Raw genomic sequence first — 210,289 nt, 5'->3', positions numbered from 1 at the left:
AGATATTTTAGACGGTCTATCGATCACTTGGAACTTCGACATGGCTTAGGTTTTCCCTCCAATAGCTTATTCCACGAATTGTTCAGAAGATAAGATGAGAGAAGGCAAGAATTCTAGCTGAACAGGAGTTGGTTTTCAGAAGTGGAAAACATGACCATCTCACGTTGGTCTCTTCCAACATGAGCGTTTGACTCTTCCCGTAGAAACCTTGGAAATGTTCCACCTGACAGCATGGTTGCTGCAAGGTTGATCCTCCAAGGACATGGTCTTTCAGACCGCTTATGTGACGTTCTGCTGTCTTCAGTTTGCTTGTCCACGACAAGAATCTATTTCAAGGTTTGGATGAAGTTCAGAGCCTGGTGTTCCGTTCGAGGTTCGGATCCTGCCAAAGCATCAGTCCCGGAATTTCTTTCTTTTTTGCAGGATGGGTTTGAAGCCGGCCTAGCGGTCTCTACTCTCAAGGGCCAGATTTCAGCTCTCACTTCCGGGTTTGTAAAATTGCCTCAGACTTGCTAATTCGGAGGTTTGTTAAGTCCATACGGCTGAAGAGGCCTCCCAAGTTAGTCCCTTTCCCTACCTGGGATTTGTCCTTGGTGCTTCAAGCCCTTTGTGAACCAACGTATGAACCATTACTGGAGGTTCCCATTAAACTGCTTACCTTCAAGACCGCATTCCTGGTGGCTATCACCTCAGCTAGGAGGATAGGTGAGATCCAGGCTCTATCTTCCCCTCCTGAGTTCACATGAGTCTACCTTCAGATGACTCAGGGGTTTAGGACCTCAGATCATCTTTGTCTCCTTTCAAGGCACTAACAAGGGTTGTGCTGTCTCCAGACCCTCTTCAGCCAGATGGCTGACCAATACCATCAGGTTGGCTTATCAATCCAAAGGGATTCCACTTAGATTTCCATTAAAGGTTCATTCCACTAAGGCTATGGCTACCTCCTGGGCTGAAAGAGCAGCTGCCTCACCTGAGAACATCTGCAAAGCAGCTACTTGGTTGTCGTTGCATACGTTATAGGCTGGACATATTTTCATCCTCTGAAGCTGCTTTTGGGCGTAAGGTGCTACAGGCAGTGGCCTTCTGAGTCCCCACCCTTTTGTTTTGTTTGCAGGGATCTTGCTATATCCCACTTGTAGGTACTGCCACTATACGAGAGGAAAAACAGTAATTTTACTTACCGTAAATTCCTTTTTTCTTAGTATAGTGGCAGTACTGGCTTTCCCTCCACTTTTATATGGATTAAATAACTTTTGCATTATTCAGTCTCCGTTTGGTTATTTTGTATTACTGGAGTTGTACTCTGGCTCACAGGCTATATGGAGGCAGCAGGCAGAGCACAACAATTATCTTCAGAGAAGGGGGAGCTTCTTGTCCAAAACCGGAAGGAACATCCCACTTTTAAGTACTGCCACTATACCAAGAAAAAAGGAATTTACGGTCAGTAAAATTACATTTTTTTTTTTTTTTTTTTTAAAGGTTTCTGAACTACATTGCACTTTTGCAACGTTAAGCTGCAGTAGCAGATACTATTACACTAGGAGAGGTGTCATCAATACCAAGCCTCTCATTCTGGTTTACTAGTCAAAACTTTTTTTGGCTTAAAGGGACACTATAGTCACCAGTGCAACTACATGTATTCCTGACCCTATAGTGTTAACACCACCATCTATTCCCCCTGGGCCCCTCATACCTCCATAAATATAGTAAAAATCTTACGGTATTCAAGCCAGAAGCTGTAACTCTGCATGCTGTTTGCCTAAAAAAAAAAAAGGTCTGCTGACTTCATCAGACGTGGTAGCCTGATCCAATCACAGTGCTTCCCCATAGGATTGGCTGAGACTAACAAAGAGGCATATCAGGGCCAGAGTCAGCATTCAAACACAGCCCTGGCCAATCAGCATCTCCTCATAGAGATTAATTGATTCAATGAATCTCTATGAGGAAAGTTGAGTGTCTGCATGCTACCCTGTGCTCTGCTGACAGCAGATCTGAGTGGATTGAGGAGTTTTATGCCTCAATCAACTCGGGAAGTCCCTCTGGTGGCATTCTGAGTGACTGCAACTGGAGTTGTTCCTAGCTTTCAATGTAAACACTGTATTTTCTCAGAAAATAAGTGTTTACATGAGAGAGGCTGCAGGGAGCTATATTTCTCACCTGAACAACCTCATTAAGCTTAACCCCTTAACCCCTTAAGGACACATGACATGTCTGACACGTCATGATTCCCTTTTATTCCAGAAGTTTGGTCCTTAAGGGGTTAACCCCTTAAGGACCGGACTGTTTTTGCGATGTTGTACATTTGCGACCAGGCATCTTTTTACACTTTTGTGGTGTTTGTGTTTAGCTGTAATTTTCCGCTCTCTCATTTACTGTTCCCATACAAATTATATATATTTTTTTCAGGACAAAAGGGGCTTTCTTTACATACCATTATTTATATAATCTCATGTAATTTAATTTTTAAAAAATGAAAAAATATGATGAAAAATTGAAAAATACATGTTTTTTGACTTTTATGTGAAAAATCTTTTACTCATCTACAAAAGCGAATGAAAAAAACTGCTAAATAGATTCAAAATTTTGTCCTGAGTTTAAAAATACCCAGTGTTTACATGCTTTTTGCTACTTTTTTGCATGTTATAGGGCTATAAGTACAAGTAGGATATTGCGGTTTCAAAACATACATTTTTAAAATGTATCAATAGTGACATTGTAACACTATTATCTGTCATAAATCGCTGAATAACACCCCACATGTACATATTTTTTTTAAAGTAGACAACCCAGGGTATTCAATATGGGGTATGTCCAGACTTTTTTAGTAGCCACTTAGTCGCAAACACTGGCCAAAGTTAGCGTTCATATTTGTTTGTGTGTGAAAAAAGTAAAAAACTAAATTGAACGCTAATTTTGGCCAGTGTTTGTGACTAAGTGGTTACTAAAAAAGACTAGACATACCCCATTTGCAATACCTTGGGTTGTCTTCTTTTGCAAATGGTATGCCATCATGGGGGTAATTCTCATTCCTGGGCTACCATACGCTCTCAAAGGCAACGTAACCAACCTGTCCATTTTCAATGTAAAAATATTTGACCCATATATTTGACCCTGTAACGTTCAAAAACGCTATAAAACCTGTACATGGGGGGTACTTTTATACTCAGGAGACTTTGCTGAACACAAATATTAGTGTTTCAAAACTGGAAAATGTATCACAACAATTATATCAGCAGTAAAAGTGCTGTTTGTGTGTGAAAAATGCAAAAAAAGTCACTTTCACTGACAATATCATCGCTATGATATGTTTTACTGTTTTGAATCACTAATATTTGTGTTCAGCAAAGTCTCCCGAGTAAAACAGTACCCCCCATGTACAGGTTTTAGGGTGTCGTAGAACGTTACAGGGTAAAATACAGTGACAGCAAATTAAATTCTCTGGACTTTCGGCTTGGGTTGGCAGGCAGGTCCCTTAAATTGCAATCAATAAAATAACTTAATTATGTAAAAATATTACATAAATACGCACGTAGAATTTAAATATATATGCATATTTATATATTTGAAGTCTACGTGTATATTTATATAATTATTTATGTAATTTTGTATATGGACATATGAATAGTTCGTATTCTTTTTATTTATTTATATATACATAGATATATATACAATTTCATTCTAAGTGTATTTTGATATAAATATATATATATTAATATCAAAATACAGTTAGAATCAAATTTCGTGTAGATATATAATTTTTTTTAAATTTTTATTATTTTTACATGTTTAATTTAATTTAAATTACTTTTTATTTGTATTTTATAATATATATATATATATATATATATATATATATATACAATATATATAGTTATTATATATATTATATATATTCGTGTGTAATTTAATTATAAGTGTATTTTTATATTAATATATGTACATATTAATATAAAAATACACTTAGTATGACATTATATATATGATATATAGACATATATTATATAGGTATAATATATGTCTATATATCATATATAATAATCATTTTTTTTTTATTAACTATAGCTTTAATTTTTTAATGATTTTACACTGGCAGGGAGACTGCCTGTCAGCACAGACAGTCCCCCTGCAGGCAGACACATGGACACCTATTGTGACCATGTGGTCGCCCTGTTGGGCGATCACATGGCCACAGGGGTCCTAATCCGCCATGGGGAGACTGTCTGGGCTGCAGACAGTCTCCCCACACCGGGAGCACCGCCGATCGCCGCCGGGGGAACGACGGCGATCGGGTAAGTACCTCTTAAATTTAGGACGGTTCAGGACCGTCGTCGGTCGGCAAGGGAAAAATGCCGATGACGGTCCTGAACCGTCTAGCGTCGTTAAGGGGTTAAGGACCGGCCTGTTTTTGCGATGTTTGTACGTTAAGGACCAGAGCAGTTTTAACACTTTTGTGGTGTTTGTGTTTAGCTGAAATTTTCCACTCTCTCATTTACGGTTCCCATACAAGTTATATATTGTTTTTTTCAGGACAAAAGGGGCTTTCTTTACATACCATTATTTGTATTATGTCATATATTGTATTTAAAAAAAATAATAAAATATGGTGAAAAATTAAAAAAAAAACATGTTTTTGGACTTTTACTTGAAAAATCTTTTACTTATCTACAAAAGCTAATGAAAAAAACTGCTAAATAGATTAATAATTTTGTCCCGAGTTTAAAAACACCCAGTGTTTACATGCTTTATTGCTTTTTTTTGCAAGTTATAGGCCTATAAATACAAGTAGGAAATTGCTGTTTCAATATATATATATATTAAATGTATCAATAGTGACCTTGTAACACCGTTATCTGTCATAAATCCCCGAAACACACCTAACATGTACATATTTTTTTAAAGTAGACAACCCAGGGTATTCAAAATTGGGTATGTCCAGTTTTTTTTAGTAGCCACCTAGTCACAAACACTGGCCAAAGTTAGCATGTATATTTGTTTGTGTGTTAAAAATGCAAGAAACGCTAACTTTGGCCGGTGTTTGTGACTAAGTGGCTACTAAAAAAGGCTGAACATACCCCATTTGCAATACCTTGGGTTGTCTTCTTTTGCAAATGGTATGCCATCATGGGGCTAATTCTCATTCCTTGGCTACCATACGCTCTCAAAGGCAACCTAACCAATCCGACAAATTTCAATAAAAAAAAAGTAAAATAAAGCCTTATATTTGACCCTGTAACTTTCACAAACACTATAAAACCTCTACATGTGGGGTACTGTTATACTCAGGAGACTTCGCTGAAAACAAATATTAGTGTATCAGAACAGTAAAATGTATCACAGCAATAATATCCTCAGTGAAAGTGCTGTTTGTGTGTGAAAAATGCAAAAAACTTCAGTTTCACTGACAATATCATCGCTGTGATATGTTTTACTGTTTTGAAACACTAATATTTGTGTTCAGCGAAGTCTCCCGAGTAAAACAGTACCCCATGTACAGGTTTTAGGGTGTCATAGAAAGTTACAGGGTTAAACACAGTGCTAGCAAATTAAATTATCTGGACTTTCGGCCTGGGTTGGCAGGCAGGTCCCTCAAATTGCAATCATTAAAATTACTTAATTAGGTAAAAATATTACATAAATACACATGTAGAATTTTAATATATATACATATTTATATATTTGACGTCTACGTGTATATTTATGAAATTATTTATGTAATTATGTATATGGACATATGTATATTTCGTATTGTTTTTATTTATTTATTTATACATATATATATATATATATATCATTACATTCTAAGTGTGTTTTGATATAAATATATATATATATATATATATATATATATATATATATATATATCAAAATACTGTTAGAATAAAATTGCATATATAAATATTTTTTTTATAATTATTAAAAATTATTTTTATTTTTTGTTATTTATTTTTATTAACATATTATTTGTATTTTATAATAATAATATATATACCATATATATAGCAATTATATATATTGTATATATTTGTGTGTAATTTAAATATAAGTGTATTTTTATATTAATATACGTATATATAAATATAAAAATACACTTAATATGACATTATATATATGATACATATACATATATTATATATAGATATAATACATGTATATATATCATATATATATATATATATATATATATATATAAACACATATTATTTTTTTTTACACTTTTTTTTTTTTTACCGTATATACTCGAGTATAAGCCGAGTTTTTCAGCACATTTTTTGTGCTGAAAAACCCCAACTCTGCTTATACTCGAGTCATAGTCTGTATTATGGCAATTTGCATTGCCATAATACAGACTGGGGGGAGAGGGGGGCTGGCAGAGCTGTACTTACCTTTCCTGCAGCTCCTGTCAGCTCTCTCCTCCTCCGCGCCGTCCGTTCAGCACCTCGGTCAGCTCCCAGTGTAAGTCTCGCGAGAGCCGCGGCTCTCGCGAGACTTACACTGGGAGCTGAGAGAGGGAGCTGCACAGACCGCGCGGAGGAGGAGAGAGCTGACAGGAGCTGCAGGAAAGGTAAGTACAGCTCTGCCAGCACCCTCCCCCCCCACTGAACTGCCAATGACACTGGACCACCAGGGAAGGAGCCCCCCTCCCTGCCATGTATCAAGCAGGGAGGGGGGACGAAAAAAAAATATAATTAAAAAAAAAATTATGAATAATTAAATAATAAATAATAAATAATTATACAAAAAAAAAATAATAATATTAAAAAATAAAAAATAAATAATAATTAATAATATATTAAATGCCCACCCCCACCAACACATACACAAACACACACTGCATCACACACACTGCATCACACACACTCACACTTCATTCATATACACACACTGCACTCACACACCCTGCATTCATACACACACTGCACTCACACACACTGCATTCATACACACTGCACTCATACACACACACACACTGCATTCATTATATACACACACTGGAAATAAATATTCAATTAATATATACGCACACACACTGCACTCACACTGCACTCATACACACACTGCACTCATACACACACTGCACTCATACACGCACTGCACTCATACACGCACTGCACTCATACACGCACTGCACTCATACACGCACTGCACTCATACACGCACTGCACTCATACACGCACTGCACTCATACACGCACTGCACTCATACACGCACTGCACTCACACACTGCACTCATACGCTGCTCTGCATTCTCTGCATTCTCTGCATTCATTATATACACACACTCTAAATAAATATTCAATTAATATAATTTTTTTAGGATCTAACTTTATTTCGAAATTTACCAGTAGCTGCTGCATTTCCCACCCTAGTCTTATACTCGAGTCAATAAGTTTTCCCAGTTTTTTGGGGTAAAATTAGGGGCCTCGGCTTATATTCGGGTCGGCTTATACTCGAGTATATACGGTACTTTATTTTTTTGATTTTACAGATGCAGGGAGACTGCCTGTCAGCACAGACAGTCCCCCTGCAGGCAGATACACAGACACCTATTGCGGTCATGTGATCGAGTGATCACATGGCCGTGGGGTCCTTATCTGCCGAGGGGGGACTGCCCGGGCAGACAGGCAACCCCCCTGGACCGGGTGGAGCACTGATCGCCGCCGTGGGACCGACGGCGATCAGGTAAGTAGCCCCAGACCGCTATGACGGTTCAGGACCGTCAGCGGTCCTGAAGGGGTTAAGTTGTTCAGGTGACTATAGTGTCCCAATAAGGCTTGTGTTGCAGTACTATTTATATTTTAGAGCACTGCATAGGAGAGGAAGGCACTTGGTACACAAAACCTGAGCCAGACTCCTCAATTAATGGCCAACTTCAATAACCTGAAATTGCTTATGACCCCCACAGCCCTTCTGGCAAGACATACATGACAGTCTGTGTGTGTCTGTGACCTCCTTGTTACATTGTTTTGTATGCCTTTAGAGCAGGGATATATAACACCTTTGACATCACATTTCCCTTTATGCTTTGCTAGCCTTATGATTATAAGAGCATTAAGAGAGATGTCCAACTACACCTGGAGTGCTGAACATGCCCTACTACTGCTTTAGAGTATTGCTCCCAGTGTTAATAATGGGTTGGTGGACTAAAAAGGTGCCTTTTCTGGCATCTGCAAGGGGTGGGGTGGATGTTTATTTTGGCCATGATTATTGCGATTTACCCCTCTCCCACTCTCCTTACTCCATACCAAATGCAAGGGTAAGTTTGGAACTGGATTGTCTTTAACTTTTCTGTACAAAGGACATGGTGTCTAGTGCTGATTGGTCACACAATGCATACTCTTTTTAGGGACTGTGTAATGTCCATTTTCCTCTGTGGTTAACACACTTTACTGATGTTGTACCCTCTTCACTGGATCTCCACTTTGCTAAGTTCTCATCTCTAAAATGTAATATCCTCTTCTTCTACAAAGGAATTGTGGTAGGGCAGACTATCAAAGTATCATGGGAATTGTGCAACATCTAGTGATCTAACTTTTGGCCACCACTGATATTATTAATATAAAGCTATGTATTGCCTTGTTTCTTTTTCTCTCCAGACCTATGGGATATAATACTGCATGTTGATTAGTGATCATGAAATAACGTGTGTGTTTGTATATTTATATTTCCTCGCCATATCCATGTCAGCACAACAATGGGTAGCATATCCCTACCCCTAAGCAGACCGGAACCTAATTAAAACAGAAGGTATAAGTTACCCCTCCCACCCTCAGTCGTCTATTTGTTCCTGTCCTGTCCCTAGGACAGACTTTGTCCTTATAAGACTAGAGAATTTTTCTTTTTGGTCTACCTGAGGGTTGTTACCTTCTGCCTCAAGGGAGTTCAGCCTCTCTCCCTTGAAGTCTTCAGTACACGGCCCTGTGTAAAGGTGACCCCCTGAAGATACCCCTTTAGTGACCGGGGGTATTACTTGCTGTGACTCTAGGGGTAGCAAGATAATGCCATCACCAAAATTCTTGCAGTGACCAAAGGGGTAGCAGGCTGGAGCATTCACATACAGAGCATATGGATTTACTTGCTGTGAACCTAAGAGTAGCAAGATTAGGCCATCATCATATTTCCTGCAGTGACCAAGGGGTAGCAGGCTGGACATGCACATACAGAGCATATGAATTGCAAGGATTCTATGAGAGTGACAAACATTTCATCCCTGAAGGAATTAATGTGAGACAGACTAGCATTCCAGCACTGAAATGGGGAATGTACAATTCTATCTTGTACTTTCTGTGGATTTACTTGCAGTGACCCTAGAGGTAGCAAGATTATGCCATCACCCTATTTCATGCTGTGCCCAAAGGGGTTGCAGGCTGGGCAGGCACATACAGGGCATATATATGAATATAACACCTTCTACCCTTCATCGGTTTCATCTAAACGGTAAGAGTTTTCTGATAATTTCAGTCAAACTTATTCCTAGTCTTCTAATCGTCTGTTTATCTTTACTAATGGACCAGAAAAGGTCAACAGATGGATATTCTTGGCTATTTTCAGCACTGTTAATTTTGTCTACTAACCATTTTAGTCAACTAAACCTTTTGAGATTTAGTAGACTAAAACTAAAACAATTCAGATGACGTAAATACGACTAAAACAGCTTTTTAGTTAAGACTATGACCAAAACTAAATTGAAATTTGCCGCCAAAAATAAAAAAAGAACAGAGGGGCAAAATAGACAGACTAGGGCTTGGAAGAAAAACACCTGGAGAGGCTGAGAGGACACAAAGAGACACAGAGGGGCTGTGGGAGGGGCAAAAGAGACAGAGGCTTTAACTAAACCCATTAGATTTAAGTTGTCAACTAAAATCTACTGGAGATTTAGTCGACTAAAACTAAAAATTAAATTGACTAAAATACGATTAAAACTAAAATGGCTTTTTAGGCAAAAGACTGACTAAAACTAAATTGAAATTTTCCTCCAAGATTAACACTGTTTTTTTTTTCAGTCTACTAACCCCTAGGGCTTACAGTACCTGAACATCTGTTTGCTCTCCACTAGAGCTATTTCTCCCTATTGATCATCAGTGGCCAAGTTTCCCTGGAACTTATAGGTAAATGGCTGCTTGGTCCTCAACCAATAATTTTCAGACATTTTTTTTGGTACATTTGAGTTGGTCAATTTGCTAATGTGTCAATCGTGGGCAATCAGTTTTTCATTTCCAATGTCCTTATGCGGTGTGTGTCCATTTGCATTCATGTTTTGGAAGTCTTGTGTATTTATTTCCCTCCCTTGGTAATTGCTAGGGTATTACCTATTGTTGTGCTGTCATGGATAAGGTCAGGGAAGAGAAAAATGTATTCCTACTTACCATAATTTTCTTTTCATGGTCATAGACCACGGCAGCACAAAGATCAGGGAAGGGGTGGGGATACAGAAGCGAAAAAGGAGGGAGTAGGTTATGCATTTATGCTATTGTTTTATACAGAAATAAAAGGCCATACATCTTACAACATTGCATAGAATCGTGCACCATGTAGATAAACCTCTATCGGTTTTCCGTAGGTCTGCGTGCTCCGCCGGATTCTTTTCCTTACCGATGTCTGCGTTAGGTCTTATTGGTTTCAGACCCCCAGCTACACCAGTGTGTAGCCCATCTTGACCCCGTGGTTCCAAACGAGCAGTGCGTTATGTGAAAGGTGGTGTTCACTGTTCGGTAGGTGAGGGCCTCCAGGTGATCGTGTTGGAACGTGTGTTCCCTGAGCATGTTTGTGTTTACGTTGTGGTAGATGTTGGCCAAAAGGGGTCTGGGGGCTGTGGAGGGGTTGGGGGTGTTACCTTCGTCACCCAGCGGGTACGGTGAGTGGGGTTGATTTCCCCTATCACATAGGGTCGTTGGTGTTTGTTGTCAATTGGGGTATGTGCTATGTGTACGGAGTTAGGTTTTTTCCTTGCACGCCCCCACACACAGGGCCGGGGAGGGTCAGCGGGAGAGGGAGAGGTGGTGGCTAGAAGGGGGAGAGCAAGAGGAAAGAGGAAGGGTGGGGGGGTAGGTTGTACTGTTCTCGGCTGTTGTAAGGTTTTGTGTCTTTTGGTTTTCCTGCCTTGTTGTTCTTCGATTGTTGTTCATCCCTATTGTAGGGTTGGTCATTGTTTCTTTATCCTAGGAGGGTAGTGGGTGATAGAGTGCGTCTTTTGTGGAGTGCCTATGACGTTCCTGGGTAGTTAGCATCCCATAGGTCCCAGGCCTTGTGGAATGCTTTGTATGTGTCATGTGTCTGTGCAGTGAGATCGTCCAAGTCTCGTGTCTCTTTTATTTTGCGTATGACAGTCGTTATTTTGGGGGTGCATTGATCTGCCCATAGCTCTGCAATTGCCCGTCTTGCTGCTAGAGTGATCCTAGCAGTGAGCTTGTTTTCGCTCCTCGTGAAGGGAGTCCATAGGTTTGGTGAGTAGCATGGTCCAGGGGTGTGCTGTGAAAGGTTTGTCGATAATCGTTTCAATGAGTTGGTGTACCTCCGTCCAGAGGGGTTTGAGTTTGAAGCAGTGCCACCAACAATGGAGGTAGGAGCCTGTTTAGCCGGATTGTTTCCAGCATTGGTCATTGGGCAGTTTTCTCATTTTGTGGAGCTGGTTTGGCGTCATGTAACAACGGAATAGGGTTTCGTACGCTTGTTCCTTATGGTTGATGCATACTGTTAGTGAGTTTGTCGCTTCCCATATTTCAGCCCAGACGCCTATTTAGTCCAGCGGTCCAAGGTCGCGTTCCCATGCTGCTATGTATGTGAGGTTGACTTGGGAGGCGTGTGTCGTTAGTGTGTAGATGTCGGAGATCTGTCGCGAGTGTAGGGGTGCATCAAAGCACTGTTTCTCAAATGTCGTCAGAGGTGACGTCCCTGCTTGTTTGATCATAGGTTGTTGTGCCAGGTCTCTCAGCTGTAGGTTTCGGAAGTAGTCCGAGATGGTTAGGGTTTCTGCCTCTGGGAGGTTGTTGTAGGAGAACTCTTCTCCTTGTTGGTACAGGTGAAGTAGCCTGGATATGTCCCTTCTATCGAAATTGAGAAAGTGTCTTGCTGTCAGCCCTGGCGGGAAGAGTTTGTTGCGGTAGATTGGTGTGACCAGGGAGAGGAACGAGGACAGATCGTATTTGGGGTTCAGCTTGTATTAACCCCTTAAGGACACATGACGTGTGACATGTCATGATTCCCTTTTATTCCAGAAGTTTGGTCCTTAAGGGGTTAAAGGTGGAAAAAATATATATATAGGTGGACCCGAGCAAGTCAACCGCACATCGCTGCTGCTCTGAGCATTAACCCGGAATCTTCCGCCCTGAGCCGCAATACACTGTCCCACACAGGCTTCCTGCACCATGGGGAAGAAGAGCAAAAAACAGCGAGCGGATCCGGGATCGGGTTCCGGAGATATAGGGGCCTTTCTTCTTGCAGCCTCGCGGCCTGCAATCCCCAAGATGGCGCCTGAGGCCTATACCTCACAGTCCTCGGACGAGGACAGCATCTATACCGAGCACGACAGACACCTCAGGGGCCCCTGGACTTGGGTGACTCTGCACCCTACACCAAGGCTGACATTAAAGCTTTGATGAAGGACATTAAGTCCATGTTCCAAGCGGACATGGCACTGGTGAGGGAGGACATTGCCACACTCACCAACAGGTTGGCGGCAGTAGAGGAGGGCATGGGGGGCACCAGATTAGCGCAAAACGGCACCGACGCTGCACTGAGCTTCCTACGCAAACAATGTGCCGACCAGCAAGCACAACTGGCCAGCATGGAAGATCGGAACAAGGCACGAAACCTGAGGGTCCGAGGAGTACCGGAGACAATCTCTGGCACTGAACTGCCACATTTTTGCAGAAGGCTCATAGCCACATTACTGACACCACGGCAAGCCAAGCAAGTGATGATTGACTCTTGCTTCAGACTCACCATGGCAACTTCCATGCCTCGAGAAGGAGCTTGTGACATACTGATAAAATTTGTACGGGACGGCTCTCCCACAGTGCCGTTGAAGGAGCGCAATTGACATTCTATAGAGACTTCTCAAGACACAGCATACTGTGGAGTAAGTCCTTTCGGCAGGTTACTCCGCTACTCCGGGAGCAAGCCATCCCCTACAAGTGGGGCCCACACTGACTACAGACGGACAAGGCTGGCAAGACATACAAGCTATCACATGCCTCTGAAATACCGGCCTTTCTTTAGTCACTAGGCCTACCAGCGCTGACAGCACAGGAGACAGCCCGTCCATCTTGGACTGTTGCAGATATTACCCCCTTTGTGCCCAGAGGAGAGGTTCCAAAAACTGTTGCCCTACCTACCGAATACAGCGCAAGTTTCATGTATCTTTACCTGTTGTCGTCAGCAGGAGTTCTAAATGTTCCCTATACTGTTTTTATAATCTTTTTCACACTGGCTCCGCAAGCTGCCGATTAGTTTCCCACGTTAAGTTACTCTTCCCTCCTCCTAATTTGAGTGTGCAAAGCATTTTTTCAATTTATTATCGACCTTTTTCCACACACTCTGCAAGTGACCTAGGCCTTCCTAGCCAGCAATGGTACAAAGCTTACACAGAGCCCAGTTTCCAAAGGTCCCATATCAGATAATTACCCACCCAGATGTGCCTTTTGTCTATTCTAGACGCAACATCTTGCTACTAAGCCTATAGGCAATTACTGCTATATGTATGCGCCCCCCAGCACATTAATGACACCTCCCCCCTAAACCAGGCGAGAGAGGGCTAAATAGGCTTTCCAAACATTTAAAATTGGGCAGCTCCCATATATGTGTTAAAATTGTTACTTTGGGGGGCGCGGAGCTTGACCGCCATGCGGACAAGTCGCAGCTACCCGGAGCTCCTATTAAGAGGCCGACAAATGCACCCAAATTGCGGCAATCCAGCCAAGTTAACCGGGTACTTCCACTACCCACCCCACAGAGCACCCAGTGGGAACAGGGCGAAGGTACTATGCACTCTCCGGGCGCACTTACCGAGGCAGGTCCGACTTGGGGCCTAGCAGTTGATGCGGGGCGGGAGATGCGGCCGGTCTCCCAGCCCCGAAGTCCTGCAGGACACCACTGATCCTTCCCCCCCCCCCTCTGGACCGGCGGGGGTCATCCCGGGCCACCACGGCATCCACACAGCCCAGCGTCTGCACACACGGGCCCTACCAGACGGGCAATGCCGGGAGGCTGCAGAGACAATCCGCTCACCTAAGATGGCGGCGGCTACACGCACAGCGGATCCCATATACCACGGAGAGAAGCTGATAACATGCCTGGATCGGCTCTATACAGCACCTGAACGGCAGGAGCTGGAGAGCACCACTACCACAGCAGACCCCAGGGGAGCGAAAGCGGAATTCCACACACCAACCCCAATTCAGTCACAACCTAGGACGGAAAGATTCAGCCTCAAGAGAAGGAGTGGGGTGGAAAACTGGTACAGACCCTGGGATTAAAACTAAAAGTATTATGATGAGTGTTTTTTTTTTTGTGCAATCTCTCAGCCCCCCCCCCCCCCCCCCCCCCTTATTTTTGCTCAGGGCTCCCTGTAGTGCAGTAGATAAGAACAAAAATTTTGTGGTTTGCCATGAATCTTGTATCCTAACTGTGTAGATGTCTCAAGAAGCCTGTTCCTTAATCTTGTATCCAAGCTAATGCATAAAAAGCAGAATCAAACCTGCTACTTGTTTTAACACTAACATGTTCCACAATATATCTTACACCTATACTCACCATGTCTGATACAGCATAACTCAATATTTCCCTCTCACTATAAAGCCTAGGCATGATAGAATTCAACTGGACTCTAAACTATGTTATAAAAAAAAATGTGCCTGACTTATTTGTGCCACAACCTGTGATGCAACTGTTTACCGTTTTACCCTGATGCCGCTGTCGTGGCGCATTGAGGCTACTTGTTATTTCTGCGCACAACTAAAATAAAGAATTAAAAAAAAAAAAAAAAAATTGTTACTTTGATCTGTTATTCTTTTTTTTTTTAATTTTTTTTTAATTCTTTATTTTTCTTGTGCATGGAGAGACAGGTTACATTTTCTTGCGATGCCACAACAGCATTAGCAAGTCGATTAGGAACATTAGAATCAGCATGGCATGCGATATGACAGCACATTTTTATGTTAAAGATATGATTTTAAGCTATTGGTTCTGGTAATACAAGCATGGTCATACATGAGGTTAATTTATAAGCATTTGCGCCAGTATACATCAATGTCGCTTTGGATCCTTAGAAAAAATAAAATAAAAGAGAGCTTAAGCATGTCAGGCTACACTAGACAAAGCAGCACTATTGGGGTTAATTGTGCACAGGTGAGAGGTTTGCATTTTTTGTACCAGCGACGAGCCTGGCCTATGATAGTTCAGGTTAGGTATAGCTGTGAAGCTCATCTTATGTGTGTTTAGTCTCCTTGCTGGGTTTGCATAGGTGATATACAGTCCAGGTAGCGTGGTGTATGGCGTGGGCGACATTAATGTGAGACAACTGATGCAGAAAGAATGAAAGAGCTTGTTTCATGCCTTTAGTGGTAACCGCTTGGGGTGTAGAGAGGACTTCTCCGCTTGTGTAGATGGTCAGGAGCCTTTCCCGCGGCCTAGTTCCTCGGGGATACCCCCAAGATGGTACAGGCTTACCCGAGTCCTGATCTGCTGGGCCTTCCGTGTAGTAGGGATGTGTTCAGCATAATTTGACCAGCATGAAAGGTGGTGAGAGGGGTTAGTGTGCCCTTGGATTATAGTCCCTTGCAGCTGCCCAATCCTCCCCAGGGGGTAGTTTAGGGCACAGGGGTGTCCGATATGGCAGCAGGGTTGTCAGCCTTGTGTGGTGTAAGTTCGGGTAGCAGATACTGGCTGTAAGTCACCGCTGGGTTCAGGGTTCCTGCATGTGTGCAGGTCGGGTGTAGCTGTCTAGGGGAACCACACTGCCTTTCCGTCATCCGTGCTTTCCCAACGGTTCTGATCTGCTGTGCCCTGGTGGTTCCTTTCTTTGCCGCCATTACAGTTTTGCCCTATGACCGCCATTTTGGCAGCGGAGGTTCTTCCTCGCTCTGGGCTCTTCGGGCTGCGGGAACAGTCCCCTGGGACCGGGATGACCCCCACCAGTCCAAAGGGGGAGGGGGGGGAGAATGAGGCCTCTTCCGTGTAGTTTCAGAGGTCCGAGTGGAACCCGCAGGGCAGGATAGCGAGGCGGCGGCCGTCCACCTCACTCACCGCCTGTGTAGGCCTCAGATGTGGCTGTGCCAATGTGCCTTTTCCAATGTCCGATCGCTTGTGGTTAGATTGGCCTCAGCACCAGCGCCTCTTTGCCCGCAGGACCGCTTCTGCCAGACTGCAGATAGGTTGTTTTGAGCTTTTTACAGGCTTTAAAGACGATTTTCTGCAGGAGCTCGCCTTGTGTGCGACCTCTCGGCATGGCTGTTATTCTTATGTTGTAATGCTGAACACGTGATAATGTAATCATGCTGCACCCACAAAAATAAAGAATTACAAAATATAATAAAAATAAAAAAACAATAATTATATATATATATATATATATATATATATATATATATGATCCACATGACTAAAATGATCGTGATTGTAATTAAAAGATAAATATAACGGCCAAGGTGACATGGGAAACCAAGTACTGGGCAGTGGAAGACACAAATTCTTTAAGGCTACAGGGCCCTCCATAGGACTGCCTACATCGAAAGTCTTTAAGGGCCTTCTCACAGCAGTGATTTACTCTGGGAACCTCCAGGACTAATGTCCAATTAATATCCAGTTTTATACTAAAAATTATTCCTGTTTGTGTTAATTGTCCTCATTTGCTTTTGTTTTCGTTTTAGCGAGCTTCCAATTTTTCAATAATGCCCTCACATAGCTAGTGAGAGTACCTTACATGTATAGTATGTGTATATAGTAACATTACCCGATGTATTGTAAGCCCTTACATATTTCTTAACAATGTGAAGACCATATTACCAATTTTATTACATGACAGGAGGCTTCCTATTTTGCATAACTTTCTTTACTTATGCCTCCAGCAGCACAAGTCAATCAATCAAAAACTTTTAACCAATCCTAGGCCAACATAGCCTGTATATAAGTCTTTGGTGGGCGTGTCTATTCCTCTTTCTTTGCTGCTTCCAGAAGGCACAGATCAGAGTACTACTTCAGAAATTATTTATTCCATATTGACTTTTATACTGTTAGAAATTCATTTATTCTATTATTTAATACTGTCAGAAATATAGTTTTTATTTATTTATTTTTTGTGTACTGTTCCCTCTTGCCCTACCTCTCCTCACCCTGCACTGTCTCCCTTTCTACCTGTCATCTTCCCGCGGCGTTTTTAACGCGACCGCGTTTGTTTTCGGGTTAAGGAGGACACATAGGGACATTTCGGGAGGTGGGTGTGGGGTTGGAGGGACAAACCGTTTTTCAGGGCGACCTCTGTAGCCTGACGGCGGACCGCGATTATATCGCGGACCGCACTAGCGTTTTGGCGCGAACGGCGGCCGTTAGCTTTTTCCAACGGTCGTTATTCAAACGACTCATCCTCATAGTTTATGGTACTCGTTCTCTCTGCGCATACTGTGTATAATATATACCTTTGGTGTCAAATACATTCAATTTCTTCCTGCTGCATATATATATCGTTTTCTTAAAGACACACTTCATACACTCCTCTTAAGGGCACAGTGCTTGCAGGCTCATCCCCTGCTGCACATTTTTAAAGGCACAGTTCATGCAGGCTCATCCCCTGCTGAACTTCTTAAAGGCACAGTTCATGCAGGCTCATCCCCTGCTGAACTTCTTAAAGGCACAGTTCATGCAGGCTCATCCCCTACTGTACTTATCAAAGTCACAATACAAGCAGGCTCATCCCCTGCTTTCCATCTAGAGTCACTAGTGCAAGCAGGCTCATCCCCTGCTATACACAAGAGTCACTATACTAGCAGACTCATCCTCTGCTATAATATAAGTGCCAGTGCCAGCAGGCTCATACCCTGCTATAAAATCAAGTGATACAGTGCCAGCAGGTTCTCCCCTGCTAAATATATGTGTTGTACGTATGCAAGTGACTCACTGCTAGCAGGCTCATCCCCTGCTATAAATTAAGTGTCTTAGTACAAACAGACTTACCCCTGCTTTTAAAGCTAAGTGACTCAATACTAGCAGGCTCATCCCCTGCTATACCATTATATATGTGACTCTATACATGACACCACAATATTAGTGAAAGCTGTATCTTATGGCATTTCACATATTTCGGAACCTAACACTCTTCTGTCTTCCACAGACAGACCCAACATACAACACAAGATGAGTGACTCACCACAATTACCACCATCAGATTGGCAGACAATTATTAACTCGGCGGTAGTGTTGTAGAATTATTAGACCCCTTATAACCTATAACCATTAATAGGCCCCTTATAAACTATATAATCCTTACTGGGCCCCTTTAATTCTATATTCTCATATTCAGTGGCGTACACACAACCCATGGGGCCCCGGTGCGAAAACTGATCCGTGGCCCCCCCCCCCCCCACGCGCTTACTCTGTGCGGGCTGGGGCCGCAACACATGGCGGCGGGCACCTGGTCGCAGGGCTGCGAACCGTGCGACCGCGGTATGTACGCCAGTGCATGCATAAACACTTAAAGGACCACTACAGACACCCAGATCAAATCAGCTCAATGAAGTGGTCTGGGTGCCAGGTCTCTCTAGTTTTAACCCTGCAGCTGAAACTGAGAAACTGCTAAACTGCTATGTTTCACTGAGGGTTAATCCAGCCTCTAGTGGCTGTCTCATTGACAGCCGCTAGAGGATTTTCTGTGATTCTCACTGTGAAAATCACAGTGAGAAGACGCTGAACGTCCATAGGAAAGCATTGAGTAATGCTTTCCTATGGGCGGTTTGAATGCGCGCGTGGCTCTTGCCACGCATGTGCATTCGGAGCTGAGAGGCGGATCGGGACGGAGAGATCCCCAGCGCCAAGGGAGCCCGGCGCTGGAGAAAGGTAAGTGCTTTAGACACACACACACTCTCATGAACAGACGCACACATTTACTGACAGACACACACTCAGTGACAGACACACACACACTCACTAACACACACACACTCACTAACGCACTCACTAACACACACACACTAACACTCACACTAACTAACACACTCACTAACACACTCACTAACACAATCACTCACACTAACACACTCACACCAACACAATCACTCACACTAACACAATCACTCACACTAACACAATCACTCACACTAACACACTCACTCACACTAACACACTCACTCACACTAACACACACTAACACACTCACTAACACTAACACACTCACACACTCACACTAACACACTCACACTAACACTAACACTCACTAACACAATCACTCACACTAACACAATCACTCACACTAACACAATCACTAACAGTAACACACTCACTAACACTAACTCACACTAACACAATCACTCACACTAACACACTAACACACTCACACTAACACACTCACACTAACACTCACTAACACTCACTAACACAATCACTCACACTAACACACTCACACCAACACAATCACTCACACTAACACAATCACTCACACTAACACAATCACTCACACTAACACACTCACTAACACTAACACACTCACTCACACTAACACACTCACACACTCACTAACACACTCACTCACACTAACACACACTAACACACTCACTAACACTAACACACTCACTAACACTAACACACTCACACTCACACACTCACACTAACACACTAACACAATCACTCACACTAACACAATCACTCACACTAACACAATCACTCACACCAACACAATCACTAACAGTAACACACTCACTAACACTAACTCACACTAACACAATCACTCACACTAACACACTCACACTAACACTAACACAATCACTCACACTAACACACTCACACCAACACAATCACTCACACTAACACAATCACTCACACTAACACAATCACTAACAGTAACACACTCACTAACACTAACTCACACTAACACAAGCACTCACACTAACACACTCACACTAACACACTAACTAACAGTAACACACTCACTAACACAATCACTCACACTAACACACTCACTCACACTAACACACTCACTCACACTAACACAATCACTAACAGTAACACACTCACTAACACAATCACTCACACTAACACACTCACACTAACACACTAACTAACAGTAAAACACTCACTTAAACAATCACTCACACTAACACAATCACACTCACTAACACACTCACTAACACACTCACTAACACACTCACTCACACTAAGACACTCACTCACACTAACACACTCACACTTTTTTTTTTTTTTTTTTATTTAATCCCCCCAGCCTCCTTACCTGTGGGAGAGCTGGGGGGATTCCCTGGGGTCCAGTGGTGTTGCTGGCCCTGCTGTCGGGCGCGCGAGGGAGCACTGTCTCCTGGGTGCTCCCTCTTCAGCTCCCTCGCGCGCCGCGTACTGATGCCGGAGCCGGAAGATGACGTCATCTTCCGGCTCCGGTTTCAGTGCGGTGCGCGAGGGAGCTGAAGAGGGAGCACTCAGGGGACAGTGCTCCCTCGCGCGCCCGCCAGCCGGGTGACAGCAGGGCCAGCCTCGGGGGGCCCGGAGGTGGCCGGCTCTTGGGCCCCCCAGCAGAAGAGGCTGGCCCTGTGGGTACATACCTGGGTCGCAGGGCGTCCGGGCCCCCTGGTGGGCCGGGCCCGGTCGCAGCCGCGACCCCTGCGACCCCGGTATGTACGCCACTGCTCATATTCAGCTCTCAGGCCTCATAGTTTAAACTTTACAAGATTCCTTTGTTCGTAGAAACAGCATGTCAGCAGAAAGTGCTAGAATCTTCTGATTAAATGAAACTCTGGACAGGATTTTTATCTCCTTGCCCTTGCCCTCTGTGAGACGCGAGAGGGGGAGAGGGAGGGGTGACATTCCTGGTTTTCAGTTCTGCGTTCAGTAAAATTATTCAGAAACTACTGATAAGACTTAGCAATTGAATTTTTGCTAGAAAATATTCTAATTGTGTATTTTGTTATTTTAATAGAAGTTGATAGGATGGTTAAGTAGTGATGTGTCGTATAAGAGGTTTCTAGGGTTTGTATATTGTTATTGTTGTTGCCATTTATATGACGCCAACAGATTCCGTAGCGCTTTATATATATATATATATATATATATATATATATATATATATATATATTTTGTGTTTTGTGATAAGGCAGTGAGGATCGTGTGGGAGACTAGCTCACAAGAATACATTCCACCTTTCTGAGGCTGTATTTCCTTTCGCGGTGCAAAGTATTTTCTCCAAGACTGGTATATAAGATAGGGAGTCGGGGATGTAGCTCAGTGTTGATTACGAAGGTTAGGAATGAATCTGATGCAATAATAGAGAATTATTTGGACGAGTTAAAAATGTAAGGGCAAGTGTGATTTGTTGCAATACTATGCAATATGGATAGAGGGAATATGCGAAGTAGCCAAGTTAGATTGTGAAGAGGAAAAGTGATTAATGGCTGGCAGATACATATTGTATTCAACTGTCTTATTTAACCTGCCAGGTTTGTTTATAGTTTAGTATTCCATTTTTTTTTTTTTTTGCAGAACAGAATGTTGCTTCTCTGATTTATTTTATTAGCTATGATATAGTGTAAAGTTGAAACACCCTAAAAGAAAATGGCTCCTAGTACAAAAGGAGGTTGGCCCTTCTGCCCTTACCATGCCCACACCTCCTGCCCACATCCAACATGGCCGCCACTTCCTCACTTCCTTCCACGCCTCCAATATGGCGTCCCCCAGTACCACAGCACCTCTTATGCCGGTCCTTCCGAATGATCTCCTTCCACTAACCCTTAGTACACCGGCAGCCCCAGCCGGAGGAGTGACTGTCCTGCACCCCTTAAACCCCAAAGATCTAACAGGCCCAAATCTACCACTAAGGCCCCGGCACCTCCTTCACCTGATTCAGCCCAAGAAGACTAGGATATTGGCAAGCCCGTATCATTAACCCCTGTTATGGCAGTATCTGCAGGGGAACAAGGGGGGCCATTAGCCACTGTAACTTTACCCATTGAAGGCCACCCCACCACATTCCTTGTTGATACATGGACTGTATCCATGGACTGTTATGCCCCAAGGGGACTGTTATGCCCCAAAGGGCACAGAATTCATGTGGTCATTTGATACATGGTCTGTTATGCCCCAAGGGGCACAGAATTCCCCAAGCCAGTTTGCAAAAGCAATGAGTATCATCCTTGACTCCTGGCAGTCTGACCATCCAGAGGTTGTCCTACTCCAATATGTAGATGACTTGCTCCTTTGTGGAGATGATGTTCCCACAATAGAAAAATGCTCTCTGGATCTCCTCTGTTATCGTGCAGATCAAGGATGTAAAGCATCTCTCATCAAACTTCAATTCTGCCAGCCTACTGTGATCTTCCTAGGCCACTGCCTGTCACATGGCACCAGACACCTCACACGTGACCGTGTCAGAGCAGTGTTGGCCATTCCACCTCCAAAGAGCACAAAATCCCTACATGCTTTTCTAGGCCTCATCTCATACTGCAGAGCCTGGATCCCTGAGGCCTCTCTGCTCATGCAACCCTTGTATGACGCTCTCAAATCAGACCCCTTCTGCCTGTCACCAGAGGCACTTGACAACTTCTACACTCTTCAGCGAGCAATTGCCTCTGCCCCTGCTCTTGGCCTACCAAATTATGACAAGCCTTTCAAATTGTTTGTGTCTGAAAGACAAGGCCATGCTACAGGCGTCCTCACTCAACCACATGGTCCTGGCGGACGTCAGTGGCCTATTGGATTCTTCTCCTGTCAACTGGATATCGTAGCCAGAGGCACCCCTTCCTGCCTTCGTGCTGTCTTCGCAGCTCAAGAACTTATTGACTGTACTGGGGACCTAGTTCTTGGTCACCCTCTTACTGTTTTGGCACCTCATGACATTTCTGCAATAATCAACCAAGTCCAAATCAAACATGTCACAGCTGCCAGACACCTTCGACTCCAGTGTCGTCTTCTACTGCCTGACAACGTCACCCTCCAAAGATGCCAGGTTCTAAACCCGTCCACTCTTCTGCCACTCCCTGAGGGGGGTACCTATTTTGGATTCATCATGGATGAAGGATATGTCCTACTCCTTACACACACCCTGGCGAAACTGCTACCCAACTTGCCTCCCTGTGACGGGCCTGAATATGCTTTTTGCACCATGTGGTACAAGCCAACCATCAACCCTGAACCTCGCTATGAAGATGAACTTTTCCAGTTGGTTGAGATAACATTCACCTTACAGGACTTCTACTATGATACTGAAGGTAACAGCATGGCTTTAGTCCAACTGCCACATGAACTTGAACATCTGTACCACCATTGGGACACAGCCATTCCACATGTCCCTGTAACCAAGTCAAAGACTAAGTCATGGGGTGATCTTGGGCCCATGGCAAAATTATGGGCCACCATGAATGATTCACAACGTCAAGAAATAGGCGTTGCCAAGTATCCATCAACTGAACGTGAACCTGTAAGAGCATGGCCACGTTACTTTCTGGAAGAAGAATTTGAAGACCTGGTCATACAGCATGACTATGATCCAGAAACCCCCCATGACTGCTTTGCACAGATGAAAATGGAAACAACGCACCTACCAACCGTGCATGAGGATCCACTAACAGATCCTGACATCACCCTGTTTGTGGACGGCTCCAGATATGCTGATGAAGAAGGAAAATATCATACAGGATATGCCGTCACCACAACAGATGAAATTATTGAATCATCATCTCTACCATCAACAAAGTCTGCACAAGAAGCTGAATTACAAGCTCTAACTTCAGCATGCAAGATTTCTGAAGGAAAGCGTGCCAATATCTACACAGACTCAAGATATGCACTGGGCGTGGCTCATGACTTCGGAGTGATTTGGAAAACAAGAGGATTTCTTACTACTGCCGGTACACCAGTCAAGCACAGTTTTGCGATCAAGGAGCTGATGGATGCCCTCCTACTTCCAGAAGAAGTGGCTGTTTTGAAGATAAAAGCACATGGGAAGTTGGACTCAGACGAAGCAAAGGGCAACCATCTAGCTGATCAAGCTGTAAAACAAGCTGCAAGAGGACCACAGGAAGTGGAAAGAAGAGTGTCTGGAAAAGAAGAAACTCCAAGAAATGAAGAAATTCCAAGAAAAGAAGAAACTCCAAGAAATGAAGAAATTCCAAGAAAAGAAGAAACTCCAATATTCACTCTGCAGACTCTTCCAACCGACCTAAAGATCTTACGAGAACAACAGGATGCAGTAGCCCCTGAGGAAAAACAGAAATGGAAACAGAAAGGGGCTGTTCTAAAAGATGGAGTGTATTACAACAACCTCAGATTCTGTCTCCCTAAAAGTTTGTACCCAGCAGTTGTTCAATGGGCGCATGGCCCTGCACACTTATCAAAAGATCTGATGAATGCTCTCGTACAGAAGTACTATGAAGCTCCTGGAATTACCACGCTGATCAATAACTACTGCAAAGCTTGTGTCATCTGTGCTAAATGTAATCCTGGGAAAACAGCTAAAGTCCCCTCAAAGCACCTGGCTAAGCCCATGTATCCATTCCAAAGAATCCAAATAGATCATATCCAGATGCCAAAGAGCGGCAATTATGAATATGCACTAGTGATAGTGGACATGTTCTCAGGCTGGCCAGAAGCCTACCCAGTGATTAACATTACCGCCAAAACAACAGCACGACGTCTACTTACAGAAATTGTGTGTAGATTCGGATTGCCGGAAGTCATTGAAAGTGACCAAGGTCCGGCCTTCACAGCATCAGTTACCAAAGAAATTTGGACTGCTCTAGGAGTAACTCTTGCTTTTCACACCCCTTACCACCCACAGAGTAGTGGTAAGGTGGAGCGTATGAATGGTACCTTGAAAACTAGAATGCTAAAAATGTCACAAGAGACAAAAATGCCCTGGCCAGAAAGCTTGTCAATAGCCCTGTTCAGTGTCAGACATACACCCAGGGGAAAGCCCTCATTGTCCCCTTATGAGATTCTATTTAGTACTGCACCCAGGCTAGGTTGCTATTTTCCCCAACAACTACAGCTTCAGACTGATGTTTTAGTAGATTATGTGACTGAACTTGCAAGTGCCTTAAACAAAATCCATGCCCAAGTTTTCTCTTCAATTCCAGATCCTGAATCTGACACAGGCAACCACAGTCTGCTCCCTGGTGATTGGGTCCTAGTCAAGAAATTTGTGCGAAAACACACTCTGGAACCAAGATTTGAGGGACCATTTCAAGTTCTCCTGATTACCGCTACCTCTGTCAAGCTGGCTGGTAGGCCACATTGGATCCACGCTTCCCATTGCAAAAAGACACCCGCTCCAGAGGAAGCTAATTCCACACAACCATGTACTTCTGGTACCTAATCCCCTTGATTGGCCTCCTTAAAGCCCAGCAGGTGGCCATTACCAGAGACGCTAGTGGGTACACCTTCTGGTATAACTCATCATGTACCCGTGTAGCCACCTTTACTTTTGATTACTGTGATATTGTAGATTGCCCATTCCCTAAATCACAGATTCAAGCCATTTATAAAGATATACCACAAGCAAAAGACCCCTACATTTGTGTAGTTGACAGACAGTGGGGGCACAATTGTGACCATTGGGGGGCGGCGGGATGGAATACCGGGCATGCCTGGGGTTACAAACCAAAAAGTGCTTTATCAAAAGTAGATGATCATGGTAGATCCCTCCTCCAAAGAATGACTTTAAGAAAGCCTGGAGGAAGTACACCTATGAAGTTAATGTTAAATATTGAACATCCTGGCCCAGAGGATGCTGGCCAATATGTAATGGGAATGTACTGGAGAAGAGGTTCCTATATAATAAACTAGGACATTTCTACCTCAATGATATGTGTCACTCTCCAGAGTGGCAAGGAGCTGTACATATGGTCCCAAATCCGCTGAAACCACATATCCAGTCCTTTAGAGACATGATGGCCATTGCTAACCCTACTTTTGAAGATACCATGGCCGCTGAAACTGGATTTAATGACATTAATTTGTGGTTAGAGTGGATGAGATATAATGCCAATAAGCATAATCGAACCGCATGTTATGTATGTGGTGGTGCCCGACCTCACCTTGGCACCGTTCCCCTAATCCTCCCTTTAGAAATAGAAGAGTGTTTCTTGAGTCTTTTCGCCTACCGCTATGATTTTAACAGATCCCTCTGCGAAACATGGACAGCAGAGTACCCTATCCTAGTAGGAGGTGTTAAACCCCCAGATGGAATTACAATCTGTAAAGGTAATGACACTTGCTACACCATGTATGATGGGATCGGTAAATTTATGGGTAACTTTTCCAAGGGTTATTGTGCCACCTACAGAACTGTTCCTGTGCACCTGTTACAACACCATACTAGGTCACTAGGAGATATTTACTGGTTGTGTGGGGATTTACAATTAAGATCTAGACTGGAGTCTGAGTGGTGGGGAGAGTGTACCTTAGTCAAAGTCATCATGCCCATCCACATTATTTCTGATAATCACCCTGACACTCATAATCCAGCACACACATCAGCCAGAGCCAAACGGGAAACCCCAGTAAAAGGCAGTTTTGACCCACATGTTTACATAGATGCCATTGGGGTACCTAGGGGGGTACCTAATGAATTTAAAACTAGAGATGAAGTGGCAGTGGGGTTTGAATCACTCTTCACTATAGTCACTGCCAATAAGAACCTTAACTGGATAAATTATATCTATTATAACCAACAGCGCTTTGTTAATTATACCAGGGATGCCCTCCAGGGTTTAGCCGAACAATTACAAGCCACATCCCAAATGACCTTCCAGAACAGACATGAACTGGCCTTAGACATGATTTTGGCTGAGAAGGGGGGTGTATGTAAAATACTACCCGACACCATGACTTGTTGCACTTACATTCCAGAAAACACAGGCCCTAATGGTAAGGTCACTTTGGCCATAGAAAAGTTAAATAAACTCTCCGAAGAGTTGAAAAAGAATTCTGGGGTGACAGATCCCTGGGAAAAATGGTTTGGTTGGATGACTGGTTGGCAAAAAGCTTTAGTTCATATTGGTATGGCTCTACTAATTTTTCTTTTTGTTCTCGCTCTTCTCGTTTGTTGTGTCCTCCCATGCCTCAGAAAATTCCTACAGAAGACTGTAGACCAAACGACACCAACCTTTACTCATCTGGAAATTGGTGATCAAGATCTCACATCGCCTTGCATTCCGCTACAAACTCTTCCCTATGACGACGAAGTGCAGAAATTCTAGGGAGGGACAGCTAAGGGACAGCTTCCGTCTGTATGGGTTAGTCTACCGTGTGGAGAAGTGGTGGACAAGCCACCGTGGGATACCCATGGGAGTGAAGCGTTCGAGAGCCGTACTGACGGATGAGTTGCAGCCTACTAGGGTCAGATTAGGGATAGACTTGCACTTTGCACTAACACCAAAGTAGCGGACATGGGGTTTTATGTGTCTTTGGGCTAACAAATCTTCTGATATTAACAAATAAAGTTTATCTTCTTTTAGCAATTAACACTCTATAGGGGGGACTGTTGTAGAATTATTAGACCCCTTATAACCTATAACCATTAATAGGCCCCTTATAAACTATATAATCCTTACTGGGCCCCTTTAATACTATATTCTCATATTCAGCTCTCAGGCCTCATAGTTTAAACTTTACAAGATTCCTTTGTTCGTAGAAACAGCATGTCAGCAGAAAGTGCTAGAATCTTCTGATTAAATGAAACTCTGTAGCAGATAGTCTTGATAGAGTGTATAATTGCTAAAGAAGCCTCGAGATGCTAACCTTGAAAAGACTAAGGTACCAGTCACTCCTTATGGAAAACTGCCAAGCCCCCCTTCCATCGAGAAAGCTCCCTCGTGCTAGCAAAGATGGCGCTGAAACCTGGAGGAGCTCATCATGACGTTAGTTATGACATAAGACGTAACACCCAAAAGGGAGGGCATTTGACTGACCACTTTACACCTTTAGCCAATTGACAATGTTTTCTTACTTTTTATCTTGATTTTACAATGATGTAATTTTGCCTTTAAAAGAGCTTGCAAGCCTGCTTTTAACCAGATGCCATTAAATTTTCTCGAAGTGCTTTTAACCTGAACTCCATGTGTCAGTGTGAACTTACTTCTGCGTATACGCAATTTAATCATCTCAGATTTGGACAGGAACAGATAGACATTTAAACATATTTGTTTATTTCTAAATTAATCTACATCAGTAGCCGCCTCCGTGGAGAAAGCTATTGGCAGACTGCTCATGCAGAACCCAAAACCTGATACAGCTACTGATCAATCCACGGAAGTAATGGAAGATGTCCTCCCCGGAGACCTCCAGGCCATAAAACGGCAACGGAAGGGCACCGTATCGGACACCCAGAGACAAAGAGGCAACTCCAGTGAAAAAGAGCCGCCAGGCAGCGAGGAGAGGACCTTCCCCTCCATACTCTCCGTCCTCAGAGGACGACGATCGTAGTCCCCCTCCATCGCTTGACATCATGGACGAATGGAAGGCGGGGGCTTCACGCTCGGAAGACGAAGACTGGCTAGACGTCCAAGGAGACGACAAGGAATACGATCAAGACACATACCTTGATCAAGAAGAGGGCACCTTTATAGACCCCCAGGGGACGGCCATGTTTGACCCCCGCACGATCCGACACCCAAGATCGACAGAATCAGTTTATCCATTTCTGGCTGAGAAAGCCAATGGACAAAGAAGTCAGGGCAAGGCTTCGGGCAGAATGCCCAAGACCAACTCTACCAGATAAAATCGCAGTGACCCCAGAATTTGATACTACTGTATCCCTGTTCATGTCCCGTGCGGGCCGGGACCCGCGGAAAGGAATAGAAAAAGGCCTTAGGGAATACCAAGACAAGCTCCTTGACATCCTGGGTCCTCTAGCGAAAATGCTATACCTGGCTGACCTAGCCCTTTCCCATGGCACTACACTGGATGCCCACACTATACGCGAATGGGCACAACGGGCCATCTGTATGCTGGGCAACACCAATGCAGCAATGTGCGCAGAACTGCATTATTGAAAATGGACCCGAAACTGATGGAGCTGGGTAAGAAAGAGATGGGACCGTTAGCGAACGGTCAGCTATTTGGTGACTCATTCATAACTGAGCTCAAAAAACATGTGAGCATCTTCACCACTCTGAATAAGGCTCAGACCTCCATCAAGCAAGTATTTCGTAACACCACACCACGCAGGGGAGTTTTTGCCAGGGCTGGTCGCCAAAGGGGCAGAGCCACCAGCCGATTCTGGCCTACAGGCCCCAGACACCAGTCATCTCAAGCATTCTTCCCAACCTCGAGATCCAACTTCCAGCGAGGATCCTTCTGTTCAAGAGGCACCCGCACCCGCGGACGCGGACGCTTTAATGCAGGTGAGCATTCCCGACATACCTTTTCTATATTCGCACAGGAATGGGAAAAGATATCCTCGGACAACTGGATCCTCAATACAGTAGCCGGTTACGAGATCGAATTCTCAGACACCCCGGTACAGGACCGACGCCCACCACCAATAAGAGCGTCGGCAATACACACCGAAATCATAGATACGGAGATCCAAACCCTGTTCGACAAGGGGGCGGTGGAAGCCACCCCAGACGATACGGGTTTCTTCAGCAACATCTTCGTAGTCCAAAAGAAAACAGGAGACTACAGACCGGTCATCAACCTATGGCAACTGAACGTTTTTTCACCTATAGACATTTCAAAATGGAAGGAATCCACCTTCTAAGAGACCTATTGTCGCAACACGACTGGTTCACCCGACTAGACCTAAAGGACGCCTACCTATCGGTATCAATAGCTCGCGTCAGCCGTCCATTCCTCCGCTTCACATGGAAACATCTCTCCTACCAATTCACCTGTCTCCCAATTCGGCCTCAGCTCGGCACCATGGTGCTTTACGAAACTCATGAAGCCGGTAATGGCTTACCTAAGAGAGAAGGGCATCCGCTGCCTAATATACCTGGACGATATTTTGATATTCTGCGAATCAGCACCCAGGCTTCAATCTCAAACGAGATCCATAGTGCTCTTGCTAGAATCTTTGGGTTTCATCATAAACAGAGAAAAATCTTTACTCCAACCGGCCAAGGTGGTTCAATTCCTGGGATTCGAAATAGATTCGAGAACATGTACCCTCCGGTTACCCACTTCAAAGATTGCAACAATACGGAAAGAGATACGCAGGGTACTTCGAAGAGACTCAATACCACTTTGCCTCTTGGCCAGAATAATAGGCCTTTTGTCATCCTCCATACAAGCGATCTTCCCAGGACCGCTACACTACCGGGCCATGCAACGGGCGAAGGCCCATCACCTGAGGCAAGGACAGACATACGACCACTGGATCCCAGTGTCAACAGAAATTCGGACGGAACTCCGATGGTGGCTCCTCCACATGGAGGCCTGGAACGGCAGAGCCATATTTGGTCCGAACCCGGACTTCGTCCTGGAGTCGGACGCCAGCCTATGGGGCTGGGGAGCCCACTGCGCACAGGCGTCCACCGGAGGACCATGGTCGGAAGAAGAGAAACTCCTACACATCAACTGACTGGAGTTGATTGCGGGCTCCTTCGCGATCCGGAGTCTGGCCAAGAACATGTCCAACTGCTGTATACTCTTGCGCATGGACAATTTTTCGGCAGTCCGGTACATAAACCACCTGGGCGGAGCCAGATCACGGGCCTTGACAGAAGCGACGAGGGACATCTATCGATTCTGCCTACCCCACAACATCACGATCAAGGCAGAATACCTACCGGGAGTCAACAACCTCACGGCGGACTGGTTCTCTCGACATTGGAGAGACAGCAGCGATTGGCGCCTGGACACCACTATCTTTCACAGGATAAGGCAGGTAAGAGGTCCGCTACACATAGACCTCTTCGCATCACGGACGAACACTCAGCTACCGAGGTATTACAGTTGGCTTCTGGACCCTCAAAGCGAAGCAGTCGACGCATTCCTCCAACAATGGCCACAAACAGGAGCTTACGCGTTCCCACCATTTTCAATGTTGGCGAGAGTCCTCCACCACCTACGCAGAGCGAGGACTTCTCTAATCTTGATCACACCATTGTGGAAGAGCCAAGCATGGTTCCCGGACCTTCTAGCTCTGTCTCAAGACCATCCGCTACTCCTACCAGTGTTCCCATTCCTCCTAGTGAACCCGGACGGGGAACCTCATCCGTTGATTACACAAGACCGACTGGAACTGGTGGCCTGGAATCTTTCCGGGGATCCTGGAATGTCTCAGGCCTATCGCAGACGACTAGAAACCTATTATGGGACTCCTGGGCACCTGGCACTAGGCGCAGCTACCTATCCGCATGGAACACGTGGAATCGCTGGTGCATGGAAAGGGACCTCGATCCCTTTACAGCACCTATTCCCTGGATTCTAAATTTCCTGTCAAACCTTTTCTCGGAAGGACGAGCATACCGCTCAATTAATATCACCAGATCCGCCATTTCGGCGGCCCACACCCCAATAGACGGTACACCAGTGGGTCAAAACACCCTAATATGCCGTCTACTTCGGGGCATCAGACTAGCCAGACCTCCGGCCCCGAAATATAACACTCTTTGGGATGTAGATGTGGTTATCCGATTCCTGAGGAACTGGCCGGACAACGAGACCCTGTCTCTGAGACAACTATCAGCCAAATTGACTCTCCTTCTATGTTTAGTTTCTTTTCGCAGAGTCGCGGACGTTAGGGCTTTTGACATAAACGGTTTCACTGTAACACCTGAAGGGGTTTCACGGTGTCTCGCAGGACTAAGACGGACTCCACATCCGTATCTTACCCTTTTTTTCCGACGGTTCCGTGGCTATGAGTTGTGAACACCTTACTTCGGTACGTAGAGGTTACCGAACCGCTCCGTTTTTACCGATCGGGTCAACTACTGGTATCTTACACTAAACCATACAAACCCGTAACTACCACTACGTTGGCTAGATGGGTTCGATGGCTCTTATCCCTGGCAGGGGTAGAACCGAATTTCGGGGCCCACTCGGTACACTTGGCGGCGGCTTCGCGTGCATATTCGGCGGGAGCATCACTTACGGACATCTTGCGCTCGGCTGACTGGACTAGAGAAAACACCTTCAGAGTTTTCTACTTTCGACAGACATCTCACGCATCTTTTTCGTTGTTACCACAGCGTTAAAAAAGCAAAATAGGAAGCCTCCTGTCATGTAATAAAATTGTAGATTATGTTAACGTAGTGTACGAATAATCTTAATTTTAATAATGACAGGAGGCGAGTATTTCCCCCCCCCCCCCCCCCCGTAGACATTGGTATTTTTCCCACCCAAATACTCGCCATTCAGCATTTAACAGACAGTTATGACGACCTTACAGACTGATATCTTCATACTGTATGAAATCTCACATACACAGTTTCAGTATAGAAATAACTGTAGCTAACAACTTAATAGACTTGTCAATGTAATACCTAGACTTTAGATATATTAATTAACTAAATCGGATATATAGGTTTGCATGCGGACAATAGTTCATTTCCACACCTTTCACCTATTTCTGTTTTTTTCCAGCATGAGATGATTCGGGAACCGGGCAACAACACCTCTCAAGCCTCAGTCCAAGCTACGTTCGTTTAAAGTTACAGAGTTCCAGTTTAAAGCACACACCACAACCTGACGTTACAAGATTTCACACATCAAAGAAAGAGGAATAGACACGCCCACCAAAGACTTATATACAGGCTATGTTGGCCTAGGATTGGTTAAAAGTTTTTGATTGATTGACTTGTGCTGCTGGAGGCATAAGTAAAGAAAGTTATGCAAAATACTCGCCTCCTGTCATTATTAAAATTAAGATTATTCGTACACTACGTTAACATAATCTACAATTTTCACTGATGTTCTATAAGCATTGTAACGTACAAAAAAAAATTGTGATACCACCCACACCAAAAATAAAGAATAAAAAAATAAATAGGAATCAAATCTCTACAGTACTATATGATTATTATATAGATAGTAGTAATACAGTGCAACTTATACGGCACCACTGTGTAAACAGTGCACATACAAAGGTGCTTAGTGCATTGTGATTATGTAGTATATGTATACTTTAAATATATATTTAAAAAACAAATTGTCGGTGTACTTGCCTGGTGCTTGTCAGCATAAATCAATATTTTGTTGTCAAGATAGCACTCCAGGGACTTGGAAGAAATATATAAAACAGCTTTTATTTGCTCAAAAATTAGAGATCGTTTTAGTTTGTAATTCAAACTTTTATCAGGACGAGCTGTTACAGTACAATAATCACATTATATACCCAACACCATCATAATCACCCCACAATGTGGTAGGACCACGTCTGAGGCCACCCGAGCTGAAGCCCCCACAAGCCAGCAATTGACCCTGGAGGCGTCATCACGCTGCGCCCAGTGCCTTAATGCCATCAGAGGTCATCTCCGTGGTAACCGATAAACATCCCCATCAGGAAACTAGAAATAAAATATTTGCATAAAGACTGTTATCAGTACCTGACAAAATCTAATAATTTAGAAGCTGAGAGCTTCCTTACCCAGGATATACCTCTAAGTTATACATATGTTAAAAACAATACTATCAAAACATCTAATGGTACTTGCACTCAATCACACCTTTGGTGCAGGTAATTGGGTCACCTCTAAAGACCCACCATATAATTGTAGAAGATACCAAAATGATACCGCACTCAATTTTAAAGCAAAATAGAAAAATGGTAGTTTATTGATACAACATAGAAGTATAGGTAATAGGGCTAACCTTTCCTATAGAAGTAAACATCTCAATTCACATAACTAGTCCACAATATATAAAGTGCAAAACATTACACAAAGTGCATAGTGCCAAATCACCATAAATATATAGCTCAATACACTAAAGTGCAAACAAATATATAGCTCAATACACTAAAGTACAAACAAATATATAGGCAATACTGCCTGCCTGCAATTCCTATGCACAAAGCAAATAACTGGAAAAAATGGAGGGCACACAGATGTCAGTAATCTGTGTAGCAGAGTTCCTATAGTATACTCTAAGTGTCAATGATCTGTCCCAATCCTGAATGTATGGTGGTGGAACCAATACAGAAAAAAATGGACAAAAAAAAATTTAAAAAAAAAATTGACTAATCAAAAATCAAAAAGACATTCTGTAATAAAGTCTAGGTTAGATCTCACCCAAAAGTATATAAGGAGGCCTCCTGGTGGACAGTCATACTGTATTGATTCTCCTGAGAGTGGAAAAAAGGATGGCTACATCCACTGTAGATCTCCTTCACTTTGTATGTAGGGATTCTCATGTAGCAGCAGGATGGAGCATCTCCTTCACTCTGTATGCAGGTACTCCTATATAGCAGCCGGATGAGGGTAGGCTGATCCGGGGCTGCGCGCTCGGGACGTTGTGTCCCTTCAAATGGCCCCCTCTTCAAATGACCCAGGGCCATTTGAAGGGACACAACGTCCCAAGCGCTTCCAAACCCTCCAACCCCCCTTCTTTCCCCTCCTTTTACCCCTTCCTCCTCCTCCACTCCTGATGTAGCAGAAGCCTGTAAGACTACGGTTCCTGGCAGGACGAATTGCTCTGCAATCAACAGGCGTCACTCTTCAGTCGACAGCTGGGACTGCAGCAGACCACACAACTACATCTCTGGTGGGGGCCGCAACAAAAGCAATGATTATGCCACTGAGGACACAACTACGCGGGAACCGCATGCTCTTACGAGCAAGGAGCCGGGAACCCAATTGGATGCTGTGCTACACGCACCTACACATGACACCTACAGCTGTACCCCTTTAGTTACCACACACGCACATCCAGACCAGAACGATGGTCTCCAAGGTCAGGACACTGGAAATGAGCACATACAGAGTTTCTTTAGTTGCCCCAAGGATTTGGATTTCATACCACATTTACCTACATACAGAGACAGGTGAAACAGGAGATTTACCGTGACACCACCTTTATTTTACATTCTTGGTCATAGACCACTAACGCCCCCCCAAGATTATTCAGGCTTGAGCGACCAAAAAGTGTGAACGGGAGATTGCCCCGGATCCAGCTGGTCTGGACCGGGGAATTGACCCACCTCAGTCGCTCTAGCAGGAGCAATAGTTGCTCGTTACTTCGCACACGACACGCAGTTTCGAAGCCAGACACCGGCAAGCGGTCACCCGTTAGCATCCTGCCTACCTCGCCCTTACTGCACCATGTGGCCGACTACTAGAAGCGACTCCACCCATGCTAGACCACCGCACCCAGCTCCATTTCGGACTGGTGCACTAGGGACCTAGATCGACCAGCGACCTGAGACCCTAACTGTAGACCTCCCCTGAGATTAGGCAGAATGGGCCTCGGGGCAAGCCCCTTTTCCCCCGTGGAACTCCTCTCGATTAACGCCCGAGGGCCTAACACCCCTGAGAAACTCTCCCTTTCCCTGAAAGATTTTAAAGCTCAAAAGGCCCATATAGTTTATATACAGGAAACCCACTTCTGGAATGGTTGTCAGGATAAACTAATGCCCAACACGCAGAACTTAAGTAAAATAATAAAGAAAACCGTAACACATATTACCGGGCCTTAGAATGGCTGGATTTAACGTATAAAAGGAAAAACCGCAAGACAGGCTGTGGACAAGAACACAGAAATCATGGAAATTTTAAGCAAGCCAAAGGTCGAGGAATATAGAAGTCGGATAGTCAGTAGGAAAGCCAGGGTCAAAATACACAAGAATCAATAGAACAGAAACGCGCTCTCGGATAACCAGAATGGAAACCACGACAGGGAACAGAAAAATTGACAAAAAAGGTTTAAATAGCCTAAAGTGCTCCCTGATTGGCTGCAGGGAAGCATGTGATAGTAAACGTGTGTATGTGACATTAACCACACGTTCCAAATGGTATGGCACTATAAGGGTTAATAACAAAACCCTTAAAAGGTGCTAACTTGCAGCGGCCGGCGTCTCTAATGATTACAGACCCAGCCGCTGTGTGAGGGGGAGGAGTTCCTGTCAGAGACCGGAGGCATCTCAGGATGAGGTAAGTGATAGGCGGCATTCCCATTACCAAGTGGGAATGCCGCAAAACAACGAGATGTGCCCTCCGGGTCCCAGTCCGCTCTCGTGCATGAGCGGACCTGGAGGGTGCCTGCAGACCGGGTAAGTATTCGGCGGCATTCCCCTTGATGTGTGGGAATGCAGCCACAACAATGCGCGACCGCCGGGACCCATACTACTCTCTTGCAGGAGCGGACCCGGCAGGCGGCTTGAAAGTGGTAGCCCCCCGAAATTAACCAATCATATCTTCACACAAGGCCACTATGGAAACAACCCTGACGGCAAATCGAAGGGTACCGCAATACTTGTACACAAATCGATTCCATTCTTACAGACCAAGACCAAAACTGACAATAACGGCCGATACGTATTTGTTAAGGGATCACTGCTGGGACAGAACATCACCCTGGCCAACATCTACGCCCCGAACTACAAACATGGGAAATTCTTAAAGTCCACACTTAAGACACTAATGTCCTTCACGGAAGGATTCCTGATCCTAGGGGGTGACTTCAACATAGCCCTAGAACCACAGGTAAACACCTCAACAGGCACGTCAGCGATACTGGAGCAGATCCTCCTGACAATCAGAAACACCCTCCGTACCCACCACCTCGTTGACTACTTTAGGGCCATGTACCTGACCGACAGAGACTACACACACTACTCCATACCCCCACTCTACATACTCCTGCCTGGACTACCTTTTCGTATCGTATTACCACCTCTCCCGGGTCTGCCAAGAAACCATAGGTCCCATGATGTGGACAGACCATGCACTGTTGACAATGAATGTGACCTCCCCTCTCTTTTGACCACGCACCGCTCACTGGCGCCTTAATGAAACTCTCTTCTCAGACACGACCTTGGTTGAAGACGCACACACGATGCTGACACACTACTTTACGAAAAACGCGATGGCTGACACACCTGAACCAACCATCTAGGAAGCCCTAAATGCACAATACGGGGATTCTTCTTAGCCAGTGGAGCCGCGTTGAAGAAAAGCAGAGAGACCGCAATCAGAGACCTCACAGACGAAATCCAGGAATTAGAAACCCGACATAAATCAGCTCACACTCTGGCCACATATCAAGAACTGGCTGACATGAGGGGGCAACTCTCCTCTCTCCTCCGACATCGTCTCCAACGCTCTCTCCAGCACACCAAAGCATTCTTTTACATAAACAGCGATAAGTGCGGCAAACTCCTTGCCACAATCACCAGCTTACGTGACACCCAGGGCCAGCCGCAGAGAGTGCCGAAACGCATTGCAGAAGTAGCATGTGACTACTTAAAAAAACTGTACTCTGAGAAATCGCCCTCAGACTCCGCACGGAACACTGAATCCATACTGTGGCAGAAATGCCTCTGCCACGTATTCCTGGAGGGGCCTGCTGGCTAGCCTCCTGCCCAAAGACTATGGGCCCTGCAAAAAACCTGTTAAAAGACTGTGTTCGTGACATTTTCCTATGCTGTTTGGGAACCGAACAGGCGCACAAACCATGGACCACCCGGGAGCTTGTTAAGCCCTATCATCACCTCTTAACGATTCTAACCACAGTGTTCTAATTGTTTGTCTGGGTGGCCGCAATTCGTATGAATGACCATGAGGTGGCAGCCATCTTGTTCGCATTAACGCAGGCAACGGTGTTTGGTTGTCGAGTTCATGGATCTCAAATCGGACATGGAAACTCCCAAACACCACTGGACTTCCACCATCACCTACATTCAAATTCTACACCACATAAAAGGGCACTGTTCAGTGGAATCGTTTGTCTGGATGACTATTGACTATGTTCGGTAGTTTTCTCGTTTTTAAACTATCGAACTTGACCGTTAGGACTGAATTCATGGAGCTGTTTTAGGCATAGGACCTTGTGCACAATCGGTCAAATTATGACTTCCATAGAAATCCTGAACCAATCTGGGTGATTTTTGGATATGCTGGTCACACAGATCAGGGGCTATCAGGGGATGTAATTTTTGTAGGGTTTTCATGTGTTTTGGGGGTACTTTTGGGGTGTCTGAAAAATGTGTATTTTTGTTCCTGACTCAATTATCTCTCAGGCACAGAGAAGGAGTTTGTAACTTGTATAAATTCTGTGACGGTGCTTCCATTAAACAGACTACTTCCCAGCATTAAAGCCTTGGCTCATGTGAGGGGATGATTGCTATACTTCTCTTTGGATTACTATACCTGCTATACTCTCTTGGAGGAGAGGTCTTCCCACTGGGAGCTGGATCTAGGTGTTGGTCCAGGATGGGAAGGGAGGGTGAGACCCCAGCCAAGCTGCGGTGGCTTAGGGGGCTACAGTGGTTATGGTGTCTGATGCAGTGCTTATAGTACTCTGTGAGCACTAGGAAGCATGATTGGCGGAGGTACCCAGGCGGGGTGCCAGGCGGTCCGCCACACATACAAACATATCTGGAAGATAACCTTCACACTAAAATCCCGGCGGAAGCGTCAGAAGCACTGGAAGCCCCACTGACTACAGAGGAACTGACGCTGACAATCAAGACGTCGAAACCTGACAAGAGCCCGGGTCCCGATGGACTGACGTTACGCTTCTACAAACAGTTCTCAGATGTCAATAAGAAGATTAGTACAGACCAGTTACTTGAGCGGAACAATTTAGGTCTGCATACTTGTCTATCATCTATATATTATTATATTGGCTCTCAGCACTTGACCATAAGGGATATTATACTAGGGGCAATTCCAATTTTATTTATTTTCTATTTTTTCACTTTATCACATTTTTCTGGCACTGTTCCCTTATAGGGATTTAATAAAATTGGGATTGATACATTTTTAAGGTTTTCTCATTCCAATGTTGGACTAGTACTTTAATAAGGGTAATAGGATTGGTATTGGGCTTATTTCTCACTAGTCTGTACTAATCTTCTTATTGATTTCTATGTTGGGTTATGCCCAAATTACCCCACAACCATTACAGACTCGGTGTTAGATTCCCTTTCATTGTGTTTGTATATTTATAGTTCTCAGATGTTCTATCGCCACATTTCCTGTCGGGTTATAATTCATTGACACAGGGACAAAGGCTTTTCTCCCAGACGCTCGAGGCAAACATAGCCCTGATACCTAAAGAGGGCAAAGACGCAAAGCAATGTGCCAACTACCGGTCTATTTCCCTATTGAATTGCGACTAAAAGCTTTTCGCCAAAATCTTGGTGTCCAGGCTGACACCTTACCTCCCGTCCATGTGAAAACAGACCAAGTGGGGTTCATACCACATAGGGAGGCGAGGGACAATACCTCTAACACCACTGAAACACATCCAAGTTAGACACATGATGAAGAACAACAAAATTAAACCCCTTAGTGACTTTCTGGACAGCTGAAATGCAAACAAATCCAACAGTTCCTGAACAGCGTTCCTCAGAAACCTGACCTCAACAGGGCTTTGACCTCATTTGAATACCTGGGGACAGACCCAGACCCATTTTTACATGCCATCTCCCACCTATATACTCTGCTCCTACACAATAGGAACCTCCCACCACCTCCCTTCATGGGTAAATGGGAAACTATGATGGGTGACACTTTTACAGAACAACAATGGGTCTAGCAAGTAAACCCCAAGAGACAGCATACAAAGTTTTGACCCTGTGGTGTAGAACACCGCAAATCTTGCAGAAAATGAACCCAGACCTGAGCGACAGGTGCTGGCAATGCCACACCAGGGTGGGCACATTTCTGCACATATGCTGGGAATGCTCAAAGGTGGTCCCTGTCAGGGTTTCTATGCTGTTTTAAACAACAACCCTTCCTTTTTCTGTGTCTGAGTTTTCAGCTGATATTAACGATCAGCTCCTTCAGTATGTTGCCACAGTTACTCACCTGATAGTAGTAACCAGCCCTGCTGCTAATCAGTGCAGCCTATTTAAGCAGCAAATCCCAGTGCCTCCTTGCCCTTGCATGGCTTCCTGTTCCCCAGAAGTCTCCTTATTCATGTGTTTCCTGTTTGTTCCTGGTTCCTGACTCTGGCCTTGTTCCTGACTTCGCTGCTCTCCGTTCTCCTGAACCTGGCTCGTCTGACTACCCGCTCTGGTGACTGACCCTTGCTTGCCTCCTGGACTTTGCTTTTGGTTATTTCTTTATTTGTTATTTATTAATAAAGGTGTTTTTGCATCTAGTTCTGTCTCTGTCTGGTTCCTGGTCCCTAACAGTCCCCTACTGGTGAACGATCAGTAGGGTGCTACAAAAGTTCTCCAACAATCCCACCCCCCTTCAAACCTACCGCATACCTCTTACATATGGACACATTGGCTAGTAGAAGTCTACCGACCAGACTTCCAAAGCATGTTGACATACAGCCGACAGGGGTACGACACGGGGGACGAGGAGGCTGGCACTCGGGTACAGAACCAGAATTAGATGGAAGCCTGGGGTCGCTGGTCCACAGACGCTGGTGACCGCCACTCTTACACCCTAGTTCACCGCTCTTACCTGAACCACATACGGAAGCCACAATAGAAACCTCCTCTCTTCCTCTCCTTGCAGAGATTCCTTATAAGATAAGGATTCTAGATAGGGATCCCTCATTGACTCTAGCTCACTTAACTCACTTAACTGAGACTTCATTCTTGTTTTATTAATTAGTAGGCATTTATTGTCTTCAGCTACAAGCTATCACGCAGAGTTTAGACAATAATCCCCACTATTAATTTTGTTTCAATTTGCCGCTAATCCCAGACAAGTGTTGGAAACACCCTGCTGCGACTCCCAGATACAAGTGGGCACTCTTTACATGACTTTTTGTCTTTAACTATGGCTACCACGCACAGTTTAGATAATAATCCCCACTACACATCTTTGTATCAAATTGCGACATATCCCAGACAAGTGTTGGTAAACCTGGCTGGGACTCCCAGATACTACTGGACACTCTGTACCCGACTTATTGTCTTAAAACTACTGCTGCCACGCACAGTTTAGACAATAGTCCCCTCACGTATGTGGGGTACTTTATGCAAGTCTCAGACAAGTGTTGATTTTATTCTATTTGATTTATTTATTTTTTGTTTTACACACTAGAGTTTTGGGGTTTTTCCATATTAGAAATTTATCATTAAAAGTTAAGTTTTAATATTCACTCATTAAGGTTGCACGTTAAGTTCTCTACTGTACCCTTACTGTTTCCTGCAACTAGTAGGGTATTCCACTCCATAGGATACTCTACCAATATCCTTTCTCTTCTGTTCCCCTCACACTTTTGGGATTGCTTATCTACTCCTAACATACAGAATAGTGCCTAATGTTAGAACTGCTGGCTTGCAAAGGTTATTTATTTTTGTGTATTATACAGATCCCTATTTATTTAACTATGTTTAGATAGGGCCATAGCAGCAGTTCTGTAGTGTGATTATTCAATCTAGAGACCATTCTAGATTCTCTTTGGAAGTCAAAGGGTTAATTCTTGGTTTTCCAAGTCTACACACACCAGGGCAGTCCTAGCCATGCAATTATGTGAAGTGCTCAGTGTGTGACTGGTTAATCTGCCTGGGCTCAGTAAATGCGAGTTCTCCTGTAATCCTGGGTATTGGGAGAGCAGTTGGTGAACCTGGTGGGCGGTAGGACCGCGAAGGAGCCAGGAGAGCTGCAGACAGACAATGCACCAACCCTGCAGGGAGGGAGGTGAGTTCTGTGCAAAGGAGAAGGACTCTGGGGGGTAAAGGGGAGGGGGGCATCTGGCTAACAGAGGTGAGGGGGGCAGTGCAATAGCATGGGGAGGTGGGAGGGGGGGTCAAGAAGAGTGAGCTATTAGTCTGTAATTGTGAGGAAGAGGGAACAGCAGGGAGAGAGCCCCAATGTGCTGCTGGAGTCCAGCCACGCACCTGCTCCATCATTTTGCAGAGAGGGTTCTCTGGTCCCTAAAAAGATAACGTCACCCCTGCCATAGAGGAGATGAGGGGGAATATCCGCACTCTGCAGTACATCACTCCATCACAGAACATGACTAGTTTAAGATCATCATAGATCCCATCCCTGGATCTCTATCCTACACAATGCTCACTTTAGGTCAATGGGATCAAACCAAAATCCCCAAACACATCACTAGAACCTGTGTGTTGGCTGCTTGATCAATGCTGTGTACTGCTGGCTGTGCATCATTGTAACACTGCAGTCTCTGAAAGACACAGAGAATATATTTCAGGGAGATTCCCCCTCGGGGACCAGCACCATCACCACCTTGTCATTGAGTATCCAGCAGCACTGGGCATTTTGAGGGTATCACTGCCATGGGTGTGGAGTGTAGCATGTAAAGAGACTTACATCCATCTACTTACTCCATCACCCAGCTGGATTCCTCCCAAAGCTGACATTCCTTGAAGGTCCTCAGAGACAGAGAGCATCTTTAGAAACCTGTGAGAAGACGCCTGGCATCTGGTGCCCATTCTGGGGGGAGATGCCCTTTCTGCAGTGGGTATATACACACTGAAATCACCATGCACCATCCTTGGCATCTTATCTTGGGTAAGCTTTTTTTTTTCCCCTGTTGCAATTCTGCTATAATTTATTTATATATTTCTCTGCCATGGTATAACATATTATTTTGAATACACCCTGGTTTTAAATTCTAGTCAGTGATGTGAGAACCTGCAGCATTAATCCCTCATTCGCCAGATCATTCAGACGGATGCTACACACATCTGTGTGCCACTTACATTTTTAAGCCTCTGTATGCAAACCTCTGCTACTTAAAAAAAAAAAAAAAAATTGTATTGTTAATGTTGCTTTACATGCCTGAAACATATGCTAAATACCTCTAAAAGGAAAAAAACAAACAAACAACCACCTTCTGTTTTTTTTATACCAATAAAAAAAAAAAAAAAAAATCAATCTCTCCATTGTACAGATTTATATAATATGTCAGTGCATTCTCATAAACAACTACAAAAAACTAAATCCGAAAATGCAAAACGTGTGTCAGTCAGTAGCCTGTAGTCTTAGAAAAAAAGGGAATTGGGGGTACACCTGGAACATGCGTTTCTCAGAAGTGGTGCTGCCATAGAGACCAACATTTATACAAAATACAGATTAAGGAACAGCACACACAAAACAATACAGTTTTAAGCAGCCTGTATCTTTGTCAGCAAGGTAATTATCTTCTTTGATTGTTAACTCATCATTCAGGCACCTTGTTTTGTATAGATAGATTGATCAGGAGGCTATCGCTATAACTGGAAAGCTGTTTTTTAATGTTTGCATTTCATTTTGATTTTCTTACCGTATAACATAATGTTGCTGCCATAGTCATGTGTGATAAAGGTACACGTCACAAAAATTGCATTCACAGAAAGGAAACCGTAATCCTTCCAGATTGTAATCCTCTACTTTCCCAAAGAACACCCTTTGTACCCTATCCACTCAACAGTACTCCCTGCATTTACCATTCCTTGTACCCTGCGTCCCGCAAACAGTACCCCTTGCCCCAACCTTCCCAAACAGCACGCCCTGCACCAAAATCTTACTGCACCCTTCTACCAAACAGCACTCAGTAGCCAAACAACTCTGTCTCCTATTTCTTCCCTGAATCATTCTTCTGAATTCACAACCTGTAATAATCATTTACAGTATTCCTAAAACAGCACCGTTATCTTCCCCAAATACCTCCAGTATTTCAAAAACAGCCCCCTTCTCTTCCCTAATTACCTCTAGCATTCCCAAAACAGCACCCCTCTCCCCCCAAATACCCCCAGCATTCCCAAAACAGCACCCCTCTCCCCCCAAATACCCCCAGCATTCCCAAAACAGCACCCCTCTCTCCCCAAATACCTCTAGCATTCCCAAAACAGCACCCCTCTCTCCCCAAATACCTTCAGCATTCCCAAAACAGCACCTCTCTCTCCCCAAATACCTCTAGCATTCCCAAAACAGCACCTCTCTCTCCCCAAATACCCCCAGCATTCCCAAAACAGCACCCCTCTCTCCCCAAATACCCCCAGCATTCCCAAAACAGCACCCCTCTCTCCCCAAATACCCCCAGCATTCCCAAAACAGCACCTCTCTCTCCCCAAATACCTCTAGCATTCCCAAAATAGCACCTCTCTCTTCCCAAATTACCTCTAGCATTCCCAAAATAGCACCCCTCTCTTTCCCAATTACCTCTAGCATTCCCAAAACAGCAGCCTTCTTTTCCCCAAATACCTCCAGCATTCCCAAAACAGCACCCCTCTCTCCCCAAATATATCCAGCATTCCCAAAACAGCACCCATCTCTTCCTCAAATACCTCCAGCATTCCCAAAACAGCACACTTCTCTTCCCCAAATACCTCTAGCATTCCCCAAACAGCACCCCTCTCTTCCCCAAATACCTCTAGCATTCCCAAAACAGCACCCCTCTCTTCCCCAAATACCTTTAGCATTCCCAAAACAGCACCTCTCTCTTCCCCAAATGCCTTTAGCATTCCCAAAACCGCACCCTTCTGTGCCAACTACTTTCAGCACCATACACCCCACTAACCACGCACTCTGCCCCAACTACACCCCCTCTGTTCCTGTACGTCCAGTGGTCTGATCTCAATTATGTGTCTGTTAGTCCACCCATTGTACAGCGCTACGGAATTTGTTGGCGCTATATAAATAATAAAATAATAATAATAATAATAATACACCATACTCACCCCAAACAACACTCCTTACCCAAACCACTCCTAGTCCCTTCTTCCCCCAAATAGAATCCCCTAACCTAACTATTCAACTCATCCTACTCTTCCCAAATATCCACGACTCTGTATACACTGTTCTCCCTAAGCCATGCAACCTGCACCCTAGAACTCCTGAAAACCATCCCCTGTGCCTAATCATACGAGTATGAAACAAAATATTAGCTTTGATTGCTAGAGCATCATTGTAAAATACAGGCTCAGTGTTACAGTATTGAGTGCAGTCACCATGCTGTGTAGTCATTGCTGGCACAGGGCCGGCCATTCTGTTGATTTATTCTATGGGGCTGTGTTTTGTGTAATGAGATTAAAGCCTTCTGTGGCTCATAGAGATTCATCATGCTAAGCAGACCCTGGAGGATCTCCTAATTAATTTAGAGATGTGTCTGTGTGACACTTACACACTGTCTCCCATTAGGCGGTGCTGTGTGGTGCGTGTAATTTAAAGCTGGTAAAATTCCCTCCCCATGGTCACAGTAAACAGACTGCACTGCTCAGAGACCCTAAATGTGTTGATTTCTCCGTGCTGGCCTATTAATGTTCTGTTAAGGTGATCTATAAATGATAGGTGTAATACATGGGATTTCATATATTATAGCACGTATAAATATAACTTGGTTACAAATACAGTACTGTGTAGACCAGGGCTGTCCAACCTGCAGCCCCCCAGATGTTGCTGAACTACAACTCACATGATTCCCTGGCTATCTGTTTCATTGAAAGAATCATGGGAGTTGTAGTTCAGCAACATCTGGAGGGCCGCAGGTTGGATAACCCTGGTAGACCCTATGGTGGTCTGAAAAGCACTGAGCAGCCAATAATAACTACAATACACGTTTTACACTACAATTCCCATAATCCCTAGGCCAGGAGTAGGCAACATTCGGCCCTCCAGATGTTATGGACTACATCTGACATAATGCTAGCAAAGTGTCAAGGGAGGTTTAGTCCACAACATCTGGAGTGCTAAAGGTGTTCTCACCTTGCCATAGGACAGGTCATGGTTAGGCAACCTTCTGGTAGTGCAATGTCTCTTGTAGTGCCAGACATATTTAAAAAAAAAAAAAACAACAACAAAAAACAAGTTAATTGTGTGTATGTTGGGTAATTCTGCTTGTGTTATGTATGTGTGGTGGCTGCTTTGTGTGGGGTTGTATGTGTTATGATCTCTGTGTGTAGTGTTATGTATGTCCATGTGTTGTTTTTGATATTGTGTATTTGTTATATGTGTGGGCTGCCAATGTTGTTACCTAGGTCATTAGCTGTTCTGAACTAACCTCTGCAGTGCAGAGCTAGCCCACTTACTTAGAAAGTCAGCTGATTGATCCAGGCCCCCCAGCAGTCCCGCCACCCCGAATTTGTTCCCTTTTGTTCCGCACCCAGACCACGAGAGAACTGTTCTATAACAGTACAGTGCAAGCGAATCATTAGACGCTCTCACTGTGTGCACTTCAGCAGTTCTTTCTGCAAGGTCCTGCAGGTTGGGGGACGTCCAGAAAGGCCCTTCAGTGAAGGGGAATGTCCCTTTTCTGAGCAGTTCAGCCCATTATGGGTTTCACCAGAGACCCAAATCATATCACTGGGGACACCCCCTATCAATCAGGGGACCACCTGCCTACCTGTTGCCCACCTGCCCCAATCTCATACTTCCCAATGTTGGGAGTTATGTTGCTGTCAGCCAATAAGCTTACCAATAGCTTCTGGCTCTAGAAGAGCCCCAGGAAAGCTGTTAAACCATTCTACAATGGTTTGACTACTTACACTGGAAGCACCATAGCACCTTATCACCAAAACTACTGTACAGTGCACTGTAGTGGTTATGGTGCTTGAAATGCTCATTTAGTAGGTCATGTTAGAGAAAATTAAATAAAAGAACAGTGTAGACACTATATCTGCTTCAGCTCATTAAAGTGGTTATAGTATCTGGAGTCCCCTAGTGCCATCCTTCCATTCAGTGTTAATCTGTTTTTAATGTTTAATGCTATATGAAAGTTGAAGTAGCGTATCCTCCCTGTTTTGCAGAAATGGGCAGCTGTAATTGGGAGAGTGTCAGCTGACTGCATTCAGCCTGTCACAGGTACTTTTCTGTAATAAATAGGTATGTCTAGAAGCAAAGGGGGATTCATGTTGACTAGTGCCCTTAGCCAGATTAGAACCCCCCTCTTAGAGCCCTGCACTCTTTTTCTGTGAGTGGTGTGTGAGTGTGTGTAGTAGGCCGAGAGCTGTATGTGTATCTAGCATTATGTGCCTGAGTGTGTGTGCATGCAATTGTGACTGAATGTGCCACTGCTTCTGGCATTGTGTACCTGCGTATGTGTCTGAGCATCCTTGTTTCTGAATGCGTGTCTCGTTGTCTTTGTGCATGCATATATCTGTGAGTGTATGTGTGTTGGGTAGTTGCTTGCGTTGTGCTGTGTGTAAGAGGGGCTGCGTGAGCCTGTGTCTCATGTGTGGAAGGTTACCTTGTATGATGATGACTATTTTCAGGGGTGACTGTGATAGGGAAAGTTGGGGGTGACTGTGGCAGGATGAGGGTTGTTTGTGACAGGGTTTGGAGGATGAATGTGAAAGTTTTTGGGGGTAGGTGTAACAGGGTGAGAAGGGTGAGTGTGACAGAATTACTGGGGTGAGTGTGACAGGGTGAGAGTGGTGGGTGGTTAAGTGTAGCAGGGTAAGATATGGTGAGTGTTACAGGGTTGAGAGGTGCGTGTTATAGGGTCAGTTTGGCCAGTTGAGAGAGGTGGTGAGTGTGACAAGCTTGGGGGGTGCGTGTGACTGGGTTAGGGGTATGAGTGTGGTAGAGTGAGGGGGAGTGTGTGTGTAACAGTGTAAAGGGTGACAAAGTTGGGGTGTGACTAACTGTGGCAGGGTGAGTGAGCGGGTGACAATGTATGAAGGCTAAGTGTGTGGGGGGAATAACATAATGTGGGGAGGCTGTGTTCAACACAGTCTTCCCACACTGTAATGCCTTTTTTTCTATAACATTTTCCCCCAACCGCTTACCTCCTGGGTAGGAAGGGAGAAATAATACCTTCCCCGGTGGTTGGTTGTATTCCCTGGTGGTCCGACCACTTCCCTAGTGATCCAGTAAGCTCTCTGTGCAGCCGCAGGCTTTCCGGCCTGGTACTCTGTGAGCAAGTCAGAGCGGAGGCGCTGGGTGTCCAAGCCTGACTCCCTCACAAAGCGCTACCGCTGCAATTACACCACAGACCACCAGGGAGTAATTTTTAAAGGAATGTTTAGTGAGATCTTTTGATCGCTCTGCCAGCTCCAGTGGGGACCATATGAGACTATGAGAAATCTGCACTTTCATAGTTAAATAATCAGTCAGATAGCCAGAGAGGTTTGTTTCCTACTTCTGTTAGATTCTCTGAATTAAGTGAAGTGTCAGGCAGGCATACCACCTTCTCAGAGCTCTGCAGTGTGTGCGCTCAATTTCACGCCATTTGATTCACACAGATTAGGTGAGAAAAGGTAACTCATAGATGTTAAAAAACAAGGAGCAGTAAAAAAACCAATCATATATCATATCATATATATTTATAAATACAGATTTTTTACTCCTTTTTTTCCCCTCTGTTGGTCACTTCTCAGTTGATCTGTGAATACAATTAACATTTAGTGGCTGCCCCCTAGCCATAAATATTTTTTTCCCCATCAATCATCTCTTTTTTGGAGGCAAATCACAATACAAACAAACATGCTCGTCCATTGTCTCCCTTTTTTATTTGTGATACATCTCCATATATATACACAGAAGAGAAAATAGCACAGTCAGTAAAAAAGGGGGACAAAACTTTTTTTTAGATACATAAATGAGAAAAGAAAAGTAAAACAAGGATTAGTTAGATTAAAAACAAAAGAAGGAAGGTATGTAGAAGAGGATAAAGGTCTGTCTAGCTGACTGCCTCAATGAATATTTTTGTTCGGTATTTACAGTTAAGAAAAAGGATAAATGAGTCATTTATTACACGTGAGTTTACAGAGGAAGAGGTTCTATTTCAACTGTCAAAAGTAAAGACAAATAAGTCAATGGGACCTGATGGAATACACCCAAAGCTATTAAAAGAGCTTAGTGGTGTACTAGCAAAACCATTAACAGATTTATTTAACCAATCATTGATAACAGGAGTAGTCCCAGAAGATTGGAAGTTAGCGAATGTTGTGCCCATTCACAAGAAAGGTAATAGGTAGGAGTCGGCAACTATAGGCCAGTAAGCCTTACTTCAGTAGTGGGGAAAGTGATGGAAAACATGTTAAAGGATAGGATTGTTGAACATCTAAAAACACATGGATTTCAAGATCAGAGACAACATGGGTTTACTTCAGGGAGATCATGCCAAACTAATCTTATTGATTTTTTTGATTGGGTAACTAAAATTATAGATCAGGGTGCTTCAGTAGACATTGCTTACTTAGATTTCAGTAAGGCTTTTGACACTGTTGCACATAGAAGGCTTATCAATAAAATGCAATCTTTAAGTTTGGATTCCAATATTGTTGAATGCGTGAGGCAGTGGCTGAGTGACAGGCAACAGAGGGTTGTAGTCAATGGATTATATTCGAAGCTTGGGCTTGTCACCAGTGGGGTACCTCAGGGATCTGTACTTGGACCCATTCTCTTTAATATTTTTATTAGTGATATTGCAGAAGGTCTTGATGGTAAGGTACCGTATATACTCGAGTATAAGCCGACCCGAATATAAGCCGAGGCCCCTAATTTTACCCCAAAAAACTGGGAAAACGTATTGACTTGAGTATAAGACTAGGGTGGGAAATGCAGCAGCTACTGGTAAATTTCTAAATAAAATTAGATCCTAAAAAAATTATATTAATTGAATATTTATTTACAGTGTGTGTATATAATGAATGCAGTGTGTGCGTATGAGTGCAGTGCGTGTATGAATGCAGTGTGTGTATGAGTGCAGTGTGTGTGTATGAGTGCAGTGTGTGTGTATGAGTGCAGTGTGAGTGCAGTGTGTGTGTGTATGAGTGCAGTGTGTGTGCGTATGAGTGCAGTGTGTGTGCGTATATATATTAATTGAATATTTATTTCCAGTGTGTGTATATAATGAATGCAGTGTGTGTGTATGAGTGCAGTGTGTATGAGTGCAGTGCGTGTATGTATGAGTGCAGTGCATGTATGTATGAGTGCAGTGCGTGTATGTATGAGTGCAGTGCGTGTATGTATGAGTGCAGTGCGTGTATGTATGAGTGCAGTGTGTGTGTATGAGTGCAGTGTGTGTGTATGAGTGCAGTGTGTGGGTATGAATGCAGTGTGTGTGTATGAATGCAGTGTGTGTGTATGAATGCAGTGTGTGTGTATGTGTGTATGAATGCAATGTGTGTGAGTGCAGTGTGTGTATATGAATGAAGTGTGAGTGTGTGTGATGCAGTGTGTGTTTGTGTATGTGTTGGTGGGGGTGGGCATTTTGATATATTATTAATTATTTTATTAATTATTATTTTATTTTTTTATTTTTTAATATTATTATATTTTGTTATTATTATTATTTATTATTTAACTGAATTATTGGAATTAAGAATTTAAAGAATTATTAATTTTTATTTTTTTTATATTTTTTTTTTCGTCCCCCCTCCCTGCTTGATACATAGCAGGGAGGGGGGCTCCTTCCCTGGTGGTCCAGTGTCATTGGTAGTTCAGTGGGGGGGAGAGGGGGGCTGGCAGAGCTGTACTTACCTGTCCTGCAGCTCCTGTCAGCTCTCTCCTCCTCCGCGCGGTCTGTGCAGCTCCCTCTGTCAGCTCCCACTGTAAGTCTCGCGAGAGCCGCGGCTCTCGCGAGACTTACAGTGGGAGCTGACCGAGGTGCTGAACGGACGGCGCGGAGGAGGAGAGAGCTGACAGGAGCTGCAGGACAGGTAAGTACAGCTCTGCCAGCCCCCCTCTCCCCCGGTCTGTATTATGGCAATGCAAATTGCCATAATACAGACTCTGACTCGAGTATAAGCCGAGTTGGGTTTTTTCAGCACAAAAAATGTGCTGAAAAACTCGGCTTATACTCGAGTATATACGGTATGTCTTTTTGCTGATGATACTAAGATATGTAACAGGGTTGATGTTCCAGGAGGGATAAGCCAAATGGCTAATGATTTAGGTAAACTAGAAAAATGGTCAGAGTTGTGGCAACTGACATTTAATGTGGATAAGGGCAAGATAATGCATCTTGGACGTAAAAACCCCAAGGGCAGAGTACATTATATCCCATTGAGTCCATACCTCAACATCTGAGGAAAGGGATTTAGGGGTGATTATTTCTGATGACTTAAAGGTAGGCAGACAATGTAATAGAGCAGCAGGAAATGCTAGCAGAATGCTTGGTTGTATGGGAGAGGTATTAGCAGTAGAAAGAGGGAAGTGCTCATGCCATTGTACAGAACACTGGTGAGACCTCACTTGGAGTACTATACACAGTACTGGAGACCATATCTTCAGAAGGATATTGATACCTTAGAGAGAGTTCAAAGAAGGGCTACTAAACTGGTTCATGGATTGCAGTATAAAACTTACCAGGAAAGGTTAAAGGATCTTAACATGTATAGCTTGGAGGAAAGACGAGACAGGGGGGATATGATAGAAACATTTAAATACATAAAGGGAATCAACACAGTAAAAGAGGAGACTATATTTAAAAGAAGAAAAACTACCACAACAAGAGGACATAGTCTTAAATTAGAGGGGCAAAGGTTTAAAAATAATATCAGGAAGTATTACTTTACTGAGAGGGTAGTGGATGCATGGAATAGCCTTCCAGCTGAAGTGGTAGAGGTTAACACAGTAAAGGAGTTTAAGCATGCGTGGGATAGGCATAAGGCTATCCTAACTATAATATAAGGCAGGGCTGCCATCAGAAACTTTGGGGCCCCTGACAAAGCACAAGGTCTGGGCCCCCCCCCCCCCCCAACCCCTCCCTCCCGGGCCCGCCCATGCCCTACCTAGTCCGTTGACAATGATGCGGGACTGAATGTGGTGTGTATAGTGGAAGTGAATTAGAATGTGTGTAATGGATGTAGTGTTTGTGTGTATTAGATACTGTTTGTGCAGTGAATGCAGAGTGTGTGTTTGTGTAGCGCAGGGGTCTGCAACCTTTAAGACAAAAAGAGCCACTTGGACCAGTTTCCGAAGAAAAAAAAAAAACTGGGAGCCGCAAAACCATTGCGACATTTAAAACAATTTTTCTTTTCTTGCCTTTATCCATGGCTGGCCTACCGGGGGTCCAAAACAGGGACGTAATTAGAAATCAGAGGGCCCCATAGCAAAATCAATGCCCCAAAATGCCATAGAAAATTAATCAGGGCCCCAGTCTACTATAAATCATAATCAGTGCCTAATGTAAATAATAATTCATAATGAGGGCCCAATGTCATCCTCGTCATTATAAAAAGAACTTTTTTTGTCACTTTTTTTTCCTTCTGATTGCTTAAAAAGATGACAACAAAGTATTAGTAACCCAGCTACTAAGGATTATGGCTGCGCTATGCTCAGTTACCCTTTATGTATTATGGTCACAATTGTCCACAAAAGCTGGTTATGCGTAACACATTTCATTTCATTATTATGACTGATCATACAGTTTACTACAGCAGATTTCAAGTAGTATCTATTAACAAGTATTAACATGCCTCCTAACATTTCAAATGGACAAAGGAATACTTGAAGAACAATATATCTTATTTATACAGACCGATTTCTAACCACATTTATTGTAGTTTAAAGACACATTACTGGGAGTATTATTACTGGGAAGCTCTGTTATACACTCAGACACATTACTGGGAGTGTTATTGCTGTGGAGCTCTGTTATACACCCAGACACATTACTAGGAGTATTATTGCTGTGGAGCTCTGTTATACACTCAGACACATTACTGGGAGTATTATTGCTGTGGAGCTCTGTTATACACTCAGACACATTACTGGGAGTATTATTGCTGTGGAGCTCTGTTATACACTCAGACACATTACTGGGAGTATTATTGCGGTGGAGCTCTGTTATACACTCAGACACATTACTGGGAGTATTATTGCTGTGGAGCTCTGTTATACACTCAGACACATTACTGGGAGTATTATTGCGGTGGAGCTCCGTTATACACTCAGACACATTACTGGGAGTATTATTGCTATGGAGCTCTGTTATACACTCAGACACATTACTGGGAGTATTATTGCGGTGGAGCTCTGTTATAAACTCAGGCACATTACTGGGAGTATTATTACTGTGGAGCTCTGTTACAAACTCGGACACATTACTGGGAGTATTATTGCGGTGGAGCTGTGCTGTAGACTCAGACACATTTATTGTAGTTTAAAGACATACTACTGTCAGTATTATTTTGGTGGAGCTCTGCTGTAGACTCACCAACAAAATGGAGCTCCTAGAAAAGAGGGGCAATGATGATAGAAATGAGTGACAAAGGAATTTGGGAAATAGGGACTTCTCCTCCTAAATAGGAATACTTGGGATTTATGTTTTATTATATGATATAAATTACACTTTAACAAAAAAAAAAAAAAAAAAAAAAAAATACATTGTACACTAGTGGCACATTAAATTGGATAAAAATGTCTTTAAGTTCTGTCTGTGTAAGTGTGTGTGTGGGCCGGGCTCCCCCCCCTCCCCCCCTGAGGCATCACTTCACTTACCTCACACTGGTGCCTGGCACGCTGCTGCTGCTGCTGCTGACGGGAGTCTGGACGGATGTCATCTTCCTCCTCGCAGTCGTAGACCTGCATGCGCGCCGCTGCCCTCCGATCTGACAGCGGGCGGGAAGGAGACGTCAGGACGGTGCGTAACTACAGCGCCCGCCACAGTGGGGAGTGTCAGGGCGCACAATGCGCCTCCTCCCCTCCCTAGTATCCGCCCCAGAGCCGCGGCAAAGGTTCAAAAGAGCCACATGCGGCTCCGGAGCCGCGGGTTGCCGACCCCTGGTGTAGCGGATGCAGTGTGTATAGTGAACGCAGAGTGTGTTTGAGTAGTGGATGTAGTGTGTGTACAGTGATGTAGTGTGTGTTTGTGTAGTGGATGTAGTGTTTGTATGTACTAGATGAAATGTGTTTAGTGGATGCAGTGTCTGTAGTGGATGCAGTGTGTGTATTAGACGCAGTGTCTGTGTATAGTGAATGCAGAGTGTTTCAATTTGTAGTGGATGCTGTGTGTGTACTGTGAATACAGGATGTTTGTGTAGTGGATGCTGTGTGTACAGTTAATACAGAGTGTGTGTCAGTATGGTGAATCCAGAGTGTGTGCATAGTTTAGTGAATGCAGAGTGTGTGTTAGTGTGTAATGAATGCAGAGTGTGTGTTAGTGTGTAGTGAATGCAGAGTGTGTCAGTGTAATGAATGTAGTGTGTGTGTGTGTTAGTGCAGTGAATGCAGAGTGTGTGTAAATGTGTAGTGAATGCAGAGTGTGTGTAAATGTGTAGTGAATGCAGAGTGTGTGTAAATGTGTAGTGAATGCAGAGAGTGTGTTAGTGTGTAGCGGATGCAGAGTGTGTGTTAGTGTAGTGAATGCAGAGTGTTAATGTGTAGTGAATGCAGAGAGTGTTTGAGTAGTGATGTAGTGTGTGTACAGTGATGTAGTGCGTGTTTGTGTAGTGGATGTAGTGTTTGTATGTACTAGATGAAATGTGTTTAGTGGATGCAGTGTCTGTAGTGGATGTAGTGTGTGTATTAGACACAGTGTCTGTGTATAGTGAATGCAGAGTGTTAATGTGTAGTGAATGCAGATAATGTTTGAGTAGTGGATGTAGTGTGTGTACAGTGATGTAGTGTGTGTTTGTGTAGTGGATGTAGTGTTTGTATGTACTAGATGAAATGTGTTTAGTGGATGCAGTGTCTGTAGTGGATGCAGTGTGTGTATTAGACGCAGTGTCTGTGTATAGTGAATGCAGAGTGTTTCAATTTGTGGTGGATGTAGTGTGTGTACTGTGAATACAGGATGTTTGTGTAGTGGATGCTGTGTGTACAGTTGATCCAGAGTGTATGTTAGTGTAGTGAATGCAGAGTGTGTGCATAGTTTAGTGAATGCAGAGTGTGTGTTAGTGTGTAATAAATGCAGAGTGTGTGTTAGGGTGTAGTGAATGCAGAGTGTGTCAGTGTAATGAATGTAGTGTGTGTGTAAATGTGTAGTTAATGCAGAGAGTGTGTTAATGTGTAGTGAATGCAGAGAGTGTGTTAGTGTAGTGAATGCAGGGAGTGTGTTAGTGTAGTGAATGCAGAAAGTGTGTTAGTGTAGTGAATGCAGAGAGTGTGTTAGTGTAGTGAATGCAGAGAGTGTGTTAATGTGTAGTGAATGCAGAGAGTGTGTTAATGTGTAGTGAATGCAGAGAGTGTGTTAGTGTGTAGCGGATGCAGAGTGTGTGTTAGTGTAGTGAATGCAGAGTGTTAATGTGTAGTGAATGCAGAGAGTGTGTTAGTGTGTAGCGGATGCAGAGTGTGTGTTAGTGTAGTGAATGCAGAGTGTGTTAATGTGTAGCGAATGCAGAGTGTGTGTCAGTATAGTGGATGCAGTGAGTGGGTTAGTGTGTAGTGTATGCAGAGTGCATGTTGTATTAGTGAATGCAGTGTGTGTATTGTATTAGTGTATGCACTGTGTGTGTTAGTGTATGCAGTGTGTGTGTGTGTTGTATTAGTGTATGCAGTGTGTGTTGTGTTAGTGTATGTAGTATGTATGTTGTGTTAGTATATGCAGTGTGTGTGTTAGTGTATGCAGTATGTGTTGTATTAGTGTATGCAGTGTGTGTTGTGTCAGTGTATGCAGAGTGTGTGTTGTGTTAGTGTATGCAGTGTGTGTTGTGTTAGTGTATGCAGTGTGTGTTGTGTTAGTGTATGCAGTGTGTGTTGTGTTAGTGAATGCAGTGTGTGTTGTGTCAGTGTATGCAGTGTGTGTTTTGTCAGTGTATGCAGAGTGTGTGTGTTGTGTAAGTGTATGCAGTGTGTGTGTGCTGTGTTAGTGTATGCAGTGTGTGTTGTGTCAGTGTATGCAGAGTGTGTGTTGTGTTAGTGTATGCAGTGTGTGTTGTGTTGGTGTATGCAGAGTGTGTTGTGTCAGTGTATGCAGAGTGTGTGTTGTGTCAGTGTATGCAGAGTGTGTGTTGTGTTGGTGTATGCCGTGTGTGTGTTGTGTCGGTGTATGCAGAGTGCGTGTTGTGTTAGTGTATGCAGTGTGTGTTGTGTTAGTGTATGCAGTGTGTGTTGTGTCAGTGTATGCAGTGTGTGTTGTGTCAGTGTATGAAGTGTGTGTTATGTCAGTGTATGCAGAGTGTGTGTTGTATCAGTGTATGCAGAGTGTGTGTTGTGTCAGTGTATGCAGAGTGTGTGTTGTGTTAGTGTATGCAGTGTGTGTGTGCTGTGTTAGTGTATGCAGTGTGTGTTGTGTTGGTGTATGCAGAGTGTGTTGTGTCAGTGTATGCAGAGTGTGTGTTGTGTCAGTGTATGCAGAGTGTGTGTTGTGTTAGTGTATGCAGTGTGTGGTGTGTTGGTGTATGCAGAGTGTGTTGTGTCAGTGTATGCAGAGTGTGTGTTGTGTTAGTGTATGCAGTGTGTGTGTGTTGTGTTAGTGTATGCAGTGTGTGTTGTGTCAGTGTATGTAGTGTGTGTGTTGTGTCAGTGTATGTAGTGTGTGTGTGTTGTGTCAGTGTATGTAGTGTGTGTGTGTGTGTGTGTGTGTCAGTGTGTGCAGTGTGTGTGTTGTGTCAGTCCATGCAGTGTGTGTGTGTGTGTGTGTCAGTGTGTGCAGTGTGTGTGTTGTGTCAGTCTATGTAGTGTGTGTGTGTGTTGTGTCAGTGTATGTAGTGTGTGTTGTGTCAGTGTATGTAGTGTGTGTGTGTGTGTTGTGTCAGTGTGTGTAGTGTGTGTGTTGTGTCAGTCTATGTAGTGTGTGTGTTGTGTCAGTGTATGTAGTGTGTGTGTTGTGTCAGTGTATGTAGTGTGTGTGTGTGTTGTGTCAGTGTATGTAGTGTGTGTGTGTGTGTTGTGTCAGTGTATGTAGTGTGTGTGTGTTGTGTCAGTGTATGTAGTGTGTGTGAGTTGTGTCAGTGTATGTAGTGTATGTGTGTTGTGTCGGTGTATGTAGTGTGTGTGTGTGTTGTGTCAGTGTATGTAGTGTGTGTGTGTTGTGTCAGTGTATGTGTGTAAATGTGCAATCTGGGGGGGAGGGGGAGGAAGGGGCATTTAAAAAAAAAAAAAAATGTAATTCAATTGTTTCTCCCCCCTCCCTGCTTACCTGTGTCTAGGGAGGGGGGAGATTCCATCCCTGGTGGTCCGGTGGCATGGTGTGGCCCCCCGGCTTCCCTGTTACCGCAGAGGGGGCCCAGGCAGCACACAGCCTCTTCTCTTCTCTCCTCTAATAACTCTCGCGAGACCCGCGGAGCGTTGCCATGGCAACCGGGTCTCGCGAGAGTTATTAGCAGAGAGGAGAAGAGGAGAAGCAGTGTGCTGCCTGGGCCCCCTCTGCAGTAAGTGTGCAGAGAGGGAAAGTGGGGCCCAGGACTGCCAGAGCAGTCCGGGCCCCCAGGGCCGCCGGGCCCGTGACAACCGTCATGGTTGTCACCCCCTGATGGCGGCCCTGATATAAGGCCAGAGACTAATGAAAGTATTTAGAAAATTGGGCCGAATGGTTCTTAACTGCCATCACATTCTATGTTTCTATGTAAACTAAGTTAGAAAGATAAATTTGGAGGGGGAATATTAATTAAAAAAAGAGGCTGAAAACAAGAGACGGGCATGAATCCAGTGGATAGAAAAATGACACCGCGCAAAATACAGCCTTGTAAGTATTAAAATATAACTTTTATTATTATTGCCTTAAAAAAAAAGGATCTAATCTAATATCATTGATAGAATATGTAGCCTTTATAATCTAAATAAATAAATAAAAATAAATCATAACGTTCAATATTTCAAGTATAAACTTAATATGTAACTTAAATGTAGCCCAAACCAATGACAGATAAACAGAACTCTAGAATAACTATATATAGTCACTGGATCAAAATCTGTCCTTAACTCGCTTTAGTGCGATAGAAAAATGTATTTTGGAAAAAAGTCCTAGATCTTAGGAACAAAAACAAAGACTATCTGAAGAGATTGAGCTGCTGGATAGGGAGAACAAGATCTAAATAGAATCTCTATAGCATTTTGGAGTTACAGAATTCAGACGACCCACCGATTGCCAAAAATTAGGTCTCAGTTTGTTGGAAAGTGAATGCACAAGTCTATTGAGTTCTGTGTCCACAGTATTACAGACATGTGCTAAAATGAACAAATCATATATTCGAGGTTTTCTGTCCGACCGTCCATCCACCCAATATTTCCACCTGTCTGCCTTAACATTCATCTATCTGTCTAGTTCAGGGGTCGGCAACCCGCGGCTCCGGAGCCGCATGTGGCTCTTTTGAACCTTTGCCGCGGCTCTGGGGCGGATACTAGGGAGGGGAGGAGGCGCATTGTGCGCCCTGACACTCCCCACTGTGGCGGGCGCTGTAGTTACGCACCGTCCTGACGTCTCCTTCCCGCCCGCTGTCAGATCGGAGGGCAGCGGCGCGCATGCAGGTCTACGACTGCGAGGAGGAAGATGACATCCGTCCAGACTCCCGTCAGCAGCAGCAGCAGCAGCAGCGTGCCAGGCACCAGTGTGAGGTAAGTGAAGTGATGCCTCAGGGGGGGAGGGGGGGGAGCCCGGCCCACACACACACTTACACAGACAGAACTTAAAGACATTTTTATCCAATTTAATGTGCCACTAGTGTACAATGTATTTTTTTTTTTTTTTTTTTTTTTTTTGTTAAAGTGTAATTTATATCATATAATAAAACATAAATCCCAAGTATTCCTATTTAGGAGGAGAAGTCCCTATTTCCCAAATTCCTTTGTCACTCATTTCTATCATCATTGCCCCTCTTTTCTAGGAGCTCCATTTTGTTGGTGAGTCTACAGCAGAGCTCCACCAAAATAATACTGACAGTAGTATGTCTTTAAACTACAATAAATGTGTCTGAGTCTACAGCACAGCTCCACCGCAATAATACTCCCAGTAATGTGTCCGAGTTTGTAACAGAGCTCCACAGTAATAATACTCCCAGTAATGTGCCTGAGTTTATAACAGAGCTCCACCGCAATAATACTCCCAGTAATGTGTCTGAGTGTATAACAGAGCTCCATAGCAATAATACTCCCAGTAATGTGTCTGAGTGTATAACGGAGCTCCACCGCAATAATACTCCCAGTAATGTGTCTGAGTGTATAACAGAGCTCCACAGCAATAATACTCCCAGTAATGTGTCTGAGTGTATAACAGAGCTCCACCGCAATAATACTCCCAGTAATGTGTCTGAGTGTATAACAGAGCTCCACAGCAATAATACTCCCAGTAATGTGTCTGAGTGTATAACAGAGCTCCACAGCAATAATACTCCCAGTAATGTGTCTGAGTGTATAACAGAGCTCCACAGCAATAATACTCCTAGTAATGTGTCTGGGTGTATAACAGAGCTCCACAGCAATAACACTCCCAGTAATGTGTCTGAGTGTATAACAGAGCTTCCCAGTAATAATACTCCCAGTAATGTGTCTTTAAACTACAATAAATGTGGTTAGAAATCGGTCTGTATAAATAAGATATATTGTTCTTCAAGTATTCCTTTGTCCATTTGAAATGTTAGGAGGCATGTTAATACTTGTTAATAGATACTACTTGAAATCTGCTGTAGTAAACTGTATGATCAGTCATAATAATGAAATGAAATGTGTTACGCATAACCAGCTTTTGTGGACAATTGTGACCATAATACATAAAGGGTAACTGAGCATAGCGCAGCCATAATCCTTAGTAGCTGGGTTACTAATACTTTGTTGTCATCTTTTTAAGCAATCAGAAGGAAAAAAAAGTGACAAAAAAAGTTCTTTTTATAATGACGAGGATGACATTGGGCCCTCATTATGAATTATTATTTACATTAGGCACTGATTATGATTTATAGTAGACTGGGGCCCTGATTAATTTTCTATGGCATTTTGGGGCATTGATTTTGCTATGGGGCCCTCTGATTTCTAATTACGTCCCTGTTTTGGACCCCCGGTAGGCCAGCCATGGATAAAGGCAAGAAAAGAAAAATTGTTTTAAATGTCGCAATGGTTTTGCGGCTCCCAGTTTTTTTTTTTTCTTCGGAAACTGGTCCAAGTGGCTCTTTTTGTCTTAAAGGTTGCAGACCCCTGGTCTAGTTCTAAGTTCTTACCAACACCAAAGAAACACACAGCTTAAGGTGGAATAATAGATAAAAGACACTAGTGACATGCTGCAACGCTAAGGATACCTCCCAAAAAATCCTCCACAAAAAACACACACGCAATGTATATGAGGGCACCAAATGGCAGAATACATTACACAGAAATGCACATAAGAAAAAAAGATGTGCAAAACATGCATATCAGCCATAAATTACAAAAAAAAAGAGTTCCACCTTATAGTCCACCTTCAATGTCCAGAAATCCGGTCTGCCGTTAATATATATATATATATATATATATATATATATATATATATATATTTTTTTTTTTTACGAAGGTTGGACCAGGGGAGAATACAGCCCCTGCAAAATGCCCGTTAATCGTGTTATTTTTGGTTTTATTTTTATTGTGTAGTAAATGTATTGTGCCACTTGGCCCCCTCACTGTCACTAATTCTTATCTGTTTGAATAGATATTTTTGTATGTCTTTTAAAGGGTTCCTGTGCTCCGTCTCTGCAAATGCGGAGGAATCCCATTCTGAAGGCCTCTCGTCCACCTCATTGTTGGATTTATCCCCATCCCACTTGAGGGGTGTAGACTCGGTAGAACATGAGGTTGAAGGATACCAAGATCCAGACATCATCCAAGAATTTCTACACACTCATCAAGGCTCTGGTTTCTCCAGCCAAGAAACTGAGGAGTCCACCATTTTACAATCCTCACAGTTGTTTAGTGATGATGAAGAGAGACAGGTGAATGGGACCAGTGACAGTAACAGTGCACTACAGACAGGTGAGAGCAGTACATGGTCTAACTCCAGAAGAACTGTACACTAGAACTAGATGATATTTTCCAAACAGAGATGTGTTTTGAGCACTTCACCTAATTTTTCAGAAGTCAAACCTAAATAGTTGAATTTAAAACATTTCCAATGTATCTATCTGTCTCAGATTTGGATTGATATTTCAGACGCCTGCATGCAAAGAAATCTTAGATGCCCTCATTGATATCCAAACCACAAACATAAAATTGTCAGAAAAAAAAAACCTAACCAATTTGGAACACAAATGTAATCTCATGAAATAATTATTTTGTCCAGGCACGAGCACATTTCACGATTAAGTGAGAAAAATATCTAACTGCAAGGTTATAGGATCATGTAAATACAAGTTTGGAGGACTTACATGTATGTATGAATTTGTGTGTGACACATTACATATTTCAGTGTAAATCCAAGCTAGTCACATGTATGTATGCAGTATGTACAAATTAAAGGCACTCTCAAAGTATAACTGAGGGAGAAATACGTTTTGGCAGCTTTAAAGTTTCAGGGCTGTCAGAAATTTTGAGACCCTTACAAAAATACTGGCCAGCACCACCAATTATCTGCTCAAAGACATTTTTAAATACACTCAGAGTAGCATCATATTTTTCCGTGTATACGCCCCCGTATATAAGACGACCCCTATTATTTGAGGCCAAAATTAAAAAACTAATATTTTAAACATCAAATAGAACAACTTTGATATTTTAGAGGTGACTTCTGAGGAGAACAACACACTTCCGAATATCATGCTTTCCTGTGCTACGGTACTCTGTGAAGTTAATGGCTCTATAGTGTATGCTAGAAGACAACTCCCACAATACAGCAAGTGGTGTCAGGGCATGCTGGGACATCACAGTAGTATTCTCTCTGCTCCCTGATTCCCATTTCCTCCCCCATAAATATAAATCAGAAAGCAACCCCTACCTGAGGTGGAGCAAACCTTAATATGGCTGCTCTTTTAATGGTGTCGCATGTCTCTGGAGCTCCATTGGTGTAAGTGCTGATGTCTGATGCAGCTCCCACGCATATAGGGTCCTCTTCTTCCTTGCCACAGCATTCAGAAGTGGATCGGTGCGAAGGAGGCCAGATGTGTGTGTGGGCCGTGGCACACTGAAAATTGACAGGCACCATCTTAACTTAGGCCCCGCGCACAAGTGGTTTTTTTTTTGTTTTGTTTTTTTAAAACCCCTATAGTGACATTCAGTGTATAAGATGACCCCCAATTTTAGACAATAACATTTTTAGACACGGAAAAATACGGTATGTGCATTCCCACAGACATCAACATACATTCCCATATACACACTGATGCACACTGGCAGCCAGTCAGAAATACAGATACATGATGGCAGACACACTCTGTAAATCATACACACAAATTCACACATTGTGACACACGCAGATACATTCTGCCGCACACTAACAGAAACAAAATACACACTTCCACACAAAAAACATTGCCAGACACACACAAACACACACATTGAAATACTTAACATGTTTCTAGCCAACCTCCTATTTTACAACTTTTACACCCCAGGAGGGTTTCTTTATGGGGTCTTACTGGTTCCTCTTGTACTCTTTTGTATCAGGATGACATAAGCCGACCTCAGATCACTGTGGAGTGCAAAGAGAACCAACAGTGCAGTCGTCACTCAGGAGGCTTGGTCTGTGGGTGCTTCTGTGCAGTCCACTTAGGGAAAAACTTCTGTCTCCGCAACTGAGCCGCATAGTGCCAGAGAACCTTTTGGGTAACTTTCCTAAATTGATTGCTTAACAAAGCACAATCGTCTCCACATTCATCAAGACTCTGGTTTCTCCAGCCAAGGAACGGAAGAGTCCACCATTTTACAATCCTCGCAGTTGTTTGGGGATGATTAAAACTTGAAAACCGTGAGGTCTTTTAAGAAAGCTGAGCTCTTTATACAAAAGGTGGAACAATGTAATGCACTTAATTTTTCCTTCCTGTAATCTAGTTATAGATTCTAAGAAATGGCAGGTAATATAAATATAACAATTCCACTGTAGGCCACCTGCCAGAGCAAGATATTTACAGTCCTTGCTCTGCAGACAGCAAGCAGTCAAATCCCTAAATTATTCAGTGAACTCATTTTTATCCTGCACTAAGCTATGAAAGGGAAGGAGCTTAACAAATTAAAAATGAAAATGTTTGTAATACTTTTATGCATATCCTTAATATGAACCTATTAAATAAAAAATAGCAAAAAAGAGTCAAGGTACAAGATAGCTGATCTCCTGAATGGGGGGTAACCCCTAGTAAAATAATTCACTAATAATGAACACACAATAGACTAGATTATCAGGAGGAGTAGGAGTTTTTATGTGATATCCTAAAGAGTGGGAACCCTAAGTGGCGTTGACCAGGGTAGAGAAAAAGAAGAGGTGGAAATCCACCCTAAAGTAGAGAACAATCAAACTTAACTTTTAATATATATATATAATACAGTAAACACTACCTAACACCCTGAATACTGTATACACTATAAACAGTATAAAAACAAGGCTGCAAGAGACCGCATTAGTGCATAAGTTATTCTGGAGTAAGAGGATTATCGACTAAACGGTGCCTAGTGGCAAGGGTTAGGCTCACTGCAAGACAAAGATTGATAACTGATGTTAAAGCAAAAACCTAAGCTCCCTGCTCCTATGTAAAAACATGCCAACCCCTTAACCACCTAATGTGTGCATCAAAGGTAAGCTAGATATTAGTCATGTCCAACTCCAGTAGGGGATCGGGGCCGTTATGGTAGACGCGCTGAGACTCAACGTAGACTGAATTAGTATCTAAAGTCAAATTTAGTAGGACGTGTAACCGCTCGTGTTCAAACGGTTAAAGTGTGGATCAACATATTCCTGCTGACTCAGTGGCTATGGATGGCACCTGTCAGTACCTCTATTATCATATAGTAGCAGGGGGCTTAGGTTTTTGCTTTACAGGGTGCCCTCAAAGGGACAGATTTACATAGGGTACCTTCCCTCGTTCTGTAATAAACCTAGTGAGGTATCAGGCACTCAAGCTAACCCCCTTGCCATTCACATACTTTTTCTGTAACAATATTGTACATCTTGCTAACATGTTTCAATATCTCACTATGCTGATAGTTGTATGACTCTCCCCTCAACTAGCCTATCATACCATATAAGGATCGGTGATCACCCCTTTGGACATCAGTCTTACCTATGCATGTATCTATTATACCAATAGGATCAATGGTCCCTCTCCTTCTGTGTTTTAGAGACTGTATTAATATACTAATGTCATATTCACTTGCACATCAGTTATCAGTCTTTGTCTTGGATTGAGCCTAACCCTTTGATGCACACATTAGGTAGTTTTCACATAGGAGCGGGGGGCTTAGGTTTTTGCTTTAACATCAGTTATCAGTCTTTGTCTTGCAGTGAGCCCAACCCTTGCCACAAGGCACCATTTAGTCGATAATCCTTTTACCCCAGATTAACTTATGCACTAATGTGGTCTCTTGTAGCCTTGTTTTTATACTGTATATAGAATTTGGGTTGTTAGGTGGTGTTTACTGTATTATATATATATATATATATATATATATATATATATATATATATATACATATTTATATATATATTAAAAGTTATGTTTGATTGTTCTCCACTTTAGGGTGGGTTTCCACCTCTTAGTTCTTTTTCTTTACCCTGGTCAAGCCGACGTAGGGTTCCCACTCTTTAGGATATCACATAAAAACTCCCACTCCTATTATATAAAAAAAGCTCAGAGCTGATTAAAAGACCATAATGTCCACGAAAGACTCTTTTTGACTGTGTTAAATTTCCTTTGATATTTCAATGCCATGAAAAGATATACTTGAGACAAAGTAAGGTCTAGCTGAAGAAACATGGCGATGAGAAGGTGTCAGTGTCGAGGAGGTAAAATACCCATTAATTATATCTTTCTACATACTGCCTCCAATCCACCACCACACAAGCAGTCATGTCACCTTGGGGTGACCCCACAAGTGACAGGGCTGATATTAGTATTTGATCTACTAATAGTACATTTTCGATTAAATTTGTATGTATATTTCATTTCACTTTTGATTTTTTCTTTAAACTATGAATTGTAGTGAATTTAAAACTGCACTAAACTGTAGCCCAAATGGATGGTGTATGAAGTTAAATAAAAAGTGGAACGTTTATAAGTAGGAGACAAGGTGATTATAGGACTCATCAAAGCTGCAAGGCTTAGATACTCGTGACCACTCACCAGACACTTGTTTGTTTACATAGTTTAAGATGTTCCAAATGGCCCCTGCTTAATGTTTTACAATAAATGTGTATGTTTGTTGACTTTTTAAACATATGCAAACCCATAGCAATATACATATAACAATACTAAATATAATATAATATTAAGTATTCTACAGTGTGCAAGCCTCGGTATAGTAAGAGAAGGTGGAATGGGGGGTAAGGTTAGTAGTAGGTAGTTTGTTTTCTATCAAAAAGTAAATCTCTACCCTTGTTGGTGGGTCCAACTAGTGGTACCCCTCCGCGCTGGTAGAGAAACACCTAGATGGACACTCCAGAGGTGTCCTGGGGCATAACCCCTATTTGAAAATGGAGAGAGAAACTACCTCGGTCTGAGGTAGTTTCTCTCTCCAGTTTGTTTTCTAACAGGTATCATAATGTTAATATCACAATGTGTAGCTCATTATTATTGTGTCTGATTATGGCAGATTACCCACCTACCACCTTCAGCGATGGCACTATTCACGGTGAAAACAGAAGCAACTCCCCAAATCAAAACCAAGAAACATCAACATCATGGTTGTCCACAGACTCAGGAGAATTGCCCAGACATGTTTCTACCAAGACCTTAGCAGAGGAAGAAAACATACACCCAGCAACAAACCATAGTGATGTCTCTGAACATCCAGATCATGAGTGGACAGTATTCACAGTCACGTCTGGTACTCCTGAACAGCCAACACCCAGGCCACCTAGAAAGACCAAGAAGCATTCAGCATCGAGGAAACATCATGCCAACCACAACCCAAAATCTGTGCCCCAGACAGAACATCCTTTGGATTCCCTTTTAAACGTAGATGACACTCATGCATTCATAGATGAGGATATCAAAAGCATGCCAACTCACTCTACTCAAGAAAAAGAAAATGTGAATCTGCCAAAGCTGTTTACCCAATGGGATAAGAGCAGTACACAGAAAGTTGTTCCTACTGAGTTACAGTGGGGGTCAGAGCAGGTAATTATTGCAAATAATAAATATATAAAATAAAACAAAAGGTGTTACATTCTGTCTTTTTCAACAAGACTTCAAAATGGCCATGCTAAAGCATTTGTACAAGGTGCCAGTTTTGCATGTTCCTGGCTCTATATTATTATCATTGTAGAAAGTAATCCAGGCACTCCAAATTGTTCCAACCGGTAGGCAATTTTATTGGACCCAAGAACCACACAACGTTTCGACCCCTTAGGGCCTCTGTCAAGCTATATTATTATCATGACTTAAAGATTACACCACACTTCTTGGTTGATAAGATAAAAATGATTTCAGTTGATATACAGTCCCCTCTGCCTCTTGCTCATGAATCTTTCTCTTGCTGTCTTAGACTGGAGACCTTGCACCTGCCACTGTTACTTAAACTTGCTCCAGCCTCCAGCTAATAATGCTTTCGTCTCTTACTTGAAGTATGTAGCCCCTATAACACCAGATCCCTAGTAAAGAGACACTTCCATCTTCATGAGTGGTTATTGCAACACTTATTATTGGTAGAAGCATATTTTTCCCGGACTTTAAGAATTTTTATATCCATAACTGTCTCCAGTTTAGTGCTGCCCTCTTCTTTGTAGAGCATGTTTATGGCCACTGGTCTTTTTGGATAACAACTTATGTTTTGGTGTCACTGTGTTTAAAACATTATTCCATCGCTAAGGGTGCCTGCAGAATTGCAGTATGAAGTCTGAAACATAATACCTGTCTTTGCTAATTTGCATGTTGAGCTTTGAATTCTGTGAAAATTATGGAAACAGTTTCTTGAATACTGTGCCCGATGCTGACTTTTCCTAAGATATTACGTAAGGTATGGGTTTAGATAAATATATATGGCAGTACTCCCACACTGTATTAGTGCATTTTATTGATCAAGTAGATAATTTAGCTGATGGATTATTGTGGATTACCAAAATACTTTGAGATGGTTAAAGTGACTTCTGATTTTGCATTGAAGAATATAACTCCACAGTAGACGTGGAGTGGATTGCATTGTTGTTCAGTGTGTAGAACCTGGATGGATTGAGGAACCGGTTTAGTTTATTACCAATAAACACTTTATCTTTCTTTTTTCCCAGGTAATCTGTAATGACTGGATTAACCTTGCTGGGAAGAATTATGTCATTCTCAACATGTCCGATGACATTGATTGTGTAAGTACCCAAAACCACTGCCACCTCTCAAACCATAGCTGCTAACACATAAAAACAAACAAAAAAAATGGTATGGGAATTTACTGGTAAGCTGTCCCACACCTTACCAGTTCAGAGTATGCCTAAGTATAGTTACAGTGAGATTGCAGGTGTGGAGGCATTCCACACAAGCCCCTCTCACCCTCCAAGAAACAGCTATACAAATGTGGTTGGCAGCTCAATATATGGGAGCACACAGTCATGTTCTCTAAACAGAACTTTGAATAGATTGATAGTAACCATATTGCAATTGTAGTCAGCATACTGGGCAATTCCAATCATCCTGTATTGTGTGTGGACCTGGAACTGAGCACAATACTATTCATCTCATAAACTTCTGCTTGATACAAATTTATGGGATTAGAAACAAAATACTTGTAGACCACAATGAGTGGGTTCTTACTAATGGAGCATTTCTTGTTCATGGGTTCTTCTGGCTGCTTCTAGGAATGTATTGAAAGTGGGAATCTTTGTTTTGGGGTATTTTGTATTGCCGTAACTATATAATTTGATTGAAACGGTAGTGTCACTTTGACTCCCAGAGTATTTCTTTAACGTTACCACCTAAAGCATTTCACAGATTTATTACATCCATTCAAGCTGAGCATCAGTTAAAGAGCTTCTACAATTTCATTTATTTTGGCCTAACATTTGCTATTCAGTGGTGATCTCCTGACAATTCCTTTCTTAGTGATAGTATGCGTTGGCCGTTATTTTGATCATCAAGTCTCTGAATCTGTCTTACGGAACCTTTCAGCAGAAACCGCACAGTTGGAAGTTTAGTCTTAGCAATTATGAATTTTGAGAACTGTGTTAGGACTGGATTTGGAATGAAAAGTAGCCACCCCCCATGTAACAGAAACCTGTAGCAAGTGCCCAACCCAGCCACGTGCTCTGCTCCCTCTACTGATTTCCATTAATAATCGCAATTATTGCAATACTATCATTATTCTATTATATAGTACCATCCGCCCATCTCTCCCAGCTTCCCCATGTATACAGATATACATAGCACATATTCCTCTAGCTGCCTATTGAATCACATTCCCTCCTATTTCATCCCCTACAGACCTTGATCCCATATAGAAAACCCCCTAATTTGTTGCAAATTCCTTTTGGATATATTACTCCCCCCACTTTCATCAGTGTGCCTGGTTTCAATGGGAGACCTTAGACATCTCTACCTGACATGTCATAATATTTTGATCTGCCTTTACACAGGTCTGCATATATGTTTGTATGTTTATGTGTGCCTATGTATGTCTGTCTATGTATGGATGTACCTGTAAGTTTATGTGTGTGCCTGTGATTTTGTGCATGCATGTGCGTACCTTTGTGTATATTTGCATTTTTGTGTCTGTGTGTTTATGTTTGTGCCTGACTTTTTGTTCCTGTCTTTTTGTTCTCTGTATGTGTGTGTCAGTTCCTCTGTGTGCTTGTCTGTGTACATCTGTGGCTGTCGTCTGTGTCCATATGTGTGACTGTGTGCGTATATCTGTGTGTGTGCGTGTGTGCGTGTGTGTGTGTGTGTGTGTGTGTGTGTGTGTAAAGAGGCATGTTTAAGGGTGGAATTTGGCAGGGGCAATGGTATGGGGCTTTAGGTAGAGGTTACCAAATTATTTTGGGACTTAGGCCCCCAGTGTTTTTTTACCCTAGCAACGCCCCTGCACACACCTCTACAGTTGTTTTTATGCAAGATTGTTTTATGACATGCTTTCACTTTTTCTTTCTGAATTTCTCTGAATTTCTCTCTTATTAAAGCAGGACACTAGACTAGAGTAATAAAAATCCGGATAGTCATGTAGCCTTCAGGGCAGCTGGTAACTTTTCATTAGATCTAACCACCTTGTAAGGGAATGCAAGGGTATGGCAGATTTTAGTTGCATTGGAAACATTCTCCTATTCATTTCTCCCAGCTCGGCTAGTTTGGTCTACAATTTGTGATTCCCCAGAAAATCCCAGCTAAATGAATAGCCCTTTCTCACTGAGTTCTAGTGGTTTAAGCACTGCAGATCAGTTTTTCCCTATTTATGTAAAAAAAAATATTTAACACATCTGTGGCTTTTATGTGTTTTTCTGTCCCTGATTGTATGTATGTTTTCCTGATAGTCGTGACTCTGTCATCATCCCTGCATACTACTCCCAATCTGCAGTCCGGAGACCGCCCCGAGATTTAATGGTCACTATGACAACAGTCGGTTGTCTTTATTAACCATCTCAAGGGTTTTTTGTGTTGCCATGGAAACAGCAGGCATGATTAGATGGCTGGAGAGGGAGGGGGAGTCTAAAACTGCTCAGTGACCTTTCTATACTAATGGACCCTTTCAGCACCTTGTCTAAATTACCGTAGTACGGTAGTCATTCTTTCTTGTCTGTCCTTACCAAGTGCCCCTAAATTCAGAGACACTTGATGGAGGCAGGCTCTCGGTAAGTGTCTTGATAACGTTCACTGGGGTAAGGGAACAAAGAAATATCATTTGACAGTAGTGCTTTTAATCAAAACCCGATATTGCCCACTATTTTTTTTTCTTTTTTCATAAAAAGCAGTAAAATGTCTTTAATCAACCATTTTGGTGCCAATGGGCTCAGGGAGTAACATATTACTAAGCTCACAGTATTCACAAGGTTTAAAACAGGTAAAATTAAAAGGGGAAAAAAAGAAGATAATTCATTGTATTTCAGTTGCACTCTGTTGCCCAGTGATGCCTGATTTACCATTCCTCTCGTAATGTTTGATTAGATCCACTCCTTTCTCTATGAAATTGCCTAGTTTTATTTCCTAGGCATGATGTCACAAGCTTGCACTATCTGCCTTACTCGGAGAGTGCGCATAGGACTGACCATGTGGGTTCACTGATGTTGACTTTTTGTGGTTGTCGTAGGTTTTTCTAGAAGACAATAGTGGTACTAAGACCCCACTATGCCACGTATTTATCTATTACAATATTCAGTACAGTGGGCAGCAAAGAAGATTTAATCAGAAAAGTTTCTGCTCAATTTCTGGAGCTATCATTTGATATTCCTTCTTTATGAAGACAATACTCATTAAAAAAACCTGAAACTCCATTTATATATATTTTTTGTTTTTTGTTTTTTTGTTTTACTGATTCTCCTCATATGACATTTTTTTTTTTTTTTTTTTTTAATTCTTTATTTTTCACGTGCAAAGGGTTACAGACAAGCTTGAAACGCCACGATAGCTGTATCAAGCGCATACAGTCGGCATAAAGCAGTTACATGGCTTTATATAGATTGCACATTTTATATTTAGTTAATATGAGAATCGTAGATAGTCAAACTTAAGTTATGAAATGGAGGATAAGTTAACTTAGTCCTTGCATTTTTTTTTTATATTAAGTCATGCTAAGGGTAGACATATTGATGAAGCATTTTGGCAAGGTCTAGGTAAGCTCTGACAATTCAACATCATTAGAGGGACTAAAGTAGCTTAAACATGTATCAGGTTGTTGATTATATGTTGAGTAACATGCTAGACAATTTCTAATACCCAATCTGCTCTAGCTAAAGTATGCAAGGTGTGAGTACAGTGTGCTAGACTGGTGAAGTGTACATATACTGATAAACTAATAAACATGAAATGAAACAATACTGTGCATTGTTAGTAACAAATGACAGGTAGCCTCTCCGTTCGCCATTCATCCAACACCGCATGCTGGCTGTGATAGAGAGTTCTCAGTGTCGGCAGTTAAGCAGCCTCTTGTCATCTCGGGGTACCGCTGGGAGCAAGAATTGGTCGGGTGTCGCGTGAGTTCTCTCAGGCAGTGCTGGGGCCGCTCCGATCTCCGTGCCCAGTTTGGGACGGGAGTCCCTTCCCTGTGTCCATGGGTCCCGCTGAGTAAGATCTTCCGGTGTCTATTAGCTGGGCTGTGCAGCTGGAGCAGGTTCCCTCTTGATGTGGTGTGCACCCGAGGAGGCCCTGGCTTCTCCAGTCCCTTCCGCTTTGCTGCTTTGCATGGGTGAGGTAAGTACTGAGCTCTCTGCCTCCATCTTCTATCTCTGTTCGTTGCCGGAGCTGTAGGTTGTTGAGAGGAGAGCGGAGGCTGTCTAGATGAGTGGTCATCCGCTATTTGTAGTGCCCCATGTTGCTGCTTGTGCGTAAGGGGGGAGCGATGTGGGGGGAACCCCGGGGTGAGCCCCTGTTTAGGCTTTAGGCGACTCACCCGTCGAGAGTTGAGGTGATTAGGCTTGCGACGGGTCTCCAGAAACTCTAGCCAGTGCTGGCATTTCCACAAGCTGCGATGTGTGCAGTCCGCTCTGTGTACTGTTTCTGTGGAGAGGTAGCTTGTGAGGGTTCCGGCCCCAATGCGATCCCGCATGGCCTCCGCCATTTTGGTGACACTGCCTGGGGCGTGGGTCTTAGCGGTCCTGCTGCTTCGTCCGTTTCACTTGTAGGCGATAGGGTCTCGAGGGTGTAGACCGGGATAACCCCCCCGGTCCAGAGGGGGGGGAACGGGGCCGGTATCCCCGCGGGTCCGACTCTACGCCCCGAGCAGTAAGCGGCAGGGCAGCGGCCGTCCGCCCCGCTCGCCTCCGGAGTAGGCCTTGAAAAAGTCGGGTAGGATTCCTCCTCCAGGGGACTGTAGCCCGCCGGGCCAGCCTCACCCTGGATCTCAGGGCTCTCCGCCCGGCGGGGGCCACCGCCGCCGGCAAGTTTTGTGCCAAAATTCGTGGATATATAGCTGTTTCTAATTTTAGGCTGCAGGAGCTGGTCTCACATGCGACCAGCCAGCTCGGCGGTCCGGCCCCGCCCCCCTCATATGACATTTTAGATATTTTGAACACAGTTGATTTAAATTATTTTTGCCAAACATTTTTGTTTGAATTTTACAAGCTGGTTGTTAGTTGTTAAACAACCCAGTCTTCGAGGCATACATTTTGTCAGGATCACCCTAGAAAGAGAATTTGGAAATACCCAAAAATACTGTTAGAGTGCCTTGAGAACTGGGATAGGAACCAGTGAACTAAACCATTCACTCATAAGAATTGCTACTGCTAAGGCCAGTCGGTATTGTCATGCACAGAAAGGGGCATTACTTCTTAGGATGGAAATATACCTTTCCCCTTTTATGAATCAATGGTAAGAATGTACCTTAAATATGCTGTGTAATATTTGTTCTAAAAAAAAGAGGATATTTTGGCGCTAGAAAAAGTGCAGAGGTGGGCTACCAAATTAATTAGGGAACATCTCCTTCACAGCCAACCAATGGACAAAAAATCTCATAATGTGGCATAAAAGCTCCATTAGTTCCCAGTACCAGGAGGTCAAATACAAGCTCCTCTCTTGGTGATACTGCACCCCTAAATTCCTACACAAGATATTCCCTGAGAGGCACAGTGGTTAAACAAACTGAGCAGTGGTACCCGTGGGACGCATATATGTCTTGTCGGGAGGAAAGGATAGAAGAGGGGAGTAATGGGCAAGGGTAAAAAAAAGAATTGCATATGGTGGCCCTTAATACAGTCATGAGGGCGGAAGCAGGGAATATATATTGGGGCAGGCAGGAGACCATTATGTTTTCACTTTTCTTTTTTCTATTAATTCTAGTTTAATTTAACTAAGATTTGTTCACTTCCTTTTCTTGTTTTTATGAATAATTTTGTTATTTGGTCTGAATGCCACATATATTACTGAACAAGAACTGGACGAGAATGATATGTTCAACTGACTAAAATTGTCTGCCTGATGAGGTTTACGTCCATGCCAAATAGTTTGTTGCTGACTACATATATTGTACAACAATGCATTGTTACAACTGCAACTTTTCTTTATACATGTCTGTTAATATCTTCAGTTAAATAATAATAAAATACAGACTAAAAAAATTATAATAAGGGGAATGGAAAACTTTAGTTATAAAGAAAGTTTAACAAACTCAAATTTGTTTAGTTTAGAAAAACAGTACCTCAGATGGGATATGATATCATTATTCAAATATATTTGGGGCCAATACAAACCATTTCTGTAAATCTATTAATAAACAGGACTATACATAGGACACACTGAAGAAAAGAGATTTAGTCTAAGGCAAAATAAAGGGTTTTTTTTACAGTAAGAACAATAAGGAATTCTCTGCCTGAAGAAGTGGTCTCATCATAGTCTGTACAGATGTTTAAACAGCAACTGGATGAATACTTGCGAAAACATAATATTCAGGGACATCATTTTTAGTATGTGGGGTAAAAGCTTGTTGATTCGAGGAGAGATCTGACTAACATTCTGGGGTTGAGAATGAATTTTTGTTTTATAGTTTGTTGCAAAATTAAAAAAAGCACTTGGATTTTTTGCCTTCTTTTGAATCAACAGCAAAAATAGATGTGAGAAAGACTGAACTTGATGGACGCATGTCTCTTTTCAGTCTTTTAACTATATGACAGGGGAATTTTACAATTTTATTTTATTCTATACTATGGAATAAAATAAATTTGGAAATTTCCCTGTCATAAAGTTAAAAAGACTGAAGAGAAAAAGTCTTTAGCACAGCTATTTTTCCACCTGAGCTATTTTGCCCCAAAACCAAAATTTGCAATTCCCTGATTATTTCTCTACATTTCTTTTCTTATTTCGATATTTCTCATGATTATTTACTAAATTGAGAATTATCTGTAATTGAAAGTGAAGTTAAAATTTAAGGCCAAAATACCTGAATTGGTAAAAAAAAACAAAAAAAAAAAACCTCTCCTTGATAGCTATGCTATGGCTATGTTCAGCCATTTTTATCTATAATTTTAAATTCCCTTTGAATTCCCGTCAATTCTCACTTTAGTAAAAAAAACACTGTGTTCCTTGAATAAACAACATAAGACATTTCTTGCTTTTCATATTTACAATAATGCTGCTTTGATAACAATGACTGCATTGGTGGTTGTGTCCAGTGACTCTATGCTACAATACCACACTTAAATTGTTTCTCCATGCAATAATTCATTGATTTGAAGTGGCCATGTATGGAATTGATCCCATTTAAGGTCATTTGGTGCCATCGGTGTAACTCTACTTTTGGCAGTGCCATTAGACAGCCCGGAACAAGAGTTCTGGGCTAGCTAATGTCAATTCTGTGCATATTTGATGTCTTTATCAGCACTCATAGGTTGCTGGAGACACACCACTAACCACTTCTCTTCACTATGTCCTCCCTGACATTCCTCCCCCTGCAATGATGTCAACAATAGAGGATCAGGCTGGACTCGGCACATTATGAAATTGTGAGTTAATGCTTTCTTCTTCTTTTTTTTTTTTAAAACAACACTTTATTTGATTGGAGTAACTCTTTAATGTGGCATCATCGTGACATCACATCCAACTTAAAAGTGAAAATTTGGACATACAGAGTGTCCTCATAGCTGTCCTCTGCTAAAGTCTGGGATAGCAGGAAAACCAAATTTGTATCTCAGGCTAGGCTACATTAAGCACTAAATCTGCTAACACCCTTGACTTAAACTGTTACAAAATCTCACTTACTGGCTCAGTGAACATGTCAGCTCCAGGGCGAAACACTGAAATCTTTTCTGACGTTAAAAGATTCCCAGTCTTTGATCTTCTGGGTGAGATTTCCCCAAGTGTTGTGAAATCATCATCGATGACCCATGATAAATTCACAGTTCGAGCAAAAATCTGAACTTAACCTTTTTCGGTTGAATGAACCTTTTTGCTAAATGAGTTTAACCTTTTCTTGATAATGTCAATGCTTCTGTTACACTGGAGCAGGACATTTGTAAACAGTTATGTTGGAACGTTTACAATGACAGATGCAGATGTTAAGAACCCCATGATAAATCAGAAACCACTGGTCTCAAGGCTGATAAACTTAGAAAACGACTTTATTTTATTTTTATATTAATTAAATATATTTATTATACAACTACATGCTTTACTTTGTATTGCCAAATTATTATTATTATTATTTATAAAGCGTCAACAAATTCCGTAGCGCTGTACAATTGGTGGACTAACAGACATGTAGTTGTAACCAGACAAGTTGGACGCACAGGAACAGAAGGATTGAGGGCCCTGCTCAATGAGCTTACATACTAGAGGGAGTGGGGTATAGTGACACGAAAGGAAAGAAACAAATGAAAGACAAAAGACAACAGAACAACAATCTCTAATATGTTTAGTACTAATCACACTGTTAATATTTAGAAAAGACTTGTACACGTTGGACGTGCACTAATGAAGAAGATATACAATTAGATGTAAAAAAAATTGCTACTTTTTACATTTAACACTAGTAGTAATTTATTAATTAAGTAGTAAATTGACATTCGGTTTCATAACTGCGCAAACATATTCACAAAGTAGAACCATATTAGCATTTAGCATGTTGACTAACCAAACATTAAAATTACACAATCATGTGTTCTTTAATTGTGCCGTTTTCTGATTTAAGTGATATTTACCAGGCACATAAATGTATTCATTATTACTGGAGTAGTGCAATTTTATTTTCTGCCTTAGCTTTGGTCAGTTAAAGCTTCATAGTGCCATAACTACTGCTTGATGTCATAGTTCTTCTGAAGCTAGTAGCAGTGATGTATTTTAAAATGGTGCTGCCCTGGGGGCGGGGCCTGACCGCCATGCTGACCGGTCGCATGGCCCTAAGGCTCCAACTAATTTTACCTCCAACCGATAAAAAGCATGGGCATGCCGCCTAAAACTGTGAGGAATAGCCCATAGAAGCGTGCAGGAGAGGGCTGGCACCTCCGCAGACTCCGAGATCGGGAGTTGCACATTGCCTGCGTGCAACAAGAGTACCCGAGTCCTGTCTCTTCACTACAAGGGAACACAGCAGCAGAGCCTTGCCACACACCACGGCAAACTCCCAGCCTACCTGACTCGCATACCCAGGATCTGGACCTGGTCTCCGCGACAGCCTTCCTGGGCCTTAAGCCCTCTGAGGACGCTCCTCGAACTGCAGTCCCAAGCACACACCATCAGCCAGGCATCCCGTTACCTGCCAGAACTGGAACCGGAACCGAAGGCACGAGCGGTCGCTCAAGCATAGCCTGGGGCTGGCGGAGTGGAGCATACCACACCAGCCCTTTAATCATGCCTCCGTTTACAGCAACATTGGGCTGGAGAAGGGTGAGCGATGAAACACTGCAAGTCTACTGCATAAGCAGCTCAGCAACACCATGCAGAAGACAGCATGATCCCTCCAGTGAGAACTCAGTGGAGCCTAACACTTGGCATTTCTGATTTTATTAAGACACGGAGGCTCCTATTATGCTGCACTCTTTCTTTATTTCCCTCAGCAGCAAAGAAAAAACTTTATATAAACATAACCAATAATAACATTAACAGTCTCAGGTGTATTCTTCCCAGCAACAGGAACAGCCAATCAGGTTCCACTCCTCCAGCATAATAGGCTCTGGCAACCAATCCTGTTCCTCTTTCTTTGCTGCTCCCTCAGTTAAGTATATCTGATCCCTCAGGCTCCTTAACTGTGGGATTACTGTTTTTATTGTAATTTTATTACTTATCATTTTGTTCTTTTATTGCCATTATATTAATACTGTTATTTATAACATCACTGTGTTAGTATTACTATCATTATTGCTATTGTTAGCAATTGTTGCCCCTTCTAGTGTGTATGATTATACCTGTTATATATATTGCTGTTTTCTGTGAGTAATACCCTTAAAGTGCTACCCCTTTTTTTCCTCTGGGTTACTCAACCCTCCACTTTAGGTTCAATTGTTTTACCAATTAGGTTGCAATTGCTATAACAAATTGGGATATTGGCATTTTTTATATGCAACATGCCTGGTGTCAAAGATATGCCCACTCCTTCTGGGTCTCATAGCACCAATCTAGGGAGTGCAAAAACACCTACAGGGGTATCTGATATTGCAGCGGCTATCCCCACTGAATTTGATCCTGCTACTGATATGCAGTTACTGATTGACAGCACTATGTCAAATGTCATGACTAAGGCCATCACGTCAGCCATGGGACTGATGTCTGATCCAATTTCACAGACTCTTACACATGCTCTGCTTGAAGCACAAAAATTGGCTCAGCCGACCGTTACCCAGGCTTTGCCTGTAATAACCCCAACACAGCCTCACATTGGCCGCAAGGCCATGGCAAAAACTAAACACGCTTCAATCTCACAGATGGACAGCTACACACCTGTCACAGATGGCGCAACTAAGGTACCACCGCGCAAAAGAGCCACTAGCCGGGCAAAATCGGCTAGATTATGGAAAAGGGCAAAAGCCCAACTAGACTCTGAGTCGGATCTCAACGAGATTGAAGAAGAGACCTGCATGGATACGGAGGATCCATCAGATCCCGAGTCAGATGACATGGCCGAAGGCCATGATCCCAGAGTGCACAATACGCCTCAATCTGATTCGTATGACATGGAGCTTAAGGCCCCAGACGATGCAAACAAACTTTTAGACCCCTATGGGGAACCTCTGTTCGACCCTGATGACCTGCGTCATCCAAGGTCGGTGGAATGGTCCCCTTCGGCCCATGTGGCCAAATACATTGCATCAAGAATTCGCAAGCCTTTAAATAAGGCAACGCATAATAAGCTGCGGGCAGAATGCCCACGTCCCCCTATCCCTGACGAGGCCTGCAGAACACCTGCAGTGGACCCAAAAATCATTCAATTCCTGGGCAAGACAGGTTGGAAGCCTAATAAGGGCCTAGATTCCTCCCTGCGCAACTGCCAGGATAAGATATTAGATATATTGGGCCCAGCAACCAAACTATTTGATATGGTCGAAAACGACCAAGAGTTGGATCGTACCGCCATAAGTGGTTGGATACAAAGGGTGATTTGTCTGATTGGCAATGCCAACTGTGCGATGGCCACAGAACGTCGCAAATCGATTTTATTGAAAATAGAACCCAAATTGGTGAACATGGCTATAACCGAGCCGGGCACCCAGGCCCATGGTCTCCTGTTCGGAGACAATTTTGTCAAAGAGCTTGGCTCTTTTGTACATACTTTTACTGCCCTAGACAAGGCGCAATCGAATATGCGCAGAGTTTTCCACCCTAAGGTTTTTGGTTGGGCCGGAAGAGCCAGGAGCCGTCTGTCCGGCCGTGTTAACAGGGGTTCATTCCGACAGAACCGAGGCTCCTACACTGGACAATCCTCCTTCACAGAGCACTGCAACACCCCGGCCTTCTTCTAACAGCGTGGGTGGCCATGGGTTGCTCGTGGATCACGAGGCACCCGCCCTGGAAGACGACCTTATGGTAAGTCCTCTCATATTTCCTTCTTCCCTATGGGCAGTGGGGGGCAGACTCCGACATTTTTTCCATGCATGGTCACACATCTCATCAGATGCCTGGGTATTGAACACGGTAAGAGGGTATACCTTAGAGTTCCTGTCCCTTCCAGTACAACTCTCCCCACCACGGGAAATGCTGTTTTCCCAACAAGACACCTCCCTTGTGTCCGAGGAGGTCTTGGAATTGGCACACAAACGAGCCACCTTAGAGATCCCTATGACTACCCCAGGCTATGTGAGCAACCTATTCTTAGTTGCCAAGAAAGGCGGCGGCGTCCGCCCAGTGATCAACTTGAAACAACTCAACACTTATGTTGCCTACAACCATTTCAAAATGGAAGGCATACACTGCCTCAGAGATCTCCTCCAACCGTCGGACTGGATGGTCAAGTTGGACCTACAGGACGCCTATCTCACAATTCCAATCGCACGACATCACCAAGACTTCCTACAATTCATATGGCAAGGAAGGAAATGGAGATTCACCTGTCTCCCATTCGCACTATCCTCAGCCCCATGGTGCTTCACCAAACTCATGAAGCCCGTGATGGCTCTACTACGAAGTTGAGGGGTTCGTCTCATAATCTAATTAGATGACATCCTCATCATGGGTCAGTCCACCCAAATTACCGAGACCCATCTGACATGGACTTAGACTCTTTTACAGAATTTAGGTTTCCTCATCAATTGGAAACAATCCATCCTAACTCCCACACAGCACATAGAGTTTTTGGGTCTCTTAGTGGACCCTACACTTACCGGCGACGAAATTAACCAACATAAAGAAGGAGATCAGACGGACTCTGATGACCTCCCTGATCTCCCTAAAACAATTGGCGAGAGTAATTGGCCTCTTGGCGGCCTCCATACAGGCCATCTTCCCGGGCTCTCTACATTATCGAGCGCTACAGCGCCTACAAGCCTCCCATTTGAGAGACGGGACCTCATACACGGACATGATCGCTCTGAACACAGAGGCGAAAACAGAACTCAAATGGTGGCTCTCCCATATGGAAGCCGGGAATCGCCGAGCCATTTTCGGCACCGCACCAGACATAATAATAGAATCCGATGCGAGCTTGCACGGTTGGGGTGCACGCTGTGGCAATGTGTCTACAGGTGGCAGATGGTCCGAAGTGGAATCATCACTTCACATCAATTGCCTGGAGCTCCTGGCCGGTTCCTTTGCAATCCGCAGTTTTTCTCCGACTCAAGCCCGATGTGCCATCCTTTTGAAAATGGACAATATATCGGCAGTCCGTTATATAAATCACTTGGGAGGCACGAAATCGAAGGTCCTGGCGAATTTGGCACGGGACTTTGGGCAGTTTTGCCTGGCACAAGGCATCTCGGTCACAGCGGAGTACATCCCAGGCCTTTGCAACACAACGGCGGACTGGTGCTCAAGACACCTCATGGATTCCAGCGATTGGCACCTGGAACCCAGAGCCAAGACATCCAGTCCCTGTGGGGCCCTCTGGACAAGGAATTGTTCGCTTCCCGTTTGAACACACAACTTCCCAGATTTTTCAGTTGGAAACCGGACCCAGCAGCACTGGCAACAGATGCCTTTACCCAAGACTGGTCCTCCACAAAGAACTACGCGTTTCCTCCCTTTGCATTGATTCCCCGCTGCCTACTGAAACTACGGCAACAGACGGGAACTGTAGTGATCGTGGCACCATGGTTTCCTTCCCTCTTGGAGATGGCGATAGACATACCCCGCACCCTGCCACACTTCGACTATCTGCTTCGGGACCCAGACGGGTCCCCCCATCCCCTGATTCAACAAGGTTTACTACACCTCACAGCATGGCTGGTTTCAGGGAGCCCTACTCAATCGATGGAATTTCGGAATCAACTCTCCAACTTCTCGAGAGCGCATGGGCACCCAGCACGAGACAAGCTTATAAATCTGCTTGGAGCAAATGGCGCGATTGGGGCATGGAACGGGACTTGGATCCCATATCGGCTCCTCTGACTTCGATCCTTCAATTCTTAACCTCGTTATTTGAAAGCGGCAAAGCATACCGCACGGTGAACCTTTCCAGATCGGCCATTTCTGCCGCACACCAAGGCATCAATGGAACACCGATATGACGATACCCGCTGGTATGCCTACTCCTACGCGGCATCAGATTAGCACGACCCCTGCTGCCACGCTATTCAGTGCTATGGGACGTCTCCATTATCCTCAACTTCCTCAAATCTTGGCCAGATAACGCAACATTATCTCTCGGCAAAACTGGTTATGCTCCTCTGTCTCGTATCCTGCAAAAGGGTCTGTGACGTCAGGGCCTTAGACATCACCGCACGTTCCTAAATTCCAGAAGGGGTCACTTTCGATATATCCCGGAGAACGAAAACTTCAACAAAGAGAGTGACATACCCATCCTTTCCTGACAAACCTCTCTTATGCCCGGTTAAATGCCTTCAATCTTACGAACTTCGCACCACTGCATTCCGGGACCCAACTAAACATGAACTCTTCATATCTTTCCAAAAACCATACCTACCGGTGTCTACCCCGACCCTAGCTCGCTGGGTCAAATGGATTATGGCTACAGCAGGAATCGACACCTCCATATTTTCACCCCACTCCATACGAGGAGCGATGGCTTCCAAAGCCTCTTCGATGGGTTGTAGTCTGGAAGACATTTTGAAAGCAGCCGACTGGTCCTCGGAATCTACCTTCCGCAATTTTTACTTCAAGCCAATACACCATTTCGCAGGAACGGTAGTCTCTCAGCTTTAAACCAGCATAATAGGAGCCTCCGTGTCTTAATAAAATTCAAGGATTTTACTATTACCATGACGTAAAGTCATGATTTTATTAATGACACGGAGGCGAGTATTATCCCTCCCTCCCACCCGACGACGGTGGAAAGGTTGACAGAAGTTGGGTAAGTTGACCCACGGTAAGTCATTTTAAACATGTATCTCTGCTACTGTTATACTCGCTAAAATGTTGTTACCTTTGTGATTGGAACCAGGTAAGCCCCTAGTTATGATAATCTCATGCCAATACGGTCACCCAATTTATAGGTTAAACAACAATATTCCTTTTGGCAAGAACACTGACCAAACCCTATTTCAAATACCTATGATTAATGCGTACACCCAGTATTCTGCTAAGGTATTACCATATTTTCCCTCTCTTACAGTCTAATCTACCTCACATCGAGTCGGACATTCCCTTTGTAACCGGTTCAATGTTTGGTTGGATAATTTTACTTCTTCGGGACCGCAAATAAAGAGGAACAGGATTGGTTGCCAGAGCCTATTATGCTGGAGGAGTGGAACCTGATTGGCTGTTCCTGTTGCTGGGAAGAATACACCTGAGACTGTTAATGTTATTATTGGTTATGTTTATATAAAGTTTTTTCTTTGCTGCTGAGGGAAATAAAGAAAGAGTGCAGCATAATACTCGCCTCCGTGTCATTAATAAAATCATGACTTTACGTCATGGTAATAGTAAAATCCTTGAATGACAGCCTATTACTCAGTCTGACTCATGAACGATTCCACACAGAATCAACAGTGACACCCCACCTGTATCTGCCGACACATACCTACACAAGCAAGCATTCATCACTCCAGCTAAGGACTGTCCTCCCCCTGCTCTCTCTTGGTCAGCTACACGGTCAGCCAGACATACAGTATACATTTTACATAGAGAAGTGCAGGGGTGAGGGGACTATCACTTACAAGCAGTGTAATGGTACGGAGCCGTAACTCGGCGGACAATTTATCCTGACTGTTTAGCATAAATAATACCATCTATGCAGCATAAGCCTCCTGTCTTTACCTTCTATGACCTGCTATCACTCCTCTCATAAATAACACTGTCTTTCTTCGGTGTAGGTCTAGATTTTCGACAGCGCCATACTTTGCTTATCAGATCAATGCTAAGTAGGAATTTCATGTGTTATCTTCACATAATATTGCTAACAAGCTACCTTATAACTACCTTATAACTGAGCTAAATGAAATGGTGTACTCTGGCATTAGCATTTACACACCCACTAAGCTTATGCTATACTGTCTTAATTTTTATTTATTTTTTGCATGTTTACTCTCAAAGCTTTAATGACAACTCACTAAGTCTACCTATTCTGTAAACTTACTATTAGTCTCACTAACCAGCATACATAATGTTTTTTTAGCTACTGCAAACCGTACTACTAGATATTGCTATATCAAAGCTTAATATGTATAGCCTCCCTAGCTAGTACCTACTTAACTTAACCCTAGCAATGGTTAACTCTTGTTATATTAACTCCTAAAAAATGTGCATGTCAGACAGGAAAGCTCACATGTTAATTGCTATGTCTATCTACTGTCTACGTTTTCTCTCAACAAAATTTAAAAATTGTGCCGTCTATTCATATGCCATGTTTTGATTGTTGTGTCTGTTACCGCTTACGACTGCTATCGTGGCTGAGTAAGCCTATTGTTATATGCACAACAGAAAATTAAAAAAATGGTGCTGCCCTAGGCATGACAGGTCTTGGGCACCCTCTAATTTAAATTTACCTGCCCCTTCCTGCCAAGGCCACACCTCTTCCTGTTAACTAACACACATTTTGACTGACATACACAAACACACACTCACTGATTTGACAGAATCTGACAGACACAATCATTCAGACACACACTGACAGACGCATACACTCACTGACATACACACATAAGCACTGACAGACGCGCCCACTTACTGACAGACACGCACAATCACTCAGACACACACATTCATTGGACACACACACTCACTCATTGACCGACACACACTCACTGACAGACACACTCACTCAAATTCACTGACACGCGCACACACTCCCTGACATTCACTGATACATACACACACTCACTCACTGACATTCACTGACAAAGACACACACACATTTTCCCCCAACACTCACAATTATTATTTTTTAAATTTAAATCCACCCAGTGGGTCTCCTGGGCAGGAAGGCGGGTGGATGTGCAGCGGGCGGCCACGCTTAGCTGTCAGCGAGGGAGCTGTGATCTCCCTGCTCAGCTCCCTTACGTGCCGCAGTGTTATGCTTGGAGTCAGAGTGACGTCATATTCCGCTCCCAGCATCACTGCGGGCCACCTGCCCGGGAAACAACAGGCTGCCTGCCCCGTGGGGGCCCAAATGTGTCCAGCCGCCCAGCTCTTGGACCCCCATATAAAACTAGGTTAACAAGACATTAGCCTGGGCATTTGGAAAGTACCGCCCAAGGCAAATGCCTTGGTTATCTAGGAGCACCACGCCCTATTTTTAGGTCAACATTTTGTGAGAGATTTGATTGAAACATAGGGTCCTTGCTCAACATATTGCTAATAGAAAATGTCCTCTTTTGCTTAAACAATATAAATGTTATCATTTATTGCGATCACTTTGATTGGTTGAGCTTCTGAAATTTCTGTTTCAGGAAACGTGGGAGCTGCTATGCAACTGACGCTCTCAGCCAATCAGTGACTTCTTATTCACAAATTTGGCTTGAAAAGAAACGTACCATTTTCAAGCCAGTTATGTGAACTAGGAGTCACTAATTGGCTGAGAGCGTCGGCTGACCACTCTCAGCCAATCAAGGGCACCCCTGCTTGACGGCACTCTGCTCTTCCTGAAACTGAAATATCAGAAGCCGAATGCTGCTGGGGACCTAAGGATCTTTGGGGTACAACCAGTCAAGAACGGTTAACACCTTGAGGTAAGAGTGCACCCAGGGTCCACCTGGCACGATAACAACTTGATTTACATTAAGTTGTTCTTTAAAACAATCTCTACTTTCTTTGTTAGTGTGACGAAGAAAGTGGAGTTTGTCTTAAACACTATCCTTTGTCAAGATTTGTCAGGTGTCAGAAAAATACGTAAGACAAAATAGCCCCTTACTCTTATGTTTTAAAGAGAAACTGAGCAGTAATTAAGAAAAGAAGAACAGATTCTGAAAGAGCAAGAGAAGAGGAAACAATAGGATAAAGGTATATTTGAAATGACAAAGCCACTTTAAATAAAGATACTTAGATGTAACATTTTGTATTGCAAATCATTTCTTATTTTTTTTTAAATGTTATTTATTAGAAAAAGTCTTTTTCATTTTCTTACTTTGGACAACATATACAACATGTAGACAAAAAAAAAAAAGTAAACAAAAAATTAAATTAACAGCAATTACCAGGTAATTGGGAAAAGATCAAATCAGAAATATCCCTTAAACGTTTAGTAGAATTTCCCAAAAAAGTACCATTTTTTTTTTTTAAATTCTTTATTTTTGTGTGCAATAAAAGATAGACATACAGGCTTGTATAGCCACGACAGCTCTTCAAGCTCAATGAACATAAACAATGCCATACAGTGTCATGACATGGGAAACACATGCACATTTTTATATGGTGAAGGGATATTGGTACAGTTTAAAGTGTTGTGGAAGGCAGGCTAAACATATTTCTCAACACGAGGTTAATTCTCTTTTTAGCAACATATTGAACATGCTTGTACCAGTCAGGGAGTAGAGACTGTTAGGCTGGGTGAATTAGGCTTAATACTCTGACTGCGGTAGTGGTTGTCTCAGTGGGTTATCATATGTTGAGATGGTGAAGCGTATCTAATATGGGAGAGGGCCACCAAGTGTGTGTGGAACATTTCGTCTGGCCATACGGTGATAGTCTGGCAAGCTAGTGGGGGAGTATATCTCAAGATTATTTGTGTCTTTGATAACAGGCTCTGCATCTTAAACTAAATAAAAACTCAAACTGAATGCAATAAGAACAACTAAGGAGAATGACAGGTACAGTCTGCAAGTTTATATCAGCCAATACCACACGTGTGAGGCAAGCGGAATCTGGGTTTTCGCGTTGGCAGGCCGATTCTATCAAGTCCTCCTTCATCCTCAGGTCTTGGTCGGGAGTCCCCCAGAGCGTGCAGGCACTGGTGTTGCTGTTCTTCCGCTCCAGAAGCTAGATCTGATGAGCGTTCCAGTGCTTCTTTATCTCTGGGCTCTTCGTCTGTATAGACAGTGCCAGTCACCCCCTGGGAGCCTCTATCACTGACAGGCTCCCTTGGCTGCGGGTGTTTGATGGGCTGGGTATCCATCCGGTCTCTCGGCTTATTTGACTTTGATGCGTTCAGTCCACTCCGGAGATCCCCCCCAGGAGCAGGTAAGGAAAGGGTCTGCTGTAGCTGTCGAGCCTCTATTCGGGCCCAGAAGGCTGTGCAGAGCTTGTCGAATGCTGCGTTGAATCTGATTTCCCACGAGGGTGTTTGAGGTAAACAGGGCTTGGGTTCTTCAGGGTTCATGTGGGCGAGCTTTGCTTCTCCCCGCCATGCTGGTTCTTTAGCAGCGGCCATTTTGGGGCCTCTGCAGAGTGTCAGGCTTATTGGAGTTGTGCTGGCTCGTTTGTGCCAGGGTGCTGAATTTCCTTGGTGGGGTCCGGGATGACCCCCACCGGACCACAGGGGGGGGAGCACGGGCGCCTGCCGTGTGTAGGATTGGCCCCTCCAGGCCAGGATCGGAAGATCGGCCGCTTCTCCCGCCCTGTCCACAGAGGAGGCCGCAGTGTTCAATCGGCCGTCAGTCGGCATGGGCATGCAGTTGCTTGTCTCGTTTTGCCTCCCAGGATGCCCAAGAGTTGCCAGGCGGTGGCAAGAAGCCAGGTGTGGGCTGAAGACAATGATTTTGGGGCAATAAAACGCTATTTGCCCAGGAGCCGATAAGACTTGCGTCTGCTCGTCTTGATGGTCAGGCCCCGCCCCCTCAAAAGTACCATTTTATATATCATCATAACAGTGCAAATTTACAGATCTAAAATTTGGTCAGTTCAATAGAGGTCTATATCATGGTCAGTCTAGTAGTAGGATTTTTTTTTTTAACAATTTTCAACCAAATCCTATTTTTCAGTTAATCGATTCCTAGAACTTCCAGCCTTTTTTTTTATAATGTTCTTGTTTATTTAAGGAGTATAGTAAGGATTTGTGCAGATCCTTTTCCATACAAAGTTGAAATTAAAATTGGTTTATTAAGTGCCTCCTCTGGAAGGGAAGGTTTGATTTCGTTTGTCTAGCTATGATAATTTTAGTTGCTAAGAAACAGTGGATAACAAGGCATTTTGATGAAGTGGAAGATAAATCCCAATTTAGATGTAATAGGGCTGTCTCAGGTCCTATATTTATGCTTATTTTAAAAAGGGATTTGAGTAATTTGTAGGCCCACGACCATAAAGGTTTTACCAATTTACAATACCACCATATGTGTAAGAAGGATCCATCCAGACAACCACACCGCCAACAATGTGGGTTCTGATCTGGATACATCTTAGAGATCTTATATGGCGTCAAATACCATTTATACATGATCTTATACTGGCATTCTATTAAATTCAAGCAGTGTATATATTTTCGTATTTCCTTAAGGGTACAACACAATTCATTATCGCTTATATCTATTTCTAAATCTTTTTTCCATTTATCAACAATGTGTAAAGGTTTTTGATCAGAAAAAAAAGTATTAAATTGGTGGCTTTAGAAGTTTTTTTTTACTTTACTATAGTTAAACATTTATTGAATAAAGGTATCAACTATAGACGTATTTCTAAGTAAAGCTTTATTTAATAAGTTTTTAATTCTCAAATACGAAAAAAGTTCTTTATTTGGTAGGTGTAATTTAGCTTTAATTTCGACGAAAGATAATAATTGATCTTTTTGCCAGATATCTTTAATGCTTCATTTGAATTTAGACCAATTGTATAAAGAGATATCTTGCATGTTATCTTCCAAAGCAACCAAACGGCATGTATTAATTACTTTATGAGAAATTTTCAAATCGTTTTTTCAGTGTATCCCAGGCCTGAATGGTCTGTGATAAAATGAAAGATTTGCTGTTTAATTTATCTGTAACGTTTTTACTACTATTAAGCCATAGGTATACTTCTAGTCTTTCTCTTCCGACTGCCTCAGATTCTATTGTGTACCACATATCTTTTTTAAAGGCTTCTACTTGTAGTTTGATATTGGAAAATGATATTGGAAAATAGCAGTTTTTTATGTCGGGGTAATTCAAACCCACTTGTTGGTATTTTCTCGTCAGAACCTTAGAACTTCTAGGTTTTTTACATTTCCATATGAAGATCTGAAAACCGGATTGAATCATAGTTAACCAACTATCAGGCATTTGGAGGGGTATCACATTTATTGTGTTACTCCTACCTGACCAAGAGGATTCTAACGGGCGCCATTCTTTTAACTTTATATTGGTGTATTTTAAAAGATTTAGAACATTTATTCCATAATATTTTCTATCTGTGCTGGGATTGTCACCCCTAGATAATTAAAAGCGTCTTTTGACCACGTAAAGTTAAACTTGTCTCTAAGATCTTTAAAGCTATAATTTTTAACCGTATTAGTTAAAGCGATTAATTTAGATACATACAGCTTGTAATTTGATACTTCACTATATTTATTTGTTCCATGTATTACTTGCGGTAGAGATGATTCTGGGGATGTAAGTGATAGAATGTCGTCGGCATATAGCGATATTTTAGCTTCTGATTTATTAGTTGGAAAACCCTTGATCTTTTGATTTGTTCTAATATTAATTGCTAACAGTTCTAGCATAAGATATAGAGAAGAGGTGATAAGGGGCAACCCTGCCACGTACCATTTTGTAATTAAACCAGCTATTTACCCCGACTATTCTTGCCGTCGGTTCAGAGTATAGGGCCATAATAGCTCCATGGATCCAACCCACAAATACAAAGGAAATTAATATAGCGTCTAGGAATCTCCAGCTGACCCTGTCAAAAGCCTTCTCAGCATCCAGTGACAGGGTCAGCAATGGAATCTCCCAACGGTCTGCTCTATCCAGTATATCCAAAATTCTTCTGGTACAGCTATCTGGGAATCTGCCTGGAATGAAACCAACCTGGTCCAGATGGATGACTTTCTCAATAAGTGGTTTTAATCTGGAAGTTTAAAATTGTTGCATATATTTTCATGTCTATATTTATTAATAAAATTGGTCTATAATTACTAACATCTTTTCCATCTTTGTTAGGTTTTAGTATTGGTAGGATGTTAGCCTGTAATAGCTCTTTCAGAGTTTTGGCTTTTTTTGGCCATTTCATTAAATTTCAAAGGGGGAGCTATTTCATTTTTTATGATCTTATAAAAAAAGTTACTATATCCATCCAGACCAGGGGTCTTAAATAGTTCCAATCAATCAATTTCTCTTTCCACTTCATTAGAAGTAAACTCAAATTAATCAAATTAAGACTGGAAGTGGAAATGTTTGGAATTTCTGCATCGGACAGATATTTATTATTTTTTTCATTGTCAGAGAATACTCCGAGATTGTACAATTTACTATAAAATTAATTGAATATATGGCCAATTTTTTCAGGAGAGGAGTATATAATTTGTTTGTTCAACAACTTATTTACTCTATTTAGCGTATTCTGTTTTTTTTTTTTTTTTTTTTATCTTTATTTTTCTTTGTGCAGGGGTTAACAAAGTATTGAGATTGCCACAACAGTATTAACGAGAGATATAACAGCATTATTTGTACAATCATGGCGTTGAAGTATCGGCACATTTTTTATGTTATTATACAATCAGGCTGGGGTCATGCGTCTAGAGTGAATAGATTAAACTAAGTTGGAGTAACAATATTTGCAGGGCTTTCTAGACATATAGGTTGGTTGCAGTTTAATGGGGCAGATATGACTGGCATGCCCAAGAGTTAGGTATGCTCCGAGATTATATGCAGGTAGGTATATATAGACATTTCGATTGCTCGGTAATCGTATATGCTCTAGGCGTGAGCTATTTGTTACATGAGGCTGTTGTGTGCAACATGGGGTGCTAACAAGTCAGGTAGAAAACTGAAACTGGTATGTTATGCACAACTAATGACAGCCTCTTGAAAGCTTTCTAGAATATATGTAGTAGGACTGACTCTACGTCAGCAACAAACATAAGAGGCAAACCGCTGAACACAGGCTAGACCCACATGACTTTGCTACTTTCAAGTGCTTTTGTGTTTTAGTTTGCACAGTTTTAATGTTTAACACGCATGTCTAAACAGTTGATTTGTCCGAGTAAGATTAGATGAAATAAAAATAAAATATATAGTGAAAGCATGAACACATCGTAAAACAGAACGGCATTTGGTTGCAGACTAAAGCATAGTAACATTATGCTATGAAACCACTAGGTACGAGTGTGGTCAGACATATCACATTAAACATCTGTTAATGCTAGCATGGGAGTGTAGTTTGCATAGGGTATACATGAGGTCTCTGAGTCCGGGTGTTTCGTTACCGTGCGGGCTTGGAACAGTCCAGGCTAAGAGGGCCCGTGTGCGGCGGTGTAATGAGTGCTTCATCCGATACCTAGTGTAGGTAAGTCCCTGATTCCGTTCCCCTCTGTTTCCCCATTGTTGCCCCATGGCTTGCTTGCGGTGCTTCGGGAGCCGGCTCTGGCAGTGCCCCGTGGAATTTGTCGCCGTGCTCTTGCTTGTGTAGCATCGTTTTTGGTGCAGTGTCGGACCTTGCTGCCTTGGGAGTCGGATCGTTGGGCGGGTGAGGCTCTGGTTTGCTTTATTTGCTTCATGTCTCTCTGGCATTTGTGAGGGTGGATGTCCGAGTCTGGTAAGCTTGTTGCCGTTTCCCGACGTTTTGAGCTCTGAGGATGGCTTTGTCTGGAGGCCGCTCTGGGAGCTCGAGGTGGGTCTCTACTCAGGCGGCGTCGGGTAGCCAGGCGGATCCACGCCGCCACACTTTGCATCACCAGCTTGAAGTGTCGGCCTCTGGCGTGGAGCGATGTCCAGAGTCTGTTTCGAAGCTGGTCGAAGAATGCTTGGGTGTGCCTGGGTGGTTCGGCGAGGGTGTTTTGTGCCGCCATCCCGCGTGGGCCCCTGGGGGTTTGTACTTTTGTGGGCCTAGTCGATTGTTCGAGCTGCTGTGTGGGGGTAGTCGTCCCCAGCGAGGACCGGGATAACCCCCGCCGGTCCAGAGGGGGGGGGTAGCAGGGCAGCATTCAAGCGAGTCTGGTGAGCAGATCCCGTGCCGGGAGATCGGCCGCTTCCCCCAGGCCTCAGGCTCTGCTCCAGTGTAGGCCGCATGGACGGTGAAGGTGCTCCGTCTATTTGTCAGTGCGGGACAGATATCAATCTGTTCCTTATGTGGTCCAGGTTCAGCTTTTGGGCACTTTGTGCTGCTGGCATGGGTAGATTAACCAGGAGATTTGTTTTTGTGCTCGCTGGCTTGAGAGCTCTCATGGAGCACGTCCGGCCATCTTGGCTGTCAGGCCCCGCCCCGCGTATTCTGTTTCTTTGTTAAGTTTTTACTAGCTCTATTTCCCTGATAGTATGTATTTAGTCTCAATTTATTAATAGGTTTTTTTTTTTATCCTTTCTTCTGTTTGTATATTAATTTTATTTTGTAATTCTGATAACATTAACATAAGCTGGTTAGAATGTTGATCTTTATTCAACTTAGACACATTCAAATATTGAATATTTAAGTCAGTTAAATCTTTATCTCTTGTTTTTATATTTGTTTTTCAAATTTAATGAGATAACCTCTCATTACTGCTTTGTAAGTAGCCCATAAATTAGAATCCAAGATATCAGGATTTGAGTTTTCCAACCAAAAAAGCCTAGATAGATTGATTAAGGTCTCTTGATTTGTTTGTTTGTTTGAGTTTAGGAAGGGAGTCTATTCTACAGGTACTAAAACCTTTCCGGAGGGGTTTTCCTAAATCTATTATTATGAAACTATGATCAGACCAAGCATTATCTTAAATGTTATTAATTTAAAGAAATAGACGAAAAATTTGAGTAGAGAGAGATTGTCAGGTTGCCATAAACTTATTGGGGGGTAACCCCTATGGAAAGTAGAAATAGTAGAAGGATGTACTAGTTAACCAGAAAGGAGGAGAAGGAATGCCAAAGGAAATATCTCATTCTCAACCCCCTGTCTGGAACTGGTGCCATTGTGGCAACCCATGAGACTACATAAGTAGTGCAATTATATTAAAATATACCTTTTAATAGAAAACATTAAAACAAGTGTCAAAAGTATTGAAGGATAAAAATCAATATGAGGCTGTATGGTAGACCGTTTGGTTTAGTGGCATGTAGGCTAAATTGCCTTTAATATATTAGCAACAAAAGTGGATTTAGTAGAGGAAAAAGGAAACTAAATTGTAGAAAAAGTTTCCACAACGTGTACAGATAGCAATCTTGTAATAAGAATCCTCCGTTCTAAATAGAGACACCACCCCAGAGATAATGAAATAAGAAAACCTCCTCCCTGTTGCAAAAACCACGTCCCAGTCGCTAAGGGACCACTAACAGCTATCAACTGAAGTTCGTTGCTGAATTTCTATTCTGAATACTAAAATAGTAAGGAGATCGGTCGCTGTCTAACCTCCAGTCACTTAGGCAAAAACGAAACTTTCTAGTAGCTGCGTGTCCCTGCGGCTAGAATACCTCTCGGCTGCAAACTAAAACCTCACAGTTTAAACTAGGCTCGAGCTATCCTGGAGAAATATATATCAGAAGACATTCTGTCTGTCCCTTGTCTAGCTCCACAGCTCGCTATTGTCAAAGCGTCCCGAAGCGCGTTTCGCCGTAAACCGGCTCGTCCAGGGGAACCGGGTCAGAAAAAAGTTGTAATTTAAATATCCCGCCCTCTGTTGCTATTGGCTGGTACTTCCATCAGCCGTTGCTGAGAGGGGAGGGACAAAACTCAGAGAGAGTTTAACCCTTTCTAGCCGGGTATAGATAGGCATATCTGTTAGAATGATTGAGTTGCATCTTAATTCAAGCAAGTAATTAAAAATCAAAGGTGTAAAGTTGATTGAGAGGGTGAAAATAAACCCTAACTGAATAAGGATAAGGTGCATGGTCACACTTAGTGATTCATCGTTGTCATTGTTATAAATATTTATGAACTATGATTCCAGAAGCCAAGTACAGATGTAGCAACAGTTTGAAACATAGTGTTGGATAGATAGTTATGTAATGTTTGGTATGAAATAATGTATAGTGTAGTGTAACACTTAGTGTATAATGATGTATACAATAGTGTGATATTTAATATATAATGATGTAGCACTGATACATCATGCCTCTTTTAAAGGTGAAGGTAGAAAAATCATACCTCTTTTCAAAGTGAAGGTGGAAAAGAAGGGGAAAAACAAGATTTTTAACTCAAATAGGTCACACAGGAACAGTTTTCTAAGTGAAGAGTATGTATATATGAATAAATGAGTGATAATCAATTGGAAAGTCATGAAAGACAATATTTAGAATTAAAGAGTTTTTTTTATATATACCCTATATACCAAACCACCATTTTCAGGGGTAATTCTAAGAGTACCAATTGGTCAGAAAAGCAGAGAACCCTAAAGGAATAAGAGAGTTCCATTGCTATTATAACATAAAGCAGAAAGAGTTGGTTTCCCAGTTCAACCCCCATTCTGTTTAAATATAATAGAAAATCTTAGACCAAAAATAAATTCCTCTTATTTTAGGAATGAATAAAAGGGGTAAAGTTGAACTCTTCGTTGAGTCCTTTGGGATATAAAGTCTGAAAGAAGTAGATCCAGCGGGATTCTGCCTTAAGTAAAGCAATGTTAATGTCCCCTTTGCGGTGATTTAAAGAGAGTTTTTGTATCACCTGAAATTTCAAAACTCCAGGTTTAGAAGCATGATTGCTTCTTACATGTTTCGAAATTGGGGTTTCAATATGTAAATTGGTAATTGAGTTGATGTGCTGTAAGATTCCTCAATGACATATAGACGAGCAAATAATCTAGGAGATATTCTAACACACAGTCACCTTAAACCTGTTCCAAATATTTCTCCTACGTCTACCTGGCTTCGGACGACTAATGGCCTTTACAAATGTGGCCATTGTAAAGCCTGTAATTTCATTCAACCTACAAAATCTGTCTTTAATAAAAGAACATCTAAAGAGATAACTATCAATGCCTTTGTCAACTGTAGTTCCACCAATGTTATTTACATTATAACTTGTGATTGTGGACTACAGTACATTGGCAAAACCTACCAACAATTACGCAGACGAATCTTACAGCACATCAACTCAATTACCAATTTACATATTGAAACCCCAATTTCGAAACATGTAAGAAGCAATCATGCTTCTAAACCTGGAGTTTTTAAATTTCAGGTGATACAAAAACTCTCTTTAAATCACCGCAAAGGGGACATTAACATTGCTTTACTTAAGGCAGAATCCCGCTGGATCTACTTCTTTCAGACTTTATATCCCAAAGGACTCAACGAAGAGTTCAACTTTACCCCTTTTATTCATTCCTAAAATAAGAGGAATTTATTTTTGGTCTAAGATTTTCTATTATATTTAAACAGAATGGGGGTTGAACTGGGAAACCAACTCTTTCTGCTTTATGTTATAATAGCAATAGAACTCTCTTATTCCTTTAGGGTTCTCTGCTTTTCTGACCAATTGGTACTCTTAGAATTACCCCTGAAAATGGTGGTTTGGTATATAGGGTATATATAAAAAAACTCTTTAATTCTAAATATTGTCTTTCATGACTTTCCAATTGATTATCACTCATTTATTCATATATACATACTCTTCACTTAGAAAACTGTTCCTGTGTGACCTATTTGAGTTAAAAATCTTGTTTTTCCCCTTCTTTTCCACCTTCACTTTGAAAAGAGGTATGATTTTTCTACCTTCACCTTTAAAAGAGGCATGATGTATCAGTGCTACATCATTATATATTAAATATCACACTATTGTATACATCATTATACACTGAGTGTTACACTACACTATACATTATTTCATACCAAACATTACATAACTATCTATCCAACACTATGTTTCAAACTGTTGCTACATCTGTACTTGGCTTCTGGAATCATAGTTCATAAATATTTATAACAATGACAACGATGAATCACTAAGTGTGACCATGCACCTTATCCTTATTCAGTTAGGGTTTATTTTCACCCTCTCAATCAACTTTACACCTTTGATTTTTAATTACTTGCTTGAATTAAGATGCAACTCAATCATTCTAACAGATATGCCTATCTATACCCGGCTAGAAAGGGTTAAACTCTCTCTAAATTTTGTCCCTCCCCTCTCAGCAACGGCTGATGGAAGTACCAGCCAATAGCAACAGAGGGCGGGATATTTAAATTACAACTTTTTTCTGACCCGGTTCCCCTGGACGAGCCGGTTTACGGCGAAACGCGCGTCGGGACGCTTTGACAATAGCGAGCTGTGGAGCTAGACAAGGGACAGACAGAATGTCTTCTGATATATATTTCTCCAGGATAGCTCGAGCCTAGTTTAAACTGTGAGGTTTTAGTTTGCAGCCGAGAGGTATTCTAGCCGCAGGGACACGCAGCTACTAGAAAGTTTTGTTTTTGCCTAAGTGACTGGAGGTTAGACAGCGACCGATCTCCTTACTATTTTAGTATTCAGAATAGAAATTCAGCAACGAACTTCAGTTGATAGCTGTTAGTGGTCCCTTAGCGACTGGGACGTGGTTTTTGCAACAGGGAGGAGGTTTTCTTATTTCATTATCTCTGGGGTGGTGTCTCTATTTAGAACGGAGGATTCTTATTACAAGATTGCTATCTGTACACGTTGTGGAAACTTTTTCTACAATTTAGTTTCCTTTTTCCTCTACTAAATCCACTTTTGTTGCTAATATATTAAAGGCAATTTAGCCTACATGCAACTAAACCAAACGGTCTACCATACAGCCTCATATTGTTTTTTATCCTTCAATACTTTTGACACTTGTTTTAATGTTTTCTATTAAAAGGTATATTTTAATATAATTGCACTACTTATGTAGTCTCATGGGTTGCCACAATGGTACCAGTTCCAGACAGGGGGTTGAGAAAGACACCTCCCTGGACTGACAAGGAAGGGGGGACATGACTGCGGCTAGGATAAGGAGTCTTAAAGGAAGAGCAGATGGGAGGGGGATATATGGATACATAGTTGCTAAGATGGAAGACAGTTATAAGGACAGTGAGGGGAGGGGACTTACCAGTCAGCTCTTGGAAGTGCAGGGATCCTGACTTTCAGATTTTCAGATTTGCATCTGTCTTTCTTTGCTGACCCCTTAAAAAAAAAAAAAAAAAAAAAAAAAATATTATAGACATTATTCTTAAAAAGTTTTATACTTACCTGTTCCTGAATTTTGAGAGTGATGGACGTTTCCCAGGAATCGTTGGTGGCCCTGTTGCAGGCTTATCGGGCTGCACATGGTGCAGGCTCGTTAGCAGAGGTGTTGGCCGGCATGGATGGCGTCCCCGGTGAAGAGGCTCGACCTGTGGAAGGTGGGCGGCGGGCCAGGCGTTCAAGGCCGCCGTCGCGACTGTCTCCCAGCCCGGTGAGAGGAGGTCGTGAAGGCCGAAGAAGCCGGCGAGCTGGAGTGGCTGGGAATGTGGAGCCGAGCCTGGTGTCGTCCCCCCGAGCGATCCGGTCCCAGGTGAGAGCTGCGGCTGCGTCCGGCAGCCATTTCCAAGATGGCGATTCGGCGGGAAGATCCAGGAGCCCTCCACCTTCTCTTCCGGCGCGGCCGGAAGTGACGTCACGACGCCGGTCGCGCACGGCCGGCGCGCCGGATATGACGACAGCAGCCGGCGACGGGCAAAACCCGGAAGTGGGTGCCCGCGCCGGAAATAGGACGCCGGGCGCCCGGAGACCACAAGCGCCGGCGGAAGAAGGCGGCAATAGGGGTGCTGTGAGCCGGACAGCAGCCCCAAGGAGATGGGAGTCCCCAGGACCGGCCGGTTCATGGGGTGCCGCGGATCAGGCGGCAGCCCCAAGATTGCAGTACTGCCAGGATGCCGGCGGTCGGGAGGCCGTGTCGGCTGCAGCCCCTCTGGGAGCTGGGAGGCTCCAGGGGGAGTCCGGTGAGGAGGAGGAGTCTGAGGAGGAGCGAGAAGGTGAAGGAGGACGCCCCCTGCGCCTCCCCTCATTTGGTGAGTCAGCATGCGCAGGCGCCTGGGGTGCTGCAGGGAGTTCAGGTCAGGATAGCGAGGTGTTGCGCCTGCTGAGGATGTTAGTGGAGGGGCAAGCCAGGGGTACTGGTCTAGGGGCTCAGGGTCCCGGTAGTGCGGATAGTTTGAGGGGTCATGGGGTTGGGGTGGGTTCCTTTCTCCCAGGGTGTGAACTGGCTCCCCTAGGTTTACATGTGCCAGCGGAGGTGCAAGAGAAGATTATTCGTGGTGAGTATGTGGATCTCCTTTCTCTCGTTCCGCCAGACAAGGAGTCCGTGGACAGACCGCGACGTGGCGAACAATTGGAGGGAGAAAAGGGTAAGGCTATCCCGCGTACGTTCGGTAATTGGCTGCAAGGATTTAATATCTTTGCCAGCGTACTAGTGCGCCGTTTCCCTGAGAGGGCCCCCTCTTTATTTGGTTATTTGGACTTAATTTGGGGCGCCTACAAGGTTTATGGAGGGCAATGCTGGTTCAAATACGACCAGCAATTCCGCCAGAAGATGGCGGCGTGTCCGGGTATGGGTTTTGGGGTGCAGGACGGCAGCCTGTGGCTGCTACTTATGACCCCGTGTAGACCCTCTCCCTTTTCGGGGGCGGCCGGCGTCCCCACGGGTACGTCGGCAGGTCAGAGGAAGGGAGTCTGTTGGCTCTTCAACGAGAGCCACTGTAAGTGGTTTAGCTCCTGCAGATTCCGGCACGAGTGTGCCCACTGTGGGGGAGCCCACCCGGCTCTCCGTTGTTTCAAGAAGGGCAGACCATCTGCCTCCAAGGGCTCTGGTAGGGACGACGTTCCTCGCAGAGAGGACTCCAGTGAGCGTGGAAAAGATGCGTCCATGGCTCGTCCAGTATCCTAAGAGGGACGTTGCTAGCCTCTTGTTCGACGGTTTCACAACGGGTTTCTGGATTCCCTTTGTGCTGTCGGACGAGGGCCAGTTCGCGGACAATCTTCGGTCCACGCGGGGAAAAGAGGTTTTGTTACAAGAAAAGTTGGAGGCGGAGATTCAACGGGGCCGCATGGCCGGCCCCTTTGATTCCCCCCCATTCCACAACCTGAGGGTGTCTCTGCTGGGTCTGGTACCCAAAAAGGATCCGGGAGTTTTTCGATTGATTCACCATCTCTCGTACCCTTCGGGGTCGTCGGTCAATGATGACATTGACAGGGATGCGTGCAGGGTACGTTATGCGTCCTTCGACTCGGCATTGCTCCTCCTGCGGCGGGCCGGTCGTGGGGCGTTATTAGCAAAATCGGACATTGAATCGGCCTTTCGTTTGTTGCCGGTTCATCCGGATTGCTTTCACTTGTTGGGGTGTTTCGCTAACGGTTGCTTCTATTATGATATGTGTATGCCCATGGGCTGCGCTATCTCTTGTTATCATTTCGAACTGTTTTCTTCTTTTTTGGAGTGGGTCACGTCCAGAGTTGCGGGTTTGTGTTCGTTGACACATTACCTGGATGATTTTTTGTTTGTTGGTCCGTCGGGTTCCCAGGATTGTACAGCGTTGCTTCAGGCATTCCGGCGGGTGGCGGCTGAGTTCGGGGTTCCTGTGTCCGAACAAAAAACGGTTGGCCCGGTGTTGGTCCTTTCATTCTTGGGTATCGAAATCGATACCGAGAGAATGGTTTTCCGGCTTCCGGAAGAGAAGTTGGAGGGGTTGCTGCGGTTGGTGGACTTAGTCAAAGGTTCCAAGAAGGTTCAGTTGCGTCAGATGCAGGGCCTGTTGGGGCACTTGGTTTTTGCATGTCGGGTGTTACCGATGGGTCGGGCATTTTGTCGTAGATTGTCCTTGTCCACGGTGGGGGTGAAGGAACCTTTCCATTACATTCGGATCACGAGGCGCCTTCGGGCGGATCTGGCAGTGTGGAGCTCCTTCCTCAGACGTTACAACGGGCACTCTTGCTGGTTGAGGGAGGCCACCACCAATGCTGCCTTGGATCTGTTTACCGATGCCTCGGGGTCAGTTGGTTTTGGAGCGTATTTTCGGGGTCAGTGGTGCGCGGGGGAGTGGCCGGAGGAATGGCAGTCTTCCCCATTTCGAAGGAATTTGACCTTTTTGGAACTGTTTCCGATAGTGGTCGCCCTGGAACTGTGGGGTGAGGAGCTGAGAAATCACACGGTGGTCTTTCACACGGACAACATGAGTGTGGTCCATGTGATTGCCCGATCGTCCTCCTCGTCCCCTCCAGTGTTGGCTCTTCTCCGTCACCTCGTGCTCCTTAGTCTTCAGTTTAATGTTTGGGTGCGGGCGCAACATGTCCCGGGTGTGCAAAATGTGGTGGCTGATGCATTGTCTCGCTTGCAGTGGGAACGGTTTCGCGAGGCAGCGCCGGAGGCGCGGCGGACCGGTCTGCAGTGTTCGGACTCCTTATGGAAGCTCGATTTCGAGGCCTGATGGGTTTGGTATCGGACTCCTTGGCGGAGGCTTCCTGGAAGGCATACCGGGCAGTGTGGAAACAGTGGCTGTCGGCAGCACGGGACGGGGATGTATCCACGGAAATGGGACGTACGGAGGCGACTCTTGTGTTGCTGGATGACTTGGTCAGGAGAGGTAGGTCTTGCGCAGTAGCGGAGAAGGCGCTGGCTGCCCTGTCTTTCTTGTTTCGATTTATGGGCTGGCGGGATGTTACTAAGGAATTTGGGATCCAGAGGGTGGTGAAGGGGTGGCGACTGCGGCGTCGCCCGGATCGTCGTCGTCCGATTTCGGTGGAAATGTTGCGGCGGATTCTTTTAGTCTTGCCGCGGGTCTGTGGCTCGGATTATGTATCGAAGTTGTTTCGCGTAGCCTTCTCGGTCTGCTTTTTTGGAGCCTTTCGCATCGGCGAGTTGGTAGCCCCGAGCAAGGGGAAGGCCTCGCCTTTGGCATTGTCGGATGTGCGGTGGTCTACTTCCTCCGTTGACATTTTTGTGCGGCGCTCTAAGACGGACCAGGCGGCCCGGGGTGCCTGGGTTCGTTTAGGGGCCACGAGGGATGTCGTCTGTCCTGTCGGGGCTTTTCACGATTTTCTGGAGGTGCGCCCGGAGCGGGGAGGCCCTTTGTTGGCTCACGCGGATGGGTCTCCCCTAACACGCTATCAGTTCTCGGCAATGCAGAAGAGAGCATTGGCCGCGGGTGGTATGGAAAGTCAAGGGTTTTCGGCCCATTCCTTTCGGATTGGGGCGGCTACCCAGGCAAGTGTTTTGGGTTACTCGGCTGCGGGCATTAAACGCATTGGAAGATGGGAGTCGGGGCGTTTTAAGCCTTATGTCCGACCTCATATGCTGTAACCCTCTTCTCGTTGTAGGTGGGCGGCCCCGGTACGTGTGGATACTAGGGCATTCCTACGTGTACTGGGCAGCTAGGCGAGCTGAAGACCGGGCCTATGGACGAAATTTGGGGTTCTCAGTGGACTTGGCCCGAGTCAGGTGGAAGGGCATTAGGGGCCTCCGATGGCAGCAAGTATATCCTGAGTTCGTGGAGCTCCGTAAGTTTGTGTCAGGGCCGGTGGTGGTGGTGGTCCATGCGGGCGGGAACGACTTGGGGGTTTCCAGGACTGTGGACCTTCTCCACGCGATTCGGCACGACTTGGCGAGGTGCATGGCGCTGTTTCCGGACATGACCTTGGTTTGGTCGGAGGTGGTTTCCAGGCCGTGCTGGCGCGCGCTGCCGCACTCGCGCGGTTTGGAGAAGAGCCGGCGCAAGCTGAACATTGCAGTGGGGAAATTTGCCCGGCGGCTAGGTGGGGTGGTCGTTCGACACGTGGAGCTGGAAGGGGAGAACCAGAACTTAATGAGGAGGGATGGGGTCCACTTAAATGAGATAGGTTTGGACATCCTGAACACGGGTTTGCAGAGTGGGATTGAGGCTGCGCTGTCGGCGGGGGGCGCGATGACGGCAGGAGGCGTGAGGGGAAGTCGTCATCGCGGTGGCGGGAGTCCTGGCCAGCGCAGGCAGAAGTGATGGAGTTGCCGAGGAGGCTTGGGGAGTCGCAGCCTGTTGGGAGCTGATGGCGGAGGCAGGCTGCTCATGGACTCATGGTTTGTGGGGATAGACCTGTCTGTTGGGCAATCACCCCAACAGCTGACAGTATTTATGTTGCTGGCATGGAAAATTAATAAAGCTGTGGCCGATGCCCTTACCCAACTTTATACGGTCTCTGTGTGTCATTGGGAAAGGGGGGCACCGGGTGGGTGGTACAGTCATCTAGACAGCAGTCAAGACACCTCCCTGGACTGACAAGGAAGGGGGGACATGACTGCGGCTAGGATAAGGAGTCTTAAAGGAAGAGCAGATGGGAGGGGGATATATGGATACATAGTTGCTAAGATGGAAGACAGTTATAAGGACAGTGAGGGGAGGGGACTTACCAGTCAGCTCTTGGAAGTGCAGGGATCCTGACTTTCCCGCCCTCCCGCCCTTAGGACATTTGGTTATTGAAGGAATGTGGGTTTTGTTTCTGGTGCTTGTTGTTGGTTGTCTTTTCTTGTTTTGTCACAGCATGCGGGAGTCCTGGCCAGCGCAGGCAGAAGTGATGGAGTTGCCGAGGAGGCTTGGGGAGTCGCAGCCTGTTGGGAGCTGATGGCGGAGGCAGGCTGCTCATGGACTCATGGTTTGTGGGGATAGACCTGTCTGTTGGGCAATCACCCCAACAGCTGACAGTATTTATGTTGCTGGCATGGAAAATTAATAAAGCTGTGGCCGATGCCCTTACCCAACTTTATACGGTCTCTGTGTGTCATTGGGAAAGGGGGGCACCGGGTGGGTGGTACAGTCATCTAGACAGCAGTCATGAGATATTTCCTTTGGCATTCCTTCTCCTCCTTTCTGGTTAACTAGTACATCCTTCTACTATTGTTATTAATTTAAAGTATAAGCCTTGACTTGGCATAAATCTATTCTTGATTAAGAATTATGGACTTTAGATAAGTGTGTGAAGTCGTAAGTTTCAGGGTGTGTGACCCGCCAAGCATCATATAAACCGTGTATGTCACATATATTAGTTACGTTTTTAGATTGTTTATATATCTGTTTTTCAGATTTAAGCTGAACTTACGTTTTTTTTTTTATCCATTTTGGGATCAAAGACACAATTGAAGTCTCCTGTAATTAATAAAGTGCCTTTAGCAATTTTATCTATTCTATTCATGATCTTAGAAAACAATGAAGTTGGGTCAACATTAGGCAAATGTTGTTTCAAGTATTTTCCCGTAAGTGCAAACACAGACAATACAAAATGAAACAAACATTTTATCAACATTAAACAATACATTTCCCCAGGGTCTAATAGCCATGGGTTCCCTGATCTTCTCACAAAATTAGAAGATATAGGGATATCTGTGAAAATTCCACAGAAGGAGGGGATTGAGTCGAGGCATCGGGGAACCAATGTGACACATTTTGTTTGGGAGGAAGAAAGAGGAGAAGAAAATTATAATGATAATTTAGGTATTAGAAATGACAACTAAGTTAAAATACTTCTCGTTATATTCAATCTTAGATAACTGACCATTGTGCTTTCTCGTTAATATCTAATTAAGTGTGAGGTGAAAAGTCACCTATCTCTTTGCCTTTCCTTTTCTCTTGTAATGTTAGTAACATGTTAGTAACATAGAAATATTTTTACAAAATTTACGTCTGTGCTGGTAGAGTGAAATTATATTTGTTAATGAGAGTGCAAGTGAAATATAAGATTTTTTTCGATTTTGTTTAGTCAATTGTGAAACTATTTTCTAATATATTCTAATGTATTCTAATGTATTTTATTTTATAATTAATACGTTCTAATATGTGGTTCAAAAGTGCCAACATTTTCAGTGATTCTGGAGTTGTCAAACAGCCCATAAGAGCATGATTTCTTTCAGAAACGAGAAAGAGGGTAGATCTGTCCCAAATGATGAATGAAAACTGGGCTGTATCTAATTTTCTACTGTATATTCCTCCATGTGCTTAGGGCACTAAACAGGAATTTCACTTGGGGTGTATTTCTGAACCCCATAGTTGGGTCCCTACTCACACTTTGTCCGTTTGTTTATTTATTTATTTGTTCTTTTCACTCCCCTTCCTATTGTAAATTACCGTCACTTAGTTTATTTAGCCTTGACTTGTACACTACCACAAGAAGACCACATATGTGGTGGTTGTGGAAAGTGCACTAGTGTTTTTTTTTTTGTTTTATAATAAAGGATTTTATAGTTCTTTCACTCATTCATCATAACGGACAGATCCACCCTCTTTCTTGTTTCTTTACCATTACCTATTCCAGGGTTACCCCCTCATCTGATCCCACCTGATTGCTTTTGCTTTTGGATCATTCTTGGGCCACCACTTAATTAATGATTTCTTTCAGTACTCACTCCTTCCCCCCCCTCCCCCTCCCTATTCGTTAAAGGTGTAAATTCTTTGTCAAAACTTATCCCACTGCTTTCCATCTTTATGTTCCCAGACTGTCAGTTCTTTTTTCCTTCTTATATAATTTCTCCCTTCTCTCTCTCCTTCCCATCACCTCCTCCTCTTCTGTTCTTCTGCATATAGCCCATTTTGAACATCGTCTTTTAATAAAGAGGCTTAAATTAATAACTTATTTTTCAGCCAATTCTTTATCTTGTCTGGATGATCAAAAGTCTCCGATATACCATCCAGGGCCGGATTAACATAGGGGCTGATGGAGCTGCAGCTCCAGGCCCAGGCCCATGGAATAGGCCCATTAAAAAAAAAAAAAAAAAAAAAAAAAAATTTTTTTTTTTTTTTTTTTTTTTTACACACTGCTCTTAGGTTTGCCACCTGGATGGTATTTTACTGGCACAGCCAGTATTTGAGGCTGCCTGGCCGTGCCTGTATTGCAGTAATACCTGCTATACAAACGCAAAAATTTTACAAAAATTTTTCTCAGAATAAATGGAGATTACTCTGCAATACCAGCACCAGCCAGTAGGGGTCACTCTGTGTGGAGAGAGGCAGGGATAGGAAGTTACAGCATATCCCTGCCTCTCTCCACTACTCACTGATCCGTGGGGGAGCAGCAACACATCACAGAGACCAGACAGCAGGTCTACAGCTCAGGTAAGTGAGGGATGGGGGAAAGGCAGCAGGGACACATGGGGACACTGAGACACTAGGGGACACTGAGACACTAGGGGACATATGGAGACACTAGGGGACACTGACACTAGGGTACACATGGGGACACAGACACTAGGGGACACTGAGACACTAGGGGACATGGGGACACAGACACTGGGAGACCTGGGAACACTGAGACACTTGGGGACACTGGAAAACATGGGGACACTGAGACACTAGGGGACATATGGGGACACTGAGACACTAGAGGACACAGACACTAGGGGACACATGGGGACACAGACACTAGGGGACACTGAGACACTAGGACACATGGGGACACAGACACAGGGAGACCTGGGAACACTAAGACACTTGGGGACACTGGAAAACATGGGGACACTGAGACACTAGGGGACACTGGGACACATGGGTATGCTGAGACACATGGGGATGCTGTGAGACATAGGGACATTGGGAGACACTGAGACATTGGAACACGGAGACACTATGTCCCCATGTCTCCCAATGTCCCCATTGTGGTGTATCACCAAATTAATATAAATATTACACAAGGTTCGTCTACATTAAAAGGTATTTATTTAGAAGGCAACAACACAATACTATAAATGTATCACAAACACACAGCCCAGACCCACGGAGCAACAACCCTTTTAAATCTATCTATCCATATAGTAATCCCTTTCCCCACACGTTTGATCTCACCCACGGTTAGGCCTTCACATCTAGTAATGGCTCACTGCTGCAAGTCCAACATCACATCCACCAAGGAAGAAAAGGAAGCAATAGACTGATTTCCTGCCTGGCCTTATGTTATATGCCCTTAGTTGAGATGATGTGTTTTACATCACATCCTGTTCATGCCTCACTTCCTTTAGCAATTGTGGGAGGGAAGGAAAGATTCTTAGCCCTCCCACCTAGTTTTTGTTTAAGGAAGTCCTGAAAGGAAGATAAATGATCATGCAAGGAAGACAAGTTACCACACCCATGTCCCCCAGCCAGTGTCCCTAGTGTCCCTAGTGTCCCCAAGTCTCCCAGTGTCTGTGTCCCATGTCTCTCAGTGTGCCTAGTGTCCCCATATGTCCCAGTGTCACTATATGCCCCAGTGTCCCCATGTCTCCCATGTCTCCCAGTGTCCCCAAGTGTTGGTCTCCCAGCCAGTGTCCCCTAGTCTCCCAGTGTCCCCTAGTCTCCCAGTGTCCCCTAGTCTCCCAGTGTCTGTGTCCCTAGTGTCTCAGTGTCCCCATTTCTCCCAGTTTCCCTAAATGTCTCAGTGTCCCCATGTCTCTGTGTCCCCTGGTCTCTCAGTGTACCCATGTCTCTCAGTGTCCCCATTTCTCTCAGTGTCCCCATGTCTCACTGTGTCCCCAGTATCCTAGTGACACTGAGACATTGGGACACTGGGAGAAATGGGGAAACTGAGACACTGGGAGACTAGGGGACTGGGCAACATGGGGACACTGACACTGTGATACATAGGGACACTGAGACACTGGGTGACTTGCGAGACTGAGACACTGGGAGACAGGGAGACACTGGGAGCAATCCAACTATACAGCAGAATCAAACTGTGAGTAGTTTGTTGGTGATTTTACAGAATTGTCTTTAATGTCACTCCTTGTGATTTCCATCATGTGATGTCACGCATAACTAATTAATTATACAAATGATTAAGACTGGTATTTTTTTTCCAAGAAAGGTGGCAACCTTAACTACTCTTCACATACTCTTGCTTAAAGGAGCACTATAGGGTCAGGAACACAATCATGTATTTCTGACCCTATGATGTTAAAACCACCACCCTGGCCCCTTCTTGCCTCCCTAAATATAGTAAAATATTACTTGTATTCAAGTCTGCAGCTGCTGGCTATGCCTCTGAACTGACTGTCTGCTGACATCATCAGGAGTGGTGGTCTTAGCAAATTACAATACTTCCCCATAGGATTGGCTAAGGCTGTCAACTAGGCAGATCAGGGGCAGAGCCAGCACAAGTCCAACATAGCCCTGGCCAATCAGCATCTCCTCATAAAGATAAATTGAATCAATGCATCTCTATGAGGAAAGTTCAGTGTCTGCATGCAGAGGGTGGAGACACTGAATGGCAGTGCTGCACACTAGACAGTACTGCCCCAGGAGGCACCTCTAGCAGCCATCTAAGGAGCGGCCAGTGGAGTTATTTTCTCTGAAAAGACAGTGTTTTCTGCAAAAAGCCTGAATGGAATGTTTCTACTTACCAGAACAAATACAATAAGCTGTAGTTGTTCTGGTGACTATAGTGTCCATTTAAGTTTGGAAGCTTAAGAGGGATGTATGGGAACAAAACTTGTGTGGACTGGCTGACAATAAAATTAGTTTAGGTAATGCAGACGTTGGTCTCTCTAACACTGTGGCATGTCCCCTTTCTTCTATACTCACTACATACACCTTCTCTCTGTCTCAGACTATATACCAGGAACTTCTGCCTGCTAGTAAGAAGGTAAGGATTTATGTCAAGCTCGGGGTGTTGCCTGCATAGTATGGCCTTAGTTGGACAGCCTGCAGGATTGGCAGGCAGCCTGACATGCATTCATGCCAGGCTGACCTTCCAATTCTTTGGGCATGTTCACCCCCTTTTGGCAGGTCTGGTCACGTGATTTGTGCCAGTGGCACACCCTTTTACCCCACCCATTGACTTCCTGCTTCACTGGAAACTGCTGTTGGGGGTTATGGATTTATTTGAAAGATGAAAGCATAAGTTGAAAGCATAGAGCATAGAGTATGTGTTTTCTTATAGCTGCATCCTATGAGTTTCCCTCCAGCACCATCTCCATCAGATACATGACGCTTGGGAGGTATGACTGTTTTAGTGTTTTTGGTCGATAAGATTCTGTAATTAGGCCCATCATAATTGTCAGCACCAGGCCCACTGTGCTCTTAATCCGGCCCTGATACCATCAGTTTGGATAATCATCTTGGTTGGGAAGCTCCACCTGAATCTTATGTTGTGCTTTTTGAGGATGTTAATTTCTGGTGCAAACATTCTTCTTTTGTTTCTAGTGTTATAAGATAAGTCCGGGAGTACTATAATATTCCAATACAGCCCCTCCTTTATGACCTTTTCTCTCTTAGCTTTTAATACCTTTTCTTTAAATTCATAGGAATGAAAGCAAACAATTACATCTCTGGGTGCCTCTGGCGCTATGTTAGTTGGTTTATTTAATCTATGGCACCTGTCGATTTTATCGTTATATCCATCTAGAGTAAGACCCAGCGCTTTAAAATAATCTTGTAACAATATTCGCAGATCTTCTTGTTTGCCTGTATCTTTAAAATTGCAGAATCTTAGGTTTTTTTCCTTTGGGATAGGTCTTCAAGATCGTCAACTTTTTTCAAGATAAGAGATTCTTGTTGTCATTTTTGTTAAATCTTCGTTTAATGATTGAATCTGAATATCAACATTTCCCATCCGATCTTCCATAGCTTGAAATTTGTTTGTTAATTTAGCTATATCACTTTTAATTTCTTGTCTAATTTCCATGGAATTTGATAAAAATTTCCTTTTTAATTGCTTCTAATATAGATTGTAGACTTGTATTGAGTACTTTAATTGTAACTTCTTCATTATCCTTGCTCGTTTCCATCAAGGATAGATCTGAATTGGATAATGATTCTCTGGGTGTGTTGCCTTTTAAATCTTTGGATCGAGGAGAGAAATATATTGAGAGATTTTTATCTTGTTTGATTTCTCTTATGTCTTTTTTAGTTGATGGTTTCTGTTCTGAAGCTGTCTTTCTGGTAGCCATAATAATTCCCAATCCGAGTTTGGTATAAATATATCGAATAGTAAGGTATTTAATAATTATAGACAATTCATTCTTATGTTTGTCCCAGTGCTTAGGTGCAAAAGTTGTCACTTATATATGCACAAACATCAAAGGAAAGAAAAGGAAGCGAAAGAAAGGAAAACAGAAAAAAAACAAAAAAAAACATAATATTATTTGTTTTGGGCACTGCTGGTATCGTTCACCGCTGGTGCCTGAGTTTCCAAAGTTTTCAATGCAGTTAGTGTTAAACACACTGTATCAGATCTTCCCAGGTTAGTCTTCCTAAAGATCATCAGAATCGACTATGGAACTTGAGACTTCAGGAGCTTGAAAGTTTTTTATGGAGTATTATTCATCCGTTCTATATGCTGTGTTTGCAGGGACTTTCACTGTGCCGGCTGACCGCACGGCACACACACTCACAGCAGGTGATTCAGGGGTTCGTCTGTTTAACCTTTGGGCAGAAAACTGCTCCCTTCAGCACTGCTAATGTATACAGAACCCTAGCAGACCTCTTCTAAATGGCAGTCTAGAACAGTAAGTTAATGAGTATTATGGCTAGAGAAAGCTTCTCCTGAGACCGCCAACTTGCTCCCCTCCTCACGACGTACGAGGTATTTTCGTCAACACGTCACCATCTCCCGACAATATGAATTTGCAAATCATTCTAAATACCCTATAAATGTCTACATTTATTATTTATTTTTCAGTTGTGGATGGATAGTACATGCTCCCATTAAGTGTAATTTTAGAATGTTTAGAAAACTATCCATCTTTGGCCCTCTGGCAAGCTGTGCACACTATCTCCCAACAACTGAAAAATAATTATGGGGATAAAGTCCAACAAGAGTTCACAGATCTAACTTAGATTATAGGCTCTAGAGTGTAAACAGAGCACTGGAAAGTGGATATTTGGTTTCTATTATGTACATAGTATGGAAAGAGGTTTTAATTTTCTGAGACAACTTCAACAACCTACTTCCAATCATTTAATTTGACTGGATTCAATCGTACCCCTGTAGAGAGATGCATCTGAATGAGGGAATATATAAAGTATGATAACATTTATACATGGATGTGTTTTTTTAATTTTTTTATTTACAGGAGCAGTTTAGATGGCAGAAAGGGCAACAGCTGTTGTCCTTGCTGGAAGAGGCTTTGTCATGGAAAGCAGAGACACCCCAAAAAGACTGGGTCATATCCCTGAGCAAGCCTAACGAAAATGACAATCACTTACTAATGACAATCACAGAAGAGCAACGTGAGTTGGATGAAGTGGACTCATTTTAATCAGTGGATTCACAGCTTATTTTAGGCAGATAAAGAAATATGTTCTATAAAGTTAGAATGGGTCGAAAGGGCATGTTAATGTCAGAATGAATACTTTTTTTTTCGAATCAATCTTAACAGAATTTGTGATATGCAAGAGCTGGTCCCCAGATATTTTATAAAAGGAGATAGTGTATACCATGATTTTATATCACAATCTAGTAGTCATCCAACATCTGCTCTGTCACTTTGAGAGTTGGTGTCAGTGAAAAATAAAGGAGAAATGCACGGCAGAGTTATGGTGGCAAAAACATTAGATGAATATATATTAGATGAAAATTCCTGAAATCATGGCACCTGTTATTTTACTTGCACCTTAGAATCTTTTTCTCATGTTTTAATGCAGAGTACTTGGGTTTGTGTTAGATTTATATCTATGCCTTTTCCTAATGCTATAATTTATTTATCCTGACCTCTCTTCCCTGTTCTAGGCGTGGTTCCAATAAAAGATGTTTTCACAGCTCTCGGGGACATTAAAATGAGTCTTGCAGAGGTAAACTGTATTTAAAGATACTATGTTCTATTCATTAATGGACCTTGTGCAACTGTTCTCATTTAAAGGGACACTCTAGGCCCCTAAAGCACTTTAGCTTGCTGAAATGCGTTATGTGTAAAACGTGTGTCCTCTTTTTTTTCATTTTGTAAAAAGTGCAGATTTCAATAGAAATTGCCACTTTTATAAATTAACCTGGTTACACCCACTTGGCTTTAAAGCAGACATGTCCTGTTATTTCCTATTTGTTTAGCTCAGTGAAGCTAAACTCAAGAGGCAGCAGTTGCCCAGAGCACCTACCTTACAAAGACACCTCATTGAGCTGCATTGGAAAGTCTGTGATTGGACAGCCATAGAAAGTCTGGGCAGGGTTTGAAGGGGAGGGCTTGCAAAGGCTGCATAAAACAGAATTGCGGGTTTTGCAAGCTGTGTTTAGATATACCTAATTGAAAAAAAAACAAAAAAACAATTTAATGCATGCAAGTTTTCATTTGGAGTATATCTACCAAACAGTGATTTTAATTTATTTTGTATTTGGGCAGTTGAGTGTCCCTTTAATCAATGATAGTGTGTCTGTTCACCAAACAGTAAACTGGGATGAACAGAAAAAGTAAGAGTTGAAATATTTAAGCCAAACTTGTTGACTTTGAAAAATGTCTCTGTATAATAAATATGACCTTACTTATCTGAATTTTGGTTTCAATTCACTACATTTCCCATTTTACCTGAGTGTACCCAGTAACTGTTAAACAGAGGTATGTGAATATGATTATGTGGCATGCTAAGACTAAAGTGATATTGTCTCTTCTTAGATTGGAATTGAGAGCTACTCCAGCACAGTGGTCTGTGAATCGCGCCCTAACCAGCCCCGCAGTGATTATGGAAAGCTCTTTGTCGTTTTGGTCATTATTGGATCTGTCTGTGTCATGATCATCATTGCAGGAATTATTTATATCTGCTGGCAGAGGCGCTTGCCCAAATTGAAAAATATGGTACGTATGCCAGCTACAGTATAGGTCTATTCCAAAAAATTCCAAACCCAATGGCTACAAAGCCAGAAAGCTTTCTCGGCGTTAGAAAACTATCTGGATGTAGCTATGTATGAGTATTCCATATCTGGTAGCATGTCTGCGTATTTCAAGGTTTGGGGTGATTGAGTAGGCAGGGGAATGCAAAAGCGTCACTGTCACTTGTTTAAAGTATTGATTATTCCAAAAGCATCAAACCAGGTAGAAAATCCAAAACACTCAGACAGGCAAAAAGTTAGTCTGAGGGGCACAGGTTCAGAGTCAACAGCAAGCAAGAATCCAAATACAAAAAGAGAAGTCCTGCACTCACTCCCATTACTACTGGGCCGGCAGCAAGGACTACAGTACACATCAGCCCCAATATATAGTAAAAACCAAAGAAAAGAAAAAGTTACCTGCGCTCTCTCCTTAATCCCTATGTATATTTAGACAAATGGAGGTCATTTAGTTGCTCCAATGGCCATTGGAGGGAATGCCCGCCTGCCAACGTCAAGGCAGACCCCCCTAAGCGGGTCCTAACACTGACTCTTCAGCCTGCTTCCTTGAGCTTCTGGCAAAGATATCTCTAATGAGACAGAGAGGGGTGTTTTTTATATACACCCCTATATACTTATTAACCCTTAATAGGGAACACATGGGATAGGCGGCAGCATTGTAACATAGCTGTGTGATACAAAGTAAATACAAATACAAAAAGAGAAGTCCTGCGCTCACTCCCATTACTACTGGGCCGGCAGCAAGTACACATCAGCCCAATATATAGTAAAAACCAAAGAAAAGAAAAAGTTACCTGCGCTCTCTCCTTTATCCCTAAGCAAGAATGGGTACACAGAGAATCACTAAATTTTTTAACACAGTAGGACAAAAGTCTACACTCTTAAGCTTAACTAACATCTGAGCAGGGAACTGAGGGCAGGAATGGTTCTATAGGAGAAGGGAAGAGTGAGAGAGTGAGGTCTGTGCGCTGGCTGTCAAAATTGCCTCCATGCCCCCCTCGTCCCAGGTCTCAGTTGAGTCCCAGGGTGGCTGATTGCACAGAAGAAGACAGACGCAAGTGGCATGGATGGTCCCGTTCAGACCAACCCGAGTCATGTCAGCAGGAGGGAGGAGGATATCAAACAATTGTGCTCTCTCTCTCTTAACTGCCATGATGCTCTGAAATGTTTATGTAAGCGCGTTCTATGCTGTTGTGGCGTTAGATGCATGTTTGTGAACCTAAGCACTACCAAAATAAAGAATGATAAAAAATTTAAAAAATGACCTTTCTGTCCTCTAAATAATAATATATATTATATAGGAGCACTTAAAGCACAACCCTTAAATTATAGTAAATAGCATGAGGGAGGTGGCACTATATGGTACTATAGTGCTAGGAATACAACTTTGTATTTCTAGCACTATAGTTTCCCTTTAAGTAAAGGGACAAATAAGCACTATCCAATATAATATAGAAAAATCAATAACATAACTACTAATTATGTGGACATTATCTGACAAGAATGATTTAAAAGAAACGCACACTGCAATGTCCAAATGGAACATATTAGGTTAATGACACACCGGTCACCTGTTATGCAAGTGCACATGCCTTTCTGTAGCCATCAATTTGTGATGTAGTTGATAATGTTGCAATAATTAAAATTTTTTGTTGATGTTTCTATTGCAGGGTTAAACACAATTCTAGTGGCTGTCTTCCTGACAGCCACAAGAGGTGCTTCTCTACAACAACCGAGTGAAACTCAGCCATGTGACCAAATGCAGCTCATAGAAATTCATTGAATTCAGTTTATTCTTATGGGAAGCATTCGGATGTTTTCCGTACATGAGTGCCAATCCCCAATAAAACTTAGACTGCTGCCCGTTCTATTTCCAGACCACCTAGACAAACGACATTTGGGAAATATGAACTACCAAACAGGGGGAGCATTGGTATTCTGAAATGAAGAAATTCCCTTCCCGAGACTGGCCAGGGCACCTATTTCCCTGGAACTGTTTTGGGCTAGTGCCTCGTGCCTCTCCGGTTCCCTGTGTTAGTTCACGACCATTTCCCTCCTCCTGGAGGTCCAGATGCTTGTCACCGGAGGAGGCCTGTGTGCCTGCTGTCGCAAGTTTTGCAGTCTCCGCCATTTGCGGCGCGTCTTACGGGTTTTGTGGACCACACGTCGGGCTTGCTGGATTCTTGGTGTTGTCTTCGGCGGGTAGGTGTTTTGGACTCGTGTGGCAGCTTTCAGCTGTCTGTTCTGCAGCTTCCTCCAGAACGCCTCAAAGAGGCTGTCCAGCCTGTATAATATGTTCTGTGGGTCAGTGGAGCACGTGGCGACCGCCATTTTGGGAGTGCTGCTTAAGGTGCTGTCGCTTGTTGAAGCTGTGCCGCCTGCTCTCAGACCAGTCGGGAAGTCCCCAGGGTGCGGGCCGGGATGACCCCCGCCGGCCCGGGAGGGGGGGTTGCAGGGCGCTTGTACTGTGTGCATGGTAGCCGGCTCCCGCCGGGTAGGAAGATCGGCCTGATAGTACTTTGGTGGATCCAGCAAAGGAGGGCTCCGCTACACTATTAAAATTACATTTTTTTATGGTGCCATGAGCAGTGCTGGCAAGGAGACTTTGTGGTAAAACCATTCGTTAACAGTTTAATCTCTAAAGGTAAGCCAGCACCAGGGATACCCTGGCACCAAAACAACTTCTTTTCAAAGAAATTATGTTGCAGAGAATGTTTTTTTAGGCAAAGCATTGTGTAATGTGCTTCATTACGATTTGAAAAATAGTTTTTTATTTTATACATTGGCTAACGGAGCTCAAGCATTTTTTTAAATTCCCAGACATAGTGTAAAACAGTGTTTCCCAGTTGGTGTTCCGCGGAATCCTAGGGTTCTGCGAGAACAAAATTGGGGTTCCGCAGAAATTCGCCAGTACCAAGATGGCCACCGCTAACTGCTGTTCCCAGAAGGTCAGAAACAGCAGAGATCGTGCTACCGCGATCTCATAAGAGATTGCTGGAGCGCGATCTTAAGCACTCCCTGCCATCAGCCCACTAAGCCGTCAGCCCGCCCTGCCGGCAGAGCCCACCAAGCCGTTGGAGAGCCCGCCGTGCTGTCAGAGAGCCCATCCAGCCGGCAACCAGCCCGCCCTGCCGTCAGCCATTTCCTATCACTCGTGGTAGAGAGTGTACCTGAAAGTGCAAGCTCTTTTATGGGCATTGAAATTGTTTGTTTGAAACATTGAAAGGCTCTGTTAAGGGGGCGGGGCCTGACCGCCGAACCGAGAGGATGCAGAACAGAATGTCTCCTGCTTTCTCAGGCAAAAATCGCTACGTACAAGCCGCAGGTGTCCCCCAAACGACCCAAATGGGTCACCAATCGAGAGGTGAACTAGCGGGGCTCACACTGACACCAAACACGATGCCATCCCGGCAAGAATCACCGGTGCAACATCTGCGGCCTACAAGCCCACACGGCACTGGGGAGACGGCCGCTCCCCGGTTGCCCCCAAAGCCAAACAGCTGGCGGCTGGACCCTCGTTCCCCCCCTATGGAACGGCGGGGGTTATCCCGGTCCCTGAAAGACCCCAACAGCCCAGGGGGAAGTATACCCTAGCAGTGCTTACTAAACCGAAAATGGCGGCAAATGACCCTGAGCCACAAGACAAGGCGCACTCAAGCGACTGGATGCCACATTTGCAGCCTTCTGGACAAAACTGGCGGAAAGGCAGGCTGGGGCACACACCCTGGAAGAACACTTACCGACCGCACGCCCGCGACCACGAGGTGAGAGAGCGGGAGGGCCGAACAACACCTTACCTAAAATGGCAGATACCACGCGGGCCACACATGCCAGCGACGCCCAGGGTGGCATCCCCGCCAGGCAAGATAGACTCTATCCTAACGTATGGCAGCAAATGGAGACTTACCCACCCCAGAGAATCCAGCCCAAACCAACAGCTCCACCGGCTCTAAGGGAGGTGGCACGCCGGAGGGTCAGACGCCGCGCTTCACTTAGACACAAAGCGGCTAGGAAGCAACCCTACACGAGACCTCGGACTGGAGTACTGCATCGATCAGAGGTACAGTGCAGCACCCCAGGTTTAGCGAGAAATTCAGCCTACCTGCCTGCACCTCGGTTTCGCGGTCTGCGGTACACCTCCTTAAGCAGACTGCCTCCCGCTGTCACGATAACATCCTGCCTCCAGCGAAACAGCAGGCTACAACATATTGCCGAACAAATCCCTGCTGCCAGTTGGCGGGCCTCGAGATCTGGCGTGGGGTGAGGGACTAGGGTGGACTGGCTGCATGTGTCCCACACCTGCTTTACACACTTTACCGGGACGCCTGTTGCTCCTACCTACACGGCTGTCATGCCTAATCCTGGACTGCCGAGGACTCTTTTTTCCTGCAGAGAAGCAAAGTTATCAGTGATCTCCTTTAGTAACTCTACTACTTGTGGTATTTGATGCATTTACGTTATCAGTTTAAACTATAATATTTGTTAATATGTCTATATATAACGGCAGGCTCAAAACGATATTGTTCTTTAAATGTCAAGCCTGGTTTCTTCTGCTATAAGCAATCAAGAATTGTGCACCATTTCTTCGACTGCCACACCAATGTCTTACTATGTCTGCTTCTGAATTGCTTAACTAGGTTGTCGTGGCAATGTAACCCAGTTGATATTATACCTAGCTAGAACTACAGGAGAATATCGAGTACTCAGCTCCCTATGCTAGGTTAACTTGACTACCCAAACAATCCCCAACCTGTACCGCCTAAAGCAAAAGCTAGCATAAATCACACGAAAGTTTAACCTGGTTCACCTCAGTGGTATCCCCAATTATACAAACGCCTAGGGCTGGCTCACATGCCTCGCTAACCAGAGCTCCATGTTAAACATCTTGTTCCATATTGTGGTTTTCTCAAATTTCATATTTACTAAGTATAATCTCTGCCAGAGAATAGACCGCACCTATTTGTCAGACGAAGTTTGTGAGCTAAGCATCTAGGCACTGTGTAATGTGTTTTTTTTTTCTCATAGTTTCTTATACCAAAAATAGTGCAGTACTCTCAACATGTAAAGTAAGCTACCTGATGACAAATGTCAATGTTATATTTGAACATGTCCTGTCTATTTGTGAACCTGACAATGCACTACATAAAATAAAAAAATAAAATAAAAAGAAAGGCTCTGTTAAGTAGGGGCATAGGAAGCTCTATTAGGTAGGGACATTGAAATTCTGTTAGGGACATTGAAAGGCTCTGTTAGGTAGGAACAGAGCTGCCATCAGAAATTTTGGGGCCCCTGACACAGTTTAAAGTCTGGTTTTAGTGTGTGTATGGTGAATGCTGTGTGTGTTTGTGTTGTGGTTTTAGTGTGTGTATGGTGAATGCAGTGTGGCTTTGTGTTGTGGTTTTAATGTGTGCATGGTGAATGCTGTGTGTGTGTTGTAGTTATTGTGTGTGTATGGTGAATGCACTGTGTGTTGTGGTTTTAGTGTGTGTATGGTGAATGCAGTGTGTGTTTGTGTTTGTGTTGTGGTTTTAGTGTGTGTATGGTGAATGCAGTGTGTGTTTGTGTTTGTGTTGTGGTTTTAGTGTGTGTATGGTGAATGCAGTGTGTGTTTGTGTTGTGGTTTTAGTGTGTGTATGGTGAATGCAGTGTGTGTTTGTGTTGTGTTTTAGTGTGTATGGTGAATGCAGTGTGTGTGTGTGTTGTGTGTTTTAGTGTGTGTATGGTGAATGCAGTGTGTGTTTGTGTTGTGGTTTTAGTGTGTGTATGGTGAATGCAGTGTGTGTGTTGTGGCTTTAGTGTGTGTATGGTGAATGCAGTGTGTGTGTTGTGGTTTTAGTGTGTGTATGGTGAATGCAGTGTGTGTTTGTGTTGTGGTTTTAGTGTGTGTATGGTGAATGCAGTGTGTCTTTGTGTTGTGGTTTTAGTGTGTGTATGGTGAATGCAGTGTGTCTTTGTGTTGTGGTTTTAGTGTGTGTATGGTGAATGCAGTGTGTCTTTGTGTTGTGGTTTTAGTGTGAGTATGGTGAATGCAGTGTGTCTTTGTGTTGTGGTTTTAGTGTATGTATGGGGAATGCAGTGTGTCTTTGTGTTGTGGTTTTAGTGTGTGTATGGTGAATGCAGTGTGTGTGTTGTGGTTTTAGTGTGTGTAAATGTGTAAAATAGGGGCTGCATTGGGGGAGGAGGGGGATATTTACATCTATTAAACACACAATTGTATTCCCCCCTCCCTGCATATTACCTGACTAGGGAGGGGGTAGATTTCATCCCCGGTGGTATGGTGGAGGGAGCCAGCCGCTGTACAACGTAGACAGGGGTCAGCCAGCCCCATCTTAACTTTCCAGCAGCTCCTGTGTCTGTAACTCTCATGTTACAGACACAGGAGCTGCTGGAAAGTTAAGATGGGGCTGGCTGACCCCCATCCAAGTTGTACAGGTAGCCAAGGCACGCAGGTGCACATATAGATAGCAATAATCGCTATCTATATGTGCACTTATGGAATGTGGGGCCCGGGACTCCCAGAGCAGTCCGGGCCCCCCATGACCGCCGAGCCCATGACAACCGTTATGGTTGTCATGCCCTAATGGCGGCCCTGGGAAGGAACTTTGGAATTCTCTGTTAGGGACATTGAAAGACTCTGTTAGGGGCAAAAAACTGTTAACTGAACTTGGGTTGGGCTTCTCATCCTTTTTTTTGTTAAATTTATTTAGAAATTATTTGAAATATATATATATATATTCTGCTTACTATCTGTATTAATCAGTTCTATACACACATAACAAACATTGCTTTTGCTACAAAAATCTGAGCTGTTAGCAAAACAGTGCAGTCAGTTAGTGAGATCTGTATTAAAGTGTTCGTTTTACTCAAAGACTGAGGCACTTATGTTAAATTATTTCTAAGAGCTTTGTAAAAATCAGCATCCTTTTCAGTCAGGTAGTGAGATCTGTTTCAAAGTGTTCAAATCTTTTTCCTCTAAGTCTGACTCAAAAATCCTGCTTAAGTTAAGTTCTTTCTAAGAGCTTTATAAAATTCTGCATTCTTTGTAGACAGAGGCAAGATCTATATTTTTAAGTGTTTTGTTTATTTTTTACCAATACACAACCATGAATTTGGAAAGCTGGTTAAAGCAGGGAACTATTCAGAAAAATATTATTACTACTTCTAGCTGTTCAGCACTTATAGAAACTGAGGAAGAAGATACAACTAAAAATCCAGAAAACATGCCCACAATAGTTGAATCTACTGTTCCTCAAATAGCAGAGACAAGTGACAAGTAAGTGAAAATATGATTATAGCTACTTGTCACTTGGATTCACAAGTGCCAGAAATGAAGATTGTCCTGAAGCACAATGCTTACTTACTTTGAGCAAAACCACGCAGAGTACAACGATAAAGACAAGAGTATCAGAAAAGTAAACAGTTTATGAGCAAATAATTTAAAAAATGATAATGAAAAAGCCACAGTGGCTTCTTACAGAGTAAGCTACCGCATAGCACTTGCTGGAGAAGCATACACAATTGGGGAATTGAAGCTGTGCCACTTTCCAACAACACAGTTTTATGCCGTATTCATGATTTGCTGATGACATCCATACTGAACTAATTTCTCGACTGCATCAATGTGATGCGTACTCGCTGCAATTAGACGAGTCCACAGATGTTGCAGGACTTCCAATTTTGTTGGTTTTTGTTAGATATCATTTTGACAAACAGATTGAAGAAGACTTGCTTCTATGTGAAACTGTTAAAACTCATACCACGGGTGGAACATTTGTAACTGTATCCAGAAGTTCAAGAACACACACAGTATAAATTGGGACAAATGTGTATATTTGTGCAGTGATGGGGCCAAAGCAATGGTTGGTAAAGTGGCAGTCGCTGTGACACGAATAAGAAATGTAGCAAAAAACAGCACCAGTTCTCACTGTGTTCTTCACAGACATGCACTGGAAGCTAAAAATTATTTCAATCTCACTTAAAACTGCGCCAGATGAATCGGTCCAGATGATTAATTTTATAAAAAGTCGACCATTACAGTCACAGCTATTTAAAATTATATGTGAGGATACGGGTAGTTACCACTCTGCTCTGCTTTTGCATTCAGAAATCCGTTGGCTGTCACAAGGTAAAGTTATTGTTAGAATGTTTGAATTGCGTCAAGAGTTGTTTGCATATTTCCAGGATCATAAATTTTGATAATCTGATTGATTAACAAACATTTTGTGGTTATCTAAAGTAGCATATCTTGCAGACATATACACAAAATTAAATGACATATGTTTATCACTCCAAGGAAAGAACACTAATATTTTTAATGCAAGAGATCAAATATTTTCACTGTCTCGTAAGCTGCAGTTTTGGACCTCATCTGTTGAGCAAAATTATTTGAACTCTTTGCCAACACTTAAGGATTTTCTTGGAAGAATCAGAAATTGAACTTGAAGATGAAATTTGCAATGAAATTGTAGATCATCTTCGCAATTAAATCACATCTATTAATCAGTATTTTCCATTCTTGATTGAAAACAATAATGACTGGGTTCGAAATCCATTCATAAAAGACAAGCCAGTCAATTTTTCTGATGTAGATTTTGAGAATCTGATCAATATTACTTCTGACAGTGAACTAACTTATTGCTTTTTGGGGTGATTTATGCGAAGAATACCCAGAATTGTTCAAGCGGGCAATCAAAGTTCTGTTGCCATTCGCCAGCACGTACTTATGTGAAACTAGATTCTCGCTTTACTCTGCAACAAAAACAAAGTATCGAAATCGACTTGATGCAACTGCAGACATGCGAATATAATTGTCACCAATAAACCAGATATAAAAAGAATTTGCCAGCAAAAGAGAACATTACAAAGGTTTGCACTACACTACTCTACGGCACAATATTTTTTCCTCGGGGGGAGAGGGTTCCACAGTGTTGCTATACAATGTTAAAGGGTTCCAAGGGAAAAATTATCTGGGAAACTCGGGTGTAAAATACTGTTTAACAGTACAGTATGGCTAAAATAAGAGGTCATAACACAAAATTGTTAAGCATGGTATAGATTGCCTGAATCATAAATTCTGCCTGTAACTTTACATGAATGCCTTTGTAGAAAACTATGAATGCTGTTATGAATATTTCTTTTCTTACAATTTTGCATTGTCTTGTGTAGGAGCTGCACTTTGTTGAGAATGGCTGCCATGATAACCCAACGCTGGATGTAGCAACTGATGCCCAGTCAGAGATGCAAGAGAAAAAGACAAGTCTTAACGGTGGCACATCTCACCGTGCAGATGGCTGGGAAACGTTAATCAATACAAACTCCAAGGAGGAAACAGAGGCAGTGGAGGAAGACACACACCTGTAGAGATAAAAAAGAGTTTGCCGCCCTGCTGGCGATGGGGATAAAGGAGGTTTTAGATCACATTAGGCACCTTGACGCCATAGGCTTTCAATTCAAAAACTTAAGAAATAATAGTTCCAACCTTTTTATAATTGGTCAAATCATAACTAAAACTGTAGAAGCTAGCATTTGAAAACAAAATTTTATTCCCTTTATAAGCCTAGATAAAATAAAATAATAAAAACAAAAAAACAAAAAAAAAACACAGCAACATTCCCTGAAATGAGAAAACAAAAAAGACTGAAAACTTCTGCTCCCTTCCCTGACCTGGCGTACGAGGTTCCAAAATGCTGCTTCCTTCCCTAACCTGGATGAAAAAAGAAAATGTAAATGCTTTCCTTGACCCGAGCAAGATATTCTGCTCTCTTCACTGACTTTGGCCAATAAAAGCCAAAACGTCTGTCTGCTGCATTCTCCTACATGAGGGGAAAGAATATAAAATAATATTTTCCTTCCTGGGCCAAAAAAGAAAATATTTTTTCTCCTTGCCTGACCTGCCAGTATTGGCCATAAAACATTTAAGGTCAAGTTGTCATAGTTAAAAGATCAATGGGAAGCAAACAGGCCCTGTGAAGTTATTCCCACAACTTCACCTCCTAGTTGCTTCAGTGATCCACCCATAATAAATTGGGAAAGAGTGTAACTGTATAAATTGTGCCAGGTAGTGTCTGGAATTCAAATCTTCCCAGATCCAGATCAGTCGGCAGTTTGTATTTACACTGGCAATGTTTATTATGGCACCTTAATTTTCCAAATATGTTTCTGGTGTTTTCTCAGAAAACAGAGGTGCAAATTCAGCTATTTACTAACCTAGCTATGGTACGCTTGGGAAAAATAATTTCATCACTCTAGATAACCCATTAGGGCTTCAGAGTGATGGCTCTGTAGACCAGACAACACATAATACATAGCATGGTTGCTTGGTTTCCTAGCTAAATACACAAGCTGTTGGATTTTTCCTGGACAAAAGCATTGCGTTCATTCTTACAATTGTGTAACGTTCGTCTATCTCCCAAGTCAGAACTAAGTCTACAGCACGAAATATAGGAACTATCTATTTCCGTTGATCTTGGCTGGCACATCTGTTTGAAGATAATTATTCTGTGAATCGTATTAACAATGGAAGTTTTGTGATTGTGCAATTTTCAAATGGAAGTTTTGTGATTGTGCAAAGTGAAGAGCATAAACGTGGCCACGTTTAAAGCAGTGATATAGAACGTAGATCCCTGTTGCCTGAAACACGAGTACGTAAGCCTGCGGAGAAGAACACAAATTGAGCACCTTAAATACTACATCAGTGACTAACTGTAATCATGCACTATGTGGCAAAATCGCACTAGTCTGTGTTCTTAGACGGCAATATACTTTTTACATAATGATTGCTGCAGTGCAACCATCACCAGATGTTAACATTAATAAATAGAGCATGAAATGGATTTCTGTACAGCTGAACTTCTTTCATAAATATGACAGTATGCTTGTGGCACCAAATCACCCCACTCCTCCCCTCTTTTGATTTCTGAGCTTTACAATAAATTGCAAAGATATATAAATATGCAAAATGAGTCCCTTGCATGCTGGGAAATAATGTTCTCAGCACAAGAGCCAGATTTTAAAGGAAAGTGCAATTGAGAATGTATTAAAAAGTAGCCAATTAAAAAATCAAATAGGTAACATAACATGTAACATAATACACATGGAGAGAGTGATTCAAATGTTATGCTCTATTGATTAATGTATTTTTTTTATTAGGTGACGGAACACACTAAAGTTGTAAACACTAAAGCGAAATGCTACTACAGAGATCTTATTATGGAGCTTGCAATCTAACTGGTATAATATTACAGATATATATTTGTGCATTTGAATCTGAGTGTGTATCTAAGATTGTATGTTTTTGTATTGCTAGTGGTATTTTTCTGCTTGTTTGTAAGCACAGCTACTCACTCTATAGGTTATTATGACAAAGTCTGTATGAAGCACTAATGCAATGTATTCCAGTATCCAGTACCACACTCAAATTGCCCATGCTCACTGGCTCACCAGACACCAGTTTAAATTGTGTGGGTGCTAAATAATTAAAAGATATATGATGCTGGAGTTTTGTTTCTGTTTCGTTTCTTTAATAATATCTATGATGGGTTACTCTGCAGACACCTCCGTCTTCTATCGAAAACGTCTAGTGCTGTATCCCACAGGAGCCGTCACTACTATTCTTTCATGCATGTTCGATCCTTTTATAATCCAGCTCTCGCGACCCTCAAGACGTTCTATTCACAAAGGTGTGACTTGCAAATGCTTAGTGGTGTATAAAAAGAATATAAACAATTTTTTACATATTACTTTACTGGTACCATAATTGCATTCAAATGGTTATATTATACTTAAAGGAATACTATATGAACCCAGATCACTCAATACTAATGAAGTGGTCAAGGTGTCATGTCCCTGTAGTTTTAAGCCTGCAGCTGGGAACATTGCCGTTCTACAGGAACAGCAATGTTTACATAGCATGGTTTAAATGCCTCTAGCGCCTGTCACTCTAACAGCCAGTAAAGGGGCTTTCAGAGAAGTAGAAAATATTTGCTATTTCTATCAGATGGGCTCATAGAGACCATCTGATTGGTGCAGCACATTGTTTTGCCTTGCAAGCTCACTAGCCATTCAATGCTTTCCTACGGGATCATATCGATGATCTCAGCCATGGAGGCGGGACCAGCCGAGGAAGAGAGCGCTATGGCTTTGGAGAAAAGGTAAGTGAACTATCTTTTTAAGCCCTTGAAGGGGGGGTAGTCGCCTCAACGGCTACTAGACACTATTGCATTAATAATATACATTTGTGTTCCTTTAAATTATATGTAACATATGTACTTTTATCATCTGGACAACCTAAGGCATAATGCGACATAACATTTACATTAGTACCCTAAGTCTAGGGTGCTCACAAAGGTAAGAAGTGTATATTTGCATCCTTCCCGTAACTCACGAGATGTGATGCCACTCAAAATATTGTTTTATAAAAAACGGAACAGGAGAATTAGGGACAGAAGTACATGCATTACCCAATTTCATCTTTATAAAGTCATACCTAGCAGCTTCCCTGGACAGGATTGGCACCATTTTTCCTGCGAGGTATTTGTAATAAAAGGTGTCATTTGCCACCCCTGCAGTGCCATTGAAGAAATGCCAAAGTGCCCAGGTGCTTCTCTTGCATTTTTTTGTAGATGCCTAAATGCTTATGGTACCGTTCCTATTATTATTTAATATTTCTATAGCAAATAATGAATACATACTGATACAAATGGAACAGCAGACTAGATTCCTCATTCCCTAGCCTATGACAATAGAAGTGTAGCGGACCAGGGGTAACCTGGCTAGTTACCTTTGCTAATTCCTTCACTCAGCCACTCTGGAACCATTAAAATAAGCAGATATCCATTCCCCCAGTAACTAGACGAATCATAGTTCTGGGAGTCAACTGGTTTAATGCATCCAAACACAGCCTTTTTATTCACAGACCCCAAAAGGGGGTCTCCATTGTCTTCACCACAAACCCCTCCCAGGAATCTCTAGGCTTGGGAGATAATTGTGTTAAAGACCGATAAACTAATTATCTCCCAGGAACAGAGAGGCAAACACAAAATATAAAATACAGAAAAACATAAAATAACCCCACAAATAATATATCTTTAAATAGCCCTGATCTGAGCACCCAAGTTCTACAAATAGCGCTCAGATCCATGCAGTGTAGGGTAAACGCCACCATGTTAAAGTTTTGACCGGCCGCACATGTGGTCCTATGCCCAAAATAGTTCTGTGGCGTTTGATGCTTTTGCCAGTCAACTTTCGGGAGCTCCTGCGGCCGCTATATGGGGTTCTCCGCCTGGTTTTTAGGTAGCGATTGTTCCCCTTAGACTCAGACACTTTCCCTCCAAAAAGCGCTCTCCTGGCGGATTTCAAAGTGGTTCAAAACCGCGAACCAAGTTGTCCAGGAACTGTACGGTCACCTCATGACGAAAACAGTTCCATAGCATTCGTGGCTAAGTCCCGCTGAGGTGACTGGGAACCCACAAAGTCCTCATGCTGAATTTAGTTTCATAGCGGTCGCAGCTAAGTACTGCTGGGACTATTCGTAGGTTTGGTTCATTCGAAGAGCTGCCAGAGAGCCAGCGTTCGGTTCTATTCGCATTAAGGGGAAAGTGCCAAACCAGGGCACCCAGGGAAAGCTACTAATAGCGGCTGGGCAGGGTAACTCCCAAACGGTGTCCCAGACCTGGACCATAGTCGGTGGGCTGGAGGCCGGCTTCTACACTCCTCCAGGAGTCCATGGCAAATGTAAGTGGGAAAGAGCGTTTGTCACAGGAAGTTTGACTTTTCTTTTTTTACTTCAGGTTAATATGGTCCTCTACATATTAAAGGCACACTGTAGTCACCAGAACAACTACAGCTTATTGTATTTGCTCTGGTGAGTAGAATCACTCCCTTCAGGCATTTTGCTGTAAACACTGTCTTTTCAGAATAAGCAGCACTGCCATTCAGTGTCTCCACGCTCTGCATGCAAACACTGAACTTTCCTCATACAGATGCATTGATTTCCCCCTCCTCCCCCCGGGGTTCTCCACTGCACCGGCAGCGCAGCTCAGCTCATTCCGGGACTCTAAATTGTCCAGGAATGAGGGTGCTTGGGACAGACTCAAAATGCACGACAGTCCCGGGCGATTCGGGACAAGTGGGCACCCAACCGGCGGCAAGGGGCGGATCCAGAACCTAATCTCGGGAGGGACACTTGTAGGTTATTAAAAGAAACAATCCAGGCACAATAACCACTACAGCTCTTTGTAGTGGTTATGGTGCCAGGAGTGCTATGTGACAGTAGTAGAGAATAAGGGCAGTAGTGTGTGTGTGTATTGAAAAGCAGTGTGTGTATTTGGGTGCAGTGTGTTTGTGTACGTAAGTTAATATATATCCTTTATGAGGATAATAAATATATTTTTTGTCCATGATAAAGGAGCTAGTTCCCATATTGCTAAAGGGCCATTTGCCCCCTAGTGGTTAGGTCATGTATAGAGATTAGAACAGAGAGAGGATAGGGGGCACTCCCGAGACCTACTTTTGTATGAAAGGTTCTGCCACTGTGACCAAAACTTCATGAATGAGAGAATAAATAGTTGTGGCGCACTCAGACTACAAAGAGAACAAAGAAGGCTACTAAAATGCCTATCTAAGTATAAATATGGAGATTTGGTTCCACCATATGGCCATATGTTGTTAAGCCCACCACTACTTTCAAAGTACTCCATTATTGGTGGGTCCCACACTAAAATATGGGGGGCAAATAAATAGTAATAGTGTTAAAAATAAAAGTGTTAAATTAAATACTGGTATTTATTCTCTCATTCATTAAGTTTTGGTCACAGCGGCAGCACCTTTCATACAAAAGTAGGTCTCGGGAGTGCCCCCTATCCTCTCTCTGTTCATATTATATTTGGAATCCAGACCAGATTCCTTAGGGGTTAAGCACCCCGCCCAGGCCCCCCCAGGTTCAGAGTCTCCTTTAGAGGTGGCCACAGGTGTGTATATATAGGAGGAGTTTATCAATTGTCAGTTCACTTTTATTATTTTTTCCAGCTAGCACAGTCATTTGCAATAGTGAGTATACCCATTTTAGCACAAACACATGAACTATTTAGTTTTAACACTGTTTTTAATTGCTTTCATCACTTATGTTTGTATACTCACTATGCTCTTACTAGTATTTAATTTAACACTTTTATTTTTAACACTATTACTATTTATTTGCCCCCCACATTTTATGTGGGTACTTTGAAAGTAGTGGTGGGCTTAACAACATATGGCCATATGCCGGAACCAAATCCCCTTATTTATACTAAGTTAGGCATTTTAGTAGCCTTCTTTTTTTCTTTGTAGTCTGAGTGCGCCGCAACTATTTATTCTCTCATTCATGTATAGAGATTAGAACTAAACTGTTCACTGTACAAGAGTTGCTAATGCTTTAGGTCCTGTTTACCAGGATGAGAAATAGACCTTCCACTGAAAACCGATTATTTGCCTCCCTAATGGTCACATTTTATACAGGGACAGTAACAGAGGTATTTTTCATAGAGTTAATGAATATTTTGCATATCCCCCTATTTTTGGATTGATCATGACTTATCTAAAGTCGAGTGTGTATTGAGGGGCAGTGTGTATGTCTAAAGTCGAGAGCCGCAGGGTCACAGCGTTGCCACGGGTTACCGTGGCAACGCTCCGCGCGGCAGTCACACCGCAAGACTTGCAGAGGGAGCTGACTGGACGAGAGAGAAGGGAGCTGACAGGAGCTGCAGGAGAGGTAAGTAAACGCTTCCTGCCAGCCCCCCTCCTACACAGTGCACACCACTGGACCACCAGGGAATGAGAGCCCCCCTCCCTGGTCAGCTAACAAGCAGGGAGGGGGGAAAAATAAAAATAAATAAAAATGTAAATAATAATACAATTAAAATAAAATATTAATAATATAACAAAAATAATAATATTAAAATCATACATTTAAAAAAAAAAAAAAATGCCCACCCCGCACCAAGGCTCTGCATCACATACACAAACACACTCTGCATCACACACACACACACACACACACACACACACACACACTGCATTCATTATATACACACACACTGTAAATAAATATTCAAATAATATCATTTTTTTGGGATATAATTTTATTTAGAAATTTACCAGTAGCTGCTGCATTTCCCACCCTAGTCTTATACTCGAGTCAATACGTTTTCCCAGTTTTTTGGGGTAAAATTAGGGGGTCTCGACTTACATTCGAGTATATACGGTACATTACTTTATTCCTGTTTTACGCCTAGTAGTACTTACTTCACCATTGGAGTATTTTTTTTTGTATTTATTTCTACATATTGCACCTTACTTGAGACATCTATACCAACATATAACCTTAGACGGGGTTTGTTCTGTCCATGCGCAATTCAGCTGAGCTCTAAGTTAGCTCTATTAAATGTGAGTGATAACCACATAAGATTACTTCACTACCTATTCACAAGATATACAGTACTGCACTATTATATGCAAGTGGTGAAACAAGATTTATCAATAACTCGCGTCAGCCGATGGACAACACTTGAGGCCTAACCTAGGGGTTGGTGGAGGAGGCAGCCAATCCTCTGAACCTGACCTGGCAGCGCCCATTAAGAGTGCGGTCAGAACCCTGAATTCCCCCTTCCCACCCCCCAGGCGGGGATTATCCCGGACCCCAACAAGATAGCACTCACCTCTGACACACTTCTGGGAGATCACTCCCACGCGGTCTAACCAAAATGGCCGCCGACAACACTGCTACACACTGCAGAGTGCGACAGAATCGACCCTCACAAAGCTGGATAAACTCTTTGAGAGCTTCTGGCAAAAGCTCAGGGAGAGGCAATGCAGCGCAAACTTGAGGCACTACTCACCTCCTGCAGCCCAGTAGTCCATGTGGACCCTTCCGAAATGGAACAGAGTCACATCCAGGCGCCAGAAGAGAAGACGACCCAGGCGGACAGACCCAGGAGCGAAGCCTACAAGCAGAACTTCCCCACGGACACCATCTGCCAATAAAGCAAGTCCAGGGCACCACCGGGCCACTAGCAGCCCAAGCCCTCGTGAGGATCGGGGACTCCCAGAAACACCAAGAACTCGCCCTTCTGCAGCCAAGAGAGTGGGTGGAGGATGGGGAGAGCCGGCAGCAGCGGGAAATGGAATCCACAGAAGTACAAACTATCTTGTCTACCCCATTCATGATATGCCAGCCCAAGCCGCCGCAAGGAGACAGAGAGACAAGCTTGAAGACTCATGCTTCTCTATACATCGACCTGGATTCAGCCCGACAGCTAAGGGCATAGGCTGAGTCGGCTATATGCGAGGGGACACTAGACATGTCAGGGCATCAGCCCGTTGTATCTTCCCCATCACAACAATGCTATCTAGTTGCAGTATATGATTCTCCTTCTGATCTGAAGCCTGTGCTTAAATGTAAATTTAAAGAGAAAGGTTAAGATAAAGGGGGACTATTGCAACCAGTTAATGAGGTTAAAAACATAAATAGAAATAAACTTTTGGAATATAAATTAAGAAAAATTAGCAAGATACGTCCAGTATGGTACCCTTTTATCTGTGACTACAATCAAAATAGCTACAGAATAAGGAGATTCAGGAAAATGTAAAGTCCTATCCTGAGTTTTGATCTAGTTTTATATAAAATACTTTCCAAAACACAATGGTAATATTTAGAGGTGCCCCCAATTTAAGAAAAAGAAAATGGCCATTTAAAAAATATAATCTATTTATTAATGTGCAAATGCGGCTTACACTATGTGGGGAGAGCAAAACATCCCCTACATGTGGATGAATATGTAAGAAACATGGGGAAATATTCTGATACTTAAAGGGACACTATAGTCACCAGAACAACTACAGCTTATTGAATTTGTTCTGGTGAGTGGAATCATTACCTTCAGGCTTTTTGCTGTAAACACTGTCTTTTCAGAGAAAATGCAGTGTTTACATTACAGCCTAGTGATAAATTCACTGGCCACTCCTCAGATGGCTGTTAGAGATCCTTCCTGGGTCATGGCTGTCTAAAATGCATCCAAACATTCAGTGTCTCCTCCCTCTGCATGCAGACACTGAACTTTCCTCATAGAGATGCATTTATTCAATTCATCTCTATGAGGAGATGCTGATTGGCCAGGGCTGTGTTTGAATCATGCTGGCTCTGCCCCTGATCTGCCTCCTTGTCAGTCTCAGCCAATCCTATGGGGAAGTATTGTGATTGGATCAGGCTACCACTTCTGATGATGTCAATAGACAGCTTGTTTTTCTGAGGCAAACAGCATGCAGATTTACAGCTTTTGCTATATTTATGGAGGCATGAGGGGCCCAGATGGTGGTTTTAACACTATAGGGTCAGGAATACTTTTTTGTGTTCCTGACCCTATAGTGATCCTTTAAGTCAGCTCCATTTCCTGTGTCAAAGAGAGAGGTGGGTATTGTGGGAAACCTTTCTTTAACAGGGGAAATGGAACTGACTTAAGGCTCCTCCTTTTGTCAGAGAATGTCAGGCATAGGAAAAATACATAAGATAAAAAGTGAATTAGGGGGTTCTCTGTATTAGGAACTCAAGGATAATCATCCTGTCTCCAACCTTTAAGTCTAGCTATCATTGTAAATATTTGTCTTCAAGATATCTTATGTGCCTATCCATCAAACCAGGGAGAAAGGCTTTATTCGGAAGACAGAAGTGAAGGAAGCTTAGCTATAGTTTTACTCTCTACTTATCATAGATTCAAATAGGGCTTTATAACACTTGTTGAGTTACCTGGTAAACCCCAAAAATGTAAGTGTAAACAAGAACAGCCACTCCAATCAAATGCCCTCTCTCTGTCCGTCAAGACAGAAAATCTGTGGTGGTTATCATAAGCCTTTCTGAGACTCATAAAGCCCACTTACTCAGAGTTACTTATCTGGTAGAAAAGGTGTAAAGACAAGAGGCTCATACATTAGGCTGCTGCAGATGTTATGGTGTCAGGAACACCCTGGCATCATCTCACAGTAAAATATCCAACTGTTAACACAGTTTGACAACTTACCTTGGTTCAGCCAGTGCTTGCAGCCTCATCCATTGCATCGGACCTGCTCCGGTAGAAGAAAATTAATTGCTCAAAAGAGTACTCATGGCTGCATCCGTTTTTTCCATCCAGGAAAAGCCAGATGTTTCTATACTATAAAGCTGACGCTCTCAGCCAACGAGTGTGGTCCTGCAAGTTCCAGGCTTGTTTTGTAATATTCTGTTTCACGATAAATCCAGCCACTCTAATTCCCACCAACTTATATTTATGATTGTTTACTTAAGTTCTGTGTGACGGATTATGGTGAAAAATGACAAGAATACTGTAAGGAGAAAATTCAACTGTCTATGGTGCCTTGCAGGACCCAGGGTAAATATATAATATATGGTTTGTCCTACTAGGGAAGATAGAGACAGCACAAACTGTATAGTGTAATATTGGTATAATATAAGTGCCAATTGGCCACTCACACTTTACTAGTGATGTCCCGAACAGTTCGCCGGCGAACATAGCGTGTTCGCGGTTGCGAACACGCACGATGGTCGGTCCGCCCCTATTCGTCATGGAGGTGGGAGGGTCTGCTGCTGATTGGCTGGAATGTGTCTGCTGACTGTGAGGTACAGGGTCAAAGTTTACTCAATGATGACGAATTGGGGGCGGACCGAACATCACGCGTGTTCGCAACCGCGAACACGCTAAGTTCGCCGGCGAACGGTTCCCGGCAAACTGTTCGGGACATCACTATTTAGAGCCAAATATAGAGCCATCAAATTATAGTTACCTTTTCAGATCTTGAGCTTTATTGGTATCAATCTCATTCAGTGGGGGGAAAAAAAGCAAAAAAACAGCCAGTTAAAATAACAGTAAAAGTAAAGTGCACAATGCGAATTTCTTTACTTACACAGAAGTAAACAGTAACAGGTAAAACATATCACCAAAGAATCATAGGATAATCCTATGCTTTTCGTTCCAGCTAGGGACTTCCTCAGGGATAGTGCCTCAGTTGTACAAAATACAAAGTGCATTTGAAAGCTCCCTTCCCTCCCCAGTCCTTATATACATCCCCAATTAGTTTAAACAGTCTTCCTATAGGTTCTTCCATCTTCTCCAGCTGATAGCAGAACCTATTCAGATTACTTCCTGGTTCTGCCATTGTTAATGTAATCGCATTCCAAACGCAATGACATCATACGTTTTCTACTGAGGTGCCGCCATCTTCGTTCTCTGAGTTCCGTAACGTCATCAAAAAACTAAATAATACAACTAAAAACAAATAAATAAATGTAAAATAAATAATAATTAAAAATATATATATATATATATATATATATATACACACACACACACATATATATATACATATAAAATGTGTATATATATAAAAATATAAAATACTCCAGTAGAGCTGCATAAACCAGGTAGTTATTACTCTTACACCAGATTATCCTATGGAATTATAAACACCTTAGCAAGGTAAAAACAAGTAGTGATAGTGAAAAAGAAATGATGGCAAGTAGAAAAAACCACAAATCGTACCATAAAATTTGGTAATAGTAACAACCCCTGGATGTTGGGCTAAGGTAACATCCCCAGGACATACTTGAAAACCAGAGTAATCTGAAAATTCTGAATGTACCTTTCTTAAATACTTTGTTATTATTATTATTATTATTATTATTATTATTATCCACATTCAGTCCCCCTGGTTGAAAGGTTTGTAAAATAAAATATTACTCCAGTAGGCTTCCCGTTGTGTTAGATCTTGGTGGCATTCCCACCCCTCCAATAATTTCCTACACAGTAAAAGTCTTTCTATATGAATCTTGCTATAGGGGACATTGAGAGCCAGATTGATGATATGCATTTATTCCCCAGCTGAGCGCCTCATTTTGTGGATTGTGAAAGTCACTATTTGCTAGGACCCAGGGTGAGCTGATAAATCATACTATGACACTCCGAGCACCATAACCACTGCTGCCGCTGAGGTGGTTATGGTGCTTGCAGTGATCATTTGAAGTGGCTGTGACTGTCACCCCCTGGGGGGTGTTTGTATATTTTGGTGTGTGGTGTCCTGGGGGGCTGAGGGGAGGGAAGCTGTCCCTCCTAGTCTGCACAAATTACTTTACCCCCCCCCGCTCACTTCCTGCACCACGTGACAGCAGTGACGTCACCAGCCCTCTCCCGATGTGGCAGTCCGTCTCTCAGCTGTTTCTCCCGGAAGCTCCGATCACTGTGACCCAGGGCCAGCTCTCACCGTCCGGGGCCCCACTCCCTGCCAGGCCTCCGCCCGCTCTCCGTACCGAGCTTCCGCCTGCTGTGCCCGCTCCCGCCGGGTCAATGAGCCGCTCTCTGCGCCCAGCGCCGGGCCCGGGCCGATGGACACCAACGACCTGTTCAGCAGCTGCAGGAAGGGAGACCTCTTCAGAGTACGGTGAGTGAGCACTCAATGAGCAGGCACTCACCTACACTGGACACTCACTGAGCAGGCACTCACCTATACTGGACACTCACTGACATATACTGAGCAGGCACTCACCCACCTATACTAAATATGCTCTCAACTTTACAGGACACTCCCTGAGCACTCACCTATACTCAGCATGCATTCACCTATAGTGAGCAGGCACTCTCCTTTACTGGATACTCACTCACCTATACCGAGTAGGCACTCACTGAGCATGCACTCTCATATACTGAGCATGTCCTAACCTTAATAGGCACTCACATATACCATACACTAACCCTTACTGGCCACTCAGTATGCATTCACCTATACTGAGCAATGAGCATGCACTTTCACATACTGAGCACTCACTAAGCATGCCCTTCCTGTACTAGTAGGCATTCATACACCATACACTAAGTAACCCTTACTCTCTGGATCTGTATGTCTCACAGAGATGGGAGACAACCTCAGTGTGCTGAGAGTGGCCTGTAACAGAGCGAGCAAGCACTCACACTATCTGGGAAAGGGAGATATCTTGTAAAGGGCCTTCACTGAGAGAGGGAGATTAAGCAGTAGTAGGGATACTGTAACTGTCACTCATTGAGCTCTCACACTGAGCAAACAAGCAAAATCCACAGTTATTCACTGAAGTAAGGACTCATTGTGAATTCAAAGTGAAACTAACATTTAAGACCAAAGTAGCCACATTGGAAGCATAGCTGACTTGAAAAATGTTTCCAGTTTGGCTATTTGGCCGTAAAATTTTAAATCACTTTGAATTCCCAACAATTCTCACTTTAGTAAATAAGCCTGATAGTCCGGTAGTAAGTATTGGACAAGGGAACTTGTACGAGCCATTTAACTGTACATTCACTCATATCTCCTGGGAAGTGAATGGTGAAATACATAGATATTTGACAAGTACACACACTCAGTGTACTTATACAGCCACTCAAAGAGACACACACTAAATGAGTCTGGAGATTGGTTACTGTGAGGATCACTCACTGGGGAAGGTAACGTAACATTCACTCCATCAGGAAGGCATCATCGTGTAACTCACTCACCGAGACCTATTCATAACAATCTCATACCTTCTGAGCGAAACCGTAATTTGGTGCTCTGGGACCCACCCATTGTCAAGGTCATCCTCTAACTCTGCATGGGAAACTGTGAGTATTACACTCACAGAAACCCTGGGATACAACAACTACCACAACTACTTGGAGTGAGCTCAGACTTGCTGATGATTTCTATGGTAGATGCTGGAAGAAAATGTCCCTTAAAGTCACTTATTAATTGCCGAAAACCAATTTATAAACCTAAAATGGAGGGGGAGTTTACTTAACAAATGTGCCTCTACTGCTGGCTCCAATTCTATTATGAGGGAGACAAGGGGGAGCACAGCAATACCAAAGTAAGCCATTTTACCCACACCACTTCTATAATAATTAGAGGGGGGATTGATATTATGTATTGTAACGTACATAAATCATTCAGGCTTCTCTCCAAATCTGAACATTCTCTAACCATGACTCTCTGCAGTGTGGTTCTTACCCATGTTATTGGAGCCATGTTGAGATATAGTCGAACAGTACAGATGGGGGGCTAAAAAGGTCACTCAGAGAGTCCTACTTAAAGGACAACTGTCATCAAATTTCACTTCTGATGTTTTAAAACTTTTTTTTGAAACTTAATGATGTTTTTTTAAATTGTGTGTGTGTGTGTGTATATATATATATATATATATATATTTATATAAAAGTGTAACTTTTTTTTTTTTTTTTTTTAATCTGGCTTAGTAGCCATGTTGGGTCGGGCACTACTGTTATCTGACCAACTGCTGCAGTTTCACACAAAGCAATCACAGCAAAAGGCAAGTTAGATTGAGCAGCAGTTGTGCAGGTACCGTACAGTCTGACCCAGCATGTCTGCTCAACCAGAGTAACGGGGAATTGAAAAAAAATCAATATATATAGTTTTAAATTAAGATCATTACTTTTCATTAAATGTAATAAAATGTAATACATATTAAAAAATGATATGTGGAAATTTGACATTTGTCCTTTAAAACAAGCTCACTGTGACATGCAATACCTTGTTACCCATCAAATTGGACAGGGAGTGGTGGATTCTAAAGGTTTCTGGCCAAGTAAAACTTAATTTAATGTTATCAATCTTTGACCTGTACTCACCAATACTTTGTTAAAGTGAGGGTACACTATCTGCAAATTGAATAATAAGATAGTCCAACCCGTTGCAGTGGACTCCTTTTTCTTTCATGCTCTCCATATTAAGTCTGTTTAGGATGATGGGAGTTGTAGACCATATGATTTGCTATATATGCTTATTACTCTAAATATATCCCTCCAGCCATAACTCATCCCATGTGTGTTTATTAAGCATGTGTCTCTCAAGGGAATATTATGTACACAGTTCAGGTTTTCTTTTTAAATACAGTTGGCTGATCTCCAGTTCATGATAAAAATAGAAAGTGCTTTATCCAGTTTGTAAACACATTATCATTGGGTGAACTGGAGCAGCTCTGTTTTTAAACCCTGTCATGAACATGATTTTTAGGATGTAGTTACCGGTACTTGAAAGATATGTATTAACAGTGCGTCGGTTTACAGGTTTGGCACATGGTATGTTATACAGTAGCTTACTGCAAAATAAAATAGGATTGTTTTTCCCATTTTTGTGTCATTATCTTTATTATCTTATATATGATCTATACATTTATATTGCCATGAATTGGTAAAAGTACATTTGATGTTAATATGAAATATGTCAGCAGAGTAAAAGAATGTCTAACAGCATTCATTTTAAGGATCTTGTAAATTATCAGCAACCCTAGTCAATCATCTCAGAAAAATTGTAAAATATAACTTTCAATAAATAAACTTAAAATAACTGTAAGAGTAAACTAATATTTAAAACTTAAGAGGTACAAAAACGAGAGAAAGTGATAGCTTGACCGTGCTGCCTATATCAATTAGCAACACCATTGGTACAAGGGTATAGGGGGTAGAGAACATAATTACTGTAAATATAAAGAAGGGGTATAGTAATGATTCCCAGAAGAGTATCCCCCAACTCCCATCACCCTTGCCCACACTGTCAGCACACGCTCTCATTCCCCTCTGTGATTCAAACAGGAGCCGATCAATCTCCACGGCTACCTGACTGAGCGTAATAAAATAATAAAGCTGGGTGGCTAACACGGAGGAAAATAAATCTAACGGCTGCAGCTAGGTCCCCTGTCAACCTCCTCCACCCTTATGCTATCAAAAGTCCCGACGCACGTTTCGCCGACTAGCGGCTCTTCCAAGGAGCCGTTAGATTTATTCCAAGGAAAAGCCGCAACGGCTCCTTGGAAGAGCCGCTAGTCGGTGAAACGCGCGTCGGGACTTTTGATGGCATAAGGGTGAAGGAGGTGGACAGGGGACCTAGCTGCAGACGTTAGATTTATTTTCCTCCGTGTTAGCCACCCAGCTTTATTATTTTATTACGCTCAGTCAGGTAGCCGTGGAGATTGATCGGCTCCTGTTTGAATCACAGAGGGGAATGAGAGCGTGTGCTGACAGTGTGGGCAAGGGTGATGGGAGTTGGGGGATACTCTTCTGGGAATCATTACTATACCCCTTCTTGATATTTACATTAATTATGTTCTCTACCCCCTATACCCTTGTACCAATGGTGTTGCTAATTGATATAGGCAGCACGGTCAAGCTATCACTTTCTCTCGTTTTTGTACCTCTTAAGTTTTAAATATTAGTTTACTCTTACAGTTATTTTAACTTTATTTATTGAAAGTTATATTTTACAATTTTTCTGAGATGATTGACTAGGGTTGCTGATAATTTACAAGATCCTTAAAGTGAATGCTGTTAGACATTCTTTTACTTTTTGGAATTCTTGTATGTGTTTTCCTTTCTTATTAGTAATTTAAGTGTAGGGGTTACCCCCATTATAATTTAGCAACCTGATACACTCTCTCTACTTCCTTTCTATCCATTTTTGCAGCATGTCAGCAGAGTGTACACAACATTTTATCAAAACAGTTTGTGGCTCTTTTAATGTGTTAATAGTGCCAATATGTTGAACCCAAAGCAACTCTGAAAACAGCATGTGAAAAATATGAATATACTAGCACAAAGATGAATTAAGGTGCAGCCATATTACTATAGAGGCGCAAGTAAAAATGCAACAATATAGAGGTATCTACATATACAATGCATGTCAGTTGAAGGAGGTGTTAAACCTGTTCACTGCCTCAAGACTTGATTAAGGCTTTGTGGCGCCATACAGTTGCCACTCATTTGATATGGAATGAAAGGCCTTTATACATCCACAATGTCATACAATAATATTGATGGGTGGGGCAAACCGTTTAGTATGGTTAGTCCATTCCAGGGGTTAGCAACCTATGGCACACGTACCATCCATTGCACTCGAGGTGCTTTTGCACAGTTCTCAAGGCTGCCAGAGCTACATTGGCTCTGGCCTCTCAGGAGTTCCAGTGGGACTTCAGATATCTGCTACTGCAAATTGAGCTATGATTGCGGGTGATGAGGGACAATCCACATACACGCACACAACCCCACACGCAGCCTCTCACATGCAATGCCACACACACCACCAAACACACAATGTGACATATCATCCAGACACACATTTCCACAAGCAGCTCCCATACACAGCCCACAATCATCGGTATCATACACCATACCAAAAACTACTCCCAAAGATATACAATACAACTACCCACATAGTCACACTCAAATACAACAATACAAAACAACTGCAGCACCCATAAATAACATACACCTCAATTAAAAAAAAAAAAAAAAAGGATCAGCACACCAAGGGCCTTCTAGAATTAGTTTTGGCACAGTACTACTAATAGGTTGCCTATCCCTGGTATATTTACTAAACAATTGCAATGAGAACAAAATGGGCCGAAGTAGCTAATTTGGGAACATTTCTTTATTTTATTTTTTTATCTTTCATGTTATGCTAAGTGCATCCTTCTGGGTCTACATGTCCTAGTCGAGTAGGTTGAATGTCACTTGGTTATAACCCTTTGTTGACAACGCAACCTGGCTTTCCATGTGGTTTAGCCTAGCTTGGAGTCCTGCCAGGCTCATATCTGCTGTCTGGAGAAAGGGGATACTGTACATACCTTGGTGTATGGGAAAACATTTCACATCTCTGCAGTGTCTTGGCTGCAGAGGCAGATAAAGATTTATGCAGAGTTTGCAATTCTATAAAATCTGTTATTTCTGTATGTGCAGATACCTTGTGGAGCAGAGAGACGTGGAACTGAATGTTCGTGACAAGTGGGACAGTACTCCCTTGTAAGTGACACTAAATTATTTTGTTTTCTTTGTCCAAAAAATGTTTATAGACCTAGCAAAGGCAAGAAAAGTCTATAAAGGTCATGACACCTAAAGTTCTATTTTTTTCATCTCAAAGTAATGCAGACCTAGTGACCAAATTTACTCAGGCCTATAAAATGGGCTAATTATCTCCTGAACAATGTAGAGCAAAATTCCAGAATAAAAATGCCTACAAGAAAAAATATAAAAACACATAGTGCAGACCATCTGATATAATTTAAGTAAGGGGAATACACTTGCATATCCTAGAGTCTCTGGGTGACCGAGGCTTCTTAGAGAGGAAACAGATCCCACACATAGATATCCAAAGTGGCACTTAAATCTTCTTAATTCTTTGTATAGGAAACACAAGCAGGCACATGACCCCCCTATGGCACAGTATAACAAATATTTTATTTGCACACAGATACAATTATGCATGCTTGCAGAAAACCAACATAAACGCAAAAGGCTTAAAACGCAGATAAACAGCTAGTGCTTCCTGTATTCCAATCACTCTGGTTCCTGACTCCGTCCCCTCATTACGCGTTTCACCCGTCCACTGCAGGCTTCATCAGGTTTTCTGCTGTGCATACCCACTTTTATGCAAGTAAGCATAATTTTATCTGTGTGCAAATAAAATATTTGTTGTTCTGTGCCATTGGGGGTATCTGTGCCTGCTTCTGTCTCCTATACAGTGCATTCTTGGTAAGAAGATTTAAGTGCCACTTAAATCTATTTGTGGGATCTCTTCCCTCTCGAAGAAGCCTCAGTTACCCCGAGCCAGGGTTGATAAGGCTCTGGAGCATGTGAGTGTATTCAACAGACGTGTATTTAAGTGGATGCCCCTTACTTAAATTATATCAGATGGTCTGTACTATGTGTTTATTATATTTATTTTCTTGTAGGCGCAACACTGTTTTCTGGTTTTGGAATGTATTCACTGTGTGGGTGATTGCTAGTGGAGTGGTTACACACATATATTGGAATTTGTGCAGATTTATTTTAGTGCTGTCCACTTTTTGGTTATTGTAATTGGCTTCTGAACAATGCATAATTTGTACAGAATATTCTGGCTTAAAATAGAGCATTTATTCTGTTTTCTTTGCTGAAAACACCAGATTATTTTTGCCATTTGTCTCTTCACTGTGCTGTTGCACTGTACAAGCCTTTCAGCATGCAAAGCTTATTGAGAGAAAATGAATGTGAAATATAGAGAAGAGAGAACAAATATCTCAGGGGGATTCAGTCCAGGCACCTGTGAGTATGGCATTTTTCAGTTTCAGGTATCTACAAGCCTCTAGAGATACAGAGCTCAGCTCAGAAATGTTACAATTAGGTGTGCTATATTCCACCCTTGTGTGGAGGCAATACAAAAATCATCATGGAAGAAACATTGTCTACCTGGCCATTAGCATTTAGGTAGTAAATAGTAGTATACAGGGTATCATGAGCCATTGTTGCTAACACCAGCTTCCAGTGATATGTTATACAGAGCCTCGTAGCCAGACAAATAAGTAAATCAATGTATTACTTAATATGTGGTGTTCATTTAACCGAGTCTTAAAGGGTCGCTATAAGGACCCAAACCACTTCAGTTTATTGCCTAAGGGCGTTGCAGCCTTTCATTTCAAAGATTATTTTCTTTTGTCTAACGTGCGTGTGTGTGCGGCACATACAACTTGGACCGTGTTGTCTCTCCTCCTCTCTTTCCCCTTTAGTGAACGCCCCCAGAGTGATTAGTGCTCCCCCTTATCAGCCGTGGCTTGATGTAAGGGTACAACACGAACACTTTTTTTTTTTATTCTTTATTTTTGTGTGGTGGGAAGATGCCCACCGGTTTTGATGGAAATTTACAAACATTCGTTACAAAAAGTTAAAAGTAGTACAAATAATATAAATCAAACAATACAGCAATTAATAATACGCATGAGTCTCTCTTGGTCGGACATGTTAGCGTCTCTGGTGCATTCAGTGACAATTACGTGGAGGGAACCATATTAACACCTATATCTGTATATTACACCATCCGCTTGTTCAGGCTTAGGGTGTGCGGTGCGCTTTGGCTCTTTAGCGTTCCATTTGGGTTCGAGGGTACCGAACTTGGCTTTGCGGTTTAGCGGCTCTAGCGGGCTAAGGATGTACGGTACACTTTAACTCCCCTCCTGCTCGTGAGGGTCTAGATTTAGTTCAGGCAATATGTCTTGACTGCTGGTAGGCTGGGCTTAGTATGAGCAGGATGGTGTGTTAGACTATCAGCTACTCTGTGTTTTAGGGTATTTGGGTTTACTTGTTGGCAGCTTAAACGGGCCCGGAGCATTCCGTACTTGACTGTGTACCATGTAGCCAGGGAAGGGAAAATAATTGTTTTGTACGTGTCTGATAAAGTTAAAACATGAGATCAGATATATGCTTGTGAGACACAGCCCTGACATGGTGTACATAGTAATTGCACAATTATAAACCTAAGTCGGGTTGAGCAATAGCCCGGGTGGGCAATACAACCTAGTGGGGTCATATAGGTAGTGGTCATAATAATGGGCTCCCTCTTCCCGGTCTATGTCACTGTTTAAGGCCAAGTAAAAGCCCTGTAAAGATGAGACAAGTTTGTCATTTAGTATGCCTGCGGCACCTGGCACTGACATATACAGTCTCTCTGGGTTTTTGTGATCACTCAAAATGTAAACGTTTTAAGCAATCATATCTAACGGTATAACAAATTACATTGCTATCAGCTCGTCCAAATATGGAACAGGTAAGAACAACATGCTTATACCATGTGCCACAACGATATGCCTCTATGTGACATCGAGGAGTCGGACTAGGCGTCTAACGGGCTGCCCAAGTTTTATGTTATGAGAACTTAAAATGAAGGAAAATGATATAAATATAGTCGTTGCACACTAGGTGCTGATGGACTCTCTGTGTTAAGCACTGTAAATATGCTGCATTCCTATCATACAGCAATATGTTCTCTGAGGATTGGTAGACTGAGAGTTACTGAGACGCTCATATTTAAGGAAAATTAAAAAAAAAAAAGTAAAGGGGGAAAAAAACGAAAATCTAAAGTATACATATATGGCAAGTTGCACCTCCAAATCCACGTTTGAAACCTCATATGACTGGGTTAGACAATCAACGGGCCTATGAAGTAATCATGTTAAGCATTCATATCTAAAGGCACTACAGATTACATTGCTCTCAGCACGTCCAAATATATAAAAGGTAAAAACAACAAGCGTATACCATGTACAACTACGAGATGCCTCTATGTAACATCGAAGAGGTGGCCTAGGCGTTTAACAGGCTGCACAATTTGTATGTTATGAAGCCCTCTCAATATTTAGACTTAAAATTAAATAAAATGGTACTCATATATTCGCTGCACACTAGATGCTGACGGACTATCTGTGTTAAGCACTTTGAATGTGCCGCATTCATATCAAACAGTAATATGTTATCTGAGGATTGGTAGACTGATAGATACTGAGACGTTCATATTTAAGAAAAATTAAAAAACATAAAGACTAAAATATATGTATATGGCAAATTGCACCTCAGAGTTCACCTTTGAAGCCTCATGTGACTGAGTTAAGCAATCAAAGGGCCTATTAAGTAAAAAGAGATGTGCATGTCAAGGTTTTTGGCGTATGTTATACACTGGTAGCCCCTATGGGCTGTCAAAGACATGTGAGCTGATGTGCTAAGACAATGGGTTGATATACTATCACTAGGACTAACATCCACATATATCACAAGAATACTAGGCAATAAGTCACCCATTTAAGATCGTTTAAGCGTCTTATGTTAATTGCCTGGAGAGTATCGTGGGTCAGTCTTTTGCCCCTTCAAGTCGGTGGGGGATGTTGCGGGTGCTGTTTGCGCCTCTTCTTTTCCGTCCCGTTGCTGCTCTCCTGTGTCTCGCCTGTCCCATCCACGTGCGCTGGTTGGTGCAGCTGTAGGGCCTGTAGCAGACCTGTTGGATCTTCGTCTGCGGATAATGTGAATATAGAGTCTTTATATGGGACCACCAGTGTGCCCGATGCTCCCCAGCGATACTTGATGCCTTTGTCCCTCAATTGGCGGGTGATCGGCGTGAATTTCCTCCGCTCCAGCAGGGTTGTGAATGAGAGGTCTGCGTAGACTTTCACGTGGTGATTGTCCACGGCGACGGTAAGATTCCGCCTGGAGTAGGCCATCAGCGCCGCTTTTACCGTGGTATCATGGGTGATGGCGATGATGTCTCTAGATGCGTCTGCTGGGGCTGTCGGGGCTTTCCTGATTCTGAACGCTGCCATTATCGGTTTTGCGTCTCCGTCTTGGTTTGCCCCCATTGTCTCTGCCACTTTGTTCGCGTAGTTCAATAAGGCCTCTGGGCCTATGTCTTCAGGGGCTCCGCGTATGCGGACATTTCTCTTGCGGTGTCGTGTTTCTATTGCCGTTACCGCTTGGGTGAGTCTCCGGAGTTGGAGTGTTAGTGTGTCCGTTTACCTACTGGTATCCTGCAATAGGGCATCTCTAGTGCCTTCTCGGGTTTCCACGGCTTCTAGGCGCCCCTTTACGTCAGCCACCTCCTTCCTCACCCCGGCCAAGTCGGCCTTCCACATCTCCCGTAGATCCAGGAGTAGTTTCTTGATGTCGCCCTTTTGTAGAAGGCGAGTCGTCCGAGTCTGACGTCTCCGACCCGTATATTGCGGCGGTTGGGATTGCGGCCTGACAGTTCTCCTCCTCTATAGAGGATTCTGAGTCGCTGACACTTCGGGGCCTTCCCGGCGCCATTTTGGGTGGAGGAGGCTGTTGCGGCCTTTCAAATGATCGCCTGATGTCCGGTTGGTAGGAGCTCTCCAGGCGGGCAGGTTTTTTATTTTTCTTTCCCATCTTAGTGCTTTGAGCTGCTGGGTTTTCGGGTCTCAGTTCTGCTTTTTGTTAGTATATTAGGCTGATTTTAAGTTGATGAAGCAGGAGCTCCACATAGACACGTCTGGTGTGCTGCACGGCTAGCCACGCCCCCAACACGAACACTTTTTATTGAGTGACTGACACCTTTTTATACCCAAGGGGGACAGCAAATCAATTGTGTTGCACAATACATTTTGCAATCCTGGTGCCTAACGATAGGGCTTCCCTGCCCCAATCCCCAAACAGGTGCTTCCACCGGAAAGCCTTCCCCTCGAAGGGTACTCCGTTCAAAAAGCACATGGATCGAATGTGTCTAGGCGAATAATCTGGAGGTTAGATTTTGACCGGGCCGCGAGCATCCTCTGATTCCGCTTTTAGTTCCAGAGCGTTGGGTAGAAAGTCACGGTCACTTTTGAATACTGTGCACGAAACTGGTACATGGTGCTCCCACAAGTCTTGGGTGTTTTTGGATGCTTCACAACCTCCTTGTTCACTCTTCCAAATAGTGCCTTGTTTGGTGGTCCTGGGGCCAAGAGCTAACTTGAGGAATTTTGATTAGATTACGGTGACCTTCCAATCTAATCTACAGTTACCGGTGATTCTTGAGTAGCTCCCGATTGGGCATGGCGTGCCTGTGCAAGTTCACTGCAGGACCCTGGGGCTCACGGAGTCACTGGTTAGGTGCCCTTAGCCAGGAAGCACAGTAGGAAGGGAGTTCATGTAAGTGATAATGGTTCCTTCGAAAGTGGTGCCTGGGAGTTATGTACTAGTCTATGGTGACCGGATGATCTGTTGGCCCCCCTTCCCCTCCCTTTGTTTAGGGGGTAGAGGGAGAGTTAAAATCTCTACATCCTACATGTTTTCTTGTCATATAGTTCAATCTTTCTAATGTGTCTTGTGTTTGCAGTCCTCTTTGCTCAGTGATATTTTGATGCATACTAATTTATTGCCTGCTCTCAATATTGCCTTTTCCTCCCCTATAGATACTATGCCTGTCTTTGTGGACATGAAGAACTTGTTCGTTACCTTTTAGCCAGTGGTAAGAGAGAAATTTAATAAAATAAAACCACATAATTTTATAAGATGTTTTTCCTGTTGTTTAAATTGTTTTTTTATATACAAACATAGCATACACATGGGGTTAGAATTCCATAACGTAGGGCGGCACCATAATAACCAACATCCTTTTCACAGATTATGGAGCAATCACTGTGTTCTCGGACTTATTTGCCCCAAACTGCAGCATATCGCAAATTTACAGCTACTGCTATTAGCCCACTCATCACTTGCAGATCCCTGGAGAAACCTTTGCTTTCCCCAGCTGTCCAAGTTATGCAAGTTCCCACCACTAATGACATGCACTTTCATAGACTATTGTCTACTGCTGTCCATAATTCTCTTCCATTACCCATCTTGTTATTTCATTAGGGTGTTTTAAAGTCATCCCGTAATAACCATGTCTACTACAGGGTGCTATAGTCCTGATGAGCAAACTGTTTGATACTTGTATTGCATGCATGTTAACCTCCCAGTCTTAGTTGCTATGGTAAGGTGAAAGTTTATTCTTCCATATTATCATACCAACTCAATGGATCCTATTCATTGGTTGAGAGCCATCAGCAGCTACTCTTCATTATTGTTAAAGTGGAGGTTCCACTTTCTTATTGGATATATGAAATGTGTTCTTATTTGAATGGAATTAATTGGCTGACTTTCTGCTCTAGTAAACTCAATCCAAATATGGAATTGAGTGGCCAAGCTGCAGGCTTGACTTTCTAACAGTGGCACAGCACGATTTATTTCTGGCACCATAATAACGACAGAGGAACCCTTTTAAGGCAGTGGTTCCCCCACCTTTTTTCACTTGTGTACCTTGGCAGCCCATTTCCATAAATTGTACCCTTCGTATTAGTGAAATGTTTGAAATTAATATAGTTGCTGTAATTTAAGATGTAAAAGTTTTTCTCTGTGCCAGGCTCCCCTGCTTTTCCACTGCCCCAGGTGTGTGTGTGTGTGTGTGTGTGTGTGTGTGTATATATATATAATTTTTTTTTTCCTCACTCACTCACACTCTCTCTCTCACACACACACACGTGGCTTCTGCTGGCTGGGACTGTTGGGAGTTAGGGACTTGCTCCTCTACCCATCCTCCTTATGGGTCTGTATGCTGGGAGGTAGTGACCGGCTCTCAATTCCTCCCAGCAATCCCTTCAGATAAGAATTGGCCTGATCCCACTGCAGATCCAGTGCCAATCTCAGTCACGTGGCAGGTCAAATTAATGTTGTTCAGTGATTTAAAGGACTGTGTACAACACTTACTAAATATGAAAGCCCCCACATATCTATTTGATACCTGGATCTCTCTGGTGCAAGTAGGGATTGTGGAGTACTGGCAAATCAATTTCAATAAATTTTCCAACTTGCCAGGATAGCTGAGCTGAAATCATAGCGGACTCTGAGAAACTTCCAATTTGACTACTTTCACCTAAAAATTATATTAATTTAGAATTTCTCATGATTCACACTTTAATGAATAATCCTGTTTTTTGTCTGCATTATTGCAACAATAGATACACATTTTTTTAGAACAAGGTTTTCTTGTGATAATTACACTTTCTCTCTCCTGCCTCAGGTGCGAAGTGTGAGGTGAACACATTTGACGGTGAGCGCTGTTCGTATGGCGCACTAAATGACACCATCCGCAGGGTGCTTAAAGAGTACAAGCAAATTACAGCAAAGTGCATGCAGCGTGATTACTATGATGACTTCTTACAAAGGTATTTCCATTATAAAGATTGTGAAAGCTGAAGGATTTTTGAGGACGTGTTTTTGGCTTTCCTAATTGTTTTGTACTTTAGTTCCATGGCATTTAAAAATGGAGCAGTTTGAACTGAAGGCTGTCTTTTGAGCAGTGTGTTTATAGCTTGTAAGGTGCCTGGAGTTTGTAGACCTTTTTGATGCCTGTCTTTGTAGTAGAGCCTTGGGTGCGTTTTTTGGGGGCGTTTTTTGTGGACTAGTGTGTTGAGCCTGTTGGGTTCCTGGCTTCCCTGGACCTTTGGACCTTTCTATCAGGGTTGCTGGATACCTAGCTGTCTGGGGAATGGCCCACCAGGTGCCTGGCTGTCTGTGGAATTGTCTGCCATTGCTTTTCAGTGCCAGGCTCTCTTAAAGGGACACTCCAGGCACCAGACCACTTCTGCTCATTGGAGTGGTCTGGATGCCAACTCTCACTACCCTTAACCATGCAAGTGTAATTATTGCAGTTTTTTATAAACTGCAATAATTACCTTGCAGGGTTAAGTCCTCCCCTAGTGGCTGTCTACTAGACAGCCACTAGAGGGAACTTCCTGGTCCCTAGCACAGATTATCTGTGCTAGAGCGTCGCTAGACGTCCTCACACTGTGTGAGGACCTCCAGCGTCGCTCTATAGGGAAGCATTGAAATTCATTTTCAATGCTTTCCTATGGGGTGCGCCAATGCGCATGCGGCATTGCCGCGCATGCGCACTGGGACCCCTCGGCCGGTGGGCAGGATCAGTCTCGCCCACCGGCCGACGGAGGAAGAAGGAGGAGCGGCGGGGGAGGAGCAGGCAGCGACGTGGGACATGTCGCTGCCTGAGGTAAGTGACTGAAGGGGTTTTCACCCCTTCAGTAACCGGGGATTGGGGGGTGGGAGGGAGAGGGACCCTCCAGTGCCAGGAAAACGGATTGTTTCCCTGGCACTGGAGTTTCCCTTTAAGGAAGGTGTGATGAGCCTATTGAGTTCCTTAGTGGTATTATTGTTATTTGGTTCTAGATTAGTAGCGGACCATCCTTCGTGTTGAAAAGGAAACTCATCTAATTTAGTTTTTTTTTTTTTTTGTTTGTTTTTTGCAGACTCCTGGAGCAAGGATCTTACAGTGACACCATGTTCATTGTACACAGGGAGTCCTTTTGTACTCATCGTTGCATTCTCAGTGCACGCAGCCCGTATTTTGCAGAAATGTTTGAGACCAAGTGGAAGGGCAAGAAGGTTATTGAACTGAAGCACCCGCTGGTACGATATGGAAAAAGAAATCCACAACCTGCAAAAGCTATGTTTTGACAATATATTGTAGATAAACTAGAAATAGAGAAAAGGAGTTAGGAGAGAACCAGTCTATCACAGATCTGGTTTTCCAAACTGCTTCACAAAACTGAACATTTCAGGTGATCAAGAAGTAGATAGTAGAAATATAGATATAAATATAAAATATTGGTTCAACCGGTGTCAAAAAGTAACATTTACCACCCTGAACTTGTAATAAGAAATATATATATATATATATATATATATATATATATATATATATATTCTACAATCCGTGGATATTAAATCTAGTATATTCTGGAATAAAGACAGTAAATGAGTAATATAAAATTAATCAATTAGGAGTACATGGTATGAAATCAGAGTGTTGTCAGGATTTGTGGAATATTATCTGATACTATATAATTACAGCGATCTACTGTAGTCTCCTGTTTTCAACTATAGCGGGAGATTTTATGTAGTGGTTTTACTGCTGTAACATTGATTGCCATCCTCTCTATTTATAGAAACTGGTATAGGACTATTTTCCACTTGGCAGTGGATGTGTCATTTGTGTATATTTTTTTTCTTTTTTTTTAATTATGGCTTTTATTTATTTAAATATTTTTTTATATGTTCTAATTTCACCACTTAGTTGATGTGTCACTTTTTTTTTGTTTCTATACCTTTATAAGACTATTTTTAAGTATTCATGCCTCTAACAATGTGTTTCTATAGATGAGTTATCTATAAATTTCATATCATGTACTTCTAATTGATTGATTTTATATTACTCATTTACTGTCTTTATTTAATTCCAGAATATACTAGATTTAATATCCACTTATTGGGTAGATATCTATACCTGGTGTATGCTTTGGATGTACCGTATTTTTTTCCTGCACATTCTAATGACACTATAGTGTGTTTAACAAGAGTTATAATTAAGTTAGATGAGTACAGTAAAAAACAAAGAAAAAAGTTACCTGCGCTCTTTCCCAAATCCCTATGTATATTTAAACAATATGAGGTTTTTAGTTACCTCCAATGGCCATGAGAGGGTATGCCCACCTGCCACGTCAAGACAGACCTCTTAGGTGGGTCCTAACTCTAACCATTCTCCTTGTTCCTTGAGCTTCTGTCAAAGATATCTCTAATGAGACAGAGGTATTTTTTATATACATCCCTACATGCTTATTAACCCTTAATAGGGAACACATGGGGGGTGGCAGAGCCAGCAGCCATACCGAGAGGACGCACATGCCTCGAGCTCAGAGCGAAAAACGCTCCATTCAGCTAAAAACCAGAGGAAAACCTACCCTAACACCCTTTGAAGCAGATTGCTCTCCAAACGGCATGGGGTGATGGAATAAAAAAACAAAACCGGATAGACCCCCTACAACCGTGGATATCGGAGTTCTCCTGCGGAGGCCACAAAACTCCCAAAGGCCTATACACCTCTTCTAGCGAGGCTTCTGTGTCTGAAGAGGGTGACTATGGTACTCGAGCTATGAGCAGACCGACCCACTCACCTGCGAAACCTCCGATCACGTAGGAGAAGCTGAAGGACATGCTTGGTGAGCTGCGCCGCAATATTGCAGCTGACATCGGCACGTTACGCGAAGAGATCAGCGGAGTATCGGCACGCCTGCAAAACACAGAGCTCAACACCGCCGCACAGGAAAGCTGACTTGTGATGGTAGAGCAGCAACTTTTAGTCCTGCAAAAGGCCCAAAGACAACACCAAGACAGCATGGCCGCGCTTGAAGATAAAAGGCGTTGGAAGAACGTCAAAGTCCGCGGCCTGCCTGATGCGATGGAGACCGCTGAGCTACCGCACCTATTCCGCAGAATGCTTGGCACGCTCTTCCCGACCAAACAGACCAAAGGGATGCAACTAGATAGTTGGTATCGGATCTCCAGACCTCAGACCGGTACCTCAGAGGGAGGGAGAGATATAATTGTGCGCTTCCAGCAAGGCCGAAACCACATGGCTTTCATGGCGGCCGTACATAACAAATATACCCTGATCTATCCAAAACCACCATGGACTGGAGATGGTCCCTGAGACCCTTAACTAAAGAGCTCCTTGCACACAATATACCTTACTGATGGAGCACACCCAGAAGCCTGCTCATACCCAGGGACACTGGTAACCTCAAAGTACACGAAGCAGCCGAGATCCTAGCCACACTACAGAAACTTGAATTGGAGGGGCAAACACCTGTGCAAGCTGAATCCAACATACCGACGACATCCACCGTTTGGAATCACGCTACAGTAAGCCCATTCATACCAGCAGCCCAACGAGGAGACACAGCATCTACTTCGGTGCCCTGAACTCTCTTGTAATTGATTGATAATGCCCGTTGCTGTTATGTCTAGCTCAAATTTCTTTAATCCTCCATGAGCATCGTTAACATGTTGTTTTTTGTCTAATACTTATGGCATACCTGCTATACCTCTTAGAAAATTCCCCACACACTGCTCTGGTTTTACTTAACCTCCCCTCCCCCCCAAAGGAACCACTGAAATTACCAACCCACGTGTATTCAAAGGGAGCACAGGCCTCTCTCACTCACCCTGAGTCCAACTTCTCGGTAAAAGAGGCATCTAACACACCCTGCCCCACACATATACATCAACTACTTGTCTTGCGACTCTTAGGCAAGAATTGCATGTTGGTTACCTAACTGTTTTTACGTTTATTAGTTATAATACTGCGATATATTTAAAAAATGTGCTATGTTATCAATGCCAACAATTGATTACCCTTGTTGATTGAACAACTTGCACCAGCTGTTGTGGCAATGCAAGCCTGTATTAACCATTTATGCACTTCGAAAATAAAGAATTAAAAAAATAAATAAAAATAGGGAACACATGGGATGGGCAGCAGCATTGTTAGGACCCACCTAGGAGTTCTGCCTTGACGTGGCTGGTGGGCATACCCTCTCATGGCCAGTGGAGGTAACTAAAAATCTCCATTTGTTTAAATGTACATAGGGATTTGGGAAAGAGCGCAGGTAACTTTTTTTATTTTTTATTTTTTTTTCTTATTTTTTTTTTTTTTTTTACTGTATGTATTTGGGCTGATCTGTACTATGGTTGTTGCTGACGCCCAGGAGTAATGGGAGTTTGAGTGCAGGACTTTTTTGTAAGTTAGATGAGTGTCTGCAGTCCTAGAAAGCATTGCATTGTGGGATTGCAGACCAGTTGGCAGTATGCGTGTGTACCCTTTCACCAGTAATTATTATTCTTTGTGTGTATGTCTGTACATATTGCAGTTTCTGATTTTAATGAATCTTAGAATGAAATATCTAGTACATGTTTTGTGTAAGAAGTGAGTTCTGAAGTAGGGTGAGATAAGTCACGGGATTATCAGTTGGAAATTATTTTAACTCCAATAAACTCCAATATACAGTGCATTTTGTTTCCTAAATTATTCAAATAATCTGCAAACTGATTCCATAAAAGCACACCGTACATTTAGTTCCTGCCATGCATCCTTTGTTTTTTTTGTTTTGTATTTATTTTAGTAACCCACTTGTATTTCTTGCAGATTAACCCAGCTGCATTTGGCTCCATTCTACAGTATCTTTATACAGGTAAGTTATTTCAGGAAGAGCAGGGGCAAACAATAGCCATTGGAGTAAAAATTTCGTTTTAATGCACCTTGAACAAATATATAATAAACACACCCACGGTGAGAGGATCTATGAATTACATTTCTCCCTTCAATGTAAATTTATTAAACTAGGCCAATAATGGAGAAAATGAGAACCTACAATAGTCACTATGATGGACAAATACGAGCAAGATGTAACCCACTTTCATTTGCAAGTAAAATACAACTTGTCCCAGTTTATAAATTGGTACAGAAAATGCAGGAATAAATATTAAAGGGACACTCCAGACCCCTAAAGCATTTTAGCTTGCTGAAAAACTTTGTGTGGAAAAAGTGCAGATTTTTATTGGAACTTACACTTTTATAAATTAACCTGTTTCCACCCCCCTGACTTTCAAGCAAACAGGTAATGTTATTCATGGTTTTGTGTGCTCAGTGGAGCTAAACTCAGGAGGCAGCAATTGCACAGAACAGCTTTAAGTAAGAGTTGGGGAATAAAAGGCGTGAGAATAAGTGGGGAGTATGCCTTACCTTATTCAGGGTATATGCCTGGTCGATGGGCATGTCCAAAGGCCCCATATATTGTAGAACGATTCCTAAGAGTTGAGCAGTCTAGCAGTTATTTTCTATATGTTAAAATATTGCTAGATTTATTACGGTTGCCTGTCTTGCTTAGTAATGCAGAAATAAGCTTCCACTCCAATCCTGTGACAAAATGTTTGTAAACGTGGCATTGGCATATAACATAAGTTGGTCTCTACCTGACTTGAGTGTTCATTGTTCCTGTAGGGTGGTGGTAGTATTTGGTAGATATGCAACACATTTGGACCTCTTTACCCAATTGTTTCTAAAAGGAATGTGGGGAAAGATTCCAAAAGTAGAACATTGACGATGTAAACCTAAATAGTTAGCAGAGTTCTTCATTGGTTTTCTTGGTGATTATTCCACTTTTATAATGTTTCCTTCTGTTTCTGTTGGCAACACGTTTCTTGACCATTCAGTTTTACTCCTTTACATTGCGTGTAATTCTGAGTGAGCCTTGTTCCCAGCCAATTATATAGAGATCGGTGCTGGGAAGCTGGCAAAGCCCAGCACCAGTCCATATTGGGTAGGGACAGGCTGGGAGACACTGCCGAGTCTCCCCAAAACTGCCTGCAGACCACACATTTTTGTTTTTATGATTGATTTAAAGGGATCTGTGCACCGCTTACTTACAGCACTGCACATAAGTCACTGGTCAGTGCCCCTTAAAATGTCCCCAGGTGACTTACAGAAGCCCCAGGTATCTATTTAACCCTGCTTACACCGTCATCTCTTAAGTAGGCATTTAAGTACCTATTTAAAGCGTCGCTTGCAGCGTTGTCAGCAACTCATCAAAAAACGGTGACTTAAAATTGGCCCCAGCACATCCATTGATACCTGGGGCTATTGGTGTGAGCAAGGAATTCACCCTGCTCACACAGCAATCTTTAAGCAGTTTAAATGCCTATTTAAAGAGCTGTTTGCAGCACTGGCTTCCAGCTCTGCAAACACTCATCTAAAAGTCTTGGGCTGCCAAAAATGCTCCCAGCAGAAAGAGGGGAACCCAGTTATCCATTGATACCTGGGGTTCCATAGTAAAAGTAGGGATTTATCCCTGCACACAGCAAATATGCAGGGCATTCTATGCCTGCCTTACTCGCTTTAAATCCCACTTTATGTAGGATGGCATAGAATGCCAAACTGCATTTAAGGGTTAAAAAAAAAAAAAAAACACGAATTATTATTAGTCTCTATTTCCAGTTCTAGTCCACTAGATGGTGCTATTACATACACGGTTTTGTTACTGATCTGACCAGTTTTATGCTTGTTTAAAGGAGTAGTGCAAGCTCCATATCCACTGCAGCACATTATATATAGTTGTTTTTAGTGCACTGGCGTATATAGTCAAACCGTTAGTGAAAGGTTCTTAACTTGTGGCCCATTGGGTGCCAGTCACCTCCTCCAGTGGAATGCAAGGAGCTTCTGTTGGCTTCACTAGGCGAAGTCCTGCTGTGTTGTGCCAGCCCATTGGCTGAGAGCATTTGTTGAGCACTTTCCAGCAAATGAGCTAAGCATTGCACTAACTCGCTTAGCCCAGTGTTGCAGAAGAGAAGGTGAATGGTTGACCCCCAGTAAGTAGTCAAACCATTTGCAATTGGCACCAGAGCTCTCTTGGCACCATAACTACTACAGTGGGCTGTTGAGCTCATTGTGTTTGGAATGTTCCTTTAAGTTATTGATTTTCATTTCTATCTTAATTGCTTATATGCTATAACAACTGTTTGATACATTTATATTTGTAACATGTTCCAATATAATCCCAGGTTGTTAAATCTGTTTACTGTAATTAAAGTACAATTGTTTTCTGAATATAATTTGTGATTTGGCCCAGCCTAGATGCAGTACACCTTCCCTCTAAACCCATGTAGAGGGGGGGAGCAAAGGAGGGGAGTAATGCCACATGCACCACAGCTTTCCTTCTTGCCCACTATGCCATAATAGTAAATATGGCATTTGGGTATACTTACAGTTGTTACACTAGCTGTAGCTTTGTATCACAGGGCTGATTATTAAGTTTAGCTCATCCTATTTATTTGGCTGCCGTTTATTTTTTTATGACCATGCCTTCTCTTCCTGTCTAGGCCGTATGGACATTGACGTGGAGCACGTTGAGGACTGTAAGAGACTGGCAAAACAGTGCCAGCTGCAAGATCTCATTGATGAGCTAGAAGAAAAGTGTAAAAAGGTGTATGAGTTTGGTATGTTCACATTTGTTGTTTTGGAAGAATAGATCCTCCGATGCAAAGAATTTGTTAAAAAGTACTAAATATGTCAGTTTAAAATTTTTAAAGGAACACTATAGTGTCAGGAATACAAAGTGTGTATCTAAAATAAATATTTATGCCCCTGGCCCCCGTTACCTCTGCTTAAAAAGGTAATTTTACTCACATTTTTCCGCCCACACTCCTGGCATATGTGATTTGGGCAGCCTCTGTTCCTAGCTGCCTTATGTGAATTCTGTGCAAAAAATATATCTGTCAGCGTGTAGGCAACAGACCTGATGAACTTCTTTTGTGCAGGCAGCGCTGGGAGTGAGAAACGTTAAGGAAACATATCCAAAATTCTCCAACTCGTCCATCTTTCTAGTCCAGCTAGTTTATAATAACGTTTTTAATTCAGTGTTCAAATATCAACAGTTCCTGGCTTAGTAAATAACAATGAAAAATCTGTAAAACCCATGTTTGAGCCGGTTTTGTCTTCTACCACAGATGGGGACTTTTATAACCAACAGCATAGCAGCAATAGGCTGGAGCCAGGTTGAATAAGTAGCCAATGGGTTAAAGTATAATATGTGTGTGTGTGTGTTCATATCGCAGTATCCTCCAAGCCTGGAACATGTGTAAAAGTTCTGACGGTGGAACCGACTGGAAACTGTCGCTTGCAGGATGATCTAGCTATGTTAGCTGACTGTGCCATGCCTTCTGAGCTTAGGGTAAGCCTTCTGAGCTTTGGCTATTACAGTGGAATTGTACAAATTTGAAACTATATTGGGTACCCAATTCCATCGGTTCATATGTTTTTAGTCCTTTTCAAATATTGATCATTCTAAGCATTTTCCTAAATGCACCCACATACTTCTTCCTTGCCATTTGTTTTCTATAAATTATAGAGAGAGAGACACTTTCATTGGTTTATTGCCCCGCAAAGAGGTTAGCTAGAAATTCTCCGTAAATAATGAACATTTCTTTAAATTAAACTTCTGTTTTTTTAAATGAAATACATTTAAGAGTTTATTTTTATTCCTCCTAGTTATCCATGGAATTTGTGCATATTGCTTTTCTCAATGAGTCATTAATGTTTTCATGCATTAACCTATGCTGTCTGCACACACCTCCATTCTGAAGTGATGCTTGGCTTTATTGCCTCTCTCTAAATATAAATGTTCCCTTTAAAGCAATCCAGCAGCCTCTCTACTTTGACAAATCCAGCTGTACATATGCATTTCCAAAAGTATCCTACCGTAATCCAAATGCTGACCAAAATATATTGCTTGATCAGCTTTACTAGTGTACTTCACCCCCACAGATGAGATGCACAGTAAAAATCAAGCATAAATAATACCTGAAAGAAAATCACTTATATAGATGAAAATATTGAAGTACATCAAAATCTTTGTATTCTATGATAAAGATAAATAATTCTGCTCACGCTAATGGGAGTTTATGTATGCATCTTTCGATCTTGAACTCTTTATCAGTTTTTGGATGATACAATCTGTTTTGCGTTTCTACATACAGGACAACAGGTCTCAGAAATATATGAAAGATTGAAAACGACTGTAGATATTAAACTTTTTAAAGTATTTATAATTGCACCAAATGAAAATGTAATGGGCCTTAGTCTAAGGTGACACTACATTATAATACTAGATGGATATCCAATACATTTCAGCACAGACAGAAGGGAGGAGTTGTATGAAGGCGAAATAATGAACATTTATTTTGTAAATCTTTATTTTTGCAGTGCTTATGGTAGTTACATGCTTACATATGGTACCCCAACGGCATTCCATACGTAGGTTTCAAAACATTTGTTACATTGGGTAATAGAGAAACAGAGCACATTTTTTTGATTAGGTAATACAAAAGGATATCGATCGATTAAGAACATTACTTTAACATTTACGTTGAGTGTCCTCGCTTTAAAGTGTAAGCGTTGGTCTGGGTCTGCGTGTCTATGTGGGAGTGATGTGTGTACATGCTTTACTACGATTGCTGTTGTAAGTAATGATTTCACGCTATGGGTAGTACAGTAGAAGGTATATTAGGGCATATAAGATTCTGCAGTGTCGGCTGCTGGAAAACACAGAATTTTATGCAGGTTCCGGCTAAACTACGTGCTAAATTGCAGTTATCGGATAATGAGCCCCCTGATCTGTCGTCATGTCAGAGCTATACATGCCTGGTAGTGGGAGACAGCGTAAAATTACACCATAGGTTACATTCAGATTAAAGACACATTAATATGGAAGATCACATTAAGCTAGCTGGCAAAAGCAACATTGCAGCCCAGATAACATTATACCATGCGGTAAGCAGGGAGACGAGAGTGGTAGCAGGCTTCTTTACGGTAGCCCACCCAGAGTCGGTGAGGGGTGGCATAATCAGGTTAACCAAAGCGTGAGTTGGTGAGAGTTCCTGCAGGGGGACGTAAAGAGAACAGGTATTACTAGTCCACAGAACAGTCCCTTTTGGCCCATGCTGGTTCCTGGCTTGTAGGTCTTAGGTGTCAGCCCGCTGATGTGCGCCCCGGGTCCGCTGGCGGTCGCTGTGGGCGGGTGTCGCTATGCCACGTTCCCTTTGGCGGCTGCCCTGCTGTCTAGGGCCGCTGGTCTTCGGCCTGAGGCCTTTGTAGGTGCTCTTGCCTTTTGCCATTGGGCCCATCTCCAGGTCCGTGGGCCCAGGGTTCCGCCGGGTCGTTATAGTAGTCGGTCGGTTGTTCGGCTAAAGGTATCAGTGCCGAAACAGCAGGAGCTTCCCAGGCTTCTCCCTGGGTGTATGGCAGGCTGTGGGGAAAAAATCCTCCCCTGTGAGCGCCCGGCTCAGAAGAAGAGTGAGCGGGCCTCTAAACGGTGGCATACGTAGGTGTGGCAGTTGTAGGGTGACATATGTCAGGGGCATCTCTGGGTGTGAGGGACTCCGTGTGGCATTACCCCGTGTGCAGGGATACAGGAAGGCTGTTGGTCGGCCTGTGCTCGAGGTAGCCTGCTGTGCTCGCATGGCCTCCGCCATCTTGTGTGCTGGTCGCGGGTTACCCGGTATCTGTGTCTCCGAGGGTAGTGGAGTCTGGCTTGATTTGGACCGGGATCACCGGTCCGGTGGGGGGGAAGCAGGACCGGGCCCGCCGGCTCTTCACACGAGTCGGGCTCCGTCGGGCGGGATAGTGTTGCGGCGGCCGTCCGCTTCACTCACCGCCAGTATAGGTCTCGCCTGGTGCAGTGGGCCCCATCCTCCGAGGGACTAGAACTGCGGGAGCAAGCCTCTCCTCGGCTCGGCAGCCTGGTAACATCGAGGGTCGCAGGTAATTGCCGGGATTTCCCCTTAAAAGTGCGTTTTGTTGGCAGTTTGTGGGCTTTTTGTGGCCCTATGTGCAGGAGCCGAGCTGTCCTGCGACCGCTCAGCTCGGCGGCCCGGCCCCGCCGAAATAATGAACATTTGTATTGTTTAAAGGCCTGTCTTTTTAACCCCTTAAGGACCAAACTTCTGGAATAAAAGGGAATCATGAAATGTCACACATGTCATGTGTCCTTAAAGGGTTAAGGGCTCCAGCTGTGTTTTCATATTAAAGATACTCTCTTCTCTATAGGCATCCTGTTATATATGTATAACGTGATTCACTAGACTTATGATGGTGTAGGTTTTACATGGGAATGGCAAGGGAATAGGCAGAGATGGAGCCCCCCTTTGTTATTATACATTTGTTCTAAATCACTTGTAGGCATTGCTTAAATACCCCTAGATATCTGTCCTCGTGTCTTTTGGTTGGAAGACACAACAGACAGTAGTTGGAGGTATTTGTTTGATAGGCGTTTGCTTGCTCAAACGTTTTGAGGGCATGCACCTGGTCAGATTTTAAGTATCACCCTTTGAGTGTAAGTAGTCGAACTCCCTCAACAATTAATTAGCACTGCGCTCCACATGTTCTAAAATTACATCCTCTTAGTGTGTCCTATAGGACATTTGTTAAAAAACACTGAATTCCTAAAACTGTTCTTTGTAATTGCTCTCAAAGGTATTTTGCATAAACCTGAGCTACATACGGCTTTGCTGACTTATTTTTCAGCTTACTGTGTCTAAGAATAAAAAGAAAACACACAACATAAAGGCACATATGACAATTGCTACTATATGAAATAAAAATTATGGGGCATGTAAAATCTCAATGCTAGCTGTGGAATTTTTATTACGTCTGTATATATGGTGTGTGTGTGCGAAAATAAAATAACACTTCATTTTGTGCATTTGGACAAATGGTAGCCAAGATTTTTTAGATAATGTTGTTCATTAAAGCTACTTTAGCAAGAAAGGAAGGGTGTAGCTTTAACACCACCTTATCCAAATGAAACGTGTGATAAGATGGGTGAGCAGATAGAGATTGCAGTCCCCCTAGATGCTACGCTAATTTAATAGCAATCAGAAATACTATCTTCCATGGGCTGCATGTGGCGCACAATGATTATTTTTGTGGCCCACCTGCCCTGTGACCTCGTTGTCTTGTGGTTGCAACGGATTCTTGTCCTTCCTCCCACTGCCTATCTCGTGCTTCCGCGGCCGCAAGAGCGCAGAGTTGATGTCTGTCTGCAGAGTAGGCCAACCACTACCCCTTCCCTCCTGCTCACAGTGCCAGAGGAGTGTCTGGCGTGCTTGAGCAGAGAAGAGCAGGGCTGTAACTGGAGGACGGCCGGCTCATCTTAAGGAAGAGTGGCTTGGGGGACCTTCTTGTGTAGTGTGATGATTTGAGGGGGGAGGGCAGTGTTTTAATTTGGGTGATGGAGTGGGCAGTGTATTAGAGTGGTGGGACTTGGGGCAGTGCGTTTAAAGTGGGGGGAGGGCAGCGTATTAGATTGGGTGCCGAGGGGGAAATGTATTGGATTTGTGGGCAGTGTATTAGATTGGGTCTGCTTGAAGGCGCTGACCGCTCCCCTTGGAGATGCTGATTGGCCTTGCAGCTTTTTGCCACACCTGCACAATAGCCTCCCAATGCTTTTTTTAAGGTAAAGTATTCGATTGGCTGAGATAATCAAGTGAAGAACACCCTCATAAAGATCAACAAGATAACATAATTTTACAGCTTTGCAACAACATACATTCACCATTACAGTCCCATTACCAAACTTTTCTTAATATCAAGGTAGTTGGACTGGAACATTAGTTATATGCAAATGCAGGTCTCCTTAAAATAAATTCACTCTTTTTTGTTTACTTTGAAGCCCTACGAGCATGAGGACTTCCTGTGTCAGTTAGGCAACTTTTTGTATACTGTACTTTTCTAAATAAACCTACGTTTCTATGAAAAGTGAAGTTTTTGTTTTTTTGCAGCCCACATAAACTTAAACCTTGTTTATTTGGCCCATTTTAGCCTTTGAGTTTGACATGCTTGATGTAAGGCATATGAGCTGTAACTGTATCTTGACAGCAAAGCACCAGAAAGTAAAATACGTTTTACCAGTTGATTCTTTTTTGGCTGAAATCCGAATATCGATGACCTTAGGACTTAAGCCTTTGTTCAGAGACCATGCTGTGAGCTTGAACTTGTTTTCAGATTCACTAGGCCGTATTCTAAGATGTGTTCTGACAAAGAAAGGCACCAGAATGCCCGTTTAAATAGTTGAAGAAAAAAACTTCTCATTTGCCAATCAGGTATTATTGTGATTTATTTTTGCCTTGTCACAGATTATCTTCTTTAGAACTCTTGAAATTAAGGGAATTGGAGAGAATACATATGCCAGTTGAAAATCCCAAGGAGTTGATAAAGTATCTGAAATCTGGATTGTCTGACCTATTGACTAAGGCATATTTCTTGACTTTTCTGTTGATTCTGGAGGTCATAAGATATATGTCTGGTTTGCCGAATCGATGAACAACTTTCAGAATCGTCTTAGGTGTAAGTGACTAAATCTCCCTTTTAATATTCCTGCTTCGTGCATCTGCAAGGATGTTAATCTTCTCTTTGAAATGGACTGCCTTCAATGGAGTTCCGCCAGCAGCATTATATTTGCACAGAGATTCCCCAGAGAGGAGGAATCTCCTTGCTTGTTGATATAGACCATTGTAGTGGCATTGCCCGAGTGAATCTGAACATGTTCGTGCAGAATGAGATGTTTAAAACTTTAGAGCCATCCATACTGCTTTTCATTCCCTGAAGTTTGAAAATCTTGTGGAATCCCAAGTTGTCCACTGGCCTTTTGCAGACGTTTCCGATGTATTCTCACCAGCCGTCTGCTGAAGCATCTATAGTAACAATGATATTTTCAGGAATCTTCCCACCAAGTGAAACTTTTCATTGTGTCTGGCCAAAAGTTGATCTAGTGACGACTGCTCACTATTGCAGGTTTCTAAAATGTTTCTCTGTAATGGTCACATTCTGGCCTTTGCCCAGTTGACCGCTGGAATGGCTTCTGTAAAGAGACACAGGACATTCAATGCGTCTCTTATAGTACAGGTTGTCATTTTGGGTTTTTTCCCCTTAGAGTGGATAATACCACCCTTCTCGTTTTATTAAATGTTTTTTCTGTAGAAAGAAAAATTTTCATGAGAGCGTAATCTATAATCAGACCTAGAAACTGAATTCTTATTGTGGTAACTAGTTTAGATTTTTGAGGATTTAGAATCCAGCCATGTTTTTCTAGCCACATTGTAGCTTTTTGAAATCTTGAAGACGTTTTCTTGAATGAACAGTGGAAAAAAAGCAATGATATTGTGTTTTGCCGAAATACAAATTCTTAAAAATGTTTTGCTTTCCTTTGCAATGGGAATATTTGAGGAGAACTGGTGAATTCTATGTAATAACCTATTTTTATAACTGATATGACCCATTCGCTTGTTGTAATATCGTGCCATTCTTTGAAAAACTCCAGTAGTCTTCCCATTATTGCCTTGGCATCAGAATTTTCGCTCCTTTTGCTTTCCCACAAACCTGCCTTTATCTTTGTTCTTGTAATGAAAAGGCAGAACTAGTCCTGTGAAATGATCTCTGTAAGGTGATCTGTTCTTACAGTAGAATCTCTTGTTCTAATGATCCTTCTTTTTCTCTTCCATGAGTTCTTTTTCCCTTCTGCCATCTGTTTTAGATGACCATCTACTTGGGAACAAACGGTCTTCCCTGTTCGAATGGCATATTGCATAAGGAGTGTTTTGATGTAGAGTCCACAGACTATTCTCTCAGCCAGACTGCCATCCTGTTACTGTCAAAGTGGATTTGACTGCAAATTTAAGAACTTGTGAAGTAGTCTGCCAAAAAAATCAGAAGCTATTTGGATATTTTGCAAAAGTTTGACTGGATCCTATTTTTTTTTTTTTAATTTTATTTCCCCCAGTGAGTCCAACCAGGCACATTGTGCTTTAACTATGGAAGATCCCATAATCAAGACCTTACTCTGTGCAGCATTGGTTAGAAAACAATTCTTAACCCCTTAAGGACACAAGACATGTGTGACATGTCATGATTCCCTTTTATTCCAGAAGTTTGGTCCTTAAGGGGTTAAAGCAGTTTCTTTACACTCCGGAAAAAGGATACCCACAAAGTGAGGGTCCAAAGAGCTGTGTTACCGGGCCTTAGAGTGACCGGACTTAACGTATTGCAAAGTCAGGAATACAGAGATAAGGGTACACACAAAAACAAGCCAGGTCAGGGTAATAGAAATGCACACGTCAATATACAAGCCGGGTCAGGATACCAGAGGTTAACAGTCAAAACTAAGCCAAGGTAAACAACAGGAAATCCCAAGAGAGTCGCAGAAGCACTAAACATGTTTTTAAACAGAAACAACAATAGGGCAATAAGGAAGGGTCTGAACAGTCTTTAAATAGGTTCACATGTTCTAATTGGTCCGCGTCATCTCTGCATCACCAAACCGCATAGGATCGCCTTGATGACATGGTCGCTTTAAGGGTGGGCGTGATATCAACTACAAATTTATTTACGGACGCGCCCGTACAGAGAGCAGTGTCGGACCAACAGAGGAAGGCGTTCGCAGGACCAAAGGTAAGTCTACTTTATTCCCTATTCAGAACGCTCCCCGCAGCCTGAGGATAGGAGCAGTGCGCAGTGCGTTTTGCTCATGCGGCCCGAGGAGGAAAGCTACGCGGGCACCAGATGCAGGTAAGTCTGTGACTGTCCATGGCATCCTGCAATGCGCTTGAGTCTCCAATAGGCTGAGTGGTCGTCTTGCCTAACTTTCAGGAGTCCTTCCAATTTCTTGTTGTCTTTTTAAGAGAGAATACAGTTTTAAAGTGTTTGATAATATAAGCCTTCTTGTAAGGATATCTCCACTCTCGAAGCATGAGATCTTTAAGCTTTGGGTGGAACAAGAAGGATTTAATTTTCTTATAATTGTTAAGGTCTGATTTATCTTCCATACACAATTAAACTTCTTTAATGAGTTTATGTAATAATTCATCGGGAAATGCAAAATCCTCATCAGATGAAGCAACAGAATCATCAGAAGAAGACCTATCTGAGGAATCTGAACTTAAGTCTAAAGACTCTTCCTGTTTATGCTTTTTATTTTTGAGAGGTTCTCTGCCCGTCTTGGGGTCTGTAAACCCCCGTACAGAGGTTACAGAAGACTGAGCCACTTCATTATTCCTTTATCTCAGGTTTGTTGGAGACTGGACTGAGGAAGAGGAAACCTTTCTTGGATTTTTCTGCTGCCTCTTTCAAACAAATATTACAGATTTTCTTTTTATACCCATCAGGCTTTGGCTGACTGCAGGATCCACAGATAAGGTATCTGGACTTGTGGAGACATTTTCCTTTTTGTACAGGTTTCTCAGAGGTTCAGGATTGGACATACTAGAAAAGAAAAGGGGGGAAAAATACCCAACTAAACTAAACAGGGGACAAGAGGCCTAAATAAAAGTAATGGTAAAAAGTCTTTCCTTGTTAGACCTGAAGGGCTGGTGAAAGAGCTGAACAGCACCTGGCTGCCAGGTAGTTGGGTCTGGGTATATAAAGTCTCTAAGGCCTTCCTGTTTGAATTTGGCGCCAAAGAGCCGAGCTAGCACTGTACATGCTCGTGGCGTGTGATCTCTCAGTGGAACGTATCGGAACCAGTATGTGTGTTCCACCTGAAGAGCCTCCCATCCATGCGCTTGGACTCACACACACAACACTGTATCCCGTTTCCCATGCATTTTGTTTGCATTAAAAATCGTGCACACACGATTCCAGGGTATGGGTGTATGCACAAGTCCCGGCATGAAAGAGTTAGTAACATGTGTATAAGGTAAACTGTTAAACTAAAGTGTTTCACTAGCTGAAATTTTTTCCTAGTGCTCTCACTGATCCTTTCAGGGGTAAGAGGTAGAATTTATAGGTCTCTTCAGATAACAAAAAGCCACTTCCATTTTTAAGTTAAATGGAGTAAAATTGCACTGTAATTTTGTGGACTGTAAAAAACATTTGACTTAAATCAAACAAGCTTTCACCATGCCAAGCTGAGACATTTTATGTGTGTGTTTTAATGTCCAGTGTCAGAGCAGCGTGCCGTAACAGAGCATTGTGGCAAACAGAGCAGCTCTGGCTGTGTGTGTAGGAGGCTGGCACCATTGGTGACAGCTGTGAGCCAGCATTTCAAGCTGCCAGCCGTTTCTGTCCAGTACGCAGTAAACAATGGTGTTTAATGACATTTCAGGGTAATCGAGAAACAAAATAATACTTGTACTTGGCTTTCCACAGGGGATTCTTACAGTTACAGGAAAAAAAACTATTTTCTTCTCCACAGGAAACTGGTCTGCAGGAGCTACTAATGGCTTAATATGCCTCTGCTGCCCACTGACTCATGGACACTGCTAAATATAACGTGCCTGCTTGTCCATTTAGAACAGAACGTGTTTGTGTAGGGTTTTTCTCTTGGCTGTTAGAACTGGCAAGAAGATCCCTCTTGGAGAATTGTGTAGGACGAGGTCCATGTGGCTGTAAATCCCAGGTGCAGGGGAAACTGTGCAAGTGATTTCTTTATAATTTAAAGATACCAGTTAGACACACAACGAAATCCTAGAGAGGAATTTAAATTCTCATTGAGTAAAATGCATCTCCATGATCTTCAGGCTTTACAATGGTTTGGGGGAGAGAGGGGGGCGAGATACATCTTGGTTGAAAAAATTATATACTGTGAACTTAGCAGGCAGAGCCCTACATAAACTACCATATCTTTTTGAATCTCTATGGTTTCATTCAGAGGCGGCTCTAGGTTTTATGAGGCCTTAGGCAAGACTCAAACACGAGGCCCCACTAACAATAAAGTGAAAAAATAGAGTTGCAATACATGCACACATTTACACATTGATGCACTGTCTACCTGTGTGTGTCTGACAGAAAGTATCCTTGTGTGTATGAATGTATGTCTCTGTGAGCTTGTTTGCATTTTTGTCTGGGACTGTATGTGTATGGGGTAGCTGCTTGAAGTGTGTTGTGTGTATGGGGGTCTGCCCATGGCCGTTGTGCATTGTGTTTATGGCAAAGCTATGTTTCCTGACTCTGTATGATGAATGTCTTCAGCTGGTGACTGTGACAAGATGAGTAAAGGGATACCAGTGGCAGGGAAAAGGGTGGGGGGTTGTGTGAGAGGGAGAGGGAGTATGACATGGTTTGATAAGGGAGTGTGTCAGGGCAATTTTTGGCATGGTAGGGGGGACGAGTGTGACAGGATTAAGGGGGGTTAATGTGACAGGGTGGGTGTGGCAGAGTTGACAGGATTAGAGGCATTAATGTAATCGGATAAGTGTGGCAGGGTTGGGGTAGAGTGTAACAGAGTGAGAGAAGGTGAGTGTGACAGAATTAAGGTGGTTAATTTGACAGGGTGAGTGTGGCAGAGTGAGGGCAGGTGAGTCTATAGGGGGTGAGGTTAAGAGGATTAGGAGTGGTTAATGTGAGTTTGGATGCATGAAGAGGCTCACAGTGTGACAATGTGTGGGGAGGTGATAGTGTGAGAGGATGCTAACAGTTTGTCTGGGGAGGCTGACTGTGTGTGGGAGTATGGTTGACACAACATTGTTGTGGGTGACAGTGTGTGGGGGCATGACAGTGTGTGTGTTTGGAGGGGTTGATACTGTGTTTGGGAAGGGGTGACATTGCATGTGTGGGGGGTGATCCTGTGTGTGAGGGCCAATTCTGTATGGGAGGGGGGTGATGCTGTGTGTGGGGGGGGGGAGGAGGGGGGAGACTCTGTATGGGAGCAGGGTGATATTGTGAGAGAAGGGGGTGGCAGTGTGAGGGGATGCTAACAGCGTGTCTGGGGGGGCTGACATGACATAGTTGCAGGTAGTGTGTGGGAGGGGGTGACATTGTGAGTGGGAAAGGGGTGATTGTGTATGGAAGGGAGTGGGCGATGGTGTGAGGGAGGGCAATGGTGTGTGGGGGGTGATGGTATGAGGGATTTGGAACTAAATACATTTTGTCATTCCCTGGTAGTCCAGTGTGGGCTCCCTGATAATCCAGTGGGCTCCCTGGTGGTCTGGTGGTGATATCCGGTCTGCAGATCCGCAGTGTGCAGAGTTGCAGACCTGTGTCTACGATTGGTGCTCTCTGGAGGGACCTCGCACCCGGCAGCATTTTGTGTGTGTGTGTGTGTGTGTGTGTTTATTTTGCAAGTTATAATTTTAATTTGACAAAGAAGTCGGTTAATATTGGCATCAACTGCCTTTTAAAGGGGTATCTGTTTTCTGTCTGCAGTGACTGAGAGAATAAAGTGCAAGAACGGTAGTTTGGGATACTATAGTTAGAGGGTCATGGCAGATACAGAATCAATAGTCTGAGCTAAAACCCAGAGCTACTGTATTGCCTCAAGAAACAGACGATCATCTCAATGCTTTTCTATGGGCTGCGTTTAATCACATAACTGACTTTCACTCGGTCATTGTGGAGGAAGCACCTCCAGTCGCTGTCAGGAAGAATTCTACAAATCTACCATGCTTTACATTGCAAGGGTAAAACTACAGGACCACTGCAGCCAGACCAGTTATTTGGAGTGGTCTGGATGACTTTAGTGGTCCTTTAAACTCTGCCCAACATGTATAACATACACAGCCTGTGTCTGCCCAGTGATTTTAAAGGGGTTCTGTTACTTTTGCAGTTTTTGCTTTTAAATGTAATATTTATTTTTATGTTTTTTTGTCCCTTAATTTCTTTGTTTTTAGTTATTGTATGATAAAGTAGGGAATAATGCAATGTCTTTATTTTTAGACATAAAATATTATTCAAATAGGTTATTTGCATTAGTGTGCAGCCGTTTATATTTAACTAGTGCTCCAAACAAGCAGGCCAACTGCTATCCATAGAATACAAGGGAAACACAGCGGCTCACACTGAAGGAAATAAATTAACCAGATGCAAGAATAAAAATAAAGATGTATTCATTACAATAAAAGGCTATGGTAATTACAAGTTTGCAAAGTAGCATATATCGCCATCTGCTAAAGATATGAAATGTAATTTCTCATGATAGTTTGTCTTTTTATTACTGATTTTGTATGGTGGCTGTATGTTTAATTTCCAACAGACCACATTATTCCTTATTTAGCACTCTGCCCAAGAATAGCACCTGGTTTTGACTTTATAAATCTCCCTCCCAGTTTTTATTGGCTTTTTATAAACCTGAAGGCAGGGAGCACTGTACCTTTTTAGCTTTTTACATATAATATAAAATGTTTTTATTATTATTCTGATTTCCCTTAAATCAGTGTCCCTGTTCTTTTTCCTTGTGTTGGCAGGTTGGATTTGGGGAGCTGCCGTTTGACAGCACTGATAACTTCAGCAGCTACCCAGATGTGTGCTTCCAGATTGAAAATTACAATTTCCTGTGTCACAAGGTACAATATGGAATAAACCTGTGCACTCCAGCTCAGTCCAATGTTTTCAATAAAATAAATAATAAACATGCAATGGTGTAATATTTTGTTCTCCCTGCCTGTAGTTCTCTTATTCTCTCTCGCTCTCCCCCCCCACTCCCCCCCTAAGATTCTGCCAATTCTCTATTAACTCTTGCACCTGTTTACAGTGTTTTTTCTGTGGCCGGAGCGACTATTTCAAGGCACTGCTGGAAGATCATTTCTGCGAGAGCCAGGAGCTGCAAGCCCAACCAAGCATCCCAGTACTCACCCTTCACAACATCACCGAGGAGACCTTTCTGCGCATCTTGTATTATATTTATAGCGATGACACTGAGGTGAGCGTTTCTATTAAGTACAGCCTCACACTTGCATACATTCTGCTTTTGTTCTCAAGTTGTTTAAAGGGCACTGTAATTGGCCCATGTCATTGAAGTAGCTGTATTATCTGCAGTTCTTCTGTTCAATGTTGCACCATATAATGTTAAACAAGAGTCCCCAGCAGACTCTTCTTGGCTATTGGCTACAAGTTTTGGCTGGCCTTTTTCAGCCTATCACAGCTGGTATGAATTGGTATTACTAAGGTTTTATTTAATCTCTGCATTAGCCATACCTCCAGTGGGGGCTGGGCTGTGGGTGGTAAGTCTTGCATGTTTGAAAATGGGTTAATACTGAATGGAGGGTCAGTGTCAGGGACTCTATGCACTATAACCAATTTAATTAGATGAACTGGCTGTAGTACCTACAGTGTCCCTTTCAAGCTAGTATTCTAGAGCAAAATGTTGGTAAAGGAAGACCTGGCACCAATTGATCAGTGGAACTTTCATTTGAATGTCTTGTGGCAACAAGCTGAATAAAGGGGTCCGGATACAATTTGTATACCATGAAATAATATATGACCGTTTTGAATCAATCTTTGCCCTACCTTCTGTGTGTGGAGATACAAAATGGAATCTCTGCTATTACCCTTATTTCAGATCATATTTTGAAATACTGAAAGATTAGATATCTTATTATGTAAGCATGTTTACATTTAATCCAGAGAGGTTACATTTGTTCACAGTTGATATATTGTAGCATGACAAAACATTTTAGTTCTGTTTGTTTGCAGGGAGCAGAAGGCATATATAAATCTAAAGTTCATAAATTTTCAGATTTAAATAAAACAAAACATTTTTAGACCATTAATTGTAATTTTTAAAAACAAAACACAGAAGGTACCACTTATCCTATGTCTCTGTTCTTTAAACCTGAAAGGTAAGTCATATGCAACCTCTAGGTCCTCATGTACTAAAACATAAAGCGTGGCTGAGTAATATGATCCACCTATTGGTTATAAGCATCAGCCAGCAGGTGGCAGTAGGAAGTTATACTAGAGATTTGGATGGGTCCAAGCTCTATCTATAGTTTTCATTCCAAGGAACATTGCAGGTGGACCTTTTTGTTCTAATGCAATTTTTTTATTTGGTTGCGTTGGTTCGGAGCAAATGTGGAAAACAGAAGTGATATACCTATTTGTTTTGTAGTTTGGCAACCATATAAATACAAAAATACTGTGAGAATTAAAAAACAAAAACAAAACAGTCTATAAAGAAAGGAGCATATAGAATATAACAGCTGATGTATACAGTGGGAGAAACTTCTGGCAACGTTTTCAGATGTATCAAAGAATAAACAAAATAAATGTCCAGCACTCCTTAGTGTGAAAAGATGATATCCCTTTATTGACAAAGCAGCAACATTAGGACATTGCTTGTTAAAGACACACATCTTTTCACAAAGAGTGCTGGACCTCTTCCTTTTTTTTTTTTTTTTTAATTTAATCTTTGATACTTATCCGGAAAGGTGGAGCCAAAGTCATTGCACCCTTAAGAAAAATAAAAGTGAGTGCCCTCTCATACCATTGTTATTTACGGTTTTCAGATGTGGAACTCTATAATAAGGGACAGATGTGGAGATTTAACTAAAATGTATTTTGCAGTTCCTGCTTCTGTAGCCTTTTTCTATGTCTTTGTGATAGAATCTACTCTCCCCTTCTAGTGGGTGCTTTGATTGTCTCCTTTGACAATGTCCCAGAGATAGGCACTACAATCCTTCATTGTCACATACCAACCATCGAACGTCTGTGCCGTACTTAGAGATTTAGGGGCTAAGCTCTTGACTATGAGACCTTTTTTTGATAAAATTGAACTACTGAAAATGGACAACCGCTCAAATAACTTGCTCTTCCTTAGGTCCGTGCTCAGATCTGGAGCTGTTCTTAGCTCATCTTGTGTCATTACAAAGCGAAACCTTGCTCATTTACATATTACACTGATCCCAACCAAAAGGATGGTCCAGAGAAAAAATGCAGGCAGGCTCTCACTGCGCGAGAGAGAGAGCAACCCAAGGTGATAGTTTTTGCATTATTAGGCCTCTTCAGTGAGCTATAGCATAGTGAGCAAGGGGTCCATGTCTGCATTTCCTTTAAACTTGGGAAACGCCAATAGAACAGGGTGCAAGAGAATAGTGAGAATGGACAACAGTTCAAATAACCTGCTCATGGCGCATAGAGGAGTATCGGCTATAACTCAATGACGAGGCCTAATGAGAGCGAAATGATTGTCTGTGGTTGCTGTATCTCTCGTGCAGAGAGAGACGGTCTGTGTTTCCTATCTTGGCCACGCTTTTGGGTGGGATCAGTCTGATATGCTAATTACATAGGTTCTCAATAGCTTGAGATCTGGGGGACCCAAAGAAGCAAGCTACTTGAGCTGTTGTCTGTTCTCACTATTTTTTTTTTTTTATTATTATTTTTTTTTATTTCCGTAAATGACCAGAGATCCGTGTTGGCACTTATGATTAAGTAGTTTAATCTACAAACATCCAATGGTGGGTGAAAGACCTAGCTCTTTACTATCCTTTCACATGATTTCTATGTCTTGAAGAAACATATATGACTTTTTATATTCTGACATGATTTTCTGATGAAATATGATTGTCTAATGCTTTCCCAAATAAATACATTTAAATGCCGATCTTGTGCCTTAGCTATCCCCAGAGAATGTGTATGATGTGCTTTGTGTGGCTGACATGTACTTACTGCCTGGCTTAAAACGCCTCTGCGGGAAGACTTTAGCACAGATGTTGGATGAAGACAGTGTTATTGGCATCTGGAAGGTGGCAAAGCTCTTCCAATTGACACGGCTGGAGGATCAAAGCACTGAGTACATGGCCCGTGTAATAGAGAAGGTAAGGAGACCATTCCAGATGTATTGGACAGTGACCAAATAGTCCCTCCGTTTATATGCAAAACTAATTACATTCTTATAATCTATTTGCAAGAAGTGTGATGCAACATGCATTGTATATAACGTGCAAAGTTATGTGTCCAAGGAGGATGACCCATTGTAGTTACCTTTTTATTGTAATGTTTTGTTCCTAGGTCACTTAGTCTCCCTTCTCTCTCTCCCTCTCTCATTTCACAGTTGGTTGATTCTGAGGAATTTGCAGGTGCAGTCCAAGAAGATGCACAAGCTGTTGAAAAACGTCAAGAGACTGACTCCATCCCACTGATTGATGACATCCGCTTCCATATAACAAGCAACGTGCAAACCTACAGCGCCATAGAGGAGGCTAACCAGAGACTTGAGGCCTTAGAGAATCTGTTGGCTAATTTAGGGCTTGAATGCTAAGCAGCTATACAAACTATTAAGCCACTATATCCCGGCAGCTTGAGGGGGTGTGTGTGTCTTAAATCTGAAAATGTGTCATGGACTTGAGTGTTGGAGTCCAGTCCCATACTCCAAGCTCAGTGAAGGGTTATGGATCCTATCCTCCCAAGCGGCTTTTACATAGATACCTCAAGTCATTTTATTTACCTGTATCTTACAACACCATGAAATAAACACATGTAGAGCCCAAAACATAATGTACATCAGCTGTTCTGATATAGCCATGTGCTCTGATTACCCAGTGCTACACAAATTGCTGAGCCCTTACTAAAGTGGCCTACTGCTGTGTAGTTTAATGAAGGGCAAGTAGTTTCATAATCATAAACTTTACAAGTCTATGAGGTTTACAAAGCATTTTCCCTAAGTATAGAAAGTGTTCTAGCCATGGTTGGTTTTTGTGTCGAAGGACACACGAAGGTTGTTTTGTGCAGTCCATCAGAGGGGTGCTTCGCATTGCTTGCTCTTGTTACTGAGTGAAATGTTGTAGCATTTATTTGACATGCACACTGCTTTTGTTGTGAAAGCGATAAATACAGCTGAATTCATGCAGTGTGAGTGTTTTATTCAAGAGAATAAATAAACCAACATTGCATCAATCCAAGTTTGGAGCAAAAGTAACAGCTAATCTGCTGAGAGAGGTGGGAGTTGTAATGCAAACATTTTGAGAGCTTTAGGTTTCCCTAAAAAAATGCTATAGTTTCTACGTGATCATTAATGGTTAAGCACATCTTACTCTGTGATTGTATGATTTATAGGTTATAATTTTCTATTTAAAGGGACAGTTTAGGCACCATAACCTTATCTAAATAAAGTTATGGTGCCAGGATGCCAATAAGCACTCTAACCTCAAGGGTTTAAACCGTTCTTGAACAGTTCTACCCCAAAGTGACCTCCAATGCCAATCTCAACTCCTCCCAGGAGCCATCAGTCATTTTATTTACCTGTATCTTACAACACCATGAAATAAACACGTAGAGCCCGAAACATAATGTACATCAGCTGTTCTGATATAGCCATGTGCTCTGATTACCCAGTGCTACACAAGGCTGGCCCTGGTGTCACCAGGCGGGCATGCTGGCGCGCGCGCGCGCGGGAGCACTTTCCCCTGAGTGCTTCCTCTTCAGCTCACTCTCGCACCGCACTGATTACCGGAGCCGGAAGATGACGTCGGGTGACACCACAGGACTCCAGGGAATCCCCTCAGCACTCCCACAGGTAAGGAGGCTGGGTTGATTATATTTGTTTTTTTTTTTGTTTTTTTTAAACGTGTGTTCGTATGTTAGAGAGAGAGAGAGAGAGAGAGAGTGTGTGTGTGTGTGTGTGTGTGTGTGTGTCTTAAGCACACTTGGGTTGTGTGTACATCACTGGCCATCAGGCTTCTGAAATTTCAGTTTTGGTAAACGCAGAGTCTCGCCGGTTAGGGACGCCACATAATGGCTGAGAGATGTCAGCTGATGCTCTCAGCCAGTTGACTCCCCATTCACAAAAGGGTAAAGGTCGGTTTGGATTTTGTCGGAAAAGTGTTCCGAATATCAATTTGTAATGGAACTACGTTTGTGTGTGACATTTTTGTCGCCATGTTTCCCATTTTTTCCACGCTGTTTGCCAAACTTTGTTTGCTGACCTCAAACGCCTAGCCTCTGTCTCATACACTTGGGTAGTGTCTATCATATCTAGGCATCGTTGAATGCTAGGTGGGTCTGTGCTCAGCCAATTCCTGCTTATAGCCATCAGCGCAGTAATAATAATGTGGTACGTCAGGTATAGGTCAACCTTTAAAAGTTCATGTGGCAGTGCTAGCAGTAAAAAGGTTTCTGGAGAGTGTGATAATGTATTGCCAGTAGATCTGGTTATGATATCTGAAACTTTTTCCCAAAAGGGCTTAAGTACGGGGCCACCAAATGTGGAGTATTGACCCCGGCTCCTTCAAACATCTCCAGCAAGACACTGACTTATTTTGATCGAATTTGTGCAGCCTAGTAGGTACCATATACCAATGATACAGCACTTTCCTACTAGTCTCAATATGGGATGTGTTTAACGTAAGGTTCTTGTGTGCCATCAGCAGTTTTGACCATACGTCGTTGGGTATAGTCAGGTTTAAATCTTTTTCCCATGCCCTCATGAAACTCAGTTTCTGTGGTTGATCTTGTTTCTTGGTCAGTTTATACAGGAGTGACAGCATTTTCTGTGGTGGCTTTGGGGCCATACATACTTTTTCTATCTCTGTTAGCTACCCATCCCATGTGTTCCCTATTAAGGGTTAATAAGTAAAGGGGTGTATATAAAAAATACCCCTTTCTGTCTCATTAGAGATATCTTTGCCAGAAGCTCACGGAAGCAGGCTGAAGGGTCAGTGTTAGGACCCGCTTAGGGGGGTCTGCCTTGACGTTGGCAGGCGGGCATCCCTCCAATGGCCATTGGAGCAACTAAATAACCTCCATTTGTCTAAATATACATAGGGATTAAGGAGAAAGCGCAAGTAACATTTTCTTTTCTTTGGTTTTTACTATATATTGGGGCTGATGTGTGTTGTAGTCCTTGCTGCTTAAGCGCAGGACTTCTCTTTTTGTATTTGTATTTACTTTGTATCACACAGCCTGGTTACAATGCTGCTACCCATCCCATGTGTTCCCTATTAAGGGTTAATAAGTAAAGGGGTGTATATAAAAAATACCCCTTTCTGTCTCATTAGAGATATCTTTGCCAGAAGCTCAAGGAAGCAGGCTGAAGGGTCAGTGTTAGGACCCGCTTAGGGGGGTCTGCCTTGACGTTGGCAGGCGGGCATCCCTCCAATGGCATACATTTTATTGCCCATGGCGTTTAAGAGAAATGGTATTTTTGCGTTTTGCCGTTTCTGCCGCAGGAGTGCTGCCAATGCTTTCCCTGCCTTGTTTCCCTGGGTGTATGTTTTTAGTTTCATCCTATGTGACATGATGGCTGTGGTTCGCAGGTGTATATCATTCAGTTGCCCCTGAAGTTGAGCTATGCGTTGCTGTGCAGAGGGGGATGGGTTTAGGATGTGTGCAGACGTTTCGTCCCTAAGTGATCTCAGAAGGTCTATGTACTCTTTCTTTGCTTGCTTATTTAGGTGAGATGCTTGACTAATCAAGAGACCCCTTATGACTGCCTTATGTGTTAGCCATGCTGTGGCCAATGAGACATCGGGTGTTTCGTTTAAGGCAAAGAACGAAAGTATCTCTTCGTTTAGTTTGGTTTGAAATTCTGGGTCGTATAGGAGAGTGTCGTTTAGACGCCAAAGTGTCGCCCCTCTGGTTTGGAATTTGTCACTTAGGGTAAGTAGTACTGGGGCATGGTCTGACCAGACTATGTTCCCTATCTCACTATGTATTGCATTTGGTAACATGTCGCCCGAAATTAGTATGAAGTCAATTCTTGTGTATGTTTTACAGATGAGTAAAATGTGAATTCCCGTTCGTTCGGATGCTGTGTCCTCCAGATATCATAGAGATTGTGCTCGGATATGAGCCTCACAAGTGCTGTAGCCCGTTTGCCTAGTGTTCTGCATCTAGGTGACGCGTCCGAAAGTGTAGTGTCTAATCGGGGTTGTAAGATGTGATTTAAATCCCCGCATATGATTGTGGATGACTGGCACGTGTTGGGGAGCTTATTCAATACCTTCTGTAGGAAATTTCTTTGGTTATTATTTGGTCCATATAATCCCACCAAAGTATACAGGGTATCATTTATTTTACCGTGTAATATAAGATATCTGCCTTGTGTGTCTTTTTTGAGACGTAGAAGTTCGAATGCTATTGAGGTATGTATGAAAAATGAGACGCCTCTTGATTTGGAAGAGTACGTTGAGTGATATTGCATGGGGTATTCTCTGTCTGCAAATCTGGGTACTCTGTTGTGTACAAAGTGGGTCTCTTGGACGCATAGGATATCTGCCTTAGCGCGCTTCGCGTCCTCAATAAAGAGTCTCCTTTTGTGTGGTGTATTTAGTCCACGTGCATTAATGGTCTGTATTCTCATATTTTGTATGGGTTATGCAGTTTAGCTGCTTAGATTTCATTTGCTCTTGCCAGTTATGTGTCCCTCGTTGAACAGGGGGGTACTGTGTGATTGTATTACATGTTGACTCGAGTGTATCAATGACATAGGGTTGCGTCATGTGTGCAGATGGGTGGCGATACGGGTTTAGAAATGTTTTAGTTCCATTGGTGATTTGTGACCGACCGTGGGTGTTTGGGGTTAGGGAAAAATAACCTGGGGAGGGTGTAAAAACTATGTACAGAGCGTCCCTTTCAGGGACTTTATGTGGATTAACCACATCTTGGGGGTAGGAGAGAAGGTTTCCTTCCATTAGCATGGCTATTTGGGCACCTTCGTGACTTATTGCTGTGTGCTGCTTCTGACATGTGACTGGGCCAGTCAAGGCCACTGGATAGGTCCTCAGCGTGGACACGACAGGTTGAGGTCGGTTAGGGCTCAGACGTGCCCGTCTGAATTAGAGAGTGTGCTATGACGTACTATCGAATTCGGTTGGTAGGGCCATATATGCTAATTGACAGGTTGTGTCTACTAGTGTCTGGCATGAAGGGGCCCAATATATGTATGTAAATGCAATAAATTATATCACAAACATTCTGCCATAAAACATGACATGCTATGACTTATGTTCGCAGTGAGCCGTCTGGCTCCCCTGTCACCAACACACTCCCGCCCGTCCACCCCCGCCCTGGAGACAAAAACGCTCCCCAGAATCCATTACATTTCCCACACATTCAGGGCCCATACCCCCAGCCTCCCCGTCACCCCGCCAGACCTGTTAGCAAGGTGTGTGTAATGTTCTGAGTCCCGCAGCCTGTCACGGCAATTCCAGAGTCTCGTGGCCTACTTCAGGCCTCAGGTCGTGGGAGTGTGTTCCGTGTCACTCTATTAAAACTGCCGTGCCTCATATCCGAGGTGGAGGCTGCACAGGTTTGTCGTGCACGGACCCAGTAAGAAAGGAAGGAGCGCAGGGAGGGAGAGGAAGCCCCGCTGTTCAGGGTAGGAGTCCAGACCGGGGACCCCCGCAGGTATCCCCTGCTCTGCTTGCGCCTCGTCACAGGGACAGCGGGAGGCCCCGATCCAGAGTCACCCACCCATCGAGATCCCGGGGAGAAAGGAAGGAGCGCAGGGAGGGAGAGGGAGAAGAGACCCCGCTGTTTCAGGGTAATAGTCCAGACCGGGGACCCCCGTAGGTATCCTCTGCTCTGCTTGCGCTTCGTCACAGGGACAACGGGAGGCCCCGATCCAGAGTCACTCACCCATCGAGATCCCAGGCTGCAAGCTCAAGTCCAGCTTTATGCGGTACAGTCCCACATTCTGCAGATTAAGGAAAGAGGCACGTCAGGATGCATGTCCGTAGCTGATATCTGTAGCGGGTATTCAGAAAAGGCTTTCGCCTGCTGACCAGGGTGTCATCTGGTTTCAATGTTTCTCGCGAGCTCTTTCCCAGTCCGGCTTGAGTGTGCCTGCTTGTTGCGGAGGCTGGACGGTCGGCTCCACCGGTAAGTTCCAGGCTTGTAGTTTCTTCAGGCCGTCCTCAGGGGAGTGTATCACTGCTGTGCCTCCATCTTGCGTAACAATCAATTTTGTGGGGAATCCCCACCTATATCGTATGCCGTGAGATCTCAGTGTGCTGGTGACTTGATGGTAATCTTTCCTTTTCCGTAGTGTAGCGGCTGAGAGGTCCGCGTAGATTTTGACCGTGGGATAGTCGGCCGGCGGTTTAGCTCTCAATCTGCTGCTCCGGAGGATGTGTTCCTTTATGTGGAAATAATGTGCACGTAGCAATATATCTCTTGGCACCGTTTGCGGGAGATGTCGGGGTTTCGGGATGCGATGAACACGATCCACTAGCAGCATGTCTGTGGGTATTTCCGGTGCATGAGCGTGCAAGAGGTTTCGGATATATGCCGGTAAGTCGTTGTTAGTAACATCTTCAGGGACTCCTCGCAGGCGTAAATTATTCCGGCGGGAGCGGTCCTCCATATCCGCCATTTTTTCTTCCATAGTGTTAATCTTTGCTGCCATGCGTTCCACATTTGTGGCCAGATCATTATGTGCCGTGGCAAATTCGTCACATTTGTCCTCCATGTGCGACGTCCGTTTTCCCAGCTCCTGGATGTCTTTCCGCAGAGAGTCTGCTGTGTGTTGCCATGTGGTGATTAGCTTAGCAGACAGGACCTCCAGGGCTGCTGTAAGGTCAGCTTTAGTGATCTGTGTTTGATCAGATCTTGCCTCCAAGTCGCTATTTTGCATGCCGCCATCTGATTCAGGATCCTCGGCTGCTTTTGAGGCCTGTGCAGCCAGGGCCGCAGAAGTCTGTTTCTGGCTGAAAAAATTGAGCTTACCTGGCTTCGCTGAGCTCCTCTTGCTCTTGTGGTGGGACATTGTCGATTTATATTGTCAGATGCAGCTTTAGGCTGTAGGATTATGCTGGATTAGGTTCCCTAATGCCGGAGCAAGTTTTCATGCTGCCATCTTGCTCCGTGGTTAGCCACGCCCCCCCCCCCCGGAGTGTCCCTTTTTAAGGAACAATCTAGTTTAAAACTGCATTGTTATTATCAGTAGATGGGTTCCTTTAAATTAGATTACTGGAACACCTTTAAAAAAATTCAATTCGCCATTAAAGGGAAACTCCAGTGCCAGGTAAACAATCTGTTTTCCTGGCACTGGAGGTACCCTCTCCCTCCCACCCCCCAATCCCCGGTTACTGAAGGGGTGAAAAACCCCTTCAGTCACTCACCTGAGGCAGCGACGATGTCGCTCGTCGCTGTCTCATCCTCCGTGCCGCTCCTCCTTCTGATTCCATCGGCTGGTGGGTGAGACTGATCCCGCCCACCGTCCGAGGAGACCTAATGCGCATGCGCGGCAATGCCGCGCATGCGCATTAGGTCTCCCCATAGGAAAGCATTGAAAACAAATTTCAATGCTTTCCTATGGGGAAATGAGCGACGCTGGAGGTCCTCACACAGCGTGAGGACGTCCAGCAACGCTCTCGCAAGGAAAATCTTTGCTATAATCCAGGAAGTGACCTCTAGTGGCTGTCTAGTAGACAGCCACTAGAGGTGGAGTTAACCCTGCAATTAAATTATTGCAGTTTATAAAAAAACTGCAATAATTACAGTTGCAGGGTTAGGAGGAGTGGGAGTTGGCACCCAGACCACTCCAATGGGCAGAAGTGGTCTGGGTGCCTGGAGTGTCCCTTTTAAGCTTGCCTGTTATTCTAGTGCTGGTACAGTCTCCTAACCAATTGACTTCATACCAATATTCATAACACAATATAATTTCCTTAAGTCCAACTGAGCCTTAAACACCACTTCTTGATTAATAAGAGTACATCTCCCCATGTAGTATATAATCCTCAAGCATAATGTAGTGTTATACATAGTATGCGGGAAATAAAAGCAAAGTTTAGTTTTTATGTAACCCAGTTTAATTTTCTGACCATTAAAGTAAAACCTCGTCTGAGCCTTTACTGGAACCGTACAATAAAGTGTCTTAGGCAAAATTGGGAAAGGCAGAAAAAGCACTCGGAACCTGATGGGTTTACAATTTATTACTATAAAACTTTAAAAGACCAAATATTCACCACGCTAACTGCATTCTTTCCCACCTACACAACCAGCGACTTTATCCTACTCAATTAGTTCACTTTATTCCCAAATCAGACCTAACTTGAACCACACAACTACACAATCAGGATTGCCAAGATGGATAACACACTTTCCATCACTGATCTATCATATACTCATAAAATCAACCATCGAGTTGCTAAACTGTTTCTAACAGCTTCTTATCAGAAATTGCTCTTAGAGATCTGGCCATGCATATTTCTCAAAAATGTTGGACAGACGGAGCAGGCCTATAATCATTGTTTTTCGAGATGCACAAAGATTAAGGTATTCTGGGAGCAAGTGGACAATTGTATAACACAATAACTAGGTACAGTACATCATTTCAGACTTTTCCATTGTTGACAACATAACAATAGCAGAATTGTTTTTCTTATTTTTTTATTTCCTTACATGTCTTGTACACAGTATTCATATAAACGTCCTGCAAAATGTAATACCTACACTATCAAACTTGCTATGTGTAATGCAATAATTATGACTACCTTGCTTATGAATATCACTGCTAAATGGCAATAAAATGTTTGAAAGTAAAGTGCCTGAAGCACCTGACACACAGGCACCATCTGCTAGGCCTGCAGCCTGTTGGCTATAACGCTATATTAGAGGATTACACTGCGCATCAGATCCAGTACAACCAGCTGCAATTTTTATGATACTTTGAGGAACTGTGCTCTATTCCGTGGTAATGGGCCAAAATAGTTCCCACCGGGCACCAAGCCTGTCTAAAGCCGTCATTATCATGTCCAACTTAGGGAGAACTGCAAAAGTCAGATATTGATCCACAGGGCCAGCGCATCCTATATGCCGATTGGGCAGCCGCCGAGGGCGTTCCATATGGGGAAGCGCCCCTATATGAGGGATACATTCTATATTGTGTGCCGCAGGTCATCTCACCGGGCGCTAGGGGGCACTTACATAGCTGCAGTCTAGCGCCCGGTACCTTCAACCTCAGCACGCAAAGATCAGAGAGCCACCCCCCTCCCCCACCTACACACCTCTCAAATGTTGGCAGCGCACAGGCACATTGTACAATCACTACCTGTACTTTGGGTCAAGTGGGCAGGAGGATAGCGGGGGCAGAACTAAAAGAGAGTCAAGGCAGCCAGGAGACCCACGGAGAGACCTTTTGAAATTAAGGCAAGTGTGTGTCTGCTTGGGTTAGAGAGGGAGAGCGTGTGTGTGTGTGTGTGTGTGTGTGTGTGTATGTAGCTAAACATGGCATTGTAGCGGGGGTATCTCTAGTGGCTGTTAGTGTGACAGCTAAGGCAAAGTTTTATCGTTTGGGATTAAATCTACAGGACCTCTGTGGAGCGAATGGGGCGGCAAAAATCCTTGCACCGGCCCTGCTAATCCCGCCAGACTTTCATTGGATGCAGACAACCTTCTGCAATTTAGCTGTAGAGAATGTTGAGAACTACATTTCCCATAGTGTTCTTACAACCATAAAGCTGGCAAGACATCAGGGGAGATGTAGTCCACAACATCTGGAGTGCAAAAGGTTGCCTACCATTGGCTTAGAGCATCAGCTGAGCGCTCTAAGCCAATGAGTGAGTTTCTGTGCAAGGAGTATGCACAGAATGAACATTAGCCAGACTGGAACTCTCATTAACAAAATAAATAATCTCAGTATGAGCAGGGCTGCATACTAAAATTTTGCTCTAACTGGGTCCTTTCAACAGCACCACCAAAACCCTGATCATGATTCTTAGTTACCCTTTTATAGGATTAGCTTAGCAGTGTTACAGAAAGCTCTGTCAGGACACCTGACATTAATTTCATAGTTTGATGGTTTTCTACAGAAGCTGCAAATGAAAGGGTTTTGCAGCAGATGCAGGAACTTCAAATATAAGTACTTTTCATTATTTATCGTGCTGTTTTTGCCGAATTTTTAATTAATTAGCATAATAAATAATGATTAGAACAAAATGATAAATAGGTCACGGTAATCACCCTAGATAACGTGCACTGAAAAATAAGCTAGACAAAACATGCTATAGACTATCCAGAGAAGGTTTTAAATGAATGCTTTAAGCAGAAAGCACTACAGTTGCTGTACCTATCGCCAGGGCCACCATCAGGGAGTGACAACCATAACAGTTGTCATGGGCCCGGCTGTCCTGGGGGGCCCGGCCACCCAGACCCCACATGTAGTGGTGGAACTGCCGCTGGTGCAGCTGCACCAGGGCCCGCATGCTCATGGGTCCCAACGGGTGGCCCACACGCACTTAGGGCCACCCGATGGGCCCTATATCTTCAGGGACCCGGTCAGCGCTGTGGCCGTGTAAGATCACGACTGGGCCACTTTAAAAAAAAAAAAATTGCAGCCAAACCGCAAGTGCTGCTGGGAGGAAGTGACATCTGGTCACTCCGCGTGGGAGGAGTGACCGCATGGAGGACTTGAAGAGGGAGAGACACCCTCCTGCAAGGAAAATGTAAGAAACAGGAGGGTGACTGAAAAATTAGCTGTATGTATGAATGTCTGTCTGTATGTCTGTCAGTATGCCTGTGTGTGTGTGCGTGCCTGTATGTCCTTATGCCTGTATGTGTGTGCGTGCCTGTATGTCCTTATGCCTGTGTGTGTGTGTATGTGTGTGTCTGTATGTCCTTATGCGTGTGTGTATGTATGTTAGTATATGTCTGTCTGTTTCAGTGTCTGTGCATACATACATACATGTATGTATGTATGTATGTGTGTATGTATCTTTGTCCTTTTGTATCAGTGCGTGTGTTTGTGTCTGTGTGTGTATTCCTGTGGGCGGGATTTGGAAGCAGTCCCTGTGGGCGAGCTTGGAGACTGGTTAGGGGCCCCCAAATTTCTGATGGCGGCCCTGCCCATCATTGATTCAAAACCTTTGGAGATTTGTGGAGGATGGATTTGTGGGAATGACCATTTAAAATACAGATGCCATATTTATTAGGTGCATTTTCTAGAGATTTTATAAGTTTGTTGTACCAGCAGAACTGGGAACAAATCTATAGATTAAAAAAAAATTTACCTCCCCCACCTGTCGTTATCAATTTCGTTCATATGCCTTTATGATGGGATTGTCAACATGTCAGAGCGTCAGAGCGATACGGGAGTCACATCCTGACAGGCTAACTAAATAGTGCCGATCTGAAAATCCGACAAGCAGCAATAACTTGGAGATATAGCTACTGGTATCATGGAAGCTGCAAGAAAATTGGTAAATGGAGCAGGTATTTTATTAATATTTTGTAATAAATGACAGCATCCTAGCATCATAAAATGTTACCTACATAAAATAATACTTATACAAGCCATGATCGTCACCTCCCAGTGTGCAAGCTATATTCCAGAAAAATCCAAAACAATTATGTTCTTTCTTTTTTTCTTTCTTTTGTTTGTATTTCTTTACATTTTAATTAACAAATTAAAGATTTCACACGTTTTGCGATGGCTGGTTTTTCATACACTTTTTACTATTCCTTTTAAACACCAGATGTCCATGTTGTATGCAACATTAATATACTTTAACATGGAAACCAGTTAATCAAAAAGTGATCTGCCTTGATATAAGGGACGCTATAGGTAACCAGACAACCACAACTAACTCGCTAACCAGACTTTTTTCCAATTTCGCCTAGAATTTGAAATTCACGATGATTTCATAACAATGCACACATTAATGAATGGCCCAGATATTCACTGAACTCCAGATTGTGGAGAATTGCAATCTGAATGTCAAAATGAAGGCTAAAATAGCCAAACTATGACTATAGCTGAGGAGGAAAATATTACCAAATTGACTTCTTTTGCCTTTTGCAATTCGGATTTCAATTCTATACAATTCAGAGCTTATTGAATGGCTTCTAGAGCGACTATACTAGAAATTAAAGGTAGAATCATTACCTTCAGGCTTTTTGCTGTAAACACGGTCTTTTACAGCCTAGTGATAACTTCACTGGCCACTCCTCAAATTGCTGTTAGCGATCATTCTTGGGTCATGGCTGCCTAAAATGCATCCAAACATTCAGTGTCTCCTCCCTCTGCATGCAGACACTGAACTTTCCTCATAGAGATTCATTGATTACATTCATCTCTATGAGGAGATGCTGATTGTCCAGGGCTGTGTTTGAATCATGCTGGCTCTGCCCCTGATCTGCCTCCTTGACAGTCTCAGACAATCCTATGGGGAAGCATTGTGATTGGATCAGGCTACCACTTCTGATGATGTCAGCAGACTGCTTGTTTTTCTGAGTCTAACAGCATGCAGAGTTACAGCTTCAGGCTTGAATACAGTAAGATATTTACTATATTTATGGAGGCATGACGGGCCCGGGGGGGGGGGGGGGGGGCTAGATTGTGGTTTTAACACCATAGGGTCAGGAACACATGTTTGTGTCTCTGACCCTATAGTGATCCTTTAATTAATTAATTTGGGGTAAGGTAAAAGAGTGACATCATCTTTAATTACCTAAATGTATACACAAATATAAACTATTATAAATACAGTGCCGACAATGAAACTGGTTCCCTCAAGCCGCTTTTTATGTGTATTTTCTTCAGTCGCCACGGCCTGGCAGATAAGGTTAAAATCATGGTTTAAAAGCTGAATTTGACTTCCTCCAACACATATGCTTCCAAATATTAAGCCTGCCATATTCTCAAATAATTAGTAGCTTGGTGAGATTTGGGGTTACAAGTGAAGGAAGCCCTCACCTAAAAAATAAAGGTTTAACAAATAAGAGGTCCCTTATGGTTAATACCACGCAGGGTATTAACAAAGTATCATCATTAAAATACTTCTAGAATGGAAATGCATCTCAGCGAAGGAGAAATAAAATGTGTACACATTTTTTATCACCTCTGCCTTTTAGTGTGTTTTTTTTTCTTCACTTTGCGACTGGTCTGTGGGCTAATTAACAAGCACAGGGAAAAGGGCTATTTTTAAAAGGCTTGATGCGGTTCCCTGTGGTTCCTCTGTGCAGAACTGAAACCTATTTCGCTGTTTGACATCTCTAGAATAGAAAATGGCTTTTTTATCATCATGCATTTTTTTCTTTCCCCGTAGAAATGTAATAAGTGAACCACGAAAAAAGAAGAGGAAGCTAGATGCATAGTATGGTTTTATTAGTATTGTGATTATTGTACCGTGGAATTGATATCTTATATAATCACAATTTAATAAAAATAAATATATTACATATATAATTTGATTGATTGCTGGGATGTATGCACATACACTCCAATATTCATACTCACACATATATACATACACATCAACATACAGATACACACAATAAATTCTTAACAGTTATCAAGATATATATGACCTGAGAATGAGGAATAAACAAATAAACATACCATCCAGGAGGGGTGAGAAAATCAATCTTAAATTTTTTTTTTTTTTGTAAATATAATTTTATTGAATTTTTCAGTTTTCAGTGGTAAACGATGCAATCAGGACTCGCAGGTCCCACATTTTCGCTTGGTTACCATCGATTGGTCTCGTGAACAGAATTGGCGACTCGCAGGTCACGTTACAACATTAAAAGTTTCGAACTGTGGGACGCGCAGGTCCTCTGAGTGAAGATGAGCATGTAATAGAAATACGTTATTTTCGCATGCTTCGATAACTAGTAGGGTGGACACGCAGGTCCATACGTTTTTAGACTGATATGCTTCGTAAAATTGCGGCATAGTGGTGAGTCGGGATGATCAGATCCCATGTCTAGGTCACGTCCTAAAGCGTATGTGCCCAATTCAGATTCGTGTACTGTGTATCGCAGACCTATGTCGCGATGGCCTGTAGGTCATCTGGGCGTCGTGTTTCATGTGTCCTGTGGTAGTGAGTGTGTGTAGTGTGAGGGGGTTGGGTAGGGGTCCAGTCCGTGTGGGGTCGGTCTCCGTCAGGGGGGGGTGTCACCGTCTACCTCTACTTGGGTCTCGTATTGTAGTCTTTGTGTGAAGTCTGGTTTGGTGGTCGTTAATAGCCAATGGGCCCAAATTTCTAGGTATTTGTCGGAGGCGTTAGCGGCGCTCATATTGAGTTCTTCTATTGCCCTGAGTTCTTCCATTTGGGAGAACCAGGCCGTCAGTGGTGGGGTGGCTGTCTGCTTCCAGAATTGTGGAAGCACCTGTTTGGCTACATTTAGGATTCGTATGGTTAAGGATTTTTTATACCGTGATCTGGGAGTCTGCGTATGGTGTAGGAGCATGGCTTCGGGTGTGAAGGGTGGTGGTGCATCGGAGAACGTGCGGAGGAGACTGTGTATGCCATTCCAGAAGGGTCGGATGGCCCTACAGTCCCACCAAAGGTGAAGAGTGGTGCCTATCTCTGTGTTGCATCTCCAACAGAGCTCTGAGTGTTCTGGGTTCATAGCGTGGAGTGCGGCTGGGGTGTAGTACCAATTCGTAAGTAGCTTAAAGGCTGTCTCTTGCGTCTTGCTAAAGACCGAGCAGTGATGCACTAGATAGCACATATCCTCCCAATCTCCGTCTGTGAATGTCTTACCTAGCGCCTGTTCCCATTTCCCCATGAATTTCGGTTTTTCTGTCAGGGTTTCCCTTTGAAGTGAGGAATAGATGAGTGAGATCCCGTGCGGTTGAGGGTCTGGGTCTAGGCACAGTCGTTCGAACGTAGTGGGTTCCCTTGTCAAGGCTATACCTCCCGGGAGGGTTCGTATGTAGCTACGTAGTTGTCTGTATTTAAAGTGGTGTAGTAGTGTGGGGGTGGCTCCCTCCAATAGGTTTGGTAGCGTCTTGCAGTCAGGCCCATCGAGTAAGTGGTGTAGTTTGGGGGCTTTGTGGTGTATCAAGTCTCTGAATGCGTTAGGGTCCGAGCCAGGTGGGAAACTGTCGTTGTGGGTCAGGGGAAGGAGAGGGGACGGGTGGGGCGCAAGTCTGCATCTTTTTGCCACCCTCTTCCAGACCTGCAGTGTCGCGGCTGTGTAGGGTGAGTATTGTCCCCCCGCCCCCCCCCACCTGCCAAGGCAGAGTGGATAGCGGTCTCCCCGCCTCCACCTCTTCCACGGTCTTCCAGCTCTTGAGTACCTTTCCCTTTGTCCACTCCATGACTCTTTGGAGGTGGCAGGACTCGTAGTACAGGGCGAGATCCGGCATAGCCAGGCCTCCCCTGTCCTTGGGCAGAGTCAGTGTGGTCATCCTAACTCTCGGCCTTCTTCGGTTCCAGATGTATTTACCCATCGCTTGTCTCAGGGTGGTAAAGAAAGATCTGGGGATAGTGATTGGGAGGGCTTGCATAAGGTACAGTAGGCGCGGGAGAAAATTAATTTTAATAACTTGGATCCTGCCTAACCAGGATATGTGCGGGTATGCCCAATCCGACAGGTCCCGTCTAAATTTATCCAATAGGGGGGAAAAGTTTGCCCCATACAGGGCTTTGGTGTTCTTGATCAGCCATGTACCTAGGTATTGGATCTTCTGGTCTGCCCATTGGAACGTGTGGTTCTGTCTCAGTGGCGCGGCTCTGGCTTCGGGTATGTTAATATTCAGGGCGTAGGACTTTGAGTAATTAATTTTAAGATTGGATATTGCCCCGTATTCCCGGAATGCTTTCAGGATGTTCGGGAGCGAGACCTCTGGGTTGGTGACAAAGAACAGGAGGTCGTCGGCGTACGCCGCTACCTTATGCTGTGTGTCACCTTTCGTGATACCCCTTATGTCCGCATCATGCCGCACATGGGTAAGGAAGGGTTCGAGCGCCAGTACGAATAAAAGGGGGGGACAGGGGACACCCCTGTCTTGTGCCGTTATGGATCGTCAGCTCCCTCGTCACTGCCCCGTTAACGATGACATGTGCCGTGGGTCCGTCATATAGCGCCTCAATCCAGCCCCTGAAGTGTGGTCCCAGCCCCAAGTGCGTCAGTGTCTGGAACATGTATTGCCAGTTAACTCTGTCGAAGGCCTTCTCTGCGTCCGTGGATAGCAAGAGAAGGCCATCGTTGTGCTTGCCCTGGCTGTGAATAAGGGTCAGTGCCCTGACTGTGTTGTCCCTAGCCTCGCGGCCCGTGACAAATCCCACCTGGTCTGAATGTATCAGGTGGGGGATGTGGGTTTGGAGGCGCGTGGCTAGGATTTTCGCTAGCAGTTTAACGTCACAGTTGATGAGTGAAATCGGTCTGAAATTACCGCATTGTTCTCTGTCTTTGTCGCCTTTCTGGATGAGGGTGATATGTGCAGTCAATGATTGTTTAGGGAGGTGATGTCCCTCTCGCACGGCATTTAATGCGTCTAGTAGGGGGGCGTATAGGTGGTCAGCAAACGTCTTGTAATACTTCAGTGGTAACCCGTCTGGTCCCGGGCTTTTGCCCTGTTTCGTCTTTTTGATGGCCCGAGTTAGCTCGTCCATTGTGATGGGTTCGTCTAGTCTGTTGAATGCATCTGTATCGATTGTCGGGAGGGTGTGTGCTGTCAAGTAGTTATTGATTTTCTCTCGTAGGCCGGCTTTCGCCGTATCCGAGCGGGGCTGTGGGAGGCATATAGGTCGGAGTAGTATCCCCTTATTATGTCTGAGATTTTGGAGGGTAGGCGCTGCAGGGTGCCTTTCGCGTCTCTCATTTTGTCAATGTATGTCGTCTGTCTCCGTTTGGCGAGCATTCTCGCCAGCAGTTTTCCACTCTTGTTACCATGGAGTAGGAAAAAGGCTTTATGTCTGACCGCGTCTCTGTGGTGTTTCCTGTGGAGGAGGCCGGTCAATTTGCGTCGTAATTGTAGCAATGTCGTCTGGTGTGTTTGATGTTGTGCTTTTTTATTGAGGGAGTCTAGTCTTTGTATCTCTGTCACCAACTCCTTCATTTGGTGGTCAGTCTGTTTTTTAAGGGTGGCACTCTGTCTGATGAAGTGTCCACGGACCACGCTTTTATGTGCCTCCCACCTAATGGTCGGCGACGTCTGTTCGGTCGTGTTTGTCCTGAAGTAGTCTTTTAGTTGTGCCCCTATGTCTGTTGTTAGGTCCGGTCAGGTGAGCAAGTAGTCGTTGAGTCTCCACTTAGAGAGCCTCGGTCTATAGAGGGGGGATGCAAGTGTCAGGGTCACGGGTGCGTGGTCCGACCATGTCGCCGTTCCATGCTCCGCGTCGCGTGTCAGCGGTAAGTGGTAATGCGAGGTGAAGAAATAATCCAGCCTGGAGTATGCGTTGTGTGGGTGTGAGAAGAAGGTGTAGTCCTTCTCGTCGGGGTGGTGGGCCCTCCAGCAGTCTATCAGTCTGTGGCGTGTTAAAAGGGATTTAATTTGGTTGAGGTGTTGTGTCGGTACGCGGGATGTGCCGGTGGATGAGTCCCAGTGTGGATGGAGTGCTACGTTTAGGTCGCCCCCAATTATGAGGATTCCCTCTGTGAAAGTCTGTAGTTTTTTGAGAGTATTCGCTAGGAATTTGTGTTGCCCGTGGTTAGGAGCATAGATATTTGCAATGGTGTAGGCCTGGCCTGCGATCGTGCCCCTTATGAATAGGTATCTGCCCTCCCTGTCTGACATCTGGCCTCCCTCTTCAAATGGGACCCGCTTGCTAATCAGGATAGCCGTGCCCCTAGATTTTCCTGCGTGGTAATCACTATAGTATCCCGTCGGGAAGTGGTGGTCGGTCAGTTTCGGCCTACTTCCTTCCCTGAAATGTGTCTCCTGTATCAGAACAATAGAGGCTCTGTTAGCATGGAAGTCCCTAAGTGCCCCCGAGCGCCTCTCTGGTTTGTTGAGGCCTCTGGCATTGATGGAGAGGATGGTGAGGTCTTCCTGTGTGAGGGCCTTTTGTGTCATGGTGTAGCGAGGTAGGTATCAGTCAGGTCTTAGTGTCCGGGAGGGTGTTCTGTCAGTCGGGATCGTCTGGGTGGGGCTAGTGGGTAGGGGAAGGGAGAATGTGTGTGTGTATGTTCTTGTCCCTTTTGGGCGACAAGGAGGTGTCAGCGACGGGGAGTGGTAGGACCGCGGGCTCCTACGGTCCGCGGATTCCACTCACCTTATGAATGTCGCTGTGTCCTACGGGGTTGTAGGAGGAGGTAAGGGGACTCCGGGTGGGTCCAGCCCTCCCCGTGTCCACGTGGTTAGCGAGTACCTGTGAGTAGTGTTTCGGTCTCTACTCGTCGGGTCCCTGTGAGTTCCTAGTTCGGCTCTGTCTGCCGGGGTCGTGTCCTTGGTATGATCCTCGTCAGTGTGTTTCCGGGTCGGGTGTCCGTGGGCCGGACATGAGTGCCTGTCGTGTAATGAAGCAAGTTTAGCATAACGTAACATAACAACCATGCATGAGAACTTATGCAATAACAGATTAAACAGTACATAAATCAGCATCTTATTCCATAATACATGTTCCCCTTTCAGAGTTTTCGGGCTGCACCTCCCCACTCCCCTTTCCCCCCCTCCAGGTGAGCATGCCCTTGCCTCTGATCGGGCCCCCTCTGTATCCCCCCTGCGGGGCAATCCCCTCATCTCTAGGCCTCTTCGAGCGTACCCTCGTGTGTTGTCGCTAGGTTGAGTCAATGAGTGGGGCAAGTGTCGTGTGTGTTGGGTTAGCTAATGGAGAATGGCTTCAGGGGTGTGAGTTAGGTCCATCGTACCTGGCTGCCTAGAGTGTCTACAGTTCCCTCTCAGCAGTTGTGTGCGTGCCTGGGCTGTGTAGGGATGAGTGAGCCTCGCCGGCGGGGCCCCCCCCCGCCTGCTCGCCAGGGTGATCACAGGCGTACCGGGGCCCCCGCGGCGGGGCCCAGTCAGGCGGAACTACTCTCTCTCCCCCCCTGGTGTCGGGGCAGGCCATGTCCCCCAGGCGTCTCATGGCATTCGTGCCTGGCACTGGGCTGAGGGTTAAATGTATCTCCCCGTTAGGTCCCCATTCCCAACCTCCCCCAACCGGGCCCGGATTGACCATAGGTGTCACCCCCTCTCGAGGGGCCTCTCTTTTCTCCCCCCCCAGTCTGAGAGGAATAAGCCGGGGCAAACGGACCCCTACCGGTACAGTGACCCAACAGTCCCCCCTCCCCCCACCCCCCTCCGATATCTTGAGTTACCACATGTTGGCCTATGTAGGCCTCAAAGCGTCCGTATAGAGTTCGTACGAGGCTACTGCCCCGAGTGAGGTGAGAGTCCCACGGGATGTTACTTGCGGTTATGTGCTGTGATCGTCTCTAGTGCTTTTATGGTGCAGTCCCCGAAAGCCTGGTGGCTTGCTGGCGGGAGCCCCTGCTTCTGCGAGGTAGGGGTGGAGGTCCCCGCGTGTTGGAGTTCATGGTGTAAAAAGCGGCGGGGTCCGGCCAGGCCATGTGGATGGGAGGGAGTTGCAGTTCCACGGTTAAATCAGCAAGATCTTCAGGTTGTCGGACTGTAAATGTGCCCTCCGCGGTGATGGCCTGTAACCCAGTTGGAAAGTTCCATCGGTACCTAATCTTTTGAGCCTGAAGAGCTCTAGTGAGGGGCTTCATTGCCCTCCGGTAGGCCAGAGTGGCCGGGGAGAGGTCTGGGTAGAGCTGTACCCCTGCTCCGTGTAGGGTGATCCCCTCCATTCCTCGTGCCTTGCGCAGTATGTCTTCCTTGAGTTGGAAGTCTGCCAGGCAGCAAATCGTGTCTCTGGGGGGGGCCTCCGGGGGACCCCTCGGTCTTAGCGCCCTGTGAGCTCTGACAAAGTCAATGTTAGCTGTAGTCGGGCGGCCTAGTATTCTGTTGAATAGTTCCCTGAGAGTATCACGGATAGGTGTGTTTTGGTCGGTCTCTTCGGGGATACCCCTCACCCTGATGTTCTGTCTGCGGCCACGGTTATCCAGGTCCTCTATGTGTAAGGCCATCTGCTGCATCTGAGCAGTGTGGTTCCGCAGTGTGTTTGCAGAGGCAGATTGGGCGGACGTCAGGTGGTCGCAGTCCGCCTCCAGCTGCGCCACCTTGGTGTGTAGGCCCTGAATGTCCTCTCTGAGGGAGTGCAGCTCCGCCGTAATGGAGGACCGCAGTTCTGAGTTGGCCTCCTTCAGGTCTTGTTTGGTCGGGAGCGCCCGGATTAGTTGCACCCACTCAGGTTGGGAGTCTGGGGGTGTCTGGGCTTGCGGTCCCTGAAGTTCGCCGCGTGGCGATGCTGGGCTGGAGACGGCTGGCGCCTCCGAATCGTTGGAGGCCTGAGAAGCCGTTTCGGCTTGGGACGTCAGGTATTGCCGCATGGAGGAGGGATTGGCACCCTTCGGCGTGTCGGCGGGCTTGGCAGAGTGTGATGCCCGGTGTGTTTTACCCATGGTTGCTCAGTACTAGTGCTGTGACGAGGATCGTTAGCTGAGCCTGCTGAGGAGCTCCGGGTTTACGCCGCCATCTTCCTCGGCCTCCAAGCCACGCCCCCTCTTAAATTTTTATGTATTTATATTATTTATATTATGGCAAGCTTTATTTCATTTTTTTATTGTGGATCTCTCCATCTTCTATGTCTCCATATCTCTCCATATCATGATGGTTATATTTATCTTTGGTGGAAGACATCGAGGTTGATTTGAAGAGCCCTTTTACTTCTGTTATTCTGTAAGTGTATTCAATAAAGCTACTTTTTCAATACTATACAGCTATGCACTATGGTTTGTCTTTGTGCTTTGTTTTAAGCATGCATCTCTATATTGAGAAGAGAAGAAGCATTTGAAGAAAACTGACCATACCCTGCCTTTTATACTTTTGTTTCATTCATCTCTATACTGAGAGGAGAAGAAGCATTTGAAGAAGACTGTCCATACCCTGCCTTTTATACCTTTGTTTGTGAGTGCTTTTTTTTATTTTATTTATTTATTTATTTTTTAGTTTGCACCTTTGGTCTCCCTTTGTATCTCTTAGGTTGTGCTTTTTAGTGTTTTATATTTATGATATTGAAGACATTGAGGAGTCTTTTGCACTTCCTAATTTGGGGTATTTATATTTATTATATTTTTCCCCTTCTGATAGCCACAAGGGTTGTTTTTTTGCATTTTTTGCAAATCATTATTTTTTGTCTATATATATATGTGTGACAGACCTCGCATACTCCAACTGAGTACCTCCGTCGAGTACACTTCCTCGGTGCAACAGGGGATTCTGGAACACTTCAGACCCAGTTGCCGAAGCTTGACTGGGGTCTCTCCAGAACTCTTTCATCCGACCAGGCTGCAGCTCTCTCCATTCAGGTAGGTATCGTCCCTTATGCAGCTCTCTTTCCAGGCAGGTATCCCCATCTCTGCATGTAATATGATTAGCTCGTGCCTTTATAAAAGGACTTGTGGCTCTCAGACCAAGCTTTTGACTTTGTCCCATGCTACAGAGACCATGCAGCCAGCCAACAGGTCCAAAGACTCTGTGACCGAGATCCATGAACAAATTAGACACAGGACACCCAGTTCCAAAAGGAATGAACATACAATTCTTCTGTTTTGGACAAGGATATGGACGTTGAATATGTGGTGACAAACATTTAAAATAGAAATATATAGAACATTGGAGAATGAGAAAATATAATTAATTCATGAACTATATAATACAAGTAACCTTTTCAAACACAAAAAAACTAACAGTATATGCATTTAACTAAGTTTTTGGTGGCCCTAATTTGCATACCAGCATTATGCAAATATATGCACTTCCATTCAGTCAGTAGAGGGCGCTGAAGAGTTATCAAGTAACAATGAATATTTTGTATTTCATTAGCTACCATTACAAGCCCCTTTCAGGGGCTCTTGGGACCAGATCCATAGTCTGTGGGCAAGAAGCTGACCTAGCCTCTCCAAAAGGCCATGGCATGGGAGCTACTGTCACATATCTACCCCTCCAATGGAGACTATCCTGGGAGAAGACTCTGAACAGGTTAACTCTCAGGTTAGTCAGTACTTTTATTTTGTTAATCCCAAGGCCAAAGCAATGTTAAGGATAGAATACAGTTTTAAAAGAGTCACTCACCCAGGCAACCATGTCATGTAATCTCTCGTAATATGTAACTATCAGTAGGGAGAAGTGTCACTTCTCCCTTATGTCCTATCAGCCACTGGAGAGAATACAGAGCGGACTGCTGTTGAGGAGGGAGGCTGGCTACCTCAGCCTCCTCTTGCTTAGTTGCCATCTGCCGCCGAGGAGGGAGACCAACTACTTTTTCTCCCAAGAGCATCATCTGCTGTTGCGGAGCTAGCAGGGTGACCAGGGTCCCCATGCTAGAGGGCTGGGGATATGGGCCAGCTACCCAGCATCCCTGTGATTCAGATGTGAAAAATATTATTCCCTCCACATCTGCTTGACCAACATCCTCGGATGTAAAGTCTAATAAATCTCCAGTCTTTTGGGCCTGCTGCTGTACTGAGTCCAACAGCCATGTGTACTACTGTTCAAACCACAGTTACCTGATAACCAGGGAGAAGAAATCCGGTTCCAGGTTTGTCGCTTCAGCGAGATCCAGCAAGTCTCTCCTAAGTGACTGGATGACCCAGAATTGGAGCACAACAGGCCAGGGCTATCATTGATCTCACCCTCTGGAGGGTCATCACCGGCTGGCCACAGGTACTGCTGGACGCCATACCACTGTAAAGCCTGGTCTACCCACAATTCTCTCCAGACAGGCTTCTCAAGTTCAACTACCCATTACTCTATGGACTGCTCTCTCAGGAAAGGTAACTGATCCAGTTGATCCTGATGTCGCTGTTATGGGGTAGGAAGGGATTCTCTCCGGAGTACCTGAATCTCCTTGAGATTCAGGTACTCTTCCCAGAGTTGCTTTTGATCTGGTTCCTAACATTCAGCTCAAAATCTCCCGAGACTGTGCCATCACACTGGAACAGAGCTTCCTGTAGTCACCACTGCAGCTCTGAGGTTAGGCACCTAGATTTTTGCACTCCTTCATCTGCCACTGCACTTGCCTGACTGGCCAGGCAGATCTGCCTCTCTTGGTCCATATCTGTAGGCACATCCTCTCAGATCAGTTGCATCACCTCTGATGATGGATTGGCTCAGAAGAAAGCAAATCCCTCTGACTTGCTCCTCTAAGACTCCTTCTCGGATTAGGATGCTGCAGTGGGACCCACCGATATGGGGGTACTGTGATGTAGTGGTGGGCTTAATACAATATGGCCATATGGTATAACTGAATCACCATAAGATAGGTAATGTTGTGTGTGCTGTTCCTTAATTTGTATTTTGGTTTTCTAACACTGTCTGACCCAAGGTGTATGTATATGGAGGAAGGATTCTGTCATATACTAAAGGTAGGGATACCCTTTCTCATTTTTACATATACTTTATTTATTTATTTTAAACTTGAAAGGATTATTATAGTAAAACATTATTTTGAGATGCCAGTTATCCTATTAGTTATTTTTCTTTTTCTACATAAAAATAAGGTAAATAAAAACATGAAAAATCAGAAATAGAGGGACAAAAAAAGGATCAATTAAATAGTGTTCTAACCGTCAATGCACAAGATTTGCAACTCTCTAGCCAATACACCACTGTTTGATGAATAATTCCCTGAAGAGTTGTTTTGAGTTTTCTTTTCCCAAACAGTGAGCTGTGATCCAAACTTGACAAATATGGTCAAGATATTCTAGCTAGAAATAGGTTTATTAACTAAACTTTTTATTTATCTAAGAAACTATTCCTTCAAACTATTAATAAGAAAAACAAGGAGAAATAGAGGGGTTGGTTTAAAAACTAAATCTGTAAAGTGACAGTATGTTCTGATGGACATAAGGTGGCTCAAGGTGTCAAGAAATGGGAGGAGATTTCATAGAATGGCATTCTTCCCGGTGGAACCGTTTTGAATTCTGGGTTCTGTCTCACCGTGTTTTTTTTCGACTTTAAACATATCAGCATAGCACTAGTGCATCAATAAATGCATTTGTGTTACACAAATTGTTGTCAGTGCATTTAGCCCATGAGCAAAGTCGGGTCCCTGAATGGGGCTGTCAGTGAGGCTATCACACAGTCTAGTGTGCGTAGGCCCCCTCATCCCCCATACCGATTCCAGAGCTCCGAGTACTGTAAGAAACACATTCCAAATGATTCATCTACAGAAGTCACAATTAAATGAAAAGTTTTGTACATTAATCATTCGGAAAGTTTTCTAAAATAATTGAATCATTTGGAAAGCTTATGAAATCGAGTCCACTGTTGGGAGGTATGGAATGAGAAGGACAGTCTTATATTTATCTAGCAGATGATACCTTTATCAGGGCTCTTTTTTTGTGCCATGTTCTAAATAGCATCCTCCACAAGTTGTAGGAGCTTGTTACTTATTTTCTTTGAAGTTGTCCATGGAAAGGGTGATTAGTAAAGGGCAATGTTGGCTGAGTCGTTTTTTATTTATTTCATTTTTTCCAGAATAGACTGTTACGGGAGGTGATATCCTGCTCAGAGCTTTTTCCGGATTGATCGAGGATACTGCATAGCTGGAGGATGAATTGTAGTTCAGCAACATCTGGAGGGCCAGAGTTTGGAGAACCCTGATTCTAGCGACAGGGGCTCATTTATTTATTTTTCACTGACTGATGCAATCATTCCTATATTTGTTAAAGGTTTTAGGGATAGCACTGATCTGGATTAGCCATCTTCTCTGATGCTCTGCTAAGGTTGTTGCTGAGTGTAATGGGAAGTAAGGTCCATAGAGGCCAAAAAGTTAGCAAAATAACCAGAAACAGCTCAAAACATCTGAGTTTCAGAGGGTCTCCTTGTCCCCCTTGTACCACTCAGTGGTTTAAATAATGGAACTATGTACACTTATTGGTTTGAGACACTCTTGACAACCTATAAACCATTTTTCTGGTATTATTATATTTCCAACTCATCCTCTGGCAGCAAAAAGGTTAAATATTGTTCTATTTGCGGAACGTGCCTTTCTTTTATGTATCTCCTTCTCAGCTCCATTCTGTAGCCCCCTGATACAGAGAAAAGCTGTGCAGAGAAAGGCTGAAGACTCTTCTGAGGTACTTTGATCTTGTGTTAAAAAGGTCTGCAGGGAATGAGCAAGTATCCATTAAAATAGGCCACACACACACACACAATACAGAGGATGGTTCTGCATTCCCTCGTTTTTTCTATCTGTAGGCAGCAATTGGAGGTGCAGTGAGGAGAATGCAGCAGAATATGACTGTAAATGTCCTGCTAACGTGGTGTGGCCTCAATTTATATCTACGAAGGTCCTCCTTATTTTGTGGGGTATAAAGACAGTGGGGAGCCTTGTGCACACATGCCTCTCTATATATTTTGTTGTTCCCCTCCTGTTGCATGCATATGTAGGTGACTTGAAGTGGAAAAGTCCCTGCTGCCACGGTTGGGAAATTAGTAGCACACAAGAGCACAGATTTCTGTTCACAGCTTCCTTTGTGGCTCCATTTCATTAGAGACTATATCGGTGCTAGCTAGGGTGTGATGTCATGGCATGGTGGCTTGTTTAGTACTGCATGTGCTGGAGAGAGGAAAAGTATGAAATGTAGAGTTGTGCCAGTGAGAGCCCAGATCTCCTGCTCTGCCACCAAATGAAATTGATTTAGTGGTAACTGCAAATCCCACCCCATATCACTGTTTTTATCTGCTGGGTTTTGTATGAAATTTTGGCCAATGGAATCACTACTAAAAGCCTGATTTACTATTGTGATGTCATAACATTTTAAGGTACATCATAACATTAATTAGTCATGCGTCATTGAAGTGCCAGATCCTAACCCGCTGTATAGCCATACATAGATGCCAACATATGAAAACAATTCCCAGGGACACTTTGCAGCACAGCTATCAATTACTACCTTGAAAATGTACCACACCTACTGTCACAAAGCTCCGCCCACTATGTCCAACCCACATAATTAATCTCCGCCTACTTATCATTACAGGGTCTACACAATAAAGAGAGAATTACAGGGAATTCACATGGTAATTTTAAACTTAACCCCTTAAGGACACATGACATGTGTGGCACGTCATGATTCCCTTTTATTCCAGAAGTTTGGTCCTTAAGGGGTTAAGGACAAAGTTGGAAAGATTCTCCCATTCAGCTGCACTATTTCGACCTAAAGTTTGAAATTCCCATCACAATTCCCTGCAATTCTCTCTTTACGGAGTAGACCTTTATAACACCAAGTTGCCACCAACAGTACCATGCATCCTTGGTGTGTGATAGATACATTCGCAGCACAGCATCTATATCAGGCAGATACATTCTATCACTTTAATGTGAGTTGGGTATCAGTGGTGTCAGTACAAATATAGAAAGACCTTGTGCAGATGTGCTTCAGTCAGAGAGTTGTGTCTTTACCATATAACATACATTAGGTCCAGGGCCGTCTTTAATAACGATTGGATCCTGGGCAAGTATTTGTTTGGGCCCCCCTGGATCATGCCTCTCCCCCACCCCTTGCCTCCCCTCCCCCCCAACCTGGCATGCAATCACAGCATCCACCCCAACACAGTGGAGGAACTATAGTAGAAAGAGGCCAGGTGCAAGAATCGGACAAAAGGTAGAACCCTATCTGTCGTACAACAATGCTTTGACAGCTGAGGCTCTACCAGTATTCCATTTTGCAGGGTTGTATTTAGCACTGAGCCGTGTTTGTGTGTTTGAATATAAGCATGTGTTTGTATGGAGTATGTTTGTGTGAATGCCTTTGACTCGCGGTTGTCACTTCCTCCCATACTGCCGAAAAGCAAGGGGCCCAGTCGCACTGTTAAAGGGCCACGGCGCCCAACCGGGCCCCTACTGAAACAAGCCCACCAGGTGGCCCTAAGTGCTTGGGCCACCCGGTGGGACTCCTAAGAGGACAGGGAAAGAAATTGTTGAGGGAAACGGGGCACATGGGGCAGCTGTCTTGGGCCCCCCAGGAGTTAAAGGCAGCCCTGATTAGTTCACAAAAATAATTATATTGGGGAGTGAATACAGAAGGGGAAAAAAAACTAATCAAAATAGGAAATGAAAGATATAGAAGGGGAATGTAAAGAATGGAATTAATGAGAGAAATGGGAGCAAAAAAAAAAAAAAACTGGTTCTGGTAAGTATAGTGTCCCTTTAACCCCTTAAGGACACATGACATGTGTGACATGTCATGATTCCCTTTTATTCCAGAAGTTTGGTCCTTAAGGGGTTAATGTGAGGTACATTAGAGATTAGTCCAACTAATAATATACTAGATTGCCTACTTACCACTAGATGAGGACAAGAGAATGATGATCGGCACTGGCTGCAGTGTGGCTCCAATAGTCTGGTGTAGAACAAGCTCTCTGGAGGCTGTTTGTAACTGTGCTCACAAAAATCAACACCTTGGGGGAACAGGAAGCAGCTCCATATTTTGGGGGCCATTTACACAGCTCAAGGTCTGGGCCCCAAGGGCCTTACTGTGAATATGCCCACAGGGCCCGCCCATAAGTCCACCAAAAGGCCCACCCATGAGTTTGCTCACAGGGAGTGGAGTGTATGTGTGTAGGGGATGTGTTATGTGCAGAGGCGGCTCTCTAATTAGGCGGTTTAGGCGGCCGCCTAAGGCCTCGCGCTAGAAGGGGCCTCGCGGCCGCCTAAACCGTGTAATTAGAGAGCTGATGCAGGGCGTTCTTTCCCAGAAAAAAATAAAATAAATATTATTTAAATACTTTAATGTCGGCCGGCGGCCGCATCAAGATTGTCGCGGCGCCGGCGATGTTAGTAGATGAAACCCTCTCACATTGGTTTCCCCGTGCAGGAGTGAGTCCCCTCCCCTCCTCCTGCACACTAGCTGGTAATCGGCCAATCCGCGATGCCGATGGTGATGACGTCACGACGTCGGACGTCACGACGTAACCCCTCCCTGCATCCCTCGCCTGCGGTACCGAGAAGAGTAGCTGCTGCTGAAGAAGAAAAGAGAGCAGAGGAGAAGAGAGAAAACGGAGATAACTGAACGGAAGGACTCAGGAGAGCAGAGGAAAAGAAAGAAAAAGGTAAGGAGAGCAAAGAAAAATAAACTAAAGGAGAAGGGAAGAAGGAGAGCAAAGGAAAATATATTAAAGGAGAAGGGAAGAAAGAGAGCAAAGGAAAATAAATTAAAGGGGAAGGGAAAAAGGAGAGCAAAGGAAAATAAATTAAAGGGGAAGGGAAGAAGGAGAGAAAAGGAAAATAAATTAAAGGAGAAGGGAAGGAGAGAAAAGGAAAATAAATTAAAGGGGAAGGGAAGAAAGAGCAAAGGAAAATAAATTAAAGGAGAAGGGAAGAAGGAGAGAAAAGGAAAATAAATTAAAGGAGAAGGGAAGAAGGAGAGCAAAGGAAAATAAATTAAAGGAGAAGGGAAGAAGGAGAGCAAAGGAAAATAAATTAAAGGAGAAGGGAAGAAGGAGAGCAAAGGGAAATAAATTAAAGGGGAAGGGAAAGAGCACATGGAAAATAAATTAAAGGGGAAGGGAAAGAGCACATGGAAAATAAATTAAATGGGAAGGGAAAGAGCACATGGAAAATAAATTAAATGGGAAGGGAAAGAGCACATGGAAAATAAATTAAAGGGGAAGGGAAGAAGGAGAGAAAAGGAAAATAAATTAAAGGAGAAGGGAAGAAGGAGAGCAAAGGAAAATAAATTAAAGGAGAAGGGAAGAAGGAGAGCAAAGGAAAATAAATTAAAGGAGAAGGGAAGAAGGAGAGCAAAGGGAAATAAATTAAAGGGGAAGGGAAAGAGCACATGGAAAATAAATTAAAGGGGAAGGGAAAGAGCACATGGAAAATAAATTAAATGGGAAGGGAAAGAGCACATGGAAAATAAATTAAAGGGGAAGGGAAGAAGGAGAGAAAAGGAAAATAAATTAAAGGAGAAGGGAAGAAGGAGAGCAAAGGAAAATAAATTAAAGGAGAAGGGAAGAAGGAGAGCAAAGGAAAATAAATTAAAGGGGAAGGGAAGAAGGAGAGAAAAGGAAAATAAATTAAAGGAGAAGGGAAGAAGGAGAGCAAAGGAAAATAAATTAAAGGAGAAGGGAAGAAGGAGAGCAAAGGAAAATAAATTAAAGGGGAAGGGAAAGAGCACATGGAAAATAAATTAAAGGGGAAGGGAAAGAGCACATGGAAAATAAATTAAATGGTAAGGGAAAGAGCACATGGAAAATAAATTAAATGGGAAGGGAAAGAGCACATGGAAAATAAATTAAAGGGGAAGGGAAGAAGGAGAGCAAAGGAAAATAAATTAAAGGAGAAGGGAAGAAGGAGAGCAAAGGAAAATAAATTAAAGGAGAAGGGAAGAAGGAGAGCAAAGGAAAATAAATTAAAGGGGAAGGGAAAGAGCACATGGAAAATAAATTAAAGGGGAAGGGAAAGAGCACATGGAAAATAAATTAAATGGTAAGGGAAAGAGCACATGGAAAATAAATTAAAGGGGAAGGGAAGAAGGAGAGAAAAGGAAAATAAATTAAAGGAGAAGGGAAGAAGGAGAGCAAAGGAAAATAAATTAAAGGAGAAGGGAAGAAGGAGAGCAAAGGAAAATAAATTAAAGGAGAAGGGAAGAAGGAGAGCAAAGGGAAATAAATTAAAGGGGAAGGGAAAGAGCACATGGAAAATAAATTAAAGGGGAAGGGAAAGAGCACATGGAAAATAAATTAAATGGGAAGGGAAAGAGCACATGGAAAATAAATTAAATGGGAAGGGAAAGAGCACATGGAAAATAAATTAAAGGGGAAGGGAAGAAGGAGAGAAAAGGAAAATAAATTAAAGGAGAAGGGAAGAAGGAGAGCAAAGGAAAATAAATTAAAGGAGAAGGGAAGAAGGAGAGCAAAGGAAAATAAATTAAAGGAGAAGGGAAGAAGGAGAGCAAAGGGAAATAAATTAAAGGGGAAGGGAAAGAGCACATGGAAAATAAATTAAAGGGGAAGGGAAAGAGCACATGGAAAATAAATTAAAGGGGAAGGGAAGAAGGAGAGAAAAGGAAAATAAATTAAAGGAGAAGGGAAGAAGGAGAGCAAAGGAAAATAAATTAAAGGAGAAGGGAAGAAGGAGAGCAAAGGAAAATAAATTAAAGGGGAAGGGAAGAAGGAGAGAAAATGAAAATAAATTAAAGGAGAAGGGAAGGAGAGAAAATGAAAATAAATTAAAGGGGAAGGGAAGAAAGAGAAAAGGAAAATAAATGAAAGGGGAAGGGAAGAAGGAGAGAAAAGAAAAATAAATTAAAGGGGAAGGGAAAAAGGAGAGCAAAGGAAAATAAATTAAAGGAGAAGGGAAGAAGGAGAGCAAAGGAAAATAAATTAAAGGAGAAGGGAAGAAGGAGAGCAAAGGAAAATAAATTAAAGGGGAAGGGAAAGAGCACATGGAAAATAAATTAAAGGGGAAGGGAAAGAGCACATGGAAAATAAATTAAATGGGAAGGGAAAGAGCACATGGAAAATAAATTAAAGGGGAAGGGAAGAAGGAGAGAAAAGGAAAATAAATTAAAGGAGAAGGGAAGAAGGAGAGCAAAGGAAAATAAATTAAAGGGGAAGGGAAGAAGGAGAGCAAAGGAAAATAAATTAAAGGAGAAGGGAAGAAGGAGAGCAAAGGAAAATAAATTAAAGGAGAAGGGAAGAAGGAGAGCAAAGGGAAATAAATTAAAGGGGAAGGGAAGAAGGAGAGCAAAGGAAAATAAATTAAAGGGGAAGGGAAGAAGGAGAGCAAAGGAAAATAAATTAAAGGAGAAGGGAAGAAGGAGAGCAAAGGAAAATAAATTAAAGGAGAAGGGAAGAAGGAGAGCAAAGGAAAATAAATTAAAGGAGAAGGGAAGAATGAGAGCAAAGGAAAATAAATTAAAGGGGAAGGGAAGAAGGAGAGAAAAGGAAAATAAATTAAAGGAGAAGGGAAGAAGGAGAGCAAAGGAAAATAAATTAAAGGGGAAGGGAAGAAGGAGAGCAAAGGAAAATAAATTAAAGGAGAAGGGAAGAAGGAGAGCAAAGGAAAATAAATTAAAGGAGAAGGGAAGAAGGAGAGCAAAGGGAAATAAATTAAAGGGGAAGGGAAAAAGGAGAGCAAAGGAAAATAAATTAAAGGGGAAGGGAAAGAGCACATGGAAAATAAAGGGGAAGGGAAAGAGCACATGGAAAATAAATTAAATGGGAAGGGAAAGAGCACATGGAAAATAAATTAAAGGGGAAGGGAAAGAGCACATGGAAAATAAATTAAAGGGGAAGGGAAAGAGCACATGGAAAATAAATTAAAGGGGAAGGGAAAGAGCACATGGAAAATAAAGGAAAGATCACTTTATCCCTGCAGGCATTTTCATGTAAACACTGCCTTTTCAGAGAAATGGCAGTGTTTACATTACAACCGTGGAGCACCTCCAATGACTACTCCTTAGTCTGCCAGTACAGGTACTTTCTGGGTTAGTGCTGCACTGACGTTCAGCACATGCACGCTCTATTAGGAGATGATAATTAACCATGGCAGTCGCCCCTGACTTGACTCCTTGGCTGACATCAAAATTGAAGATCTTAGCCAATCCAATGGGAAAGCATTGTGATTGACTGAGATCATCAGTTTAGATTATGTTAGCCAATTGGGCGGATCCGGCGCTGGCGGACTTGTGCAGCTCTAGAAATTAGGTAAGTTTTTACTACATTGGGGGGCGGGGGGGGGGGGGGTTGTCAATACACTGTTGACAACTTTATTTCAGTTTTAGGAGACAGCAACAAGAATAACTAAGTAGTCAGCCACAAACCTTTTATATATACCCAATGTTTGTGTATAGGTATTTTGTAGAATAATTTAATAACAAAAATAAGTTTGTGAATAGTGAGATTATGAGGTTTATTAATGTTTGCCTTAAAATATGCAATTTATACAGTTAATTTTAATATCGCCTGGTTATTATTTTTATTTTAAGCGCGCTGGGGGCCTCATATTTGATTTTCGCCTAAGGCCTCCAAAAGTCTAGAGCCGCCTCTGGTTATGTGTCATTGTAGGGGATGAAATGTGTGTGTGTGTATTCATGAAATGTAGTGTATAGGGATACCAGTTTGTGTACCAGATGTAGTGTGTGTGTATAGGCGATGCAGGGTGTGTAGTGCTCATTTTGTTTTAACACAACACACTATTAAAAGAGTTTATCTGAGTTGTTTCTGTGTTTCTACATTATGTTGGTTCGATACAGTTTAGGATTGCTATTAAGTTATTTCCACGACTGCTTTTTATTCCCAATACAGCAAACCTGCACAAGGATGGTAGAAAATTCTGCTGAATTTAACAGACGGCTCTCTTTCTCTATACATTGTCTTTTAGACACAATATGAAATCCTGTGGTGATCTCTTCAGGTAGCAAATTCTTCACACATCTAAAATACAGTACATTCACCATACAGGCAGGTAAGGTGTTATTTTATGACCTGCTTGTAAAGCCTATGCTAGATTTGCCATTTGAGTTTGTATTAGAAACATTTAGTGAATTTAGTGAATTTCCCTTTTTAAGTCTAAAATAATCATACAATGCACCCATTTTATATAATACTTTATTATTGTATTTGTATGGTTATTTTTGATTTGTCTACGAATTTGAACTTTACAAGAAAATATAAAATCGAGTTATTTATTTTTGGTCTATGAATTTAAACCCTACAAGAATATATAGAACCAAGGCATTTATTCACTAAACAGTGAATGTTTGAACATTTGTGTCCAGATGGCTGGTTTGATGTATATGACGCAATTCTGTTATCACTAAATTGTACTGAGGAAAGGTATTTATCAAATTCCGAAACAAAACATCAACCCGATTGCAATGGTCCCCCTCCTTTTTTTATGCAACAGAATTGGATAATTTGCTAATTTGAATATCAAAATGGTCATTTCCCCCTCCCCACTATTAAGTGACAGCTTTCACCATCACAGCTGAGCAGAACCAGTCTTCTGTTTAACAATACAGTAAAAAAAAAACAACATTTATTCGGCTAAGCGCGCACAGTCTGAATGTAGCGGTGTGCATTTGTCAGCCAATTACTATCGCTTGGGTGCACGCAAGACAGCATGCGAGTGTTACAGCTGCAAATCCTGAATGAAGGAGGGGGAGCGGGTGCAGAGGAGAGGGAAGGAGGAGGGGGTCATAGCTTGCATTATTACACATTCAAAGGCAAAACGTGAAAAAAAAAAATGCTGAGGCAGCCGCGGCTCAGAAAAAGGAAAGATGATTAGCGGTAAACAGAGAATGCAAATGATACACCAAAAAAATCATCCTTAAAAAAGGAATTATGAATTTCAAATGAGTGTGTTTTTATGAATCGCAATGTTTTGATATTGTGGATGGAATGATAAGATGGATTAACACTGCTGTAGCATCAAACAGGGCGCAGAGCTGGAAAGCTGCAAAACACTGATGCTAAGAGTGGTGGATACATGGCATGGATTTTCAAGGGCAGCTAAAAGTCCAAACCAAAAGAGACATAGAGGGCTGAAAGAGTGGAGTCATGTAACCCAGGGGGGCGGGGCCGGGCTGCCATGCTGGCAGGCTGCAGGTCACTATGGCTCCTGAGGAATTTAGTTAAAATCGTGCAAATACCCACTTAACTCAGCCTGAAACACCCTGGAAATCCATGGTACAGGATCCTGGAGTGTCCCGGTGCAGCTAGAACACCTGATAGCGGGTGGTTCCGGGTCCCGGTGAGATGCTCTGGGGCTTGGAGACTGAGGCCTATTCAGGGGGGAGTGGAGCAGACGGCTGCTGCTTTGCTTCTCACCCCGGCTGCAGAGAGCCACAACACGGCTGGAGCCGTCCCGGCCCCATTCACCCCCCCCTTTGGACCGGTGGGGGTTATCCCGGTCCCCACCAGGCAAGCAAACACCCACAAGGCACTCCTGGGTAGCTCGGCACCAACCGCCTACGACTGCCACGCGGCCTCAACAAAATGGCCGAACGTGCTGTAACTGCCCCACAAGCCACTGGAGAAGAGCCGCGCAGACCGCGCCAACTGAGAACGCCTCACCCCAGCCTCCTACTGCCAAGACCGCAGACCATCGCTGGGGGAAAGCACCGAAAAGCTGTCCCCTTGTAGCAGCTAGGTTGCACCACTACCCGCACCTGGACAAAGTGATCTGTTCAGCACAAGACCTGCACTCACCCCACGACTGGGTCCCACGACCACATCGACCTCCGGACACTGTGCCCTGCAGCGGGACGTCGGGACCCAGTGGATTTGGAGAGACCTGCGGGGTGTATCCCCATGCCCAAGAAGAGGATGCCTACTAATAGCTTCCACAAAGTAAGCAGACGGAAGATATGAAAGACACAATCTGCGGAACTCACCGCAGGCAGCCTCACCAAGGGACACTCTGGCGGCATTCACCACTACATGGAGGGACATATATGCTAATAATATCACAGTCAAACATGCAACACACAGCGGTCTCTAACACCCTGACACTCGCAGTGGCTGACGCAATGTGCCGCGATCTGCCTGATGGTACTTTAGTGTACTCTATTCTACTCTACTTTATTGTACTGTCTTTTACTTTACTTTATATGAATAATAGCCCTAGCTAAGATGCTTGCTGTATAAAAACATCTGTACACTTGCCTGCTTATCATATACTTGCACTAACCACACACCCAGCTGTGGACCCTAAGCAACTTATTAGCTGGTTAGGATGATGTACTATTGAGCATGCTATTTGAGACTACACATGCACCTACCGGTTTAACCAGTATAGTAATACACTGCTGTGCCATTCGACGCATCTTAAGCAACTATATAATGCCAGCTCATTGATATGCCTTACAACAAAACAGATCGCCTTACCGCATTTGAACAGGCATATATGTCTATTGACACCAGTCTGTTGCCCTAACGTGCTTTACCACCTCTGATACACTACATCAGCCTGTACTACATTTAACTTTATTTGCCTACAACTATCTAACTACTTTTTGTTGTGTTAATTAGTTAGCATGTTACCAATCAGATCACATGATCCATAGCTTGTACTTTCAAACTCTAGGTCAACGACAAACCTTTAAAAAACAAAAAACATGTCTTGCCTGTATAGTACTACTGTTGTAACTTTCATAAAATGAGGCCGTTATACTCGGAACTACATGCAACAATTGTACAATCAGTTATGCATACCGTGTGTATTTCATGCATTAACCCCTTGTTTTACTTTCTGTACTGACCCATCTTATGCCTCAATAAAAACAAAGATTGACAAAAAGAGTCATGTAACCCAATAAATTGGTTATAGTCTGGTAAACTTTAAATATAGTGGGCCTCCCACCCTCCCAGATTTGTTGGACTCTACCCACTTAACGCCATCGCCATGGGTTTCTATTCCCTGTTAAAAACCAACGGCATCTCCAGTTTTCTATAAAAGGAATAACGGAAACTGCAGATATAATCATGGCAGACACATTTTATGTCACACATCCTTATCAGTTGTTTTTACAATGCCAATACCTCCACTGATCTAAAGGCTTCTGCTAGCATGCAGAATAGCTCAATTTTTTGTGTTTTCATGTCTGCATAGCAGGTACTCTAATTCAGGCCTCCTAACATTCCTGATTTTGGCAGGACAGTCCTATTTTTGATCCCACCTTCCTGAATTTGTTCCTTGGTTTCCTCAAAACATGGAACAAAGTCAATTTGTCCACAATAAGCGTAGTGCAAGCACATAATTCGCGACATTCTCACGCTACGTTCAGGGCACTGAAAAAGTGGCAGCCCGCCATGCATTCACACCAGGCTGACTTGCCAATTCTTCTAGTGGACATGTCCCATTTACAGGTGAGCCGTTTCCTTTTGGGCAGCACCAGTGACACATTTTGCATCAGTGGTCCCCCCTTTTACACCCATCGGCATCCTACTTCACAGCCCACTAATGTTGGGGGATGGGGGGTCATTCTCTAATTGAAAACTAAGATACAATTTGTAAATCGTAAGAGGGATCTGTATACTTTAAACACCACAGGGTGGAGGAATCTCGATGGCTTATTGCTGCAGCTACAAGAAACAGAATGCAGGAAAACTGGAAAAGAACATTGTACAACAACACAAGTACAAAGTTATCAGGTTTTTTTGCATTCTTCGTGTATCCCTTTAACCTTTCAGAGGAAGGTTGTAAATTATTTGCATATTTTCTTATTATATGAATTTTTATTTGCTATCTTTATTGTTTCACAGTTACATAGAGGTGGACTTTTAACAAGCAGTTAACTGAAAAAAACATTGTTGATTTGTGTGTAACCCACTATTCTTAAACATCACTGTTGTGTAACTTAAATACAGTGTACCCATTCCAAATAAAAACTTAATGAAAAAAAATATTATTGATAGATAGATAAGGCCTAGAGAGACTTGATTACAGTCTTGGATGAACTAAGGTAAGGGAACACAAAGGAAGAAAGTGTTAGTGAGGAGGAGAGGTTGATAGATCTGAAGCCTTTGTCTCTTTAACCCCTTAAGGACACATGACATGTGTGACATGTAATGATCCCCTTTTATTCCAGAAGTTTGGTCCTTAAGGGGTTAAAGGGTACTGTCATGCTGCCTACTACTTGTGCTCTTTTTTTAAAGAGCATTACATTCTATATATTGTGCTAGCAGATTGGCTCTGAAATGTATAGATTGGGAGAAAAAAATAGGTCTTTCTCCCACCTGTCAATCAATTCTTCAGAATAGACTCTATGCCAAGGAATTGATTGATAAGGGAGAGCAAAACAGACCTCCCGCAGGTGGCTTTTCTGCTCCCCCCAAAGCATATCAACAACAGTGCATGTGCTGTGGTTGCTATGGTAACTTGCTAGCCGATACTGCTAGCGTTAGCTAGAGAGTATAGGAATGGAGTGACTGACATCATACTATTTAGATGTTTGCATGTGGGCAATGAAGCCAACGTGTCATTGTCACAAGAGAAGTTTGACCTGCTGGGTGAAGTATCCCCAAGCAGGGCAAATCAAAGAAGACTTCAGGCTTGTTGCAGAATTTACAGAGTCCCTTCAAATTTGTAAATGTTCTTCTCAGTAGCAAAAGTTGAGGAGTGGCGGCATCAGACAACGAACCCACACCTAGTTTAGTTAAGTTTGTTGTTTTTTTTACTTTTGTTCAGTCTCTCAGTCCACCCTTTTATGCCAAGACTTGTATTCAACCTTGGGATATAGGCTAACCCTTATGGTTTACTACCCTACTCTCCTATGTTTAACTGCTCGTTATTTTAATGTTTTACATTTTGTTACTCTGACTGCTCAGTAACATCTCAACATTTTTTTTGTGATAGGGCATCATTATCGCTTACCAACCCTGGTTTTGTCGTTACTGACTGTTTTCATGCTCCAAAAAAAGTGAGTGTTATTGTTGCTGCATTTTGACGCTGTCATTGTACAATCCATGATTCCCTTATTGTCCACTTTATGCCTACTGAATATTGTGTACTCTGCATTCACAATAATTGTCTTTGAAAAAATAAATTAAAAACTTGTAAATATTGTTTTAGAGGAACCGTTGAGTGGAACATGAGTGAAGCAGACTGTGGAAGAACAGGTTGTGTGTGGATGGACAAGAATTGTTCCCTCCCACTTTAATGGCTGCAATTGCCTTTATGGGTATTTTGATGGCTTTGCTAGTTTGGTTGCTTTGTTGCTTTAATTGCTTTAATTGTTTAGTTTGGTGGCTCTTCATATTTATTCGCATTATGATCTATCAGGTATAATCTTGCATGATATCGAATTGCATGTTACATTAATCTCATGTAAGTCAGAAAAGTTTTCGTTAATCTTATTTACACTTTATTCCTCCTTCTGTTGGTTGGTAATTTTTTGCATATTTTATAGTTTTCTTGTCTGACACAAGTTTGGACAATAAAGGGGACGGGGCCTAACTGCAGAGCCGAACAGATGTGTTTGTCTGGGGCTCCAGCACTGCTAAGCCCAATCTTGCGCAATCCGCACTGACAAAGGCCATAACCGGACTTAAATTGCTGCCCAAACGACAGAGGACCGGGAGTACAATATGAAGATACCAAACATGTGGTGTTACTCACCGGACCCACGAACTTGGAAGCCGCGGCCTACCAGCATGGATGGTGTGAGGGAGACGGCCGCTCCCCGACCAGCACACCAAGCTGAACATGCCAGGGTGGAACCCCGTTCCCCCCCCCGTCCATGGACCGGCGGGGGTCATCCCGGTCCCCACCGACCCAGAGCACACGGCTATACCGCATCCGGCCATCCACCGGGGAGCCGATGGGAACGGCACCGAAACAAATAAAATGGCGGCCACGTCCTGGTCGGTTAGGCCAATTCCTCAGCCTCTAGACGGCAACTACATGGAAGATGCGCTCAAACGCCTTGACAAGATATTCAATGACTTCTGGGTCAAACTATACAAGCGACTGGAACAACCGCCACCCCCATCCCAGGAAGTAAAGGAGCAGGGGACGGGAGGGCAACACACCATGAGCACACTTCATCCCCAAGCTCCTGCTGTAGAAACAGACAGCTCACCCAGTCGTAAGGGAGGCAGAGGACCCACCCCGATGTACCGCACACGCCGCAAGCGAACCCATCGCCACCAGAGGAGACGAGCTCCCAAGCCCATGATAAAAAGGCCTCTGAGGCACACGCGGAGAGACGAGAGGCACCGGACCGGACCCGCGAGATGGACCGACTGGGCCCAGCAGTCGAAAACACTGGGGCCGACCAAGGGCCCGTCGGACCTCAAACCCCCCACAGGATGCTACAGCCCCTTCTGCAGGTACGAGACCGGACCGGCATCCTTAACAAGCACTGCAGTGCTGCTCCATACGCCAGCCTCAGACCCAGGCCCCGAACGGGCATAGGATGACTGGGCAGTAACATGACTTTGGAGGGCCGGCACCGGGCTTTATGGACTCTAGCCCACCAGGAGGCTACAGGACTCACCCACCGAATAGCATAGGCAACGATACCCGGCATTCTATGACTCCTGAGATCCAGTACCCACGGACTGGTGATCCTTAAGGTGCATCTTAAGCCACTTAGTCTATAGACAGTCATAACAGTTAACCTTTCCACATCATTTACATGTCGCAATGCATAGACCCTGAGAGCGGTTGATTACGATTCATACTAGGATGTCTTTCATGTTTTAGTGCAAACTAGTCTAACTACTAATATAGTTGAAACATGCTACTTTTATTCATGCCAGACAACCATGCAGGCCAGACTAACAAACATGCCAGGGCCAATCATGGTTAACTACCTCAGGCATATATAGCCTCATCCTGTTTCTCCGTATGTAGATTTATATACTCACGCACTGCTTAATATAACGTATTCACTATGACGTAAGCTTAAGCCTGTTTAAATTCAAAGATGTTCTTAAATTGTCTAAGCTTGTTTAACCCCTTAAGGACCAAACGTCTGGAATAAAAGGGAATCATGACATGTCACACATGTCATGTGTCCTTAAGGGGTTAAACACTACCAAGTTGTTGAATCTGACTGACAAACCTCTTAATAATTTAACATATAAAACTGTGCACGTATTAACATATACCCTATTGTTACAATTGTTACTTGAAAAGCATAAAACTGTGCACATATTAACATATACCCTATTGTTACAATTGTTACTTGAAACGCATGAGGAATGCCATTGGGGTACCACATGCTCATTTGTTATACCTCCATGCACTACAAAAATAAAGAATTATAAAAAAAAAAAAAAGTTTGGACAATAAGTCCGTAACATCAGCCAGAACAATGCTGGTCAGACAATACTGCTACACAATCACAATGTTGATAGAGGGGCTTAGCAAGGGCAACAACTCATAAAGCGGTTTATAAAGATTTCTAGCTCTAAAAATGTATTTGCTTGTAACTTGTCTAACACAATGTGTAGACACAATTATATTATCTTTAAGGTGATACCATTTAATCTTTGTCTGATAGGCATCATCTAGATAGAACATAGTTCCCTGTTAACATGGTTCATACCCAGTTCCACATTTAGATATTATTTCACACAAAGCAGACACAGATTATTTTTGAAAAATGTGTTTATTGGTTTATTTCTATTCCTTTGGCAATCCTACATCTTTGCCTGTAGAATGATATATTACAATGCAGTGCTATACAATGCAACAAAGCATCACCTATATAATAATAATTATTAAACAGTTCCTGTTGGATTCCGAAAGTTACAAAATACAAAAATTAGGTTAAATAGAAAAGATTAAGAACACATTTACAATTTAGACGTTGCTCCTTTGGAAACAAGGTGCATAATTATATACACACAGTTTCAGCATGATTTAATAATTAACAATCACATGTTTCTTTTATTATTATTATTTTTACTTTGTACTTATTTGCTATTTGTATGTGATTTTAGTATGGTATAACGTTATGCTGCTATTATGCCTAGGGAGGCCTGGATGTGAACTGAGAGCTTCTCACTGGATACAAGCGACAATATTCCTACTCGAAATTAAGCAGATTAAACAAAAATAAATAATAATAAAATTGCATTATCCTGTTGACAGATTTAGATGTTTGCTTCCCATTGAAAAGACATTAGAAACTTCTAACAATTGAAAGTCTCAGTTACCCATCCTGGGTAAGAAATAAAAAGCTATACAAAAAAACCCAACAACTTTTAACCCTTCAAGTTGAAACACATTGTATAGTTGGTGTATTAACCAACAATGCAATCTGCAGCTACACAACTAGCATAGTTAACTTGTTATCATTCTATTGCTGTGGACAGTTTCTAGGTGAGATTATTGTCTATGTGCCCCTGGGGTTGTGGATTGTGTTAACAACATCCTCCAGACAGACACGTAAATTCTTAACTATAGAGCTTGTTCACTAAGCCTAAAATTGGGTGCCATTAACAGGAGAACTGAACATTTTACGTATTATTTCCAGTCTAAGTACATTTCAGCCTAAAACATCCATTATAGAATTACCAATTAAGGCTCATTTCTGTAGACAGGAGTAACGCAGATCAATGTTAAGGGTCACATATCTTATTATAACGTCTTTAAATAATTATTATAATGTTTGTTTTACAGGTAAATCTCCTCTCACTCTGTAGAGAGAAAGAAGGAGAATTATAGATGTCTCTAGGTGAACAAAGACTCTTACATACAGAGTTTTATTTTAGATTTTAATTTCTTGTGTTCAGTGCAAGATATGCAGGCAATTTTCACTTGAGATGCTACGGCAAATTCTAAGATGAAAACAATTTATTGAGCGGGGATGCAGCCTAAAATGGGGCTTGAGATATCAACGATGGTGTTTGGGCAGCGCAGGAGCCACAGTAGTGATAACACAAATTATAGTTATAGTGTGCATATGCAAGAGATTAATCAGTCACACAAACAGGCCCCCTGGCTTTGCTGATGTATTTGACAGATTTATGTGATGTTCATGATTATGAATGCCAGCACAGCTGTGTTGTTATCTTTTGTTGCCGAAATAACACGGGACCCATTCAAATGGCCAAACTGAAACCCTCAGCTGCAAGGCTGAGCAATATCACATCTACAACACAATAGAACCCCTTAGAGA

The 210,289-nt window shown here is 43.2% G+C and overlaps 2 protein-coding genes across 3 annotated transcripts; both read left to right on the top strand.

Annotated features, from left to right (window-relative positions):
• Positions 1-41,753: 41,753 nt before the first annotated feature.
• Positions 41,754-121,996, top strand: PODXL2 (podocalyxin like 2). 2 transcript variants are annotated; one of them, XM_063426256.1, is made up of 9 exons: positions 41,754-41,912; positions 42,578-42,752; positions 60,687-60,983; positions 65,745-66,271; positions 67,378-67,452; positions 108,759-108,915; positions 109,415-109,476; positions 110,289-110,468; positions 119,666-121,996. In XM_063426256.1, the coding sequence occupies exons 2-9, from the start codon at positions 42,725-42,727 to the stop codon at positions 119,858-119,860; spliced, it is 1,521 nt and encodes a 506-aa protein (XP_063282326.1). In that variant the 5' UTR covers positions 41,754-41,912; positions 42,578-42,724; the 3' UTR covers positions 119,861-121,996. The 2 variants fall into 2 exon arrangements, with proteins under 2 accessions (XP_063282326.1, XP_063282327.1); XM_063426257.1 differs by lacking the exon at positions 41,754-41,912 and adding an exon at positions 41,961-41,978.
• A 9,702-nt stretch (positions 121,997-131,698) lies between these two features.
• On the top strand, positions 131,699-169,813 carry ABTB1 (ankyrin repeat and BTB domain containing 1). The gene is made up of 12 exons (XM_063426259.1): positions 131,699-131,956; positions 137,269-137,331; positions 143,235-143,290; positions 144,884-145,028; positions 146,127-146,286; positions 149,861-149,906; positions 152,590-152,706; positions 153,325-153,440; positions 165,439-165,537; positions 165,726-165,893; positions 168,586-168,786; positions 169,023-169,813. Exons 1-12 carry the CDS (start codon positions 131,901-131,903, stop codon positions 169,227-169,229), a joined length of 1,434 nt encoding a protein of 477 aa, XP_063282329.1. The 5' UTR covers positions 131,699-131,900; the 3' UTR covers positions 169,230-169,813.
• Positions 169,814-210,289: the final 40,476 nt, after the last annotated feature.

This window comes from Pelobates fuscus, chromosome 7 (genome assembly GCF_036172605.1).
Source record: "Pelobates fuscus isolate aPelFus1 chromosome 7, aPelFus1.pri, whole genome shotgun sequence".
Classification (NCBI taxonomy): Eukaryota; Metazoa; Chordata; class Amphibia; order Anura; family Pelobatidae; genus Pelobates; species Pelobates fuscus.
This window is presented reverse-complemented; position numbering and strand designations above follow the sequence as displayed.

Excerpts from the sequence above, each read along its gene's own strand:
- PODXL2 (XM_063426256.1), top strand. The coding sequence starts at position 42,725 with ATGCACCATCCTTGGCATCTTATCTTGG. Across the intron at positions 60,984-65,744 it reads TAACAGTGCACTACAGACAG|ATTACCCACCTACCACCTTC; the intron begins GTGAGAGCAGTA and ends TGATTATGGCAG. Across the intron at positions 66,272-67,377 it reads TACAGTGGGGGTCAGAGCAG|GTAATCTGTAATGACTGGAT; the intron begins GTAATTATTGCA and ends CTTTTTTCCCAG.
- ABTB1 (XM_063426259.1), top strand. The coding sequence starts at position 131,901 with ATGGACACCAACGACCTGTTCAGCAGCTGCAGGAAGGGAGACCTCTTC. Across the intron at positions 137,332-143,234 it reads AAGTGGGACAGTACTCCCTT|ATACTATGCCTGTCTTTGTG; the intron begins GTAAGTGACACT and ends CCTCCCCTATAG. Across the intron at positions 153,441-165,438 it reads CCATGCCTTCTGAGCTTAGG|GTTGGATTTGGGGAGCTGCC; the intron begins GTAAGCCTTCTG and ends TTGTGTTGGCAG.